We start from the raw sequence: 288358 nt of genomic DNA on the forward strand, positions 1-288358 counted from the left end.
AAAAAATAACATATTTTTTGTTAAACGTCATTTAAATAAACAAATGTTTGAATATTTTATTTTTTACGAGCCCGAATATTAGAATATTCGATTTTTATGAGCCCGAATATTCGATATTCAGGCTCATAAAAATCGAATATTCGGGCTCATAAAAATCGAATTTATCGGGCCCGATTTTTATGGGCCCGAATATTCGATGTTTATGAGCCTGAATATTCGATTTTTATGGGCCCGAATATTCGAGTTTTATGAGCTTGAATATTCGATTTTTATGAGCCCGAATATTACATTTTTATGAGCCTGAATATCCGAATATTACATTTTTATGGGCCCGAATATTCGATTTTTATGAGCCTGAATATTCGAATATTCGATTTTTATGAGCCCGAATATTCGATTTTTATGAGCCTGAATATTACATTTTTATGAGCCTGAATATCCGAATATTACATTTTTATGGGCCCGAATATTCGATTTTTATGAGCCTGAATATTCGAATATTCGATTTTTTTATGGGCCCGAATATTCGATTTTTATGAGCCTGAATATTCGAATATTAGATTTTTATGGGCCCGAATATTCGATTTTTATGAGCCTGAATATTCGATTTTTATGGGCCCGAATATTCGATTTTTATGAGCCTGAATATTCGATTTTTATGGGCCCGAATATTCGATTTTTATGAGCCTGAATATTCGAATATTAGATTTTTATGGGCCCGAATATTCGATTTTTATGAGCCTGAATATTCGATTTTTATGGGCCCGAATATTCGATTTTTATGAGCCTGAATATTCGATTTTTATGGGCCCGAATATTCGATTTTTATGAGCCTGAATATTCGAATATTCGATTTTTATGGGCCCGAATATTCGATTTTTATGGGCCCGAATATTCAAATGCATTTTTTTGGACAAATGCCCATCCCTAATTCTCATTACTGTAATGCAATAATGAAAAATCATGTTTATACAGTTAAATGAAAGGCAGCACAACAAAGATCATCATGATGCATCAAAATTTCCCTTTGACATTAATTTAGAATGTTCGTTATTCAAACGCTAACCGACCACAGTGACATCATAGTGATATTTACATACTGGATTGTGATTGTTGTTTCTTTTATGATCTAATATAGAGTAACAGTCGGGGTAAAGAAGTACATCTGCATTCCTGCATTTGGTAGACAGTTTTATACAAAGCGACTTACGCCGTATTCAAGCTGTTCAACCTCAGCCTAAGAAGAACATGTGAGGAAATGTAAATCTAGTAAAATAACATTCACAATATAGAAAGAAACGGGTTTTGAACACCTCCTGAAAGCCCGGAGTAATCTCACCTCTCCTTTGTGTTTCTTTTCATTACTCTTTCTCTCATCTTCCAGCTTGCACACTTTCTGTCCTAGTTTAAGTTGCTGTCTCCTCACTTTATCCAGGTCGACATGTTTTTTTTTGGAAACACTATGTCTTATAAAATATGGGCTTGAACGTGGAGTCCTGCTGCAGACGTGTGATCAGTAATCCCATGTTTATGCACAATAATTATTTCATAGTCATTTAATAATATGACATAACATTGTTAATTACTTTGGCATTAATCTTGTGCATTTATAAACTCATATAAATAATACTAATAAATTATAATTACATTGAAATATATACATTATTACAAAAAATATAATTATTATAATAATTTATTTATTAATTAGTAATATAACAATTATAATATAATTGCATGTTATATCAATATTTATCATATATATATATGTGTGTGTGTGATATATATATATAGTGATATATATATATATATTAGTTATTATCTGCCACATTTATTACTATGAATAATTATTAATAATAATTACAATAAAAATATAAAGTTATTAACATTTTTTAATTATTAATGTACACACCATGCATTTATTGTTGTTATTATTATAATTATTGCTGTTGAGTATACATAATTTTTTTAACGACAATGATAATTGTTTTTATTTATTATATTGTTGTAATATAGTTTATTATATATAATAAATTATATCATATATATATAAAAATAATGTAAAATAGTCATATATTTATGATATTATTTGTAATATAATATCATACAATTATTAATATAATTTTCATATCAATAATTAATATTATTATGTACCACCATTATAATATTATATTAATAATAGTATGTCATTTTTGTAATATAATATCTTACTATTATTCATATAATAATAATAATTATTAATATTATGTGCCACCTTTATAATAATAATCATAAGTATTATTATTATTACTACAGGAAAAATATTATGTAAATACCCTTATTAATAAACATAAAAAATATTTTATCAATGTGTTCAAGGCTGTTTTGCATGCTGGAGGCGTCACATGACTCTCTCTCCACAGAGGCCTGTTGTCTCAGTCTCTCATCCCTCCTTATATGAAATCTGTACATATATGAAGGAAGATTTCTGGTTTATATACTCGCTTTTATGCGTTTATTAAGAATTGGTAAGCAGCCCTTTGAGGATCTCCCCAGTCTTGCTCTCGCTGATTGACAGGTCGCAGATCTCTCGAGACCGTTCATGAAGAGATATGCCTCCAACACATTAACTTTCCTGAGAAGTTCTTCAGCTCTGAAATGAACCGAAAGACAAACTGTGAAGTTCACGGATTTCATGCTGAATGTCATTGCATCATCATATTTTGTTGTTTAGATCTCATTAGAATTAAATGGAAGGCCTTAATTGCCCACCTGAGGTTTGAGTGACAGGCGCTGAAGTTCATCAAATGTGCAGAAGTAAAACGACTTATTTGATTGTGAAACGGCCATTCAAAGCAGTCCGATATTAATACAGGGAGCCGTATGAGTCTTCTGCAATTCTGAAGAGACTGAGGAGCTAATGTACACAACCCTGATATAAATATCTGCACCCTTTCAGTGCGTCACTGTGAGGCAGAGGATGTCCTGCAGGCAGAGAGAGAGAGAGAGAGAGAGAGAGAGAGAGAGCTTTGTAATAAGGTCACTCGCTCTCTTTCAGAAACCAGACGCCACTTCAGTCTCAGGTGTGTGACAGAAATCAGTCCTGATTGTGCGACTGCAGGTAATATGACCAGAGAATGTCGGCTCTGGTATGACTGAGCTCTCATCATGTGGTTTGTTGAGGAGAGGTGCACTATTACGGTGATTAAAACTACAATATTGCCTTGATGCTGATAAAACAGATCATAAGCAATTTATACAAATTCATTTTGAAAATAGGATTATGCACTTATTAGTTCAATAGATAGTTTCATTTATGTATGACTTGACAAATATGCATCACATTGTTCATGTTTATGTTCAAACTAATTAAAATGAATGGAAATTTTATATGCAATTCAAATACATAAATCTTAAATTTAGGCCTTTTTTTAATGGATGTGCAATTTGCCCCATGCACAGCACATTTTTGAGTAAAAAAAAAAAAACGGGTTAAATTAGGATGTTTTTCTTGAAATTGAATTTTTCATTAAGGAGCACGCCTGCAAAGTTTTGATTTTCTGAGATGTTGTAGAATGTGTGTATGAAATTTCTTTGACAATTTAATTTGTGCCAGGTGCACAGACCCAAAATAAAAAAGATTTTATGTATTGTGCACACACACACGCACACACACACACACACACACACACACACACACACACACACACACACCATTTAAAATACTGTTTATAATATTGTGATTTTTGGTGACCTATGACCTTAAATATTAAGTTAACACTTACTTACAATTACTTAGTTGGAAGATTCCATTGTGTAAGATATTTTTTAAGTAAAGAATGTTACGTGAACTGATATATTTAAGTAGGCAACAACAAAAGTTGGCAAGTTTGATTTACTTAAAAACTTTGTTGCAAATTTTTTGCATATTTTAAGTGGGCTAAAATAATTTTTTCAGTGTATAACATTGCATAAACCACAGAACACCTTCATGGCAATCATGGTGGCACGTTTTGCACGGGCAAATATCGTTTTATTTGCTCTCTCTGGTGATCTCTATGTAGGCTTAATTGGATTGTATTTTTCATGGTCTGGTCATTTTCAGTTAAACTCTCCTCTGGCCGTTTCGCTTCTAACAAGATGCGTCTCGACACACGGTTGCTACATCCTAATTTAACATCTTATTTACAACCAAGAGGAAACTGCTGCCCTGGAACCGATTGCTCGAGGGTTTCGTCTGTCATTTGCAGCTGGATGAGGGCTGTTTGTTCTGCCAGTGCTGTCTAAAAGAGCAGAAATTGGATGGGAGCAAATAAGAGACTGGAGGCCGTGAAAAGGGGATTTCTGTGTAAATGACAGAGGTATTTCGGCTCAAATGCTTGGTTTGTTTACACACAGCAGAGAAGTGCGTCGAAACGAGCGATAGAGCTTTGGATGCTGCCATCTAGTGGTTCAGAAAGAGTATTTCAAATATCAAGTTACCGGATACTGGCAGTGGGACGCACGATTCATTTTAACGAATCGGTTCGTTTGGACAGTTAATTTTAACGCAGTGTTTAACCCCTTCAGACCTGAATTATGTTTAAAGTTTCTGAAAAATATAAAAGTACATTTTCACAGCTCATGAGGCTTCTATAAATGAGACCAAATAAAAAAAATAAAAAAAATGTTTGCCTTTAATTGTAATTTTTTTTGTCCATTTCAATGGACGTCAGGTCAAAACAGGTGTACCTCACAAAAATGTACCAACATAAAATTAAATAATAAACTTAAAAATTGTTGGTATATACTTAAAGCTTTTTCTCAAGGTCAAAAACATTTCAACAGTATACCATTTCAACTTTAATTTTGAAGTTTTTGTTTTACAGATTGCACATTGTTTGTAACAAACTTAATGTCTTAGAATCAATCAATATGGTCATGTTAGAGTCATTTTATTTGTGCATCTTTCTTTTTTTTAGATCAAAAACTTGAACATTACAACATTTCAACTTTAATTGTAAGGTTTTTGCTTTATTAATCGCACATTTGTTTATTTTTAACAAAATAAACCTAGGAATCAATCAATGCATTCACATAAGAGTAATTTCCTGTGTGCATCTTTGAAACAATTTCTCTGTTAACGATTTTCTTGTATTTTTACAGAACATTACTGGCAGCATGGTTGCCAGCAAGTTAATGTATTTCGATTTCCAGTAACTGTACTGTAATTCACTTTACAGTACACAAGATCAGTACTGTAAACTACCAAATAGTACATTACTGTATTTTTACTGTATTTCATAATTTGGTCTGCTGTAATTAATTATACGGTATTGTACTGTAATATCTATATTGATACATTACTGCTAAATATTATTATAATTTTCTAAATAATTACTAATAATGATAATATTATATTATATATAAATAATATAATATGTAGTTATTAGGAAAATATAGGCTATAGTAGGAAAAAATACTATGGAAGTCAATGGCTACTGTCAACTGTCTTACCGACAATCTTTAAAATATCATATTTTGTGTTCAGCAGAATAAAGAACCTCATACAGGTTTGGAACAACAAGAGGGTGAGTAAGTGATGAAAAATATAATTTTTGGATGTTTTATACCTATAAAGAGATTGTTCACCCAAAAATTAAAATTAGCTCATGATTTACTCACCCTCAAGCCATTCTAGGTGTATATGACATTCTTCTTTCAGACGAATACAATCTGAGTTATATTACAAAATGTCCTGGCTTCCAAGCTTTATAATGGCGATGAATGGTTGTTTCTGTTTTGAAAGTCCATAAAAGTGCATCCATCCATCATAAAAGTGCATCTATCCATCATAAAAGTGCTCCACGCGGCTCTGGGTGGGTGGGGGTGGGGGTGGGTAATAAAGGCCTTCTGAATCGAAGCGATGCATTTGTGTAAGAAAAATGTTAATATTCAAGTTACGCTTTAGATTTAAGTCAAATCCGTATGTTCATTTGGCCGGAAGCTATTCATTTTACTTTATAAAGTTTTAAATACGGATTTTTATTATATCTTCATCTTCCTCATCACTCCACATAAAGTCAACATCTGACATATTTCCACCAGCTATATGTTCAAGCACTTCATAACTGTATATTCTGCATATGAAAAAGTTTCAAAAATGTATCAGTACTGCGATATAGATTTTTTTATATAAGAAATTTCAATCAGCATTACTGGACTTCAGTTACTGGAATGTGATTTCGGTGACAGGCTTTTGAACCCACTGTACATTCTAATGGACAGACACATTTGAAAAAATCCTGATTTAAAACATGCAATTCTACAATCGATTTTTAACTTTAATTAATAAGTTCAATCTTTCTATTTTACATACAAACTATGAAATACTGGCAAACATATATAAAAAATGTAAATAAACCATAGAAAATGTTCCTTGCTTCTGGTGTTTGGAGTGGAGTGCTGCCATGCGTCTCTTCAATGTAGTGTTTTTTTTTATAATTACTACATGCAGAGCTTTACTGCCATTTGATTGGATGACAAACGTCCAATCTCATGGACTGCAGGCTTTAAACTAGGGGAAATGCTCCAGAAGTAAAAAAAAGAGGGGGTTGACATGTGATGTCCATTGTAATGGACGCAGGGTCTGAATGGGTTAACAATATGATTCATCAATTACTTTGAGTCATCACTGTGTAGAGTCCCAAGAACTACATTGTAATATACGCTGCCTACTGGAGTTTAGAAGAACTGTTTTTCATTAGGACATTTAAATTACGTTTAAAATCTGTTTTACTCCGCAATGTTCTCATTTAGTCGAAAGAAATACAATGACGAATAATTCCTACGATTTATTAAACATCATCACTCGGTCCACACCTTCCCAAGGCAAGGCAAAATAATGAATTAAAATCTCTACTCCATTTTTAACTACTGTTATAGTCATACAATAGTTATAGAATTTCATCATTTAAAAAAGGCCAGCCTAAAAATTGATTTTAAAGGTACATAAAAAAAAATTCCGCTTAGAAATGAATACTTGTATAAAAATAATACTAATAAATATGCTTAAAATTATGAATACTTGCCCAAGATAAAACAAATCTAGTCATTTCGGTGGCCTTGAAAAAGCTGGTTCATTCCCACAAGAGTGGTCTGCCCTCATGGCGGCTGCCATTTTGAGATGATAACGCCTGGTTATCGAAACTTTCAGTTGTGGAATAAATCATGGGTGACACATATTCTTATGAACAGGCTCGACTATTTCGACCATAGTATTAGTAATCAAAAACTTTTTTTTTAAAATAAATTCAAAGCCCCCAATCCAACTAAAAGATCAAATGAAGTCCCACCCAACTTTTTTTCTCAAATCAATCGGAAGCACGTAATACTTTGGCAATAAAACAGGTTGTACACATGTCATGTGAACATTAAAGTTGCTTGCAAAAAAACATTCACCATTGTTTGAGCCAACATTGTTTAGAGGTTGTTCACGCAGAACACTTGCTTTCTAAAAACTTGTTGCTTCAGTAAAAAAAAAACCCTGCATTTTTAGACCTTGTGTTTTTTATTCCACTGCAATGCAACTCATTTTTATTAAATACAAAAACACATTGTGTGTAAAGGGCCTCTCAGACTGGTTTTGATGCTCAAACAACAAGGCTCCCGCAATGTTCTCATAGTAGCACACAGACCATTTTTAACGCAAACAGAAAGTTAAAAAAAATTACATCACTCTAAAGAACTGATTGCACAACGTTTTGAAAACTCTGTCATGTGATAAAATCTTTATTTTTCATTTCAGGTCAGACGAAATCAAGTCAAATTTAAAACTCATTAAATAGCAATAGTAATATTATTCTGCTGAATGTGTTGTGGTCCTGCTGGGCATGTCAGTGCAGATCAGCAATAAAGCCAGTGTCCCCGCGCTGGTGCTGCTCCTGGAGGGGCGAGGGCTCCACGGGACCCTGATCCTGATCCTGTGTCCTGTCTGAGAGAGCGAGAAGAAATCCGTTGGTAAATCTAACCTGTTTGAGTCATGCACGCTCATGCCATCATCAACTAATTATTTCTGTGAAACATTTAGGCTTTGCAAACTTTCTTTAACCTTGCAAAGTCTGACATTCAAAATAATAATAGTCAAAAATGTGAATGGAACAGTTTATTGAATCTTTAGACCAAAAAAAGTTTGCATATGTGCTTTTTTTTTAGCATCATATTTGATACATCAGGTTTTTATGGCCCATATAGGAGAACATGAAGCTCATATTTGAGAAGGGGAACATTTTTTTATTGAGAGGCACAAACTGAGCAAAAATATGCAGATGTTGTTATTCATATGGCTAAAAAGTCATATGAAAATCTGACAGCTTGTAATGTAAATCAGTGAGATTTTATAACTACTTACATAAAATGTATATAAAAATCAGTTGTCACTCTATATCTCTAATAATAAAAATAATAAGTCTCAGAAAAATGATATTTAAATGCTTAGTTTTATGATCAGAGCTCTGTAGTTTTTATTGTGGAGAGTTAAACATAATGCAATGCAATACAATGATGATTGAGAGATGAACAAATCAAAAGCCTGATGTATCATATCTGATACTCACATTTTAAAAAATTGTCTACAAAAATTGATGTATGGATAATCAAGTAAAGTTGCTTCAGTCCACTAAATGTTAATCTTCAATAAATGTTCAATACTTACAAGATAAAATGTATTCTTACATTTACTTTATAAAATCAGTGCAGATTTCATAGCAAAAAGACGTGAACCACGACTTTTACGAGAACTATACTAAAATGCCTTTTACTTGCTATAAACTATCAATCAGACGACAGACGGCATGTAGTTTGACAGGTTTTTCAGCAAGTTTTGATCATTTGCATATAAAAATAAAGACATTTGCATACAAAACAGTACATTACACAGTAGGCTTCACAGGGCTAAAATAAATGACACATTCAGGCATTTATAAAGGCTGGGACACACCAAGCCACGTGCTCCATGTTTTTTCGGCGTGTTCTGCACACTTTGCTCTCATCGGACGCCTTTTGTTTTTGGGACGATTCAGCATCGCCGTCGGTGAGAGAGAGAGAACTCTGATTGGATGTTGTTCAGCTTAGCGAACGAGTCAGTGCACGAGAATAAAAGCGAGCAAAGACACAGACAAATTATGAGTGTAAGGCTGTTATAATGTTGCATCATTTACCTGAGCATTTGAATGCATGAATATTTTCATAACAACACGAGCTGCCGGGAATAAAGAAAGGGATCAGCATGATATTCAAAATGCAAAGCTAGCGCTGCTTTGTTTACGGTGTGTTTATCTGCAGTCCCAGCTTCGGTTTCCCTATTTTGAATGACGAAAATAGACTATTGATACCTTACACGCAGATGCAGAACACATGTGCTTGTTGACAGTCACCTTTAGTCCTTTTGGTGTGTTAAAGCGCGGCTTTATGGCCGACAGGCAGCCGACAACACAGTCAGCTTTCGTGACCGATAGTTATTTGACGTTGTCTTGGTGTGTCCCGGGCTTTTGTGACTTAAAGCTGTTGCGTCCGCCTGAGCCTGTGTGTCCTGTGCGTCCACCTGAGCTTGTGTGTCCACCTGAGCTAAAGACTGTTGTGTCCACCTGAGCCAATCAGATGAGCTGAAGAAGTGCATGCATGTCTCACCTGTTGTTGTCGCCTCATAGGAGATGTTATGTTGTGTTAGGAGCGATCGTAGCCGTTCTATCTCTGCTTGCTGCTTTTCAAAGTCCTGTTCAAATAAACAATAGTTAGAGAAGGTGAGGTGGTGCGTCGGAGGACGCGAAGACTATTCATTTCATTATTTTCTTTTGACAGTTAGGTTAGAGATTGGGCTGCAAGTTAGCTTGGTTTTGTTTTTGTTTATTTCTTTGATTTGGAAGCCGTCCGCATTCCTTCTCCAATTCTCCCTATTTTTCTTATATTTGTAAGTGTGTTTTTGTCTTGTTTAAAGCTACCTCCTATTGTAAATAATCTACTCGTGATATATATATCAATATATATATATTTCACAATTTTGTAAATAAAACAATCGATTGCAGTTCAGTAGTGGTGTTTATTTGCCTTTACTCCTCACCTAGTTATGTTGTGTGTCTGCAAATGTGTGTTTCTCCCAAATTAATGTTACTCCCCTTGATTGACCATCTCAGGGGTCGTAACACACGCTGACAGCACTAGCATGACTAAATCTGAGCGCAGTGTGTCCTGCACACGTCTCTCACACACACGCTGACAGCACTAGCATGACTAAATCTGAGCGCAGTGTGTCCTGCACACGTCTCACACACACACGCTGACAGCACTATGACTAAAGCTGAGCGCAGTATGTCCTGCACACGTCTCACACACACACGCTGACAGCACTAGCATGACTAAAGCTGAGCGCAGTGTGTCCTGAAGGCGTCTCTCTGACCTGTTTGCACTGCTCCTGACTCGGATGTGTGAGGGACGTCGTGCTCTCCTCTGCCTTCTGCTGCTGAGCTCTTCTCAGGAGACCCGCCTCTTCAAACAGCTCCTTCAGCAGCTTATTATAACCCTAAACACACACAAACGCCTCTCATTATTATGTTCTCAGAGGCATGAAGAGTATAACAGTGTGTGTGTTTGTTGTCACCTGTTCTGTGAGGAGATCTTCATATCGAGCTTGCTCAATTTCATCCCACTCCTTCTGTAATGGCTCACTCAAAACTGGATACACTGAAAACACACACACCTCAATTAACTTTCAAAGGTCCCTCAGGATCACGTACAATTATTTAAAATAAGACAAAACAAGCTAAAAACGATAATAGTACCTGAATGATACTAAAATAACACTGCGGTTAACTCACCTAAGAGGGAGTGTGAATGGCAAACCAGTGGCGTCTCAAACGTCAGTGAATAAACACACGTCTGCGGCTCTGAAACACTCGACAGTTTACTGCTGTTCCCACAGACCAGGAGAACCTGAATAGAGACACTCAACATCCTTCACCATTTACAAGCAAAAAAACATCCATAAACTCACATTACAATTAACACAAAGATAGTGTTTATGAAAAAAAAAAAAAAAACCTTGGTCTGTCTGTTCTTGTTTCCGCATGAATCTCCTTCTCGCATCCACATGCCAGTAAACGTGTTATTCTGAATCTCCCATTCCTGCCAAATACTACACAAACACAGTGATTTTAAATAATGCAAGCTTAATTAAATAGAAGAAGGCATAATAAAACTTTTATAAAGATCATTACCCCAATATACCGCTGTATGCGTTCCATCTGAAACTCTGTTCATGCTGAGTCACATTATGAAATGGACAGAATACGTATTTGTATCTAAAAAAACACAGAATAATTAAAAATAGGTTTCTTTTAATTGGACACAATTCATATTCATAAAGATAAAGCAAGTTAAATATGTATATCAAGCTACTAGACTTTTTTTAAATGACTTTTCGATAGTTTTAAAGATGTGCAGATGTTACACACAGGGCCTCGATGTAGTTGAAGCATTTCCCTGCCAGTCTGTGCAGATGTGAAGGTCCAGACACTGGAGATGGGCTGATCTTCGCCTGCAGTCGACTGCTCTGAGACATCAGCTGATTATTCAACCTGAAAAATCAAAGGAAGAAGAATATGGAGATTCAGACTCTGTTGTTTAAGTAGATCTCATATTTGAAATTACCATTTTAGAGGGTTTGCTGGAAACCTGACCCAAATGTATTAGGTTCCTCAACTATCTTCATCTTCCCTCCTGATATGACAGACACTGAAAGATCAAAAAACACCACATAATGGATACTGACATTATTAATATTGAACACCCTAAAGACAACATGATTTTGGGAACAAACACATTTACACCCTTTCAGTTCCTCATACTAACGTTAGACATGATCAGATTTAATAAAACAAGTCTCAATTTATTACACTTACCCAGTGCTGTCAGACATAACAGGCACACTTTTAAATATACAGACTCCATAACTCTTGAAATCGTTGGAGTTGTAAGTAAAACTACATTTCTTCTTATCTTTCTTCTGTCTGTTCATGTGACACAACCACAACTGACAACATTGCCGATTGGAGAAGATTTTATGTTTTATGAACGTGTGGCTTGTAAAATGAAACACTTATCGAGAAAATACCTCATATTTAAGAGTTTTAACATATATGAAGATATAATTACATTTAATTGGTAAAAATGTGTCCCTTTTGCTGTTTACATTAAACACAAAGGCGAAATATGCATCAAAACGTTCGTGAATGTAGGAAACGCGGCGTTGCAAAGAACCAAACAAATATTCTTCTACATTTCCGGGTGTATTTCTGCCTAAATAAAAGTCCTCTTCCGTTTTTACTTTATCGATTATTATGTGTCTGTTTTGTATAATTTATCCATAGTGTTGTGCATAAAATATTCATTTATATTGTTTGACCTAAACTGAATTAATAAAATATTAATATTTATGTAATTTAAATAAATTAGCGTCTTTTGTGCTTGGTAAGAGCCATGTTTCATTACGTCACCGTGTTTTGGCCTCACGAACCAGCGTGTCAGAATAAATCTTTGGGATTTTATTTAAAGGGATTTGTATGCCGTGATCAGTGTAAAGTAGATACTTTTTTTGGGTGTGTTATAATTTGTAAGATGGTTAAATAGGTTATAATACAGTCAACCCTTTAAATTGCTTCTTCACACGTCTGAAAGTTGACGTTTTTATTCCTAAAACAAAAATAAGGAGAATTTCAGATATGCCACGTAAAAAAACGGGTAAATGTGAGCGAGCGGTTCACAAGGGCAAAGACACACGACACAGGATGAAGGGGAAATCATTAGAAACCTTCACAGAGGAGATGCACGAGGCTCTGCAAGGTCTGTGGTTGTCATGCCAGTTTGGATAACGTTAGATATGTTAAAGGGATAGTTCACCCCAAAATTACAATTCAGTCATCATTTACTCACCCTCAAGTTGTTCCAAACCTGTATGAGTTTCATTACTCTGCTGAACACATAAGAATATATTTTTCAGGAATGTTGCTAACCAAATAGTTGATGGACCCCATTGACTTCCATAAATACTATATGAACTATCCCATTTAACATTGTCATGTTTTTTAAACATTTCAGCTCAGATTTATGTCACAGACTGAATTACTCTGTAATAATAAAGCTTGACACACATGAGGTTATATGTTGTCAGTGTATGTGTGTGTGTTTTTTCTTCAGCCAGTGAGGATGCAGATTCAGGGGCTTCAGGGGGTGTGAAGTTGCCCTGTCCATTGGCCATGTGGGATCTGGGTCACTGTGACCCTAAACGCTGCACAGGACGGAAGCTGGCCAGGAAAGGTTTAGTGCGCTGCCTTCGACTCAACCAGCGCTTCAATGGCCTGATCCTCAGCCCGATGGGAACCAGATACGTTACACCTGCAGACAGGTCAAGTCACATTTATTTATATAGCGCTTTTTACAATACAGATTGTTTCAAAGCAGCTTTACAGAGATAACAGAAAAATAATGCAAAAAAGTTTGTTTCCGTGTTTCATTTTTGTTTAAAAAAAGTTATTAATTCAGTTAATTTATATATATGTATAGCCGCTCTGGAGTAAACCGTGATGTCGTCGTCCAGCTCAGTTCAGTTCTTGTATACGGTAGTAGTGTCAATGCAGGCAGATCAGTATTATTGTTGAATATTAAACTAAATGTTAAATTTAATGTCCCCAACTAAGCAAGCCAAGCCAATGGCAACAAATGTGAAAAGGCGAAAAAGGCGGCATTGGCAAGGAACCAAATCTCCACCAGGTGGCAGAATGGAGAAAAAAAACTTGGGAGAACCAAGGCTCAGTCAGGGCCAGTTCTCCTCTGGCCAATGAACGAACAGTGTATGATTATGATTCAGGCAGCATTACAGGTCAGAAGTCAGATTGGTTTGGAACAATCAGAATATTATCCAGTTCCATTTGGTTGAAGATCGGAGTAACGCCGGTATGGAGACGGGTTTGTTGAGGATCAGTGCCGATGGCTGTCGTGTCCATGAGGCCTTCACAGGGGAGAGTCTAGTGGACACAATCTCTGCTGACACTTCAGGGATGCGTTGTTGTCGTGTCTAGGTAACCAAATAGTTCCTGGATATGTCCACCATCTGGTCTGGATACGGCCTGGATACGGCTGACTACATCATGTGTTGTGGTCGTGTCTAGGCGCAGGTCCTCCATCTGATCTGGATCCGGCCCGGATCCGGCTGACTAATAATAATTCATTACATTTATATAGCGCTTTTCTGGACACTCAAAGCGCTTTACACAGAAGGGGGGAATCTCCTCAACCACTATCATGTGTTGTGGTCATGTCTAGGCGCAGGTCCACCATCTGATCTGGATACGGCCCGGATCCGGCTGACTATCATGTGTTGTGGTCGTGTCTAGGCGTAGGTCCACATCTGGACTGGATACGGCCCGGATCCGGCTGACTATCATGTGTTGTGGTCGTGTCTAGGCGCAGGTCCACCATCTGATCTGGATACGGCCCGGATCCGGCTGACTATCATGTGTTGTGGTCGTGTCTAGGCGTAGGTCCACATCTGGACTGGATACGGCCCGGATCCGGCTGACTATCATGTGTTGTGGTCGTGTCTAGGCGCAGGTCCACCATCTGATCTGGATACGGCCCGGATCCGGCTGACTATCATGTGTTGTGGTCGTGTCTAGGCGTAGGTCCACATCTGGTCTGGATACGGCCCGGATCCGGCTGACTATCATGTGTTGTGGTCGTGTCTAGGCGCAGGTCCACCATCTGATCTGGATACGGCCCGGATCCGGCTGACTATCATGTGTTGTGGTCGTGTCTAGGCGCAGGTCCACCATCTGATCTGGATACGGCCCGGATCCGGCTGACTATCATGTGTTGTGGTCGTGTCTAGGCGTAGGTCCACCATCTGATCTGGATACGGCTGACTACAGTAAACCTCGGAATAAGCAGAAAGACTAACATTAACGTAGATGCCATTCTTCTTATGATGTAGCGAGTACATCGGGTGTTATAGGAAGTGTTTCCGGTTCCGGCTAACATAATTTATGCAGCCTAATAATAATTTAACGGATTTGAATAATAGCAATATATCATTTTCTATGTGTATGCCAGGTTAAAGAGGTGTGTTTTTTATTCTAGATTTAAACTGTCTGTCAGGCGGGCCACAGGAAGCATTTTCACAAAATCACTGTGACTTTTGCTTTATATAATCCATTCACATTTACACAGACAAACAAGTATCTACATTAAATTTGTGTACATTTCTGCTTTGATCACAAGAATAAATTACATTAGAAAAAAATATAAATAAAAAAAAGAGCTACTTTAAATTATAATAATATTCAATAATATATTTAAATTAATCACAATATTACTGTTTTTACTGTATTTGTGGTGAAATAAATGCAGCCTCGGTGAGCAGAAGAGGCGTCCTTTAAAAACATTTGAAAAAAACATACCGACCCCAAACTTTTGAACTGTTGTGTAGATAAAAATGAGAGAAAATGTCTCAATTATTAATCTGTAATATTCTTCATCTCCAGGGCGATTGTGGCACAGGCTGGGCTGGCAGTGATTGACTGCTCGTGGGCACGGCTTGAAGATACGCCTTTCAGCAAAATGATTGGCTCACATCCGAGGCTTTTGCCGTTCTTGGTCGCAGCAAATCCTGTAAACTACGGAAAGCCGTGCAAGCTGTCCTGCGTCGAGGCTTATGCTGCCACCTTCTGCATTGTGGGTAAGCAGCTCCCAGCTTTATCTTTCTCTCTCCCTGCTATTGTCATATGGGTTTATGGGTTTGTATGTATTATAGCAGTGGTTAAGTATTATGCATTTCAGTGGCTGATAAAACGGACTAGAGAGAGTGGTCACAAATGGCCAAATTATGCTGATATATACACTATGTTCAAAAGTTTGGGGATTCAGCAAGATTTATTGGTCAATAATGACAGTAAAGACTTTAAAATTGTTTTAAAAAAAAAATGCTGTTGATTTAAACTATAATTTTTTTTTTTACACAGAATCATTAAAAAAAACAGTTTCCACAAAATATGCAGCAGCACAACTGTTTTCAACATTGTTTCTTGAGCAGCAAATCAGCATATTAGAATGATTTCTGAAGGATCATGTGCAATACAGGAATAAATTACATGTCAAAATGTTTTTTTGCATTTATTTATTTTTGACTAAATACATGTGAAACTTGCAAAAGTTCATTTATTTCATTCAACTTAAAAGGTGAAACTAATTTATTATATAGACTCATTGCATGCAAAGTGAGATATTTCAAGCCTTTATTTGTTGGCTATTTTGTTGGTTATTATTATGGCTTACAGCTTATGAAAACCTTTTCACAAAATTCTAATTTTGAATTTGGTGTTTTCATAAGCTGTAAGCCATAATCATCAAAATAATTACAAATAAAGGCTTGAAATATCTCACTTTGCATGTAATGAGTCTATATAATATATTAGTTTCACCTTTTAAGTTGAGTTACTGAAATAAATGAACTTTTGCACAATATTTTCGCAAGAACGTAATATGTAATAATGATAGCAACTGAGATTAAACTGTGCAGACTTGCTGAGATAAAATGGACATTATTTGTGTATTGACGTGTATGTGTCTTTATATGATCATGCATCAGGATTTCGTGACCTGGCTGTGCTCCTGCTGAGGAAGTTTAAGTGGGGTTTGGGATTTCTGGAGCTGAACAAGACTCTTCTAGAGCGTTACGCTTCCAGCCAATCAGAAGAGGAACTACTGGCTGTGGAGAAAGAGTTTCTCAGTGAAACTCCTCAGGAAGAGGAGATCGGTACGTTCCAATGACTTAAAGGGGTGCTATTATGCTTTTTTACATTTTGACCTTTCTTTAGTGTGTAATGTCGCTGTTGCATGAAAAAGCTCTGCAAAGTTGCAAAGCACAAAGTCCCTCCAAAGGGAGTTGTTGCGCACTGTTTCTGAACTCCCTGAAACACTGTTGAGTTGCGTTAGAAGTGTGTTGAAACTCCCGGTTATGGTAAGGGGCGGGACATTTCCCAAACATGTTCAAAGCGGTTGACCAATCACAACACACTGGTCTAGCTGCCAAACAGAGCACATTGTGATTTTCAGAAGGAGGGGAACTAAACAGGGGTGCGTTTCCCAAAGCCAACTATGGTCGCAAGTTCTGATATTACCAACAACCGTTGTTGGCTAATGATGCTTTTTTTTGGGAAATGCACTCCAGAGCGTCACTGACAAACTGGGAAGAGAGGAGCTGCAACAATGTCTTTTGTCTTTTTGTCTTTTTGTCAAACAAAGTTTGGGAAAACACCTTTTCTAGTACACCAGTAGACATTGAAAAAGGGCAGGATAGAGCCTCTTTAAAGGGATAGTTCACTTTAAAATTAAAATCCTGTTATCATATACTCACCCTCAAGTAGTTTCAAACCTGTATGAATGTCTTTCTTCTGCTGAACACAAAGGAAGATATTTTGAAAAATGTCAGTAACCAAAAAATTCCCATTGACTTCCATAGTATTTTTTTTTTCCTTCTATGGAAGTCAATCAATTTGGTTACTGACATTCTTCAAAATATCTTCCTTTGTGTTCAGCAGAAGAACGAAATTCATACAGGTTTGAAACAACTTGAGGGTGAGTATATGATGACAGAATTTTACATTTTAAAGTGAACTATCTCTTTAAAACAATCAAATATGCTGTAAGGGTTTTGAAAATAACTTTGGTGTTTGTGATGTGTGTTTGTGTCCAGATCCTTTCGATGTGGACTCAGGAAGAGACTTTTTGAACCTCAACAGGCCAGTCAAGTGAGACTCTTTTTAAAATTATAATATCTACTATGAATTTTGTTTAATTTTAACCTGAGAAGTCAAAGTAATCTGTGTGTGTTTGTTCTCTCAGGGCTGAGGATGATGATAATGATGACAGTGACGAGACATCAGAAGAAGAAGATGATGGTGAGGAGGAAGAGGACGGACAGAAGAGTAAAGAGGAAGAGGATGATGAAAGTGATCAGTAGTCTTGGTTTGTGTAATCTTAAAATGAAACCTTTGGGGAAGAAGGACTATCAATGACTTATTTAGTAACACTGACCTTCACTTGACATAAGCAGACTTCTGTTTTCTGAGTGTTTGTAAATGTTGAAAGATGGAACTAGTAAGTTAAACAAACCAGAGTAATCGGATGGTGTATTCAATGTTTCTACAAGCAACTTCCCCAAAGACTTTTTATTATGTGCAAAATTTGCTGTTTGTTCATGAGAAGAATCTTCTCAAACTGCAATGATAACATTATTATTGCAAAACAAATTGACTGTTAAATAAATAATCAAATTATGTTTGTAATATGCTGCATTTGAGTTAAGATTGCTTGGTGTTTTGCTGATTTGAGTTCCACTTTCTTCAAACCTGCCTGTGTAATTTAATTAAGTTAAATATAAATCTAGCATCAGCTAGTGAACTAGTTGAGCAGGCATCATGGTATATACTCTAAACGAGGCATCCTCAATCTTAGATGCCACAAACCCTCAAATATGATAAGTGAGGGAACTCCATCCTAACATTTAAAAGGCAGCTATATATTTTCATGCATGAAGATCAAGTCAAGTCAAGAATATTTGTATAGCGCTTTTCACAATACAGATTGTATCAAAGCAGCTTCACAGTATTAAATTAAAATAATAATAAAACGTCCATGTTTGGTAATGCTAATCAATAGTATTATTCATTGATTAATTAAATTGAATATCCCCAACTGAGCAAGCCAAAGGCAACAGTGGCAAGGAAACGAAAAACTCCATCAGGTGACCTAATGGAAAAAAAAAGATCCAATTTATACTTTGAAAATTAATATTATAAACTCATTTTGGTGCTGTACTGTTACAGTAGATGTATCAATTATTTATTTACTATAAAAAAAAATGATTTACACTGTTTTCCGAACTTCAAAGAAAACAATGACATTACAATGGTTATGTCCATAATATTGCCATAAGACCATACGTCCAAAAAACATTAGAGTGTGTTGTGTTAGTGTTAGTAGGTTTACAGTGCTGATGCACAGTTGCAAAGTGCCTTCAATTAAGGGTTAGTTCACCCAAAAATTTTGGGGGAAAAACCCACTAAATTCATATAGATTAGTTTTACGGACTCTTTATGAACTTTTTGAAGTGTCAAAGAAAGTGGTAGTTGTGTAGCTGTCAATGGAGGGACAGAAAGCTCTCAGATTTCATCAAAAAGATCTTCATTTGTGTTCAGAAGATGAACGAAAGTGTGATGGGTTTGGAACGACATGAGAGTGAGTAATTAATGACAGAATGTTTATTTTTGAGTAAACTTCTAACTCTTTAACACTTATCCACCTTCTTCCTAACGAGCCTACTGTGTTCTAGTAGATTATGGGTGGCACGTCCGGTTTGGGGAAACAATTAAAATCATAAATTTGCTCTACAAATAATCCTTATCCCTCAGTTTGATTGAATGAGCCATTAAAATTTCGTTCATGTTCTTTTTTCAGACTTTCAGAGAATAAGGAAATGTTATGGTATTTTAACGTGACATGGTATAATAAGAATTTTTCTCCCCAAATCCTCACGTCTCTTTCCAGGTTTGTTTTCACACGAATGCTTTAAAATGTAGCCCAATTGTCTCCTCTTTTCACATCCAATCCCTAGCAGTATTTACTTTCTAAAGCAGGTAAATACAATATTTATTGTCTGACCTTTTTCACAGAATGTGAAGACGTGTTTTAACCGTCATTAGCATCATAAATTCTGCAGTTTTTTATATTTACATTTTTAAAGAAATGTATGTACATTTATAACACTATAATTTGTATTATATTACCTTTGCATCCAATTACAAATAAAAAACCTAGTTAATGCTACTGTGAGGGTGTGTGATGGTAAAGTTGACATCGTTCTCTCTTCTGACTGCCGTTATCAATCTCTCTCTATTTTTTTTCCTCTTTTGAAAGTTGTGGAAAACACTATTGTGGAGTTATCTTTTGCTGTGTGAGCAAATGGAAACATGAAACATGTATTTAATGTCTCTCTTGTCTCAGTCATTCACTACAATAGAAGTTTACCCATCTATGACGACTTCCGCTTCTGAGAAACCTGGAAATATGTTAAAATCACTCAATGTTGCAGTTAATTTTTTATTTATTTATTAAGGCACCATTATAAAGACATACATTACCACAATGATATTTAACACGTCCATAATATTGCTGCTGAAATAATCGGGGGTTATTAATGGTCTGTTGTAGTCATTTGTTAATGCTTTTTAACATTTTTAAAAGTTGAAAGGTGAATAGAATAATGAATGTGAAAGTAATTTTCATTGTACCCAGTTTTTGAAAACGATCCTTAAAAAAAGTTACACCCATAATTCGCGCAAAGCGTCATGGGGCGTTGGAAAAAGATGGATATACATGGAATTTTGGGGATTCGCCGTTTGGGGGCGCGCGGTATTTTTTTTTTTTATTCCTCTCGACTGCAGTAATGTTGTTGTGGCGTGACGTCACAGCCGTGAAGCGAAGGCGCAGAGAGGGCGGCCATGACTCCAGTCTTCACAATTATTTAATCCCAAATAAATTACCCGCGGAAAACTTCCATGGCAAGAGCCACGAGTCAGATTGTGAGTACCGCTAGCGTCTTGGGAACGCGGGCTCGAAGCCGCCTCGCGCCGCGTTGCGCGCGCTGCTTGTAACGGCGTTTTTTTGGGGGGTGGCGCGGGACGCTTGCGACCCGACTCTTTTTGCTTAACGTTAGCATTTAGCTTCATTAGCCCGCTAGTCCCCAAAACAAGCGCAGGTCTATTAACCAGGAAGTGTCAACTTTTGTTTCTTATCGTAATTTATACAGGGATTTCTGAATGAATTATTAGGCTCGATGTTGATATTTTTAAAAGAGCATTGTAGATAAATGCTCATATTGTTATGCGTTAGCGCGGCGAGCTAATTCTATCAACAAATGAAGTTGCTTGTTTTCTTAGCCGCTAGCCTGACCGCTAACTCACGGCATTGGGTTTTGATTCTGACTGTCTTAAATCTGCTCTCAATTTACACAAATCATGTTTATTTCTAAGAATTAATCGAGAACATCCAGGGCTTGTTCTTAAGTCTCTGACAAACTACAACACCATTTTTGTGTCAGTAGCGCTTCTAGCATAAGTCGCCTCAGGTTGTTTTGCCTCATTTGCTTCTCTGTTTGCTCTGTTTATCATTTTAAACCGTAATTAAGGGATAATTAGTTGTACTATGTGTCTATAACGGATTATTAACATGTCCATGTTATCACTGACTTAATTAAGCTTGATATTTCCACTGAAATGAACAGACTCAGAGTTGCGGCCTATAAAAGTGGCTTAGAGATTTTTTTAAGGTTTCACCTTCTCATGTGCTTTTGACAGCCTAACTATTATTATGTACAACGTCATATAGATCACTAGACTAAGACAAAACGCAAATCAATAGGATTGGTGACTTATCAGGCTCATTGGTGGGCCATTTTCAGGCACATCATACTAAACTTGGTATGTATCGGGTTTAGATATATCAAGATGTAAATCCTGCAAAGTAACTTGCCTCTGTTATTTCTGTTGCTGTTAATATTGTTGTTCCTTAATCCTCGTTAAGTGTATGAAGTATGAATTAATATTGTGGTGCATGGGTTGCAAAGGGTAGTTAACAGGGTTATTGCTGGAGAGTTGACCAAAGTTCTTGTGGACGTGTGACTCATGTTTTATAGAGGTGTTTGAAGTTCATTATTGTAGGAATGCTGATTATAAATAATGTGAGCTGCAGTTACAGGTAGTGATGGGAGAAACGAAGCTTTTCAAAGCTTCGAATCAATTGAACTCGCAAAATGATTCACTGTCTCGAAGCGGCGCACGCTGGTGACCCCTGCTGGTCAGAGCAGTGCAATGCAACCAAAACTCAGGCCAAACATGCTTAAAAATAGCTTTTGCAAATGTTTTATTGAAAGTATAATCTATCAAATACAATTAACTAATCATGTAATATCACTTAATATTACATGTCTACAGGTGAAACTCGAAAAATGTGAATATCGTGCGGAATTTTTTTTTTCAGTAATTCAACTTAAGAGGTGAAACTAATATATTATATAGACTATTATATAGACAAAGTGAGATATTTCAAGCCTTTATTTGTTCATAATTTTGATGATTATGGCTTACAGCTTATGAAAACCTTTTCACAATATTCTAATTTTGAATTTGGGGTTTTCATAAGCTGTAAGCCATACTCATCAACATTATAACAAATAAAGGCTTGACATTTTTCACTTTGCATGTAATGAGTCTATATATTAGTTTCACCTTTTAAGTTGAATTACTGAAATAAATGAACTTTTGCACCATATTTAATTCTAATTTTTCGAGTTTCATCTGTATGTGTTCTTTTATCAAATTTCAGGGCTTGTTTAGTTTGTTCTATGGATGGCTAAGCCAAACGGGCTATTAAGAGACTATTTACTACTATTATTACTTTTAATTATACAAATGCCTCATTAAAACGTTTATAAATGTATAAAGCTGATCAGAGATCAGGTAAAAACCGTAGCCGCTGGGGGTTGATCTCAGTGAATCTGCATGATTCGTGGGTTCACAGAGATCGTGAACACCTATTCCCTCATTCACTATTCCCTACAGGGGTATGGGGCGATTTCGGATACAGCCTTCGAAACCGTTATGACATAGCGAAGCCTCGATTACTGAAAACACATGACTTTGATACACGCTTCAAACCACTGATTTGAATCAAAAGGTTTCGAAGCTTCATCTTCAGTGTTTTGAAAGACACCCATCAAGCAGTGTAAGAGAAAGACAGCGTGCATTGATTTGTAGTGCATATTAGTTCCATTTTTAATAATTTAACAATGATATCCAGTGTAATTATGAATATTCAGTGTAATTTAGGCAGAGTAATTATATGTGAGAACTGTTTAGATGCTCTTTAAACAGTCAGAATGACACGCTGTGCACGTTTTCATTTATTAAACACTTGTAATGTAATTGTTTGTGTTCCAGGTGTGCACATAATGGTTCATTAATTATCAATAGCTTTAATATTAATACATAGAATATGTGCTCTCATCTTGCTGTCAACTATGAGTGATGTCAATGCACTTAAATTAATTTACATAATATATAATTTGCATATTATAAAAACTAGGTGTAATTAGTTTTCTTTAAAATATTAAAATAATTAATACAAGTAATATTTGAAGTCATTAAATACAAACATGCAAAGAAATGGTGTACTATCTTTCATAACTATCACAAGCCGTGCAATAATTACATCCGAGGCAGTAGTTCAGTAACGGGAGTAATACACTGACTTCCTCTTTCTCTTTCTCGTCAGTATGATGTTGCATCCCTCCACTCCTCTGTTCTCATCTCCTGTCCACCCATGGTAAGAGGCCAGCAGGACACGCCCCGTCTCCACGGCAGCAGCATGGAGGGACAGGCACTACCCCCCCAGCCGACCCAGCCTCGCAAGAAGAGACCCGAGGATTTCCGATTCGGGAAAATATTGGGAGAAGGCTCCTTCTCTACCGTATGACACACTTTTAAGAAGTCATGCACATCTGATGTACCTCATACATGGCATTATTCATTTAATGTACTAACCTTTGCCATCTGTGCTACTTGCAGGTTGTCTTAGCAAAGGAACACTCGACGGGGAAGGAATATGCAAGTAAGTTGTTATATCATCAGACTGTGGTTCATATGCATTCGATTTATCAGTATTACATTTGACATTAAAGTACTGGATGGGCAGCCCTTGAAAAACTCCTATAGTTTGCATGAGAGGATTGATAAATGAGGAATATTGTTGCATTTCTGTAACCCTCAGTAGTAGTAACGTGGTGAGACGAAAATAAAAATAATGGTCATGGTAAATATGATTTAGCTTATAGTGGGAACTTATGGTGCTGGCAACATGTTGTCCATGTTTTTTGATTTTTTGTTTTTTTGCTTTTTCAAACTGTTCTATTTATTTATTTACTTATTTATATTGTTACCATTTCTTGGTTAACTGTGTTTTATGTATATTTTTTATTGACATTTTTTATATGCCAAGTACATGATTATATTTCTTTTTTGCAAATGAGAAAATCAAAGTTTAAATCGTTAAAAAAAAACTGGATGGAGGCATGTACTGAAAGTGCTTGTGCACGTGTTTCAACAGTTAAGATCCTGGAAAAGCGCCACATAATGAAGGAGAACAAAGCGCAATATGTTAAGAGAGAAAGAGACATCATGTCACACCTGGATCATCCATTCTTCGTCAAGCTCTTCTTCACCTTTCAGGATGAAGAGAAGCTCTGTATCCTTCACACACGCCGAAATATAGGCACTGCAGGGTGGCCATAAAATTAGCTGCTGATTCGATACAAATCACGATACCAAACCCACGATACGATACTATCATTGTTTTGTTACTATTACTTTATTATAATATTTTTTTTATATATTTTATTATTATCAAGACCCACATATATTCCCCCATTGCATAATTGTGTTATATTCTGCATTATAGTAGTTTAATGTAGTAATGTCACTAAAACTTTGTAAACTCATTGTTTTCCTCACGATGTACTTGCGCTTTCAATGCAGGCATTCGTTGGATCTCTTACACAGACAAGCGCTCACACAGACTCTCCCGCTATTAATGCACTATACATATAAGAATAAACCATCTGAAACGCTTTTAATCATCATACTACTAAAACCAAATGTGATGAGGTGATTCAAATGATGTTTGTACTTTCCATTTGAGGATTGCCGTTCCAGCGTGTATGCGCTTCAGATGATCAATGCAGTTCCATAGCAAGGAAGCATGTCAAAATGACTATTCCCAAACTGTAAATGGTTAGTTTACAAACGTCACGCAAGCATTTGAACGTCCGTTTACTACAGTATACGTTGTTGTAAATCGGTTCATCATCATATAAAGCCGTTTTGTTTCCTTAGACGTCTTGGATTTGGTTTAGACCACTCGATTGATTATTTTTTACGATGCCTTCATAGATCTTTTAAATTTTAGAGGAATGGACTTCAAATAGAGGGACAGAAATCTTCCAGGTTTCATAAAAATGCCTTCATTTGTGTTTGGAAGTTGAATGAATATCTTGTAGGTTTGAAACGACGTGAGGACAGAATTGACTTTTTGGGTGGATTATACTTTATAAAAACTGTAAGCTGAGTCTTGGATAAAGCTAACACTATATTGCAAATCATATCGTTTACATTAATAATCGTCACATTTTTATAATTCAATATCTCTATAAGGATGTATTGTTACACCCCTAATATAAACTGATGAGCCAAACAACGACCTCATCTGTGATTAGTCATAATGTTTTGGCTCATCATTGTGTAATGACAATATATATGGCCAATATTTTGACCCAATTAATTGTTTAGTCCAATATTGATAAATTACTACACAAAGCTAATGTTTAAATTGAATGCTTTCCTGAATGTACTGTCAGATTTTGGATTGAGCTATGCTAAAAATGGCGAACTGCTGAAATACATCCGAAAAATCGGCTCGTTTGACGAGACCTGTACACGGTTCTACTCCGCTGAGATAGTTTGTGCTCTCGAGTACTTGCATCAGAAGGGCATCATCCACAGGTTAGTAGGTTTGTCTTTAAAGTGTCTGTCAATAGTTTTATTTGTCGTTTTTAAAAATGTTTTATATACACCCGTATATCCTGACATTGAGTTATTTCTGTTACTGTGGTTTTGTTACAGAGATCTAAAGCCCGAGAATATTCTGCTCAGTGAAGAGATGCACATTCAAATAACAGACTTTGGCACGGCCAAACAACTGTCCTCTGAAAGCAAACAGGGTAAAACGCATACATCACACACATCAATCATCCTCTGCCAGTGTAAACCGTTCATGCACAAGTGTCCTCTTATGATAGTGCTTTTATTAAGTGACATTGTCATTCTGGCGTTTCTCCCCGCAGCAAGAGCAAACTCATTTGTTGGTACGGCTCAGTACGTCTCTCCAGAATTACTGACTGAGAAATCTGCCTGCAAGAGGTAAACACGACTGATGAATATTTCATGGTGTGCAGTTGTAATGCTTTCGTCGAAGTGAAACGGGCCTAATTCAGAGATGCGTCATGTTAGTTTGTTGCTGCATTTATTTAGTGGTTCCTCTTCTGAATCCCGGAGACATTATGTGCAATAACTAAAGACCAAGAACAAGGCTTTATTTGATGTTTTGTCTAAAGGGTCAATTTATGACTGTTATTTGGCTTACTTGTGTATTTATCTTAAACATCTTTTTTTATCTTAAACGTATTTTTCTTAAACATCTTTTTTCTTGTGGCAGTTCGGATCTCTGGGCATTAGGCTGCATAATCTACCAGCTTGTTGCTGGTTTGCCGCCATTCAGAGCTGGGTGAGTTTCTTTTCAGAGTACTAGCGATGTGCAAAACTACATATTGATTTAAAGTGGATAAGGGTGCTCCGATCAGGGTTTTTGGGCCCAATTACTGATCACTGGAAGCAGTACTGGCCAAAACCGATTACCAAAGTAAATAATACTACATGATAAATAGGCTTCAAATAGACCCACTGGGATTATTTAGCTATTCTTAACAACAATGTGTTTCTAGTAGGCCTATGAAAAAAAAAATAAGATGATTAGAAACTATCATGAATTGACAACTCTTGCAATATTGGCAAGCAACATGTAATATATTCCATTCCCTCTCTTAGAGGTGATTATGAGCAGCTTAGAGCTTAACAAATATAGCATTCCTGTGAAGAAAAAACAGTCTATCAACGGACAGTAATCAAATGTAAAACCACTGTATAAATGATAGATTAATCCGACTAAATCTACTAAAGAGCAGTGAGTGATTTTCTCTTTGTCTTTTGTTGTTTGATTAACATTAATGACAGACAGCAGCAGGAATATTAGGCGGCTGGCACTTTAAGACCGATTGCACGGATCCAATATACTGTTACACGTGACTTTCTCCTCAACGGTTTATGTTCACTTAAGACATAACCAACGGTGTTAAGCGAATACTCACCAAGCCAGGCATTTTGATACATTTCTGTGTGTATTTTACCGTTTAGGCGGCATGATCCTAAAGCTCAAAGTTCACTTTGCTTGTTCCTGTTCCACTGTCTCGGAGCGCGCATAGAAAGCCGCTTGGAGAACAGTGACTTTTTCGCAGCTTAACGAGATACTTTAACCAAAAAATTAAAATTGTCATCATCTCACCCTCAAGTTGTCCCAAACCTGTATGATTTTCTTTCCTCTGTTGAACGCAAAAGATATGAAGAATGTTGGTAACCAGACAGTTGACGGTAGCCATTGACTATCATAGTAGAAAAAAAAACTATTGAAGTCAATGCCCTTTAATATTACGGTAACTTCTTCTTTTTTTTTTTTTAAACGTATTACTCGTGACACAAGAAAGTGTGAGATGATATACTACTGTCAAAAAAGTCCAGAGTTTGAAACATTGGGTTTTTCCCATGCATCTTGTCAGCGCAGAACGCTTTTTAACCTCATGATCTATCCCTAACATCAACCCTGTCCATGTGAAGAAGCTTAACCCTCCATTTACTAAACATTGTTCTCTTTTCATCCATCACAGGAATGAGTATCTAATATTCCAGAAGATTATAAAACTCGAGTACGAGTTTCCTGAGAAATTTTTCCCCAAAGCTAAGGACCTTGTGGAACAGCTTCTGGTCAGCCTTATTCAATCATAAATGTTTGTTTTTCTATGCGTAGTGTAGGTGAGGATCTGCTGTGTGCTCATTGGTGTTTTACTTTCAGTCACTGGATCCGTGCAAGCGGATTGGCTGTGATGAGATGGGCGGCTACGGACCGCTGAGGTCCCACCCTTTTTTTGAAACCGTTGGCTGGCATGATGTACATTTGCGGACTCCACCCAAACTAACGGCTTATCTTCCCGCCATGTCTGAGGATGATGAGGACTGCTATGGAAATGTGAGTCAGCACAAACGACGTGTAGATGGGTCTGATTTTCTTCAGAAAATGTAAAATTGAGTTAATTCTTAATCTCCTTTATTTCCAGTATGATGATCTCCTGAGCCAGTTCAGTTGTATGCAGGTGGCACAGCCTGGCCCTGCTCCTTTAGTTCCCTGTACAGTAGAGACAATTGCTCCTACGTATAACCCCTCCCCTAGTGTGGATCAGTTTATACATATTCATGAGCTGGACAGTAATAGCATGGAGCTCGACCTACAATACAGCGACGAGGAGAAACGCATCTTACTGGACAAGCAGAGTGCTGCAAACCCATGGTACACAAATACACACTGTCGTCTTATGTGGCTTTCTAGCCGTGCGTGCTTTCTGTAACTTTTGTCTCTTGTTTTTTAATTTTTTTTACCAGGCACCAGTTTGTGGAGAATAACCTCATCTTAAAAATGGGCCCAGTAGACAAACGCAAAGTGAGTAAATGTTGGTAATCTGTACGAGTATTCAGTCAGATAGTATTGTTTTCCATCCAATTCCTGATCAAATGACTCTTGAAATGTTGAGTTGTGTTCGACCGATTGAGTACCGGGCGAGCCATTAAAGAGCAGACGGCTCCATATGCTTTTGAATCGATAGGTCTGCGCAGAGCAGATTTAAGTCTAACACACCTATTGTTTTTTAGTGAATTAAAACCATACAACATGATCAGTGTAGTCTGACCAATTGCTGATCGAATGACTCTCACGATTCAGTTCTTTTTAGTGAAACACAACTGTGTGAACAGTGAAGTCCATACAGTTCCCTAACAAATGACTCGTATGATTAGTTTATTTTTAGTCAATCAAAACTATATAGCATGACCTGTGTTCTCCATTTAGTTCCTGAACGAATGACTATCATAATTTGGTTCCTTTTTGTGAATTAAAGCCACATAGTACAAGCCTGGCTCCGCCCTCCTACGTACTTCCACTCAATATTCATTTTCCTTCAGTACTAGGTCTGGGATTGTGGTGTATTCTTGGGTTTTCTCCTGTCAATTTTTTACCGGTCCAATCAGCGACCAGAGGGAGTGTCTGAGAACGATGACGTTGTACGCTAGTTTGAGTCGTCATACGTCACGACCAAACATAAGCGATTGGTTATGGCAGATCCAGAGTGGCTCTGGGCAGATCCAATAGTTTTAAACTTTAACAGAGTACCCGCCTTCGAGGAAGTTAACGCTTATCAATGGAGAGAGGCCAGACTCTCTGTACAAATGAAATGTACGAGAGTGGTAGAACCAGGCTAACATAGTACTACCAGAGTATTACAGAGTACTTGATTTTTTTTTAGTAAATCAAATCAAATCGGATTTTGTTCATTTTAGTGAATCAAAACCATGCAGAACAACCAGTGTAGTCAGACCATTTACTGAACGACTGACTTGATTTAGTTATTTTTAGTGAATCAAACACTGTTGGAAGTTCCAGGACAGGAACTATATGTTTTATAATCTTACTTTATTAAAAGAGTTGATGTTTTATTGTGTATTTCCCTTTGTGTACGTGTGTAGGGTCTGTTTGCACGGAGGAGGCAGTTGCTACTGACTGAGGGTCCTCACTTGTACTACGTGGATCCGGTCAATAAAGTTCTGAAAGGGGAGATTCCATGGTCACCTGAACTACGGCCAGAAGCAAAGAACTTTAAAACCTTCTTTGTCCACACGGTAACGGCAGTCTATTATCTTATAATGCCACGACATCTGCATGGTTTAAATCGGATGTTTAATGACACCGCTTTGTTCCCGTAGCCAAACCGGACGTACTATCTAATGGACCCAAGCGGCAACGCTGATAAATGGTGCAAGAAGATCCAGGAAGTTTGGAGGAAGATCTACCACAAACACCAGAGCCCCAGCCTATAGGACTACAGTGCTCCTCCCCTTTGGCCACACCCCCACAGCTCTCCAACCAATCACAGGACGAGGACACGCCCCCGTAGAGACGCCTCTCCAGCTATATATTGTCTTTGTCTCCACATATATCAGTCCAGTCGCTCCCAGGCACTTTCTCTGTTCAGATTCAGTTGTTTCACACGCCGAGGCTGGAGTCTTCACAACCAGAAGCAGCAAGGCCGTAGTCAGCATGTCATGTCGGCAGGCAAGCCATAGAAAACCTTTATCACACATCTAGACAGTCTTTCCATCGGTTTAAAGCAGTGCAGGTAACAAACCCTTTAGAATCGTGCAATCTCCACCCGCCTGTTGCGGAACAAGTGCACACACTCTCTTCTTTTCTCGCTCGACGCGAACACACACTCATCTCCTTACATTGAAACGCCTAAACGCTTTGTAGTGTGTGTCGCTTTAGTCTGCGTTTAGAATTAAGGCGGGTCCTTTTACCCTCATTGGCTACAGTAGCTGGTCTTGCTGATTCCGATTGGAGGATGTGGTGTCGAATCTCTCCTCAGCATGTTCACGTTACGAATAAAGCTTCAAATCGCACCAGGAGACGGCACCACACCGCCACAAAAGCCACATGGGTAATGTGGTTTGAGAGGTTATTTGTCGCGCCACCCCCCCCTGGCCCTATGCTGAAAGCACGACTGAGTTTAGCTGTTTTCCTTTAACGCGCTTGCATTGTGACGGTATGCATTGCTGATTGGAGGCTTGCGACGGAGGGGCGATCTGGTCGTGTGCGTGTGTTTGGCTCCTCTCATTTGGCCGTTTTTAACAGGAAGTCCGTGGAGTGAGTGAGACCGACAGACTGAGTGTGTGTGCGCGTGCGTCTTCCTGATCGGTAACAGATGACTGTGATGTACAGTTGATGTAAAATTGCAAATGGGAGGTGAGTAAAGAGGTGACTCTAGGATCCAGGTTTTGTATTTTTATTCTTGTATAAGGTTATTGGGCCGCTCCGTTCTGGCCTGGCTTCTCTGTGTTATTTAAATTCTAATATATGAAAGCATATTTGGATTGAAGTCATGTTCCAGGGCCTTGCTGTGTATGTATTGAATATGTAAAGCCTTTGAATGTGAAGAATTATTGTAAACTATGATATTTTACTGCTTTTGTTTTCTTACTATATCATATACATTTTCTATTTGCGCAGTGATTGGCTCATTTCTGATAATTTAATGCCTGTATGCGTACGGCCCCACTTGTCAGTGTGTGCGCGCATGTGTGTCTGTGTGTGAGAGAGATATGGTTTGTGTGTGTGTGTGTGTGCGTGGGGGGTCCTTGTGCGTGTAGGCAATGTGTGTATTCTTCTTGTCGACCTTTTGCGCTCGGCAAAACCTAGAACTGAAATAAAGCATGTAGGGTTTTAGGCCAACAAAAACCATCTCTTTGGTTTTTCTCAGTGTTTGAATGGTATTAGTTTTATTTTGTTTTAAAGTTGTTGTTCCCTTGACAGTCAAATGCTATATATATATATATATATTATATATATTGAAACCCTTTTAGGATTAAGAACATTTTAATTATCCTAAAAATCTTCATGAAATGTTTTTTTATTTTTTGGGGTGGAATAGAATCAGGACATGTTTTTGACAGGCTTTGTTAGATCTACTCTGTAGATTAATTAGTATTAGTAGGCCTGTATTTTCATAGTCTAGTCAGATTCAAAAGTAGCTAATCAATCAGACCCACTAATTACAAACTAACTTCATGATACCAGTATAGAAATCTGAATCCTCTGTAGTGAACTCATGCAATCTCACAGTTGTTCCTGCAGCCCTCCAGTCTAAAATAAATGTGCTTTTAGGCTCTCAACCTAGTGGGCATCTTTTAGAATCACATGCATCATGTGATGATGACCTATAAAGATTTTTACTACAAGTATTGCAGGCGCCATTTAGACAAGCTGCTCATTAGACATTAAGGTAACACTTTAGGGTCCAATTCTCACTATTAAGTAGTTGCTTATTAGCATGTATATTATTTTTGTTTCTTTGTTGGGTACAAAAACATAAGTAAACAAATTTACGCAAAAAAAAAAAAAAAATACACAACTCTGAACTCGCATAATTTAACATCTCAAACGTCATGCATATTATTTATATTGTCATATTACTGACATTGGCTTTGCTATTTATCAGTACTTCTAAAGCACATATTAATGCCTTACTCTGCATGGCCATATTCGTCTCCTAATCCTACCCATAAACTTAACAACTACCTTACTATTAATAACAATAATTTTGGTTTTAGAGGCAAAAGGTGTTAATAATGATATAAAGCTAATTAATAATGTGAATTTGACCCTAAACTAAAGTGTGACTGGCATTAAAAACTTAATTTAAACTCGTTCACATCCGGATATTCTTTTCGAACAAGAAATCAGATTCTGTCTATCGAATCGGTTCTATCAGAGACCTCGGACTATTAATTTCAATTTATTCATGACCACCAAGTAAAGAATTATCATCGCTTAATTTTTAGTTCGCTTCATCGCTTTTTATCCTTTTATTTTATTAGGACTCCAATTGTTTGCCAATTCTAAATTGGTTTTAAATGTTTATTGTTGTAACATTTCTAACACTATTAATAATGTTAATATTACAAAACAACATTATTTAATATTTTAATAATGTTGATGATCACTTTAATTATTCCCAGTACTATAATTATTAATATTGTTCCCGTCAAGCAATCTTACTGGTAAAGTCTCTTACAGAGTGATCCCCAAACGCTTTGCTTAGCGGTTCGATCGAATCACTATAAAGTATCGGTTCAAAAGAATGATTCCTTTTCGAATCACTAGAAATTCAGTCGCAACTGACTATACAGTGGATTTATATATCGGAATAAACAACACAGCCCATGTCTTTTCTCTGTCTCGCGCCCAAAAACAAAACTGAGGGGTGTTTCTCGCGCCGTCAGTGCGCGCGCTCTTCGCGCGTCTGTTGGGTTAACTTGGGTTATATTGGAGAGGCGCGCGGTCACCGTTACACACTTCAGCGGAACACCGAGCTCAGGATGGCCGAGAGTCACGGCGAGATCAGCGGCCACGACTGTCGACTGGCTCCCGCTCAGACCTTCAACCACAGATCCTCCAAGTGGGTCCGTTTGAACGTCGGCGGCACGTATTTTCTGTCCACCAGACAGACTCTCTGCCGGGACCCCAAATCATTCCTGTTCCGCCTGTGCCAAGCAGAGCCAGACCTCGACTCGGATAAGGTAATACAGTTTGAATTAGAGATCATTTTGCCAGTTCACCTGAGATAAATAACTTGGCATTTTAGACAGACCATTCGTTTATTTAGTTCATTTATAAGTTATTTATAAGGAATGGGTGGGAAAAGTAGGTTAGAGAGTGCAGAAGTCTGTCAAATGATACTCAAACAAAGCCTCTTTAAAAACGCATTTCACGTTGACAATGTATTTTGACTAGTAATTATCTAATTTGATATTATTTCTATAAAAATTACATTTATTCACACGCAGGACCATTATTAAAAAATATATTGTATTATGGTAACCTTATATACAAGTGCATCTACAGATAATTTATAAACAAATTTATAAACAATGTATTAAAAAGCTGTAATGTAAACAAAAGCTAAACTGACAGCTGTACAGAAATTAATGCAGCCTATCTGTTTTAAAAAAAAAAACACTTATTGTTTGGCATTACGCATGCATAAACCTGTTTTTGTTCAGTTTTTAAATTATTCACAAGACAAAAGATCTATTTCTGCTCAGTTTGGAGGAGATGCTTTAAAATGGGTCATCGGTATGAAGCTATCTCTAGCTGTTATTTCACTTCTCTTCAGTTCATAATCACTTATATTGTTGCATGGAGTTATTTGTGTGGTGTTTCTATGGTAATTTGGGGGGTTGTCCAGATGGCTGTTTTTGTCTAGAGTTGTTTTCCTGTCGGATGGACTCGAACAAACACACTTTTGCCGTCCGCCCCACCCCTCCTCTCCCAGTCCCAGAACAAGCTCTCCACTGTTCTTCTCCACGAGTGTTCGGCTGGCCAGATTGAGGCGTCCTGGGGTGGCCATGTCGATGACAGCATCAGCACATCTGCCCCAGTTTTGCTTTGTAATCTGGACACAATCCCGCTTATGACACCTGAGCTGTGTCCGAGATCAGGGTGCAAGGTTATGGGTCAGATGATCAGTGTTGGATGCAAGCGGGAGTTTTAAGTGTAGGCCAAAAAAACATTAAAATCTGTTTTGAAAATTGTCATTTTAATTGCTGCCAAAAATATTTAGTCTGATAACCTAAATAGAAATAAAAAACAAGTACCAGCTGTAATCCACTTTTTTTTTATAAGTAAAAATTAGTAGCCTAGTATTATTTAATATGACGGAATCGATTAGACTGCACCAACTTCACAACTACAGTTATCCAGTGTAAAATATAAGAACTTTTGGCATTTTATCCATGATAAAAATGGATAAAATCGGAAAACTGCATCAAAATATTATCTTTAAAAAATTGATAACATTTGAAAACTGAAATAGCATTATTGTGACATGGAGAAAAATAAAGATGTTATAAGGATAAAATAATTATCTACATGATGATTATTAAATATTACTGCCTAATATCTGAATTTATCATTAAAGCTGACATGCTTTTAAAAGTGTTTTTGACATTTTCTTGTTAAAATTGGGTTTAAATTTTGAAAACCAAATAGAAATAGCAATTATTATGACGTTAAATGGATTAAAATAAAGATGTTGTAATATAACGAAGATATAACTTTCTACAGTCTACGTTTATGAAATCTTACTGCCTAATATTTGAATTTTGAAAATGTAATGTTAAAATGCTTACTGATAATTATTTCTGCATATTAGGAGATAATTACTAGAAATAAACCATTTCTTGTTTGATTTTTTGGAAAAAGTGTAAGCGGTTTTGTCGTCTCAACCAATTGCGTGAGTTTGGGGGCGGAGCTACATGTTTGTTCGGGGCACTTGCTGCGTTCAAGTGTTCGGGAAACATGTTTTAATTTTTGCCTTATTTGGTGGCAACAAACATTACACGCTTTCTCTTTAAATCGTATAATATAAAGAGTAGCTGAAGTGCACACTTAAATTATATAACTTCACTGTAACGAATAAAATACCTTTTTTGCCATTTGAACAGCAGCGTGTCACATTCTTTCGGGTTCTCGCTGCTCCTGCTGTCTCACCTCCTCTCATCTCTCAAATCTCAGACGGTAATCTCAAAATAACCCTAATCCAGAATAATCCTGCTCTCTAGGGGCTTTAACCCTGTAAAGAGCAGGAGTCTCTAAGGCTCTGGGAAATCACTCCGCGCTGTTTGTGCCCCAGATTTGATAAAAGGCTGATTTCAGCCTCACACACTGTTCCAGGTCCACTTCGCATCTGGAAGTGTCCTGGTTGAAGCTTGAACAGAATATTGTGCGTGTGTGTGTAACATACGTTTATTTTTTTATGAATGTGGCCTGCATGCCGCCATTAAAAGCAGATGCCGAGTCCCACGCGCACTCCTCATTAATGTTTAAACTCACTTTCCTCTAATGGATCTCTTCTCTTGGTGTTCCCTGGTTGCACGCAAAGTAAAGTAAAAACATGCATTGTAATAAATAATAATGATAACTTGATTTTTTCACATTTTCCATTGTCAAAACTCTCAGGCATGTGGTTACTAAGGTGGTACTATTTTTTAAACTGTTTTCAGAGGGTTTTAGCACATTGCTATGTGGTTGCTAGGGTGTTATGGATGGTTTCCAAGGCATTGCTATGCAGTTACTAGGGTGTTTCCAGGTCGTCGTAATGTGGTGGCTGAGGTTTCTTTCTCTGTTCTTTCATTTTCACTGCAGGATGAGACGGGGGCATATTTGATTGACAGGGATCCCATGTATTTCGGGCCCGTACTGAATTATCTGAGACATGGAAAGCTGGTCCTCAACAAGAACCTGACTGAGGAAGGTACGACACGCATGCACCATCAAACTGACATGATCGAGACTGTGTTGCTCTGTAACTTTCATCCGGTTTGCATGTGTCTCTCAGGAGCTCTCGAAGAGGCGGAGTTCTACAACATCACATCATTAATAAAGCTCATCAAAGAAAATATCAGTGAAAGAGATGCTAAGACGATACACGTAAGGGAGCAGGAACACACACAATTCACTATAAATTAGCCTATATAAAGTTCATTCTGGCAGTATCTATATGTACCTTCTGGCCATACATTTAAAGTGGACCTATTATGCCCCATTTTACAAGATGTAATATAAGTCTCAGGTGTCGCCAGAATGTGTCTGTGTAGTTTCAGCTCAAAATGCCCCACAGATAATTTATTACACCATGTTGTTCAGTATTTTTGAGTAGAAGGAAAAACATGCTGTTTTTGTGCATGTGTCTTTAAATGCAAATGAGCTGCTGCTCCCCGCCCCCTTTCCAGAAGAGCCTTTACAGCTCGTGTCTCCGATACTCTGGCAAAAACTAAAACTTCTGTTTGGTTTGCATTATCATCTCTGTCGCGGTCACGCTCACGTGACATTGCAGTTCTTCATCATCATGATAGTTTATAATCTGGTCTGGATGTGTTTTAAAGGGGTGGTATATGTAATCTCTGATGTCCCCAGAGTGTGTGTGTGAAGTTTTAGCTCAAAATACCCCACAGATATTTTCATACAGCATGTTAAAATTGTCACTTTTTGAGGGTGAGCAAAAACACACAGTTTTTGTGTCTGTCCCTTTTAATGCAAATGAGCTTCTGCTCCCGGCACAGGGGGCGGAGCTTCAAGAGCTCGTGTCATTTTACTTTTAGCCTTTTATGTTCAAACCGGAGTCAGACAATGATGGAGAAACTCAAGAAGAAGTGACAACATGTAGAAGCAACAGGACATTTCTGAATGGTTAGTTGATAAATTTATGTAGCTGATGTGTAGTTATCTTCCAGTCATTAATTAGCATATTCTGTCTTGATAATCTATAAATCGCGTTCTGGGGGCGGGGTTTATGTAAATTTTAGGGTTGGTGATGTCACTAACCCGGGAGGAAGCTCGTGTAGTTCCCACCAGCCGTTTGTTGTAGTCCTTAAAAAGTAATTTCTGTAAAAGCAAATATCTCCCTTTGCTTTGAGCTTTGAGCGTCGTAACTTTGCAGATGTTGTTTATGTTCAAACAGCAACATTACACACTAACTAAAGTTATGAAATCATAATCAACCACCCCTTTAAAGCCACATCAGTCTAAACTTCTGATATATGGTTTTCTGAGCGCACACATCTGAAGCTCGAGAACAGAAAGCTGGATTTCAGACGGCGCGTCCCGTCGGTATTAAACTACGTTCTCTTTCACATCTTATTGCGCTGAAACTGTCAAATACACAGAAGGTTATATGTTATAAACACATAGTTCACACAAACACAGTCGATTATGTCTGTGAATGTGAACAGCAAGTAGAAAAATCGCATGTGTACATTAGATCTGTGTATTAAAGTAAAAAGCAGCGTCATATACAGTGCCTACTGCTATATATGCTGTTAATATGAACCAAACAACAAGAGAAAAGCAGAAAATCACTCCCAGCTCTTGACTGAATAACTTTAGTAGCTTTAATAAGAATTTCTTACTTGAGCGCTGCTGATAAATGCTCTGGCGAGGAGATAAACACGGCGGACTGTGTCCAGCTCACTGAGGGGGCGGGTCTATGCTAATAAGGCAGAGTCCGTAAGCAGTCGTGGGCGGGGCCTAAACTTACTGTATGTCACATTGCATAGAAACTGCAAACAGCTTATTCTGAGACACGGCTTATATTATTTATGATTTATATGATTTATGGGGATTAAAGGAATGCATGGATTTTGACCATCATATGGTGGTTGTGTACACACACTGACGACACACATTTATGTTCAAACACCATATTAAAGTGAATTTTGCATAATGGGTCCCCGTTAAATGAAATGCATTTACATTTAAATGACGTTTTCTTTATTTACATGTAGCATGTAAATGAAGGGCTACTGTTTAAGATGTTTTGCCACCCTTGTCTCTGTCTTCAGACGCCAGTCAAGCATGTTTACAGAGTCCTGCAGTGTCAAGAGGAAGAGCTGACGCAGATGGTCTCCACCATGTCAGACGGGTGGAAGTTTGAGCAGGTAAATCAAACCCGGCATCAGTTCATCTGATCATTCCAGCTCCACAACAATCAGAATCGCTGCCGCCGGGTCAGCTGACCTGCGGTGTGTGACGCAGGCCCTGCCTTACGCTCTGATTGGTTGTTGCAGCTTGTCAGTGTAGGTTATGGGCGGGCCCAGAAGTCAGAGTTTTTCCTGATTGTGTCTCGGGAGGTGAAGGGGGAGGAGTCAAGCCAAACTCACCCCGCCCACAGTGGAGAGGTGTGTCCAACAATCCCCTGTCCTCCCACTAACCACTGCATGCACTCGCAGTTTTGGTTTTCATTGCAATGGACACGGTGAATGTGGTTGTCCGGCATGGATGTCGTGCTTTCAATCTGCATGTTTATAAGTGTTACATTAGCATGCTTTTAACAACGGTGAATCTCAGCATTCTGATGCGTTCCCGAGCATGTTTAAGTGCACCACGTTATATTTTAATTTAAAGGGTTAGTCCACACAGAAATGAAAATGATCCCATAATTTACTCGCCCTCAAGCCATCCCAGGTGTTCATGACGTTCTTCTTTCAGCCAAACACAAAAGTTATATTAAAAACATATCCTGGCTCTTCCAAGCTTTATAATGGGAGTGAATAGTAATTGTAGAAGCGATGCGTTTTTGTAAGAAAAATATCCATATTTATAACTTTATAAACCATAATTACTGGCTTCCGGTGAAAGGTCAGAGGTCACTCTTTCATTCCAGAAGCCACAAGCCAGTGATTATAGTTTATAAAGTTATAAAAATTGATATTTTTCACACAAAAACGCATGGCTTTGCTTCAGAAGGCCTTTATTAATCCACTGGAGTCATATGGATTAATTTTATGATGGATTGATGCACTTTTTTGGGCTTCAAAATCTGTGGGACCATTCACTCCCATTATATAGCTTGGAAGAGCCAGGATATTTTTTATATAACTCAGATTGTGCTCGGCTGAAAGAAGAAAGTAATATACACCTATGGCTTGAGAGTGAGTAAATTATGGGATAGTTTAATTTTTGGGTGAACAAACCTCTTAAGGCAAGACACCGCCGGTGAATAGGGTAAAAATGTAACAAATAGATGTCAACATGCTTCCCTAATTGATTTATTATTTTAAGAACTACAAGCATTTTTTTGTATTACACGTTTAAAAAAATATTTTAAATAATATATAAATATGCAAATTGTCTATTTGCATGCATTTCCAGAACAGAAATCTGAACATTGGATAAAGTCAGGTTCAGAATTATTTTCATTTTGATTTTTGCATTTTGCAGAGAATATCTATTTATCATTCCATAAATCAAGAAATACTGTCAGCAGCCACAACAAAATACATTTTCAACATGTTTTTAGGCTCTAATATGTTGTATTAAATCAGTCAAATGATATATGAAACAAACCCCTCGGTGACTCATTTTGAGAGAACCGCTTTAAAAAAAGATGCATTGATATATATATGCAAATAGATAAAGTGCAATAAAATAAGCATTTATAAGTGTATTTTGGATGTTTTCTTTCCACTAGTCTGAAACAACTCTCAAAATTGACCGATGCATGAAAAAACGAGTTTTTTTGCCTGTAGTGTGTTGCCTTAAACTGATTATTCATCCAAAAATGTCAATTCTGTCATTATTTTCTCAATGCTGTTCCAACCCTGCACTTTATATCTAAATATTGTGCGCAACATTCACACTGTACAGTGAAAGTGAATGGGAACATGGATGCTGTCAAGCTCAAAAAAAAAAATATGAGTGGAAATCACAATTAAATTACATAAAAAAATTGCTCTTGAATGACAATTGTGCGTAATATTTAAAATGCCGTCTTAAGATGTTAGTGGCACCAAATTGTCACTAATGTCAAACCTGCATTTGATTATAAGCAAGTCTCCAAAATGAGATTTGCCAGTCACGTTTTCAGTGACTCACGACATAATTAGCATTTTTGGGTGTACTGTTTCTTTAATGATTTCTAGTCGCTCAATGAGAACAGTTGCTCATCTGTGTGTGTTCCTCTCCGTTCATGTTTTATGTAGTTGGTGAGCATCGGCTCCTCCTATAACTACGGTAGTGAAGATCAGGCGGAGTTCTTGTGTGTTGTTTCTAAGGAACTGCACAACCAATCATATAGCAGCAGCTCCCAGCCCAGTGAGAAAGCCAAGGTAAGCAGCGTGTGTGTTATGAGTATAGCGTACTGCTCTATTTTACACATAATACACTGAATACCGCCTAAAAATAGTATGTGAAAAAGTATGTTGCTGTTATGATGGCCTTATGATGGTCACATGTCCTCATGCTTGTTTGTTGAATTCTGTCATTATTTTAGAAATAAAATGTATTTATTTATAGTTATTTAGCATTTTTTTTTAAATCTGTGTAAAAAATGTATTTAATTTAATTTTAACATTTATTTTATTTTATTTTTAACATTTATTTTAACGTTTATGAAGTGATATATGTTGCATAAATAGCATTTATAGCATAATTTTAGAAATAATTTCAATTATTTTTCAATTGTAATTCATAATTTTGTGTATAAAAAAATAAAAACGAACTCATGCGTCTGGTTTGTTTAAAAAATGAAATCAGAAGATCATGTCAATCATGCTGCATTGTGGGATACAATATAATCAAGCAGTGTGCCCTATAATGTAGTACATCATCCAGGTATCCCATGCATACTGAATATGGGCATACTAATACATAGTATATACTCCATAAGAGTAATATTTTAAGAAAGAGTCCAAGTAATAATGTCAAAAGAGATACTATTTTTGGTATGCCATACAAATATAGTACCTGTAGTTCATCTTTATATTCTATGCATACAGAAAATTCATATTATGCACACTACCATTCAAAGGTTTGGGGTCAGCAAGACTTTTAATAGTTTTATTTAGCAAAGACATGTTAAATTGTTCAACAGTGACAGTAAAGACATTTTTAATAATATTACAAAAGATTCTTATTTCAAATAAATGCAGTTATATGAACCATCATCAAAGAATCCTAAAAGAATGCATCACAGTTTCCACAACAAATATTAAGCAGATTTATAATAATAATCAGTAATGTTTTAAGACCAGCAAATCGTCATATTAGAATGATTTGTGAAGGATCATGTGACACTGAAGACTGGAGTAATGATGCTGGAAATTCACAGGAATAAATGACATTTTAACATATATTCAAATAGAAAAGTTATTTTAAATGGTAGTAATATTTCACAATATTACTGATTTTACTGTATTTTTTAACAAATAAATGCAGGCTTGATTAGAATTAAGAAAAAATCTCACGACCCCAAACTTTTGAACAGTAGTGTACACTAATTCTTCAGAAATAAAGTGTTTGGTTATTCCGAACAGAGCCGTAGTGTTGCAGAGTATTATTGACCGTGGCTCAACGCAGATTAGTAATCTTTTGTTGTATCATGTAAATCCTCTGCTGTGTCCCTCAGATTCTACAGGAGCGCGGCTCTAGAATATGATCATCTAGATCCCGTGTGCGGACACACGTCAGTTCTTCCCATGAGCTTGCTCTCTTCACGCGCACCGACGAACTGAAGCACGCGAGCGACACGTGAAGTCCACTTATGGTGCCTGGAATAAAAACTGGGATGCTTTATTTGGGATCTTCATGGATTCACAGACTGATTCTGACCGACAGGTCGGGATCTGAAGAACTGGACCATTGTAAATCTCAGGGATCAAAAGGAAACAGTGACGTCACTCTGAATCACGAATCCACCGGTTACAATCACAATCACTCGATACACAGGTCACACTCGAAATATTAGAGTATCGTGCAAAAGTTCATTTATTTCAGGAATTCAACTTAAAAGGTGAAACTAATATATTATATAGACTCATTACATGCAAAGTGAGATATTTCAAGCCTTTATTGGTTATAATTTTGATGATTATGGCTTACAGCTTATGAAAACCCCAAATTCAAAATGAGAATATTGTGAAAAGATTTTCATAAGCTGTAAGCATCAAAATTATAACCAATAAAGGCTTGAAATATCTCACTTTGCATGTAATGAGTCTATATAATATATTAGTTTCACCTTTTAAGTTGAATTACTAAAATAAATGAACTTTTGCATTATATTCTAATTTTTCGAGTTTCATCTGTACGTGTGCAGTGGGGTCCAATAGTGATGATGTCTCAATTGTGCATTTTCTAGTTTAAAACAAATAGTTTTAGTTACAAATGTACAAACAAAACCTGATCATCATGTTCTCTTGTATGATTTGAGATTTTACACACGAGCTTCAGTATGAGTCACATGATCCGTGACTTTTGGACCCCACTGTCATTTGATTTGTATAAACAACCAATAGTTAACAATAGTGATTTTGATTTTGCAGTAGCGCCACGTTGAGCTCAAGATGTTTAGTGCTGAGGAACATTTCCTAGTGTGAGATCTCAAAAGTTTGGGGTCTGTAAGGTTTTGAAATATTTTTTCTTCTGCTCACCAAACCTTAATTTATTTAATTTAAAAATACAGTAAAAACAGTACCATTGTGAAATATTATTACAATTTAAAATAATTGTTTTCTATTGTAATATATTTAGAAATTTAATTTATTCCTGTGATCAAATCTTAATTTTTATCATTACTCCAGTCTTCAGTGTCACAATCTAATATGACGATTTGCTGCTCAACAATTGAGTTGATTATTATTGATTAATTTGATTATTATTATCAATGTTGAAAACAGTTGTGCTTCATATTTGATACCGTGATTAATTTTAATCAGGATTCTTTGATGACGTTTCAAAAGAACAGCATTTATTTGAAATATAAATCTTTAATAACATTACAAATGTCTTTAATGACACTTTTGACCAATTCAATGCATCCTTGCTGAATAAATGTATTATTATTATTATTATTTTATCTCACTGACCCCAAACTTTTGACCTGTGTCTGGATTTTTATTTTTATTTTTTACTCCTTTTGAACATTATTGCGTTTGCACTACTGCTATTACTGTTATCATCCAGGCAATATTTCAGAGGTATTAGTAAATGCATCTTGCTGTTAAGAAATGTGCTAGTGTATCTTATTACCTTATGGCTGGGCCTTAAAGGGAAAGAGCTTTTCTGTCTGTCAACCCAAGAGGAAAGACGGGATCGGGGAAGAATTTTAATGACACATTGCACATTTGGATATATGGACAAACACTATTATATATCCTGTAAGGTAACAATAGATATTTTTTGAAATTGCTAAACACATTTTTTGTGTTTTGGTAACTAGTAACATCTAAACCTGTACTGCAAAATCTCACGACACTATAATCCGAGTAGCTGAATGCAGCAACACACATCCACACACTTTTAACACATAAATGCATTTTTAACAAATAGTTATGCGTCTGTCTGCTTCTTACTGCCATTTTGGAGAAAGCACGTTATTATCATAGTGTTAAGGGACAGTATTGTTAAAACTAGAATGGTTACAAATATTATATATATACCGAAATGAAATAAAATATAAACACTAAACTTATTTTATTTCTTATTTTATTTTTTTACCTTGATAGGGTTGCACGGTATACAGATACTATGGTAGTATCGTGATACTAAAGCTTCAAAAATACTGCCAATGTTATTGTGAATTATATGTTTTATTGCCCTCAGAGTTGAACATTTTAAGATATGGGGGCAGAAAATCCTCCTGTCGTTCTTGTTTTTTTATATTAAGGCTATAACATGATAGTTCAGCAATATGACTCGAGCAAGAGTGCTGTTTTCAATACAGTATTACATGTGATTGATTTTATACAATAGATCAGTAAACTTAAAGGACATTTTAGACACAACATTGTCAATATTGATGTTTTCGTTCATTTCACCAATTAAAATAGTTCTAAACAAAGCAGAATGGTTTCAACACAGCAGTGTTTGTTTTGTTTTCTGAATAAATCGGGCTGAGCCATTCATCAAAATAGTCACTCGCTTCGTTCCTGAATGAATCAGACATTTTTAAGGAATCGGTTGGATAAATGATTCAGTGACTCGATCATTAAGACTTGCTGCCACCTACTGACCGTTTTATTTTCCTATTTAAACATTTTTACAACATGTTCGCATTTCTATGTTCCGAATTTTATGCCCTATTTAAAACATTATTTAATCTCATAACATTATTTATGCAATTGAGCACCAATAAACTTGTCTGTGTAAATATCTAAATGTCACTTTATGCTGTTTCTGTGCTAACTTACTTTGGCAGTGCTAAGATGGATTTTGTTTACACTGATTAACGTTACATTTGATTAGTAGCATTAGCCAGTTATTTATTCTCATTAATAAAGAATTTAGAGGAAAATCTTGTCTGTTTTCATTTACATCTAACGTTACGTATTTATGAAAATTTGGTTGGAAAATTCATTTTGTAGATTTGAATAATGAATTAACACGATAGCCTAACGTTACTGCATGGCAGTATCGTAATACTTAATCTGGTTTAGTAGCCCGATCGTACCAAAATCATTTTTATGGTATCGTGATTCGTAAACCGGCTACTTAAATAACAAACTAAATCGGAAATAAAAACTAGTGATTTTTTTTTTAAATACCATTTTAACTAAAATTAAAATGAAAACGGAAAATGCTAAAAAAGCTAATTCAAAATATTAAAAACCGAAATATTAATAGTAGCCTATGTCTGTCAAACGGGTCACGGCGTGGTCATGTCATGATTTGATTAACATCAGCATCATTTCAAACATTGTGTAATTCCGGCTCAGATGCTAATGCTTCCCCATGCGCAAATGGAGAGCATCATTTGAATATTAAGATTCCCCTTTCATGCTGAGAGATTAATCCAGGAGTCGCTGCTGCACCATCTGTGCGCACACGTGACCAGCATAGAGGTTGTGTCCCAATCATAGACTGTAAAAAGGTCCCAATTCAAAGGCTGGTGGCCGTGAAGATCAGACCTAACATTGTTAAATGGGACAGGGACGGTCTGGTTTTGTCGCCTAGCAACTGTGACATCTGCCGTTGACGAGCGGCAGTAACGTTTGTTTGGGACTTTTTTGAAAATTATATTAAACCGTCTGAAAACAAAACAGGGTTCACAAACTGTCTAAATATCTTCACCATGGTCCATTTAATAAAGTAAATAAAGCATATAATAAAGAGTATATAGAACTATCAATGCATCTTAGTAATATGTGTCAACATTTGAGCCGCTTTAAAAAAAAATAAAAAAAACATTTTTACATTTGTATTATTAGATTATTTGAGTAAATTGAACCCCAATAGGCTACTTGAGTTTAAAAGTGTAATTCGACAATTTCTCTCTCTCAAAAATAAATAAATAAATCCTCTGGTCACTGCCGCGCAATGAATTCTGGGGTAGTCAAGGCTGCGAAGAATCCATCCTTCTCAAACTAACTACGCATTTGGATGACCCTTCATCTCGCAGCGGTGACGCAATCGGCCTTGATAAACATAGGCTACTCATGAGTGGTTTTACACATCACTGACGTATAAGTCATTAATATCAGCAGAACACAAAATGCTTACTGTTACGCCCACTGATCTATATAATGACTATATAGTCATTCTATATAGATCAGTGGTTACGCCACTGTACGTGAGCTGAAAAACGACTTCGAGTCATTCAGTTGCTCCATTTTTTGCATTCTTCAAAATTAATTTTCTTGCCACACGCCAGTATTTATAAGCCATATTTTGTTAATTTGCAGCCATCAAACTGTATTCTACATTTTTTTTGCGAGTCTAAACAACATGTTTACATAAACAAAAATAAAAAAATGTGTGTGATGTTTTGTTTTGGTGAATTTGTTTTACTATTACAATTTCACACAATGTAACAAGCATCATAGATAGATAGATAGATAGATAGATAGATAGATAGATAGATAGATAGATAGATAGATAGATAGATAGATAGATAGATAGATAGATAGATAGCAGGATAGATGGATGGATGGATGGATAGATAGATAGATAGATAGATAGATAGATAGATAGATAGATAGATAGATAGATAGATAGATAGATAGATAGATAGATAGATAGATAGATAGATAGATAGATAGATACATCGTTTTTTTATTCTGGTACTGTCCCTTTAAATTGTAGCCGTCTAAAGGAATGCCTGCTCTAAATGTTCCCACGAGGGAAACGACAACGTATCATATTCCCAAACACACGGCGCCTGTACACCCAAGCAAAAATATTTCAACAGTTCGATCGGTTAAACGAACAATATTAGCGTTATTTCAATTGATCCCGAATTTTCCTGCAGGCGATCTGCGTGTAGTGCCGCTGGTCCTGATTAGACTGCTTCACTCAGAACCGAATGTGTTTTCGGGAGGGAAACTTCACAGCTTTGGTACCGAGTCAAACACGGTTCGAGTGAGCGGGCCCAGAAGACGAATAACCCTGGGATTCACAAGGTAAGACGGTTCTGTCCACACGGGAGAGGAATCATTGTGTTTTGGTGACTAGTAAACGGTCGCATCGGTTTTGTTTGGTATGGTTGCTGTGTGAACGCGCGCTCGCGTCAAAGGAAGTCGAGTTTCTTTGTCCTGCGCGCTCATGAACAGCGTTCCAGCGCTGGACTCCATATTTATTGACATTTTATGATGTCATAATGTGAAGTTAAAACCCTTCCTTGATTATGGTGTCACACCGTGGAGTTAAAATCCTATTATATCATAGAGCAGAGGGAACTTCTATCACGAGCACTTAAAACCCTATAGTATGACGCCATAATCATGATTGTAAACTTAATATTTTGACTTCATAAGCAGGAGTTTTACCTTTTATTATATCGATGCAATAGGAGATGAATAACCTCAGTTTTCATTATGATGTGTGATTGATTACATAGTGTGACGTAACATCTTGATTTTGATGTCAAATTTTAGATCAGTTCTACTTAAATTTAAGTCTATGCTGTGAATGTAAGAAATCGTGATTATGATAGGCCATATACATTTGATTAGTAAGTGTTGGGGTAAACTGTCATGTCAATGGGCTAAATTGAATCATTGGGAAACATAAATAATTAATATTTTTATGTAATTAAACATAATTACATTTGCTATATATAGAGGCAAACATCACTATTATTTGAACCACTGGCACAGCTTACCCCGAAGCTACCATATTGGCAAAATTATTAATGGCAAACTATAGCCAATTAGTTTAAGCAGGTTTTATACATTGGTAATTCACCAACATCATGTATGGTGTATATTTTAGAACTGGATAACATTTATTTGTGATAATAATAATATTTATTAGGGCTGGGTATCGATTCAGATGTTCGGTTTCGATTCGATTTCGATTCGATTCTAATAAAACTAAATTAAGAGCCACAATTTATGATGGAGTTAGACAATTTATTACATTCATCTCACCGGAATGTTTGCTCACTCATTGCGTTTTTACAATGGGGTAATTTTGTTGTGAAGAGTTTATGCAACACATGGAATCTGTGTGGATTAATTTACTCATACAACCTACATGCTAAAGTGAATCAATGTTTGTGGGAATTTCCCGCATTATAAGTGGGAGACCTGCGGCAATGATTAAAATGCGCAATACCACGCCGAAATTAGAGCCCTGAATATGGGAAAAAATCGATTCGTGGCCTTTAAGGATCGATTTTGAATCGACCACATTTAAAAAAACGATTAATCGATTTTTTTTTTTTTCAGCCCTAATATTTATATAGAAAAATTACTTTAACATGCAAAAAAAAAAGATCAAAATCTTTATATTGGTTTTCATGTGTGTCTCAGTCACAGGCAGGTGTATATGATGGGCAATTTCTGAGTAGCTGTAGCCTATACATTTTTTTTTTCTTGTACTGTCCCTGGAATATTGTTTTTTAATATTCCAGTTTTTCACAATGTAAATAGACTTACCACAAATAGATAAATTGATGGATGGATGGATGGATGATGGCCTCTTGTGTACTCAGATAAATGTGCATTTCTCCATAGGATCAGTGGTCATGTCTGGCATTGCTCTGAGTCGACTCGCACAAGAGCGCAAAGCATGGAGGAAAGACCATCCATTCGTGAGTAACTAATATTATTTTAACAAAATGCACTTACAATCTACACACCCATCAGTTTTGAACTGTGCACATTTATAATCCTACAAGCCTTTCCTAGTTTTATATACCACTAAATAAACCCTGCATTATATCCTCTGGTCAGGGCCGTAGACGGGTTTATAATCACTGAGGTCCAGAATTTGAGCTAGTGAGGGGTGAACCCTCGAGAAAACTACATATGTGCTTTTTAAGACGTTTGAAGGCATATGGATAAGAAGTAGCTTTAAAACCATGTCAGTAGATGATTTGTCAATACCTGCTCTCCTCATCTCCATCACTCTTTCTGCTTATCTTGTCCTGTCTCTTTCCCGCCTAAAGCTGAGCTATAAATCAGTCTTTTCATTTTCATCTGTCAATAGCTAAGTTTCCATCCACTTGTCAATCGAACTATATGAAGTTCGGTAAAAAAAACTCATGCGAATAAAGCTGGTGAAAGTGTGTTTCCATCCAACGGCTTTAAAGCGAATAAAAACCTGTGCGTAATGACGTCACATGCTGTTTTGCGATCAAATTGGTATATGGAATTGATTTGAGACATTTTAAGGTGTTTCCATTCATTTTCGCACTGAATCGCACAACATTCAAGCCAACATTTGCGAACAAAGTTTTGCTGGACAAAATGCAATTCATAATTTATTCGGCAAATAACGTTTCCATCAGCGTTTATCGCATAAGCCGTATATTGATCAAGATAAAATCCGATGAGACCGAACGCATTTCATTTGAGTCGACATTCATGAAATCCAATAGAATTTTACTGTTTCCATAAGGCATTTTTCACTCGATATCACTTCATTCGTATAAAAACGTGTGGATGGAAACATAGCTAGTGATGAAAGTAAACATGATATTTAGCCTATATATTTTATGAATCATTTTCTTACACAAGTTAATTTACAGAAGGCTACAAACGCTAGGTAAATACGTTTACTAAATTAATTCACAATATGTACACATTCAATATTAATCTTACACCTAATATGATGAAAACGGCTTTGTTAATGTTTCTTGTCCTCTCACATTGACGGTTACTATAACTATTACATTACAGGAATGCTGCGTTAATTAAATAGGCCTATTTTCAATTCAAAATTAGACAAAAGTTTATTAGTTTGATTATTTTTGTCGGTCGTTTAACATTTCTATCGTAAAACAGCCGTCAAATATGTTTAGTTTAGGTACTTGTATGTTATCGTGCACTTTATGAAGCGTTGCGTTTCTGTGAACATAAAGCCCGCCTACTTTGATTTGATTGGTCATCTCAAATATTTTGATGCATTGATGAGCGGCGACAGACCAATGAGAAGATCTTGTGCCGTGCAATAATCTTGCAGAACTAAAGTAGAGTATTAAGGAATTATTTCACAACATTTATTATATAAACCTCAGAAAAGTCCCGGTGACTTAATCGCTGGATACGTCCATGCCTCCGGTGCTCACTTAATGATTTTGTCCCGACCAAATGTTCCCAGGGCTTTGTTGCCGTGCCGACGAAAAACCCTGATGGCACCATGAATTTAATGAACTGGGAATGTGCTATTCCAGGAAAGAAGGGGGTAAGACTGTTCTATAAGCTTTAGTTTGATCAATCCGCTGTAGTTATGAAGCATCACGTGACACTTCTCTCCATCTAGACTCCATGGGAAGGAGGGCTGTTTAAGTTAAGGATGCTGTTTAAAGATGACTACCCCTCATCACCCCCAAAGTGTGAGTTTTACACACACATCTTCAGTCCATGTTGCCTGAACCACACCTCACGAATACACACTTCTCTTTCTGTAGGTAAATTTGAGCCTCCGCTCTTCCACCCGAATGTGTATCCGTCAGGAACAGTGTGTCTTTCCATCCTGGAGGAGGATAAAGACTGGAGACCTGCCATCACCATTAAACAGGTGACCTACAACTACATCCCTCTCTGGGCAACGGTCTTCCACTGCTTCGTTTTCTAATATACACTCTTCTTCTATTCCTCCTCCAGATCCTGTTAGGGATTCAGGAGCTCCTAAATGAACCGAACATACAGGATCCAGCTCAGGCAGAGGCGTACACTATATACTGGTATGTGTCACGCATGCAGAGAGCTACTGTACATATAAAACTGGACCATTTGACCATTTTCACCACTTTAATGAATATGAAAAATATCATGCTTGGTAAATCATAAAAATATGTTTTTTTTTGTCAATTGGCAGAATTGACAATTCGCAATTTTGACTTATAATAATATATAATATATCATAATGATGCACTTTTAAATCTCTTAATTATTAACTTTTTGTCTAAATTTCAACATTTCGTCTCTAGCCATAATTATGACATACGTTTATCACATAATTTACTTATTTCATTGTAAATTTGATTTCACAACCATTTCCAGTGCATAAGTGAATATGAAAAAGATAAAGTTGTGAAAACTATAATTATGACATTATCTCGTGGTTTTGACTGTCTTAATTTAAAAAAAAATTTTTTTTACATAATTTAGATTATTTAATTTTTTATCTCACAATTAGGACTTTTTATCTAATATTTTTATGAGAGAGTCAAATTAGACAATTTTATGTCACAATTATGACTTAGTATCTCATAATTTTGACTGTTTATGTCATAGTTGACTTATTAAAGCATTTTTTTTATTATGTGGTGGAAATGGGCTTCCATAGATTTATTTATGGTAAATAGAACTATTTTCTGTTAACTTTCTTCAGTATTCGCACATTTATAAAGCGGCATTATTTTGCTGCGTAGTGTTTGGAGCAGCCTTCACTTTGAGAGCAAACCTATAATGCTTTCTTTTGCTCAGTTTGCACTACGTCTCGTTACATTCCTGTAAATCAGAGTTTGTTTAGTTAGTTTACCTCTCTTCTATATAGGCTATGTTTATATATATATAGTAACATAACATCGTGGTCCTGTGAGGAACATCATTTCGTCTCTACTTTTAGCAGAATGAGAATAAAGCTCACTGGGTTCTGGAAGAGCGAGTGTGAGGTGTTTCGTGTATTGATTGCTCTGTGTGTTTTGTCTACAGTCAGAATAGAGTGGAGTACGAGAAGAGAGTTCGTGCACAGGCCAAAAAATTCTCCCCGTCGTAAGCGAGGCGGAGACGAATGGAAAGAGGGATTATGTGAATACTCGTGCTATCCTCTCACCGGGACTAAAAGGACTTAAAATATGATGTCTGTGCCATCAACCCCAAACCCTTCCCCTGAACCACAAAATTTACACTCTTATTCATCCCTTTTTTCCCCCTTTTAATTTCATTTGCTCTCCGTTTCCCTTAGAACGCAGTCACCGATTCAGTATCCACAGGTTTTGTTGCGTCTCAAACCAGCTTGTAAGAAATCACACCAACTTCAGTCTTGGATCAGGATGGACTGCTGGGATTTTAGCTCCTTGTTCATTTGGCGCCTGTCTGTGTGCTTACTTGCACTCGTCATTTTATTATGTTTGTAAAGCTTTGTTTCCTCTTGAAAACATGCGAGCGAGTGTGTGTGTGTGTGTGTGTGTTGCTCTGGTTTAGGTTGGTTTATAGCGTCTTATATGTGGGATCGTGCCTCATGGTGACATCTCTCCTCAGAATGCTGATCTAGGACCAGTTTCCTCTCCATTGGGCCTGTTTGTACTTGATCAGCCACGTGGTCTTAGATCTTTCTAGGATTGTCTAATGCTGATTCGTTGAATAAAGTCCAGAGTAATTGCTCCTGTGAGCAGCAGAACCAGAGTCCAATTCTCTTAAACATGCTGTACATGGTTTCTTGTTTGTTTGATGGGAACATGTGTCCTGTGTTCACACTGATTGTGTCTGTTTGTTTAATAAAGCTCTTTCTACATAATGCGTCTGTAGACTGTGTGTGTGTGTGTGTGTGTGTGTGAGACCTGATCAGACGTGCGTTCTTGTGTTCAAAAACAGCTAGATGCAGGGGTGTTTAATCGTGGCACTGCGCATTGATGCTCATGGCTACTAAAAACAGAAAATGGTTAGACATGACAGCCTAAGAAATTGTTTTGCATGATGCTGAATGTAGAGCTGTTGACTGACTTGAAATATCACAGAAGATTCATACACATTGCATTTTTATTCATATAGACCAACAAAAAGCTATAGAAGTAAACTGACAGCATTTCACAACAGCTTTAAATACAAAAATATAATTAAATCAAGTACAGAGTAAAAATATTTTAAAAATCTTAGGTCAAAATTCCTTGTCAAATGTTTGCAAACAAGTTTTTTTTTGCTTATTTTATAATCAAATATTGTGGCAAATAAACTGTTGTTCAGCAATATATCAGGATTTGCTCATTGAAAGCAATTAGCAGATTATACATGACTGAATACAATTTCATTTATACTTTTGTGCAAATAAAGCGCATATAGTATGTTGGTGCATTACCTAATTATTACTAGCTACTAATTACATATTCATCAGTGTAATAGGATTATTGTACTAATTACTCTAAAAAGTATTGGATTGCTTATTACTAATTACTTTTTTAAATCCCATATCAACCTAGACCCGTCGAACAACACAAGGAAAGACACAAAACTGCACTTATGCTTCTTTCAAATAAACAATGTACAATTATTACAGAAATTATTCTTGAACTGACCAAAGTGTGTCAAGGGAGAAGTTTACATTTTAAAACTAAAATTATTATGTTAAATCCACTATTGTTTTATATAGAATTATTGTATTTACTGCAATTGCATCAGAAGTAACTAATTAAATGACATAAAAAAATGGAAGAGTGTAATCCCTTACTTTTTCAAGGGAAAAGTAATTAGATTACTTAGTGATTAATTACTCCCAACACTACTGTGAAGATAAAATCCATTACTTGTCGCTCAAATTTTGCCTTTTCAACACACCGTTCAAAAGTTTGGGGTTGGTACGTTTAAAAAAAATGTTTTTGAGACTCTTCTGCTCACCCCGGCTGCATTTATGTGATCAAATATACAATAATATTGTGAAATATTACAATTTAAAATAATAATTTTGTATTTGTGTATTTAAAAAATATTATTAATTCTTGTGGTGGCAAAGCTGATTTTTCACCAGGATTCTTACATCATTTTCAGAATTCTTTGATGAATAGAAAGTTGAAATATTATTATTTTGTAACATTATACATTTCTGAACTGTCACTTTTGATCAATTTAAGGCACCCGTGCTGAATAATAATACAAATCGTATTGACCTGAAACTTTTGAGCGGTAATGTTAGATGGCATAAGTGTGTGAGCTGGAGAGTGTGCAGTAGTCCTCGCTGCATGTGATGCTTCCTCTCTCCGTCACCGCGAAATCACGAATCCAACAGCCCGAGTCGACGTCGGACCCCACGGGAGAATGGGGCATGCTGGGAGACTGGGGCGTGGGGTCGTCCTGGTCACTGGTTTCCATCTCATAAACTAAGCTGGTCCGTTGAGGGGGCGTGTCTGTGCTCTCCCTCACAATGTCAATGTGGAGAGACTCCTCCCCCTGCATTACATCTCTATCCTTACCGGATAGCTTTGAACAGATCTGAAAATACACACACACACACAGACCATTAACAGTGATGTATTAGGACAATGCTAGTTCATTTGGTGTCAGGACGAACTGTTTTGATATCGATGTTGCTATTTACTCGTTTCAAAGACATGTTATTTGCTTTCTTTTAAGTTGTATTTAATGCTTTAAATACTGATATTGATGTGGAGTAAACACATACTTGACTTCCTGTATAACAGGATGAAATGAGCAGCGTGTCAAAGGTAAATTCATGAACTTAATGTTTGCAACTAACCACAGAGGTTAACTAGAGGCCACACGGGTGTGAAGAGAAGGCTTTCAAACTACAAGTGGAGATATAAGATTGATGAAGATGATAAAGAAGGAGAAGAGTCTAAGACGAACAACACATAGTGTAGGAAAAGGTTGAAGGACATGTGTGATCACTAAACCAGGTCACTAGTCACGAGTCGCACGGGTATTTGTGGCAATAGCCATGGGTCAAAATTATAAATTTTCCTTTTATGCCAAAAATCATTAGGATATTAAGTAAAGATCATGTTCCATGAAGATATTTTGTACATTTCCTACTGTAAATATATAAAACATGTATTTTTGTGTGAATGCAGCACAATCGTGAACATAAATGCACAACTTTAAAGGAGATTTTCTCAATGTTTCGATTTTTTTGCACCCTCAATAGTTGTATCTCAGCCTAATATTGTCATAATCTAACAAACCACACATCAATGGAATCTTATTTATTCAGCTTTCAGGTGATGTATAAATCTCAATTGAAAAAAATTGACCCATGTGACTGTTTTTGTGGTCCAGGGTCACGTATAACTTCCAAACCTCAAAAAAGAACAACTACAAGGAAATCTTCTACGTCATTCAACTTCAACCTGTGAGTACTTTATGCTTTAGGCTAGATTGACTATCCTTATCCTATCTGAATAATCATAGGGTTAAATGTGTAAGAAGAAATGTCACACCAAGTAACAGCACCAATGCAAATCTTCAGATCTTATTAACTCTAACACTAGAAACCATCATTAACTATTAAATGTAAAAGGTTTACGTGTGCTGCAACAAACAGAATACCACATTCCTATCTGAGACTTGAGTTTAGATGATTTGAGAAACATAGCAAGTGTTTCTCCGTGAAGCCGATAGCAAGTGATTGATGAATTATTTATTTGCGATAGTGTCTCTCTCCAACATGTTACTCCAGCATTGATATCTTATATCTGATAACACACCGAAAAAACATATTTGATATCCTTCTCATATCTGATCTGAAAAGTCTTCCTTTATGTTCTGTTATAGTATTTATGAATATTTTGAAATAGCTTTTATTATATTTTTCAGTTTTCATTTCTAAATTGTTTTAGTGGGCTATTTTTGTTTTGTTTTAGTTTGTTGCATAGGAAAGATTCTAATTTCGATTTAACTTTTTCAATTTAGATTTTCATCAAATATTTATATTTATTTTACTTCAGCATCATTTCAATTAAAGAGAACGATTTTTGATAGTTTTAGTTAACAATAACAACATTGGGCAAGACAGGCTATTCTAGATCTGCATTCCAAGAGTCTATTAATCTAAAAAACATTATTTTGCTGCAATATGTGTAAAATATCAGTCAAGCATCACTATTATTGCTTATATTTAGGGCTAGAGATGCTTTAAAAAAAACTTTGAGCATAACTAGTGCAACAGACATTAATTCCTCAAACTACATTGGCAAACGCCAATCACATCGTCAGAAGATGTAAATTTAACAGTTCATTTAAATTCATTTAAATGTAAACTAGGCCTATATTTATTCACAATTAACAAAATGTAATGAGTCAATACATCATCAAAACGTGTTTTTGTCTTACCCTGATTCACTATGGTATATTTTAGACCTGACGGGATGGTTTTCGCGGGAAATTGCGTACGTCACTCGCCAGTGCGTGTCTTGTCATATCCATAAATAGAGAAGTTCCTCCGGCTACTTTAATGCGTGTCTGGTTGAGGTTATAGTTGTCACAAGCGATAAAGGTTGATATTGAGCAGCTAAATCTCAAACGTCAGAGGAATCACGATTTAAAGGGCACCTATTATGACATTTAAAATGTTCCTAATGTTGTTTAGGGAGTCCCCAACAACAGTTTTACATGCATGCAATGTCAAAAAACACTTTTGTTGTCGTATAATATGCATTTATTTTTACCTGATTTGCTCACCGACTCCCAAATGAATCGTTCAACGACTCCTTTTCCAAACCCCTCCTTTGCGTTCTGAAGTGCGATCTGCCCAAGGAGGAGTCTTCAAATGCTCCTCCTTGGGCAGATCGCACTTCAGAACGCAGCGTCTCGTCGCCGTGATGATTTCAAGTTTGCTTTGGAGCGCAATAAGTGGGCGTATCATATTCAAATAACTTGACAAGTTGACGTCATCTAGTCAGAGAAAAAGCTTCGGTCTTCTAACGATTCATAAAAATGACTCCGAGTCGACTCTTACTTTTGAAAGACAATAACTTTATATACGGTGCACTTTCATATTTCAAACTTTGCAGGATGTTTTTGTTCACTTAGATCTATGTTACACACTACATGAAAGGTAAATTTCAAAATTCCATAATAGGTGCCCTTTAAACAAACACTGAACAGTGGAGGGAGAAAAGAGAATGAGACAGAGCTCGTAATAAATCAATAATTAATATTGATTTGGCTTTTTCGAAGATGGCGCGAATTTTTTTCATTCCAGATTCCAGAATGAATCAGCATTTTTGAATGAATAATTTGAGGGAATGATTCTAATGACTCACTAAACACAGTAACATGTCGCCATCTACTGGTCAAACTATGTAAACTGTTTTGGTGTACGTGTATATGGTGGAAGTTACCTGAACATCTACATCCCAGTCTCTGAAATAAGGGGCTGGTGATGGTATATAATCATACTTTCTCCATCTACAACACACACAAACATCCATCATTTATGAGTACAGATGGAAGAAATCAAAGCATTTATAAGGATGTTTCTCACCTGGAATATGGGATACATGACAGAAGGACCAGCAGAAATGACAAAGGAAGAAAATACCAGGCAATATTGGAAGATATTTCCGAAGTCTTTTCTAAAACACACAAAGTGAGATGAATTTTAACACAGTATTTAACTGCAGCTGTTTCTCCTTTGCAGGGCCGTGCACAGACCTTTTGAGGGGCATGTGTTGAAACTGAAAAAGGGCACCCCCTCCCTTTTTATTATATATATTAAAGGAACACTTCACCCATTTGCATTAGACTTTGTATCTTTAGAAACCCAGTCACATTTTCGAATGGTCATGGTTTATTCCCTTATTTTCCCCTGAGATGGGAGAAATAAGGATTTAAGTGTTCCACTTCCTGCTTTTTATGACGCAAAAATCGTCAATTTGCATCATAAAAAGCAGGAAGTCAAATTTCTTTGAATAAGGGTAAGACTACAAACACTAGCTCATCATTTATCCAGTAGAAGGCGCTGTTCCGCATGTTTTCAACCCGCCCATAGAGGGATCTCACTCACAGAATGTACATATAGTGTCAGCCATTCTTTATTTGGAAGCTAAGCTAACAGTTTCTTATTCTGTGGAGAAAGCTGAGTAGTAGCGGTGACCATCCTCTTTTTCCCGGACATGTCCGGCCGTCGAGATCGTCCAAAATTTCCAGGATTCGGCTTTTGCTTTCTGCAGTCGCATTCATAGTTTACATGCACACCTTTTGTTTCAATCTAACTGAATTCATCCCGATCGGTGAATCTGAATGTAGTGTTTACATGAACGCTAAACAAGTGATCGTTTGATGTGCGTTTTAACATTGCTAGGAAAATTCCCGCTCCTCCGTGAGAGATACGAGACCGGTGCGTCTCACAGGCGCCGGCGCCGCTCATCAGTAATCACGCCACCGGGCTCGCATCGTTCTCCGCGGCCGTCAGTCTCGTTCCTGCTCGTCACAGTAAACATGAGGAATGGCGACTGAAGAACGCAAAAGCCGAATCCTGGACATTTTGGGCGACATCAAAATACTGGGCAGACTCACGGAGACTCACTAGTAGCATAGCCTTGTTGTTTACTGCGATCTCTTACCGGTAGGCGTGGCCTCCTAGGGCAGCGAAGCAAGTGCATTCTGGGAGTTGTTGTCTTTCATCCCCATTAGCCAAAAATACATTTTATGGCTTTTCTCAGTCTAGAAGGCTCCAAATTCAAAAATAATTTCACATTTCTTCTACATAAATGACCCATTTTAAATACACATTCATCTTTCCAGAGGTGAAGTGTTCCTTTAAGATTATTTAGTAAGCCTACATAAAAGCAAGAAATGGTCACATCTTTATGACAAATTCAATAACACAAAATAATAGTCTCAAAAGCTTTAGATTCATTCACTATTGACAACCATAATAACCAATAATATAGATAATACAGGGTTTCAGGGCTTCTTTAGCCCTAAAAAAATATGTTGTACTACATGTATACATGTGAAGTTGAGCGGAGAGTAGCCTAAGGAATAGGCCTATAGATAAAAAATTAGCTAACGAAACCGTGCATTTTAAAGGTGCATTAAGCAACTTTTCATGTTAAAAATACCCGTTTTCTAACCCATACATGCTTAAACACTTGCCTGATGGGCTGAATGAGCCCTTCTCTGATCACTGAGATTGTCTCTATAATCCTGTAAAGTAAAATAAATAAGAGGGATTCGGGCCGGAATTTTAGACTGGGCGTGACGTCATGCGCGTTCACGGCACGCTCACATACAGTAGATGTCTGGCAGGTTTGTGTATTCGCCGGCATTCTCCGTAGAAGATGGATTGTAAAGACCTGCTTGTAGTTCATTTCAAACACCAACGCAAACTCCACGTAAGATAAAAAAAGAAAACTTTTGTCTAGTGCAACCAAAAGGGCCAAATTGGACTCAGACAGGCGTCGGAATAAGACGAGAGTAAACATAGGGAAGGCTTTCAACAAATGGAGAGATCTCCAGTCTGCTCTAGGGCTCAAACGGGATTTATAACTTTATTACCTCTGAAGACATTATGATTGTAAACAAAAGATTTGCGGCTGATGCTCCTTTGGTTATGAACAGTTATGAACAGTTATGAACAGCTCGTGCTCATGTAAGCGTGCGTGTGCGTGTGGTCCAACCATGAGCGTGCACATCTCTGGCTGCAGTTTCGCTTGCCGCCAGAGGTGGCATAGTTCTGCAAAAACTCAGAATGTTGCGCTATGCACCTTTAACAGCCTTGAATTAACCATGATGTAATATTATTACCATAACATGATTAAATGTTAATAAATTAAGTGTGTCAGCAATCAAAGTGTGTTGTTGATATCAAAATGTGTTACCTAGGTGACGAGGATCACTCAGACGCTTTGTGTAGTTCCAGTGCGAAACAGCGCGGGGGCGCACATGTGCTTATGATTTTCCGATGGTAAAAACACATTTTATGTTGTTGTATTCCTTATCAATATATTGTTAACATTTTACAAAATTCAAACTCAAATGCAGTTACGGGATTTTTGACCAGCGAATGTGTGCAAATGTGCATTTTCTCCGTCATTAAAACGGCGCGAGCGGCATACATTACATTTTCATCAACAGGTTACAATCTAGTTTGTTGTTGGCGCTGAGTTTTTCCTGTTGTAAAATGCATTTGGCCAAAATCTCATTTTATAAAAGATGAAATGCTACTGTGCTACAGGTTATTAAGTGTAATAGGCTATGCTATGACTATGGCAAATTACCTCTCTCTCAGGTCCCACGTGTCCCAGTCAGACATCAAATAAATAAAATATGAACCTTTTTAGGCATAGTGTTTAGTTCTTATTCAAACAACAAGATCTTTGTTTACCCGTGCAAAACTTCAGTTCAAAAGAATCAGTTCATTCGGACACGATAGAGGGGGCGGAGTTATCAGATAGAGGGGGCGGAGTTATCAGACAGAGGGGGCGGGGTTATCAGATAGAGGGGCGGAGTTATCAGATAGAGGGGCGGAGTTATCAGATAGAGGGGGCGGAGTTATCAGGTTTACTGACAGTTTGAGGATCGATAAGGTTTACACATCGATAGATTTAAACTCTTTTTAAGAACTTTCATTGGCTAAATAATTGTATAAACAGACAGACAGGTGTAAATAGCATTCATTTATCAAATAAATAAACAAATTTAAAAAACACCACCACCAAAAAAGGGCACTTCCGAGTGTAATGGCAAAAAGGGCATGTGCCCTGCAGATTGAGCCTACCTGTGCACGTGCCTGCTCCGTTGTTGCATTGTTTGCGTGTTATCCAACCGGACTCACTGAGAATGTCCCCTGACCTCCAGTGTATCGCAGGGGCCCACAGACTCCACACGCCTTTATAAATCACTTGATCCGGCTGAGATCTCACACGCACTGTGTAACTTGTGTGAGGTTCAAATCTAGACTCGTCCATATACACCTTTGGCTCAACAGCTTCTACCTCGTACAGCTGAAACACATTTGTCATTGTAACATAAAGAATTTATAAGCATTCTCGAACAGTAACTTTAGCAGTTCAGTGACAAATGAGTGACATTTTCAACTATAACAAGGGTGTAGTTTGACCGTTACACAGGGTAATCATGTTTCTGCATTTCTTGCCACACTCGTGGTGTAAAACAGACACTTGTGAAAAAGAGGTGAGGATAGAAAAAAAAAAAACATAATTTTTTTAAACCAATGTGTGGTGTCTGTCAGGAGTTAGTAAGCAATAAAGCACATGAGACTTCACGCGTAAAACAACACCACGAAACGATTTTCACAACTTGTTTCACTTTTGTAATGCAATGCAAATATATATATGAAATGTTTACCCTTTTTTTCTTGAGTTTTGACAGTTGAAAGTCACTATATGTTTTGGATGTATGAAAAAAGCAGCCTCAATTCTCTATTTCACTACATTTTAAAACATAAACATGGAATTACTTTTAGACAAATTAATAGATTTTAAAACCTGTAATTTTCATGTTTGAATTGAATTATTAAACTTAATATAACTTTAAACTTGTCACTCATAGTCCTCCATGCTAGTTGGATGAGGGGTTGAAAAATAGTCATACCAGATGAGGAGCAAGTTATTACATTGTGATGTGACTTAAAGGGATAGTTCACCCAAAAATTAAAATTAGCCTAAGATTTACTCAAGTAAAGTTGCGCTTTAGACTTAAAGGAACACTTTTTTTGGAAATAGGCTCATTTCCCAACTCCACTAGAGTTAAACAGTTTTACCGTTTTCTAATCCATTCAGCCGATCTCCGGGTCTGGCGGAAGCACTTTTAGCATAGCTTAGCATAGATCATTGAATCTGATTAGACCGTTAGCATCTCTCTCAAAAAAATGACCAAAGAGTTTTGATATTTTTTTCTATTTAAAACTTGACTCTTCTGTAGTTACATCGTGTACTAAGAAGACCGACAGAAAATGAAAAGTTGTGATTTTTATTTTCATTTTTTTACACGATGTAACACGATTTTTTACACGATATTTTTTTAAGTGGAAAAAAATATCAAAACTCTTTGGTCATTTTTTTGAGAGAGATGCTAACGGTCTAATCAGATTCAATGATCTATGCTAAGCTATGCTAAAAGTGTTACCGCCAGACCCGGAGATCGACTGAATGGATTCGAAAACGGTAAAACTGTTTAAAGGGTAACTAAACACTAAACCAACTTTTTTTAGTTAATGATCTGTAAGAATGGAGCTTCATAAATGCTGTTCATTGATTCGAGTACTTTTTTAAACATTTGAGTATAAAGTGTTTTATTTTTCAAATATATGGTGTAAAAACGTCTGAGTGCTGCCCTCTTCAGGTTAAACGGAATCTCCTGAAGTAGGGGTACTCTCTGACGTAGGGTACTCTGTGACGCTACTCTGCCACGCCCCCCTTGGCAGCCCCTGGTATAAAAGCATCTGCTTCCGTCAAAACCACTGTACTGTAGCGAGTCAGGAGTTGGAAATTGGAATTACGAGTATTGAAAACTATCAGGATAGCGTATTTTAGCGCTGCTGGACTGTATAACTTTCCACCAGACTTGAAAATTAGGCGCCAGTTTACATGCACCTGTGTGCCAAACGCTGCTCTTCCTGCATGGACTCCACAACCGCCGGCGCGTTTTGCTGGATATTTTTTTTCACATAGCGGCAAAATATGCTTAACGGAGGTCAATAGTATTAATAATCCACTCAGATACTGGACCCATTCTCTCTTGCGCGGCTGCTTCGCTAGCATCGTCGATTGCCGATCGCGATGCGGGAGTTAATGCGATGCGACACCGCAGTTTGAGCTCGCGGCTCGAATTGATATGGTTTTGGCTCTGTGTCCACAGACAATTCCTCCACTTCAGGGGAAGGTGGGGGAGAAAAGTCCTCGACTTTAAATGACCGCTCTGTTGTAAAGCTACTTGCGTCACTCCAGTCACTCTCCATCTTAGCGAGTCTGACAGCAGCTGTCAATCACTGCGTGTCTGTCAATCACCCGCTCAGCCCCGCCCTCGGTTCGTCCGTTGGGCTCTGCCCACTTTTCCAGCATTTTTCAAATATTGCCAGTGGGTGGAGTCAGGCTCTGACCAGGGGTTTAGTTACCCTTTAACTGGAGTTGGAAAATGAGCCTATTTCCAAAAAAAGTGGAGTGTTCCTTTAAGTGGAATCCGTATGTTCGTTTAGCCGGAAGCTATTATTTTACTTAAATAAAGTTTTAAATATTTTTTCTTACACAAACACATCGCTTCACTTCAGAAGGTCTTTATTAACCCCCCGGAGCCGTGTGGAGCACTTTTATGATGGATGGATGCACTTTTATGATGGATGGATGCACTTTTATGATGGATGGATGCACTTTTATGATGGATGGATGGATGCACTTTTATGATGGATGGATGGATGCACTTTTATGATGGATGGATGGATGCACTTTTATGATGGATGGATGCACTTTTATGATGGATGGATGGATGCACTTTTATGATGGATGGATGCACTTTTATGATGGATGGATGCACTTTTATGATGGATGGATGGATGCACTTTTATGATGGATGGATGGATGCACTTTTATGGACTTCAAAACAGAACGGCCATTCACAGCCATTATAAAGCTTGGAAGAGCCAGGAGGACATTTTTTTAATATATCTCTGATTGTATTCGTCTGAAAGAAGAATGTCATATACACCTAGGATGACTTGAGGGTGAGTAAATCATGGGCTAATTAAAATTTTTGGGTGAACTTTCCCTTAAAGAATATAAATGCCAATGTTTTTATTCTTTAGAATAACATGAACTGGTTGTGAATTGTGCACTATGAGACTAAACGTTTTAAGAAGGAAGTGATTTCCTATTAAAATAGTTAGACCCAAAGTCGAAAAAGTAATGTGTATATTTAAAGAATGAAAATAATATGGGGTTTTGAACAACACCACTTCTTTAAAGCAATCACACACACCTTGTGCTCGCTGCACACGCTGAGCTGGTACTGGAGGTTGCGAATGAGGGAGAAGTCTGTGTCTGGATCATATCCGCTCTCCCACTGGAAAAGAGCCCTGTCCTTCTCCCACAGCAGAGACAGGTTAGACGGAGGGAGCGGACGAACTACAACACACACACACACACACACACACGTTGAGTTTTCATGTTTTATGGGGGATTTCCATAGACCCATATAAATTCCATAATGATTTTTATACTGTACAAACTGTATATTCTCTCCCCTTACACTAATCCTACCCCTAAACACACACACACAGACAGACACATACACAGACACAGACACACACACAAACACACACACACACACAGGCACACAGACACAGGCACACACACACAGACTCACACTCTCTCTCTCACACTCACACATACACACACACACACACAGACTCACACTCTCTCTCACACACACACACACACACACACACACACACACACACACGCACAAACACACACAGGCACACACAGACACAGGCACACACACACAGACTCACACTCTCTCTCTCACACACACACACACACACACACACACACACACACACACACACACACACAGACTCACACTCTCTCTCACACACACACTCTCTCTCTCTCTCACACACACACACAGACTCCCACTCTCTCTTTCACACACACACACACACACACACACACACACACACACACACACACACACACACACACACACACACACACACACACAGACAGACAGACAGACAGACAGACTCACACTCTCTCTCTCTCACACACACACACACACACACACACACACACACACACACACACACACACACACACACACAGACAGACAGACAGACAGACAGACTCCCACTCTCTCTTTCACACACACACACACACACACACACACACACACACACACACACACACACACACACACACACACACACACACACACACTTACTATGTTCATGAGGGATGAAGTTATCATCTACGAGGGAGAAGTTGTTGCCATGGTAACTGGAATGGAGGGAGATTTCGTAGCTGTCCGCGTCGGTGAACAACAACGGCGATAAATCCAACTCACACAGTAATGAGTGTCTTCCCCTCCTCAGTGTGCAGTTATGGTCTCTACACAACAACAGATTCTGTATCATTACCTCAAGCTTGCATGCACGTGAGTGTGTGATTGTAGGCTATATTTGTGATGTGATAGAGTGATTGACGTGTGGTTGTGATCCAGTACTCTCACTCTTCATAGTTTCTGAAATGCAGCCGGGACGACCCGTTGCCCAGAGACTCCTCCGAGATGTTCAGAGAGCAGGTGATGCTGGATAAATAATCACTGAGACACTCCAGACTATATTGATGATCACCTGAACACAGTTTTAAAGACGACATATAATAAATCACAAATAAACACATAGGATATATCCATATAAATATAATATATAACAATGCGAGCAGAAATGTTTACCCAAAGTGATGACACTTGCCAAAACATCAGACAAACTAATCAGTGTGAGAATGAAGGAAGAGCGATGCATGTTGTCTTTAACCTGTAACAAACAAATAAATAGACATATCAATATTAAAAAGAGAAGTAAAAATGTATATGATCAATAAGTTGACAACATGTTTTTACATCGCTTTAACTCAACCTTTTTTTTTTATGTTATACTAGATTCAACTCATTTTTTTAAGTCAGCTTAATGTATTTGTAGTTGATTGTAGGCTACTTACAATTTTTAGGTAGAAACTTTTTCGTGTAGTATCACTTTTACTATAAAGTCTATAAACAACTGTCTACAAGATATTAGCTGTGATGTTGAGTTGACATTTTCTGAAGCTTGCAATAAACCAAAGACATGTTGAAGCTTCCACACATTACTGCAGAAACACTGCACATCTGACTCTGTTTAACGATGCATTGAGATAGCGGTGCATGCGGGTAAAATGAGCCATTATTTGACTAAATACACATATTTTCACAGTCTCTCGCAGTCTACTGAGGATTGGGCTTTTACTTTACCGAACTGAAGAAGTATGGAAAATACATCAAACACTACTAAAGGATCAACAAAAGAATGAAACTAAATTATTTTCTTTAGACTAGACCAAAGCAAACTTGGCAGAAATAAAAGCATGTGGCACTCTATTGAAATATAATAAATGCAAGAGTGATAGAAAATATACCTGAAGTCGGTGTTGTTTCTTTCACACGAATAGAAAAGAGTTTCAGTTGTGCATCTCTCTCTCTCTCTCTCTCTCTCTCTCTCTCTCTCTCTCTCTCTCTCTCTCTCTCTCTCTCTCTCTCTCTCTCTCTCTCTCTCTCTCTCTCTCTCTCTCTCTCTCTCTCTCTCTCTCTCTCTCTCTCTCTCTCTCTCTCTCTCTCTCTCTCTCTCTCTCTCTCTCTCTCTCTCTCTCTCACTATCTGCTTTTCATCCATTTGATGATCAAGTCTATCACTCATCTGATCTCTTATCATCTCAAACCTTTTCACACTTGGGCATTCAGATCAGCAAACTCTGTGACAAGTTTCAGACGTTTCCTAACCGATATCATCATCACACTTCTGTTTGGTGCTTTAAACTGCTTTGAAAGCCTAAAAACATATTGCATAAGCCTATATCATCCACCGTTATATAAAGAGCTCAGAGCTGGGTGATAAAATAGCTCATATTATCACCCAGCTATTAAAATATAAAGTTGTATATATGGTTATAACACTTTATATTTCAGCATCTGTAACTCACTGAATTTTTAAGCTAGACTGCTCAAACTTTTATATAAAGTACACACATTTGTTCACTACAAAAGGCAGCAATTCAAACTTCTGTATATCACAACACTTATGAGTTGATGTCAAATACATGCTACCAGGGTAAGTTGTAACAATTAGACAAAATAATTAAGGAAAAACAGCGGCCATCCAATACAATATGCTTCAAAAACCGGTTTATTGAACATTTTTAACAATCCAAAAGAACAATATGTGACTGTGACTGACCACAGATCCACTTACTGTCTGACGTATGTGTCTGCAATACAAGAACAAACTTCCTTAACTCAATGAACCCTCGACTGCAGTGTTCCTGTGTGAAGAACGTAGTAACTTTGTGTATCTATGTTTGAAAATTCTCAATCAGAGTAACAATGGTAAAAATCAGTGTTTTAAACGCTGGATTGCATGCCTGGTGGGCCCAGAGATTACATCCAGCACATTCTTACCCTCACTTGCGTTGGCTTTGAGTTGCCAAATGTCTCCATACAGACAACAGAAAAGTTGTCTGATGTCTCTGAATCCTCACCGCTGGCTTTCAACATTGTCGTCGCAACTGATCTGACTGACCTAGCCTTCTTTGAAACCTCATCAGTTCCTTTTTTTTTTTAAGCACCGGCTGGCACACATCTCTCTGTCTTTCTTTTACACTGTCTAGGCATCATTACAGCCTTGAAAACCATTCATATGTGATCTGGGCGGAGGTGGGTAAATCATTGAAATGATCATGTTAACCAAACCCCTAAATATGTCCTAATTCATACATATACAGTACTCACATACATAGGTTGATTCAACAGTTTGATTGCATACCGTCTCAAAATATGAACTAATCCGCAACTAAAAAAAAGGTTCTTTATTGAAGGATTAATGAAAACTATGGAAGGATCTATGGAAACATTCAATTGCACTAAAGGTTCTTTATAGTGGAAAAGCTTTTAGATATTAAAATGATCTTCATACAAAGGAAAAAATGGTTATTTTAAGAACTGTGCACTGAACGGTTCTTTTCAGTGGCACTGCTGTGGAAACTCCCCTTTATTTTATCACCCTTTATTTTTAAGAGCAGTGTTGGGTGTGAGGCATTTCAATTGCACAAAAAAGGGATGGTATAATGCCCTTTTCACAAGATGTAAAATAAATCTCTTATGTCCCCAGAGTGTGTATGTGAAGTTTTAGTTCAAAATACCCCACAGATATGTTTATATAGCATGTTAAAGTTACTTTTTGAGGGTGAGCAAAAACTTACCGTTTTTGTGTCTGTCCCTTTAAATGCAAATGAGCTGCTGCTCCCGGCACAGGGGGCGGAGCTTCAAGAGCTCTGTCCTTTTACCTCACAAAGAAATGCACTGAAAATTTCAAAAACTTTTAGCCTTTTATGTTCAAACCGGAGTCAGACAATGATGGAGAGACTCAAGTAGAAGTGATAACATGTATAGACGGGACATTTCTGAATGGTTAGTTGATGAATTTATGTAGCTGATGTGTAGTTATCTTCTAGGTCATTGATTAGCATATTCTGTCTTGATAATCTAAATCGTGTTCCGGGGGGCGGGGTTTATGTAAATATTGGGGTTGGTGATGTCACTAACCCGGGAGGAATGTCGTGTAGTTCCCACCAGCAGTTTGTTGTAGTCCTTAAAAAGCAATTTCTTTATAAGCAAATATCTCCCTTTGCTTTGAACTTTGAGCGTTGTAACTTTGCAGATGTTGTTTATGTTCAAACAGCAACATTACACACTAACTAAAGTTAGAAAAGTTAAATCATAATCAACCACCCCTTTAAAATGAATGAAAACAGTCAAATGTGAACTAAGAATATTACGCAATAATTAAATGTAACTTAATAACTTTATGTATTTAATCTCACTTTATTAACCAAAGTATTTGGTGCTGACCTTCAATGATCCAATTCAACTTTACCAATAGGCAAAAATCTCTGAAATATGAGCGTCCTTCTGTGATCCAGAAAGGTTAGTTTGAACGGCGCCCTCTACTGTACAGGTGTGAATGTACATTTCCTTCTGTCTGAGGCATTCATTTCTATTTAAAAAAAATATATATATATTAGTTTTTTTAAAACAAACAAGCCACCCCAGCCCCCCCAAAAAGTAACACAAAAGTAACATAAAACATTACATTTCATAAAAAGTAACTAGCACAGTTATTTACTTTTTATGGAGTAATGCAATATTGTTAAACGCATTACTTTTAAAAATAACGTTCAGTTATCAACAGTTTAAAAGTATAAACATTAACAACATGATATCCTGTGAAGATGCTTTGAAACTAAAAATAAATGTATCTTGACTTGACATGTAATGGTAAAACCCACCAAGATAAATAACGCGGCAAGAGAGCCTTTAAAATAATTGTTACGAGTCTATAGTTCAGTTTTAGACATGAGAATAGGCGTATGGTTTATATTATTATGACTGGTGTGATAGTCAAAGTTGAGGTTAATGTGAAACTACACACTTCTTAACCCCACGCCTACGTTGATGAGAATCAAACCGAGGCCTATATTTATTCATGCGGCTTTAGAGGAGCTTCTGTGATGGCTAGTTTTGTTTTGTGCCTTCTGACCAGACATTCTCTCAGAAGATCAACCAAAATAAGAGTTGTTTTCTCCATAGTGAGTCATGCACCTTTCCGATGAACGGTAGTTTTTGCGTTGATGATATCAGATCGATCTTTCTCAGGCCCTGAGGTGAGTTCAATCTGATCGTCCTAAATAGCATCTTCGGATGGCATCACCTAATTCTGCTTTATGATACGTGCTACACAGGCGCCCTACTTTCAAGCTTGCCCTACAAAGTAACAGATGTCTTCGCAAAAGCAAGTAAACACATGGCAAACGGATGGTGCCAGTATTCAGTTAGTGCTGTGCCAGCGTTCCAACACTTTGGTAAACTTGATAGCACTTGATATGATGCTAGACATTATGTGCCAAGACATGTGTTTGTGGGTTTTTTAATCTAAAAAATCAGCTGCTGAGACAAGAAAATAACAGCAAAAACCTGGTCTATTCAGGATTCAAATGGTTCAAACTCGTATTCATACACTATACTGAACAAGTCATTTAATATTTCTAATGCATCATACAACAGAATGGCAATATTCCAACACATTATCAACATGACAGATCTGCATTAGTCAAACGCATCTTAAAGTCACTGCATTTTGAAAGTTGCATTGCATTTATTTAATTTTAAAGGGATTCATGCTCTTAACAGAGAACATTAGATGTTAGAGAGTTTGTTAGAAACTCGAAAAATTTGAATATTGTGCTAAAGTTCATTTTTTAAATTCAACTTAAAAGGTGAAACTAATATATTATATAGACTTATTCAGGGGCGTAATTTGTGGGGGGGTTGGGGGGAGATAACCCCCCCCAATATTTAAATCTATGCATCACAACCCCCCCAAAATTTATACCATGATCACATGAAAACCCCCCCAATGTTCAAACCAAATCTACACCCTTGGACTCATTACATGCAAAGTGAGATATTTCAAGCCTTTATTTGTCATAATTTTGAGGATTATGGTTTACAGATTATGAAAACCTTTTCACAATATTTTAATTTTGAATTTGGGGATTTCATAAGCTGTAAGCCATACATATCCAAATTATGACAAATAAAGGCTTGAAATATCTCACTTTGCATGTAATGAGTCTATATAATATATTAGTTTCACCTTTGCAGTGACTTTAAGATGCGTTTGACTAATGAAGATCTGTTACGTTGATAATGTGTTAATATTGCCATTCTGTTGTATGATGCATTAGAAATATTAAATTACTTTTTCATAGTGTATGAATACAGACCAAGTTTGAACCATTTGAATCCTGAATAGACCAGGTTTTTGCTGTTCGAGTTTCACCTGTAATGTTAGCCCAGATCTGGACATCTGGTGATTCCTCTGGGCCGAGACTATGTTGCTGTCTGGGTAAAGTAACTCTCTAACATCTAATGTTCTCTGTTTAAAGCATGAATGTATTATATACAATATTCTCTGCTCAGTGTTTATTCTTCAAATGCCACTGACCCAATCTAATATCGTCAGCGTTCACTATCTCTTGAACAGAAAATGGTTGATTCTTATCTGATGAGGTTCTGGAAGTGTTGAGATACAGGAACTTTGGGGAAGATAAGGACAGGAAGTAACGAAACGCGCTGAAATCAGTAAAAAACAAAAGCTGTCAGAGTAAAAACAGTCTATTTGAATTCACTTACTTTATATTTGTGTTCATTTTGAAAATGTGGAGCACAACGGGGTGCTTCAGGTTATATCACATGACTGAGTTTGACCTTCCAAATTTAAATGCAAAGAATAAAAAATGTAAACATGTCACAAAAACATTGGTTTAAAAACTCTGCTAATTTGACATTAAAGGAATAGTTCTGTCATAATTTACTCACCCTCAAGTTGTTCCGAAACTGTATTTAAAAATAATAATAATATGAACACAAAATTAGATATTTTGAAGAATGTGGGTAACCGATCAGTTGCTGGTCCCAGTGGTCCCCACTTCCATAGTATTTTTTTCTATAGGCCTATGTAACTGTTTGGTTACCCACATTCATCAAAATATCTTCCTCGATGTTCAACAGAAGAAGAAAAATGTATGCAGTTTTAGAACAACTTTAATGACAGAACTTTAATTACCGGTATTTGGGTGAACTGTCCCTTTAATAGGCTATTTGGATTATCAGCTTGTGTTTCTCAACATGTCTGTCTTTAACGAAACCAAGATTAGAACATTTGATATGTGAGTGAGTGAACAGTGAGCTGTTAAAAACACGTTCATATTCTTCAATGTCATTTAAAGAGATGAAATTGAAGCATTTGACCGCAAATTAAGGTGTATATTAATAGTGAGGCAGCAGGAGGCAGCAATGAGCTGATAGATAGATAGTCTTCGTGTAAAATCAATGTACCCTACATACATCATCCGTGAATAAATTACAGCAGGTGTAAAAGGCACAAAATCTTTAGCCATTTTTGCAAAAATGTAAGTACAAGAATGTAAATTTTTCATTTTTATTATTTTATTTTATTATTTTATTGAATGTGACCCACCCGGACAACATGAGGTGCAACACAGCCACGTCACTCAAATTAAAATTATTTTAATTTCTTCAGTGTAATGCACATGTTTATATACATTAACAATAATAGCAGTTGTCTACATAAATAGTTTTCGTCTATACACAGTTTTTCCATTTTTACTAGGTTTTGTAAAACGGGTTTTGTCCGTTAAACGTTTCGAAAGCGGAATGCTTCTTCGTCGTATTTTCCCCCCGCCGGTTATTATTAGGAAGAGCGCAACCAGGAAGCAGTGTACAAACACTGACAACATTAAACTCAGAAACTGTATATCAGTTTTATTCTAACAAAATTAACGCTGGAGGAAGCGATCGCACTGCTTGAACTGTATCTCGTGGTCATGGTTATATCTTTCTCATGGGCTGTTTATTTTATGTTCGTGTCTAAGGCTGGTGTGGGCAAGAATTATGGAATAGACTGGTGAAGGTGTTGCTGAGCTGAAGAGATTTCAGTTGAGTAAACACATCAAAATACACACCGCTTAACATTTACAACATGTCTTTTTATATCCGCTCCCTTTCTGCATATGGTTCTGACTCTTTAAGATGGTGAATCTTCTGTAGGGTCACTGAAGGGGTGAGGATGGACTTCTCCAAGTTCCTGGCAGATGATTTTGATGTGAAGGACTGGGTGAATGGAGCTTTTAAAGTGGCCCAGAAAGACGCGCCGGGTAAAACTGACGCGCACGCCTCTACGCTGGTCATGAAGCTGCAGCTCTTCATCCAAGAGGTCAATAACTCGATAGAAGGTGAGTGTGCACGATTTAAACACTTAAAGATCACTTTCAATGTCATTTATTTATTTTTTTGAAAGAAGTCTCTTCTGCTTGCCAACAAGGCTGCGTTTACTCAAAAATACAATAAAACTGTAATATTGTGAAATTTTATTACAATCTGAAGTGACTGTTTTCTATTTGAACTTCGTGTAAAATGTAATTTATTCCTGTGATCAAAGCTGAATTTTCAGCATCATTACTCCAGTCTTCACAGTGTCACATGATCCTTCAGAAATCATTCTGATATGATAATTTTGTGCCGTTTCATATTTTTGATACAAGACCGTGATAAAAGTTATTCAGGATTATTTGATGAATAGAAAACAGTCATTTGAAACAACTTTTGGAACATTATAAATTACTTTAATGTCACTTTTGTTCATTTTAATGTCACTCACTGCTGAATAAAAGTATTAATTTCTTCCTAAAACAATAAAATGTTATGTTATGTGTTATGTCTCTGATTGCCTTTCTCTCTCTCTCTCCCTCTTTCTCTGTGTGTGTGTTTGTTTTTGTGCCTGTGTGTGTGTGTGTGTGTGTGCAGAGAGCAGTAATCAGGCTCTGCAGAATATGCCGCGTGTACTGAGGGATATCGAAGCTCTGAAACAAGAGGCGTCATTCCTGAAGGATCAAATGATTCTGGTTAAAGAGGACATCAAGAAATTTGAACAGGACACAGTGCAGTCTATGCAGGTAACCATAAATACACTCATCCAAATCACTCTATACACTGTGCATAAATACAGGGATAAAGCTTGATAGTCAATAACAACCATTAAATAGTAATAAACTATTATTCACATTAATAAACCTATTTAAAAATATGTATTATACAATGATTAGTTCAGAGTGTTTTGCAAACAAGTCCAAATAATATAATATTAGGAAAATTATTATATAATTAGTATAAAAGTTATAGTTGTGTATAGGAGCAATCAGAGCAATTGATAGGTCAGAATGCTCTATTGCAAATGTTTACTTTATATGGATTTACACAACCTTTTCCATCAAGGCTACATTTATTGGATTAAAAATACAGTAAAAACAGTAATATTGTGAAATATTATTATGCAGCGTTGGTGAGCATAAGAGACTTCTTTCAAAAATGTAATATCTAATGATGCTTGCGATGGAAGTGAATTTATTTTTATTCACTTTATTATTATTCACTCTTTATTCAAGAACCGCTATAAAGCCAAAACAATCTCTGTTACTTTAAATGATCCGTTCATCTCTGTAAAGCCGCTTTGAAACTATCTACATTGTTAAAAACGCTATATAAATGAAGATGACTTGACTTGACCTAACTTGAAAAACATTAAAAAAAAATCATAAATATTCCAAACTTTTGAGGGGTGGTGTATAGTCTGCTGCTGTGTTGATGTCTGGCAGGTGTTGGTGGAGATTGATCAGGTGAAGTCTCGGATGCAGTTGGCAGCAGAAGCGCTTCAGGAAGCTGATAAGTGGAGCACTCTCAGTGCTGATATCGAGAACACCTTTAAAACACAGGTGAGGTGTTGCACGTCTGTTTTTACGTGCGTGCGGATGGCATTCTGAAATGTTCACGTGTGTTTGTTTGCAGGACGTGGCCGTGATCAGCAGCAAACTGACCGCCATGCAGGGTAGTTTGGCGATGTTGGTGGACACACCAGACTACAGTGAGAAGTGTGTTCAGCTGGAGGCTCTGAAGAACCGTCTGGAAGCTCTCACCAGCACACAGATCGTCTCCACCTTCAACTCACTTGCTACAGGTGACGTCTGTTTACACTTGCTATTAAGTAGAGATGCACGGATTGATCGACTGGTGACCGCAATTGGACGATTTTCACGTGATCGGCAATGACCGGCGACCGGCCGTGTGTTATTCATATCGTGTGTTATTTATATTGTGTGTTATTCATATCGTGTGTTATTCATTATTCGGCCGTGTGTTATTCATATCGTGTGTTATTTATATTGTGTGTTATTCATATCGTGTGTTATTCATTATTCGGCCGTGTGTTATTCATATCGTGTGTTATTCATATCGTGTGTTATTTATATTGTGTGTTATTCATATCGTGTGGTATTCATTATTCGTTATTCGGCCGTGTGTTATTCATATCAGACAAACATAGTGGAAGTAACTATAAAGTTTACTTTCATCTTATCACAGTTCACCGGCCACTTTCTTGCATGTATTTCGGGAGAAACTGACGAATTCACGTGCTGTAAATCCGACTGACAGGACATTGCGGCGCCCATCTCACGTTATAGATCAAGCTTATTTATAAAGGTTTTTAAACGACCAAACACACTCACGTATTTGAGAATCGGAATATCAGATAGTTGATGACATGGTAAGCAAGTTTGTGAATATTTTGATTAAAAAAGGAAAAAGGAAATAAAAGCGACACATCTGTCATACAGCGTTATCGTGGCTGCGGTGACGCGTCGCCATGGAAACATTAAAGGGAACGTTCGCCTTGAAAAAACTCACTCTGAGTTTTTAAAATTTTAAATTTACGCGTGAATGGGTTAAAGAAAAGATAGAACAAAAACATTTGTGTGTGCTGTAAAGTGGTTAGAAAAAATGTAATCGGTATCGGCAGGTCAAACTCAATGAAAAATCGGAAATCGGAATCGGCCTAAATTTTTTTTATCGATGCTTCTCTATTATTAAGATGCGTTTTAGTTGATCGGATCACAAGTAGACGAGGGAGACACATTCCAGTTTACACCTGAGTTTAATCAGTCTATTTTCTCCACTTTTAACCACTTCTGTGCTGATTTCTTTTAAGGGGAGAGAATGGGTGGATAAATGTGTTTTTCAGATCTTTCGATCAAATGGACTAAATAATCTCACGCAATTTACACATGAACATGACGGAAGAACACACAGAGAGCTTCAGTTTCGTTTCTGCTCCGACAGCCGCAAGACCAGACGAAGTGCGTGTTAGAAATCTGACAAAGCTTAAATCCCGTCTGGCTAGTGCGCTTCCCATAACGTTTACGCATTAGGTCAGTAGGTGGACAGTAGGGGTCTTTTTGCGGCAGTCAGACCACATGAGCGTTTACACTACAAAAGCAATCCGGTCAGATGTGTTTTTGAAAGTGGACAAGCTCATGCTTTTGGATTAAAGGACCTACATTTTTAATTATGTCACCATTCAAAACTTTGGGGTTTTTAATTAATGCTTTTATTCAGCAAAGTTGCATTAAAAGTGACAGAAATGTGTGTATCATTAAACTTATTTACTATTTCAAATAAATACTGATCTTTTGTTCTTTTATATTTATCAAAGAATACTAAAAAACAGTTTTCAACATTGATAATAATCAGAAATGTTTCTTGAGCAGCAAATCAGATGATAATGATTTCTGAAGGATCATGTGACACTGAAGACTGAAGAGTAATGATGCTGAAAATTCAGAAATAAATTACATTTTACAATATATCCAAATAGAAAACCGTTATTTTACATTTTAATAATGTTACTGTTTTCAATCAAATAAATGCAGCCTTGGTGAGCAGAAGAGACTTCTTTTAAAGGCATTAAGAAATCTAACCAAACCCATTGTTTCAACAGTAGTGTGTGTGTGGACATGCTCTGTACACACACGCAATCAGATACTAGAAGCAGAATGTTTTATAATCTGCTTTAGTAAGTTAACCTTTATTTGTATGTTCTGTTCCAGATCAAGCAAAGCTTTTTGTAAGAGTTTTTACTGAGATGGACAGAATGCCTCAGTTACTGACTTACTACTACAAATGCCACAAGGTATAGTATTATATCTCTGATTTCAGTTCGGCTGTGGAATCAATCAACCTGAGCTTAACACATAAATGTGTGTGTGTGTGTGTTTGAAGGCACAACTGTTGACCGTGTGGGAAAGCATCTGTCAGTCAGACGCCTCTCTGAAGCAGCAGCTCTCTGAGTTTTACGACACACTTCTGTCCACGTGGCACTCGCAGCTACAGTGGAGCAGTCAGGTATACACACACACACACACTGTTGACACTTTCGCTGTCTCACACACACTCAAGCATGTGTATGTGTGTGTAGGTCTTTAAAAACCCCTGTGAAGTGCTCACAGTGCTGATGATCCAGACGTTGGGGGCGATGGTGCCGTCTATCCCAGACTGCATTGCTGTGGCGTTGAAGCGTTGCTCTGGCGACTGTCGTCTGGATGTGCTGTTGGATCTTCATCAGACGGCGGCTAACTTCAGTCGAAGCCTGGAGGCAGCAATGCAACCACAGCTCGGTCTGTGTCTGTGAATATCCAATTAAAAAAGATTTGTGCATATTATATATATTTATGTTACACAATTTAAGTTCTGAAGAACATTTGTAAAAGTACATCATTTACAGTAAAGAGAGATTTCTTTTCACATTATATTGATTTATTTAATTTAAAAATTGTATTAATATTTTCCTAAAAATATGTATAATTCTCTGTTTTTACTTAACCAAATGAATGCAAATTAAAATAAGAATAAAAAATTTTTTTGGCCTGGACATTTCTTTTTGAGAGATTCAGTTTTAAAGAGGTCATTGTATCTGCTTTTTGTGAACGTGTCATGTGAGGTTTTTTCCTCAACGTTTTCCTGTCTTCATGTGTGTGTTTTAGGCGAGTGTAACCTCCTGAAGGTGGCAGAGCTGGTATCGTGTGTGTATTCACCTTATGCGACTTATCAGATGCAGTTTGGAGAACTAGAGACGACAAACTTACTGATCCAACTCAGTTCTGTTCCACTGGTGAGCAAACACACGCGTTCATGTTTGACCTTGAACCAGTTTTAATTTTCTGAAATTATGTTTCGAGTTGTGAGTTTATGCTCTGATCTAAATGAGATAGGATACTGAAAAAAAAAACATAAATACGCATCATTTATATTATTTTATTGACTGTATGGAGTCTAATTTGCATATAAATGATTAGTGAATCGGTCAAATGCGCTCACAAACTCATTCTCAGATTGAATCAATCTAACAAATTGATATCTGAATCTTTCTGAGCACTTACTGAACTTACTAGATGCTGATAGGAATGTGTAGTCAAATGAGTTTTGTTGTATAACTTTTAAAATGATTGTTTTTTTCCACACCCACAGCAATTCACCATGTGTTTTATTGATTGTTTGTGTGTTAGGAGCGTGGTGAGGTTCTGGACTGTGTGTTAGAGCTCACACACTCGGTTCAGAAGGTGTTTGGTTTGGCGGCTGCTGCCGTCGATCGCTGTGTGAAGTTAACGGATGGTCTCGGTGTGTGTGGGCTCATCAAAGCCCTTCGAGCGCTCTTCAGCAAGTATGAATCATGCACGCATTTACTACACTTAAACGCAGAGACAAACACACAGCCCACAGGTCAGCCACGCTTATTCTCTCGTCTATTTCTACAGGTACGTGTCCGATTTTTCTGTCACGCTTCAATCAATCCGGAAGAAGTATAAGTTAGAGGACACACCCTCCTCTGAGGTGTTCACTGAGGATTGGACGGCTTTCCAGAACTCCGTCAGGTGGGCGGGGTTTCTTTTTTGCTGTTAATGGTGCAATTCTGTAATAAGTTTAAAGTTTTCTGTTTATAAATGTCTTTTTAAATTTGTTCCCGTATCTTCTAGAATCATTGCAACCTGTGGAGAGCTACTTAGACAATGTGGAGCATTTGAACAGCAGCTTTCAAATAAGTAAGAAATCTATTTTATCCATTTGTTAAATTCTATTGACTTATCCTTCAGAGGCCCAAGCATTAATATTCATGATTTATTTTATTATTATTATTATTTTATAAACGTCTTTAGGAAACCATTAGTCATAAAAAAAAAACATTTCATTCAGGCAAAATTTGCATCCATGTATAAGATAGCATCCATTAAATTATTTTAGAAAAAAGGTCTGAAAATGTTTTAAATATAAAGAAAAAACTAATAGATTCACTATTTGTGATGTGGCAGCGAGCTATAATGCACATACATGCAAACCTTTTTGTGTTTCTTGGAGATTTAATTAATTTCAAAATCTGCCAAACTTCCAATACTACTTCTGAATAGGATTTCTACTTCATAAATTGTATGAAAATTGTAAAAATAATGGTTCAGATCACTCAAACAACATATGGAAATGGAGGCGCCCTTATATGGGCAGTAATGTCAACTAGTGGAGAAGTGTGGTACTGCGCCCAAACTAAATCTGAAAATGAAAGCTTATTTTTTGAGATGTCAATTGAAACACAACTTGTTCAGATTTTTGGCTTTTTTTTTTCTTTCTTTTTTTTTTGCATTTTTAGAGTCCACCAGGTTTTGAATATATATATTTGATATAAAATATGAATAATTAAATTTTTAACATTGTAAATTTTCATAAACTCAAACTTCTTTAACTTTTTTTTCTGTTTAACTTTCTTAATTTATTTCACTTCCACAAAAATCTGCCAAATGTCTTCTTTAAAACAATACCAATCTTACATCTATATTCAACCATTTAAGTTCGTAATGTGCATTTTCATGTCTATTAAAAAAAAGGGGGGTGCCACTTAATTATATATAATAATTTGGAAAAACGCTGGGAATTTGGGATTGCAAAATGTCACCATTATTTTGTGATCCAATAAGTGAATGTTTTGAATTTAGCATACAAATGTATTTGAAAAAGTATATTTCAACCAATAATGATACAGTCATGAAAAGTGAAGAAATGTTGCTATTTGACCATTTAAATACTGTTATAAATATTCATATCAGAGTATATTTCATATAATGTAGAAATTGTAATACCTGTATGTATGTTATTCCATGATATGTACGGTAAGCCTCGTTCCATCGTCTAGTGATGGATAATAAAATGTAAACAATATTCAATGTCAAATTTCATACATGGGTAATTTTGTTCCCAAATTGTTAAGTATTGTGTCTGTTGGCTGGTGAATTTTGTGTGACTTGAGCATAAACTTCAGAGTGTCAGCTATTATGTGAAGTTTTTAACCTATATTTAGTGAAAGTTATTTAACTGCGTTAAACAAATGAAGAGTCTCTGAGGGTTGAATTATACCTTTAAAGGATTTAAAAAAAACTTTTGCTGATAATTTACTCACCCCGATGTCATCCAAGATGTCCGTGTCTTTCTTTCTTCAGTCGAAAAGAAATTAAGGTTTTTGATGAAAGTATTTCTCCATATAATGGACGTCAATGGGGACCAAACGGTTCAAGGTCCAAATGACAGTTTCAGTGCCGCTTCAACGGGCTTTAAACGATACCAGACGATGAATACGGGTCTTATCTAGCAAAAATAAAAAAAAAGTTTAAGTTTTATAAGCACAAATGCTTGCTCGACAGAAATTTTTTACTTTTCATAGAAGCGTGACCTTTTCAACGTAATTGCGTATTACGTGACGTCACGAACGCGCATCACAGAGCAAGGCGAGCGTTTGTGCTTCTAAAACTTAAACTTTTTTATTTATTTTTCAAATGACCGAACGTTTCGCTAGATAAGACACTTATTCATCGTCTGGTATCGTTTAAAGCCCTTTGAAGCGGCACTGACACTGTCATCTGGACCTTGAACCGTTTGGTCCCCATTGACGTCCATTATATGGAGAAATGTTTTCATCAAAAACCTTAATTTCTTTTCGACTGAAGAAAGACAGACACGGACATCTTGGATGACATCGGGGTGAGTAAATTATCAGCAAAAGTTTTTTTAAAAGTGAACTAATCCTTTAATATCCCTGTTACGCTACAATAATGGATTAGAAATGATTGTCTGTCAAGTATCATAGTTGTGCATTGTGATTGGCAGGATCCTGGGGAAGGCGGGGCGTTTCCTGTGGGAGGGGTTTAACCCCAGAAGTCTGAGTGGCTTACAAGAGGGTGTGGCTGAGAGGCGGAGCCAGAAGAACCCATGGCAGGAATACAACTATCTCCAGCAGAACAACACTGCGGAGTATAATAATCTCCTGGAGACGCTGCACTCCCTCAAGGTGCACTTCATGTGTGTGTGCTTTGAGTGTACAGCATTAAGTGTAGAGGGCAAGTCTTACGCATATGTGTCTTGTGCAGGAGAAAGGAACAGGAAACTCCAGCTTATTGGCCGAGACTCGCGCTGCTCTGACGCGTCTGAACCAGCAGGCCAATCAGCTCGCGTTTGACTCGGTGTTCCTGCAAATCAAACAGCAGCTTTTCCTTCTCAACAAAGCACAGGTGCGCTTTCACAGCGTGTTTTATGGTCACTATGAAGTATTGAAAAGATCGTGTTTGATTTGATGTGCTTTTGATGTTTTAAGGCTTGCGGTTCTGCTAGTTTGGGTGGGACGCTAACTGATGATCTACCGGCCTTCAGTTTGTCACCGCAGGAGTACATCACTAATGTAAGACAATATTAAGTCAATGATGACATGATGACAAATCACAGGTACAAGGACAAACACAAGCCACCGGTGTTCACAGGACAAGAGGAAGCTCAATGGGTGTTGTTATTACACACTTTTGTGTTTTGTCTATAGATTGGCCAGTATATCATGTCTTTGCCTCTGCATCTGGAGCCATTCGTGACTCAAGAGGATCCAGCGCTGGAGCTTGCCTTACACACCGGCAAACTGCCCTACCCCCCAGAGCAAGGTGAACACAAGCACACATCCCAGCGGAAGGAATCGAGAACGCCGTTCCTACTCTGAGGCCCCATCCACACTACTGCGTTTTCGTTTAGAAACGGAGATCTTTTGTTACGTTTGCACCTCCCGTCCAGACTACAACGGCAAAAACGAAGACCTAAAACGGAGAAGTTTAAAAACGCTCCGACCCCGTTTTGCGTTTTGAATCTCCGGAGGGCGTTTTAGTGAAGACGGTCAGAACGGAGGACTTTAGAAACGATGACGCAGAGGCTCACGCTCGGCTCTATGATTGGGTGTCATCAGTCATGGCGTATCCTTCCCTGATTCGTCAGACACCCATCACATGACCCGTCCCCGGGAATAAAACATACAAAAACAGCCTGGACTACACCAAACAGCCCAGTGTTGGTGAATAGTCACGTGATCCGCGTTTTCAGTCGTTTTAATGTGAACGGAGATCAATTCTAATACGCAGCTAAAACGCTGGTGTGGACGGAGATCGTATTCGTTTTAATTCTCCGTTTCTAAACTAAAACGCAGTAGTGTAGATGAGGCCTAATACATGCTGTGCGTCTCTACAGGCGACGACGTCCCTGAGCTGGAGAACACGGCGGATTATTGGCTGGGTTCTATCGCCAGGGCGACCATGCAGACCTATTGTGATGTCATCCTACAGCTTCCTGAGCTGAGCTTACATGCAACCAAACAGCTGGCGACTGACATAGGTGACATCATCATCACGTGCATGATTGACATCATGGCACCATTATCACCTGCAATAATTATTATGTAACACTGGCACGCAATGACACTACAAGGCTGGTGGCAAAGTTTTTATTATTCATTATTAACATCAAGATTTGCAGTTCACAGTTATTAAGGTAAAGTGTGTATTTTGAGTCATGATTTCTTTTGAGTTTCCATTTTTTCATTCAATTGTTGATTTTAAATATTTTTTTTCAGTTAATATTCAAATTTGTTTTAATTGTAATAATAACTCCTATATACACACACACACACTATAATTATTTACTATAATTCAATAATTGTGATACAATAATTGTGTATGTGTGTTTGTATATATATATAGAGGAGTTATTATTACCATTAAAACAAATTTGAATATTAACTGAAAAAAATATTTAAATCAACAATTGAATGAAAAATATCATATATATATATATATATTTTAGGGCTGTCAAAAGATTAATCACGATTAATCACATCCAAAATAAAAGTTTGTGTTTACATAATATATGTGTGTGTACTGTGTATAATTATTTATATATATATAAAAACGCACACAATCATGTATATATTTAAAATATAAAGTATATACAGTATATAATATAATTTATATATAACATATTTATATATAATATAAATTATATAAATGTATATACAGTATATAAATGCAAATATTTATTAAATATATACATGAATGTGTGTGTATTTATACATAATAATTATACACAGTACACACACATATATTATGCAAACACATAATAGACTTTTATTTTGGATGCGATTAATCTTTTGACAGCCCTAATATATATATAAAAGAGTAGTTATAGAATTAGTATAGATCATTCTAGTAAATATATATATATATACCTTACCATTTTTAAAGTGTATTAATTAAAAATATTCTTTTGAATATTCCTCAGTTATTTGCCTGATTTTCTTTTCATAATAAATAATTTGTTATAACTTAGAGCGTGTCAGTAAAACACTCGTGTACGTGTGTTTTTTATTGTCATCAGAGTACCTGAGTAACGTGATGGATGCGCTGGGGTTGCAGACCTCCAGAACCCTCCAGAACATCGTCACTCTTCTTCGTGCCAAACCGGAGGAATACCGGCAGACGGCCAAAGCCGTCCCGCGCAGACTGACGTCCACCATCGCCACCCTGCGGGGTCTGGAGTACTGACACCGGGACAGCCATGAGGAGATGGGTGTGTGTTCGCTGTTGCTGAATCTAACACCAAAACGTGACACTATAAACAGATCTATATTCCCAAACATACACAATAAATATTAATGGCACTTCGGATGTGCATCTTTTATTTTTGTTTTTAACAAATTTGAACAGAAGTTGATGGTTTGCGGAAATAAATATAGTGGGATTTAATTGTGCAGAAAAGAAAACGTTACATTGATTCAGTTTTGCTTATTGCTGAATCCAGTGATTTAAAGTTGAAATGGCTCAATGAAAGATTGTTTATGCGTATTTATTTTTTCGTGTTTTGAATGTTCGTCATTATTCCTCTTAATCAATAATGAACATGAGCACTGTTGCGGTTCTGCTTTATCATGGTAACTTTCTGATGCTTTTTATGTCTGGCTCTCTGACTTTGTATTTTTATTATTTTTGCTCACATGGGAACAGTTTCATACAGCATTGCAAGAATGTTTTCAATTCTGTTAATTTAACAAAATAAAACATCTGAACAGATTTAAGTGCATTGTTTTGTGTCTCACACTGCATCATAATATATATCACAAGCCAGTTCTGATCAGTAAGTTTTGTGATGCAAAAATATGAGGAAAAACAATTGTCAACATTGCAGTGAATTAATTCCTCACGAAATTACCCAACCCATTATCCCTGGACTTGAAGTACAAGAAACGATTGTTTAATAAAACATTATTTTTATATTCAGGACATGTATTATTAAGCCATATTTCACCAAGTGTTAAAATGTTTTAATGTTTTTGAAAGAAATCTTTAATGCTCATCAAGGCTGTATTTATTTGATCAAAAATACAGAAAAAAATGCAATATTGTGAAATATTACAATTTAAAGGAAATGTTTTCTATCTGAATATATTTTTAAATGTAATCTCTTCCTGTTATCAAAGCTGAATTTTCATCATCATTACTTCAGTGTAAAATTATGTTTTCTTTGATTAATAGAAATAAAAAATAATGTGTTCTTGATTAATAAAAATATTAACTTTTTTTTTTTTTTAAAGCTAACTTACCCAACACCAGTTTCATCTTAAAGGGGAGAAAACATTGCCTAATCTTTCAGTGTGGATGCAAGTGTCAGTGCGCATTAATACATACGTATGAAGTCTCATAAGAAGAAAAAAACGCATAAAACACATCAAGGTTGTTTATCACTTTAATCATATTGATTACTGATCATGTTGATTGATCGGGATGATTGGCAGTGGTCAGAGAGGTGGTGATTGCATATCTGTAATTCAAGTACATCAAATCAAACTTAATACACAAGTAACAGGTGATCAAACTTGACATTGGATACAAGAGCAGGCACAGTAAATCGAACGAGAAGAATTGGATGCAGACAGATCTATCATTCCAAATCATTTAAAGAGGGCAGTGTGCTTCGATGTGAGTGTAAGATGGAGAGACAAGCTTGACTTGTCCTGGAAAAAAAACAAAAAAACATGTTTGGGAATAAAACAAAATCAATCTGATGTGGATATGTGTCGTTGTGTTCTCACTGGAAGCATGCTTTAAATGATTTATTCTGCGTTACTTTGTGACCCCTGGACCAAACTGGTCTTAACACCTTCTAAAATAAAACCAAACACAGGCTCTTTTATATATATATCTATATCTATGTGAACAATAAAGTGGTCATAAAAAATATGAACAATCTTTGAAATGGAACAAAGAGATGAACTCCGAACAAAAACTCTGTATAAAATATAAATTATTCAATAAATTGATAATTATAAACAAAAGCATTTATAAAACTATAAATATGCACAACTTTGAAAAACAAAGACCTATTTGGGCTATAAGGTTTCTTTCTGGGTTGGGAAAGGACCCAGTGACCCAGTCCGGAGACATCTCTGTTTCGCTTGGTAAAGTTTCGAAAATATAAGCCGTGTCATATTGTCTTTCTCCTGAAGGTCGTATATCCACTTCCATCATCTGCGCTCCATATATCAGAAGCCGATGATATCAACACACCCAAAATATCCCGAACCGTCCCTCACACCAGACACCGGACCGCTGCCTGCTCGGACCTACGCAGTCTCTCATATTCATTTCATTCTGTCTTTCATTCGACTTGCTAATTAGCAGAGGCTTTTCATCATCTACAATAACAGCTTCGCCACATCAAGCACCTTTATCAAGGGCTTCCAGCATCCATATTTCATCTTCTATCTGCCCTGTCATCCTATGTAGCGTATTGATTAGCACATCTATAAACCATTTGCTTCACATGTGGCTCACTTGACTCTCACGTTTTGTGCAATCTTGAATAATATGAACATATAATACGTTTGCAAATGCCCTTGTGTTAAATGCTAACAGATTAGCTGCAGTGCTACAATGCTAAAGATGCTACTGACTGACTGAGGCCCAGATCTGAAGCAAAAACTCAACGGTGATGTTTTTGCATTAGGCTAAAGCTAAATGCTAACGGTTTAGCTTCAGCCTTGGTGTCCTGAGATAGAAAAAGAAAAACTTCTATTGGGTAACACAGCATTTTAGGACACCACATAAAGCATGATTAGAATTAGCAATGGAGTTTATTACAAAATAACAAACAGGCCTAAACACGTTTAACTCAACTTAAATGTCTTGCCTTAGCGTAAAGCTGAATGGTAAAGATTTAACTTTAGCCTGGTGTCCTGCGATATAGTTAAAAAAACTTCTATTGGGTAAAACTTAGGACACCAAGTTAGCGTGATTAGAGTTCGAGATTTTAATTATGGTGTCTATTAGTAAATAACAAATAGGTCTAAACACATTTAACTCAACTTTGATGTTTTTCATTAGCCTAAAGCTAAATGCTAAAGGTTTAGCTTTAGCCTCATGTCCTGAGACATAAACAAAACTTTTAGATAAACAAAACTTAGCATGATTTGAATTAGCAACTTTAATTATGTAGCCTATATTACATCTCAACTGTGATGATTTGCATTAGCCTAAAGCAAAGTGCTAAGGGTTTAACTTTAGCCTGCGAACCAAAAATAACTTATATGATAAACAAGTTGGATTAAACTGAACATTTTAAAACACCAAATTAGACATTTAAAATAGTTTCTCTGCAGAATTTATTCGTTTGAAAAGTGTTTTCATTGATTTAGTCCATTGTACAAGCTATTAGCTGTTGTTTTGCTAAGCTAAAGGCTAAAGACAATTGGCTATGTATATAAAGGGATGTGTCCTAACTTCCTGTTTTAACAGGAAATACATCAACAAATGACTGCAAAACACACTTCAAGGGATCTTTAAAACAATTAGACGAGATGAAAATGAAAAATGGCGGCACGGGCAGGCAGAGGTCTGGTGTGGAACTGAGCATTCACGTTTTTCACCTGAGATTAGAGACACAACGCCTCTACAAAAACACAGTTTCCCACACTGCATCCGTTTGTAAGGAAGACGCTGAGACTGATACGAGCCTCCACTTTGCCTTTGCTACATCTCCGTCGGATTATCATTCATATTATTGCCAATAAGAGCAGGTGAACTCAAACTGAGAATGAAACGCTATCAGCCCCGATGCGTGTGGGAAAAGACGCCGTATCCCGCTTACGGAGGATTCTAGCATCAGCACAGTTGTTATCATGGCTACAGAGAAAACTAATGTTGTACGCAGACAAACATTAGCCAAACACTTAGATAGATAGACGACCCCACAAAAAGAGAGATACACAACCAAAAATATACAGTCCAGGCGGCATTTCGATGGAAGAAATGAAACCGAACGGGAATGTTACATGGGGCAGTATGTAGCAGAACAGATTTTGGTGGCATTGAGATTTTTTATTTTTTTTAATCTAAAACTAATAAAACAGTTCAGTGTGTAACTCGCAGTCAGAATTTATTCACATTTTCTTTCTATTTCAAAACAAAATATAGCTCTTTTAAATATATTATTTTCTTAAATATCCATTGCATATCATGTTTTTTATTTTTATTAACATCTTTATTATTAATATCTTTTTTAATATTTTTTTTTTTAGCCCTCCCCACTTCAACTAAGGGCTAGCAGAAAATACAGTCATGCAAAGTCTCATGCTGGTAAACAAAGTTACAAAAATGCGTTGTTTTTTTTTCATTTGTTTTTCTTTTTTCATATATTTTGACATCCATTTTCTCACAGTTCAGTCTATGAGGAAACAATCTCTTTGATGAAGCATATCTCCCTCCAAAAGAGCGCGTTAATATTCTTTTGTTCTTCGTTTGTTCGTAGGGTGGACGACATTGCATTTTTACAGTCGCGTTCGGACATCGGTGGCGTCGCATGCCTCGTGAACCATGGAGATGTTACTTATCAAAATATAAATTTGTTCTTTTTTTTTGTTTTGTACATTTATTCTTGATTCGTTTGGCGTGACCTCCTGCGCTCCCTCTGATTAGTTAAGAAGGAACAACGCAGTCAAGCCAATAGGAGAGAATACGAGACAGAGACGGAGGGAAACTCTGAAGGCAGTTTTAGACAAGTCGTACATAGACGATTTTTTTTTAGAAAGGGAGATTTTAGGAATGTCTCTGCATTTCCCTGACCTTTATACCCTCTTTCCATGAAGACAAAACGCTAGTTATTGGTCCAAGCACTCACATGTGCATGTGTATAATCTATGGCAGCATTAGCTATACTAAATCACAAAATAAATCACATAATAAACCTCTATAATCAGAGAGGATTCCCATGGGAAAGGTCCTCAATTTGAGGGTTTTTTGGGAATTAGAGACAGCACCCCCTGGCAGAACAGCCAATCCGTTCATATTTAAAGGGACGAAAAGTTCAGATCTGACAGGGAACATCTAAAGTCATTTTGTGCCGTTTTAGCTTTCGTACATTATTTGGTCACAGTTGGGCTTTGGTCTGTCGGGACTGTGTTTTCGATGTTGCCTCCCGCCGAACGTACGGGAAAAAACCTGGAAGACTGTTTGGGAATAGCAACGTACATCTGTTACCAAAGCAGAGTGCTGCGTTTCACTTTTCAGTGCTCTAGATTCATTCACAAAGAAAAGCTACTCAAAGACTCAGACTTTTCTCGGACGGGGAGTGGGAACTACCACACGGCAATACACGGACAACACACTTTGCTGCTAATATGCTGAGTGGGGGGAAAGAAAACAAGAAAAAATTGTGCATGACTAAGTCATTTTTAGTCATTCTGTGCAAACGGTCGATGAATACCAGTCTGTAAAAAGTCTGTCGGAGAGTTCTCCCAGCCAAGAAATGCTACAGGGTCTTAGCAGAAATGCTACATAATTATTCTAACTTGGTCCTTCATTCTTACATATAGACTAATATACAGAAACTCAGGGCCCAGGTGAGTGCGGCAGTCAAAACGCCTGGTGTTTTGATCTTAAAACATTGGAATGTTTTTCCGTTCGTTCCTTCAAGAGTCTTTTCCCTCTTTCAGGTGTCAGTGCAATGTTCGGTTTTGTTGCTGTAAAGTCAGTCAGTCTGTAGAAAGAGGAGTGATCCGGAATTTCGGTGAGGTTGCTTTGGTTACCGTGTGAAGATTCGGCATCGGAAATTTCCAGTTTCCTTTGTTGTTGTTTTTTTTGTTTCCAGTCACACCCTCTTGCCACTCCGACATTCCTCACACGTCCCGTATGGATGGTGCGGTCCCATCTGCAAAGTTTTCAGGATTCAGCGACTAACTGTGTCTCCTTAAAAGAATTGCCAAATGCTAGAAACTTAACACTGTGGATAAAAACAGAAATATAATGATTTTGTTAGAAACAAGAATTAATTATGCAATGCTTTAAAAAAAAAAAAAAAAAATCACAGAAAACGTAAGATGTAGAAATGCTTTTACAGAAACCACACAAAAAACAAAGGTACTGACAAAAAAGAAGAAAAGAATTTGAGACAAACACGGTTAAAACTTTTCTACACACAGATCTCAAGATGAAGATGCATGCACTGAACACCGGTTGTGCAATGTATCTTCTCAGGGGTGAAAAAGTCCAGTCCCGGAGAAAACACACAGGTGCTAATTACAATTAATGGGCGTCACACAGTCTTTAACCTGAAATCTAAAGACGCTGAAGATTACACTTGACTAACGAAATGTGGCCAATTAACTTTCTAGATCAAGCAGGAATGGAATAGTCCACCCCAGATACATTCTAGATCAATTTAAAAATACAATAGGCTACTACATTATTATTGATAAAGGAAACTTATTGATTATATCTGAGAACAGTAGAAAGCTGGGGAGGGTTTACCTGTGAATCGCTGGTAAAAGTTAAGCATGTACTGCAAGAATTCAGTTAACAGATAATTCATTCAACTATATGATAATATAAGCGGAATCATGTCAGTTTGAGTCAAATTATGAGGTTTGAACAAAAAAATGAAAAAGCTGAACATTTCAGGCCAATGAAATTATACCTCAATTTATGCTTATCTATGTTTTTTTTGGGTTACACTTTATTTCGATAGTCTACTTTAGACATTTTATTAACTATAATTAACTTTGCAACTACATGTCACCTAACTCTTATTAACTTGCAAATGCATGTCAAGTGACTCAGAGTACTAGTAAACTGTTAGGTTAGGGTTAGTAGAATAAGTTGACATGTACTTGATAACTTACTTATAGTCAGAAATTAAGTAACTTTGCAACTACATGTCAAGTAGCTCTCAAGTAATGAGAGTATTAGTAGACTGTTAGGTTAGGGTCTTAGACTGGAAGTTGACATAATAATTATAATAATAATTTGTTACATTTATATAGCGCTTTATCTGAGACCTCAAAGCGCTTTACATAGAAGGGGGAATCTCCTCAACCACCACCAATGTGCAGCATCCACTTGGATGATGCGACGGCAGCCATATTGCGCCAGAACGCCCACCACACACCAGCTTACTGGTGGAGAAGAGACAGTGATGAAGCCAATCAGTATATATATGAGGATGATTAGGAGGCCATGATAGACAGAGGCCAAGGGGCAAATTTGGCCAGAATGCCGGGGTTACACCCCTACTCTTTTTCGAAGGACATCCTGGGATTTTTTAATGACCACAGAGAGTCAGGACCTCGTTTAACGTCTCATCCGAAGGACAGCGCTCTTTTGTCAGTATAGTGTCCCCGTCACTACACTGGGGCGTTAGGACCCACACAGACCACAGGGTGAGCGCCCCCTGCTGGCCTCACTAACACTTCTCCCAGCAGCAACCTGGTTTTCCCAGGAGGTCTCCCTTCCAGGTACTGACCAGGCTCAGCCCCGCTTAGCTTCAGTGGGCAACCAGTCTTGGGCTACAGGGTGATATGGCTGCTGATTGTAAGACATTTTTGCTGACATGTAAATATAAGTAACTTTGCAACTACTGTACATGTCAATGTCAACTAACTCTCATCAATTTGTAACTACATGTCATCTAACGCTCAAGAGAGTATTAGTAGACAGTTAGGGTTAAGTTGAAGAATAAGTTGACGTGTACTTGAAAAGTTACTTATAGTCAGTAACTACAAGTAACTTTGCAACTACATGTCAACTAACTCTCATCAATTTGCAACTACATGTCATGTAACTCTCATGAAAGAATTAGTAGAGTTAGGGTTTGTAGAATAAGTTGACATGTACTTGAAAGACTTTATAGTCAGTAACTACAAGTAACTTTTCAACTACATGTTAACTAACTCTCATCAATTTGCAACTACATGTCAACTAACTATCAATAGAGTATTAGTAGACTGTTAGGGTTAGTAGTAGAATAAGTTGACATGTACTTGAAAAGTTACTTGTAGTTGAAAAGTTACTTGTAGTTACTGACTATAAGTAACTTTTCAAGTACATGTCAACTTATTCTACTACTAACCCTAACAGTCTACTAATACTCTCTTGAGAGTTAGTGGACATGTAGTTGCAAATTGATGAGAGTTAGTTGACATGTACTGTAGTTGAAAAGTTACTTGTAGTTACTGACTATATGTCAACTAACTCTCATCAATTTGCAACTACATGTCAATTAACTCATTAATCCGCAACTACATGTCATCTAACTCTCAAGAGAGTATTAGTAGACTGTTAGGGTTAGTAGTAGAATAAGTTGACATGAACTTGAAAAGTTACTTAAAAGTCAGAAACTACAAGTAACTTTGCAACTACATGTCAACTAACTCTCATCAATTTGCAACTACATATCATCTAACTATCATGGAAGAATTAGTAGTTAAGGTTAGTAGTAGAATAAGTTGACATGTACTTGAAAGACTTATAGTCAGTAACTACAAGTAACTTTGCAACTACATGCCAACTAACTCTCATCAATTTGCAACTACATGTCATCTAACTATCATGGAAGAATTAGTAGTTAAGGTTAGTAGTAGAATAAGTTGACATGTACTTAAAATACTTATAGTCAGTAACTGCAAGTAACTTTGCAACTACATGTCAACTAACTCTCATCAATTTGCAACTACATGTCATCTAACTATCATGGAAGAATTAGTAGTTAAGGTTAGTAGTAGAATAAGTTGACATGTACTTGAAAGACTTATAGTCAGTAACTACAAGTAACTTTGCAACTACATGCCAACTAACTCTCATCAATTTGCAACTACATGTCATCTAACTATCATGGAAGAATTAGTAGTTAAGGTTAGTAGTAGAATAAGTTGACATGTACTTAAAATACTTATAGTCAGTAACTGCAAGTAACTTTGCAACTACATGCCAACTAACTCTCATCAATTTGCAACTACATGTCCACTAATTCTCAGGAGAGTATTAGTAGACTGTTAGGGTTAGTAGTGGAATAAGTTGACATGTACTTGAAAAGTTACATATAGTCAGTAACTACAAGTAACTTTGCAACTACATGTCAACTAACTCATTAATTTGCTACTACTTAATGTCTAAAGTGGACTATCAAAATAAAGTGTTATCTTTTCTTGTTAGCAGGTTTTAGTTCAGGTAAGAGGCAATAAATCTGTCAAAAAGTGTTGATTGTACATATACAGCTTTCAAACGTTATCTGGGTGAATGAGTGCATTTCAGTTATGGAAAGAAATAGTTTTTTTCTTGTTAATATGCAAACAGAAATTGAAAATACACACACACACAAATACACCATAGACAAATGCTCATTTACATAAATGTCAACATAACACAATATTTAAAGAACAACCAGCATACATAAAGAGAAAGGCAGAGATGAGTTTAATGGGCATTCACTCGTGTAGATACAGATTTGTACAGATCAAGTTTACGATGTCGGCCTAGAAGCTTTGCTTAAACATGTGAAGCTAGTTAAATCTAGCTAGCGGTGTATGAGTCTCTACAACAACACTGTAGCCTAAATTATCCTCATAGAGGGGTCTTGCTTTTTTAATATAAACATGTTCGATGTGTTTCAGTGACCTGACAGTGTTGTAATAGGGCACAACTACATGGAATACACAAGTGAAAAAAAAAAAAAATCAGTTCTTTTTTAAAACATTTTAAACATCGCATTACTACAAGAACAGCACAATATTAACTTCAACATTTACTTACAAATGGAGGAAAGAGATTATTTTTTTTAACTAGAGAATGAATCTTCTCAACTAACTAATCACTAGAGATCCATAACTAATGGAGACTAATCAGTTTTAGTGGAAGAAAGTCTCTGGTTTCACAGTGTATGAGAAGGCCTGGCATCCCGCAACAATTAAAAACATGTTAAAATACAGACATTTTAACAAGGCTTGCTGCCGATGTCGTGCGGGATTCAATAGTCCTGCATTTCCTTATTTTTTGACATTTCGATTCTGAATAGAAAATATGGTATTAACTATAATTTTTGAATTTAGCACAAAATGTATCTACTACAACTTTACTGTTATATTACCATTCAAATGTTTTGGGATGGTTAGATTTTAATGTTTTTGAATTAAGTCTATTCTGCTCACCAAGGCTGCATTTATTTGATGAAAAATACAGTAAAAACAGTAAAACTGCGAAATATTATTACAATTTAAAATAACTGCTTTCTATTTGAATATATATTTAAAATGTAATTTATTCTATTCTATTTAATCAAAGCTGAATTTTCAGCATCATTACTCCAGTCTTCAGTGTCACATGATCCTTCATCAAACATTATAAATGTCTTTACTGTCACTTTTTGATCAATTTAATGCATCCATGCTGAATAAAAGTACTAATTTCTTCAAAAACTTTTATTGACTATACAGATGAAACTCGAAAAATTTGAATATTGTGCAAAAGTTCATTCATTTCTGTAATTGAACTTAAAAGGTGAAACTAATATATTATATAGACTCATTACATGCAAAGTGAGATATTTCAAGCCTTTATTCGATTATGGCTTACAGTTTATGAAAACCTTTTCACAATATTCTAATTTTGAATTTGGGGTTTTCATAAGCTGTAAGCCATAATCATCAAAATTATAACAAATAAAGGCTTGAAATATCTCACTTTGCATGTAATGAGTCTATATAATATATTAGTTTCGCCTTTTAAGTTGAATTACTGAAATAAATGAACTTTTGCACCATATTCTAATTTTTCGAGTTTCACCTGTATATTGTTTTTTATATAATTTTGAATCCGTGAACAAAAAAAAGATGCCTTTTCGCTCCCGTCTACATGTCATTCTATCCCGCCAAACTTTGGTTATCATAGAAACTGTAGCATTTCAGAATTGGAAAACGGGACTGATTTGGGAAAGAAGGGATTCGCAGGGCGACTGAATCTTGCATGACGCCGGGTACATTGTGGGATCCAGGTTTGCATGATAGAGGAACCATGTTTAAAACAAAATGGCTCCTTACTGATACTGTATATTAACTGTCTCAGCAGTGGGTTGTTCTCCATTGGGAAACTAAATCACATTTAATGATTAAAAACTAGATAACATACAGTTTCCTATAAACTACAACTTTGCAAGTATTGCAACATGTTATTTTTCTTTTTGCTATTTCAGGGAAGTATTTTCTCAGAAATGGCTTATATACTTATAGTATCATCTCTTTTGTTTATGATTCTGGAAGCACTTGGTCACATCGACCTGAATACATAATATATATTTTTGTCTAGTCCTATTAATCCAAAAAGAAACACAGTAACACTTAAAGTATATATCATATACAAATGAAACTGTTGTGTATGTTTTTGAAAACAAAAACAATTAGTCTTTGAAAAACATTCAAAATATGATAAAAAAACAACAACATCAGGACACTAACATTGACAAGACAAACAAGAAACGCTCTTAAAATCCTCACATCCTTTTCGTCATCTTCCATTCTTCATGCTTTTAACCTTTTCATTAGGATTAATCATACGCTTGCACATCAATTTATAACACCATATGTGCGTACTGTGTGTTTGCAGCATTATGAATTAGGGTTGAATATTGCACATGATTTGCATATGTGGGTGAGTTTGCACAATATAATTTTTTTCTGGAGCATCATCTTAAAATCTTACGCTAACACATCACAAACACAACGGCAAACAAAGAAAAATTATTCCATCAAATGTCCTTTCCACACTTTTTTTGCTCCTCATATTCAGTTTTCGGACTGGAAGTGTTTGCTTAGAGGTGGGCGAAACTTGGCAACATGTTATAATGAGCAAAACAAAGTATGCAAACAAATAAACAAACAAAAATGACGATGAGCAAGAAATAAAATAAAGTGATTATATGGCAATGAATGCTCAAATAATCAATTTGTCAGATTAATCTTTCACCCATTCAGTTTGGATTCAATAGGTTTGCAATTAAACTCAATTATTTGACAGCCAATAACAGTCCAACGACAAATTCAAACAAATAAACAAACAAATAAACGCGATACATTTCATTTTTAACCCCTACGAACGAGTAATGATTGCATATGTACATAATTCTTGCATTCAAAATTCTGGTGAGTTTTCTCCAGTCCAGAATTACATTTATTCACAGTAATATTAATCTTAATTGAGATTTCGAGGGAAATGGAAGGTGTTTGAACACAAAGCAAGGGTAGTGAGTGCATTTAAAGTGAAAATGCATTAATCTATCTTCCTTGAGCATCAAAAAATCATTCCCTCTAAGACTACTTGTGGGGAAAAACAAAGCATTTACTCCCGTCCATAAACACTCGCACAGTTATTGACCTGCCAAGTCCAGTTCAAACACGAACATGACCCGTGATCATTCACAAACTGTGTATCTACGCTCACGATCAGTCATTGTTATTGCTATGAATGTGAGTATGAGGCTGTCCTGCCTTTCTCTCCTCCTTTCCTGAGTCTTTCTGTCACTCTTTCTGCTACAAAATGGAGGGGATGGGTGAGCGGCAGCGGCGGAGGGGTCCCGGGGCCTCGTAAGGGTCAAAGGGCGTGCTGGTGATGGGGGCCAAACGCAGGGACGACCCCGCCATTCCTGATATGTTGTTCAGGCTGCGAGATTTCTCGTAACCCGTGGCTGCCAGATTGTGTGCCCACGTTAGTGACCGGTTTAATCAATTTTAAATGTGTGTTTTTTTTTCCGATTGAACAGCATGAGCGATGTTACATGTTCGGTTAATATATCGGTTTGAGTGAGAATGTAGCCGACAGAAAATTAAGCATTGGGAAAGGAGCAAAAGAAAAAGAAACATGAGCGTCAAATTTAAACGTAGATATAAAGTGGAAGAAATGTGAAGATACAGGTAAAAGACAGACGGACAGACATACACAGGACAAGACAGGACAAAACAGGAAAATGAGAGTTATGAAAAGCATCATACATTGGTTTACTAAAAATTCCACAACATATAAACACAGTTTCCCAGAATCAAATACTCCACAGATAAACGTCCACACATTCCCACTGGTTGAAGAAAACACGGGCTGGATTGTTTGCCGCTACAGTGAGCTGTGGTAAAGGTGTGATTTGCGATGAAGTGTTTCAGTTAACCAGTGCAGTGTAGAGGAACACTAGACAACAAATAAGACAGAAGCTGAAGTGCCTTTCTCGGCCGGAGATTGTTGAAGAAACCACGGCAGCCGTCGTGAGACATTTCAACAGATTTATAAACATAAAAAAACAGTATAAAGTGTTGTTAGTGGGTTTTTATTACTTTGCTCCAAAACCTGGTGAACTGCTACGCTTATGATGAGACACTCTAATAAGCAATAACAAAGCACAGACCAATTTTGTATTTTTTTTTTATTAATTTTGTGTGTATGTATGTATTTAAAAAAAAAAAAATTGTAATGAATGAATGAATAATTTATATAGCCTTTCCAAAGCTCCAGGTCAAAAATATATTGATACATTTTGGTACAAACAAATAATAATAATAAAACAAATTCTATATAGAGCCTTTTAAAGGCTCAAGGTCAAAAATATATTGACGCATTTTGGAAAAAAATAAAAAAAATATTTCATGTACTTTGTATTGATGCATTTTTTAATAAATGAATACATTTAATTTAATTTAATTAGTGCCTTTCCAAGGCTCAAGGTCAAAAATATATTGACACATTTAGATAATAATTATTTATTTTTTTGACCTAGAGATTTTGGAAAGACACCATATAAATTAAATTATTTATTTTGTATTGATGTATTTTAAAATAAAGAATAATAAATAAATAAAAAAATTAATTTATACGGTCCCTTTCCAAAGCTCTAGATCAAAAATATATTGATACATTTTGGTATTAAACAAACAAACAATTCTATATAGTGCCTTTTCAAGGCTCAAGGTCAAAAATATATTGACACATTTTGGTAATAAATATAATATATATTAAATGTATATGGTGCCTTTCCAAAGCTCTATGTCAATATATATATATAGATACCTTTTTAGTATTAAACAAACAAAGAATAAATATATTACATTTATATAGGTTCAAGGTCAAAATATATATAGATAGTTTTTGGGAATAAATTAATTCTTTCATTCATTCATTCATTCAATCATTGATATAGTGCCTTTCCAAAGCTCAAGATCTAAACATCATTATACAGAAGGGTATGTCTAGGCGGCTCACTAGGTTTTGGAACAGGTTAAATGTTACTTACTGAGGTAATTCTCAACAAGTGTTTCTGTACTACTATTAAATATCAGCCTAAGAAGCTGATTATACACTGCAGTTGAGTTAGCGCACAGAAATGCTCTTGTGGACCGCTGGCTGGTTTCTTTGACAACCTCCTGAACATCCTATTATACTTCACTTGACTGAAAGGTCATAAAGCCTGCATTTGTATAACATAATCATGACAAAAAAAAAATCATAATACTTCCACTGCATTCAGGTTGTCGGAATTACCGTAATCACAAGATGACATAATCTATGCCGTTTACATCTTCACACTCATAAAATGCCTACATTTATGGATTTGCTGATGACATGAAAATATGCAACAACAAAAAAATCTTGCACAATATTAAGCAACTAATAGTAAGTTTTTATTTATATAACGCCTACTTAAAAGTTGTCGGCTAAAATAAAATAAGCAAAAACAGTAATGTATCTCCCCAGAAACTCTGAATTACGGTAATTTCGATATAAATTACATTCATGACAAGTAAATCACAAGTGTTTAGTGTATTATAATTGCATCTTTTGACATAAAAAAAAAGAAAATCAGACTTATGAGTGTTACATTGAGCTTTTGTGAGATTAGAAGTCAGGCTTTTGTGACCAAACATTTAAGTGAAGTGACTAGCAGCGACCTTCCACACACATGTCAGATTTATTTGTCTCTCTCCCGCTTTCTCCCTATGTGCGTGTTTGTTTGGGAGAGGAAGAGGTGAATGTGGGAAAAGTTTGCCGCACGTTGATCACAGAAAAATACTCTGGACGAAAAACAAGGACGATAAGAAAAAAAAAAAAAGAAAGACAACTTTCCTCTGAAAGTAGGACAACAGCTTGGACACACACACACACGCACACACACACACACACACACACACGCGCGCTTAGTCAGGTCTGATATAAAATTCACACACACGTTTTATAGGGACTTTCCATAGACAAAATGATTTTTATACTGTACTATCCCCTTACTAACCCTACCCCTAAACCTAACCATCACACAAAACTTTCTGCATTTGAGTTTATCATCATGGGAAGCGAAAAATGTCCCACGAGGACAAGGATTTCGGATATTGCCATCTTTGTGGGGACATTTTGTCCCCATAACATCGGGTTTACCTGAATCACACACACACACACACACACACACACATACACATTTTACTATGCCACATAAATGTGCACAATATCACAATCAAACACAACATATATGCACACAAAAACTAGTCAACGATATGCAATGAATTTCTGTGCAAATAGTTTGTAAAGGCATTCTTCTGTAAAATGTTGCATCATTCTTATGTGAAATTACAATGCAACAAATTACATGTAAAAAACAAAAAACAAAAACATGATTTGATGGATGCACCAGGAGGCCTGACGGCGAATACAGACGGATGTAGGAACCATCGCAAAAACAACGTATTGCACGTACAGAACAGCCTGTGTTTATAATACAGTACAGCACACACACACACACCGCTCGCTACCACAGTATAACACAACCGCTACTTTATATCCTGGTCTGGACAACAGAACAACAAAAACAACTGGGTTGTTTTACCCGTGTGCCTGGTCAACATCGGTTCAGACAGCCACACGCCCTTTTTATTATGTTTGCCTAGTAAGAGCTTTTAAAGGATTCCTCAGGAGACAGAGCGCATTAGTGAGTGTGTGGAATAAGACAGGAAGAGGGAATATATTTAATGGGACTGATGGATACTCGATGGAAGTAGGACGGTGTGTGGGAATGTAGCGCCACTAAAACAACAGGAAGTTTGTGTGACAGCACGGTGAAAAAAAATGAATGGGCTGACCAATCCAAAATGCATATATTAAAAATGTCAAAACTATCTTAAAAATATTTGAAGACAACATGAATATGTTATTAATGTATTAATAAATATACTTGCTCAAAACTACCTTATATATATATATATACGATTCAAACAAATCCAGATGTTCCAGAAGTTATGTTATACATTATCTAAGTATGTGTTGACATCTCATGTTGTCTTTAAGTGTGCATATCTACTAAAATATGCCTATTAATGCCTGAAATGGTTTTTTATAGCATATTCTTGCTACATTATATACTTAAAGTACAGCATATTTATTGTAACACAAAATAGAATAAACACTATAATTCCAACACATTTACCATGTTAAATACTCACAACAGCTTTGATACCAACTTATACCATAAGTTTATATTATATTTCTTATCATGTGCATGTAATATTTTATAATATTATATTACCCATGTTCAGATCGCTCAGTATGATGAGTGCTACAAGATTTGCATACCTACTGTGAACCAGGAAAACCTCATAAAGAAGTGTTTCCTTTTTGAACATGTACAGAAGAGTTTAAAACAGTTGATGTACCTACCCATGGTCACGCATTAGAAACTCTGGTGCTGCACTGACGGCCTGGAGGCGAATGAAGGATGAGATGAGTGTTAGTCACACAGTGGAAAGAGTTAAAAAGAGAGTGAATGACATGAAAGAACAAAAAAGGGTGTGTGCAAATATCAAAACCACATTTAGATGCCCTAATAAATTTATAATCTTTAATAAACGCCACAGTACATGCGACCAGCATTAGTTAGACTATTGATAATGATGATGATGATGATGATGATGATGACACCCTGATAAGTTGAGGCAATAATGGGTGTGATTGAGGTTATTGATGTTAGGGCTGGGTTGAAAATATTAATTTCGGCTGAATCGTCTTCACTAACACTCTTCACATTATTTGTATATCTCCTCACTTCCAGAAAATATTCCCAATAAGCATTGTTCCTTTTTAAATTTTAAATTAAGCGTTTGCTAATACCTTTATATACTGTCTATGGCTAATACTGCCTTCACGTAGGCTACTATCGGACATTTCTTACTTACCACTTCTGAAGTCATGATTACGAGCTCATCGCATTCAAATTTAGACTTGAGAGGGCGTTCATGTCCATTTTTTTATTAACTAGTAAACTAGTAACGTTATGATACTTCCAATAGCACGTGAAGAGATTTCCACTCGTATTTACGACTTTGTGTTGGCGTTCATGTGCCTTCAACTCATAAATACGATCTTTCCGACAAGACTTGAACACACTAGAGGCTCAGCTTTCTAACTCTGTACATTTTAATGCGAAATTTATACAATAAATACCGTCTTTGCGCTCTTTATCGTGAGATCTCAGTTCAAGTGAAGCGGCAGCGCGCGTGAGTGACTGTTAATCTCTTCCGCTTTACAACACGAAATAAACACGAACATCAGAAGGTATGTTGAAAGATACAGTAGGCTACAACTTACCAAAATCCGCATTATGTCTCATGTAATCTTGTAATAATGTTTTATTGACGGAAAGACGTCAATAAAACAACTTGTAAACAACAGCTCAACGTTAGCATACATGTAGGCCTACTCAGAAAAGCCATTCAGAGACCATAAGGCATAAGCTAACGTTAGCTAGAAATATAGCTACTCTAGAGAGGAGCATTTTACTATATATGCACTAAATTACATATTCATTATATTTTTACTTAAAATTTTATTCAATATTTAGCTATGTTTGTATAAATCCATAATTAAAAACAAGTTATGACAGCTATCTTTAAATGTTTAGGCCTATATTTCAACAACGAATTGGAGTAGAAACATAATTATATCATTAAAAAGTAATCATCATAAAACTACCTTATGTCCAATTTGAATGTTTGTATACAAATCTATTAATTTTAACCTTTAATATTACAGTAATACCAAATGACAGGTTTCCTATAGTTTAAATTAGTTGATAAAAAAATTTTTTGTTCTTGGCAAAAATGTACATTTATGTATACTAATTAAAATATATAAAATAGAGATTGGGAACTGAATCGAATTGCATGCTTATGAAATTTGTGTCAATACCCAGTCCTGTTTTCTGTCATGTGTTGCTTAGGTCTACATGTGTGCAGTGAAAGCTTTATTCCGGCTCAGGCTTTTCCGGCAGTATTCCGGCATATCGACCGCTGGACTGTTAGCTATAGAGAGAGCTCACATTACCCACAATTAAGCTCTATCGATCGGCTTGTGACCAGAACACAGAACACCACAACCATGACGGGCCGCTCACTGCTGGAATGTGCTGTAACAGGAGAACAGATCTAATGTGCTGATACTGTTCTGTTATCAAACTAGTCCTTAAACTTCAACAGTGCCACTTGTTAACCTTTAGTTTAGCACAACAAGATGGCACAATAATAATAGAGATGCTTGTTTTTAGACAATGAGTCAGTAAACAATGACAATAATGTATAGTTAAAAAATGGGTTTCTAAATGACAAGTTGTGATATTTGCAGACAGGAAATGCACAGTTGCAAACACACACATGCAACATTAACAACTACACACATAGACATGGAAGGAGTGTGTGTGTGTGTGTGATGATGAGATGAATTCAGTGATATAGTGATAAAACCTCTCTGTTATTTTAGTTTATGAATGATCTTTAACTAAATGCATCAATTTAACAATGTTCATTTAATGCACTTATTCTAAATTGTAAGAATTTACTATAATAACCAGTGTTAATTTCTTATGCAAAATCCAATTAAAATTGATAAAATCCACCAAATCTAATTCCGACACGAACGTATTCGAACGCGTATATATTTTTGAAAATAATGACTAATCATACCAATTGAATTGAACCAAATTGTGACTAAAATTCAGATTTTCTGATGCATTGCACAATTGAATCGTATCATCAGGGCAAATATTTACACGTCGATCTGTAATGCATAACCGCTTCACTACACACACTAAATATAGACCTGATGGAGACCCTGTTTTAATGGAGAAAAAAGAGATTTCATGCTGTTGCCTTGACGGAACTAGAGCACACCTGTTTAGTTGTGAAAAATGTCCTGCTCAAGGCATCTTTCATAAAGACTATGACTTTGAACTTGTAATGCAACTTCAGGCTACAATTTGTGTATATATAATGGAAATATCAATAAACTGAGAGACTGTTATGTGAAAGACACCCACGCGTTACACCTTTCTTGAAACAGTTTAAAGTGCTTCAATAATAACAAAATATAATTAAATCCATAAAGGGGCCATATCATATTATTATGTATAACAGCAAAAAAAAAAAAAAAAAAAACATGATTATCTGACTGTCAAGTTCAATTGCAATTTAGCTTGATTTATTAAAATCAGTGTTAAATATTCAACAAATAAGTAAACAAATATAGAGCAATTTTTTAAAACAAATTTAAATGAAAAAAATTGCCTTCATATTAAAGTTAGGAATACTTGATTTATTAAGATATCATATATAAACCTTTTTTAAAAAGATATCATATTATTTTTAAATGCACGATGATCGCTGATTGTCACATTTAGTTGCACTTGCAACTTTGCTGGATTAATAATAATAAAACAAATTAAATAATAAAATCTAAAAAATAAATAAATAAATATACAGTAAGAATACTTGTTTTTTTAAATAATAATCATGAATATTAAAAATATTACAATCAATATACAAATATAAAACAATAAATAATTAAAATATGAAACAATAAATAGTAATAAGACTGATGATAATGAATTTTTATCTCAAAAGATTGAGGAATATTTGGTTCATTATGATATGACCCCTTTAAAATCTGATTCGCTTTTAGTCTCGAATAAAAATGCATACATCAATTATGAAACTATTGTAGTTGCTACAATGAAACTACTGATGTTAGCTTGCGAGTGTGGCCCAGAAAACAGGGCATTGATGAACTTTGACCAGTTTGAACAACACACACAAGACCATAAACATATCAGACAAACAACAGCACATGGAGGAAGACAACAGAAGATAGAGAGACACAGAGGGGGAGAGAGAACTCACAATGGCTTACAGAGATCCTTCACAGAGACTTCAGTTGTCTGATACTGACTTTGACTCTGAGCAAATAGCCTCATGCAAACAGCATTACAGCAGGGCACCCACACACACACACACACACACACACACTCCTCTAAGAACAGTGAACAGCATTTAGGGATTATATTGCACAGGAAGAGATCGCTTTAACACCCAGAGCAATATGTGTGTGTCTGTATAGGTTCCACAGATGGCAGGAGTATATTTAGATCTTAAATCGACTCCCATTGGCACAGACTCACACACACACACACACTTTACACTCACTGTATCGTGCCCAATTAACAGTCTAATGTCCGTTCAGCGAGGCATTATGGCTCTGTTCCAATCCCCAGTGTGCTGCCTTGCTGTCTACATAGTCTGTTAGCTTCGAAGGTAGCATCCTAGCTGAAATGGAGCCTCATAAGTGACTGATCTGAAATGCTCTCCATGGCCACTAACTGTGTTAATGGTTACTCACACACCACACAAATAGTGCCGAAGCGCCCGGGAGACTCGACGGATGCTTGCAGTGGAGGACTGACGTCAGCAGTTGCACAAATAACACTCAAATAATGGGTGAAATAGTGCATTTTAAACGCCATGTCTTTTCCGATGAAAATCACAATGCATTATGGGATTGTGTTTTTCATGAGCGTTATGATTCCACCTTATGTTGTGGCCAAAACAAGGTATCTTATAATTAGGGTGCTTGCCACTAGTTATTTTCTATGCTTATTTAATTATTTAATACCTAGAATTAGTGATTTGAACAAACCCATAACCCCAAATATTAAATGTTGGTGTGCAATTCGCTATTGCTTATATACATTTTCAAACCAGTGTTGTTATTATTGTCTAAAACTATTAAAAATATTTGTTTAAATGAAATAAATCTGAAATAAAATATAAACATTAGAAAAACATAAACTTAAATGAAAATTTTAAATGTTGCTTTGGAATAATGTACTAAATTGACTAAAACTAAAGTTGAAATAAAAATAAATCAAAGCTAAATAGAAACAAAAATGACAAAAAACACAAAACTACTAAAACTTAAAACATCACTGACTGTCGAATTCAGTTTATATGTTTTTTTATAGAAATAAATTAGTTGAATTGCATTGTATTTAAAAAATGTCTTTATTTCATGGTGATCGCTGACTGAAATTAATAAATATTAGATAAATGAAAATCTTAAATTTATCAAAATAAATATGGCACAATAAGGTATTTTTTTAAATGTAAAAATAAAAATGCATATTTTTATTACAATTCCTCATCATATGACACCCTTAAATCAGAGAATATTAGACATGTATTAGAGAGAATATGAGAGAGATTTTAATTTCTAATGTCAGGTTGCAATATATGTCATTAATATTGTAGTAACTCCCTATGCTCTACACTATATGTAGACGTTTGCTCACTAGGTTTTGAAACAGAGCCTGACAGTTTAGCTAAGATGCCATATAACAGAGCTCACACATACACATACATCTCCTCAACAGACTGGTCACTGGTCTTTAAAGCTTAACATAATGTTATTTCTGCATCTATAGGCTCTCTGGATGTTAAAGTGATAGAGCGACTGCGTCCCAGAAGACGGTGTGTTGCTCAAGCCCAGGACAAGAGCTGGGAAAACACGGCTTGGGTTTTACCACGGTTCCTTCTTACCTGCTCTACGTCAGTCTGTCTGTGAGTCTGTCCAAATATCCCAGTGTCTGTCTGTCAACCAGTCAGTCAGACGTCAGTTACACAGCACACACACACACACACCTCAAAAAACAGACTGTCACACACATAGGAGATTCCGGCTACGCTATAGGAACTGAAGCAGGTTGAGGTCGTATGAGCAGATTCATAGGAATCTGTGCCACACATAAACACTTTTTCTCCATCCGTCTTTGCTTTTTCCCTCGGCAGCAACATCCACTCAAAAAATATGGCTAAATTTTAGATTATGCATTTGAATTGCATATAAATCGGTGTGTAAAAAATGTATATGCAATTCAAATATTAAATTTAGGCCCAAATATGTTCTTGAGTGAATGTTGCCCGCACAGTGTTTGCAGCATGGCACAGAACCGAGAACTCGTGCTCATTTGAATTCACCTTGACCTCTATCGACCCCTGACCTTTAACCCTGGGGTGATTCGACTCAACACAGCGAACACCTAAGCAAACCTTCCAGTTCGTTTTTCTATGTGTGTGCATTTTTATGTGTTGCCTTGGTGCGCACGTGCACGCCCTACATCACCCCAGGGTTAAAGGTCACCGGAAGAGTGAGGGAAACACATTGAAAACACAATAAGCAACGTCACATCACAACAAACACAACGCACGCACACACACACACACACATACAGCGAGGAGGAGGACGGGGGAGACAGTAGAACAGTGAGAATATATGAAGAAGCCAACATACAAACGCGGGATATGACACAACCTGAAGAAAAAGACAATACAGAGCGTGTGAGATCCCACTGAAAACACACACACACACACACACACACACACACACACACACACACACACACACACACACACACACACACACACACACACACACACACACACACACACACACACACACACACACACACACACACACACACACACACACTGCAGCAGGTGCAGTTCCATTTGTAATTGCAGTGGATCTCATATGACATTGAAAACAATCTTTGTTACACAACTCTATAGTGTCCAACTTTGTCCCATATGCATGTTTTTCTCATTACAGAGTATGAGGTTAGTGTAACAGACCTGAATACGTCCGAGTAAAGATTGGGTTTCTGCTCTCTTCTTTTGTAACATCGCAAAGAACATATATATACAGTATATGCAACATTTCAAAGGATCTTTAAAGGAATATTCCAGTTTATTTTCAACCTGATAACTTGGTTTCTTTCACGGTCATAGACATGAACAGCACATTGCATGGGATGGCTTGAGACTAGTGTGATAAAATGACCAATCTTTCTGTGATACTCAAATCTGATTGGTCAATCGCTGGATTCTGCTCTAAAACATGTTAGTGTAATGATGTCTCACTAATATTAACCTAAAATGTAACGTTCATTTATTTATTTACCATTCAAAATTTTGGGCTCACCAAGGCTGCATTTAATTGATCAAAAATACAGTAAAATCAGTAATATTGTGAAATATGATTACATTTTAGAATAACTCTTTTCTATTCGAATATATTTTAAAATGTCATTTATTCCTGTGATCGAAGCTGAATATTCAGCATCATTACTCCAGTCTTCAGTGTCACATGATCCTTCAGAAATCATTCTAATATGATTTGCTGCTCAAGAAACATTTCTGATTATTATTATCAGTTAAAAAAAAAAGTCTGCTTAATATTTTTGTGGAAACTGTGATCCATTTTTTTTGTCAGGATGAATAGATGAAAAGAAAGTGAGAAAAAAAACAGCATTTATTTGAATTAGATATATTTTGTGACATTATAATTGTCTTTACTGTCACTTTTGATCAAGTTACTGTGTCCTTGCTGAATAAAAGTATTTATTTCCTTAAAAATAAACCTGGAATATTCCATTAAACACATTTGATTGTTAGTCTACTGTCCTCTACACACAGTGTCAGAAAAAGGCACTTTTAGAGTCAAGGTCCTTCTTGCACACTAAGTCCGAAATTTCATTTAACAATCAATCATTCGGTGGCTCTGAATGGTCCAAACACCTTCAAATGTTTGTTACGGATGCAAAAAACGCAGAAAATCGAACCCGTTACAATTTTTTTTATGACGGACGAAAGTTTCAGAGGCAGTGTGTGAGCGTGATTGACATAATTTCTGACTCGGTGTGCAAGGACCTTCAGATTTGTGTCATCTCACTGTATTTGTGCTGAGTTTCGACGTGCCGAGTGTTAAAGTGGGTGATAAATTGTCCCCAGTGCACAGACATTTTTGGCATTGACTGTCCAGAGTGGGACGGTCAGCAATTTAAGTACCAATGAACAAAAACATACAAGAGCAAATCTATTTGTCAGAGAGAGTGCAAAACCCAAACTTAAACTCGTATTCAGTAACATCATACAACATTAGATTCATTTCCTTTAACAGATGAAACTAATGACAGTTTGTTAGGACAACAACACAACATCAACACGAAAAATTACACCCATCAACAACGAAACACCCATGCAGGTGTAAATGTGTGTGTACTTGTGTTAAACATCCTAGATCATTAATTATCGGACTTGTGTTTGTATGTTTCTATTTCTGTGGTTGGTCTTTACCTCTGATCACTATGGTTTGATCCATGCCAACGTGGAGTTTGCTTTAATATCCTTCCAGCTTATACCATTCGTCTGTGATGGGAGGATTTGTGGCCGTCGGCTGATTTCCTAAATCTAACTGTGCCAAATGGAGTCGGGTTGTGTTGAGGGAACGGCAACCAGGGATATATCGGGTTCTGAGAATTGTGCGTGCATGGATCGGACATTGTTCGTGTCATGTCGTTTTTTGTGGATGGAGAGGAGATTTGTGTGGTTGTTGGAGGTGACAGAACAGGGTCACAAAGTGTTGTGGGATGTTGTGTGTAACAGAAGGGTTGACACTGAAAATGAAGACCAAGGATCAAGGAAAATGCAATGCAAAAAAGAGAATGGAATATAGAGGAAAAAAGAAGAGGATGGTGAATGTGAGGAAAGAAACGGAGGAGAAATTGTGTATTATTATGGAAAATTAGCATGCAAAAAATAAAAAAAATAAAGAAATTAAAGAAAAAAGAGAAGAAGAAAAATGTCAAAAGAGAGATTTTTCAGATGTCAGTGTGTTTTTAAGGATGTTTTCACACTTGAATCCCAAAATTACCAAATTCAGATTCCTTGAAGTGGAGGAAAAAACAACCCGGTTCACTCTGTGTTCACACTGTTCCTGGCCAAAAATGAGGGGTTGGATCTGATTTTGACCCATTTAATGTTCATTGACTAGCATTGACTCAACCAATGCTGTGAGTCAACAGTGTATGGATTATGGATTATGTTTGCTGGACAATATTTCTGCAATTTCATTTGGTGCCGCTATTGGCTCAGAAATGACACACTTCACATTTAAATCTAATTTATTTATTGAAAATTGGTGTAGAATAATATTACATTTCTGTGATGATTTCCTCACTTTGATGACTTCACTGCTAATGTAAATGTAAAATATTTGATTAAAATAGCATAAGCTGCTCATGTCCTGCCATAACTTAAACTATGGAGCTAAAATAGTCTCAAAATTAATGCGTTTACAAATATGATACACATTTTGTAGCTTATTCACATTAACAAAAAAGTTTATACTGTATAAATTTGCACAAAAAAAATCTATCAGAGGTAAAACACATTTTTTCCCCTTAGAATTAAGTTTATTTTTCTTACCCCATTCATGTTTTAAACATAAACTCATTTACTTTTGACATTTTTCAGGCGTAATTTTCTTGATTTAAGAAATTTGATATTTATACTGTAAAACATGACAAAGATACTAATAAATAATATACATTTTCCATAGCGACTCACACACTTGATGATTCACAACTGTAGTTTCAACAAACAAACTTTCAGAAATGTGCAAAAGTGCTTGTGCATTTAAGAATTGTTGGTTGGTTGGGCATTTGCTAATATAATTTTGTGAATATAAGTTATAATAATGCTCCATACAAAACAGCTGAAGTATTTGGCTACACAGATGAGAATATAAAGTGAGCCTGGCATGCTTTTTGGTTAAAATGCACAATATAAGCGAACTGTACAGTGGGTTTAAAGTGAATGGTTCTTGGACCAGTGCTCAAGGGTCAGAGTTTATTTGTGTGTTCATATATGCATAAACTAAATTGCAATTCTCGACTGCTTGATTATTTTTATCATCACAAAATTTAAACTAAACTATCACACAGCTCTATATATTCAGTTGGATATACAGTACAAGCATATCCAACATTATGAAGTACACATGTAAAGCGATACGTGACACTGGACCACAAAACCAGTCACATGGGTCAATTTTTTTTTTAATTGAGATTTATACATCACATGAAATCTGAATAAATAATCTCTCCATTGATGTATGGTTTGTCAGGATAGGACAATATTTGGTCGAGATACAACTATTTGAACATCTGGAATCTGAGGATGCAAAAAAATCGAAACATTGAGAAAATCTCCTTTAAAGTTGTGCATTTATGTTCACGATTGTGCTGCATTCACTCACAAAAATACATGTTTTATATATTTACGGTAGGAAATTTACAAAATATCTTCATGGAACATGATCTTTACTTTTTTGGCATAAAAGAAAAATGGATAATTTTGACCCATACAATGTATAGTTGGATATTGCCACAAATAAACCCGTGCGACATGTGACTGGTTTTGTGATCCAGGGTCACATATATGCTAATCTCAGTGGCTTGATTGTTTATATTGATAGATTTCTTTGAAATAATGTGCATTATGAAAAGCGCTTTATAAATAAAATTGACTTTACTTGACAAAATGATTATAAATGCTCTCAGCCTCGTGAAACCACCCAAGTGTGAAAACACCCAGAGATGTTTATGGTTATGTAATCTGTATTTTTGAAGAGATGGACACGAGTGTGTGAGATGGGCAGGTTTTAGGGGATGCTTGTGTGTGTGTGTAAACTATGTTAGAAATGGATCTTTAAGATCTAACGCAGAGGCTGGGATTGGGCCGAGACTGTGTGAATATGTGTGTGTGTGACGCGCTTGCGGAAGCATTTAAACGTACCTTTCCGCACGTTCCCATCAGTGGGTCGAAACTCTCGCGTGTTGAGGAGGAAGCAGGCTCTGTCCTGCTGGTAGCGCTCTTGTGTTCGGCCCATCGGGCTGCGCTCGTCCGGACTGAGAACCTGGTCGATTGTTGGACAGTCCTCGTTCGCTAGAGCGGCACTGGCTGCGTCACCGTTCTGCTTCGAGTCTGAGGAGAGACATGAATCAACACAGAAAGCGTGAGACAGGAGAGAAGGAAGACACTGAATATTCAACAGGAAGCTGCTGGAAATTTGGTGAAATGTGACAGAAACGTAAAAACATTCTTTAAGGGGAAAGATCACCTAAAAATATAAATTGTGCCATTTATTACTACTTCTCATTTTGTCCTAAACCTGATTGACTTTCATTTCTTGAGTCAGTGAGTTGATTTTGAGAACTGAATCGGGTTCATTTGTGAATGAATCATTCACACTGGCTCTGACAACAGAGAATCTCAAAAAAATCTTAGCAAAATGTATTTTGACTTGTTCCTCATAAGCATATTGCTTCAGAAGACTTAAAATATAGCACATGAATCGCATAGAGGACTTTTATGATACTTTTTTTTTTTTTTTGGCAGCTTGACAGCCCCAGTTCTCATTAAGTTACTTTGAACTGGGTGAACTATTCCATTGTACAATGTGAAATAAAAAAATCTGATAATCTTAATGATAATCTGGTTCAGATATGGTCAATTCTGTAAGCTTCTATAGTCCTGCACTGAATTTCTAGGTTTAAAGTTTATTCTTAAAAAAAAGAAAAAAATATATACCGGTATATATTTAATCTGCAAACAACAAATCTGCTAAATTGGAGATAAAAACAATGGTGGTTGCTCTTCCTTAAAGAGAAAAATAGCTAGCATGTCCTGAATGAAAGAAATTGCTATGCACCCCCGATCTGGAACTAATGTGATAGCAGAAAGATAAGTTGTTAGGCAAGGTTATGCATTGGCCTTTTTCCTGTCCTGTACCTTATAGAACTAATAGAGACTTGCAGGTTTTAAAAACAATGAATAATTTATAATAGACATGACATTAGTAGTAAGAGCAATGCATCTAGAGAAACACACACACACAGTGCAAGGACATTATGTTGCATTGTACCATTTTAACAACGTTTTAACAATCCACTAATACATTTTCCGACACAGTTCCTAAATATCTCTTTCAGATGTCTTTGACGGTTGTGGCTTTTTATGGATTTATTAAAAAATATATATATATGAGTTGAAGTTTCACTTCCAAAGTATTAAGTTCACAGAAATTAATATATCAATATATAAAAAAACATTTTTATTTAAATTTATTTTTTAATATATAATAATAATGTTTAATAGGCCTACATAAATCATTCACAATCAATCAATCATTATCCAAAAATAGCTATTTAATATACAAATATAAAAAATATGTAATATAATATATCAAAACAATACGTAATATAAAAACACAAAGTTTGATATAATATATAATATTTTTTTTCTGTTGGATTCCAAACTTTATATATATATATATATATATATACACACACACACACACACACACGTTTCTGTTGGATTTCAAGCTAAAATAAAATTAAGCTAAATATTTGTATTTAAATATAATAAATATATATAATATAATATATAAATAATAAATACATTTCTATTGGATTTCAGGCAAAATAATCATATTATTATATATTAATCATATGAACCACTCCAAAAACTTAATGTAATTCAGTACAATCATTGAAACTTCTTGTTCTACGGCTTTCACACGTTAACATCAAAACCTATAAAAAAAAAAATAGTAAAAAAAATGATGGACAGAATTTTCCATAAGGTTAAAACCAGTCAATGAAAGAGTGGTGCACAATAAAATCTGCGTGTATTAGTTCTGTGTCTCACCTCTGTTAATCTCTATGATCTCCTCCTGAGCTAGAGGACAGTCACCCGCCAGTCCTCCCGCCAGTCCACCCGCCAGCCCGCTCGACCCCAGCACGCCACCCAGCACATTACCCAGGATCCTCTGGGGCGAGGCCGTCGCCATCGCCAGGGCGTCCGGCTTGCAGTAATTGGGCGAGCCGGGTTGCGGGGCTCGCGGGATGTGTTTGTTCTTCTTTTTAGGCAGCTTCTGCTTGGCCATGGCCAGAGAGTAATACATGCCGAAGTTGTTAACAATCACGGGCACGGGCATGGCAATAGTCAGCACCCCCGCGAGGGCACACAACGCCCCCACCAGCATCCCCGACCACGTCTCCGGATACATATCCCCATAGCCTAAAGTGGTCATGGTCACCACGGCCCACCAGAAACCAATGGGGATGTTCTTGAAGCTGGTGTGCTGGCTCGCCGTAGGGTCGTCCGGACTGGCTCCTATCCTTTCGGCGTAGTAGATCATAGTGGCGAAGATGAGAACGCCGAGAGCGAGGAAGATGATGAGCAGAAGGAACTCATTGGTGCTGGCGCGGAGTGTGTGTCCGAGGACACGCAAGCCCACGAAGTGACGCGTCAGCTTGAAGATACGCAGGATTCGCACGAAGCGCACCACGCGCAGGAAGCCCAGGACATCTTTAGCCGCTTTGGAGGAGAGCCCGCTCAGACCGACCTCCAGGTAGAAGGGCAAGATGGCCACGAAGTCGATGATGTTCAGCGCGCTCTTGAAGAACTCCACCTTGTCGGGACAGAAGACGACGCGCGTGAACACCTCGATGGTGAACCAAACCACACACACTCCCTCCACGTACGTGAGCCAGCGGTCCGTGACCACCTCGTACACGATCTCCTCTTTCGTCACGTTCCCTTCCGTCACGTTCTCCGTTTTGTTGTAGATGGTGTTGAACGCTTCGTGCGTCTCCATGCAAAAGGTGGAAATGGAGATGAGGATGAATAGCAGGGATCCGAACGCCACATACTGAAGAACGAGAAAGAAAGAGAGAAAGAGAGAGTTCAGCAGGGGAGACTAAACAAACTTTGGATCAACATTCAAAACTGTCAAATATTATTCTTATATTAATATAAAAAATTTGAATATGGTGCAAAAGTTCATTTATTTCAGTAATTCAACTTAAAAGGTGAAACTAATATATTATATAGACTCATTACATGCAAAGTGAGATATTTAAAGTGTTTATTGGTTATAATTTTGATGATTATGGCTTACAGTTTATGAAAACCCAAAAATTTTAATTAGAATATTGTGAAAAGTTTGCATAAGCTGTAAGCCATAATCATCAAAATTATAACAAATAAAGGCTTGAAATATCTCACTTTGCATGTAATGAGTCTATATAATATATTAGTTTCACATTTTAAGTTGAATTACTGAAATAAATGAACTTTTGCACCATATTCTAATTTTTCGAGTTTCACCTGTAAATATCACAATACTTCCAAAAACATTTAAACAAGCATTTTATGTGCACCTGTTATGAAACAATAAGAGCTATAGCAATGAACTTGAACTGAATTAACAAACATGCATTGTTCCGGTAAGCAGATGCTTTTATCCACACACACTCATTGCAGACACAATCCCTCCGGAGTAACCTGAAGTTAAGTGCCCAGCTCAAGGACACAGTGCTATCAGCTAATGACCAAACCAGCGTCCGGAAGTTTACAGTCCGAAGCTTTAGCCATTACGCCACAAACCTGGCTTCATTCTGAGATATCCACTGTGCTGGAACCCACTCTATGCATTATTTATTATTATTATAATACATTTATGCATTAGATAGACACCAGTGTGTTATTTCAAAAAATATTTATATATAGTATTTTAGTATTATACAATATAGTATTAATATTAAATTAGCTTATAATATAATTATTATAATTTATATTATAAATATTTAAGTTTTAGTTTGACATTTTGGTGTGCTGTTGTGTTTTTATCTTTTTTAATTTCAGTTATTTCAGCTTCAGTAGTGTCAGTACTTCAATTTAAACTTATCTTATTTCAATTATAGAATAAGACTTAACTAACAACTGAAGATTTATAAAACAAACCTGTTGTGTATCGAAAACTAGACTGGTCTTGAAACTTTACATGTTAATATTTAATATAAAAAAAAAATTCTGTTAGATTCCAAGCTAAAATATCTATAAATAATACATAAATATTATATATATATATATATATATATATGATGTAATTATATTTATAAATCACCTTGTTGAAGCGATGCTACCTCTCTATATTGACTAATGCATAACTAATAGTTTGTCATTCAGATGTTTAAGGGATCTGTCCTTGACATTTTATTTCCTCTAGACATTGATCGCCATGTACACAAGATGTTTCATAGCATGATGACTGCATAGCTTCATATATCTGTGAAATCACATGAACTGTAATGACCTAACTTTCCAACACTGATCTTTGGTAAAACCATACGTTTCTATAGACGGAGACATACAGTATCTCAGCTTTACATACAGATCAGTGGCAATGCAAGGTATGAACTGCTGATTCTGTCATCAGATCAATAAAAATGATCCAAAGCATCACTTGACAGAGAAAGACGTGGTAGAAAGAGGGTTATATACTGGATAAAACATTCAAATCAGTCTCGGTTAGTTCACAATATCACAATTGAGTGCATAATAGGAGAATTTCAGATAATTATGAACATGATTTTTAAAAGATGGTTAAAACTTAAAACATGTAAGTGCTCATGTAAGTGAACTGTCAGTCTGTTACTGAACTTTTGCCTTGGCAACTTAAAAATTAATGTTTAAGTAAAACTTAAAAAAAAATTAAGCTAAATAAAAATATTTTTTTTAAATAATAAAAAAAGTCAAGTGCATAGCAAAATTACTAAAATTAAAAAATATAAAAATAAAAGCTACATCAAAATATGAATAAACACAAACACACACACACACCATAGGCGTAATTGTATGGGGGGACAGGGGGACACGTCCCCCCCAATATTCAAAGAAGTACAATTTGTCCCCCCCAATATTTGATCATACTGTTATGATTGATTATGCGGGCAATATCGATGTCCGAAAATATAAAATCCCGGCCGGTCTATTTCCCAAATCCATTCGACTGGCCTTACTTACAGATTTCGCGCTCCTAACTCTTCTTCTGTTTGGTTTCTCCTAACTCACGGACGGTGCACGAGCTACTAAAGGTATAGGGAAAACATGACATGGATTTCAGGAGAAATAGGTTTTTGTTCATGTAGCCTACTATACATTAACAAAAACCTATTTCTCCTGAAATCCATGTCATGTTTTCCCTATACCTTTAGTAGTTCGTGCACCGTCCGTGAGTTAGGAAAAAAACAAACAGAAGAAGAGCTAGGAGCGCGAAATCTGAAAGACATTTGGCACATATATCTGAATGGTAAATATCCTGTATTTGGCTGACATAATCCCTTAGATAACGATGAATTTCACTAGAATTTCGAATTGTAGAATTTGTGAATTTCGACTGTAATACTATACACATACAGCTTGTATGAATGGGAGGGACTATTGACAAGCTATAGCCGACAGCTAGCTAACGTAACTGTACGTTTTTTCTCTCTCGATACCATCGTACTATCAATTGATTTTGATTAATATGCGATTTTTTTTTACTGAAATCCGCGTTTTGAATGAATCATTTGATTCAATGAATGAATCGGCAAATCGGTTGAATAAATGACTCCAACAACTCGCTTATTAAGACAGTGACTCACTGCCACCTACTGGCGGGTTTAGTTTCATATTTAATGAATAGCTTTATTTATGCAATTGCACATTAAGTGTAAATATATAGTAATGCCAGTTCGGATGCCGCTTCTGTGTCACCTCTGCACTGTAAGGATGGATTTTAATTTAATTATTTAATTTAACAGTGGTGCTGTGTTATTCTAATATCATTTAATTTGAATGTTAGAATTTGACATAAAAGGTGATGCATACCTCTAAATACGTTTAGAAATAATTTCCATATTTAGGTGAAAATGTCCCTGGAAATCAATTTAAGGTGGCAAATATTGCCCCTTAATAAAAATGTTAATTTCAGTCACTACTGTGAACTGACCACTGCATAGAATATGTATGAATATCTTTGTGAGTCTGCTGTCAACAATGCAAATGTAAATGTAAACAACAGGCCTAAACCAGCCAGGGTACCAGTACAAAATCAGTAAAATATCATCTAATGGTATTATCAACAAAACTTTGAAAATATAGAGATATATTTTTGTTAATATTGCACACCCCTAATGTACAGTATTAATTTTGATTTCTTCAGGTCTTAAAAAGGTCTTAAAAAGCCTTAAATTTGACTTAAAAAATTTGCAGATACCCTGATTAGTACATAACTGTTTTACTATCATTGCTCAAGACTTGATATTAGAAAATTGTTATCCTGTAACAGTAATTTAATAAAAATGTTTATAGCCACTATATGTTTATAGAAGAATATAAGAGAGAGATCATGGCCGCTTTGTTGTCAATTCAGGCTTGTAATTGATGCCGATGCTGTAATCATTACAGGGTGAGTATACGTTGGTTTGACGATCCGATGTAATAAAATTCCTTGTTGTGTTATACAATTACAAACATTCGGACTCTGACGTTTATTTTATTTTGAATCAAAAAATGTGTGCATGCGCCAACACAAAAAGTCCCACAGCTGTCCCCCCCAATGTGTGATTGACAATTTCGCCCTTGACACACACACACACACACACACAGAGAGAGAGAGAGAAACTCTGATCTACATTAGTCTCATATAATCTCTCACCTAAATTCTCTTTTAAACACAGATTTACATCCGACTGTAACCCACAGAATAAAAGCCCACTAAACACTCAGAGATTCAGGGCTCTTTTGTGCTCCTTGATGCTCTTTTAGGAAATGTTTTATTAGTTTTACACATTAAATTAAGTTTCAGTCACAATCAACCTGCCAAAAAACATTATATTCCTGCAACCATTTGGTTGTGGAAGCAAATTCTCTCTCAAATTCACAAGTATTTGCACACTGAGTATAAGAAAGAAAGACCAAACATGTATTTATATTAAGATCACACACACACACGAGATGTTCCAGGCATTTAGGACACACAGGGTTGAAAGCCTCTCCTTCACTCCACCCCTCTATCTGCTCGCTCCATTTATCCCTCCATCCAAGACTGCTTTGTTTCACAGACTGCCCAGGATTTGTACTGAACCATCTACCTCCCTCTCTAACACACACACACACACACACACACACACACACACACACACACACACACACACACACACACACACACACACACACACACGCGCACACACACACACGCACGCACACACACACACACACGCACACACACACACACGTTTCTCTATCATGGAGGAGGCTTGTGCATTGTGCTAAAGATATTTTCTCTATTCCTAAACTTTTGCATTTAAGCATTCATTAAAGTCACCATGAAATCAAATTGACAATTGTTCAATTGATAATTTCTCATGGAATATTGTAGTATTTATTATAAATGATTTATTTTATCCATTCACATAATTATTCTTTGAATTCATGTGCCCTCATAATCTTGACTCAAAATAACTTCCACTCTCTCTTATCGACATCACTTCTCTTCTCTGATGATGTGTTTAATGGCATGTGGGCGGGGCAACCTGTCACTCACATCAGATCCACCAATAGCAAACCACAATTCCCCAAGGACAAAATCAAGCGCCGGCTCACATTCTTTTCTCATTCTAGAAGCCATTTCACTCTGATATACGTCAAGTAAAGACTTTCGTCTCATGACGACATTAAAATACTATTTCAGGCTTTCAAAATTTCAAATTAATTCAGTGTGTTAATTGCCGCTTCTTTGTAATTATTTGTGATATTTACTTGCAGTTTCTGGTTGAAAATAGTTTAAAAATAAATCCTACACCAGTTCTTTTCACAGTATAAAAGCAGTTTTCAAAGCACATTTGTGTCATTAACATATTTATAGCACACATAATCACTCCAAACCACCTTAAAAAGGGAAATATTTGAAATGTCATTAATATTTTTACTTTAAAATTTCACATTTAATTCAATGTTATTTCCTTGTAATTATCTGTGAAATTTACTAGTAATTTCTGACTGATAATCGTTCCAAAGCATATCCTGCATAATTTTTTTAAACGGTTTAAAGATGAGCACATTTCTGCCTTTTTACACATTTATAGCACACGTAATCACTCCCGACAAGGGAAATATGTGTAATTATGCAATCAGGAATATGAAAAACAAAGAAACCGAGAGGTAATAAGAGCGCAGCGAACGACAGATCTGAAGAGGACAGGTGCTTATTTCAGGTAAACATGAGCGCACAACTCTTTTTAAAGTACCTGCCTCATCCCACAAGCCCCCTCTCTCTCTGTTTGTCTTCAGTCTCAACCTGACCTAGTTACAGACGCTGCAGTAACCAGCCTCCTCTGCCCAGGTGTCTCTCGCTCGCTCTCTCTCTAATGATCTCTCATAGCACTGCTCCGTCAGACTCCATATTGCTCGCTTAAACGAGGGAACTAGTCAATCGACAAACCAGTTGCATGTTTAAGTCACACTCTCTAGTACTTTACGCCCTTTGCAAGATTGATTTACATTTACAAGACCAGCATACTGCATACTGTAAACTGCCTACTATTTTACGCCTAATTTATGAAACACAAGAAATGTCTATGTAATTTGTTCATGAATCTTTGAACTGATAGCAACAATGATTTATACTTGTGCATGTGTTTCATGAATGAGGCTCAATATATGCAACAGTATGCCAAGATAAACGTGAGCATGCAACAATATCATTATATAACGCAATGCTGAATATTTAATTCAGTTTACTTAGCATTTTTTAATCTAATTTGGCATAAAAATATTGTGACTTTTTGTTACGCTGAGTTAGGCTATGATGTCACTTCCTAAAACACATTTCTTACATGCAAATCATAATTCAAAGGGACAATTATTATTGATTAGCCATTCTGTTGTGAGTTAGTGTAATTTATAAATAAAAAGGTGTTGTATCATTGATGGTATCAGATGGTTATACCGTGGTACTGTATTATTACCATATTCACATACCATGGTATGTACACAGTACCACAAATGAATGGCATGGTAGTTTTAGCAGAGTACCAAACTCAGAACAACACATTATTACCATACTATGATTAAAAAACAGCTTGACCATAGAACCATGTCCAAAGACATACATTCTAAAAAATGCTGGGTTGTTTTAACCCAATTTTGGGTCAAACATGGACAAACCCAAACGTTGGATTAAAAATGGAATTTAAAAATTTAACCCAACGTTTGGGTTTGTCCATGTTTGACCCAAAATTGGGTTAAAACAACTCAGCATTTTTTAGAGAGTAGAATTACCATGGCACCATAAAAAAATAAAAATAAATAAAAAAACAGTATTACCAGACTATGATGTCCTAAAATGTGGTATTACCATGACACCATATTACAAAAAACACACAATATTGCTATACTATATTGTCCAAAATGTGGTATTATCATGGCATCATACTCAAAAACACAGTTTTCACAGTATACTATGATGTCCAAAAACAGAGTATTCACAGTATACTATGATGTCCAAACCGTAGTTTTACCATAGTTACCGTGTCCAAAGATGTGGTATTTTGGCACCATGTTTAAAAAAACAGCATTACCATATGATGTCCAAAACATAGTTTTACCATCATATCCCCAAATGTGGTATTACCATGGGATCATATTAAAAAAACACAGTATTACCATACTATGATGTCCAAAACATAGTACCATGTCCTAAAATGTGGTATAACCATGACACCATTTATAAAAAAAACACACAATATTGCTATGCTATATTGTCCAAAAAATGTGGTATTATCATGGCATCATACTCAAAAACACAGTATTACCATACTATGATGTCCAAACCGTAGTTTTACCATAGTATCATATCCCAAAATGTGGTATTACCATGGCATCATATTCAAAAAATTATGCCATGATGTCCAAAACATAGTACCATACTACACTGTCAAAAACATGGTATTGCCACGTCCCACAGACTGTGTTTTTTGGTGTGTGAGTATTTCTCTCCGCTCACTATCTTTCTGTCTTTGGTGCAGGAAGAGGAAGCTACACAGTGGTTGTCATGGAGACAGTGATGAAGCTGTGCTGCGGTAAACACACGTCATTAGAGTCACGTTAACACTCGTGTGCACACACTTTCACACACACGCACACACACACACACGCGTCGTGCACCACGGTACAGTGTGAGACGTTAAAATAAACGCAATCGCTCACAGCATGTGTGAAAGTCACTCGTCACTTCGTCTGCTTTTTTCCCTCTAATCTTTCTTTCTTTCTTTCTCTCTCTCTCTGCTCTGGTAATCTCCTCCAACATAAAGCTGCAAACGCATGTGAAAGGATAGTTCAATAAATTCTGTCTTCGTCGACTCGCTCGACTGCCATTCAACATTCATAACGTGTTCATTCTGCTGTGCAACACACGACTCTCTACAAATGAATGAATGAATAAACCAAGTGGCGAGATCTAAAAAAGAGAAAAAAGGACATGACTATTGTCAGTCTTCTCTTTACCAAGTCTGCATTTATTTGAAAAAACATTATTACAATTTAAAATAACTATTTTCTATGTGAATATATTTTAAACTGTAATTTATTCCTGTGACCAAAGCTGAATTTTCAGCATCATTACTCCAGTCTTCAGTGTCACATGATCCTTCAGAAATATGATTATTATCAATGTTGAAAACGGCTGTCAAACTAAAAAGTTCAAAATGTCACTTCTAAACCTAACCCCGCTTTCAGGGGAAAAACAGAAACTGGTTTGAACTGCATCCCACAATGCAAAGCATCCCGTTATATTTCCAGTGTAATGAATGAACATGATTTTTAACATCTCTTGACTCATTATTTCATCAGATCCAAATTAAAGGGATAGTTCACATTAAAAGGAAAGTTCTGTTCATTTACTCTCCCTCATGTTGGTCCAAAAAACGGTATGACTTTCTTTCTCCTGTGCAACACAAAAGAAGATGTTTTGAAGTATATTGAGAACCAAACTGTATGGATCAAAAAACAGAGTAATTTCTCAAAATATCTTCTTTTATGTTCCGCAGATGAAAGTAAGTAACATTTATATTTAGATTTTTAAGATTTTGTAAATTAAATTATATATATATATATATATATATATATATATATATATATATATATATATAGAGAGAGAGAGAGAGAGAGAGAGAGAGAGAGAGAATTTATTATCTAATTATAATTATTAATAATAAAACTTACTATTTATTGAACATCATGTCTTTTATCATATTGCTGTTGTGGTGACTGCTGGTTAAAAACCCTTTCTATGGAAGCTTGTTTCTGCCACGAAAAAAATTTTTTTTTTTGAAAAGATAATTGCAACTTTTTTTCTCAAGATTGCGAGATGTAAACTCACAATTGCAAGAGAAAAAAGTCGCAATTACCTTTTATTATTCTGTGGCGGAAACAAGCTTCCATATACATTTCTATCTAAGAGTAATATACAAGTAAATCTAAGAGTATATTTGAATCAATCATTGAGACTCAAAAACACAAAAAAAATTGCCCGGTAAAAGAACAAGAGCAAAAGAGCAAGACAGAACAAAAAGCACCAAAAGTGCGGTGGTATTACCGTGTTGTTTGTTTTGTTTTTACACCACTGTTCAGAAGTCTCCTCTGCTCACCTAGGCTGCATTTATTTGATCAAAAATTGTTTAGAAATATTGTGAAATATTTTTACTATTCAAAATTCAAAATGTATTCCTGTAATGGCAAAGCTGAATTTCCAGAAGCAATTATTATTTTTATAATATAGCCTACTTTAAAATGTTTAATCCAATTACTATTTTTTAAATAATTAAGCTTATTATTTAACATCAATTTTATCATATTGCTATTGTGCCGTTTAAAAAAAGCCACTCTGATGTTTTATAGTGATTTACCATGCTTTACCACTTCACATCATGCCTAAAAACTCAAAATCAACTAAAATCACTGTAACGCGTCCCAAAGAGGCTTATTTTCTTAACTAACCGCTCCAACTAAATATTGAGATTCACAATCTGAGATTTAAATGCATAATTGAGATTAATACATTTCTTGAGCTGCATATAGACACTAAAGTCACACACACTGATGCATCAGCACAGGAGGAAATATATCAAGCTGCCTGTCACATGGGAACGACCCATAACATCAGGAGAGACACCTGAGAGAGAGAGTGATCGGTCATTTGATGTAACACAGGACACTGCGGGATACTGAAGGTCATAGGGGGACAGTGTGTGTGTGTGTGTGTGTGAAGGCATGTATGCACCTCTATGATGACAGACAGCACCGGTTCACACATTGGTGCATTACAAGGATGTGTGAACCTTATACTTCACATGCAAACAACCACCTGAATGCACTTTCTCCCTGCAGTGCGACTGCCATTCTGACACGGTGTGTGTGTGTGTGTGTGTGTGTGTGTGTGTAAAACATGATGCACAAAAGCATGCATTTCTTTGCCATCGCTTGAAAAGCTCACACACTGTTGCGTGCGGTGCGGGTCCACGGGCGTCTCAGCATCATGCCTGTTCTGTATTCTCTCTAGAAGACTGCAGTGTTGCCATGTACGTTTGTCCTTGCGCCACAGCCCGCCCTCTTTCCCACCGCTCCGTCTCATTCCCTCGCAGTCTCTCTATCGCTCTCTCCTTCTCCGCGCTCGCTCTATCTTTGTCCTTAATCTAACAGAGCTTTTGTGACAGAAAATTGCTTTGTAAGAGAAACGGCAAAGTCACGGTGTGGGTGCGCGCATGATAACATGGGAACTTTTTTTTTCTTTCATCTCGCCATAAAAACATGCATTGCATTCACCTTTACATGTGTGTGTGTGTGTGTGTGTCTTGAACCGAGCAGAAAGTCAAAGTGATGAATTTAGCATTGGCCATGCTGGACATCTATCCTGTAGGAGCAGATGGCTAAACAAACAAACAAACGCACACACACGCACACAAACACACACTGGTTTCCATGTTTTATGGAGATTTTCCATAGACATAATGATTTTTATACTGTACAAACTGTAAATTCTATCCCCTAACCCATCACGGAAAACTTTCTGCATTTTTACATTTTCAAAACACTTTATTTAGTATGATTTATAAGCTTTTTTCCCATAAGGTCAAAATTTACTGGTATTACTATCCTTGTAGTGATATTTGGTCCCCATAACGTAGGAAGTACACACACACACACACACACACACAGCATTTTATTTTTGGGGCGTTTACTTTGCTATAGTTGTAAACCAAGTAACTATGACAAAATTTCCTTTGGGTATCCTCAAAAGTCAAATGTATTTATTAATAATTATATTATATTTTTATATATTATAAATAATTATATATTCTATAGTAGCGGCCAAAAGTGATAGTATGTCTTTAGGGAAATGCTTTGTTAACATTGTAAAGGTTTTGCTACGTTGAAGCTCTACAGCGTGTCCACCTGTCCAAGGTCATGCTTTAGTAAAAGAACGCGTGTGTGCGTGTGTGTGTGCGTGTGTGTGTGTGTGTGTGTTGCCCTTGTCCTGTCTCCCAGACACGGACACGTTGGGACAGTTCTGACTCAGCAAAACAAATAAATAAGCAAACTAAAAAATGGCCAGAGGGAAAGAAGAAGACAAATGATGTCAAAACTAAGAACTTATGACTAAACTAGTGATGATCAAATAGAAAACTGGTTAAAAGTCTAAATCGATCATCCAGCGAGTAACAGTTTTCTATGTGAATATATCTTAAAATGCAATTTATTCCTGTGATCAAAGCTGGATTTACAGCATCATTACTCCAGTCTTCAGTGTCACATGATCCTTCAGAAATCTGCTCAACATTTCTGATTATTATCAATGTTGAAATATTTTTTAGTAAATACCTTAAAGTACCGTGTGAATACTGCGGTACACTTACAAAAAAAGTCAAGATAAAATATTAATGACTACTTAAGGCTGAGGATAAAACTGCTCCTCAGAGACGGATGGAATTACTGCTGTCAATAATTAGAAAAGCGTTAGAGAACATTAAACCATGGCCATTACTTTATAGCTCAACTACATTTATCTGTTTATGCCAAGGACGAACTTCCAGCTTCCCAATCCACACGAGCCTCAACCGAAAAACAGGAAATCCGGTTAGACATTCCCAATATTCCACATCCCATTAATGATGGAACGTCCTCACGTGTGTGTGTGTGTGTGTGTTGAGCCAGACACCAGGGTCTGATGCTATTGCTCTGATGTGGCTCAGCAGGATATGATCTCATCACCACAGGAAGTTCCAATTATCACCGAGATGAAATTACCCAGCAGGTCTGATCTCGGGTTCCCTGTGGAACAGACATGAAACTAAAGAGATTGACTCGTTGACACACACACACACACACACACACACACCTGTGTCAGGGCAAACTGAAACCCTTTCTGTCGAATGTTTCGAAGCTCTGGCGCCAGTCACTCACACACTCAAGAGTCACAGTCTAGTACATGTGAGCACTTCTCCAATACAATACCAATACAAAAGTTACGCTTTAAAAAAAAAGGTTTTTGAAAGAAGTCTCATTTGCTCACCAGGGCTGCATTATTTGATCAAAATATAGTAAAAACAGTAACATTGACGATAAGAAGTGTTTTTCAAGCAGCAAATCATCATATTAAAATGATTTCTGAAGGATCATGTGACTGAAGACTGGCGTAAAGATGCTGAAAATTCAGCTTTGATCACAGGAATAAATTACATTTGACAAAATATTACAATAAAAAAATGTTATTTTAAATTTTCAAATTTATGAAAAAAAAAGTATCAAATAAATGCAGCCTTGGTGAGCAGAAAATACTTGAAAACATCATAATTAATCCAAGCTTAGTGTACATGCAGTGCGCAAGAAGACAAATAAACGCTTGAGTCTCCAGACCAGGATCACGGCGGTGCCCTTCGAGAACATCAGGAGGAATGTGGAGGGACAGCTGTGAAAACCGTCTGAGGGACATGACAGTATACTTGTCTTTGTCAATTAAGCAACCAGGAGCCCGAATGCAAGGCCCCTGGGAGACGCCAACTCCAAGACCGTCACATAAGAGCTGTTCATCTGCTCAGCCTTTCAAGCCATGTCAAGACTGCCAATAAAATATTCATGGCGCAGGACGCCAGTGTCTCTGAGCTCATGATGCTGGAAGCTGCTACAGGTCAAGCTCCTCTGGACCTTATGGAGAACATCATCTCACCGCAGGACTACAGGAGTTTACTGGATTGCAATTGAAAGAAAATGCAAAATGGGTTCTGGGAAATGAAGCGTTCTTCGACGTGACGCACAAAAGTTTATTAAATATGATGAAATATGCACTCCGTTCAAAAGCTTGGGGTCTGTTTTAACGAAAATAATGCTTATATTCAGCAAGTATGCATGAAATCAAGCATATTAGAATGACATTGAACATCTTACCAACCCCAACTGTACTGTAAATAGTCCCATTAAATGTACGGTGCAACAATTTATGCAAGTTTAATGCACAATTTACAAAGATATTAGTTCTGCTCATGTTTCATGAAAATGTATTTTACTCAAAATTCATAAAAAATAAAAATGTGCACGATACATTGATAAACTTATTAGATAATTTTCATAAAAACAAAGATACAATTTTTTTTAACCATTAATCAGTAAATCATTCATAAACTTTTCATACATGCACTGTTCCACTAAATTTATATAATCATTTTATGCACAATTTACTCTCAAATTAGTTCTGCTTGGCCAGTTCATTTTTAAACCCCAAACTTTTGAACGATAGTCAGTCTGTTTATCTGCACAATATCTTTAAACTTCAAGGCTTTAAAAACTTTTGTGTGTGTGTGTGAAAACATTCAAACAATGCTTTTTCAAGTCAACTTTCAAAGTTTCATTAAAAACTTCACACTTAAATTTCTTAAAATTTCTATTCATTTTAATTCTACTTCTTTAAATTCAGATTTTCATTAAAGTTTGCTAGCTCAACTCAAATTCCTGCAGAAACTCCTCTCTATTCCCACCATATTTCAGGAACACGGTTGAAATAAACCCTCATCACTGATATAGCCACTTAAGTCCTCTGCATTTGTGTTCATTAAATACGTCAAATCTACAGAAGTGTGATTGGCTCGAAAGATATTTCTCTGTCTCTCAGAGACGCACTGCTCTGAAAAGGCAAAAGAGAGTAACTATGCATTATGTCAAAATCGAGTTATGATAGTAAATGGGTCTTTTAAACTATGATCTGTCCTGTGACAGTTGGGTTTGGCTCCACTATACAGAGATTCAGAGAAAATGCAGTGTGAAATTGACATCAAATCAATCAAAATGAACTTTGAAACCACTTTTCTCTGTTAAAGTGTTTCTCTGTTACGGCATTCTGCCTCTGTAGGCCATGGCGTATATAAAACAGCACAACTCTGGAGTGAAGAAGCAGTAATGTTTGTTAATGACTTTGTTATATTGTCTGCTTTGAAAATATGAAAATAATATAGTCTGTAAACGATTTATTTATTGTTTGTTTTTGTATGATATAATTTTTTTTGATCTTGGGTCTCATTTGTGTTATGGTAACGGAGGTCTTTTATTTTGACGTTCACTCGCGTGAGCGGATATAACGCACGTATGCTCCAAACTTTTCAGTACGGAACGAGACCCAGATATACTATAATGAGATATACATGGTCATGGCGTCAAATATTTACGGTTTGTAAGGAGTTAAAAGGATTTAGCTCCTGGTTTAAATGGAGAACAAGCTCTTAAGTTGATTTTCAACGAGTCATGGTGGTGTAACGTCTAATGGCGTCCGACCAACAGTGATGACGGACATTCAAATAAAGTGTGGGAATCATCAGTCAAAGAGTCAAATCTTTCTTAAAGGTATAGCGGAGGATTTTTTTTTTCCGGGTGGGTAGCCTGGCTATACTATTGGTCCACCTAAGTGTCAATCATTCTGGTGATATGTTTACGTAAGGCCGTCGTACGTGCTCGTCCCTGTAGTTTTCACTTTCTGGTGTATTATGTGTGATGAGTTTCGGTTTCAGCCATTCCTTTGAAAATGGCTGAGGGTCGAAAGAGAAAAAATGTATACGAAGTGTATGATAATGTGGGGTTGGCTGTTTATTAATATCTTTTGAGGGGAAATGAGTTTTTGCTCTACAATGTATTTTCTTTTCTTTTATTTGATATATGTATTGTCCTATTGGTTTATTTGTCAATAAATCTCTTTTTTTGTGAGTACGTTGTAGTTAGTTTTTCTTTTGACCCCCCCCCCTGCTTGAAGGAATAGTTCCCTTGGTAACAATAGGCCCTATGCACAGCTGCACTACTTCCTGAACTTAAGCAGGGTCCTTTGTTTCCTGTCTGCCAGGATTGGCCAAACTGATTAATCCAGGTGTGTCTGATTATTGTTGTTGGTCAGACACACCTGGATTAATCAGTTTGGCCAATCCTGGCAGACAGGAAACAAAGGACCCTGCTTAAGTTCAGGAAGTAGTGCAGCTGTGCATAGGGCCTATAAGAAGAGAAAGGCCGCAGAATATAGAAACAAGACCAGAGTGATTTTGGGAGAATATTTCACACGCTGGCGTGCGCTTAAAGGAGAAATATGGAGAAATCCATTAAAAATCACTGCTAGTAAAAGTTTATGTAAGCTATGATTAGCGATGCTAGCCCTGGCACAATTCGGGAGCAAATAGAGTGTTGCGCATGTGCATTTTTAAAAAAATTGGAGAGGACGGGTCTTTTCTAAAATTAGGAAAGATCCTCCGCTATACCTTTAAGCCAGGCATCTACAATGTTACAATGCTACAATGACATGGATATTTGTAAAAAGCAAGTAAGAATGTCTTCTTTATTTCAAATAAATCAAATCATGCATCATTTTAAACCGTTATCTCACATTCTCACAAGTTTTCGTGCTCATGTATAGTTTTATTCAACTCAATTATGATTAAATTCAATTCGAGTGTATAGCCTTTTCACAACACATATTGTTTCAAAGCAGCTTTACAGAAAATTATTATGACTGACATTTATTAATACATGTAAGGTCAAATATGGTTTTATAGCAAAAGTTCAAAGCATTTTAGACTTAATTTTCTGAATAAAATGAGCAAAAAACAAAAAGTGTTAAAACAATTATCCCTGCTGTGCATAAGTGTGTGTTGAAGAAGTATGCAAGACTGTGAAGAGACAGTGTTTGTGTGTATTTGTGTTTAGAGGTGTGTATGTGTCAGCACAGCGCAGATTGCATTCATTCTCAAGGCAAAACACAGCGTTAAACTTGCCAATGTCACAAAAAGCTGAAGCCCGAAGCAGTGTGTTTAATACGACTGCTGTGCATGGGACTCAGGAACCCCGTGGATATGATCGGGCCCGACGGGAAGCGGTGTTTCGGGACCGGGCGTCCCAGAACTGTTGATGGAAGCAGACTCCGTGTCAAACACTTATATGTGAGACTGGTCTAGATTACAAGATAATTACAGCAACCTTTACTGTTAGACACGACCTTCATGTCTGGGGTGATGACATTGTCAAACACAAGCAACTGCAGGCGTTATGCAGGTTACCATGGTAAAAAGACAGTATAGTACATGTTACTGGACATCAGGTTAAAACGAGTTTTATTTCCTGAAAGGTAAACTTTAACTGGATGCATTTTGCGAAAGAACATTGTTTTGGTTGTGCTTGTGTGTGTGGATGAATATGATTATACTGCTCATTAAACATTCACTACTAGACTTCATAACAGATCTCAAATTTTGAGATCTTGAGCTTCAGCAAGAACCAATGAGGTTCATTCTCGTGTTACGCATCACGCTTGAGCTTCAGCAAGAACCAATGAGGTTCATTCTCATGTTACGCATCACGTTTGAGCTTCAGCAAGAACCAATCAGGTTCATTCTCGTGTTACGCATCACGTTTGAGCTTCAGCAAGAACCAATGAGGATCATTCTCGTGTTACGCATCACGCTTGAGCTTCAGCAAGAACCAATGAGGATCATTCTCGTGTTACGCATCACGTTTGAGCTTCAGCAAGAACCAATCAGGTTCATTCTCGTGTTACGCATCACGTTTGAGCTTCAGCAAGAACCAATCAGGATCATTCTCATGTTACGCATCACATTTGAGCTTCAGCAAGAACCAATGAGGTTCATTCTCGTGTTACGCATCATGCTTGAGCTTCAGCAAGAACCAATGAGGTTCATTCTCGTGTTACGCATCACGTTTGAGCTTCAGCAAGAACCAATGAGGATCATTCTCGTGTTACGCATCACGCTTGAGCTTCAGCAAGAACCAATGAGGTTCATTCTTGTGTTATCTATCTATCTATCTATCTATCTATCTATCTATCTATCTATCTATCTATCTATCTATCTATCTGTCTGTCTGTCTGTCTGTCTGTCTGTCTATCTATCTATCTATCTATTGGTCTGTCTGTCTGTCTGTCTGTCTATCTATCTATCTATCTATCTATCAACCTGTCTGTCTGTCTGTCTGTCTGTCTGTCTGTCTATCTATCTATCTATCTATCTATCATCATCTGTAAGTGTGCCAACAATGTGTCCTATATATGGGAGACAGATGACAAACAGGTGCTCAGTAAGTCTTCTTAAATCTCTGCTCCTTCTCAAGCAATATGTCACTTGAAATCAAGCCACAAGCATCACGTGATTTGTTTCTACCTTTTCCACACATGCTGCCTGAGATCTGTGTTTATGTTGCCGTAGTAATAACTCCATGACACTCATTACATTACTGTAGAAATAACCGTTTCTCCCTCTGTACATCACAGCTGAAGCAGAAAAGTATTTGGCCATTTAAGCCACACTTTAAACTGAATGTCAGTGCATTAGATAATAAAATCACAGAGCAAATGACATGTGCTGTACAAGCTTTTCTCTTCACAAACTGTTCTCTAATGCAATGGCATTCACACATGGAATTGTGTCTTAAAGGGAAAGTTCACCCAAAATGTAATTCTTTAAACAAAAGATGATTTTTGGAAGAATGCGTTTGTCCATACAATGAACTTCACTCACTGTGCTTTCAATAAAACAAAACCATCGCAAAAAATGACCACAGAAAGGATGCCAACAAATGCTGAAATTAGTCCTAAACATCAAATGTAAATATTAATGAGATAAGTATTGATCTCTGCATGAGCATTTAGGATGCATACAGGATTCGTTCTCAATAACCTTCAGAAGTGTTCAGTGCAACTGAACAGTATTACTTGCAGTGCAGTGACAGTCAGTGTGTGTGTGTGTGTGTGTGTGTGTGTGTGTGTGTGTTGATCGGATGCCTTCAGAGAGACAAAGACTCGAGCGATCGATAAACGATCAGTCAATAGTCCACAGAGAGTAAGGAAGAAGGGCGTCCGGTGCCTTTAGTCATAATTGAAGATGTTAAAATGAGTCCATAATGCATTCCTCTCGTTTCCAGCCACTCCCCCTCTCAAACACACATCTCCCTCCCTCCATCTCTCACAGCTCGGCTTCCTCCATCTCTGTTTCCCAACATATTCCTTACATCTGACCCGCTCTCGCTCATGCTTTGCTCTAGTGCACAGCTCAGGCTGCGTGGAGAGCAGGATTGCAGCAGTGTTGCACGCCAGCGTGTGAGTGTGTGTGTGTGTTGGACTCTCAGAGAGGACTGATGTTGGTATGAAAAACATGAAGATTATCGCTCAGCTCATAAATGTTTCACACTTCACCCGCATGATGAATCTATAGCGAGTGGCTTTAAATCACGCCTGCAATATCTTTTCTTTCCCCTCTCTCGTTCACCTTCCACTGTCCGTCCTCTTTGTCTCGTCTAGTCCTGGCAGATTGGAGATCACTGGAGTGTTACTGTAGGCTACGGATCGGCGTCGTCTACTAATGCACGACCGGAGAGAAACAGCACTGTGACACCACTCAAATGCTTTGTGAGAAACCATGTTCTCGTTTTTTCAAAGCGTTTGGAAAATTTTGCATAACTATGTTCAAATAAATAAGCGTTACTCGTAAAACATAAGCAGAATCAATTTCTGTGTAAAAATCGTTATGTAAATTTCTGCATTCAATTCAATTTAAACAGTACAAAGTAGGATGGATTTATCAAGAAATGTGTTCTCCTTTAATTATGAATAATGTCCAAAAACTGTAAAATAGTGTTGATTTAAATCAGCCGTCACTAAATTGTATTACTTCAGCTGATATTTAGTCATACTTTTTTTTGGTGAATTTTGAGGAAATATAGTGAGTAAACTATTGCATTCAATTCAATGCAACAATTTATATATGAATACATTTATGAATGATTCACTCAGAAATGTGACATTCTTGTTTTTATAAGCAAGGCCCGATAAGTGTGTAGTGCACATTTTCTTTTTTTTAAGCACTTATGTTCACCAAGGCTGCATTTGATCAAAAATACAACACAATCTGTAATATTGTGAAATATCATTTTAATTTAAAAGGACTCTTTTCTATCTGAATATATTAAAAAATATAATTGACTGTATTTCTGTGATCAAATCTGAATTTTCAGCATCATTACTCCAGTCTTCAGTGTCACATGATCCTTCAGAAATCATTATTATCATATGATAATTTGATGCTCAAGACACATTTCTTATTATGATCAGTGTTGAAAACAGTTGACACGTTTTTTTCCAGAACTCTTTGAAAAAAAAAAAAAATATATATATATATATATATATTTTGTCACATTATATACATTTACTGATCAATTCAAATCAATGCATCCTTGCTGAATAAAAGTATTACTTTCAGGGGAAAAAAAGATGCCAAAATTTAGATTGGTAGTAAATTATTCCATATATCTCCACTACATCTGCCATCAGTCTCCTTGCTCTAGACATCAGTCAGCACTGGACATTAAAAACCTTTATCGTTCGACCACTAATTGATTGTGTTTACCATACGCAAACATGCATGTTAATGCTTGCATGTGCTCAGCAACAACTATACAGTAAAGCCCGGCTGACAACAAGGTGAATGAACCGTGGCAAATATTGACCAGCGAGTGACATTTGGACAATGAGGATGCATTTCTCAGGTATCAGTCTAAATCCATCTGTAAGCGCACAAACACACAGCGCTTGTGCACGTCTCATCTGTGTATAAGTGGACGATACTTTTAAGCACTTCCCTAAAAATGAACACGGTAAAGTCATTATATCTAGTTTCATATAGTACCTCTATGACAATGTGTCGAAAAGCTTTTGAATTGTACAGCCATACATCTCAATTTCATCTAAAATCATAAAAGATATGTGATAAACACCAAACCTGCTGATAAAACAACTTTAAAAAGCATATAAGTGAGTCACCATTGACCAATGCACACAGATTTTCTCCATACACACAACCTCAATTCACTTCCTCGGCTGAACCTGATACATCCACACACACCAACAGTGTATGCACACACTGGGGCATTTGTTTTCAAATATTTGACTATGCCTCTGAGCCACAATATGAGTGATAGTCTATCATATTCGTGCAATATCAATCAAATGCACCCTGTCTCTGCAGCGGCCAGCGCTTGTCCTGTATCAGCAGTTACAATCGCATCAGATTCAACGTTACTCGCTCGGAAAACACAGGAAAATGACCACGGATGCGATTAAGAAACAAGCGTCTGCGTTTCCTGCGTCGGGCATCAGAAGCATAAAAGATTCATAAGAGCTGTGGGTTTATGGGCTATATGCAGTGATGGTGGCTGCTACTGTACGGTGCAACACTTTAAAACTGCAGATGAATGTAAGAGGGGCTCTGCATGATAGTGCACGATAACATGCAATTACACACAGAAATATGAGTATGGTGATGCAATGTGTGATTCTGGGGGAATATACAGTTCATTTTCACAGGCGTATAACTGCACACTTCAAAACTCATTTAACCAGCTTGGGTCAACTCCTGAAATCATGCAACTTTCTCCAGTCTAATGATGATGATGATGGAGGAGGAACTGCAAACACACACGTTACTGCACGCTTCCTCATTTAGCGGATGCTTAGTGACCTCAGGTAAATGTCTTGATCAACACTTTCAAGCACATTTTGACATGAAAATATTTCAGCCTTTCTACTTTACAACGTCGTGTTCAATTCAATATTTTAATTGCCATTTTACAAGCAATTTCTGAGTGAAAATTGTTTCGGTGAAGGACAGTTCATGATCCCACAACTTTACCTTTACTCAATTACCAGTTCAGATCTTTAACTACTCCAGAATTAACAATTACTTACTAATTAGCCATTATCTGACGCTTGTATCCAAAGCCACTTACTATAAAAAATCACTTACTGTACACTCATGATGTATCTTTGCTTAATGGCACGAGATACTTCAACTCTCACGGGGTTTGAACCTACAAACATTCAGTTACCAACCCACTAGGCTGCATCATCTTAAAGTATGTTAATAAACTACAAATGTTCCCTAAATATCCACACTCACCAATGTGTATATGAGTAACCATAGCATCCAGATTTACTAATTAAGTGAAAACAAGCATAAAGGCGCAACGATCTCCCATTAAAGTTTAGTTAAATACAATGAAGTATTTAGCATCCCTTGTGAAGGAATAAGAGTGCACAGATTTCTTAATTACTCATTTAGTTGACGCCTTCATCAGAAGTGACTAATTACTGGTTCAATCCCTCTGGAGTAACCTGAGGTTAGGCGTCTTATTCAAGGGCACAATGATATCTGATCAACGCTTATGCCGCTTGAACTTTCAGTTTCAACATGTCCGACCTTTATTAAACTATGCAAGTTAGTTCAGAGGGTTAGCAGAAGTATATACTAAGGATTTGTCTATTGATAAAGGAGGGCTAAAAAAGTGAACACTCGCACATAAAGCGAGTTTTTACAGAGATTAACAATTATGCTTCCTCAAAGAACCTTTCAGAAAAAAGTTTTTAAAATACTTTTTTCTTAGTGTGAAGAACATTTTATGCAGTGCAAATTTTAAAGGTTCAATAACCTTTATTTTTGCACTTGCAAAGGGGGTGTTAAAGCGATGCAATAGAACCATTTAGGTTCCCAAAAGAATCAAACGTTCTTAAAAAGAACCATTTTATCTTATAGTTTAAAGAATATTTTAATAACCCAAGTAACTTATAAAGAACCACTAAAGAAGAAGAGTGTACATTTTCTAAATGCTCAAACTCAAGGGCACACTGCACGAACCCTTCTGGTATTGGAACCTAAAACCTTCAGTTACCGACCAAACTAGTTCATGCATACAATATTTTGGGTCTTCAAAGAGCATTGGATGTACTAATCAGATTCTAAGTTCATGGATTCGACAACATTTCAGCCCACCAGCACCATGAGTTAACCGAGTTAACGGAGCTGTCCATGCGTAAAGAGGTGCTGAACACTCACCCGCGCGTATTTGGATGAATAAGGGTCCTCGAAGAGCGCCCAGATCCGGGGTCGCCACACGCGCCACCAGCCCGCTTTCCTGTGGTCCTCCTGCAGGCAGAGCCGCTTCAGGTCTCCGTCCCCCGCGAGCGCAGGGTCATCGTCCGGGATCTCCGGCTCGGGATTCTCAAAGCTGTCCAGCGCCTCCTCCGCGTCCCGGTGCTGCCGGTAGTTCATCCAGCAACACGCCTCCACGTCGGTCTCATCGATGCCCCAGAAGGCGAGCTCCTCCTCGAACAGCGGGCCGCACACGTCGTTAGGGCAGTGCAACTTGCCCGTCCGGTAGTAGTTGAGGATGAACGAGAAGACGGACGGGTGCCTGTCGAAGAAGAACTCGTCTGACTTCGCGTCGTAGTCGAAGTTGCTGAAGGCGTCCGGCTCAGTGAGCCACGACAGGCGCGTCCCGGGAAGCGTCTTCAGCGTGCTCCGGTACGTCTCGTGCCTCACGCCGCCGCAGTTGATGACGATTTTCTCGCTTTCCGACGGGCAAGTCATGTCGGCGCTGTAACATGCTTTGTTGGACGACTTGTTCCCACCCTTGCGCCCTTTGAATGAGGAGACACACACCGAACTGAGCATAGGGGAGGGAGAGGAGGAGAAAAAACGGAGAGGGGAGGAGAGAAGAGCGGTCTGTGGGGGGGCAGGAGGGAGGGAGGAGGGAGAGAAAGAGGGAAGATGTTTAGTAAAGGTATAAGGAAGGGATCTGCACATCATACGGGGGTCCCGCTATTGATATGCCAAAAATACTGCAGTGACATGAAGGTTGCCATGTGACCTTGTGTGGGTTTTTTTCGGGAAAAGTTGCTTCATGTGTGCGCGTAATTGACGCATGACTTTATGGCATCAATATTTAAAAAATGCATGCATGCCACTATTAAAAATAGAGATTCCAGAATGGAATTTTTGGTTCCCCAAAGAACCTTTAAGTGAACAGATCCAAAAAGAACCACTATTAAGAATCATTCGTGCAATGGAAAGGATCCATTGATGTTAAAGATTCGTTATGGAACCATATGTCAATAAAGGACATTTATTTTTTAAGAGTGTAGCTCATGCACAGTAACTGGTCTCCATTTAAAATCACCTTCTTCCTTCAAATATTACAATTGCATGCCAGTCTCTGAATTAATAATAGGTTACAAAAGCATAATGCTGTTTAAAAGAGTTGTAGAGTTTAGCATCTCACACTGCAGGACTTCCCAAGAGTATTTCATGTAAACTGATCAACTACACACTTATCTGTAAGACACTAAAAATGATGAAAGCACACCGAATAAGAATCGTACAGAAACATTCCGTACAATACAAAGGGCTTTGATGCCGTTTGAACACACAGGACACATTAAACAACAGGATCATAAAAACAATTGTCCCTTAGCACAAGTTATCCACAATGAGATTTACATTTATTCATCTAGAGGACGCTTTTATCTAATGCAACTCGCAAATGACAAATGCAAACAGAAAACAATAGCTAAACAACAGGATAGAATTTTTCTCTCTCAATACTTCAGTAATCAAATGTAAAGCATGATAAAAAGGTCATTTTAGTATACCAAAAGTCATTAATGCATGAAATATTTCATATATAATTGAATGCAATGCATGCATGTGGACTACAGATACTGTCTGTCAATCCATCATTCATGCGTATTGCTTTCAGACATCCTTTGGCCCGCCGCTCTCAAAGCTACGCCACCGCTAGACGCAACCGAGGGCGAGAGACTATTGCGACTGATCAGAATTCTCTGTCTCTCTTTCCCTCCGTCTCTCTATCTCTTTAAATGAAGCAGCTAATAAGTCAAGAGCTTCACTGCAGCTTCATTGCATGGAGGGAGCGAGAGAGAAAGAGAGACAGAGGGAGATAGAAAGGTGCTCATTATGCACACACAGCAGTACAGCACTGTAGCCGAGCGTCACCGAGCAGGAGGGGGTGTGAGCGAGAGAGAGGGAGAGCGGGCGAGAGAGGTTTGGAGAGAACAGTGCAGTTTTGCTGCAGTAAAAGCCTGACTTTGTGCATCTCCCTCTTCTTCCCCTCTATTCGTGTAGTAAAGAGCCCTCTTCGAAATGGTTGATTTACTTGCTTTTAAAGTATTCATTCCATTTTGCTCTCTTTCTCTTCCTATCCCATCTCTGTTTGCCCCCCCCCCCTTACCTTTCTCCTCCTCTCCTCCACCCCCCCCCCCCATCCCCCCATCCCATGCTCTCCAAATCCGCATTAAGGAATCACAATTCACTGAGAACGACTCTGGAGTCCAGCATCACTTACTTTTCTCTTTTCTACTACATCACCTCCTTTCAGCTGATCCCTTCTTCATTTCATTTCACAAGCACTTTCTCCTTCTTCCATTACTCTTTCCGCCTCTTTTTATCTTTTTTTCTTCCATTCTGTCTATTTAATCGCACTTTTCGGCAGCTGGAAACTCAACTCCTTAGTCACTCTCCATTCTGTCCATTCAAATTCTTTTAGGCATTCTGGTGAAAGTTAGTCAACTCTCGCAGAAATGCATTTAAACCAGCAAGAGGGATCTAGAGAAGAAAGTGAAGAAAGAAGACGGAAATATTCAAGGTAAGACTATTTACTTCTGATAGCGGATGTGTGCGGTTTATGTTAGTGTAGAATATATATAAGGTTGTGGTAATTTTATCATAGAAGTAAGTGCATTAAGTTATAACTTGTTTTTAAACTTTAAATACACTAAGTAAATGTAAAGTAAAACAAAACACATTTTACAAGAAAATACTATTTCAGTGTTTCTGCTTCAAAATGTTACATTTAATTCAATGTGTTACTTGCTGCTTCTGTGTAATTATCTGTGAAATTTACTAGCAATTTCTGGGATAAATTTGTTTCAAAAGGATCTTTAATTGTTTGAAACCCTGACAGTGATTGACTTAAAACTACATGAGCACCAGAAGTTAAAATACTGTACTTGTGCTTGCAAAAAAACATGATTTTGTATATCATATTGATTTTGTTGCATAGACACAGAGCTTTCAGATTAAAATAGTGAGTTACAAGCTGTCCAGGTGCATAGTTATTAGTCAGAGAGCATGTTAATGGAATAATGTGTTACTTAAATGATCCCAGAGGAGGGATTGTTAAAGAAAACAATTAAAAAAGTGAGATAATCGACTGCACAGATGGAGGAAAAGTGAAAAAAGCTGGCATAGAGGTCGAGGGGAAAGATATTAGAGCAAAAATGAAGAAAAACAGAAGCTTTTGTTGAAGAAAAAATAAATGCCGACTCAGAAGTTTGAGGAGGGCTGATATCAGCACCTCGGACAGCAGCAGGACTGCGGCGTCAGAGAGAGGGAACTACACAAACATAGGAGAGAGAGAGGATGTGGAAGGAGTTACGGCTGAGAAAACGTACGGATTGGGACCAGTAAGGTACTTTCAAACTATGCACTCAAAATATGCATTAAAAAAAGCATAAAATACTATTTATTAGAATCAATTACAGTTTGGTAGATTAAGTTAATATTAGGGAAAATATTAAGAAATGTTGATTACATGATGAGGAATATATGTGTAGATGACTAAAAAAGAATATGCAAAAGTTTCAATGACTAAAAACGTAATCCCTTGCTGAAGCACTGAAGGATTGAGAGGGTTAATATTGACTGTATGTGTGTGTGTGTGTGTGTGTGTGTGTGTGTGTGTGTGTGCGTGTGCGCAAGGCAGGCACCAGAACTGAGCTCGGCAGCAGTGGTGACGTTTTATTTCATTTATTTATTTATAAAAAAAAATTTGGGAGGGAGAGGGAGAGGGGGTCACAAAGAGAAGGTGAGAAAAACAAGCAGATAAAAGAGAAGTAGGCAAGACAAAAAGAAGAAGAGGGTTTAGAGATCATGCGAGCGGCGTGAGAAATCCTGAAACACAGGGTGAGGGAGACGAGGTATAATTACCCAGCGCATTCACCCTCTCCAGTGTGTGTGTGCGCGTGTGTGTGTGTGTGTGTGAAGGCATGTGACAGAATCTGCGCAATATAAGACAACACAGTGAGAAGTAAAAATGCAGTTGGCACTGAAGAGGAAATGGAAGCTGAAGGAGAGAAGGAGAGGGTGAGCAGTGGAGGACTGCAGTGACGCTAATATACATTAGCAGTAACACTGCAGCTAGAGGGGGAGGGAGAGAAGAACAGATCAGGAGAGACCAGCACCAACAGAGAGAGAGGGGGGAGGGGACGAGAGAGAGAGAGGGAGGGAGGGAGAGAGAGAGAGAGAGAGAGAGAGAGAGAGAGAGAGAGAGAGAGAGAGAGAGAGAGAGAGAGAGAGAGAGAGAGAGAGAGAGAGAATTTAAAAGACTGGAGAGAGTTAGTGACTTACGTTCCTGTACTTGGGAAAAAAATGGAAAGCCTGCTCATGAAAGAGAGCGAGAGATGGGAAGGGGGGCTGGAAAAGAAGGAACACAAGCAAATGAAAAGAAAAAATGCAGGAGATGTGAAGATGAAAAAGAAAAAAGCCAATCGTTGTCATGCGTTCGACAAGTAAGAGTCGATCTTAGGCATAAAACCTGAAAACTTAAAGGTTAATAAGGTCCTATTATCCAGCCTAATATGAAAAAACAACTATTAGTAAATCAATTGCACACACACACACACACACACACACACACACTGTGAATCTGTGCTGCTTTTAAAACATTGCTCTGTTTATTTGATCATCACAACCAGCCCTACACAGCAACACTGACTCGACCAATGGAGTGAGTTTGGGGAGGAGTGTCCCGTTTCTGACCAATGGCAGACAGGGGGCGTGTCATGGGCTGTTCCGAATAGAATACTGCGCAGTCTATTATTGCATATTATGACTGAAACAGTCTATACATGCATTAATCAGAATAAACAATTATTTCATCAATACAGTTAATTAGCATAACTGTCGGCTGTTTGTTGCCAAGCAATGTATCATCAACTCGCTATATTATAGTCACAGGCATGCGTTTATTGTTAGGGGCGTGGTTTAAAACAGTTTCAAACATCCAATCAGAATGTTGAGTCAGAACTATCTATCTAATTAAGAACAGAAGATTACAAAAATGAACCTGAGAAATTAAAATAGCCATTAAAAATAATAAATAATAAAAATAGTACCCTGCTGCATCATTTACTTTCCCTCATGTTGTTCCAAACCTGTATTACTTTCTTCTGTGGAGCATGAGAGGAGATATTTGGAAGAATGTTGGTAAACCGTTTTGGTTCCCATTGACTCGCATTGTATTTTTGTTCATGCAAAGTCAACAAGAACCAAAACTGTTTGGTTACCAGCATAAGTTCACAGAAGAAAAAGTCATACTGGTTTGGGTAAGTGAGGGTAAGTGAATAATGACTATTAATTTTTTTGGATGGACTATCCCTATAAAGCAGCTGGTTTGAGTTGGTCTCCCTAGCCGGACCAGCTGAAAACTGGCCAAAACCTCTTTAAAACCACCAATAGAGGAGCACGGCCAGACTGGGAGACCAGCAAAACAATTTAAGCCGGTTAAAGATGTTTTCTTTTTTCAGCAGGAAAGGGTACATAAAGGACAAAATGCAAAAAAAGAATGAGTGAACAGCAAGATAATATACCTTAAGCCACGGTCACACTAGACTTTGAGCATGCGAAAGTTCTTCGGACTCTGCAACGGTCATGAGATGACGTCACGCTATGAAGCGTCTTTTTCATTAACATGAATTCAACATATAAAAATTAATACACTCAAAATGTAAAATATATACAATCTATTTGACTTTACTGCAAAAATATTGTTCTTTTAACTCAGCCAAGAGGTCACGCCTTGATGCGTCTTCACGTGATGCGAATTCACAGGTCAGAGTTCACCAAACTTGAAAATTGGAACGCAGCAAAATGCTAAACTTTTGCGTTTCCAGTCTAACCAAGAGGCAAACTTCTTGTCTTTTAATTAAATATGTTTAATTATGCTCACAATTAAATATGGCATGTCTTGAATCCAACACGGAAGTGACTTTGATGAATTGATGAACTGCAATTCATCGACTGGCCACTAGTGTCACGCTCCAAAAGAGAGTCAATCCCATAGACCCCCATGTTAAAATGCCCAACTTTACAGCAGAAAAAAAAGTGTGTTTACAGCCTGGTACAAAAAGTGATTTTGGTTTATATAGCTAATTTTGCCCTTCATGGCAACAGTAAGGGGGGTGATTTTTTTTTACCACAGAAACCAAAAATGATCTGAAAACAGGGCGTAAAAATACCGAACTTGTCCTTAAAGGGAAAGTTCACCCAAAAATAAAAATTAGCCCATGATTTACTCACCCTCAAGTCATCCTAGGTGTATAGGACATTCTTCTTTCAGACGAATACACGAGTTATATTAAAAAAATGTCCTGGCTCTTCCAAGCTTTATAATGGCAGCGAATGGCCGTTTCTGTTTTGAAGTCCATAAAAGTGCATCCATCCATCATAAAAGTGCATCCATCCATCATAAAAGTGCATCCATCCATCTTAAAAGTGCATCCATCCATCTTAAAAGTGCTCCACACGGCTCTGGGGGGTAAAATAGGCCTTCTGAAGCGAAGCGTTGCATCTGTGTAAGAAAAATATCCATATTTAACAAGTTACAAAGTTAAATTTACTAGCTTCTGTCCAAACGCAATCTATTTGTGCCAAAAGCGCAACTTACGCAACTTGAGACGTCAGAAGTAGTACGTCGCATTACTCGCATAACATTTTTTTTCTTACACGAACGTATCGCTTTGCTTCAGAAGGCCTTTTTTTAACACCCCGGAGCCGTGTGGAGCACTTTTATGATGGTAGATGCACTTGTATGACTTTAAAACAGAAACGGCCATTCACTTCCATTATGAAACTTGGAAGAGCCAGGACATTTAAAAAAAAATATAACTCCAATTGTATTCGTCTGAAAGAAGAATGTCATATACACCTAGGATGACTCGAGGGTGAGTAAATCATGGGCTAATTTTCATTTATGGGTGAACTATCCCTTTAAGTTGCAATGGACGTGATATGTATTCCAAAACTCTCCTCATCTTATAGCTCCCCATCTACAGTATATTAAAGTCTGGCAGCCCCTCACATGTTCCCGTCTGGTGCAGTGGAGCCCCCTCAGGACATGAAGGGAACTGCACCGATGCAGAGTGCTGCAGTCGCCTCCCCTTTGCAGTGACACCACACACACACACACACACACACACACACACACACTCTCTCTCTCTCTCTGTTCCCTGATCTGATCTTTGCGCCAACAATTTCAACCATTCTATCGAGACATTCATCAAAACCGCACACCGTCCCACGTCTTCCTCTCCCTCCTTCAAAGGTCAAAACATTAGATCCACTGATGCAGAAAGAAATATGTGCAGACAGACAGAGAGAGAGAGAGAGAGCAAGTTAAAAGGATATTTTCCCTGCCTGCTAGCAGTCTCGAGCACGCACGGGGTATTTATTGATACAAAAATACTTCAGCAATAAAACCCAAAATGCATGATTCACATCATAAAAATCCTCTCGGATAGACAGGACATCACGTGACGCACTGGTGCTGTGTCTATTTCAGCAGCTGTGAACACAACACATCTCAGCAGCAGACTCTGTGATGGTGTGTGTGTGTGTGTGAGCGCGCGCGCACGAGTCAGCGCGTCTCACATTTTCATTCAGCGACGTGCTACAGACCGCGGTGGAAAGCAGACTCCATATTGTCTGCTTCAGCTGCTGTGTAGGAAAGCGTTTCCTTCCTTAAGGGCAAACTATCATTCTGGGCTACCTGTGAGCAGGGGCGATTCCAGGATATTTTTAATGGGGGGGCACAGGGGGGACCAAGAACCAGTCAGGGGGGGCCAATCAGAAAATTCAACTGAAAATAAATACTGGTTTAGAAAATATTAAGCACGATCACCAAAATATAGATGGTATTACATTTTTCTTTTTTGCATGGATTAGGGGTTGTCAAACTTTTTGGAGCCAGGGACCCCTCCCTTCATATTTATAACAGTGACTGAGCCCAAAGTTAATGAGGGAGCAGGTACTGAAATATTTTTGCACAAATGGTCTTCACCTAGGGTCGTATGCAGAGTTTTCTAAATAGCCTACTGAGGTCTGAAAAGTAATCTTACTAGGGGGGTTCGGGGGCATGCTCCCCCGAGGAATTTTTGTCTTTCTTGATCTACACATGTGTATTTCAAGGTGTTTTAAGGCAAAAACATTGGATAACTACAGCTTTCCAATTCCATTCCGTCTTTGTTATTCCAATACTTATACACATTCGAGGTACACAAATATAGCCTAGCCTATATTTATACAATAATAATGGAAATATGTTTAATAGGTGATTGTGTTATTTAATTGCACTTATATCCACTGTAATTAGCGGGAAAACACATACAGTATATCGGTGTTAAATAGAAATACATTGTAAAATGTTATCCAGGTCTCATCCTGGGCACAGTGCTGACCTGCTGTAGCTATATTTCCTTTCCCAAAGCTGAGCTTTGGATACTTTGCATACTGATTGTTTCTATTGTTTGTTTAAAACTTCTAGGCCTATATCTAAAATAGCTGTTTAGTTTAGCTATTTAAATCTTATCTCGCACTTTATGACTGTTAACTGCAGCGTCGTGCGGGAATTCACACTGGGCTTGTAGCTTCGATATTTCAAAATATATTTAGTGTGTAACTTTAGTGTGTTACATACTTTCCTGCTGTTTTAAAAACGCGCAACTGTGCTTCCTCTTCGCGCGAGTCTCAAATCAAGCAGTGATTGACAATGGTGCGGTGGTGTCTCTTTCCTCCTGATTTAAAAACGCGCAACTGTGATCACTTCTTCTTCGCGTTCGCGCTAGTCTCAAATCAAACAGTGATTGACAGCGCTCTGGTCCAATGGTGCGGTGGGCATTTTCAGGTTGGTTGACAGCAAATCTACCCCAATGAGATTGGAGGGGGGGCACCAGGGGGGGCCAATCATATTCCAGGGGGGGCCGGTGCCACCCCGTGCCCCCCCTCTAGACACGCCCCTGCCTGTGAGCACACATAGCAGCCCATTATCCTCCAAACAAAAGAGCGCGCAACTGCGCCATTGGCTGCCAGCGGAGCTCTTCCTCTGTTTGGAAACGTGTGCTGCACACTAACCTTTTTATTACATTTTACGAAGTAAACAGCTCGTAAACGTACTTTATGACTAGAATTATAAGAGATATTTTGTGTGGTCGAGAGAGGATGAATAATAATCCTAAATGAACACAGAGTAGCAAAAATGTTAAAGTTGAAAATAGAATAATATACATAACTAACAAATTCAGCAACTCCAACAGCAGGTTTAATTCACTGTAAAAAATATATGATCAATAAGTTATAATCAAAATAAGTTAAGCATACAAGATTCAGCTCATAAAAAAATCAGTTTAATGTAATTTAAGTTAAAATGGCTTAAAGACCCCCCAGTGTAGCTACCTTTGACTGTCAGTGCGCAAACAGAAGTTGTGTATAAAACAGAAATGTAAGCCTGCATAACCAGAGACTGAGAAATATAAGGGATTACGAGAAATATGAAATGAGTAAGAGGTCAAAGTTGCTAAATGAGGAAAGTGTATCATCTTACAGCAGAGTAACCCCTTCCTCACCTCTGCGTCTGAGAGCTCAGCTCTTTCTCAAGTTTAACAGCAATTACAGCAAAGTGTCTGAAGAGAGAGAGACAGAGAATCTATTAGCGGACTGGCAGAGATGGGGCGCAGTGACATCATCACGTAAATGTCAACGGACCCGTCAGAACTTCACAAGGACTGTCTTGACTGAAGTACAGCCAAACTTAGCAGTATAAAAGACAAGATTCTTTAATACTGCAAACTTGCAACAAATGGATAATACAACTCGTTGGGTTTTACTGGATCAGTATGTGTTCTGAATCCAACAACCAACTATTTAAATATTACCGTTTTGTTGCTAATAACTTATATATTTCTGTCACTTAAGTTTAACAATTATATAAGATCATACTTGCTTATAAAGAACAATAATAAATATGACCACTGCCATCTGCAGTACATCACTTTTTACACTGTCCACGGATCAATCGACCCTAAAATCGGGATATAGCAGACAATATTTTACAGCAATGAGAATAGAGCGTATAAAGAAGTCTACAGTTTTGATATGTCGAAAGCAGCACAACTGTCTTCAACAGTGATCATAATCATAGTGATAATAAATCATCATATTCATGATTTCTGAATCATGTGACACTGAAGACTGGCGTAATGATGCTGGTAAATTCAGCTTTGATCACAGGAATAAATTACATGTTCAAATAGATTCAACATAGAAAACAAAATGTTTAAATTATAATAATTTTTCACAATATTACTGTTTTTATTGTATTTTTGATCCAAAGAAATCAAGCCTCTGAGCAGAAGAGACTTCTTTCAAAAACAAAACAAAAATGAATGACCATTATATCAATTCAATCTCGCTTTTGATTGTCCAAACAGACTAAAGCCGAACATAAAATATTTTTTGACTGCTTATTTACAGAAGAACAGATAAAAGTGGAAGAGAATTGGGAATAATATTGAAATACTTAAGCTATATCAATCACAACTTATTTTAATTCAATCAAGTGTAATTCTAAAACTGTATTTCACTCAAAAGTGATAAGTCGTAAGTAAAACTGTATTAATAAAAGTATCCCATTGGATTTATTTAAGAGCAAATGCCTTTGTTTAACTTGGAGGAATAAGGATATCCGATTTTTCAATTATCAACCGGCTTCTCAGTTTTTGCAGCAATCATACCAAACCACTGGTCACCGAGTTCAACATCCACGAACAGCTCTTTAATTATTTACACCGTATATAAATAAAACCTGATGCTTCCCATTCTGCCCTCTTCCATGCTTTTATTTCACGAGTTCACACAAGCTCTGCTCTGTTGTCCGTTTCTCTCTCAGTCTCTCCCTGATTACTCATCCCTGCAGAAAACACATGACACTGGTTATCCACGGTTCTGCCTTACACTCGGCCCAATAGGTGAAAATTACCCCCTGCAATCCTATCCACCTTTTAATCCTCATAAATCTGCCTGTGTGAGGACATACGCTCAAACAGACTGTGCAAAACATGTGGACATGTATGTAGTGTGTCCCGCATCTCATTACACACACCTGCCCGTGTGCCATGATATCCCACACAAATGCTGTTAATGCTATTCCACATCAGTGCTGGTGCGGCTGGTTTCAGCATCAATGCATGAACGCACCAACATTAAAGCAGCACAAAACAATACTTGTTGAATGTTGTGAAAGTAAAGCTCACCGTATAAAACACCCCGAACCATTAAAGACTAGTGGAAACGAATGATAAATAGACAGAAAGAGAGTTTATTTAATCCCATAACAGAAAATTGCATGCAACATCAGACACAATATACAGACATCTAGTGCACTACAGACACAGTGTAGACATCTATACTCAACAGCATACTCACTTGACCTGGGTTGAGTTCAGATCATATGTTAATCCATAAGCATAACCCGATGCTTTTCTCAGATCACGACATGTATGCTCCTCCAGTTTTCTTCGAATGTTTTTAGTGCTGATAATTAAGAGAGTAGTAAATAAGATCATTAACACTAATGGAAGCAACACACACTCTATTATAGTGTATGTGTTACACCTTCCTCCCCTTCAGCTGCTTGCACAAATAATTTCACCACCCTAATTTGATCTTCTGCTCCCTGGCGCGTGCGAACAGGTTTTCCCCGTGGAAGAGAGGGATTATGATGATGATGATGCTGGTGGTGGTGATTTTAGCCCCGGTTTAAATCGCCCTCCTGATGTCTAATGCAAGCGGTTCATGTTTCAGACAGACGACACACACACACATTCACGCGCACACACACTCACGGCTCCTGACGGAACTGCACCTTGCTCGTTTATTTATTTAATTCATTTTTTTTTCTTTCTTTCAGATGTCACGCGTGGGCGGTGGGAGGACTCACGCGAGTTCGGTAGGTGATTGTGACGTGGCGCGCGCGCGCGAAGGGAACGGAGACCGCGCGTGGAGATTCATCCCAAAAAATTGTAAAGAAAGACACAGACGGTCACAGACTGTAAATGTGAAATATTTTTGTGTACAAATGACTGAGACCAGTAGTCATGGTTCTAGGAATGCATCCTATTTTATTTTACTTAAAATAAATAAAAATCTTCATATCAATATGATTTAAAATGTGTGAATTAGGGTCTAGTATAGGGTGTGAAATTTGAAGCCGCTTTTAAAGTCACCATGAAATCAAAATGGAATATTGCATACCGGTAGTTTAAAGGAGTCATATGATGCGATTTCTTGTTTTCCTTTTTCTTTAGTGTGTTATGCATGTATAAGATCTGCACAGTTACAAAGCTCATAGTCTAAAACCCAAAGATATAAAAGTTAAGGCTCAGCCACACCTTCCTAAAACGTTTCGTTTAAACACGCCCCTACAAATCTACGTCAGTGTGTGGGGGAAGAGTTTCATAACACCGCCCAAATGTATACGCAAAGAAACAAGGCGTAACTTTTATTCTCGCTGTATTATTGTTGCGCCGGCGCCGCCATGTCGTGGAGATGCTGTGTTTTTCGTTACGAAAGCCAAACTACTTTGTTTGGCCTTCCAAAAGAGGGCACACTTAAAAACTTATAAGCTTTATTTACAACACTGTTCCAGAACAGTACAACTCAAATATTCGACTGTGTGCCGCACATTTTTCGGAGGACTGTTTCCATCCAGAACCTGGGAGAGTACGTTACAAGGCTGATTTGAAAAAGTGGGGCAATTCCATCTTTGCAAGTACATTCTGGCGCTCCTGACTCACAGACACAGCCTGTAAAATATTTTCATATTTTAAGAATTTGCTACTGACTATTCAAACGCGAGTTTTGAGCAGTATAGTCGCGCTTGTTAGTCGTTTCTACGATCACAAATGCAGACACGGTTTTAAGTTTACATAGTGCACCCCCCAGTTGATCGATCAGCTTGGTCATCTGTATTTTCCGGATCAGATTCGGCTCGAATTGAAAAGGTAGTAACAACATCATAACATTATTGCTTTGGGAGCTAATGTTCCTGGTAAGGGGCGTGACATTTCCGTCACACACGTAAAGTATTCGGGCCAATCACAATGCACTGGATCGCTGACCAATCAGAGCACACGGCGCTTTTCAGAACGATGAGCTTTGTAAAAATCGACGCGTTTCAGAAAGGCGGGGCATAGAGGAGCAACAATAATGTACTGTATGTGTAAAATAATGATTTTCCCCCCCTAAAACCACATAAAGACATTGCATTAAACCAAATACACAAAATAATGTTATTTTTAGAACCCTCATATGATCCCTTTAATACAAAAAATAACCAATGCACATATTTTTTTAATTCATGTGTCCTCCCTCATGATCTTTAATCAAAATCGGATGACGTGTTTACTGGCGTGGAGGCGGGACAACCGGCTGTCACTCACACGAGATGACCGCAATCGCAAACAACAATTCAACCATCCAATCAATTCCCCACGGACAAAATCAAGTCCCACCCTACATTTCTTTCTCGTTCGTCACAATAGGGAAGAAAAGATTATCACAACATCAATTTCATGCTGACTTTAAAAAACAAGCTGCTATCAAGTTGCTATGTAAGATCTACAACTACCACAACACTGTCAGTTTAGATGCTTTACAAATTGCAGCTTCAAAGTTCACATTTGAGGTATAAAGTTGTAAACCTGTTCAAGTAGCTAATGTTAACGACAGAGTTATTTTATAAATTTAAAACTCTATTTTAAAACATTCAATTGTTTTAACGCAGACCTATGGGTCTGTATCAAGAGTAATGGTGCGACTCCTCAGCCAAGGAATTCGAGCTTTACAGTGCTTATTCACATTTGTGGATCAACATACATTTCTTTTACATGTTTGTTTTTGAAGGGAGTGTGTGGTTTCTGTGATTTCACTAAAAATGTGATTGATTCCAGCCTCCAACATGACACATCCATCAAGTACGGTCAATTAACTACACAAGGATTTCAAGATTGTTCTATTAACATGCTTAACCCTAATAGACAAGTAATAATTGTATATCTCCTACTTTATGTTTAATAATTAAACAATCTGGCAGTTATTAGTCTCTAGATCTCTCTGGTGTTTGTGTTGTATCTCCTGGTGTTGTTTCTCTTTCTTGTACCTGTGACTGTATATCTGTGGAGGATATCTCTTGCTCTGTGGATTCGCTCTCTTGTCTCCTTTCCTGATCCATTTGCATTGTTGCTCCAGGGTCCTCTTGTGCACGTGTCCAAGCCATTAAATGACAAATTCTGATGTTATTTCACTTTGCTGATTCGGTGTCAGTGGGTTGAACAACTCCCGCGGAGTGGCAGTATTCCCTCCTCTTGTTCGTCTTGTGTTTTGATCGTGATGGTGTCTATCCACTGCAATATTGACACACAAGCAAAGAAACAGGACATCACAAAACAGACCAAATCACTAAACAAATACAGCTGCAATGATGCTGCAAGTCAGCCTTTCATCTACAATAACCAAACAAATATACCAAGGTTTGGTGTATCAGACAATACTATACTGTGGACAATGAGAAACTAACAAAATGCACTGAAACTGCTTGCTATAGTGCACAGATTAAAATAAAAAGCATTTTAATGAAGGGAAAAGTAGGTGAAGAAAAGCATCAGTATATGAGGGCAAGTGCAGTTTGGTGCACTTATAGAACATATTCTGTGTGTAATGTATATGGTATTTCACCCAAACACACGTCTCAATGTCTCTCCTGCCATTGTGCGTGACTCGAGTATGCCATCGTCTCCCATACAGACAATCACAAGATATCGATTGATATGATTTCAAAATACAAAAATGACATTGTATTGCGAATTTAAATACAACAAAAAATTAAATGAACATCTCAATAGCTCTTCGCATTAAAGATACAGTAACTACCATTTTATTAGTTACAGTAACATTATAATATCCTCTGATCATCCGTTCAGATTAGAAAAAAACATGCATTTAAAGTGATATCTTATATTGTAGTATTAAACAAAACAATGCAATTTACTTTATGTATAGTTCACTTTTGTAATAATCTGGAGAATTTATTTTCTTCTCATTGTCTCTCAGACTCAGACTTACCAAAGTCATCAGGATCGAGTGTTTCTTGAAGCAAACCTACGGCTCCTGTTAATAGTTGTACTTTCAGTATCAGAATGTCATCCCGTACTTGTCTTAGTAAGTCTCAATGTCTCAATAATCACACTTCTGAATCCCTAAAACAAAACAAATATCATAACAAAACAAATATCATAACAAAGATTTTTTAATGAGTCACAGCACAGCAGTCGTGGCCCCAAAAAGTATTTGGAAACTTGAGACACAATATATATTTTTTTACATGTCTTTGCATTATATATCAATTCAAAATATCAAAACAAGTGGCAATTTTTTTAAAGAAATATAGCACAAACACTTTTCAATAATAATAAAAAAATGTTGGCTAGGATACAAAATATGAAGAAATAGATACATTGTTAAAAATAAAGACAAAACGTTGCTGGTTGTTACATTTTGTGGAACGTGTTCACATGTTAAAGAGATTGTTGACCTAAAAATTAAAATTCAATCATTATTTACTTATCCTCATACCGTTCCAAACCTGTAAAAAAAAATATTTCTTCTGTGTAACATAAAATAAGACTTTTGAGAAATGTCTAGTTTTTTTTTGCTTCTGTCCATACAATGGAAGTCAATGGGTTCCAAAACTGTTTGGTTACCAACATTCTTCAGTTGTAGAGAATTTAAATGAATTTGAGAAACACATCCATGAAACACAACCAAGAGAACGGCTGATTAAAAATAATTGAAAAAGTGGCTCAGAAAAGTGAAGCTAGTTCTGAGAAAAGCATTAAATAATAATAATAATAATAATTTGTTACATTTATATAGCGCTTTATCTGAGACCTCAAAGCGCTTCACATAGAAGGGGGAATCTCCTCAAACACAACCAATGTGCAGCATCCACTTGGATGATGCGACGGCAGCCATATTGCGCCAGAACGCCCACCACACACCAGCTTACTGGTGGAGAGGAGACAGTGATGAAGCCAATCAGTATATATATGAGGATGATTAGGAGGCCATGATGGACAGAGGCCAAGGGGCAAATTTGGTCAGGATGCCGGGGTTACACCCCTACTCTTTCGAAAGACATCCTGGGATGTTTAATGACCACAGAGAGTCAGGACCTCGGTTTAACATCTCATCCGAAGGACAGCGCTCATTGGCAGTATAGTGTCCCCGTCACTACACTGGGGCGTTAGGACCCACACAGACCCCAGGGTGAGCGCCCCCTGCTGGCCTCACTAACACCTCTACCAGCAGCAACCTGGTTTTCCCAGGAGGTCTCCCATCCAGGTACTGACCAGACTTAGTTCTGCTTAGCTTCAGTGGGAAACCGGTCTTGCGCTACAGGGTGATATGGCTGCTGGTTATTTGTTTGCAGAAACCACTTGGTTTAATATTTTGTATCCAATCCTATGAATTTGAGACATTTTCAAGCATGACTTAAGTATCCAAAAATGTTAGGGCCACTGTATGTTTCAAGTAAAAATATTACATGCTTTGCCTTTGACATTTTAAAATGTAAAATTAAATTTGAAGCTAAAATATAGGCTATACAATGTTAACCTGCTATATTCAGTAAATATACAACAACATACATGAAACAATATGTGTTTTTCCATGAACAAAGAACAGAAATGAGCTGGAGAAGAAAAGTTCAATGCATTAAAACACCATCTTACCTTTCACTTGCAAGTGAACTAGTCCAGTCTGCAGATATCCGTCATGAAGATAACTCCTGAAAACTTTACATTACATTTTAAGATTTCCTCTCTCCAGCTGCTGGATGGACAGAGTCAGTCAGTGCTCATCATAGTTATTATCAGTTGTTTTCTCCTGCCCAGTTCATATACTGATAGATGAGCTCTGACTCTCTATACCAGCTGATGTTCATGGACACAGCACTGGTTTCAGGTGAGAGATGAACAGGTAAGATTACGCCTTCTCCAGGGTCACAGTGCCATTAGGAATCACAAGTCTTCAGATGGACAGAGAAATATTGTGAACCACATGAATAATAGTAACATTAAGACATTACTGCAATATTGTTCTGTAAAGCTGCTTTAAAGCAATGTCCAGTAGAAAACTATAAATAAATTTGACTATGCATTTTATCAGTTCACATGTTGAGGTAAAAGGAACAATTTCAAACTGACTTATGTTGAATATCTTTGAAACTTGTTTATTTGAATACTTACATTTGATACTGAGAAAAAACATATCTTGTAATGTTTGACATTCATGGATGACTTCACAAATACAGAGGCCTTTCTGTGATCTCCTGACATCTCTGAGAGTCAAAGACACATTTCCATTGTGTAGATCCAGCAGTGAGAGATTCACTCGACCCTCATAGCTCTCTATCATCTGTCCATCCTTACAATGGAAGACCAGATCCTTATTCCACCACATAATATCCATTGAAGCAGGACTGATGACTGGCTCAAGATGACACGACAGAACGACATCTCCAGGATTAAAATATGCAATGTCAGACTATAGCAAACAAGAGACAACTCTGAAGAAGAGAGAGAGAGAGAGAGAGAGAGAGAGAGAGAGAGAGAGAGAGAGAGAGAGAGAGAGAGAGAGAGAGAGAGAGAGAGAGAGAGAGAGAGAGAATAAAGAAAGTGAAGGTAGCCTAACTTGTACAAATGCATGAAACTATATTAGGCATGTTACTGCCCCCTACTGGCAGAACAGACAGCAGGCAAACTCTGCTTTAGATACGATAAAAACAAAAATCAACAGATAAGTGTATACGAAATCCGTATATATGTCTCTTGTAAATAATAATAGGCCTACATACATACATAAACGCTGCCGTTTGCTAGTTTTATTGATAATGAAATTGTTACGTTAAATATAAATTTCACAAATACCCAATTTATGTATGACTATGAAACAAATATTATATTTCTGAACGAGGTCCAGTGTTATGTATAACTTTCTTTCAAAACAATAAAGGTATTTTAAACATTTTAATTTCTGATGCCTGTCCATTTCTGAATTTCATAATTCATATGTGGTTCAACACACGATTCAATTGTATCTTAAAATACGTATCAACTATCTGCCAAAATAAATAAATGTACTTACCTTCCTTCTGTTAACAGCAACAATCTTTTCTCCAGCTTGTTGACTAGTCAGGTGAGATTTCTGTTGGAAATAGTCTAATCACGTCAGCGGATCAGGTGACACGTTACGTTCTTCCGCGTAAATGCTACACCTATTCAATGTAATTAATAATGGATATTTTAAAGTATATGCCTACCTGTTTAGAGTGTTATAGATAAATTAAGTTAATGTAAAAAAAAACCTAACCTGAGCTTAGGTTTTTTCCTGAATCTCACCATAATTTAAACCTATATAACCCGAGTTTCAACAGGAATTCCCAGTGCGTTCAACGTTGTCTCACTTGTCACCGAGACACTAGTTGGGCAAAGTTAACAGATATGAATCTGAAACTGTAACATTTTAGAGTTCTTGAATCAAGACAAGTGCTTGTGTGACCGTCCTACTCTATTTTTTATTTTACAGTCTATGGTCCTACTCCAGACGGCGCGCGCTTCCTGTTGCTAAGCAACCGCGGTCCAAACATTAGCTTGCGTTTACCCGGTTTGAGAAGCGAGAGGTGAGTTGTTCCACAGAGGATTATTTACACTTTGCTACATAGTATATATGTGTATACTACGTGAATTTTTGTTGTTGTTGTAAAGTTAAGCTGCAATAAAGTTCAGCCAGCTGTTAGCTAAACAAAATCCACAACAGTCCGCTAAAAACGTGATCCCAGGATATCCCGTTTTATAAGGTCGTAACGTTAGTGCTCGTGAAGAATGAGCGCCGGTCGGACTGTCGAGGGCGCGGGGTGTGTGACCTGGTGGGGATTCGGACCAGCACGAGACCTCCTGAACTCAGGTGAACCATAAACCATCACAGGATCTGACTAAACACAGTAAATATTGATCAATGTCATTTGTTTGATGTATTTTCTATACAGAGAACATGGTGAGGTCAGATGGAGAGCTGAATGTTCTGCTGGTGGGCAGTGGAGATCCCAGACACATCCTGAAGACCATCACTGGACTGACAGACTCGGATACACTACACGTGTGTGATTCATCACTGACCTCACAGTCTAGTACATGCAGCATAATAATAGCCTTTATGATTACCATCAACATAACTGTTTTGTGCATGTTCATGTGTTAATGATGAGACGTGTGGCATGTTGCAGGTTTGGGTGATTGAGAACAGTATGGAGGTTGTTGCCAGACAACTATTACTACTACATTTATCACTTCTGACCCCCGAGTACATGAGTCTACACAGTACGTACCTTCTTATATTATGACAGCTTCTGCTCTTTTAAAAATATAATAACCAATAATTCCCAACACAGTACATGTATACACACATTTAAAAATATTGCAAATATCTTAAAGAATATCATAAATATATAATACAAATGAGATGTAATAAACTTATATTTTATATTACATTTTGACCATTCCTGTTGTTTCAAGTTAGGGAAAGGTGTAAAAATCTCCAGAAAATACAAATGTACTTTGTTTTTTTTTCTATACATTATTTTTAGTTTTTGTACACTATAAATGTCACATATTGCATTCATGTTTGTATACTCAGATCAGATCAAGTTGAGGAAGTTTATTTGTGTTGTATTTTTTTTTTTTTATAGAAAAGACCGAAGTGTTTCTGGAGGTGTTTGGGAATTCTGAGATTCGCAAAGAGACGGAAGAGACTTTAAAACACGCCGCGGCTCAACTCTCTCTCTCCATCACAAACACACTGTCCTCTGACTCGCACGCCCATCCTTGCCTTGACACAAGCCTTCTGAAGGTCCAGCAGACATTAATATGTGTGTTTATACTGCATGTCATAATCAAACTCATGTCAGTGATATCCACTCCTCTGCTGTTTCATCATCAGTTTAAGGAGAGAGATGAGTTGGTCCGGATCTTTAAACTGTGGGAACGGCCACCGTCAGTGCCAGCGAGTGTGCGTAAGGTGTGGGACGCCCGTGTTCGGCAGCACCTGGGGACTCGCTACGACTCACGACAGGGGTGTTTCGACTGGGATCTCAGCATGAAACTGCACCAGAGAGGCGTATGTACCAAATAACATGACATTATTATACACCTGCACTCCTGACAGCCAATCAGAGCAGTGTTCCACAGTTATTTGCCAAATAGACTTATTTCAGCCCATATTTTATTACAAATGTGATTGTTTAGGCAATTTCTGAATTACAGCACCTAAATTACATATTTGCGATTCACAGCAGACACCTTTTCCATGTTTCCATGTATGAAGAAACAACAATTTAGTTATAGTTAATATAACTAGTTAATCATTTTGTGTGCGTTTATACTTTTTATTAATTTCCATTTCAGTTATTTTAGTACTGCAATTGAAAGTTTTTAGTGAAAATCATTTTTTTTATGGTTTTAGTTAAGGATATGAAGCCTGCCTCACTACTGTTCTACAAAATCCTGTGATTTTTCTTTTAGTGTGGCGTTATCAGCAAACATCAGTTTGTGAAGTGGAGGGAAAGTGGTGTGGCCTTTGAAATGAGGGAGGGGCTTTACCAATCAGCCAATCAGAGTCTGCTTTCCACACGAGTGTTCAATCATGTAAGTAGATTGACTGTCTACAATAATAGTTGTGAGCCATGATACACTTTCATGAAAACGTGTGTGTTGTTGGTACCAGAGAGGAAATCAGGTCGCCGTTAGAGGATATTGGGGCGACATCGTCTCTAGTCCATATCTGTCCTTCGGCATAGAGACCGAGAACAAAGACCTGCTGAAGAAACATAACAATCAACATGTAAAGGTGACAGGAACTTTTTAATACCCCCCTAAACCCCCCAAAATTAAGTTACAAACTCATGAAAAAAATGTCATTATATTGCATTACTTCTTTTCTCTGTCCAAGACCACATGTATGACTTTTTTTTTTTATAGCTTGTAATTTATACTGCATGATATATATTATATTGCAATAATATTTACATCATGATTTACCTTTCTCTGGCCATCTTTCTCTGTCAGACGGCTCAGGATATTTCAGAAGTGAACGTCCTGGCATTGTTTGAATGTCTTGCCACTAGAGGGAGCTCTTTACTGAATGAAGATGTACCGAACCCTTCAAGTTCCTGCAGTCAATCCACAGACAGTGTCATAACAGAAGAGGAGATACAGAATGATCCACCTTCCTCTCTAACTCACTCAGAACCTGAGCAACAGACACAAGCACTTGGTAACGTCCTATATATCAAAACAATGTACATCTAATGCCAGTGAAGTGCTGTAAACAAATCAAACAGTGCTGCTTTTAATAGTTTTGAGATAGTTTTTACTTTGGGTTCTTGTGTTTTTGCAGATTTGCTGGACCTGAGTGGAGTGAAAGTGACATTCCTGTCTCCAGACTCGCTCAACAAACTTCCCCTCAAAAACAAATACAGGAACTTGTTCAACAGCATCTTCTGTTCAGCCAGGTGAAGCCTGTTCATTCGCAGCTCACAGAAACAGTTTTTGTGTTTGTGTTTAAGTGACCAGCATAAACTGTCTGATGATAACATAATCTCTGTTTTCTCAGTATGGTTCATCAGCTCGATTCTTCTCTGAGAGAGATCGCAGCGCCTGATGCTGCTCTGCTAATAGAGTTAGCAAAGTGAGTCCAAAAAAAAAACACACACACACACACACACACACAAACACACCCACAAACATTTTGATGCATAGCTTGCAAGCAAAACCTCTGAATGCTCATTATCACTGGTTTTCTTGTTCAGCTTCCTGTTGGATCTTTCAAAAGAGCAAGTGTCGGGTTTTGCTGCCAGAGTGAAGGAGATCGCTGAAGAATCAGGATTCACTGCAACACACGACCAGAGCAGCGACGCATATGCAGTATTCACACGGAGAAATGACTGAAGGACTCGCAGTTTCAGATACACACTTTACAAACATACACTGCACTACATCAGTCATATTCATTTTATAAATTACAACAACAACAAAAGACAATTTCAGATTAGAAATTGAAATTTGCCTTAATGGGAGATGTTATTAACCAAGACTTCATAACTTTAACAAACATTTAAATATGAAAATGTATATAATTATATAGTTTCTAGCTTCTTGTATGTACATTAACTAATGATTTTAAGCTTTATATAAATGTATTCATGTTTGTTAACTTTTTAATGAATGTTATTATGAAGTGAATGCTCCTGATGCTCCTGATGCTTAAATTAGCTTTCAAACTAATAAATGACCAACAAATACACAAACAAGTGTGGATGGGTTATTGAATAAATAAATAAAATGAATAAATGCATTAATGACAATTAAATAAAGGGATACATTTCTTAGGTCAAGACAACAGAACAAACTTTACAACAATGGGAACACTACAGCAATAGAACTAAGATAACTAAAGTAATATAGGAAAAAACAACTACAAACAAAGCACCATATTAGTATCGGCTGAATATGTTAATTTTTAACGTTATTGTTGGCCAATATATTAAAGCCGATAAAAAAAGGATTATTTCCTTCAGATGCACACTGTTCACCATGATGGTTTTGAATTGCTTGAAATATTGAAAATCATTTCAAAAAGAAAAATACAGTTATGTACAGCGCAAGTCTGTCATATAGGCTACATAAAAATATAATGCTTAATTGGGACATGGCTTTTAATGGTGAGACTTTTGTTTTTGTAATCGGGCTCTCAAAAAATTATAGGCCAATATTTCAAATATTAACAATTATCAGTTATCGATCTCAGCGCATTCCTAACTCTGAGAGCACGTTCGGTCTTCATGTTGATCCAGCAAAACACAAACATCATGTCATAATAATAAAACCAAAAACACGTGTGTGCTTGAACAATTTTAATTAAAAAAAGTGAACATGTTGTCTCTTCCTTTCCATTCACATACAAAATGTAAAGGAACGACAGATTTCCAGAGTAAGAGAGAAAGTGTAAAGCTCTGCGGTGTACAGATAGTCTGAGCCCAAAGGAAATCAGAGAAAGAGTCAAGCAGAGAGAGAGAATACAGTACTGGCCCGGGACAGAGAGATCGATCGCTGATGATTCAACATTCAGAAGACAGATGCCGCTCCACATTAATATCAGCACTACACAAACACTTGCATTGCTACTGCTTTCAGTTTCAAGTTAATTATTAGAATAGTGACAATAATAATATAACAACAACAATTATAAAATCCTTCAGTAAGGTTTAAATTCTAGTGAGATATACAGTGTAAGCAGTGTTGGAGAGAACAGAAGAAAGATAACGGACCTTTTTGAACTATATCAATATTTGCAAAATGACAATATCTAAGAGTTGTGCAAACGAGATCTCGTGCACTCAAAAGGCAACTGTATATCTGCCGAGTATGAGGGTGTAACAGAGATAATAAAAAGTACAGCTGCCAACAGATTGCAAAGAGAAAACTGAAAACTTTGCAAGCCCTTGCTCTCAGTCCGGCTAAGTGTAGCAGAGGGCTCACAGCGACGACAAATACTGACACAGCATTAATGCAGCCTGTAGAGTGAATGTAAATGTTTATGTTGATGAGCATATCTCATTCCTTTACCTGTGAAACCAGTCACCACCTTCATATCCTTTGCAAAAAACAGTTTTTGGTGTTGTATGTTCTAATGCAACAATTGTCTAATCATATGAGTTATAGTATTATGATTATAGTAATATGTCCTGCATCCCTTTCTAACTCTAGTTTGTCTATTAGTGCATATTATAATAACAGATTAAATCAACGTTTTTTTTAATCACTTTTCAGTTACTTTTTTTGAAAATAAAAGTTACATTGGAATGTTTTTATTATTATTATTAAATACATATTAATCAAGCATTTTTGCAATTTAATTAGTTCATTAGAATAGTTAACTATATAAATGGATTCCAAGTACATCATTTAAAATTAAATCAGATTTTGCACTATATACTTAGCATCTAGGTCTCATAATAGTTAAAGGGTTACCCCAAAAATAATAATTCTGTCATCATTTACTCGCCCTCATTTCATTCCAATAATACTTTAATTCATCTTCAGAACACAATTGAAGATATTTTTGATGAAATCTGAGAGCTTTCTGTCCCTCCATTGACGACAGCTTCGCAACTACCACTGTGACGCTTCAAAAAGTTCATAAAGAGATCGTAAAATTTATGATTTAAGGGGTTTAGTCCAAATTTTCTGAAGAGACTCGATCGCTTTATAAGATGAACAGATTTAATTTAGGCTTTTTTTCACAGTTTAACATTCATCAACTCACACATTAGTTGTATTAATGGAAAGCATGTTGGTTTGACGTGCGAGAACCAATGAGGTTCATTCTCGATCTCAATCTGGTCATCATATAAAGCGATCGTGTCTCTTCAGAAAATTTGGACTAAACTGCTCAATTCATATGAACTTTTTAAAGCATGGTAGTTGTGTAGTTCTCAATGGAGGGACAGAAATCTCTCAGATTTTCTTTTAAAATATCTTTATTTGTGTTCTGAAGATGAACGAAAGTAATTAATGACAGAATTTTTGGGTGAACTATCCCTCACAGGAAGTAAACAGGAAGTAACTACAATGAACTGGCCGTGATTAATCTTTTTAAGTTTAATTGTACATTGGAAACACCTGAGATATTAACAGAAATTTGTCGTGGCGTAAATGTTTTCTCCTCTGGCATCGCTTTTAATACCTATTATTAGACATTCTCAAACTAATACATTGTGAATAGTTATTAAGTTGTAAATTGACCTTGTGTAAAAAAAAAAAAAAAAGCAGCACTTTTAAATAAAAAAACAGTTAAAATTAATAGACTTAATAGTGAGATGAACATATAAATGTATCTGGACAATCATTAAAACTGCAGTCACATGTAATATTCTGAGTCATTGGTCACTGAAATTGTAAATATACATCTGCTCTGGGATTCAAGTAAAACGTCACTGGGTTTTGGTCCAAGATCAAGTTATTCTGAGACTTAAACCTTAAAATAACCTGGTTAGATGGAGAGTTTCTATTGGATGTGATTTACTGTCCTGTGCGAGCAGCGAAGTGCCTTCATCAGACGGTACAGAGGTGATGCATTACCGTTCATATGTCATCCTTACTGGCTAAGAACCTACAACCATTATACTAACTGGTCAGATCATTAACCATTAGATTTCCATCATCTGGCGATAATGTACACTAATCATTCTTGATTCTTCATTACAATTAAAAATGAGGACCTCATTTAAAATCTAAATATTGGAAACACAAAGGTTTTCCGCTACCACACTACCTTTCGCCTTTAGTCCTCTTTCATAAATGTTATTTTGTACTAATACGTTTTTCTGAAGAAGCAGCTTCCACCATTTTTACATTATTCATGGCTTCATGGCATCGATTACAACAAGCATGGAATGTATGAATGCATATTTGTAGGTTATAACAAACGTGCATTCAAACGAACACACACACACACACACACTTTCCTAGTTCTGTGGCCTCATGTCTTCTTTAGACCGTCATAGGCAACCTGCTCTACCTCTACAGGTGCTTTTTGCTCTGAGGGTTCTTCGAGTGGTTCTGCTCAGCTTTGGACAGGTCGGGCTTCTCCGGTGACATCAACTCCAGGAGGTCCACCAAGGCCTTCTTGATATAAGCTCCAAACTTGTGAGAATCCTGCAAACCAAAATAGCATTACATGTGATGGTCATCAAACACTGTCATAATCAGGCGTAGCACCATAAAGAAAGCCATAAATGTTATATTTGCAATGCTAATCTGAGTTTTTGTCCTACCAACTTCAGCAAGACTTTAACTATGTTTCCATCCAAAGTTGCAGATTTAATGTATGCGAAAAGTTGGAATATCACATAAAACACTTGCGAATAAAGCACTGTTTTCATCCCATGTGTTCAAGAGAACAAAAGCATCACTTCCTGGGAAATTGGCACAAAATATATGTAATATCTGTAATAAAAATTACATACTTTGGCTCAGGCATTTCAGAACAAGCAAACCAACATTTGAGATGCTGAGAGATGAAGCTAGTCTGCTGGTAAGTCCAGTTATCCAATCACATCCTCTGTTGAGGCGAAGCCACGGTTTTTAGTTGCGCATTGAGGGATTTATTCAGTAAATTTTCCATCGTAGTTTTTGTGCATGTCTTCTTATTAGATAATAAATGTATGCACCTCAATTGAGAGCATACTTTTTTTTTACACTTTTTTTATTTGGAATTTGTGCATCTTGGCGTTTCTTTAATGCGATATCCCAAATTGTGCATAAAAATAGATGGGTGAAAACATAGCCAGTTTGTCAAATCGTTTGCTAGTCTCTATTTTTTATTTTCCTTTGATTTCAGGAAATTGGTAAAGGAAGCATATATTAGTGTACTAACAGTCTGAGGGCAGGAGTGTTTGCTGGAAATATGGAAGTTGATCATGTTTTCTCCGATGATGATGTAAGACACACCATAGCCATCATCTGCAACCTGTCAAGAGCGCACAGACGAACATTTATAAAGATGCACAGACAATCGAGTAAAAAACATTTGAATGTAAATGGTTAAACGTGAATATGCATGAATATTTCTGACCGGGCCAAATCCTCCGCCGCAGGTCGTGTAGTCGGGGTGGTTGACGAAATCAAACAGCTCCACCTGCTGGAGAGGAGTCTGACTGGTGGACAGACGCCACGTTTCTGAAAGCACCTGAAAAAAACACACACACACCAACATTTTTTAATATCACATAAGAATACAAATATTTTTAAATAATAAGATATTTACAAAATGAAAGTACTACCGGTATATATTTTATAATATTGCATTTAAAAATGTATGTAGTTAGATGGGTGACTCTCACAAACATGTAAACAAAATCAAAATAAAAGATGGTTCAGTTAAAGATAATAAAGACTGATTTTGAACTATTACTATTTTAATTTTTTTAATTTTTTTTTTCATGACAATTTCCTCGGAATTTTCATTACTATATAATTTGTTAAAAAATTATTTTAGAGGATTTATTTTGTAATTCTCATCATCCTCAAAAATAAGTCACAACTAAAATAAGTTTTAACTGTTAAATAACATTTATTAATTCATCATAAATTGAAGGCTGTACATTTTACCATGATGTATTAACACTTCACAATTTAAATAATAACTTTTTAAACCCGCTTTTAGGAAAACATTTTGGTAACGCTTTACACAGTAAGGTCCCATTAGTTAACATAATTATTGTTAACATATTAGTTAATTAATGTCTAACCTAAAATTAACTAACAACTAGCAACACATTTGTTACAGTATGTATTAATATTTGTTAACGATAGTTCATTGTTAGTTAGTCATGAAATAATATAAACCGATAATAAATTTTTTTTTAAATGTATTAGTAAATGTTGACAACTAAGATTAATAAATAAGTTCATGTTATGAAACCTTATTGTAAAGTGTACTTTTTGCACTACAGTAATGAGAATCTGTTGTAATGTAATGTCACGAATCACGATACAAAAAAAATGAGTCCTAAAATGAGCTTTATTTTTATTTGTCTGAAATGAGACCCGGACATGTTCTAGACAGGTTTATCGTCTACGTTCCAGTTCAGACACACATGAAAGGAATTAAAATCAGTTAAACTAATCTAGTTCCAACTTCCTTGCTAATCAGATAACATTCCCAGAGTCACACACCTCTTTGAGGAAGGGTGACTCTTCTCCCAGGTATTTGGACACAATGTAGAGGCAGAACAGGTGTCGATCTATTCCTCCTCCCGTCATAGCCATCCGGTAGAGATGCTGGTGTTTCTCAGACGCTGTACGGAAGAGACGTCTACACACATCCTTACTCTACAGACGGAGAGAGAGGGAGAGAGAGACAGAGACAGAGACAGAGAGAGAGAGAGAGAGAGAGAGAGAGAGGGAGAGAGAGAGAGAGGGAGAGAGAGAGAGAGAGAGAGAGAGAGAATAAAATTTTCCTTGAGCTTTTGCCATATAAGAGGTCATCATACTATAAGAATATCCTGTACGTTTCAGAACTGAACACTTCCTTGTTAGTCCAATAAAAGCTTTTATTGACAGCAGGCCCAGCGAACGACAGGTTTTTCAAAGTGTTGATCTATGACGTCACAGGGTATCAAACCCCGCCTCCGCATAAGAAGGTCGACGCCCACTTCAACACCGCCTGTTTAGCCCCGCCCACTGATCCGCACATTACATGAAACTCATTATAATATGCAAAACTGTTATCCAATCAAAGCAGTGGGCGTTTACTTCCAAGTCTTCAATGCGGCACACCCATAAAAACCGAGCGTTTCAGGAGCTAGGCTCAAAACCAGGGTAGAAAATAGCCTATTGCTTATTCATTTTGATGTTTTTGAATGTAAAAACCAAGCGAACGTCATAAGTTGACCTCAGACAACAATATAATAGACTAAAAAAAAAAGCCAGTTCATGACCCCTTTAAAAGATCTGTAAATGTATCTCAAAATGTAGCAAAACAGTTTGAAAGTAATCAACTGTCAAATAAAAATACCTAAATTATTGTATTACATTTTAAAAAGTACAGGACATTTACAGGTGAAACTCGAAAAATTTGAATATCGTGCAAAAGTTAATATATTTCAGTAATTCAACTTAAAAGGTGAAACTAATATATTATATAGACTCATTAAGCCATAATCATCAAAATTATAACAAATAAAGGCTTGAAATATCTCACTTTGCATGTAATGAGTCTATATAATATATTAGCTTTACCTTTTAATTTAAAATACTGAAATAAATGAACTTTTGCACCATATTCTAATTTTGAGTTTCACCTGTACATGCATTAAGCAATTAAATTTAACAGCATTTAACAAAATATTTCTGTCACTATGTGTGTGTAATATGTGTATGTGTACAGCTCTTCATTAATATGTTTACATGCATGTTTGTTACCTCTCCACCATCTAGAGCTTTGACGAAAGCGCAGCTCTCCCCGGTGCAGGAGCGCACCGTCTCAGTCCGGCCCTCGCGGAACAAACGGGTCATCGACGCTTCGTAGGTCAGAGAGAACGTGCCTCGATTCTGGATTTGGGGAAGGAGCGAGAAAAAAAGTCATTATTTAAACCTTGATAGTTACATCAATTGTTTAATGTTTTTTAAACAATTTCAGTGAACGGTAAAGTTGCCAAAACATCAGAGATTTGTGAAATATACACAAATTACGTTTATAAAATAATATAATACTTAATTAATATATGTCATAAATGTATGTAATATGTCAAGATAACTACCTGAGTAGTTGCATCAATGCAACCTGTTTCCTGGTCATAACATTTCCTACATAGTCATACATGTACAAAGCAATTTCAGTGTTCAGTAAAGTTACTTAAAGTGCCCCTATTATGCTTTCTCAGATATCATATTTCATGTAGTGTGTGATATGACTGTAAAGGTCTGCAAAGATCAAAGTCTTCTTTAAAAAAATAGATTCTGAACTGTCTTCAATAATTTCCAGTCTTACTTTCGCATAAACCTAAGTAGGTTTGTAACAAATTTGCATAATGCCCGCCTATGATTTTCATTGGCTGCCCGCGAACAACATCTACTTCGACTCTAAAACAACAAATAAGCGCTGAGGAAGCCTCCGGAGCTGAAATTCAGATATGCTAATATACACGTTTTGTTTCCGACGCGCGCTGTAAGCGATCGACCAATCACAACAGACTGGGCCGTCTGACCAATCAGAGCAGAGCAGGCTCTCGGAAAGGAGGGGTTTAGAGAGTGAATCCTTTATCAAACAGTTTCAGATCCTGTGAGAAAAGAGCTGATGGTATAATGTATATTATGACAAAATTCAAGTGTTTTTTGACCTTGGATGCATGTAAACCTGTTGTAGGAGCCTTTAAAAGAGCATAATAGGGGCACTTTAAGATAGTCAATGGAGATGTGTGAAATGTACACACGTAATTAGTGTATAATATATATACATAATATGTTTTATATACAGTAAGTCACACTTAAAAATATTTGAATGTTACTGCATTAGATAACAAAATATGAAACCAAGTACATTTTCAAACATTTTACACACACAAAAAAAGGTTATGCTATTAATAATAAAACAATAGATCTAGTGTTGAAAGAAATGAAAACCAAACGTATTGTGCCACTTTGTGTTACTGGAACATATTCATAGTTAATGTGATTCTTGACACCTGTGGTTCCTCTGCTAGTGTGAGCTTGAGGAGAACTGACTTTCAACGCTGGGTTGTGTGTCTTACCCTATAATAGGCCAACTGAAGCGCAATCTGAATGAAGGCATCTGGGCTGATTTTACACTTTTTGATGGCACCCTTGCCAAACTCTTGTATTGGGAACACATGAAAGTCGATGTCGTCGGCGAGGGCCTGTGCCACAGCGAGAGACTGATCCACACGCTCCTGACACTGAAAACACAAACAGGAGGATCATTTATTCAGTGCCACTGTACACCGCATGCCTGTAACATGAGAAGGTGTGTTTGTACCTGTACAGGGATGTCCCAGGTTAGTCTAGAAGGTTGAGGCAGGGAGGAGGCCACGTCTCCTTTACAGTGACCTTCTTCATTATAACCCAACTGGAAACAATCCGTAGTCATCACGTACTGAGAGAGAAAGAGACAAAGGTATTAGAAAACAGCGAATAACAAAAACTGCTAACATAGCAATAATTAATAGATGTGCATTTACGGGAAGAAAAATAACAAGGCTTGCAAGTCAGCAAAAATCAGGTAACAGTAAGTTTAAAGGAATAATTCTCTCATTATTTGTTTATATGTTTGAAACAGCATTTTTTTTTTTATTATTGCAAAAATGTAAAGACCAAACCATAGTTCAGCATGTAAAATATGCAAGAGGAAAAAGAACAGTCTCAAAGAATCTCAAAATATCCAATTTTTCATAATCTACATTATAACACTGATACCTAAATTCACTTGTAGCATTTAAAATTATTTATTTGAATTTGTTTACTTTTTATTTATTTACTCAAAGTTTAGATTAGATGTAAATAAGCATCTATTAGAATTTTATTATCTCTATTATCTAAAAATATTTTTAGTCAAGCAAGAACTATTTAAAACCAGGAAATCTTCCTACTGTAGCAACTCATTCTTAGCAAGCACAATTTAGTTTAGTACATTCGTTTGTTGGTTGTCTACTCATTCTCTCTCTCACCTCCCACACGTGAGCCATTATAGGTGCGTCCGCCCAGGAGTGTTCAGCGTTCAGTCCGTTCTTTCCGTTTTTATACACCACCACTGTGAACGACTTATCAAACCACCTTAGACAAAAAGATAAAGACATAAATGTATATGCATATATGTTTGGCAGCATAAGAGCAAATATATTCAAATAATTTTTGTGTTGTAAATAAGTTTATTGTATTTGTAACGCAACTGCCGGACAGTTGTGGACGGATGAACATCTCACCTGTCGTAGCACTTGCCGTGCAGCAGAGACTTGGCGTACCGATCCAAATTGCCAGCAGGATCATCTCCCATCATGCCTTGCTCATCGTCATCCAGGGCAACGAAGAACGCAGCTTTCTCAATGCAGTCCAGAGATCTCTTATTCACCCCTGAGCTGAAGAACTCCTTCCTGGCCTGGGCCCAAGGGATTCTGGGAAAGAAAGTTCAAACCATTTAAGCATTCACAGAAAAGCCTTAAAGAAAGAATCAAGGGATGGTTTACATTTAAATAATCGTCCATTGCACAATGTTCAATTTTTATATCAGTGAAATGGAAGAATTCTTAATAATAAAAATGCATTAAAAATACTAAAATCTGGGTATTTATAGTTAACCAAAACCATAAAAAAGTGTTGCTTGAAATAAAATAAAATTAATGTAAAAAAAGTGTATATAAACTTGTTTTATTTCATGTTGTCAAAGCAACATTTCTCATTTTCATTTAATTGATGTACAAAAATAACTAAAATGGAAATACATACAAACTATATAGACAATATTTAAAAATAAAGAAAACTAATAAAAATGACAAAAACACAACAAACTTACTATAACGTTTACATTTAAAAACGTTTACATTAAAATAAAAACAGCAAATACAAAATTTAAATATAATATCTCAATTATACTAAAATAACACTGAATGAAACATTACTAATTATTTGCTAAAATTTTAATTTAAAAGGTGAAAATGTCATTTTTAACCAATCGTTTGATATACATTCACTGAACCTTTGCCAACTTTCATTACAATGTAGCATTTTACATTTATTTACAAAGAGAAATCTGAGCACATTCATGTTTGTTTTGTGGTAAATAACCCTGTATAGTGCGCTCCAGAGCGTGTGTGTGTGTGTGTGTGTGTGTGTGTGTATACCTGTCCCCTGCCGTCAGGGCTGCCAGTTTGGCCTCTCCGGGCGCCGGGGCTGATGGGTCATCAAGGATACGCTGAACCTGGTGCTCAATCTCTCTGGGAGACAGCATACGGCCAGCATGATACAGCCACAGGCGGTAATACCGGCCTCGGTGGAAGACCGCAACATACTCGCTGTCCTGCCAGTGGGTCAGAGAATCTAAATGCACACAGAAAAACAGTCAATGCAAATTCTCACTGCTTGCACTCATGCTGTGTGTATTATGAGCTTTTGAAGCATCTGAAAATGGTGCCAAAAAACTGATCAGGAGCTGATGACTAGAGAAGAGGACAAATCTGAGTGTGTTTGTGTGTCAGTCAGTCAGTGTGTACAACACAAACCAAGCCAGACCAGCGTGTGGGTGTGTGTGTAAGTTTATTCAGTAAGTTAGTTTGTACTTGTGACCCTTCCAGGAAATTGACTAATGTCAAACATCATATCATCCTAGAAAGAATGAGGAAATATTGAGGAAAGACTGAAAAATGAACTTAAGAGACTGTCAGTTTGAAGGTTATTGAAGAGCAGAAGAAAAATAGAGATGCACAAACAGAGTCTCTCTCTATTTCTCTAATGAATTTAGAGCTTTTAATTCCAGTAGTCTGTAAATGTTTAAACTTTTTTAAAAGCAATAATTTTATTAAGCAACGATGTTTTAAATTGATCAAAAGTAATAGTAAATGCATTCATAATGTTACAAAAGCTTTTTATTTCATCTTTCAAATGTTGTTCTTTCTATTCATTAAAGAATTCTGAAAAAAAGTATCACAGTTTCCACAAAAATACGAAGCAGCACAACCATTTCAAACATTGATAATAATCATAAATGTTTCTTGAGCAGCAAATCATCATATTAAACTGATTTCTGAAGGATCATGTGACGCTGAAGACTGGAGTAATGAGTAGCTTTGATCACAGGAATAAATTACAGTTTAAAATATAGATTAGTCATTTAAAATTGTAATAACATTTCGCATTATTATCGTTTTTACTGTATTTATTAATCAAATAAATTCAGCCTAGGTGAACATAAGCATTAATGTTCAAAAACATTAAAATGATTTAGCGTTACCTGTCTCTTCTCCTGGAATGCGTGTGGTGTTGAAAATCCTCTCACACTGAGCGGCACACAAAGGAATATTTAAACCTGGAACACGACCCTAAAAGACAGAGTTATAATGTTAGTCAAGGTAACTTAACCATTTTCCACCCTCTCACCGACAATTACAATTATAGAGACAAAACTGAAAATTCTCATTCTCATTATAATTAGTGGACTATCCCTTTAAGAAAGCTGTAACTGCTACTGTAACCATCTGTAAATATGCAAATGATTTGTTATGGTTATCTAATCTCTGCATACTGGCATAGTTCAAATGCTCTTTCACCAAATGTTGCTAATACATTATGTTAATATATAAATGTGGGCGGTTATCTGCTATTCTGCATGTAAATTGGAGAGAAGTTTTGCTGATATAAATGAACTAATTAGGAAGTTTTGTAGTGTACGATATGGTATATGATCATATAACGGGAAAAAGGTTTTGCTTTTGTGTACTATTTTCTCTTTAATGCAAGTGTGCAAAAAACGGACACAAACAATGAAAGTGGCGCTTCCCTATTCACACACACACTATTACCCAATCCATATAATTCAAAGCCTAACAAAGTTCAATGCAGAACTAAAAACAGCTCTGTGATCAATCTCTGTCCTCGCTCGGGGCGACGGGGGCTTGCACCCTCCACCGAATACCATCTGTCAGCGCTGCAATGTGGACTCACAGGTTTGATTTCCTCTCTGTTGAGTTTCCTGCGGTACAAGAGACATGCGTGAAGCGTGTTTCCTGCTCTCGCCGCTTGAATCGGTGTCGGTGTCACGTACAGGAAGTCCTGAGAACGAAAGAGAACGACTTAAAAATAAAATCCACCACAATAAAAAACACTTGAACTTCCTGATTGTGTTTATGAGTGTTTTCACAGTGAGTCGTACCATTCCATAGTAGTTGCTGTTGACCATGATTGGGCCACGCCCCCTCAGGTAGATATACTCCTCCCACCAATCACTGACCTTGAAGATGCAGACACAAGAAAAAATCGTTACACTTTATTGTAAATATACATTTAAATAATATGCTATATTAATTAACTACATGTTCTTACTATAGGGTTAGGATTGGGGTTTGGTTTATGGTAAGTTGCATGTAATTATGCATCATTTATAGTTATTACTACAGTAACTACATTTAACTTGTGTAACAAAGACACTGTAAAATTAAGTGTTAACGAAAAATTCATTCAGTCTAGGGCTGAGTGATGCATCAAATATTATTGACATTGCGATATCTTTGTTGACAATATACAATTAGGAAATATTGTGTACATTGCGATAATGTTGAAAAGTTTAGCTTATAAAGTAAGCAGCTGTTCACCAAGCTTGTGATTAAATTTCATATTCGAAATAACCAATGAAATCTGACAACAATCATCTCATAAATTTAGTTTCTAAAAAAAAAAAAAGCACATTGTATGGGACAGCCTGAAAAATGCAATGTCGTGTAAACGTACCCTAAATTTCTCAAGAGCAAATGCAGAAATATCGATATATATATTTTGAATATCATCTATATTTGGAAAAATATTGAGAAGTACATTTTTAGCTATAACCGCCCAGCCTCAATTCAATCTCAAAGTAAAACCGGTCAGGGAATCTTTGAACCGGCACAATCCCACTAGCACAAGATGATTTTCAGCTCAACGTGAAAATAATTTGCCTTCTTATTAAAAAAATATTAAACTTAACTCCTTGTCTCTGCTAATCAGCACACTATTTATTCTAAATAAATTGATTGTTTTCATAATCTTTCATTAAAACGTAACAAAAATGCAATTGTTCCTACTCTGAACAACTTCACAAATCCTTCTTTCTAACCACTCTCCTCAAATCACCTGTAATTTGGTGTGTAATCCCCACTTTTTATGAACCAATTAAATCCTGATAACTAAAATTCAATTCCGTCCTACATTTTCTTAATTTAACATTCAGTTTCGCTCTGAAATATTTCAAACCAAGGAAGAAAAAGTTTCTTCCAAGGAAGTAAAACAGGTTGCAAACAGCATTGTTAAGGTTGCATGTTAAAGGGATAGTTCACTTTAAAAGGAAAATTACGTCATCATATACTCACCCTCCAGTTGTTTCAAACCTGTATGAATTTCTGTCTTCTGCTGAACACAAAGGAAGATATTTTGAAGAATGTCAGAAACCAAACAGTTAACTGGTCCCATTGACTTCCATAGTATATATTTTTTTCCTACTATGGAAGTCAATGGGACCAGTTAACTGTTTGGTTACTGACATTCTTCAAAATATCTTCAGCAGAAGAAAGAAATTCATACAGGTTTGAAACAACTCGAGGGTGAATATATGATGACTGAATTTTCATTTTAAAGTGAACTATCCCTTTAAGCTCATGTGGATGGTTTGCTGGTTGTTCTCACGTAGTTGGAGGCCCACATGGCTTTGAGTTTGAGGTACCACTGCAGGCGGTTCCCCAGACTGCTCTCGAACTCCTCGGCCAGAGTCGTGATCCTCTCGTATTCAGAATCGCTCATCAACGGACGCGCAGATTCCAGGTACTAGAGCAGAAGAGAGAGCTGCAATGTTAATAAATCAGCATTTTTGCCATATAAAGTGTATTTAGTGATGCATTTTGCTGCTGCTGATGATGATGATGATGATGACGACATCGACATCATGATGATCTCACCCTATTAACCGTGTCCTTGACTGTTGGAACAGGCAGGTTGGGCAGAGAGCCCTGGTAGCTGTACAACAGAGGCTGCCGACCTGAGAAGATCCGGACCATGGCCTGAAAACAAGCACATTTAAAAGGTAAAGGGTTTTTACTTGTGATTTTAAAATATTTCTCCTACCCAGTTTAATATGCATAGACAATTATGTATGAATATTTTTTTGTAGGTTGATTCTAGGGTTATTATTACAGTTAACTAAAACCACCCCAAAAAATGTGTTACTTGAAACAAAATATATTTTAACTGAAAAAAAAAAAAAAAAAAAAAAAAACTATATAGACCTATTAAAAACTGTTAAAATTGACAAAAACACACATACTACAAATTTAATTAAAACGAAAATGTAAAATATGAATAAAAAATATATGATACTAAAAATAACACTGGTTGATTCAAAGCCAGACACGTACAGCAAAAGCAATATCTACTATATTGTTAATCTCAGCTGCGTGATTGTTTATTTTGTCGCACATCTCTATATATCTATATATAAAGATGCATATATATTATATCCAACTTCCTCCACATACATACAGTACACTCAAATCAACCGATATATAATATATAGCAAATCTCAACTGACTGATTTATTTAATTGCAAAATGTAATATATTGTCATTCAGCTTTTTGTTTAAAGTTGGATACCTGTCCCACTTTATCCACATACACACATTATACTCATGTATAGGCCGATATATACTGTACTAGGCTATATAGCATATATCAACTGCGTTATTGCTTGACTATTTTATTGCGCAGCTCTATTCTGCTAAATATAAGACATGAAGATGTCTTAGTTTGAGGGTTGCTAACTCAGTTTGAGGGTTGACTTTCAGTTTTGTAATATGGTTGACTTTCAGTTTTGTAATATGGTTGTATTTATCTTTATAGTTAATTATTGTTTTATAATTTTTTGTTGCGCTTCTGTTGTATATTATTGTTTATTTATAGACTGTGTTCAGCACCTTGGTCAACAGTGTTGTTTTTAAGGTGCTTTATAAATAAAGGTGGATTGGATTGGATTGGATGAAGATATTATAAATATTAATATCATGATTTTCTGTTAGGCTGCTTTGGACCGATGTGTAATGTGAAAAGTGCTATGGAAATGAAATTGTACTGACTGACTCAAATGCAGCAAATTTGTGGCAGGACTTTCTGTTTGCCAACCAATAGCGGATGGCATGCGTGTTCTGGAAGTCATTATTTTTGCTATTCTGTTTGGTGATACTGGAGTCGCAGGACACATTTATTTAGCGTTGCAGGTTAGGTGTGTTTGATAGCATGACTGTACTAACCGCCCAGATTTTGGTGGTGTTGGACACCTTCCCGTGCTGTTCAAACATCCAGCCGTGATAGGACAGCAACTGCTTCAGGCAAAGCCTCATGGTGAAGATCAGGGAGAACCAGAGCAGAGTGCTGAACAACACGGCAGAAACCACCGTCCGGCACTGAATGCTCAGAGAATCACTGCAAGCAAACACAGACAACATTACACCGCTGTGTGCAACACTGCAGAACCGTTCTAGTGTTCGGGACACTATGAAACAGGTGCACTTTGATGAGGTGAATGACTTTTTTTAAGGATTGTAAATATCCTAGCAGACCTATTTTTGTGTTTGTTTATTGTGTGGTTTTCATGTTCTTCTTTGTATTTTTATGTGAATTTTCTTTCTTCTGCTGCACATCTTGACCAGGACTTCCTGGTAGAAGAGATATTGTATCTCAGTAAGACCTTCCCTTAAATAAATGAATAAATTAAAAAACAATGATAAAAAAAAAAAAAAAAAAGTATTTAAATGTTGCATGATGAGGAAATTTTCAATTATTACTTATTTACTAGGTAAAATAATGGTAACAGCCATGGTTGACGACGTTAAGATTATCAACAACTTACAAACAAGCGTTTTTTATAAAACATGAAATAAATAATTACCTCAAAAAGAGAAAATATGATAGGCTTGATGCATAACCTGAGGACACAACTTCAAGTATTTTTAATAACACCTTATATTTACTAAAATCTAAAAATGCATACACTACCACTCAAACGTTTATCAGATTTTGTAATGTTTTTGAAGTGTCTTCTGCTCACTAAGGCCGCATTTATTTGATCAAACATTCAGTAATATTGTAAAATATTATTTCAATTTAAAATAATTGTTTCCTATTTTCATGCATTTTAAAAGGCAATGTATTCCTGTGATCAAAGCTGAATTTCCAGCATCATTACTCAGTGTCACATTACACTGAGTTATGTGACACTGAGTAATGATGCTGAAAATTCAAAACACATTACAGTCTTCAGTGTCACATGATCCTTCATAAATCATTCTAATATGCTGATTTACTGCTCAAGAAACATTTCTGATTATTATCAATGATGAACTGCAATGTTCTGCTGCTTAATATTTTTGTGGAAATCGTGATACATTTTTTCCAGGACTCTTTGAGGAGGAAAATGTTCAAAAGAACAGCATTTACAGTATTTTAAATATAAATATTTTGTGACATTATTATGTCTTTACTGTCACGTTTGATCAATGCATCCTTGCTCAATTAAACTGTTATTATAATTTTTTATCTTACAGGTCCCAAACTTTTGGAAGGAAGTATTAAATAATAACATTGAAATGCTATTCCCAAATATTTCAGAAATTCTAATAGAGGGAAAAAACTTGGAAACACAATGGACCTTGAAGAAAGTAAAGAAAACATAAGAATGGATTACAGGTGAAACTAATATATTATATAGACTCATTACATGCAAAGTGAGATATTTCAAGCCTTTTTTTGTTATAATTGTGATGATTATGGCTTACAGCTTATGAAAACCCCAGATTCAAAATCAGAATATTGTTTTCATAAGCTGTAAGCCATAATCATCAAAATTATAACAAATAAAGGTTTGAAATATCTCACTTTGCATGTAATGAGTCTATATAATATATTAGTTTCACCTTTTAAGTTGAATTACTGAAATAAATGAACTTTTGCACCATATTCAAATTTATCGAGTTTCACCTGTAAAATCACAGAATTTTTACCAGCTATTCATTATTAAAGTTATTGTTACACATATATTTATTGGGACACAAAATAGCATCCGTGTTGTAAAATAACTCTTTTGCTTTTGTCTGAAACTCAATCAAGGTGTGTGAAGGTACAACACACACCCTCTGTGGGCATGCTCATGTTTTCATGGGTGGGAACCCATATCCTTTGAAAACTTGCTAAGTGAGTTACATAAGAGGATGACAGATGTTTCATGAGTATCTTTGAGTTCACAATGCAGATAATTCATTTGTTTTCTGAACTGGGATCAAATTCAATTAGTCTGAGGCAACCATGTGACCTATTTTACCTGACAGGCAGATGTTCCTGGATTTTAGCGATGAGGCCCATGGAAGGGTCCGAGCGCGTGTACATGGTGGCCAGGATCGCAATGACAACAAACAGCCATGAGGACGGGCTAGCAGGATACACGCCAGTGATCACATTGTTCTGTACAAGAGAAGCAATGAACAAACACAAGAAAATTAAGGAAAGACGGCCAGAATAAACAAAAGACACTACGAAATGCAGCTGGGGAATGTGTGAGAATTATCAACGTTAGACATGCACAAAAATAAACTTGACAGATTTATAGGAACACGCCGACTTTTTGGGACTTTATCTTATTCACCGTATCCCCCAGAGTTAGATAAGTCCATACATACTGTTTTCATCTCCGTGCGTGCCGTAACTCTGTCTGACGCACCCACTGCTAGCCTAGCTTAGCACAAAGACTGGAGGTAAATGGCTCCAACTAGCATACTGCTCCCAATAAGTGACAAAATAACACCAACATTTTCCTATTTACATGTTGTGATTTGTATAGTCACAGCGTGTACAAATAACAAGGTCACATGAGACACAGCCATCTTCTCTCCGCCCAAGTAGCAGTGCTTCATCTTCTGAGAATATAGTTCCCAGTATGTATACGGTTAGAAGATGGCTGTGTCTCATGTGACCTTGTTATTTGTACACGCTGTGACTATACAAATCACAACATGTAAATAGGAAAATGTTGGTGTTATTTTGTCACTTATTGGGAGGAGTATGCTAGCTGGAGCCATTTACCTCCAGTCTTTGTGCTAAGCTAGGCTAGCGGTGTGTGCGTCAGACAGAGTTACGGCACAGAGATGAAAACGGTATGTACTTATCTATCTCTGGGGGATACGGCGAATAAGCTAAAGTCCCAAAAAGTCGGTAATAATCAATCAAATATCAAAGTGGATGTTGTTCGCGCCTTCGCGGGCAGCCAATGAAGATCATAGACTGGCATTATGCAAATTTGTTACAAACCTACTTAGGTTTATGCAGGAATTAAGACTAGAATTACTGACGACTCGTTTTCAGGCAGTCCAGAATCAATTCTTTCTTTTATCTGCACTTTAAACTTTTAAGCTTCACAAAAACTCATTTCACACATTACATGAAAGGTAATATCCGAAAAAGCATAATAGGGGCACTTTAACTAAGAATATCATAGCCTAACATCCACAATCCAATCAAATCAAGTTGTATTTAAACCAAAGCCAAACATATTTACCACTAAATATTCAGATTCATCACATAAAGAAAGATGCAAATATCTTTGAGGTTTACCTTCAGGCGTGTGACGCGTTTCTTCCAGGAGCGGAGGCCTGACAGATAGACCTGTCTCAGGGCCTGGTGGGACAGCTGCAGGTCGATGCCCTCAGGAGTGATGGTGAACTGAAACGCCACGGCCTGATGGGCTTCTGCCATTTCTGAAGAGAGTGTGAGACAAACACAGAGGCTTTTAAAACGCCAGCTCAAATTTCACTGCAGCAAAGCTACTTTCTGCATGATTGCAGCTCTCGACGTATCCATCCCGTTATCTCACTTAAACTTGATCGCCATCCATTATGAATCAACAAGTTTGACATTTTGAGTTAATATGATCCATTAAGGCAAGAGCAGTGCTGATACAGACATTTCGGTTTCGCTTTATGCTTATGAAATACATGAGAAGCTCGAAGGGGAACTTCCTTTAAAACTCATTCTTTTTCCATTTCTCATTCAGACAGACCAGACACTTAATATATAAATAAAACTTATAAATAAATAAAACAACTCCCACATCTACATCCAGACAAGATGTATCTATGGCAACAGTGTTGTTATGGCAACCAAGAGCAAAGGGTTCCCTCGTGACTACCAGTCTGTTGCTCAAGCAAAACACTGATACAGTATTCATCAAGATTCACTCACTGTGTGCGCCATTAAATCTTCATGTGTACAGTGACTTACACGGTCAAAGCCTTATTAAAGTCATTTACATGCCTATACATTTGCACATGCATATATACAATTCATTTATACCAATGACAAATAAGCGTTGTTAGTGTTAACTAAAATATATATTTAAAGTTACTGAATAGAATATAAAATATAATAATATAAAATATAAATAGAATATATACATTCTATTATCTTTCTATTTTATAATTATGGAAATAGAAATATAAAAAACCTACTAAAAAAGACACAATTACAATAAAATGTCTAAATGAAAACTGAAAACATAATTTTAAATATTAATAAATACTATAATACTAGTATATAAATAATAAAGTAACAGAAAGGAGATAAAAAGACACATATTACACAATCTGAATGTAATTTTCTTTATGTCACGAGTTCTACACCATGTGACATGAACAAAAAAAAAATTTCACAACACAGTTTTGTTCCTAAAAATCCAGATATTATTTTAATATTATTACAGTTTATTTTTCCCAACAACCAGGCTAGTATTTTATTTATATATATATATATATATATATATATATATATATAAAATATTTTTTTATGTGTAAATACATTTAATCATAATTAGAATAAAAATAAGCCCAATAAAAGATCTGGTAAGAAAGAAAGTTAATTTAAAAAAAAAAACTATTTAATTATGCAAATACACAATCCACGTCATCACATGGGCGCTGCTGGAACATGCAAATGAGGCTTTTTCAACTGCACTATCACACGTGACCAGAAGAGGGCACTGCACAGGGATGAATTGAATGAACTTTAACCCAATTAAAAATAACGAGTGAATTATTTCACATATGTTGCACTAAAACACTGGAGTATGATCTTTTGGGATAAAGAAGCATAATAATATTCAAATAATGTAAAAAAAAAAAAAAGTCAAAAAGATATACCATTATGGACAGGTGCCAGACTTTATCAGGGGCTTATCATTTAAAAGCCAATTTAGTCCTCCCATAATACACCGACTCTCTGAATTATAAAACAGGGTTATTGCATAATAGTTGTAGTTAATCAGTAACTACACATAGTAATCTAATCAAGAAAAAGAAAAAACCTAGCGGGCGACACAGACACAGAGCCAGAAAACACACTCATCATCATCCATAATACACAAGCATTAGACGCTTGATCAGCAGGTGAGGAGGTTTGTAAGGTCGAAATGACAGCATGCAGCTGAACTGGGAGTCTACTGTCATTAAATAGCGATGGATTTATATTGCAAGTATTATTATCAGGGCCAATAACGGATTGTTAGCATACCAGCTATAAAAACCGTCAATCAGTACAAAATGCCCCACACATCTCCATCATCCATCGACTCCAACACACTACAGACCATCATGCATCCGATGTACATTATAGTGCCCGAAAGCATCATCCCTACCTGCTGTTTACTGGTGTTACTGGTGACGGGAACAAAGTGACGGGCTCCTTTCCTCCCTTCTGCTTTTGGGGAACATACACATAAACAAATATGTTCTGATAATCTCCTAATAAAACCCCAATATAGATGCTGATGGATCAATGGTGTGTAGCGTAACTGGATACAAAGTACCTTTGATACTTAGTGCGAAAGAATGTAAAAGATACAGCGAAGAGGGCGGGAAACAAGCGGCTCGGAAGTGAGCTGTGATTGGTCAGGAGACGATGACGTCTCCGTGGAACAGCTTGACGCGAGCGCTGGCAAATGAGCGAATAGAATGCCGCGTAACGCGCGGTGAACTTCGCTGTGATTGGACGTCTCGGCTGCCAATCAAAGATTAAGGACAGGCAGCAGTTAATGGCTTACAGTTTAAGCATGTATGCGTACGCGGAGCGGGGAGTATAAAACAAACATTTTGTGTGTTACTATCAAACAACAAAGGTCAATATTCGTGCTAAATAATTTCCTCTACGTCATACGCAATCTCTACTATGATTATGTGGCCAATTTAGTTCATATACTATCTTATTTTAAGTTTATTATCTCTTTACAACTGTGGGTCAGGAGGATGTCTGAGGAAATACAAAGGAGAATCTTTTTAAAAATATAGTGCCATCCATGGCCATGGAAATGTCATAAAATTTTAAAGAATTAATGTCCGTTTCTAACATAAGATACATAGGCTACATACCAAAGAACATATTTTGGAGAATATGGGTAACCCAACAGTTAATGGGCCCCATTGACTTCCATAGTATGGGGGGGGGGAAATACAATGGAAGTAAATGGGGCCCATCAACTCTCTGGTTACCCATATTCTCCAAAATATCTTCATTTGTGTTCAGCAGAAGACATTTATACAGGTTTGGAACTACTTGAGGGTGAGTAAATGATGACACTATCCCTTTAAATTTTTTCCAGGATTCATTCCTTTCCATAGAAGTGGGGAAAGACCACCAGCCCCTCGAACCCCCCTTCCCCTGGGCTTACATAAGCTGTTCAACTGACCTATTTCACAGCAGGAATACCTGTGGGTCAGCATGGGACAGGCTGTTTCATTCGTATCGTTCACCTTTCCCACAATTATCGATTCCTGAAGTCGTCAACATGCTCACAATGTGGACTGTTATATGAATCTGACCTCGTGTTGAGTTCATTTCATCTCAGATCAGCACACATTATTTAAATAGCGCCCTCTAGGTGTTTACCGGTACAATGTTTGTTTGCACACTTCCATGAAGAATCTGGATTTTATTCTGATAAACTGCATTAAATAACTTTGCATCCATTTAAAAAATACTAGTGTAATGTCAGATAGATAGATAGATAGATAGATAGATAGATAGATAGATAGATAGATAGATAGATAGATAGATAGATAGATAGATAGATTTAACAATAACTTAACTCAAAACCTTTTAGTTACTCAAGACAGCTCAAATTCCAGAAACCCAATAGTGGGGCATGTTGTCACAATGAACAAAACAAATAAACAAAACAAAATTTTAACAAAACTATTATGAAATTGTCGAATGCTTGTAAAACAAGCATTGCACCAAATACTGTATTATGACATTGAATACATTTCGATTATTAACATTAACAATACATGACAACTTGCCCCAACCAGACATTGGTCCGGAGAATCCCTCACAGTCACTCACAGGCATTTATTTCACAACCTTTATTAAATACACCTCAGAAAAACACCGAGGTCCGGACCACGGTCATCTCCTACGGCAAACTACCCCGGTCACCCCTTTATGCAAACAGAACAGATTCCCAAAACAAACAATATTAAGGCGAGACACGGCAGGCAAAAACAGTTTTTTTTTTCACTGGTCAATTTTGAGATTTTGGGCTATTTGTCTTCAATAACATGTCTTCTTTCAGACTTGTGGTGAAAAAAAGTCCAAAATACACATTTAGGTCTTTATTTTACTACACTTTGTCTGTTTGCGTCTGTAGATTTCTCTGAAATTCAACAAAAGTTGCCGTTCTAAATCAACGTGCTGCTCCGCGATCTCTGTGTTCTTCCTTTAATCACGCACACCGCTGTGAAGCTCTCTCTCTTCTGTACAATGCTGTCGGATCCAAATATGGTCATTTCCTTTTAATCAGCAACCAATCGTGAAAGTAAAATGGGCATTTAACCCTAAAAGCGAAATCTCATTGGCTGATGTCAATTTCTGACAACGTGATTGGTTCAGATGCATCACGTGACGCGCTCTGACTTTTAGATGTGTGTTTTTGACTGTTTTTCTGCTCAGTTAAAGGCCATAAATGCTGTGTTTATACGTTTTGATGTGATTTAGGTGGTTTGTATTGTTGTTGCTAATGATTTGATAAGATATTGTGTCAGTAAATAGTTGTTTCCACTAAAAAAGTATGATTTTTTACATTACAAATCTTTAAATGCCTTTTTCTCAAAATGACTTTTCTCTCATACTCCAAGTCCGAAATCTCCTCTTCAGTAGCACCTATACACACCAAACTTTCCAGTATTGTACCTAGTTATATTATGAAGACAATTACAGAGGGATTTGTAAATATATTATTCCTAGCCTGATTTATATAACATTTTATTCCAAAAAACATGGCAAAAATAATTTTTTTAAGGCTATTGACAGTATATTCTGATTTACAGGATAACAAAAGTAGATATCCATAAATCCCTCTGTAATTTTTTTCCCATCTAATATGTGAACACAATGAAAAAAGAATTTTGAACCTGGCTTTATCCAATTCTGAGATTTCGTTTTTTAAAATATAGGCAAATTAGCGCATATTTAATTAGATAATGCCTAATTTGCATATTTAAACATTAAATTACAGAAAACTTGTAATACATTTTTTTCTCATCTTAATGTAGGTAATCAACTGGGAAAGTTTCATGGTGATATCTGCTAGTTAAAAATATTACCCTATTCACCTGTAGTGTCTCGCCTTAATGTAGAAGGATTTTTAAAACACCGCTGATTTTGACCACACGAGGCCGCTGTTTTCCCTCTTCCACTGACAATGACAGGCGGCAGCGCAGCATCCCGCATCACACAGAAGGATGCTGGCGACCATGTCTGAAAAAACACACACAAATGGCTGACGAGGTGGAAACAGCGATGTAGCTTTGAAGATGCCATCCTTTTTGGTCTCTCGTTTTCTTTTCTTTCTATTTTTGTCCAGTTTTAAAGGGACAGCTGGCAAATCGATCCCTGAAAGGGAAGCTCTCGGTGAGTAGAGAATAAAGGGGCGCATAGCGGGTCTGGACGAGGGAGTGGTGGGCTATTTTATTCGTAAAACATCGAGCAAACGAGCTAAATACGAATGCAAACGCGTATTATTTGTATGCATCAGCCTCTGATTGCTAAATGCAAATTCTGAAATGCAGATTTGGACGAATTTTACTCTAAATGCATCGCGTGGCTTTATAGACCAGAAACAATAAGTGTATATTATTGCAATACTGGCCTTTGCCTGTTAGAAATTCCTAAGCTACTGGCTGCACGAAAACGCATATTGAATCTAAACAGCTTTTGGTGTGCTTGTCAATTATGCAAATCTAAGATTTATTGAGGCCCACTGGCAGCTCATTACAGGCGCATTATAAGTGTACTTATTTATTACTTCAGCTGTCTATATGATTGCATGCTATTGTTCCAGAGTGAGCTGTGAATGCTGCTTGAGAGCTGCCTCATATTTTTTTTTATGAGAATCATGAATCTGTGTTCAAATCTAAGAGGTTTCTATACCCATTGGGTCTTTTAGTGCATCATATAATCGGTTAAAAGGACCATTTATTATATTTGACTTCCCATTTCTGAACGTAAATATGTCTATTGCCATGCATCTGGTGACGTGAACTTCTGTTATCCCTCTCAGAGGTGCAGGTGCGGGTCCAGGTGTTTGACGGCGGTGATCTTTCACCCCTGCCCAACGCTGCTATTACGGTTCATGGGAACCAGAGTGTGTTGGCACAGAGCAAAGCAGGCAGTGATGGCGTACAGGTGGTCAGCTTTATGTACCGCACAGGAACATGGGTAATCATCACAGCATCTCAGAGAGATTACCTCACCAGCTCAGTGCCATGGCACGCCAGCCGCGTACCCTGTGAGTAAACACGAACCTAACATTATACATCTTATACAGAATCTGTACAAATCTGTCATTGACATCTGCTATATACTGTAAGTGAAGTTTATATTGATGCCCATTATCATGCTGGTCAGTGCGGCATAACCGACATCTGTGCACATTTAATAAATCTCTCTCTCTCTCTGTTAGTATACGCCTCTGTCAGTCTTTACCTGATGGCCCAGAAGCCTGGCACACTGATCCTATATGATGATGTTATCCAGGTCTTTCATGGCTCCCCAAGTAAGAAAACATCTGTGACCTTTAAAGCAACTTATATATATATATATATATATATATATATATATACACACACGATTATCACAAAAGCCTTATCACAAAATATACGATTATTATTGAGGATTGTGGGTTACGAAATAGTGACATTGCGTTGGCATGCATCCATATATCAATATTTTCTTCTCCTTTAAGCTTTCATCTTATCAACCTGACACTTCAGTTTCCTGCAGCTGTCACCATAGCAACAGCAGAAATATTCTAATGCCATTACAGAATCTTTTGGCATCTGAATCTGCTATCTAATTGCTCCAATTCCACTATAATCATAGGGCGTTTATTGTGGAGTAAAGACAGCCATTGTAAGGTTATCTATAGCGTGCTTTGGAGAAGCTTAAATTTCATAAAAAATATTAGAACAAAGGAAGTGAATTGTCTAAGTGGCAACCCAGCTATGTAGCGTACATTACATTGAGTGATTTTTAGCATACGCTTTTATCCAACGCAGAGATGGCCTTAGTTGTCATAAACGCACATTAGAAGACATTTCTATGCCAAAATACACTTGGTTTCTAAACTTAAGAATTCAGTCTACTATATAATCATATAATAATGTTGGGTTACACAAACTCTTGTATAAAAATGTTGTATAGGCTACCCATGCATACAAAACATCAAAAAATGAACATTTTTGAAAAAGATTGTGCAAACAAAATTCTAATCTGGTCCATTTCAGTTTTGGCCATTCATGAACATTTATGTGTGACTTCAAAGTCCCTAAATAATGTGCAAAAAAAAAAAACGTCCACCTCAAATACCATTGATTTATCAAGATACACATTTAGGCCCAGACTTTTTAATTATGTGGCATATTAATCTCTATAATAAAAGTTTTATAATAAAAGTTTATTTTTCAGACTTTGCATTTAATTTCTATAGAGTCCGGAAATAAAAACTCCATTCATTTCCTCCATAGGGAAACTGTTTTTTAATGATAACTTATAAACCTTTAAAGACAGACCTACTGTGAGCTACGAGGTTGTTAATCAATGGTATTTGCTTCTGTCGAAGCCGTCATCCCGCATCATTTCAACTTAGTTTTAAAATAATCGTGTTTAACAGTGGAATTTGTGGTGAAAAACTACATTACCCATGATGCTGTACAGAAACTTCCACCAATCAGAGAGTCGAAACAAGCAACACTCTTAAGCTCAGTCCACTCCCATGAAGCACTGTGAATGATGTAATCGAGTCGATCTTTCTACGCTCTCAAAATACTTAAATGTTTGTATATATAATATATGCATATTTTGCAATAAATGTAAAATATATTGTTTATATATATAATAAACATTTGTAAATGAGTAGTTTTATGTTTCTCCATCGTTTTTAACTCGATTATGCTGTTCGCAATTCTTCATTGTAGCTCTTCGTTAAGTACACAGTCTTGTACCTTTGTATGTTTGTCCCATTTTCAAAAACTTTTTTGTTTCAAATCAAAGTTTGTAGTGATATATTCATGGCCTATAACTCTTTAACAATTAGTTTTTTTTAAATCCCTATGTGAAAAATGAGTGGAAAAAATACTTCTGGAACCAGTGCCGCTGAAAAAGGGGGCGGGCGCTAATGTTCTCTATTACTATTTCAACCTTCAGGTGGGCGGAGCCAGCCATGGCTGCAAGTTCCAAGGCGGAGCCTACAGTTTAACTCCTCCTACACGGAACTGACCGCAGTATTAACAACAGCCAGAGAGCAGAATGAAATCAACTCGTTCCCTTACCCACTCGCCCTGGAGCCAAACAACACAGGTCCGAAAAACACTACAGTCTTCCTATATAAGACTAAAAATTGTGAGATAAGAGTCTTGCAGTATGAAAGAGATCTGTAGACAATACAGTATATTTATGATGGTGTAACTGTGCTAAGGAGGAGAGAATGGCTGGACGGACCTGACAACGATAGCAGCGGTCAGTGCACAACTGTTTGACCGCGAGGGTCGAGCGGTTGAGGTCACCGAGCCCGTTCACATCTCCGTGCCTCTGCCTTCTGATACTCGCATACGATCTGCCACCAGCATTCCTGTATGGATGTACGACACCAAGACAGGTATGTAAAGACATGCTTTTATTTAACATAGTCCTCCAGAAAGTCCTGCTAGCTCATCGTTTTGTAAATAATGCTATGTGTTTGTTCCCTAGGATTATGGGTACGAAACGGAACAGGATTTATCACTCGAGAGGGATCACAGCTAACGTGGGACTTCACTGCCTCCCAGCTTGGCTACTGGATCGCAGCCTTTCGTTCTTCAGCAGGTAATATACTCAAATGCAACCGCATTGGTTTATGCCAACGACAAAAAAAGCACATGAATGCTGAGCATGCGTTGTATTTGAACACTAGGCTCAGGTTTGTCTCACCCAGGCCTGAGGGACATCACAGCCTACCACACCTTCTTCCTGCTGTCCATCCTGGGATCTCTGGCACTGCTGGTACTAGTGTTACTCTGTGTCCTACTCTACTACTGCAGGTGTGTACTAGTTTGTCTAAATCATGTGTTATTATAAGCAAAATAGGCTCATTGGAAGAACATGCCTCCTACATTTTTTTTAACCAAAAAAGTATTTATACACACCAAATGTGCCACACACGTCCTGAAAGTGAAGCCAAAGCATTTTGATCGCCCCCTGGTGGCCGACTGCAGTATAGGTCTTAAACCCCGCCCTCTCCATGTAAGCAAATGGGATGCAAGCCAAACTAAAAAATCCAATTACATTTCAAATTATTTTTCCCCAAAGATGGTTTTTGTCATTTTAGCTTGTTTTCATCACGCAGATGTGTGTTAAACTGTTCGTTTTCCCAATAAGTTTGTTTTTTGATGCGATAAAAAGGGGGTAACATCATGATTGACAGCTGTGCGATTGAGTCTGTGCGATTGTGGGCGGGTCCTTGATGCCGCGGGTCCACATCAGGATCACTACTGGTGGTTAGACTCGTTCTTCCCCGAACTGGGATATTTTGGCTTCATTTTTCTACAGTGGACGAAAGCTGTCCATTTTTTATCATAGTCCATGATACATCCAATTCACTGCAGTTTCCAGCTGAAATGAACAGTAATGGCAGTAAAACACCAGCAACGTTTAATCAATTCCTCACAAATTATGATTAAAGGGGGAGATTATTGATTAATAAAGACTTATTTTTGCACAGGTCCTTTACCATATGTGTATGATTTGTAAACTAATAAGTTTTGACATTTGCAAACTAAAATGGCATGGTTGCTTTAGCAAATGCATTCTTATGTTTGCTTAACAGTTTCGGTTAGTGTAGGTGGTACGTTAGTTTCAAACACAGTATAGCATTAACCATTTAGCGCCACACATTTAAGTTCAACTGCCACGATATGTACAACAACCAACGTAATACAACATTGCCAGATTCATGTTAATCAGTTTTGAACAAAACTGAACACGTTTTTTTAGCACCACTCACAGGACATTTCACTTTGAAAATATCGTGAAACGTGAGAAACGACGTACTATAAAATAATTTTGCAGAAATGTCACCACAGGCATGTCTTCCCACCGAACCTGGGTTGATTATATGTTACAAAATTACTAAATGTCAATTTTTATTTTCCAGACGAAGGTGTCTGAAACCCCGACGGCAGCAGAAACAGGTTCAAGCTCCATCTGGTTTGAACGGATCCAAGCGGGACCAAGGCACGTCCATGTCCCACTTGAACCTCATCTGTGGTGGCCATGCTGAACCCGCTGCCTCCAATGGCAACTTGGACGCCAACAAATCCGAGGGATCCCCATCCCATGCCTTCAAGAGTGCTCGGGAAGAGTTTACCAGAAACATTCCTGCCCATAAGCTTCGGCATTCCTCTAAGACCAAGCAGTCCAAAGGTGCCCAAAGAAATGCCGAGAGTTTCCCCATGAAGGTGCATCGATCCACAGATACAAGCAATCTGGACAGCAATCTTCTGCATGAGGACTACGGACGCAACTACAGCCCTGGCGAGAAGGACGACTATCGCCGGAGGCACGTTGCCAATGATAACCGCGGCTACACGTCTGATCCGCCTTCTCCACCACTTGTTGACAAGCCACCGGAGTACTCGCAGGTTTTGCAAGGGCCAGATCACCTTGCTCGTCCAACGTCACTCAACACCCAACCAGGTCAGATTATATTCTGCAGCTCATTGGATCAGATGAAGGAGAATATGTACCGTTCTATGGTACCAACTCTTGTGATCCCGGCCCACTACATGAGGCTCTCGTCAGAGTTCGGTGCCACAGATCAGGGAAAGGATGGAGCGAACCAGGTAGACAGAGATGGTCAGAGTTCACAGGGAACCAGCAGCGGGATTCAAGGCCAAAACCACCAAGGCCAGACCCCAGGTTCAGGTCATTCAGAAGCCCAACAAGGTGCATCTCCAGCCGGCTCAGACGATAGTGTTTGGCCCTCAAGTGGAACACCAGGACCGGTTCACATCCCAGTTTTGTTCAATGACTCCACCATTTCGCAGATGAATGGGGAGCTACAAGCCCTCACAGAGAAGAAGCTTCTGGAGCTGGGGGTGAAGCAACATCCTCGTGCCTGGTTTATATCACTCGACGGCCGTGCCAACGCTCACGTACGCCACTCATACATAGATGTAGGCGCTGATCTCGGACACGGAGGCACGCACAGCGGAAACCACAGCGCTCAAAGCACATTGAGCGCCCCTGCCGGGAGCAGTAAGGACCGGAACGGCGATACAAGTCTACATGATACACAACATGAGCGCAAATCTGCATCCGGTCGCAAGACCAAAGAGGAACACCACGGAAGCGGGCGCAAGGGCTACGGAGGAAACAGCGGTACAAGTGGCGGGAAACACTACTTTAAACCATCCTATCATGACCCTCTGGACCTCAGTGGAGGAGTGAGCCGCATGGGGGCCAGTTCGCCACTGGAAAACCCTTTGACCCCTCTTTTGGATGACGGTCCCGAGGAACCAAGGGGGTCTTCAATGCCGAGAAGGGGTCGAAGCAGAGGTAACAGCTCACGTAGTAGCAACAGCGAGACGCAACGTGACTCTGTCACCAGCCCAGAAGATGACAACGACCTTGACGATAAAGATGAGAACAAGAAAAGTCCCTGGCAGCGTATCGAAGAGCGCCCACTTATGGTGTTTAATGCCAAGAAGTAAAGTGAGAAAATCAATTTCCAGCAGCTGCCTTGACCAATTAGACAAACTAAAGATGTGTTCGAATTGATAATGACTCGAATTGAAAGTTTTACAAATGTCACCCAAAAATGTTCACACACAAACTGATTATTTGTGTCTTGATAATTTGATGGACGTTTCCAAAAAAGAAGAAGGGCGAGTGCATTCAAATAAAGCACAACACATCAACACACAAAGAGGAAGACTTTGTCTTACGGTCTACGGTCATTTCCAAACCAATTAGACTCTTACAAACTATTGGATCCAAAAGTACCTTTTCAACTCTCAATGATTTGGGGATAAATAACTTTTTGAATGGATGGATTTTAGCTTGTGTCTTTAATATGTTGGATCAAGAACTTCACGTTAAACTTTAGATACCAGTTTCTTTATGTTCTAATGCAGTATATTTATTGGTATCCCTTCGTTCTTCTACCTTCAATGCTCATAATTTTGATGTCAATCCCTCATTCAATCTTCCATCTGAAATTTACAGTTCAGATTTCAAACATTCCAGATTTTTTACCGTTAGTCCTTAATTATCTTAAGTAGATTGAGGAAAATTATATTAAGGCTTATTTTGTTCACATTCATGTGTGATGTGATGTTATAGCAATGTCTGTAAGTTATTACATAATGCATTTTGATTTATTGTAGTATGAAATCCTTTCCTTGTTATGCCGTACCACATTTTTCACTGCAATGCACCGAGTTTAAACCTAGCACTTGAAGATTTGTTTAGGAAAAGCTGATTCCAAATTTGGTTTTTCAATGGGACCCTGTTCTCACTTACAATGAAAAAGCATTGAGTGTGATACAGTAGAAATGAATGTATATTCCCCACAATTAGCATTTTTAGTCGGCCTTTCATTTGTTTAAAAGAGAGCCATTTGCATTTTGTGTATATGTATGATAGCCTATATGTGCATGAGATAACTAGTATTGGACAACAGATTTTTTATGCCAACAAATTAAAATAGACACTATTCAAGCATGAAGGTGGATCTTATATTGATGCCTGACGGGAAGAAACTTGCCAAAATTTCAAATGCCAATTTGAAATATTCTATACCAGTTTACAGGCCAAAACTTTTCCAGCGCTGTTAATACTCACGCTGTCTGTAACTTGCATTGACTGTGAAAAAAAATCTGACTTTGCTCATTTTAAAAAGCCATTCAGATATTAAAAGCTAGCAATTTATGACACTTCTTAATTTGTTACTTTTCTACTAACAATTTTTCAAAAAGTGTATTATTATTTGACTCGTGTTAACCATCATCAAAACAAGCACAACACTTTAAATCAGCATTTTATGAATAATTAAGGCAGATTTACAGGGTACCGTATGGCACTCGAGAGCTATTTGATGACTATCAAACATGATAGAAAGAGACTTTTACAAAAATAGCTCTGCTCATGCTGATCTGATGCCAATCACATGTAGACCAGTGATTAATGCTGTCTCCTGCGATGACTGTCAACTTACAACGAATGACAGCGCTGTTGCAACACGTCTCATATGTGTGTCACTTGTTTTGCAACCCTTCCTTTCTTCCTTATAATAATGATTACACACATTTGACTGGAACTGAGATTAAGCTCTGGATTATTCCTCACAAAGTTGGCGATTAAGCGATAGACTTAAAATCTATAGTGTAAGCTGTTGTTGTGGAATTTTACAGAGGATTATATACTGTGTACATGCGGACACCCCTAATCCTTACATAGTCTCGAAATGTGTAAAAACTCAACAATTTCACTGAGTTTAGATTTGCACAGTCTTTATAGCACGAGTTTCACTCAAACCTATAAGAGCTGAAATCAAAAGCCATCCATCTGTTCAGATTTTGTTCACAAACTGTGGGTAATTTATGCAGGAAATGTCAATATGCCTTTGTCAATGTATACATGTGGTGCCCTAAAACACATTTCCCTCTGTACTGTGTAAATATTTCTCTCTTTGACTGAATATGAATATGAATATGGCTCTGATGATATTATGATGTTGTTTCCATTGTGCACAACAGCTTTGCTTAATTGTTCTATCTAAAATCATGTCAGATGGACCTTTTGCAATTTTATAATTTGTTCATAATATCCTCGAAAGATCACATGTGAAAAGGACTGTTTCACTTCTGACGTGTCCGAAAGTCATGTGCTATAAAATAAAGAAATTCCATTTCTTGTGGGTTTTTCCCTTCATTTCTGTTATGAAACTGAAAGTTTGGTCTACAGAGCAGACCAGCTGTCAATCATCTTTAGTGTATAGAAGTTTATTTTTAACTTTGCCCGCATATAATACCAGCTAATGCAATGGATTGTAAAAAAATGTGACTGCGATTAGTTATAACAACTTAAACTTTGTTGAGATAACTTAAATATCCTACTTAACTAAACTAAAGTTAACTAAACTTAATATTTTAAGTCAAGTATGAACACATACTTTTTAAAGTTGAAACAATGTTGGATTTTAAGTTGTGATAAGTAATCGCAGATTATTTTTTTTACAGTGTGGATCATTACAAAAATTTAGAAATTTATGTTATTTTTTGAATCAAATTAAAAAATTTCACACAAAGATTTCACAATAATGAGATTAGATACTGATAGAAATACATTTTATTTAACCAGAATTCAAATTATTTTTCCCTGAAAGTCTGGTTGTCTTGATAACATTTCATCTAAATCATATTTCAACGCCTTATCATAGGACAAGCTTAAAAATGCAAAGACTTTTCTCAGAATTTCTAGCTTTAATTAAACATGGTCAGAGCTGCTAACTTGAAAACTAGATGCAGGTGTGTTTGATCAGGACTAACTAGTAGATCCAGTTCTAGGTTGACCATCTGTGTTTGTGTCTCATCTCTAAGGCAGGGTGGTGTGAACCGTGCGATCTATGGTTACAAATATGGACAACAAACAGGGGTTGTAAAATAAAAGATGATTGATCCAGCATCTACCAAGCTTACAGCAGTGGGATAAGAAACCAACTAAATGTCAAAATAGAGCAAGGTTGTTCAATAAAGCCTCTTGGAAAGCAGCCATTTGCTTCAACATACTGTAGGCCTATCTACCTGTCATTGCATAGATACCACAGCCTTATGGTAAACCAGTTTGTTGGTTCAGGCAGGGATTAATCAACCATTACAAATGGGAGAAGATGTAGAAGTTTCACTTTAAAAAACTTTGCTGCGACTTCAGCTGTGTAGTACTTCACATTCTCGGACTTGGCATTGCGCTCCAGGCCGCGTGGCGGCGCTGATGTGCGGTGTTGAATTATTTACCAAGAGGAGGAAGAGAAAAACAGTGCTTTCAAGCGAACAGGTCAATGTTATGTACACAAATAATGTGAATATTTGTATCTAGTATTATTAAAGAGTCGTCAAACCCTTTAGAAACCTTCCATTGAGCGCGAGATTTGTGTTGTGGAGTTGCTTTGAGGTTCGTCTTTATTTTCGTGGAAATGTATATGCAGACACGCTTTTATAATCTCTGTTTACAGCATGTGAAGTAGGTCATTGCTCTCGGGTAACTGCGGTTTCTGTATATTTTTAACATTTTAAAATGTCATTTGTGTTTATTAACATTTATAATCACATTATGGTTGTGGTTTGAGTGATTTTAAGCTAAGCACAATTTGTCAACTGATTTAACTTGTGTTTTACCGCTCAATGTACAGATATAAACAAGTCAACAATCATAATGTTAGTTATTATTATTAGAAATGTAGTTTGAGTCTGTCATGTTTCCTACTGCTCTTATAAATGCATATTAATGAGCCCAAATTTCAATTGGAATTCCAGTGGTGGCCGCTAGAGAGCGCCAATGATCAATATTCTTGAGCCACATACTGTAAATGATAATCAGTAAATTATGCTTTCTGTCTGTTTTTCAGCATGTTTCTGGTGGGGTTAACCGGAGGGATCGCCTCAGGGAAGAGCACAGTGTCTTCTCAACTCAAAGAGCTGGGCTGTCCTCTCATCGATGCAGATCTGGTTGCCCGAAAAGGTGTTTAGTACTGTTATATATATATGGTGTGTATGTGTGTGTGTGTATATATATATGTGTGCTTTATTTGTGTGATTTTTCTCTGTGCATCAGTGGTGAAGCCCCATAGCCCAGCGTACAGACTGATTTTGCGGCACTTTGGACAGGGAATTTTGTTAGACAATGGCGAGATTGACAGACAGAAACTGGGACAGATAATCTTCTCCAACCCAGAGAAACGAAGACTTCTGAACTCCATCACACACCCAGAAATACATAAAGAAATGTTCAAACAAATACTGCTGTACTTCATCAAAGGTACACTCACACACATGCATAAAACAAGCAGATTATGAGTATGCATGAGTCTCGTGAACAAACGCGTGTGTGTGTGTGTTGTTCTTTAGGCTACAGGTATGTGATTTTGGATGTGCCGCTGCTTTTCGAAACTCGACGTCTCACTCGGTTCCTGACCCACACTGTTGTCGTATACTGGTATGATATACATATACATTTTTATATCTTTTAGTTATTGTTTTTCATAAATCATTGTAACGTGAGTCAGATTGGGTTGGTTACTTTAAAGTAGTTTTTAAAGCAGATAATAATGATATTTTAGTATTATTTATTTACCAATATAATATTTATTAGCTTTTATTTTTTATTCTATAGGTTTTCATTTAAATTTTAGTTTACTTGGTAGTAATTTAATGCTCCTTTATATTTTTTTCAATATTTCTATTTAGCATTAATTTATTTATATAAATTTAGCTATAAAATTAATTTAATATTTGTTTTAGTCATTTTAGTACTTCAGCAAACTTTTTTCGGCTGCCAATTAATAATTTTAATGGAGGTTTGCGTTTACTTTTCCAGCTTTGCAATAATTATTTTTTTATAGTTTTAGGTAACACTTTATGGGTAATACTTTATTTTAAGGTTAAGGTGACGTAGTGACTACATGTACTTACTATAGTAATAACAGTAAATCATGCATAATTACATAACCCTAAACCAAACCAAAATATTACTCCGTACAATGTAACTACGTCACCTTAAAATAAAGGGTTACCGGTACACTTTATTTGAAAATGTCATTGTTACAGTGTAATTATATATTTAAGTTCTGAGTAATATTCATAAACTACATGTACTTACTATAGGGTTAGGGTCGGATTATACTTTGGTTGAGAGTTAGTTGCATGTAATTATGCATAATTTACTGTTATTACTATGGTAAGTACATGTAACAAGGACACATAAAGTGTTACCAAGTGTAAGCCAACACTGAGCTGTACACCTGACGAGTGTGTGTTTTGGCAGTGATCCGGCGACGCAGCTGTCCCGACTCATGCAGAGGGATGGTCTGAGTCAGGAGGAGGCCGAACAGAGAACTGGCGCTCAGATGCCACTCAAAGAGAAGCGTGGACTGGCCAGTCACGTGATCGAGAACTCGGGCTCTCGCGAGGACACTCACAGACAGGTGCTGAGACTGCACACCAAGCTGGAGGACTCCATGGAGTTCCTGGTCGTCAGGGCGGTCGCCGTGGCAGCCGTCGCCGGGCTCGGCGGTCTGTTCCTGTATACAGTCAGACTGCTCGTCTCTTAGCAAACATACAGAACTCCATGGCAACACGCCTTAAAGGGATAGTTCACCCAAAATTAATCTACTGCCCAACTCATACAGGTTTGGAATGACATGATGACGAGTAAATGGTGACAGAATTTTATTTCAGTCTGAAAACAATAAAGAATAGGATTTTATATTTTAACATTTAAAGATTAGGCCGTGTGTCAACCAAAGCCGAGCTGTGTGCGCCTGAGAGCGTTTTGGCAGCGCAGTTTTTTTCCAGTTGAGACGCTTCGTTGCTATGATACAGAATATCCGTTGTTCGGTGTGTTATTAGTCCCGCCCCTCCTCCACTGTGATTGGTCGGTTGGGTAAAAAGTGACAGTGATGAGCGTGGCGTTTTACCCAAAGTTGAACATTCTTCAACTCTCGGCGACCTGTAAAAAACGCTGAGCGCCCAGCGTGAAAAAGACGCGCAGCGCCTCGTTACGCTCATGGCGTTTTAAAAACGCGGCGTTCCCATTGAAAACAACTAAAAAAAACACGCCACCCGCATGAAAAAACGCTTTGGTGGACACACGGCCTTAGGGTTTTATTGGATGTCTAACCTCACTTGACCTCACCGCCGACAGCTAGTTTGCAGCCTGAGCTACATCTGTGAAATCTCCATATTGACGGTTACTGTACGCAGCTGTATTATGTGATTTCTGCGGTACGCTAGTGATATGAGCGCTATCATAGCACAGTAGAGCAAAAGCACAGGCTGCGTAACTATCAACACAATAATTGTGATTAATCCTAAATAATGTAACATATTGTGTAAAATAGAACTGACAACAATGCAATTTTTTTTTTTTTACCTCAACACACATTTATTTGTTAATTATGAATTCACGCTTTCATAAAATGGAACGAATGTATCAGTATCTTCTGCTGCTCTTTGTGAACAACATCATATATTTTGATCTATATCTGAATTAAACAGATACAACATCATCTGCTGTTCTGAATTCACTCTGTGATGCTAAATGACCCGCGCAGTGATTTGAACAGCAGTCACACTTTGACAAAAGCAAAAGTCAGAGTGTTGTTCTGAATATTTATTGATATAAGTCCAGATGGGGAAATTATGCAAGTTTGTGTTTTGGTAACCTGCGGTTGTTACTTTGAAGAGCTATTTTAACCTATAAAGATAGTTTTGTAGGTCTAAATGATCATATTTAGGTTGGTTCAGTGATATTTCTTAAGCAGCAGGTTTTGTTGATGCAGCAACATTAGAAAGAGCGTACACACACACAGTGTAAACATGAGGAATATACATGTGCATCAGACGCACACACAGACAGATGTGGCAGTTGTGAGTTCTCTCTCTGTCTTCTTCACTCACTTCGCTTCATCTTCAGGCTTGGCCCATGGTGATGTTCTCTGTCTTTAATAAGCTGTTCTTATGCTAACACAGAGTGACGCGGGCCAGCGGCCCTGCACAGTAAGACCTCTGTGTGTGTGTGTGTGTGAGAGATGGTCAAGGTTTTAAGATTGTGCATCTGTCTTAATGGAATGGAGTGTGTGTGTGTGTGTGTGTGTGTGTGTGTGTGTGTGTGTGTGTGTGTGTGTGTGTGTGAGAGAGAGCAGTCCTGTCAGAGTGCTTTAGTCTGTGTTCATCTGAAACAGAATCAAGTGTCTGCATATCAAGATGTAAAGTAACTAGAGTGAAAAGTAAACTTTTTGAACACTGTCACTTTGGGAAATGTTACTTAAGTTACAAGTGAAGTTCACAGAAAAATCAACCGCAAAAATGTACAGGAAACAAAATAAGAAATTATAAATTATATATATATATATATTTTTTGCATAGTGATGACATTATTCTTTATTGAGCACATTTCCCACCATAATTCTCATTAATGCATCCAGAAGTATTTTTTTCCCATTAATTACAAAGTACATTTGCATTTTTAATACTTCAAAATGTGTATATATACACACACACACTGTATATAGTGCTGTCAAACCGAATAATTGCGATTATTTTCATCTAACGTAAACGTTTGTAAACATATAATATATGCATGTGTATACATACACACACACACATATATATAAACACACACATACAAACTTTCATGTTAGATGTGATTGATCGAGACAGCACTTCACATATTGTGAAATATTATCACATTATATTGTTATATCATAAAATAAGCTGTTTTCTATTAAAAATTTTTTTAATTCTGTGATCAAAGCTGAATTTTCAACATCATTACTCCAGTCTTCAGTGTCACATGATCCTTCAGAAATATGCTAATATGCTGATTCTACAATTTTCTGATCATTATCAATGTTGAAAACAGATGTGCGGAAAAGAAAACAGATTCTTTGGTGAATAGAAAGTTTTAAAAAACAGCAAATATAATTGAAATATATTGTAATTGAATAACCTTGACATTATCTTGAATTTGAATAATCTTTACAATCACTTTTGATCAATTTAATGTATCCTTGAATATCATTATTTTTTCGGAAAATGATGAACTGGGGGATAATTTAAAATGTCTTATTGGTCCTAAAAATAGGCATTTTCATCAAGTTTTTTTCCCTTTTGACTTTGAGGAGATTACTCCCTTACACCGCTGGTTTGTATGGGATGGCCGGCAACAGTGAAGCATTTGAGTCCGTTCACTGGGAGTAACTGTGTGTGTGTGTGTGTGTGTGTGTCCTATAGATATACCCCCCTCTTTCTCTCGCCTGCGGATGCGTCCACATCATAACACACTGTCGCTGGTCGAGTCACCCAGCCCTATCACACCAACTCAGCTGGAAAACACCCACCTAATGAGAAGTGACAGCTGCTTTGTGTGTGTTTGTCAGCGAGCGTGGATTTCGGGGTGTATGCCGGCACTTATTTGATATACCGAATTTGACTTCTTCAAATATGGTGATAAAAGTGCACATCAGGGCTTGAAATGAGTGAATAAGCGTGTTTCCATGAATTCTTGGCAACACTTTTTCCATTAAGAAAATTAACCCTAGACAGCAACATAGTGTCGGCCCAGATCCGGCCCACATCCGGTACGAGTTGAATCCACATGTGCCAGATGTGGCCCGGATCAGGTCTGGTTAATGATATTCTCCATGCATACTTGAGCTCTTAATATAGTTCACCCAAACATTACATTTCTGTCATAATTTACTCACTCTCATGTTCCAATCCTGTGTGAAACTCAAAGGCCCATGCAATAAAAATCAATGGCTTACGATTTTGTTAAGATTCACAAAGTATTTTGAAAATATCTTTACGTTCTGCTGAAGAATAAAATGCACACAGGTTTGGATAGACATGAAGGTGAGTAAATGATGACAGGATTTTCATTTTTGGGTGAACTATCCCTTTACCGTGTCCCGAGAATATGCCATCTGTCCCTTTAATAGTATCAGAAACATCAATTTGCACCTCTGGAACAATCTGAAAGCACATTTCACACAATCAATTTATCAAGTAAATCTAAATTACAGCTACAGTACGTGACATTAGATCCCAGCAGCGCTTCCGCTTGTCATTTACAGTTTGGAGGCTGTTGGAGCAGATAAACCATCAGCTGCACTTCACATGAGCCGCATGCAGCCCACCTGCCAGTCTGCGCACAGCGGGCCCGCGTCTCGCTCACAGCTGAAGGTGAGATCTGTTACTCGTCTGACTTCTGTGAACTCGCGTCGAACTGAGGCTGAGCTGCTGCTGGTGTCATTGGCGATGAGAGGATGACAAACTAATGTCCTCACCACGTTCACCTGAAGCCTTGACATTGCAAACTGACATTTACATGAACTGAGTTACGCAAAAGTCTGGGAGGAGATTGCTAATATAAATCCACCAATCACAACCAGCTCCGCCCCTTTATCACAGACCGCAAGCCACGCCCATCCTCCGTTTACACGCCACTTTACACATTATGGCCTGGTTTCACAGACAGGGCTTCGATTAAAGGATTAGTTCACTTTAAAAAAAACGTTTGCTGATAATTTACTCACCCCGATGTCATCCAAGATGTCCGTGTCTTTCTTTCTTCAGTCGAAAAGAAATTAAGGTTTTTGATGAAAACATTTCTCCATATAATGGACGTCAATGGGGACCAAACGGTTCAAGGTCCAGATGACAGTGTCAGTGCCGCTTCAACGGGCTTTAAACGACACCAGACGATGAATAAGTGTCTTATCTAGCGAAACGTTCGCTCATTTCAAAAATAAATAAAAAAGTTTAAGTTTTAGAAGCACAAATGCTCGCCTTGCTCTGTGATGCGGATTCGTGACGTCACGTAATACGCAATTACGTTGAAAAGGTCACGCTTCAATGAAAAGTCAAAAATTTCTGTCGAGCGAGCATTTGTGCTTATAAAACTTAAACTTTTTTATTTATTTTAGAAATGATAGTCTAAATTATTACTGAAATTACACTGTAAAATGTTGATTACACTTTATTTTAAGGTGACGTACATTGTACTCAGGCCTACTCAAATAAGTACTGGGTAATATTAATTAACATGTTCTTACGGCTGGTTTAGGGTTCGAAATAATGATGTGCATGAATAAATAGCTAATTTATAAAAAACAACAACAAACAAACAAGAATTGTCCATTTTGATTTCATGAGGACTTTAACAAGTGAGTTTTTTTTAGCATATGACAATTCCCAACTTTAAACCGAGATTCCTGGTGTCAATAAGATGTCTAAATGACATTACTGAAGATCTTGCACGGTCTCTGATGAGAGCGCTGGTAATGTAGGCTGGTTTCCCGCTGTAGTCTCAAGTCTGTCTCAGTGAGATAAGAAAACTGGGTTTATCAAAAGGGTCTGGAAATGTCATCGCAATCTTATGCACAAAAATCACCTTCATCTCCTGTATGAAAACAACCTCACATTGACTTGATCCGCTGATTTACACCGCTTCTAACTAGCTGTGATCTTTAACGGCTTAATCCATGAAAAATAAGGGATTATTCTGTTCTACGCGATTGTGATTTGCTTTGGCAAAAGCTCAACCGGCTATGAATTATGCATATCGTCATGTTTCATCATGCTTTCCCCCGCGGGAATCCCGTTATTGGCAGATCTCAGTCTGAATTGTTTGTGTTCAGAGCGCAGACATTACCTTTCTCACCTGTCAGTCATCGGCTGTTTGTTTTCCATCCTCCGTGTTTTGATGTGCGCGTCGGCGGGTATCTTTGTGTCTGAGATGACATTCTGATTGCGATGACTCTAATTTGAGGACACACATAGACACCCTCAGAGGAAAGGGGCTTATGGGTAGACTGACCTCTCCTTGATGTTCTCCAGAAGGGCAGTCCTGGGGTTAAATGCCCTCCTCAAGGCCACAGTGGTCGTGGGGCAACTTTCCAGGTCATCATTTGCCCTTTCTGGGACCTACTGTACAACTTTAGGGTTTCCCAGCGGTGCTCAGATTTGTAATGAGTTTAAAGAAAGGTGGCTTTCAACTGGAACGGGCCAGAACGTAATAACTGGCTCTCTGACATGCTTGATTCTGATAGGTCGGTCTTCTCTATGGACTTAAAACTGAAAAGCTCAGTTAAATGATCTCTTGCAGCTATCTGTCGCCTCTGTTACCGAATGTAGCCTACTGTAAAATAAACCGGAGGACTTCAGTAATATTGTTGAAGTGTTCGTCTTGCGGCTTGAACGATTGTATTGAACATTGTAATGGATTATAAGTTAATAAACAGGCAAGATTGAAACAGAAATGATGTAACTGAGTGAAACGGCTTCTCGAGCAGGAACAAATTGATTTTGTCCATCTGGATTTGATTGGATGGTTGTGGTTTGCTATTGGTGGATCTCATGTGAGTGACAGGTTGCCCCGCCCTTAAGCCAGTAAACAGGTAAGAGGGAGAGGAACTTATTTTTATTTAAGATTACGAGGCACCCAATTTAAAAAAAGAATAAATATATATAATATAAACTCATTTATAATAAATGCTGCAATGAAAAATAAGAACTTACATGGTGACTTTGAAACGGTTTCTTCTCAAATCAATTTTTCTTGTCCTTGTCATTATTTATGTGATGAAAAGCTGTGTAATAAGTGGCAGGACTGTACATTATCCCTTAAATGTCTGTCTTGTTTGAACTTGTTTGTTTGTCTAGGCTCAAATCTGTTTTTCTTCATGGAAGCTTTGTGTTTAATTAGCTAGCATAATTTTTTTAATTCAAACTCAAAATCAATATTTTTTGTCCAATTATTTACCTATGTAGCCGTGTAATAACTGGGATAGGCTACATCCAGACGGTTGTTATTGAAAAAAAGTTTAATATTTTGCGACAACAAATTATTTAGCTGTATGTATGTTACATTATCTTTTACATATAAAACTACTTACCAATTCTCATGACCAGCGACCGGTTTATCCTCAGAAGAACTCATTATTGCAGATTAAACTGACATTGTCAGCTATCCAATGCTTTTTATGTGAACAATATGAATCTGGCGGTCAGTGGGCGGTGTCATCTGAGGCCGACACTAGTTTCTCGGTGTCGCCCATCACTTGAGATACACATTTTTGTGACTGCATGAATTTGTGGTATTAATTTACAGGAAGGTGCCTTGATGCTTTTTAGCATCCACACACTCCTTTATCACATTAAGCTTGACAACATGGCATTCATAACCCATTTTGTTATGAAATTATGTTCAACTAAGGGGGAAAAAAATTGTCCATTTGATTGGATCATGAAAAGTAGCCATAGGCTATACTTCAGAAAATATTTTTTAAATCTGAAATTACTGAGTTACATAGAGTCAATTCCAAGTTAATTGGATAAAATAAAATATATTGTGGTTTTAGGCTTTAAGAAGGTAATTTGGAGATTTTAAGGGAAGCTTTCCTAAGCCAATGAGATTCTTCACTTTTTTTAAGTAGTCGACTAATCACATTTTACATTGAGGCGAAACCTGTATCATCTTGATAAAATACATCAAATAAATATATTATGCTTTTTTTTTAACTAGTTCATTTGGAGATTTTAACAGTCATATTGAAGGGAAGCTTGTTTAGTTAATTTTCCCAAAACAATGAGATTCTTCACTTTTTTTTAAGCAATCAACTAATCACATTTTACATTGAGGCGAAGCAAGTTATTGTATTTTGATAAAAGATTATCAAGATTTCTTTGGCATTACGATAACTTTAAGTTGACTTTATAATTAGTGCTGTTACCCTTACAAACATCTAGGCTTGTTTCTCCATTTAGCGTCTTGAAGATCGCTGTGAGCTCTTCTGCTTTGACATTAGGAGTTAATGATATCGTTTAACGGAGAGAGTTTCATTAATGAAAGAGCAGATATGGTGTACATTCTTGACGAGCTCAAAAATGTAATTAAAAAAATCCTCAAGGGTGATGATGAACCTCTTGATATCTCAAACGTGCTGTCTTTGATCGGTCCGCGGTCAGTGAAAATGAACCATGTCATTTAAACTTCACATCTAAACATCTTGTTGTTTACATAACCAGTTCTCATCATCTCTCGTCCCCCCGCCGGCTCTCTCTCTCTCTCTCTCTCTCTCTCTCTCTCTCTCTCTCTCTCTCTCTCTCTCTCTCTCTCTCTCTCTCGTTCTGTTGTTTTGAAACACTGATCATCTCTGATTAGGCGGAAGTCCTTCCCTCCAGACATGTGGCATTTCACACTCATTATACCTAGCTGTGATCTCTCCTCTTTTCTTTATCATTAAAATCTGCCGTTTTCTCTCTTTATCCCTCTTGTTCTGATTTTGTCTTTATAACACAAATATATTGCGTATCTATACACGAATGGTACTATTTATACGGCAAAAAGGGTTTTTGCGTGCATATGCTACGCACTGAAAACCCTTGGGTAGGATTAGGGGTGGGAAGTGCGTGCGTATTACACGCCATAAAGTGCATATCATATGGACGCGAAAACTGCGTAGGCCTATCATATGCACGAAAAAAACTATTTTTGGCGTATAAATGGCACGAGAAATAACAGTCGTCGTATAGATACGCACTTTTCCCCCTATTGTGACGTAGCCTGGGTTTCCCCATACTGCCTTTGCGCAGCGCGATTTTATTCACGCTGAAAGGCAGTCTGGATACCATGGACCAGATTTTCGCCTCATCTAGGGAACCAATCACAGAACGGGGAGGGAGCAGCAAGACGATGACGACATCTATGCGACACAACTAAGCAGTTTGTTTATATATACCTTCGACCCTCATGTTTATCTTGCACAAACGGCAATAGTCGCTGAACGTCATTGTTTACACAAAAATATCTTACCCATCGTCTTCTTCCTTGTCTAATTTCTGTCGCTCTACATACGTCATCTGGTATAATGGAAACGATTGGCTATGAGCGTACAGGCGCATTTGAGACATTCTTAGCACCCAATAAACGGCGCCGGGCATTCGTAAACCACGCCTCAAATACGAGAAAATGCACATGTGGTTCCCAGACCCAAGTCTCAACGAGAATTGGGTCTGGCGTTAGCCAGGCTAATTGTGACGTATATCCGACTGAAAGCTTCTCGAATGAGAAAAACAAGTGTAGGGCGGGACTTGAATTTGTCCATGGGGAATTGATTGGATGGTTGTGTTTTGCTATTGGTCGATTCAAATTTCCAACTTAAACTGTGGTAAATCTTGAATGCTTTGTAGCACAGACTTAAGTTTGGTCTTTTTAAAGACGACACATGGCAGATCATTGCTGAAGTGAAAACAGTTAAAAAAGTGAAACAAAAAAAGTGATAAAAATTATTATTATGAAAAATGCACTTTTATATTAGCCTAAATATAAATTCCAAAACACATTTTACTCTGAAACTGAGAAAATCGAAACAAGTTGTGTTCCACATTTGAGGTTGATATCTCAAAAATGAGCTTTCAGTAAGATTTTGTTTGTCTGCAGTACCAAACGTTTCCACTAGATGGAATTTGTCTCCAATTAATTTCCAATTTTGACCACAAACATTACAAGTGTGACAATTTTTTTAGGAACATTTAACCTTTTCGATTCATGTCCATGATTTTTTTGTGTGTTCACACAGCAAGTGCCAAAAGCTTTACCAAGTTTCGTACCATTCCGATGAAGTAAAAACTTTTTTTTTTTTGAACAGCACCCAAAAATAAATAAATCTTGCAGCAATATTTTTAATTAGTTAAATAGGTTAAAGTTGAAGTATTAAAATGACTAATACAATGAAATAAAAATACACAAACGCTAAATAGAATAGTTAAAAAACAAAAACTAATAAAAATGACAAAAGCACATAACAAAAGCACTAAAAATTTAAATTGAACAAAAATACAAATAAAATAAACATTAATTCTAAATAGTACTAAAACTAAAATAGTACATAAATAATATAAAAAACTAAATTACGGTCACTTATTAGGGTTCATTTTAAGTTAGGAAACTCCCTATAAAGGCTGTAACAAACCGCACACTCCACACGTGACAAAAGTGACCCAAAAGTGTTACAAAAATCCCATTTATTAGCAAAAGCAAAAATCTATTAGCGGTCACATTTAAAACAGAATATATTTAGACATATTGTACAGGTCATGATTAATGCGATATATACAGTACATGGTTTTAGACAGTGGTCGTCATTATAAATGAGATATCACCGTTACAGTTACCATGTAGATCTCCATCCATTAAGTGGTAACTTTTATTACAGGCTAAGATATTTTTAATGGTAATATCAGCTAAGAAAGCCACATACCTCATCATTTATTAATAATAATAAAAAAACAATGAACGGGTTTAGCTTTGGCTAAAATCTGAAATAAACGCTGAGCTTTATTTGTGCTAGTATTTCCACATCAACCACAAATACTATGATTTACAACGGACAAAACCAGGTGCATACACTCATCCTATTAAGATTTTAGGGAATCATTTAACATCATTCACTTCACATTATGTCGGAGACATTGATAAACATCAGTGTAGATTCACAGATTGATCATACATATAAAGACAACATCATAATGAAATATCAACACTCACTTGAATGGGCTTTCAATCGGTTACGACTGAAACCCCGAAGCTCTCCGGGTTGATGTCGTGTGTGTCTGGTGAAGGTTTCTGGGCAGATTCAAGAGTGTTCTCGTTGGATCCAGTGCCTACTACAGTGAAACAGGGCCGTTTCCTTCAGGGTGCATAATGAACAAATCATATTGTTGTGTTTTGTGACTCAGTTATGCGTGAATAGCTGTTGAATTTCAGGTGAGAATGTCCTGTAGCAAACAGAACCATAGAGGGAAAAATGGTCACCACATGTCAGTGGTGTCAATAAATATCAGATTTACAACTTCAACCGCCTAATATCTCTCACCTATGCAAACATGAGACTGAACTCAATGACCTCTTGACCTCTAGTCACTGTACAGAATGAAGCCAGCGAAAGTGCTGTACTTGTTGCTGTTCCCACCGTGTGCCTTTCCACCGTCCAGCTTGATGAAGATCTCGTCCCCGGGGTCCAGGTGTAGGATGGCAGTGTTGGAGGCGTAGTCGTAACTCTGATCCTGATCCTGGGCGATGGCACTGGCTCTCACCTGAGAGAGAGAGAGAGAGAGAGAGAGAGAGAGAGAGAGAGAGAGAGAGAGAGAGAGATCATTTAACTGAGCTTTTCAGTTTTAAGTCCATAGATAATAAGTAATGGTCTTTACATATACAGTACTGTGCGCTAAACATTTTGGGGTAAGATATTTTTTTTTTATAAGAAATTGTGACAGTGGTGATGAAACGTGACAGTAAATACATTTATAATGTCACTCAAAAGATTTGTATTTTAAATAAACGCTGTTCTTTTGAACTTTCTATTACACTCTAAAAAATGCTGGATTGTTTTAACCCAATTTTGGGTCAAATATGGACAAACCCAGCCGTTGAGTTACATTTTTATAATGCATTTTTAATCCAACGTTTGGGTTTGTCCATATTTGACCCAAAATTGGGTTAAAACAACCCAACATTTTTTAGAGTGTAATCAAAGAATCCTGAAAAACTACACTGTAAAAAAAATTGTTGGTTTAACTTAAAAAAGTAAGTTACCTTGTTGCCTTAAAATTTTGAGTTCGTTGTAATTAAAAATGATTACCTGTAGCAGTTAATACAATGAAGAAGAATGGTTTAATAAAGAGAAATTTAAAATAGTATGTTATCCTCACACATTAGTTATCGAAGTTGATTTGACAAAAGATAAAAAGTTGTGATAACAAATCATGAAAATATTTTTTTTACAGTGTATATCACAGTTTCTACAAGAATAACCATAAGAATAAGTTTTTTAACATTGATAATAAATGTTTCTTGAGCATCAAATCATCATATTATACTGATTTCTGAGGGATCATGTGACACTGAAGACTAATGATGCTGGAAATTCAGCTTTGTATCACAGGAATAAATGACATTTTAAAACATATTCATAAATAAATGAAGCCTTGGTGAACAGAAGAGACTTCTTTCAATATATATAAAAGCAAGAAAGTCATATGTGTTTTGAATGATATGAAGGTGAGTAAAAAACAAGTGTTTCTTTAAAACATTTCTTTAGGTGAGACTGATGGATTTTTCCTGTTTATGCAATCATCACTTCACATTTGATGGCATATCTGACTCTCAAATTACCGGCTGCGGTTGTTTCCGGCAGATTAAAATGAGCTAACATTTTTTTTTGATGAATCTGTTTCAAATAGCTGATGGTTTATCTGTGCTTCTCCTACAGCAGACCTTTAAAAATGTGAATGATGAAAATGTTATCAGAACTAAAGCTGGAGGCAAACAAGCATGTGATGTTCCTCCCTTAATTTAAATACATAAATCCTATAATGGAAATGTGGTGTCAAGCCTTTTAAAGCATGGACTGTATTCTTCCTTTATACAGGATTTCGACAATTCCGATTTTATTGCAATTTGCCATGTGACCCTGGACCACAAAACCAGTCACATGGGCCAATGAGTCACATGGGTCAATTTTTTGGAAATTGAGATTCATACATCATCTGAAAGCTCAATGAATAAGCTTTCCATTGACATATGGTTTGTAATGATAGGACAATATTTGGTCGAGATACAACTATTGAAAATCTGGAATCTGAGGATGCAAAAAAATCTAAACATTGAGAAAATCTCCTTGAAAGTTGTGCATTTATGTTCACGATTGTGCTGCATTCACTCACAAAAATACATGTTTTATATATTTACGGTAGGAAATTTACTTATATCTTCATGGAACATGATCTTTACTTAATTTCCTAATGATTTTTGGCATAAAAGAAAAATCGATAATTTTGACCCATACAATGTATTGTTGGATATTGCCACAAATATACCCGTGCGTCATGTGACTGGTTTTGTGATTCAGGGTCACATATGCAATTGAACTGCCAATTGTCAGTTTTTTTTTTTTACCAAGATAGCTCTGATTTGCCTTAAAAGAGACTTTAGAAAGAGACACACATGCTCTGACACATCGAACAGTTTCTCACTGGGAGATTCCCAGTCTGTCACATATTCCCGTCACATTCTCCCCTCTCTCCTCATTATTTCCAGCCTCCAAAAATAAAACACTGCTCAGGTTGGACGAACAACTCTTGAGTATAGTTTTAAACTAATGGAAGAAAAAGAGCTTTGATTGTTTATTTGGGAGCCTGAGAGAACGGATGATTTTGTCATTTACTTGTTTGATGGACAGGGACCGAACTTAGTCGCTCAAATATGAGGACATCAGTCAGATGGTGAAACGCTGTCGCTGCGGGCCATCACTCTCTGCGCTCATATGAGTAACACAGCTGACTCAAGCACACAGCGTGCGTGGGTGTGTATACATGTGTGTATCTGTGTGTTTGAACTGATATCCGTCATGTGTGTTTCCATGTGTATGACATGAGAGAATTATAATTGGAGCCCATAGCCTAGCTAAAGCTAAGGAGCTAAAAGATATATTCAGATTAGCCATGTGTGCACAGTGTTTGTGTGTGAGTCACCTGAGGTTTCGGAAATGTGTGGATGAGCAGCTAAAAACAGCAAGTGAAGACTTAAGTCGATGTCACAAAGATACACAAGTGATTCATATCATTGCTCATAGCAGCAACAATAAAATTAGCAGTATTTTTAAATTATACACAGTATATATGAGAAAATGCTCTTTCTCTGCCACTTGCTGCATGTATGTGTGTATGTTTTTATTTGAAATCTATAAATACAAAAATGCATGTATTTTTTCCATGATTTTTGATTGTTTATGCATATAACACTCTTATATGTGTGCATATAAATCAAAAGTGTTTAAATGTGAAATTCATACAAAAATTTCAGAGCCACAATCACTACAGACAGACCTATGAATAATTAGATATGGTTCATCAATCTGGGATTTCAAATGACCAGTTCATGTCCCACCAATCTTAATTATTTGGTTAAAACCTTGTTTTCTGTAAAAGAGTGAAATGCCTCTAAAATTTCCATTTATGTTCTACTTTTTACATTTCATTGTACCATTCATTATAAAAAAATAATAATACAAATGATAGAAAAAAGTATTTAAGATATCAAAAGGTAAAAATGCATGCACGCACGCACGCACACACACACACACACACACACACACATCATAAACTCGCCTGATGTGTGAGGCATTTTTAGAGTATTTATTTTGTGTGTGTGAACAACTCATACTGAATGCGTGTGCTTTGAGTGCGCCGTGGGTGTTTGAGAAGGGCCCTGATTCAGAATGACACACCGAGGGATGCCAGAAGACGAGTATAGTATGTACACACACACATGCAGAAGCCCTTCTGACAAGAGGCGAACACTTGGTTCAGTGAAATCTTTCCTTGTTTACAGTTTCAATTGACCATAGACATGACAGGAATTCATCTCATTAATAAAACACTGAAGCAAACGTACAGCATCCGAGGTGCAGGTCAAAGAAAACAAATCTGTATAAAAGGAGATATGACCGCACACTCACTTGCAAATACTTTATTTCACCAACATTTCAGCAACAAGTCTTTGTCGAGGTGTGATTTCTGACATAATGGAGAGAAGTATAAATAGACAATTATTCACAGGTGTGAGCAAACAATCAATTAGCAATTCTAAACTTGTCTCCTCCACCTGTAGCAACACAAACTTTATTAACACCAGTTCCAGAAGGCACTGTGGTACATGCAATTAGTGTAGATATACATACCGTTGTACATCATTTAAACACCTTCATACTGGTAAATCGATTCCTATTAAAGGAATAATGAGCTGTAAAACAAAAGCGGTTATTTACCTCATAACATGTCCCTGAGGTAAATCATTTATTGGAAAAACTAGTTGAAAACGCGTATTGCTGAACATCAAAGTGCAATTAGATGTAGAAATACAGTATGAATTACCCACTGGCTGCACATCTTACTGAGTTTAATCACCCAATCACATCTCTACGTTATATATGAATTGAGAGGGTATTATTACCGAGGAGAAGAGGTGATCTGGATCCAATTCTGCTTAAACGGGAGGCCTATTGTATTCACAAACTAAATGTTGACTTTGATCTAAGCTGTTTCTTATGATTGTGATGATTCTAGACAATGTATATCAGATTGAAACTTTTGTCTTGGGTAATATAAATATTTAAATATTGACTGTGAATCTTGATACTCAAGTTGCCGTCTCTACATTTTTAGTTTCTGTGAGACTGAAAATGGGTGTTTTAGAATTGCTAATTGATTGTTTGCTCGACTAAGATTGATCGTCTACACCTGTGAATAATTGTCTATTTATACTTCTCTCCATTATGTGAGAAATCACACCTTGACAAAGGCTTGTTGCCGAAACGTTGGTGAAATAAAGTATTTGCAAGTGAGTGTGCGGTCAAATGTCCTTAATATAGAAATTAATCTCAAACATGAAACTGACCTTTACTGGAAAGCAACCCTAAATGCACTCCCTGTTACATACGGGATATTCTGGTATATGAATATTCAAATTGAATCCACTGGAGTGGGATTATTCAGAAACTCGAGGAATTGCATCCCTGTGGCAGTCTGTGTTTAGTCAGTGTTATGTAATTCATGCATTGCATTTGCTGTCGGAAAATGATGCACCCTCCCTTCCATTAAAATAGACACAGACATTATTGCAGTGCGAAACAAACCTATAGTTCGGGGAAAAACAAAGTTAGCTAAATCTGTAGTCATTCAGTTTATAACTAGTATTATGTAAAACATCAATGTCTATAATAAATATCATCATTTCGAAAGCTTGGTAAACATGTCACCACTTTATTGTGTCCCTGCTTGACAGATATGATTCATGGACAGATAGGGCATGAACAGCACATGTTGGGTGTACAACATAAAGTGACTAAAAAGTACAAATATGTAAATGGAAAAAATAAATATTTTTAAGGGCTGAGGTTATACACACAGTAGACTGTAAAAAGTGAAAATGTGCTACTGTTACCATGAGGAGGTACCTGGTCCTTAAAAATGAGTTTCATTAGTGTTGATGCAGTCTGTTGTTCCTTTTCACAGTGTAGTAAAAATATCATTATGAATATTATAAAATGTCTTTTCATAAACCTCAGTACAGGTGCGTTAGCAGTAAAAACCCCTACCTGTCCGTTTTTCATCAGATCCGCCCACATACTGGTTCCATCCCCTCCTCTCATGAGGACGTTGTATGTGAAGAAGTACGTCCCTGGAACCTTGCACACAAATTTCCCAGTTGATCCATCGTAGTTATTCCCAATGTTTGTAACCACGTCGTCAAACCTCAGAACCTCATAGCCCTCCTGTGGGTTTCGCAGACCTGCGTAGAAGGCCACGCGGGGTCCCATGGCATAGCCCGCTGTGCCCATTCCAGTAGCTGTTCTTCCACCCAGAGCGATGATCTCCGGTCGCTCTGTGTGGTTTTTATTTCCCGGTGGCCCCATTGGTCCTGGAGGACCAGGCTCTCCAGGTGGTCCCGGGGGTCCTGGAAGCCCTGGTTTCCCTTGGCGGCCGGGTTTGCCCTGCGGTCCGTGTGCGTAGTTGGGCAACGGGGGTCCCATGCTATGATCAGTCAGCGCCTCGGCTTCCAGTTGCGTATTAGTGATAGCCGTTCCCGTACCGATACCAGCCGTAGTGCCAGATTTGTCCAAAAACGGATCGCAGACCATTCGGCACGTGCCGAGCATCTCGTACTGACCTCCGTTTTCGCTGCTGCCCGCCAGATGAACCAAAACAGGAATGAGGATCACCAGCACCAATAGCAGCATGACGGCCACGCCAGCCACCAGAAGGGTCTTTCGTCCCAGGCTGAAGCGGGAAAGGGGCTGGGCCGCCAGCGCGGAGCTCTCGCCGCAAGCAGGAATATTGACCTCTGGAAGTGAGAGGGAACAAGCTCCCTCAACGTCAGGTGCTCACGGAGATGAGAAGGGAAATGAGAACCACCAGGGATCTCAGATGAGTGTGTGTATGTCTTTCCTGCTTGAAAGAGAGAGAAAGAGAGAGAGAGAGAGAGAGAGAGAGAGAGAGAGAGAGAGAGAGAGAGAGAGAGAGCATTCACTGCTTCAGCAGGTGAGTGGAGAGAAGTGTTTGGGCGTTGAGGAAGGAAGTAGGATTGAGAGAGAAAAAGAGAGAGAGAGAAAGAGAGAGAGAAAGAATGCCCTTCTAGTGTTTCTTTGTATGACTCAAAAAGGACAAGTGGGAGGAGGCTTTCTGCAAATGAAGAACCAGTGGGAGAGCAAGAGAGAATAAGAGAGAAAGAAGGGGTATTTGGGGAAACCCAATGCCAAGGAAATCTCAAAGTCATTTAAGTGTGTTTTATTGTGCAGTCTTTTGAAATATGATTTGATTTTCCACTTGTTGAACTGCAAGACTCGATGGGAGGGTTTAGACATGGTGGTTTGATAAAGCACGAGAGGAGAGGGAAGATGAGGAAGAGATAGTCTGTTTCTCTGTCTGCATGATGGTCAAGTAAATATGACAGGATGCATTCTAAGCTTCAGCTAATCCAAAAGGACACCTGCTGAGTGCAAGCAAAAGGATTTTTCCGCTTCCCTCTTTCTCTGTCTTTCAAAACCGCCCTCAACGCATCTTCCTGGCATTGTTATGTAATTATGTCATTGTTTATTTATGTGCAGTAAACACAGTAATCCTTCCATAGCTCGCTCGGATTATGATAACACGCTACGGGCATGCTCATAATTGTCTCATTTCATTAAACAAATGCTAACTCGTATGAGAGTTGATCATTTGTTGTCTTTTGCTACGATACAAGTGTCAGAGGAATAGCAAGCTACTGTAATGAACATGACTGTATGAAAATTTGAATATTTACCTTAAATTTGTTATGTTTTGATCCAAATCTACTGCCGGTCTAAAGTCCGGCTTCCCCACAGCATGTACCTCGATTCGGGAACAAGGAATAGATCAACAAAAACTGTAAAACTGGTGAACAAGGGCCCAGACTAATTCACCCATCATGTACAACTAACTTTGCAAAGCTCAGTGCACAATGTTTTTTGCATCTGGGACAAATTTCTGAATCGTTTCATCACAGGTCTTTGATAGTTCAGTGTGACATGCTCTCTGGCGAACAATTATTTGCCCTTGTGATGAATCTTAGCCTCCAACGAACTTCTGACAGTGTCAGAAATGATGCATCAAAATCCTGCTGTGTGGCTGCTCCTACGACAGTGGTCTAATTAATAAACGATTCGAACAGCAATTGATGACGTACTCTGTGTGTGAGAGAAAGAAAATACAAGTTCAAATAAACAATGGTACAATATCTTATTAATTTTCACTTTAACATAATCATACTTAAAACCTACCTCAAGTTCACTTCGGAATAAAATCGATCCACAAATTCCCTCTTTCGTCCAGACTTCAGTCACTTGATTTCTTTGTTATGCATGTTAAAACATGACCCGACTGATCGCATAACCAACTCTGTCAATCACTTGTATATCACACGGTCCAACATAAAATGCCACTGGCTTTCATGCAGGATCTATTATTTACATTTATACATTTGGTAGATGCCGTCTAAACTCTAAAGCAACATACATTACATTTAACACAAATCACAAAGGATAGAAAAAAACTACACTGCATGCACCAACCTTAAGCGAAGAGCTCAAGATCTCACAGCCCGCTGAAGCAGGTGGTAGATGGTTTCCTGAGCTTGCGGGATTATTACAGACCTTTCTGGCCATTTATTTCCTGTACGTCAGGTCTGAAAGAAGACCTGCTTGGAAATGCACAGCCTTGGGCTCGCAAGACAAGCATTGCTAGTTCAGTGGCAGAATATTCCTGCCATGCAGGACACCTGGGTCTGATTCTCAGCCAACGCAAATGATGTCCCATCACAGCTGCTGGTGCTAATGCTCAATCCAAATGAGGTGTTGCTAAACTTAGCATGCAATCAAAACCAAAAAAATATGTACATGTACACAAATTTGTAATCATTCATTAAAATATAATAACTTGTTCCTTAATCATAAAAATCATCTGCTCCCATAAAACTTTAATATATCGCAACGCAAGGAAGGTTTTCGTCTGGCACTATACCGAAGTTTGGACGTGCACACAATACTTCGAATTGATAGTTTGTTCCTTACAAGTCATGGCAGATTCATAAATCATCCTGAAACTCCTGTAGTCTGAGCCTGGATTGCTGAATTGAAGTTGACATGAAATCAAAATTGACCCTATTTACTTTGTTAGCGCATATTACTAGTCTTGTGGTGAACAATTAATCCGTGCAAGTTAATACACAGAAAAAAATTGTTTGCGGTGGTAATCTTTAATCATAATCTGAAAAGTTACTTCCGGTCCGGAATGGCGTTCCTTTTCTGATGACGTCAGTTTGCCGGTTTGGGGTGAAAGCGCTTAACGATTCCCTCAAACAGTTAGGCTCTGTTTACACGGAAACAATCTGAAGAGAAAACGCAAAAGTGGCGTTGCGTTATCACTTTTTTTTCTGCGTTTAGATGAGCGTTATGGGGGGGAAATCTGCGTGCATATGGTGACGCAAAAGTGTGTGAAATTCGATGTAGGCAGCTAGGTGGCAATGTGAAGCACTGCCACAACAACACCAAGTCTGCACGCCTGCGTACAACCTTCCTTCTACTTCTCTCCTTAGTAGCGCGAAATCAAAACACAACATGAATTGGTGCATCAACAATTTGATGGAGGTAATTAATGCGCCTTCTCTGATTAGTAATACTATCTGACAATATTTCGTACAACTGCTGAAAAGACTCTTGTATGTTTATCAGAGCTGCTAGGGCAACTTGAAGGTCCGACGTATGGAAATAATCCGACATGTTTGTTGTTATTTTCCTGTACTGGCGCATGCCTGTGACGTAAACGCGTACGCGACGAGAGCCACCGTGAGCAGATCGGTGCCTTCACTGTCTAGCAGACTTTTGCGTTTTTACCCTTTAGACGGGAACGCGACGGTGGAGCGTTTTTAAGATTTCCACTCTGGAGGGTGGTTTCACTTTTTTTGCGTTTTTAAGCCCCAAAACCGCCGTCGCCGTCTAAACGAAAGGCACATCTGATTAAATATTTTTACGTTTTCACACGCGAGCGTTAGTCTGCTATGAGCAGAGATGGAGAGGAGGAGCGCTGAAGTAAAACCCTGCCCTCTGTTCAATATTCACTTTCACTTGGAAATACGTCACAACACTGGAGAAAAGTCGTTTGCAACTTCCGGTTCACGCGGACTTTAAAGGGAAAGTTCACCCAAAAAATGTCTCTCTCATTCCAAACCTAACTTTATTTATTCTGTGAAACAAAAAAGAAGATTTCTGTCAATTTTAAGTTTATACAATGAAAGTTAATGTTGTTCTGGACCCCACTGATTAAAATAAATAAATTCTACAGCACAAAGTCACACAGGTTTGTAATGACATGAGGGAGAGTAACTCATTTTTGGGTGAACTATCCCTTAACTTGCTTAAGCGATTCTTTGTGTCTAAAAGACAAGTCCCACCGTACACAACAGTTTAAAGCGAAATGTGCGTTTTCTCCATCGTCTCTTGTGGTTTGTGATGCTGTCATGGGACATGATGAAGATACGGGAGGGCTTGCTGACTATCGCTGTGAGTCATTGAAACAGAGAAAATGTTGATCATTGGCTTCAGGGAAGGAAGGCCGTGAGGAGCTCTGAGCGCAGTGACTCAAACCGTGGCCACAGTGCCCTTGACGGCAGGCGCAGTAATGCGACAAGAACAGAGACTTTTCCAGCCCTCCCTATGTAATTTACTTCCTCCACAGCTCTTCTCCTCCCCATGCCTTCGCCAGCTGAGAACAACAAGCCCCTTGAGTCAGTCGCAATCCCCCAGAGAGATGCACACGTCCTCCTCATCCTTGAGCAAGGGGGAATATCTTGTTTCTTATTCAATTTTACTTGAAAGGAAACATAATGCACAGATAAACCTCAGGCTGGGCCAGACAGACCATGATGTAAGCTAGAATGATCTTACAAGCTGTGTTTGCATACATGTGCTCAAGTGTCTGTGTGTGTATGAACATATGTGTGTGTTATCCTGGAGGTCTCTATGTCTGAAAGCATGCAGAGGAAAGGCGATATCTGGTAACATGAACGCAACGAAAAGCATTAAAAACAGCAGTCCAATCATTTCAGCATCAGCTCGCTAGTTACACAATGCATTCCCACAACATAAATGACACTATCACAGAACTATTTTATTATCCACTGCCTTTGAGGAGCACATACTAGAAAATATTGTATTAGACATTATTATTTGGAGTGCCAATACTATCACAAACAGCCCTGAAGGGAAAGGGGAAAACAGTAGGGAACAGACCTTCAGCATTTTCTTTTTTATTATTATCTTGTTGTGCTGTGTAATAAGTCAAAAGCAGCTAAAACATTCATGCTTACAATGCATTTTTCTAAATGTCTCGTGGAATATATATATTTTTCCATATAGTCAAACACAAAAATTACTGCTCCACTACTGGCCAAAATTTATATGCAAAAAAATTGTTTTCTTTTATTGCTCTACAAATGCACCAAAATTATGGGGATAAAAAACTAAACAAAACAACATTAGATGATTGCAAAGTTAATCTAGATGTACAAATATATGCAAATCATCATGCTTTGGTAAATCATAATGAACTTTAAAGTAACTTAAAACAACTTAAAAATGTCATTAATGTCAAATGTCATAATTATTAAAAATAATTCAAAATTATGTCAAAATTATGACATAAAAATACAAAAAAGACTTTTGTCTCATAATTATGATTTTTCAAAGCATGTTTTTTCTTTAATAAAAATGGGAAAAAAGCGTTTAGAAAAAAAAAAATCAGTTCCTGTATAGCTGAAGAGTAGGAGATTGTCATTTTCTTTCAATTATTATTCATTAAAAACATTATGTTGTTTATAAACCAAAAGTTATTTAAAGTAATAGTTGTTTTAGGTCAACGTTTTTTATATTCAGTGAATCATGGATTCACTTGTCCAAGTAGGAGTGATTGTTGTATCTGTGGAGGACGTAAACCGAAAGCATAAGATGTGGGAAATCAAGATTTTTAATGCTTGCTTCCTACTGCACACACACACACACACACACACACACACACACACACACACACACACACACACACACACACACACACACTCTAACATGCCACAGCATACTATTTTGATGTCAGAATGGTACCTGCCCACAGATCAGTGTGTTTCTGTGTATGTGTGTGTTTTGTGTTTTCCACCCACCACACAGAACGACGTGTCAGTCTTAGTTTGCGTTGCAGGCTGTGTCTAGATGCGCACACATTACTCAGAATCTGTGCTTGAGATCTATAGGACATGTTACTGTTTGAATTAAATCTCTGAATATCCTAATGTCTCTTCTATATTCACTCACAAATACATATATACTCACTTGACTATATCACAGTATACAGATATTGAATGTTATTTTTGTGACCTGATGGACATTAGATGAGACGGTACAATCAGAGCACTTAATGTTTATGTAAGCATGACCATTATGTTAAGAGAAATGTAATATTAATTATACTTAAATGTTTATATGCCAAATAAATTATTCAGGACTCAGGAGAGACCACGATTGGTCAGCAGAATGTTTCTTTTTTGTTGAAAATCTCTAATTGAATAAACACATAGTTATTTAAAAACTAAACAACACACATTTGTTTAATGACTTATGATTAATTTGGACCATTTTAAGTCTTTCATGATGTATTTTAACATTTTAACTTTCCATTCACTTAAATGGTAAATGTGGTTACCATCTCTTTTAACTACCATTTATTTTGACACGTTTTGACATGTATTGTTTTTATATAATTAATGATTGTGGATCAAGAGGGCAAAAACATTCAGATGTTACATTTTTTGTGACACAACCATCCACTGACTTAGAAATGAAACCTTTCCTCCATCATAAACGATAGTCACACAATGGTCCAAATCATAAATGAATCATATCAGACAAGTGTGTTCAGTGGTGTTAGTCTCCACTGGCCTTTTAACATGAACATGAAACACCTTAAATGTGTACTAATTGTTGGTATCGATTCAAGTTCAGTTAGTGTTCATTTGTAAATGTCGCCACCCTGTGGCCTTATGCTGTTACTACTAAATGACAGCGGAGTGTATTTGCACGAGATAAATATGAGATAAAAATAACCCAAAATCAGTAATCTAAGACTTGCCTGCACCCACTGCTAGTAATATACACATAGAAGCAAGAAAATGATGAAGAACACATTTACTTACATAAATGTGGCTGTAGGGTTTAGGCTGCCGTATCACAGGTCGTGTGATGCGACGTAAACTTGCAAATTAAAAATTAACCAAACGTTCACCTTGTTTGGCAAAACACAGGTCGAAGTTTACAATCTCCTCAATGGTGTTTGTATTTCTACTTCCAAGTTGCACGCAGAAGCCTATGAATGTTCATGACTTTCCTGAATAGTCAAGTTTACCAACGGCTCACCGCTCTCGATGTGCGCATGCCCAATGCGTTTGCCGCCTTAAAACGTCATCTTTGATGGCCCGAGCGGGAAAAAAAGGTAACATTAACATTAAATAGACCTTATTAGAAATCTATCATATGTTTTTTTTCGTTAATCATTTATTAACAACAGTTAGGCTACAGAAGATTATGAATAGGCTACTTTAATAACGGTTGATAAAACACCATTTGGACTATAATAAATGTCACATTTATCTTTTTTATATTAGGGAATTTTTATAATTTTGTATTATCTAAAACCCATTTTCTCCCATATGGTTATAACAGCTAATTATTTATTAACCATCATGTCCTAATATTATTATGAATATTTTTTTCACAAATAAGGAAAGCACCAGTGGTGACAACACCCGTGACAAAGGCCATTTTTAAAGTAATAACCCACTAAAATAAAGGTAAAATAATAACTTTAAACACATTTAAAGGTAAATTAATAACTTTTTCAACATGGTGGTAAAAAGAGCCTCTTACTCTGAACTTTGACCTTTAAAGCATTTTTCCACAACTTCTTGTATTTTTAAGCATTGATAACACCAATGACAAGAAATCAAAGGACAAACATTCATTAAATTATTTATTTACTGTTTTTTTGTTTTTGCTATTATTGCACAACACTTAGATCTTGAACTTTTGTTCAACCCAAGAAAACAAAATAAGTCATAAATAAGGCACTTATTCACAGAGTGAAAACATGCAGTTCATAATATTTAATAAATGGTTTGATAGAATGATCCCTTTTACATGGAATTTCTTTATATTTTGATATATTTCTCATGTCTGAAAAATGACATGTGACTTGTTATTTCTTCTCACTTCATTCTCAGGATGTTGTCACGCATGCTTCACACTTTATTCTTATATCTAAGGAGTTTAATGAGCTGACTTTTTATGTAATTTGTTGAAAGCATTGAACAAATAACCATGTTTCCACCATCCTTGAACTGTGCCGTGACAGAGAAAAACAGAAAACACATGTATACTGGAGATAGCATTTGTTTTGTCGTATGTTGAAAACTCTTCGGATACATTTTCTCTGCTTTAGGTCCTGGGGGAGGTTTTTGTGAAACAGAAGCACACGCTTCTCACACAAACTCAAACACACTGCGTTAACAACGCCTATTTTCCTGGGATTACCTCCACTGTTGTGCAACACTAAAGCTCGATCTGGACTTGGAACCAGACTGAACAAACCCTCGTTTCAGAAAAAGAAGCGGAGAGGCAACATAAGAAGAAGGTAAAAGAGCTTTATTAAGTTTCAAGAACCTTTACCATATTACTATCGGATTGTACAGTTTTTGTTGCAGTATAATTGTCTTAAAATGTATGAAGAACTTTAACGTTGTCCACTAAAAGCCTTTTTTTCTTTTGCATGCTTCACATGAAGGAATACCAGTTCATACAACATTCAATGTTTCTGCAAAACCTCAGTGGTTAGCAAGTCACATCTGCTTTGAATCACACGGCCTGTTCAGGGTTTTAGAAACATTTAGTGTGTCTGTTCATGCACTCAAGCATGGAGTATTTTCAGCTGAATGCGTTGGTATTTTCCAGGGTAGAGGAATGAGTTACACACTGAAAAGAAAAGCTTTGGTGTAGGATTTTTTTTCACTCAGATTTTTGCTAGGAAATTTCACAATTACAAATAAACAGCAGGTAACACATTGATATTTTAAAGGATAAAGACTGAAATATTTTGTAAAACATTTGGCTACTCCAATAATCTTTGTTTACTTCATAAAGTGCACTTTATAAATTAGGTCCCATTAGTTAACATCAGTTAATGCATTATAAAAGCAATACAGTTACAATATTTATTCATCTTTGTTATTGTTAATGAAAAAAAACCATTCATTGTTAGTTTATGTTAGCTCGGGTCTATTAAATAATATTAACAGATAAAACTTTGTTATTAATAAATGCTTTAGAAGTTTTTACTGTTAGTTCATGTTAACTAGTGTAGCTAGTTAACCAATGCAAACAAATGAAACCTTGTTATAAAGTGCTACCAAAGAATGTGTTGGATTGTGAAGAAACAGACACAGAAACAGTTTTGTTGATGAAATTACAGTTTCATTGTGTCATATTAAAGGGATAGTTCACCCAAAAATTCTGTCATTAATTACTCACACTCATGTCGTTCCAAACCAAAAGACATTTTGAATGAAATCTGAACGATTTCTGTCCCTCCATTGACAGCTACTCAACTACCAAAGACCGCCCCCCTTAGTTACTGTCGCTATGTCCGACAAGCTACGCCGCTCTAACGCCAGAGAGGACACTGACAACACACTGACAGACATGACAGAGGTTACTTTTCGGTTATTTTTGTAATTAAACATATTAAACAAAGTCTCACCTTTCAAATTTGGTAATTTTTAAAAATAAATTTAAACAATAAATACCATTTTGTGGCTCTTTAATGTGTCTGACAGATCGCTGTAGAGCTTCAGTTAAAGCTGCTCGTGAACCGATCATCTCTTCCTTCTAGTTCATTTATAGCATCAAATAAACAAGAATGAACATCTGAAGGAATGTTGTTTTAACCGCGGAAAGGCGTCAGTACTCTGCTTCTCAAGCTCAAATCCTCCCATGTTAATCTACTAACTCTCCTGACTACTTTGTCGGACAAAATGGCGGATGGCGAAGTATGATTGGTCAGATCACCTGTCAATCAAGCTCCCTGCGAAGGGTCAATTGATCGGTTTTTGAGCCAAATTTTCTGAAGGGACACGATCACTTTATATGATGAACAGATTGAATTTAGGCTTTTATTCACATATAAACGTTCATCAACGCACACATCAATTGTGGTAAACAGAAGCTCAAGCATGTTCGCTTGACGTGCGAGAACCAATGAGGTTCATTCTCGTGTTACGCATCACGCTTGAGCTTCAGCAAAAGGTCTCCTCGCGCACGTCAAGCAGGTTCGGCTGAGCTTCCGTTAATGTTCGATGATCAATGTTTAAACTTGAACAAAAGCCTAAATTCAATCTGACAGAAAGCTCTCAGATTTCATCAAAAAAAAAAATTCATTCGTGCTCCAAAGATGAACAAAAGTCTTGCAGGTTTGGAACGACATGAGAAATTAATGACAGAAGTTTCATATTTGGGTGCTATCCCTTTAAATCTGTCTTGTAATCATTAGTGTTTTTATGTGCACTATAGGGAGCAATGAAGGTCCTCAAAGCTTCACACTGTCTTCTGGCTCTATCCGTACTCTTCGCCACCGATCTTCCCTCCGCTCTGGCTGGAAAGATCCTTGTTTTCCCAGTAGACGGAAGCCACTGGGTCAACATGAACATACTGATTGGCGTCCTTCACTCCAGCGGTCACGAGGTCACCGTGGTGCGTACCGCCAGCAGCTGGTACGTCAAGGAGGATTCCCCGCACTACGCGGCCGTAACCGTGACCCTCCCGGAGCCCATTAACATCGAGCAGCCGGATTTCTTCATCTCGTTCCTGAGTGAAATGCTCAAGATCCAGGAACGTGGAGGATCCCCGCTTGCATTCGTGCAGTTCTATCGGCAGATGCTGACGGGTCTCTACGACATGCATCGGCAGGCAAGTCAGCTGGTTGTGGAGATTTTCGAAAACCCCGTGCTGATGAAACAACTGTACGAGGGACGTTACGACGTGGTCCTTACCGACCCGGGTCTGCCTACGGGTGTGCTGGTGGCTCATAAACTCGGATTACCCATGGTGTACAATGTGAGATGGATCACGAGTGGAGAAGGGCACTTCGTTGTCGCACCTTCTCCGGTTTCATACGTCCCTGCAGCAGGGAGCCAACTATCGAACCACATGTCCTTTGGGGAGAGGGTCAAGAATATCTTCCATTATGTGCTGAACACATACATCGACCAGTACATAGTCAGACCAGAGTATGACAAACTAGTCGCACGCTACTTTGGACCCGAAATTGATTTCTACCACTTGCTGCAAGGTGCGGATATTTGGCTCATGAGGTCGGATTTCATCTTCGAGTTCCCGCGTCCAACCATGCCCAACGTCATCTACATCGGAGGCTTCCAGTGCAAACCCTCCAAGCCATTACCGCCAGACCTGGAGGAGTTTGTGAACGGTTCAGGTGAACACGGGGTGGTTGTAATGTCTCTAGGTACGCTCGTGAAAGCTCTTCCTAGTGAAATCACGTCTAAAATCGCTGCCGGATTTGCTCAGCTTCCCCAGCGAGTCATATGGAGGCACATAGGAGAACGTCCTCATAATCTGGGCAACAACACTCTTCTGGTTAATTGGTTTCCTCAGAACGATTTACTTGGTCACCCGAAAACTCGTGCATTTGTTGCTCACGGTGGAACGAATGGCATTTATGAGTCTATCTACCATGGTGTCCCAGTGGTTGGGATTCCCTTGCTTTTTGACCAATTCGAGAATATGTTGCGTCTCCAGGTACGAGGGGCCGCTAAAGTACTCGACGTTACCAAACTGGACAGCCAGAGCTTTATGGCGGCAGTACAGGAAGTTTTACATCAGCCGTCATACAGGGAAAACATGCAGCGACTGTCTAGGTTACACAAAGACCAGCCCACACCACCTCAGGATAGCGCCCTCTTTTGGATAGAGTTTGTAATGCGGCACAAGGGAGCAGCACATTTACGGACTGAGTCTTATAAGATGCCCTGGTACTCATATCACTCTTTAGACGTAATGGCATTTTTGCTAGCAGTGGTGCTGACAGTAGGGGGCGCTGTGATTCTTACAATACGCTATTTGTGTTTGTGTCTGTGCAGGAGAAAGAAATCAAAACTTGAGTGAAGCATTAATGCACATAAATAGTATTTGATGAACAATAATAAAACTTTCTATGAAGTCTGGATTTATAATGTATAGTAGGGTTATTCCTATTATAATGGTTGGATACTCTCATGCATAAGTATAAAAACAATTTATAAAATGTGTGGTTATAATCTTTAATTAGGGTATATAATGTATATCAAACGATGAACACCATGTTATAATATACATTTGATTTATAATGGATTATAATATATATATATATATATATATTCATATTTGCATTGCTTAAGATCTGCACAGTATCTTATTCTTACTACATTTTATAAAAAAAAATTTTACTGCTTAAAGTAAAGCGACAAATACAGTCTTCTTGTAAAAGGCTTTATAATGTGCTCATACTCATTTAGAAGTGCTGCTTGTTTGCTTTTAGTAAAAGTAAAAAAGGCTAGATCTCTTTTTAAATAGCCATAGATATTATGAAGTGGTAATGATACGTTAAACTTAAAAGAATGATTCAGAGTAATTTCAACCTAGGGTCCTTTGCACCATGACCTCGAGCCAAACACCCCCTCAGAAGCTTTTTTTCCCTTGGTTGAACATTATTAAAGTTAGAGCTTATTTAGAGATATCAGCCGATTGGCTGAGTGCAGGCGCTAATGGATCCGAAGGTTGTATCTCGTAAATTATCCCACTAATAATGCCCGGAATGGTACCAATTACTTCTACAGTAGTACAAATATGTTCTGTACTGATAAAACGAGGCATTGGAAAGTTTGTAAGTATATCAGGAGTTTATTTAAATAACACTTGCCTGATGGCTCATGCTACCGCTAACCCGGACGTCGAGGTCACTTCCGTGATTTGGGAAAAGCCCGTAAAAGTCCTGGCAGAAAGCGATGCACAATGATGTAGTGTAACGGCGCCCAGTTCCAGGAATCCACTAATATTTTGTTGGTAGTACCAGTTTGCAACAATTATTAGTTAACACTAAGTTGTCAACACTTCGGAAAAAAATTATAAATATTTTTTTGAATATACCAAAAATCTTTTTCAGCAACACTGGGTGATCGCGCGAGACTTTTACGGGCTTTTCCTAGGTTGAAATTACTCGAGTCTGAACCACCCCTTTAAGGTAAACTTATCTCAATGTGAAAAAGATATATATTTTTTACTATAGCCTACTATTTGTTGTTAAGATATATTTATATAATTATATGATGCTTGTAGCCTATATTATATATAATGTAGCCTATAAGAGAATAATTATGCCTATGCATTCATTGTAATGTAGCCTATACTAATACCCTTATAATGCATTAAATGCAGGCTTCATAATGAGGAAAGTGTCCCCCAGTATTTTGTTTAATGTTTTTTTAGTTTTACAGTTGTGACCAAATTGCTATGCATTTTCTTGAAACTTCACAAATAGCTGTAAACTGATATACAACACCTGAATAAAGTCTAGCAGGACATGTTGAACATTCTGTATTTCAGAATTAATAGTTCAGAGTCACAATATATTTATAACATGATCATAAATCAGACTCTTAGGCATAAATGTGTAGAAAAAATCACACACCCATGCGTCTCTTTTATTTACAATAATTACATCATGAAGCACGAGAGCTGACTTTAAAGAGACAGTTCACCCAAAAACTGAAAACTGGGTCATCATTCACTCTCATGTTGTTTCAATATTGTATGATTTTTTTCTTCTACAAAACACAAAAAAATATTTTGAAGAATGTTAGGGTTCAGACATCAACTTCAAAATGTCTTCTTTAGAAGAAAGAAATGCATACAGGTTTGGAATGACATAAGGGTGAGCAAGTAATGACAGCATTTTTATTTTTGAGTGAAATATCACTTTATCTCATTTAAGGTGGGGGATAATTGCTAAAGTCAGTCCCTTAAACTACTCTTCCAGACCACAATGTACACTATGAGGGGTATGAGGAGTATGGGCAGCAGTGTGGCTAAGAGCACGACTCCAGCCGGTGCGTCAGATAAATCCTCTTCATCGCTGCAGAAGCTGAAGTACTGCTGATGTATCCTGACGAACAGCTGCTCCACCACACGATTGGGGTAGTAGCATTTTAAATAACTGGATACAATCTCCATGCACTCAGTTAACTTGTTGTAGCTTCTGGAAGAAGGAGAAAGAGATACAAAGTGAGTTGTGTGACAGAGAAAACAGCTTTACTGTACAAACACACACACACACACACATCTGACGGGTGTAAATGCATTGAATTGATCAAACGTGACATATTTCAAATAATTGCTGTTCTTTTGAACTTTCTTTTCATCAAATAATAAATAATCCTGGGTTCCTCATAAAAATGAAGCAGCACAACTATTTTCAACATTGATAATAATAAGAAATGTAGATCTTGAGCAGCAAATCCGCATATTCGAATGATTTGTGAAGGATCATGTGACACTGAACACTGGAGTAATGATGCTGAAAATTCAGCTTTGGTCTTAAATTGAAATACTATCTCACAATATTACTGTTTTCTGTATTTTTGATTAAATGCATGCAGTTTCGGTGAGTATAAAAGTCTTTACTGACCCCAAACTTTTGAATAGTAGCCTATAGTGTAGATTAGAATTTTGCACAACACGCTAAAGCTACTGTTTTTTAAAGTGCACTTAATGTCCATAAGTGGCACAAATCACTCAAATCACTCTGGCTCACAACAAAAACACACTCTTATCTATGTTTACGTAGAAAACGGAAACGTCTCTCATTGTTTAATGGACCAGAAGGTCTCTCAGTCATAAGGAGTTAGCAATCAGGTTTCAAGATTAGCTCAGCTCTTCCCCACACATCCTTCAATTGTTTCTCTGACCGTTTCCTTTCTTTGTGTAGGCTATATGCCATGTTAGCTATGCATTTTACATTTCTCAGTAGCGCTTGTGCAGTAGATAAGCGATGTATAGAAACGGTTAATTTTAGAGTGTTTTGCCCAGCAATCAAAAGCAAAAACTTTTTTACAAAAACATGACGGTAAACAGATCAAGTCCTTTCTTAATAAATCAACAAAGCATCATCGAAGCAATGTTTCAGAATTGCAGCTCCTTTGGTTTTTAAATATACATAAATATGTATGGTTGGTCTTACCTTATCACCATCTCCATATTACACCAGTTCTCTTTCCCAAGTGCACTCATGTTGTTATTGAAACTCACATAGCATATATCCTCGGTATAATTCTTCAACTGCTCCTCATAACAGCGTCTGTAGCGAGAGTCTTGATTCTGAAAATCCTCTGAGCCACAGGAGATTCATTTAATAGTGACACAAGCGATCTTTAAAGTCTAATAGCTCACTAAAGTGTCACAAAACTCTCTTACCGCTGTCCTCATACGTGACGTTGTATGTCTCTGAAAGAGTGAAAAATGTGATTATGAATGTGCTCGCGAGGAGATGATGCAGGTGTAAATAATGCTGACATACGTACCCTTGCTTAAAGATACATTTAGTTCTTTCTGTGTATTTTCGGTTTGGACTCTGAGACTCTTATCTGGAGAAAAAAGAACATTAAGGATCATTTTCTATTTCTATAATTGATGCATATAGGGTGAATAATGGATAAAAGTGTCTAAGAGCTATTACCATTAGCTGTTCCTCTTTAACTGTATTCAATTACAAATCCATCTTTGAGAATTCAAATCTTTTTGACAGAAACTTAAGTTTAATTTGTTGAGCTTAAAATCATTTTAGATTATTTTAGTGCGCCAAGAGCCACACTGTTGAGTGCAATATACAATTTTCTTTCATCCAAATTATAATCAAAAATATTTTATTTCATATCTCATCAGACTTTATTAAATTATAATCTTTGCCTCATCCTAAAATTATATTTATATATAAATAAATAAAAATAGATATTTACATGCTCTAAAAATATATAGAGATATACAGGTGAAACTCTGTTTGTTATAATTTTTATGATTAATTATGGCTTACAGCTTATGAAAACTTTTCACATATTTCAATTTTGAATTTGGGATTTTCATAAGATGTAAGCCATTATCATCAAAATTATAACAAATATAGCCTTGAAATATCTCACTTTGCATGTAATGAGTCTATCTATATAATATATTAGTTTCACCTTTTAAGTTGAGTTACTTAACTTTTGCACGATATTCAAATTGTTCGAGTTTCACCTGCTGAACATATCAAAGAAAATAAACGTTTGAGTTCATATTGAGATATCTCACATGGGATTACAGATTTGAAACACTGAATGTGAGATTTCTGAGAAGAGTAAGTGAGAAGCAGGAGATTTGAGCAAAGGTCTTAATTTTATCTCTCTGTTTATGTGCAGAAATAACTGAGACATTGAGTTGGTCCCTTACCTCCAGAAGCTGTTCTGTCATCTTGTGTCGTTTGACCTGAGAATAGAAATCAACATTTTAATGATCATCCATGTTGCTACCAGACATTCGTTAACACTATGTTTCTTATGATGAATCTATTCTTATGCAATCAGGTTGGTAGTTTGATAGCTCATAAGTCAACGGTTAAAAGAAAGGCTTAATGTGGTTTCATGTCTCCTGGATAACATATTGAATGTCCAAAAGTGATGGCATCACTGTCAGATGGTTAAAATCTTAGACTGAAGATCTCCTACCACAGATCATAGACGGATCCAGCAACAGCAAAAGTAGTCCAGAGAGATAAAACATAGTGCAAGACAAATAAAGAATGGCAATAGTGAGCTGATAAGTGAATCAATGGACGTGACTTTCCTGTGGCTGGAGCATTTAACAGGAGAAACAAAATAGGGGAGGGACACAGGGAGACTGTGTGTGCGTGCGTGCGTGCGTGCGCGTGTGTGTGTGTGTGTCTAAAGGAAACACCCATTACAATCCTCTCGGAGTTCACGGATAGTTTGGGATGAGACATTTCTTTGGAGCTCCATTACTGGAAACAGGAGTGCAGATTTGTGTGTGCATATAGTGGAGCCAGAGCAATTGCCTTCCTGCCCTAATAAGAGTTTTCTCAGCGGACAGTGGGAATTATACAACTTAATTATAGGATTACACTGCTAATTTCAAATGGCTTTTCAACATAACTTTCACGGTGTAAGTATATGTTTTAGTATCAGATATGTTTCTTTAGCATTCAATGCAAAACTTCACCTTGTATTGAAAAGTAAAAATGAATAAAAAATCTGCACGATGTTCTGCATGCACACACTCTTAGAAAAAAGGGTTCAATGGGGTTCTATATAGAACCCAAGGGTTCTTGACTCAATTTTAAAGAACCCTTTATGGTACAAAGGTTCTAAATAAGGAGAAAGGTTTTGATTTTTTTTGTGATAAAAATATATTCATGGTCTGCTTAACTGATGAAATTTGATCAAAATTAAAAATTAATTAAAACAAAATCTATAAATTGATCCCCATGATGGGAAGCACCGCGTGCATACTCTATGAAGTGCCTGACAGAACCCTTTGAGGATCGAACCCTTTCTTCTAAGAGTGCGATTATACATGTATTCTATATGATTATTAATTATCGTTAGATTATTGGTTAAGCGTGTAAATGTCAGTGTGGTAAATGCACATTTCCGCCCTATGTTAGCTAACGTTATAAATTTTGTACCGGGGTTTCGGAGACACATTTTGTTTCCGCTATTCCGCTACAATGTTAAGACAAATGACTATAAATCAACTTTTATTATTTACTTAGTATTAGTAAATGATACATTTTGTCTGTGAAAGACATGCTTGTATTATAACATAAATAAACATCTCTTAAAGACCACTTCTTTTGATTCGTGAATAATTCATTGCACTAGAATTACATTTTTATAATTGCATAATCACAGTATAATTGGCCTCTTGTCTTGTGACTGGGAAGTGTGACTCAAACTTGTCATGATCCTGGTTCTTTTCTCCTTTTCTTTCTCTACCTCCCTCTGCTGGTTTCTTCCTTTCCCTATTTCTCACTCTCTTCCGCTCATTCACACACACCCATTATCACGCACTCATTCCCATCAGCTGTTCCTCGTTCTCCCATCATCCTCACACCTGCTCTCTATTCCCTGTCATTAGTCTCTCTATTTCTAGCCCTCTTTTACTCTTCTTTGTTTGATTATTGTTGACCGTCACGCAGGCTATGTCGCTTATCATTGTATTCTATCTACTGAGAATTTGTCAAGCTCATCTAGTCATGTCCTGTTATAATCTGTCTGGAAGATATCTGCTGCTATATATTACCTGACTTGTGCTTTGCCCAGTTTATCTGCTGTGGAGAGTACTGGAGGTCCGACGCCTCACCAGAGCCACTGGCCTCGTTTTCACATGGGACTCCTGGACCTGCCGCTTAATGTCTCTCTGATTATTGTTTTGAGAAGAACCTTTGTTTATCTGCCAAAGTGGCTTTGCCTTATTTCTATTAAAAAGAGACATTACCTGCTTTTCGCCTTTTGGGTCCTCTCTGCATATCGTGACACAAACTTATGAGTTTTGCGGTTTTCTTTCCTTCCATAAAAAAAAAAAAAAATGTTTCCTTTCAGACTGACACCTTTCCCCCAGTTTCTGTTTTTAAACTGTAGGCCTATAGATGGGAGGATTGCCATATAGCCACCGCTAATTTAGTTTCATTCTCTTGCTGACGGAAATAAAAAATAAGTTATGAAATGAACAGTAATTGTTTTAGTTGCTCTTATGTCTAACCTATAGTTCACAGTTAAATAACCGTATTCACACAGATTCTGATATAAATAAAGCTTTCTATCTTAATGCAACCAGGAACATTTAGAGAGTCATGCAACAATATCATCATGATTATATAAATAATAAACACACTTCCCATAAACCTTATGAGAGGAAATACATTTCACATAATGCACACTGCATGTTTTTATACATTTGAACAGTTGAAAGATGCTAAGACTCATAATGAAATGCACTTGCATGTATGGGACAAAATTTAGCTGAAGGTGAAGGACTACTAAGCCATTCCAGTGAATATGGAAAATATATATTTTTAGTTAATATTTAGGGTGAATTCAGACCGTTTTTCCTCGTCATCTTAAATGAAAAAGGGTCCAAATCAACCTGAATTCATCCTATACGTCTAGACAAGTTACAATGAAAAAAATGTAAGAAATTAAGACACAATGAAGTGTTGCAAAAAAAATAAAGCTTTGTCATAATTCAAAAATTCAAAAACTATTAATTCATTGCAAAAATATGAACCTTTTTGCTGACCATTTGTAGCAGTAACAGCTTTTATGCTTTAAGCAGTGAAATGGACAGCTAATTTCATACATGATGTAATGCAATGAACTATAAATTCAAGAAGACGCAAGAACATAACATCATTTTAATCTGCAACACATTTTTTGCGTTAATGGTGTTATTTTGCATCCGCTCAAGACGTGCGGTCAGGGGATCTCCAAGGTGTCTATATTTAAACACACAACATGCGGCTGATTTGTGTGAGGTTGCATGTTTTTAGCGGAGAATCGTTATTCTTAACACACGACACGAGAGACATGCAACAAGCTTATTGACATACTTTATCTACAAACTCAATATTGTCAACAAATCAAAAGAAGAGATTTAACTTATAATTTTTGTTCATATTAATTCAAATAAATAAAACAAGCCTAATCTAATGATGAATCTATTTAAAGAATACTTTAAATTAATACTTTCAATAGATTTGCGTGACTGCTGATCGTATAGTTTTCAGTCTAAAAACTGTCATTACATCAAAAACAAGTATGGTGAGGTTTAAAAGTATGAAATTACACTAAACGTTTTTAGATTTTCTTTTGTATTTAAACCTGGAAATAAACTGAAATAAATGTATTTATGAAAAGAAAAAAAAAACAACTAAAGAAATTCTCAAATTCATGTACATTTTAATAAGAATAATATTAGCCTAATAATAAACTATTTATAGAGCACTTTTAAAGCTACATAGTATAAAGTGCAACACAAAAGGTAAAACGAGCTTCACAAAATAAACAATCAGGGAGACATAATAAAACAAACACAACACTACATAAAAAGAGATCCAAAACACACAAAAATAATTCACAAAGTAATAAAAGCAAAGTCTATACACAAGTTTTTTTTAAAAACTTTATAAGTTTTTATATCCTTTGACAGACTTTAGAGCCTTCACTGCAAAAGCTCTGTCACCTTTTATATCTGGAACAGCCAACAATCCATAAGTTTTGACTCTGAGACATCTAACTTTCATAAAGTTTTAAAAGTTCATCTAAATACTTTGGCTTCAAACCCTGTAGTGCTTTACATGTCAATATTAATATCTTAAAATCAATCCTAAAATGAATTGTTAACCAATGTGTACAAAATTACCCGCCTCACGCATGCGCGAGTCGAACTTGTTCAGACTTGTCTGATGTATGCGCAAAAGTTCAGTCGGCAGCATCCAGTACACGGAGTTATCCTGGCATTGTTTATCAATAATTCTTATTTGTGTGGTATTGCCGTGCGTTCATAACTACGTAAGTAAAAATATTTAAAGTCATTGTAGATGTTTTTCAGAGAGTGTTAGAGCGTGATTCAGTTTATTTTTCCTCAGAAATGTTATTGTGTCAACATACATACAATCGGCGGTGCAATGCTCATATATTCAACGAGTCATCCTGTTATATTCTATCAACGATGTTTATTCAAGGGAGTTGTTGTCATATGGTGATTAAAAATATGTATACAATGTCTTATCGGCATATGTTACAATAGCGCACGAGAGTGCTAGAGCAGCGCACACACTTTTGTAATCTGACACCTTGTTAGCAGTAGCAGCGGCAGCCCGGTCTGTTTAATGTAGCTGCATTTAGAGTATATATATTTCAATAAGCTCTACTTTGCTATTACTTCATACAACTTTAACTTCTCCATGTATACTTATACAAGCATTATCTGTGTATATTCTGTCATGTCATATTATCATTTATATTTATCATTCTTAATTTGTTCTCTCACAGAAACCACTTTGATGTATATCCATGCAAACCTGTATACAACTTACAATTGTATGGCCTAATAAATATCTAGAATGGACACGTTCACTCTGGAGTAGCTGCAGTTCTTTCTAACCGAAGAATTAGACCAGTTGAGTCCCAACCATCGCACTGAGCGCAGAATATCCCACAAATTGGTCCTTCGAGCCGGATCGGGACATCAGCTGCGTTATGGCTACATCCAGAGATTACTACGAGGGAGAACAAGTGCCAGATCCTCATCCGAGTCGTACCCGGCGGGTACCCACCTACTTGGAGGATTATGTGCTTGATTATCCACTTCCACGTCATGTTCATTCTTTACCAGCAGAGGTCGCTGCAGGAATATCCCATACAAGCCAGGATCCTGATAGGGGTTATATTACTCCTGCTCCCAGGGACAGAAACTTCGAAAGTGAAGAGCTGCATCACTTAAAAGCCCGATGGAAGGATTTAAGTAGCGAGATGAGAGAGATTCAAATCAGAATGGACAGTGCGAAACAGGCATCTTTTGCATTTAAATCTCCTGTTTACGAACACTATGGGAGTCTTCCTCACGTTGAACTCAGTAACACTAGATTAGAACCCCCTGTGACTGTAGCATCATCACTACAATATGAGGAAACACTTTATCACGAGCCCTCCATGCAACTGCAGTCACAACCAATCATGCATCCACCTAATATAGCTCGTGTATCTTCCCTGCCTGGGCCACAGCCTCAGAGATCATTTGCAGAACTCCGACGAATAGACTCATGGCCCCCCACGGCTGCTCAGCCTGTTCAGCCTGCCTATCCTCAAGTACCAGCCCGCATACAGCCACTGCCTCCATCAGCTGCTGCACCTCCAGCACATTCTTATGTGCAACCCCAACGTCAGCCAGTTGCTGTACCATCTGCACCAGCTTCACTGCAGCCACAGTACCAGCATATAGCGCCAGCTCCAGTTCAGCCTGTACCAGCGCAACCAGCGATGCATTCTCAACGCCTTTATCAACCACTGTCTCTGCCTCCACCTCATGGGCCTGGATTACAACCGCAGTATTATTATCCTGTCAATCCTATGGCACCTGGGCTGGTGGAAATGGCCATTGCATCTTCATATGGCATACCCAAACCAAAATTGACAGTCTTCTCCTCAGGGAAAGAAAGTGATTTCCTTATGCTCAAGAAAGGACTAGACAGCATCCTTGGCCCACACAGGCATTTAACAGAGGACTATAAATACCAAGTGCTTCTGGATCATCTACGTTTGCCTGCTGCTTACCAGGTAGCTAAGAGTTGTGTCAACTGCCCATTTCCCTACACCAGTGCCATGCAGGCTCTTGAACAGAGATACGGTCAACCAAGACAGTTAATTCAGAGCGAGCTGAGAGCTATCCTCAATGCACCAGTTATTCGACCAGGTGATGCGCAGGGATTTGAGGACTTGGCGGCAGCTGTTAACACACTGGTGGGCATGTTGAACACAATGGATGGACCCTCTAGGTACGAACTGCAGTGTGGCTCCCACGTTGACACTCTACTGACTAAACTGCCTGTCAGCTACAGAGACTCATTCATAGAGTACTGTCTCAACAAGCACATCATTATGAGCGGCAGTTCCAGGACTTACACACTGCCAGAATTTGCTGAGTGGCTAGAAAGGAAAGCTCAGGCCATTCAAATATCTAGGCGTGTAACAGGGCCAGCGCATACAGAGCCCTTTCGGCGAGAGCAGAAACCTCTTTCTTATCCCAAAGCTAAGGCAGCCACAATTCTCACAGGTAGTGAACAACGTAAAGTCATCAATTGGCCCTCCAGCTCCCTCACAGACACTAAAATGGCAGCTACAGCTAAAAAACAAGATCGTTTTAAGCCATTTTGTCCCTACTGCAACAACCATGAGCATTATCTCAATGCCTGTGCAGCCTTTGGCAAGTTGAGACACACCGAAAGAGGAATCTGGATTAAAGAGCAAAATAAATGCTGGAGGTGTGGACGCGGTCACAAACAGGACAGCTGTACGCTCAAGAAAGCTTGCTCTACATGTGGAGGACTTCACCTGCCTGTTCTGCATGAAGTTGCAGTTGCTGCAGAAACCCAAAGCATACTCACAGTGAGCGCAGCCACTTCTCAAGTTTACTTGGACCAGGCCAGTCATTCAGGCAGAGTGATGTTGAAAGTTGTCCCAGTAAGACTTCGCAGTGGTAAAAGGTTCATGGACACACACGCTGTGTTAGACGATGGTTCGGAAAGAACAATTATCCTGCCAGCAGCAGTCAAACAGCTGGGCTTGAAAGGATCAGAAGAAACTTTGACTCTCAGAACAATAAGACAAGACCTTGTTCAGCTAAGAGGAAATGCAGTCTCCTTTGAGGTATCTGCGATATCACACCCAAATGTGAAACATCAGATCCAAAGGGCATTCACAGCTGAAGAGCTCAACCTGGCTGAACAGTCTTGCCCCGCTAATTTACTGAAAAGAAGATATGGTCACTTAAAGGACATTCAGTTGGAAAGTTTCTCTAAAGTGCAGCCTTTGCTACTTATAGGATCAGATTATCCACAGCTGATCACACCAAACTGCCCAATCCGTATGGGACCGATTGGTAGCCCTGTAGCGGTACGCACACTGCTTGGCTGGGCAGTTCAAGGACCAACAACCTTTCTCCAGCAACCCTCAAATGTAAGCTCATGCCTCCACACCACATTCCTTCCTCCTACTCAAGAGTTACGTCAACATGTTGAACGGTTGTGGCAGCTTGACCTACTGCCACAGAGAAATGAGAAAGAAGTAGTCCGCTCCAGACAAGATAAAGCTGCACTGGCAATGTTGGAGGAGAAAACGGTGCATGTTACAGTTGATGGTGCAACCCGCTACGCTACCCCATTACTTCATAAGCGAGACGCGGCTACACTACACTCATCACCAAACGCTGTCATGGCTCTTTTAAGAGCTACAGAACGTCGCCTTGTTAATAATCCGGACCTGGCAAACGTGTATGGCAAAGAGATACACAAGCTGGAGGAGGCAGGTTATGCAGTTCGAATAACCAACTCAGAAGCTGTCAATTCCGTTAATTCATGGTACGTTCCTCATCACATTGTGCTCCACAATGACAAAGCCCGGGTAGTCTTTAATTGCTCTTTCACCTACAATCAAATGAACCTAAATGATAATTTACTCCCTGGTCCCACTCTTGGTTCACCACTGATGGGAGTCCTGCTCAGGTTCAGAGAGTATGCCGTTGCGATAAGTGGAGACATACGAGCTATGTTTCACCAAATCAGGCTGTTACCTGAAGACCAGCCCCTGCTCCGCTTTCTCTGGAGAGACATGGAAAGAGATCGCAACCCAGACATCTATGAATGGCGGGTGTTACCGTTTGGGACCACCTGTAGTCCATGCTGCGCTACTTATGCCCTCCAGAGACATGTCAGAGACAACACCGAGGGCAATGAAGATGTAGTTGAGTCTGTCCAGCAGTCTTTCTATGTGGACAATTGCTTACAATCTCTTCAGTCTCAGCATCAGGCTAAGAAACTCGTTGACAAAATGAGAGCATTATTAGCAGCTGGTGGTTTTGACATAAGGCAATGGGCTAGCAATGTTCCTAATGTGATTGCACATCTACCCGCCGAAGCCAAATCAGTAGACTGCGAGCGGTGGCTTTCTTCAAACAAAACTGATCCACAAGAGTCGACACTCGGCCTAGTGTGGCACTGTTCCCAGGACACTTTAGGTTATAAACACAGGCCTGTGTCAACAAGTGGGGAAACCTCAATGAGAGATGTCTATCGCATCCTGGCAAGCCAATATGACCCACTAGGTTACATCATTCCGTTCACCACAAGGGCCAAAATCATGGTGCAATCACTATGGAAGAGGGTTGGAGGTTGGGATGAACCTCTGCCAGCTGACCTCTTCTCAGAATGGCACGCTTGGGAAGAAGAGCTTCCTAACCTACAGAGAATAACAATGCCTAGGTGTTACACACCAGCATGCAACAACACGTCCTCCATTATCGATGTACATGTCTTCTGTGATGCCTCGGAGAAGGCATATGGCTCTGTAGCCTACTTACGGGTGGAAACAGGTGATGACATCCAAATTGCATTCATCATGGCGAGGTCACGGGTGGCACCCAAGAAGCAACTCTCCATTCCTCGCCTTGAACTCTGCGCGGCATTGTCTGGTGCTCAGCTGGCCAAAACACTGAACACAGAACTCACACTTAACCTCAGACAGACAATCATGTGGTCTGATTCAACAACCGTACTACACTGGATACAGTCTGAGTCATGTAACTACAAAGTGTTTGTTGGCACGCGAATCGCAGAGATTCAAGACCTCGTTGGATACGAGAACTGGAAATATGTGGACTCGAATAACAACCCAGCCGACGATATAACGCGGGGTAAGACCCTCATAGATCTGTCCCACACCTGCAGATGGAATCAAGGTCCAAAATTTCTGCACCAATCTCCAAACCACTGGCCAATCCATCCTGCAGTGCCAGTAGAAGATTTAGAAGAACTCCGTAAATCCGCATTCTGCGGTAATGTCACAGTCAGTCATGCCTCTTTTGATGTAGATAACTGCGAATCATGGGATGACCTCATCAGGACCACATATCAGTCTCTGCATGGTTCGGCAGCACCCCCTATGTCTGCCGAAGAACGCATAGAGACTGAAACTGCTGTACTCAGACGTGCACAGACTGAAAGTTTTCCTAAGGAAGTGCATGCCCTTAAAGCCAATAAATCTGTGCATTCAAACAGTCGATTATACTCCCTTGCTCCAACTTTGGATCCTCACCTTAATCTGATAAGAGTGGGTGGTAGATTACGCAAAGCTGCAACACTGCCAGAGGATGCACTTCACCCTATTGTGTTGGCACCAGAACACCCCATAACAAAACTGCTAATTCAAGACTTTGACAACCGCCTGATGCACGCAGGTCCAGAAAGAGTCTTCGCAGAGCTAAGACGAACCTATTGGGTTCTTAGAGGCCGCCAGATGGTAAAAAAGTGCCAGAGACAATGCGCTGAGTGTAGGAAATGGCGTGGCAAGCCCATTGTACCTAAAATGGCGGACCTGCCTGCTTCCCGTCTGAGAATTAACCAACCTCCATTCTGGTCCACGGGAGTTGATTGCTTTGGTCCCTATGTAATCAAAATTGGCAGACGGCAAGAAAAGAGATGGGGCATAATATTTAAATGTCTCACTACAAGATGCATACATCTCGACTTGTTATGCAGCATGGACACAGATTCCTTTTTACTAGCCCTCAGACGCTTCATAGCAAGGAGAGGAAAGCCCTTTGAGATCATCTGCGACCGAGGCACCAACTTCAGAGGGGGAGAGCGTGAGCTCTCTGAAGCCTTTGCCGAAATGGAACCATCACTCCAAGACCAACTAGCCAAACAAAAAATTTCCTTCCAATTCAACCCACCTCACGCACCTCACTTCGGAGGAGTGTGGGAGAGGGAAATTAAATCAGTCAAGACTGCCCTCCAAGTTGTTCTGAAAGATCACACTGTCTCGGAGGAAGTCCTTACTACAGTATTGATCGAAGTGGAAGGCATTGTAAATTCAAAACCCCTGGGGTACGTGTCATCTGATATAGCAGATCCTGACCCTATTACCCCCAATTTGCTGCTTATGGGGCGGCGGGACGCTTCCCTACCTCAGGCTGTGTATGGACCCAGCAATCTACTTGGACGGCGTCGCTACAGACACAGCCAAGTGATCGCCGATCACTTTTGGACACAGTTCCTCAGAGACTATCTACCCAGTCTTCAGCTTCGACAGAAATGGCAGAACAGCACACCAAATGGAATGGTAAATGGTTGTATTGATTATGGACTTTCAACTTCCCAGAGCACAATGGCCTATCGGTAGGGTGACCCGACTCCTACCAAGTGATGATGGTGCAATAAGAGCCGTCGAAGTGGACATCAAGGGCAATACATACGTCCGCCCTGTTGCTAAACTCATTGTGTTGCCTGAAATGCCTAAAGTTTAGTTTGTAACACCGGTAGTTAAGCTGGGACATTTTGTGTATTTACAAATTTCCTGTGTAAATTTGTGGGGCGGCTGTACAAAATTACCCGCCTCACGCATGCGCGAGTCGAACTTGTTCAGACTTGTCTGATGTATGCGCAAAAGTTCAGTCGGCAGCATCCAGTACACGGAGTTATCCTGGCATTGTTTATCAATAATTCTTATTTGTGTGGTATTGCCGTGCGTTCATAACTACGTAAGTAAAAATATTTAAAGTCATTGTAGATGTTTTTCAGAGAGTGTTAGAGCGTGATTCAGTTTATTTTTCCTCAGAAATGTTATTGTGTCAACATACATACAATCGGCGGTGCAATGCTCATATATTCAACGAGTCATCCTGTTATATTCTATCAACGATGTTTATTCAAGGGAGTTGTTGTCATATGGTGATTAAAAATATGTATACAATGTCTTATCGGCATATGTTACAATAGCGCACGAGAGTGCTAGAGCAGCGCACACACTTTTGTAATCTGACACCTTGTTAGCAGTAGCAGCGGCAGCCCGGTCTGTTTAATGTAGCTGCATTTAGAGTATATATATTTCAATAAGCTCTACTTTGCTATTACTTCATACAACTTTAACTTCTCCATGTATACTTATACAAGCATTATCTGTGTATATTCTGTCATGTCATATTATCATTTATATTTATCATTCTTAATTTGTTCTCTCACAGAAACCACTTTGATGTATATCCATGCAAACCTGTATACAACTTACAATTGTATGGCCTAATAAATATCTAGAATGGACACGTTCACTCTGGAGTAGCTGCAGTTCTTTCTAACCGAAGAATTAGACCAGTTGAGTCCCAACCATCGCACTGAGCGCAGAATATCCCACACAATGCAATGAAGCTAAACCTGGAGTAATATTATTAAAAGACCTAGTTCGTGACAGTGGCATTTTGTATTTTTGAAGCAGTGATAAAACGCGTTGATGTAAAGTAGAAAACTTAAAATCTGCCTCACCTTGGAAATATTTCTTAACTGATAAGAACAAGACTGAACCAACTTCTTAACATGATATTCAAAATTCAAATTGGTATCAAAATAAACAGCCACATTTTTCACTGCCTCCTGAATATTGGGGACCATCTGATGCTCCATCTGACCGATTATCACAACTTCTTAAGATTAATCAGTATTTAATTGCAGAAAAAGTCAAGCCATCGAGTTTTTATATCTGCCAACCATGATTGGAGGAATCTAAGCTTGGAAGATTGGATATCTTAGCAGTGAAAATTATATTATGTTTCTGGATTACGGATCCAAGAGCTAACCTATAAATAGAAAACAAAATTGGTCCTAACAGGGAGCCCTGCATAACCCCACATATGCTTTTTTACTAATTTACTGTTAAACTGATAAGATAATATAAGGAAAATGTTTTACTAAATATAAAACTGAAGCATTTTCACTAGTGGTATCATACTTTTGGACTTATACCTAAAAAGTCTTCAGGACAAAACAATCAAATAACCATAGCGTTATATATTAATTTAGTCAAAAAGTTGGTTGCTATATTTAAATATATGTCAATTTTTTGTTTGTTTCTCAGTTGTTTAGATGGATAACTGTGCAGACCTATCGTTGCTGTAAACTGTGATTTTTGTGATAACACTCAGCAAACACAGGCAAACACATGCAAAGTGTCAAATGAAACAGTAGGCTACTCATTTCTGCAGTAACTCACAGGAAATAGGCCATAGCTGGTGTGGCAGTGTTGCCACTACTAAACATCTGTCACATCCTGTGACGGGACATTCAATAAAACTATGTATTTCTGGGAAAGGGGAAACTTGAACCACAAAATCATGTGTTTGGACTAAAAAAAAATGCATTTATCCAACCTGCTGCTGTGCTTGTTGGTTTGCATCACACATAAAAATGAATATCAGAAAAATCATAATATAAAGGCTCCATAATATAAAAGTTTCTAAAGGTCCCTTCAGAATAGCAAGGAAAACTAGTTCATCTTTTTTTCTCCAGCAGAATTTACTTGATCTGAGTACAGATTTACATTCAGTGAGCACTGTCATTGTTTTTGTTTTTTTTAAACCTGCAGTAACTCACAGGAAATAGGCCATAGCTGGTGTGCCAGTGTTACCACTACTAAACATCTGTCACATCCTGTCACATATTATACAAAAAGCTAATCAATATCCTTTTTTTGGGCACAGTTCTCTGAATGGCATCCAGGACTGCGCAAACAGTCCCATGTGTGCATGTCTAAATGCATCCAGCAGCCCGTATCTGTGAGGAAATGCTCTGTGCATGCCAGAAACAAGATCAAAATAAAATAAAATAAAATGAACAAACTAAGAAAAACACAGCATGTGTGAAAGTGCTGATCTGAAAACATGTCTTTCTACATATGGGTGTGAAATTAACAACCGCCACAGGCCAAATGTGGACGTGTTTTACGCAGTTGTGGGCAATTTTGCTTATTTGCGTATTTTGCTTATCTGGTGACCTGTAAGATGTCTAAAACTACCAAAAAAAGGTGTTTGTAAAAGAAAAATGTTTGCAGTTTTAGAGTTGAATTAATCTACTTTAATGTATAGAGTGAACTTAAAATGTCAAGTTGCCATGCATTAAAATGAATTAAAATCATTGTAACAATTATCTATTTAGTTTATAGCTAAGTTTTGTTGAGTTGAATTCACTTATATAAAAAAAATGTGTCTTGTGCAAAAAGTGGTTGTCTTAAACGTATAGATTGATGGCACAAACCCTCACGGGACATTCAATAAAACTGTATTTCTGGGAAAGGGGCAGATTTAACCATAAAATCATGTGTTTGGACAACAAAAAACAAAAAAAAACAAAAAAACTTTATCCAACCTGCTGCTGCTTGTTGGTTTGCATCACACATAAAAAAAATGAAGATAGACAAATCATAATATAAAATCTCCATAATATAAAAGTTCCTAAAGGTCCCTTCAGAATAGCAAATAAAACATGTTAATCTTTTTTTCTCCAGCAGAATTGACTTGATCTGAGTTCAGATTTACATTCAGCAAGCACTGTCATTGCTCTTTTTTTTTTTTACTTGTCCAGTTGCACTAAGTGAGCAAACTTCCTGTGACACTCGATAACGCACCTCGTGTGGAGACGGCATTGAAGCGACTGCACAAAATAGCTCATAAAGCTCAGGGTGTTTCATTCAATTTCACCCAAACTGCAATCACACACAACTTAGTTCACATAAAGCAAGAAATGCAGAATGCAAAAAAAAAAAAAAATTGCAATAAAAAAAAAGCATAATTCAAACGAGTGCTTTATCAATGTTTATGTCCAAATGAAAGTTTAGTTTTCTGGCATCTTTTGTGTGATGTTAGCAGTATATTTTGTTGTTATCGAAACACTGACTCTAAAACCTAGTTAGCAGTCTTTCTGGTTACTGCCACCATAGCTTTCTTCAACAGCACTCCTCACATGAAGGCTTTTCATAAAGTTTGATGCTAGTATATTGCTGGGTACAAATTAAACTTATTGGAGCAGTCATTTACATTGAAAACCTCATGTCTGCAGTTTGCAGCCTCAATTAAATCCAATACCTGCCACAAAAAAAACCAAAAAAAAAACAAGGTCAAATGTAATGCATGTGTGTGTGTGTTTAATGAACTGTGCACTGCATGCTTCGAGTAAACATTGTACCCATCAACGACCTGCCAACCACAAACTACTGAAAACAAAACAGAGAAACGGTGGGAAAGAGAGAGAAAGGGTGGAGGAAATCGAGTGAGAAAGAGAGAGAAGATGTGCCATTTCTCTTCACTATTTACCCAGACTGAAAATTGAAAAATACACACACACACACTTTAGTAAAAAATTACAACATTATATTAAACTGAAATGAAAGTTTTGAAATGAACAAATGAAATATGTTTCTGAATAGGATGCTTTGCCTTACTTTGGTCTGCAAAGATAATGCTTGTCATTTATGAGTTTGAAAGGTTGTGGTGTGTTGCTGTGCTCATACACCCTTGTAGAGTTGACCTCAGATTCCACTGATTAAAACCTACAATGTAACCACACACACATATAAGGTCTCTGCACTTTGGGGAACCAGTATGACATTCTGCTGAACTCAAGACCAGCCCAGATCCAGACCAGTTACACAAACATCTCTCATGCCAAACGTGCACAATTTCAGATGTCAAATACATGTCACTCACAATGAGCTATCAAACATCTGCTGGCAATTAGCAGTGAATTATATTTAATATAATATTTCATCTGGAAGATTTTTCCATATTATTGAAAAACACTGAAAAAAAGAATTTGGTGTAGAAATAATTTTCACTCAGATATTGTTGGTAAATTTCCTAAATACCGGTAATTACAAGACCGGAAAGTAACAAACTGAATTGGACGTGAAATTTTAACAAGTATTTTCTTGTAAAATGTACTCCAATAATCTTTGTTTAAAAGCATAACTACATGCACATCTTGTCAGAAGCGTTAATTTCAAAATCGGTTTTGTGTTGCTAAAATGGTGTTGCATTTTAAAATCTAAATATCTGTAAGACTTAAATAAGCGCAGTGGTGATATCCACATTACATCTTGTGTCATATCATGCCATCGCTGTGCAAGTTACAAGCTGCAAAGCTGTTAACATGACTTCAGTTCAGGACGTTTTATAAAGTTTTTCTACTTATTACAGATTATTTGATGCAGCAAATTCAGATCGCTGATAAGAAAAACTTAATAAAATGTCCCGAACTGAAGTCATGTTAACATACAGCAATGCAACGTGCAACATGCACAGCGATGGCATGAGATGACACAAGATGTACATATAATGTGGACATCCCCACAGATGTTTCGGTTTTTGCATCAACCTTAGGGTGTTCTATCAAGAAATCAACAACCTGACTTAGCCTCCTTCTGAGAAGTTTATCGGCTTCTCTTTGCTTTGGATGTTTTGGTGAGAAATGTGGGGCAATGCAAAGTCAGCAAAACAAAGAAGTGAGAGCCCAAAATAGGCAGATCAGCGTCCTTCTCTGACAGTGACACTTGTCCCCCAAACAGCAGAGCACTTCAGATACGAACCACTGAAGTGTGAATTACACAGAAGACACTCATAACACAAGACGTCCTGAAGATCTGCACTCAGAGGTGAGTCTTTGTCCTATTGAATTTGAAACTTGTCAGGTTTACAGATGCCCATGCACACTAAGCATTACGATAAATAGATAGATAGATAGATAGATAGATAGATAGATAGATAGATAGATAGATAGATAGATAGATAGATAGATAGATAGATAGATAGATAGATAGATAGATAGATAGATAGATCTTCACACTAATTCTGCATTATTATCTGTGATTTATGCTGAAATAAAAAAATGTTTTGCAGACATATACTACAGTATTTCCATTTCAAATAAATATAATCATATTGTGCATATTCATGTCTATGATTTCTTTGACAGAATATGGTTTAGTATACTAATGCATTATGTATGCATGTATGTGTATATATGTATTTATTCAACCCAATTTAAATATGGACAAACCCAGCCTTTGGGTTAAATTTTTAAATTACATTGTAACCCAACGTTTGGGTTTGTCCATATTTTACCCAAAATTTGGTTGAAACAACCCAGCATTTTTAGAGTGTAGGCTATGTGTGTGTATATATATATATTATATATATAAATATAAATTAAAATGTATTTTCCTCCACGTTTATTAAAACTTGAATGTAAATTATAGCGATGCAGAAAGATTGATATACTGTTTTTATAATTATTGACTTAAATTTTAAAAATGCCACGCCTAGTAATAATTAAATACAATATTTAATTAAATACAAAACAATCATTGGTCACATCTTAGCTACAAATTGCAAAGAAATATTTTTAGTTACTGTATTTTTACCAGGTTTGCTCATTAAAGGGTTAATACTTTAATTACAGAGCACAAAATAGAACGATAAAATATTTTATGATAAATAAAAATGTATACACTTCATTAATTATGACAAAAACTATTTTAAAAAGTTGTATTCAGAAATGATTGTGCATGTTTTGATATATTAAAACATACTTTTTCTGTCACATTCTTTTCATTGCTGCAACTGATAAAATGTTTCATATTTTAGTTCATATGCAGCGGTCTCCAACCTTTTTGTGAGCGAGGGCTACCTCAAGGGATCAAATAATCTAAGGGCTACTTGTCTGTTATACTAAAAAAATGTATTAAATACATACAACATGGTTGTGTTTTTTATGCCCCTGCTTCTGTTTTTTATTTGCTCATTAAAATTGACCATTGTTCTTCCATAGTATCATTTGTAGATCATGGCAACCCAGGTAAACCATGCATGGCTCTTAATCACTACCACGGGTAAAAAATAAAAATAAAATAAAAGTAGCCCAAACATTTAGTATAAATATAAATGCAAAATAAATAAATAAATAAAATGCAAAAAAAGAAGAACAACAAAACTGCCATAGCTTCTAAACAAAAACATAGTGTAATTACATTGCTCCTCTAAGACATTTAATAGGCTACATTAATACATGACTATATTAATATAACAGCATTCAATATGAATATATACCGGCACGTTTCTGCCAAAAAATAGTTTGTTTTAGTTACAGTAAATTATAGGCTATGTCTTCTAACTGGTTTATTCTTGGAACTACTTTTGTTTGTTTGTTTTTCCGTGTTGAGAATATCAGCAGTTTCGTCAGGCTTTTTCATAAACTAGTTTAAATCCCAGAGTCATGTGTGGGTTTATAAAAGGCTAGAGATAGTTGAATAATGTTCGCGTGATCGCTGTTTTTTGGGCCGAGCTGATGAACGCTGAACAGTTCAAACAACAGTTTCGTTCCGCTTTTGGAGCGTTTGCCATTTGATGTTTCTTAAAAGCAACGCAAATGACAGCGCATGATCAAAGAGAGATGGGTCGTTTTGTAGAGGCAACATTTTAAAAAAGGTCACAAATGTATCTTCCATTTAGTCGAAGTCTGGAGCCCCGATTTATATCCCTAATTGTTTTGATTTGGTAAATGTTTGATAGCTTACGGTTGTTTCTGAGGCTGAATAGTCATAGGCTTTAACATCTGATGCAGTCCTGAGTTTCTTCATCATCATCATCATCATCCTCATCCTCACAAGCACACACAGCAGCCAGCAAGTCTCTCCACAGAAACATCCCTCACTTCATTCTGCTCTTTTAACTTCACTTCTGCTCAAATAAAGACCCCGTTCCTGGTGATGGGGTTTTAAAGCGCGTTGGCTGGCACGCGATGCTGACTAAAAGCACGAACGGGATGTCAGATTCACGCCAACGACTGTCTGACTGTGGCACGCGATGAGTAGAGGAATGACTACAATTTCACTTTAGGTGTTATTTAAAGATTTTTAACAGAGAATTTTGTGCTCCCATTCACCACAAAAGCACACCTGAAACTAAAGGTGACATTTAGCCTAATCGCTGATGCATCGGTCTGTGGCGCGAGTAACTATTACTGATATTATTCTGAGCCGCACGACTTTACGATCTTATTTTTTCTAACATGGATAGGCTATGCAGTTCTAATGAAAAAGGTTTTTTTTTTTTTCTTAAAAAAACCTAAAAAACCCCGAATGAATAAATCAAATACAAATATATAAGACTGCAGCTATTTTCCAGCCATGTACAAAAATATATTTTATTTGCTTAAATGTAGCCTACGTGTAAACAATCATAATACACATGCAGACATATGCTATATATGCAAAGGTGAACTCGTGAAGCGTGACAGAATCAGCGCCAGTGTAAATAAAACTGGCAACCAGTCAAACAGTGAAGCGTGCATCCCAAAACACTTTTTAGTTTATTATGTCATTTACTAAAAAAACCCCGCATATATTTATTATTGGTTCAATTTAAAAACCGTAATAAAAAAAGCTGTGCTGAGACGTGAAAGATGTGTTTAGAATACTAGGCTAGACTATGTAAACCAAAAACCTCAATAATTAACTAATTTTGATGCATTCCAGCATCAACAATTTGCTGCAAAATCTGCTGGATATAGTCAGTGCTAAAGTTATGACATCTTTCCAGAAGCAGGCAGCACGTGTATAACCAATCACTACACAGAAACCGCTCAGATTTATTCCCTTTAAGACCACACATGTGAAACTGCGAAGATCTCAAGATAATCCATGTCTAACTAACCCGAACTGGTTTAATTAAAAAAATATATATATAGCCTACTAAATGTGTCACTTGTGTAACACTATTGTTTACTTGGTAATTTTAGCATCTTTTATTTGCTCAGTTTAGAGATTATTCACGACATGGTTTAGAAACATGACCTTTAAAGAGCGCCTCTAGTGGAAGCAAAGCATGCAACAAAACATGCGCGTGTGTGTGTGTGTCATATTTAATACATCAGGCTTTAATGGCCCATTTAGTAAGAATAATGAGCTCACAGTCAAGTGTAATAAACAATGTAATAAAATGATGACTAAGAGATTCAAATACACATTCCTCAAAAGCCTGATGGATCATATTTGATACTCACACTTGAACATTGAAAAACCATGTATGATCCCAGATCATGGATTGATGGATAATCAAGTAAACAAGTAAAAAAAGTTTCTTTAGTCCATTACATGTTCATCTTGAAATATTACTAACAATATAAAAGTTATTCTTACATTTACTTTATAAACAAGCAAAAATTTAGACATATTTGAAATTACGATAAAATGCCTTTTACTTCCTAAAAAGTATGAACTACCAATGAGAGGGCAGAAGGCACGAAGTGTTTCTTTTAGAAAAAGTTATGTTGATCATTCAGAGGCGTTAGAAATTCATGTAAATAGGCTTTATATGGTTCACCTTCCACACTATAAGCACACCTGATGAACGGTTTCCGCTTCTCTCCCGTGTTTTACAGGTATGGCGAGCTCTGGTTCAACTACAGAAGATTTAACGTATGCAATCGGCTATGGGTTATACAACTACACTGATTATGAAAGTGAAGTTGGCGTCACCAATGCCAACTTCTCTGACATTGATGAGCTTTGTGAAGCCAGCAGCGAACAGGAGTTGACCATCACTGCTGTCCAGACCACCATCTTCCTCTTCGTCTTCATCTTAGGTGTAATTGGAAACGGGCTGGTCATTGCAACCTTCGCGCTGTACCGCCGTCTACGTCTACGCAGCATGACCGACGTCTTCCTCTTCTTCCTGGCTCTGTCTGACACGCTGCTTCTGCTGACTCTTCCGCTACAGACGGGAGAGACGCTGATCGGCAGCTGGGAGTTCGGAGAGGCCTTGTGCAAGCTAAACCGTGGCATGTATGCCATCAACACCTACAGCGGCCTGCTGTTGCTAGCGTGCATTAGCGTCGATCGCTATTTAGTGGTGATTCGCACCAGGGCCGTGCGTAAGATGAGTTCTGGCACGCTGTTTTACAGCACACTGTCTGCGTTAGGCGTCACAGTAACCTCAGTCCTCCTGAGCCTGCCAGACCTGCGCTTCAGCTCCATAGACAAAAACATGAGTTCAAACTTCTGCGATATGAAAGTTTGGGGCGATGAAGTGAGTAAATGGAAGCTGTGGGCCCAGATGGCGAAGATCGCAGGATTCTGCATCCCTTGCGTGGCGATGGTGGCGTGTTACGGTGCGATCGGACGCGTGCTGATCCGCGCCGGTGGGAAATGCTGGCGTAGACAGAGGACCCTGCGTTTGATGGCATTGCTGGTGGTGCTTTTCCTGGTTTTCCAGCTACCGTACACTGTGGTGCAGCTGATTAAAATATTCACAGCCACACCGAAACTCTGCGACGAGTGGACCCGGTTCCAGCTCCTGGAAAACGTGACACGCAATCTGGCCTGCGTGAGGTGCTGCCTGAACCCTTTGCTTTATGCGCTGGTTGGCGTCCGTTTCCGAAACGACATCATCAGGCTGTTGACGGATGCCGGGTGTGTGTGCGCGTGTGTGTCCCACATAACACCTCATCATGACAACGGAAGCTCTGTAACGCCGTCCTCTCCGGCTCCAACGTTGCTTTCACCCGTCTCCTGTACTTCACCATCCGTGAAGAAAACACCTGCAGCAAACACAACCCAAACGTTCATCTTTCCCTCACCTATATCTGGAAAAATGTCTTCGGTCATAAGCTGGTGTCATCAATGACTTAGATATCAGACAATCTGAAATAAATCATTTCTCAGTTTAAAACCATAATGAGATGCAATGTGCAGAAAAGCTTTTTCATCTTTTTTAAGCTTTCACAGCTAAATATATATATATATGAAATATTACAGAGGCTCATAATGTATGGTTTTTAGATATATTTCTTCTCTATTTTTAGTTTAGACTAAGAATGTTAGGTTTCATTAACAAAAATTTCAGCCATTTTTCTAACTTGGACTTTCAACAACAGCACTACTTCACCGTCCAAAGACACGTCAGCAAATACAGACAGATTAAATTAATCACAGAGCATTTCTTTTGGGTAAAAAAGGCTGTTTCATTGATATCTATCAAGTGAAGACATTAATAACTTGTGCACAAAATTTTTAACCATTAAAATAAATCCTTTTGTTGTACATATATGTTATTCTCTGCTATTTCAATCTCATTTCTGTATCTTCCCTTAACCTGTATCCTCTGCTATACTGACAGAAACGGCAAGAGAGAGAATATATATATTACCCTTTTTTTATAAGGATTTCATAATGATGTGTTGAAATAAATGGAAATCTATGAAAATAAATTTCTTTGAGCACTTATTTCTTGTTACTGGCTTATTTACCGGTATTTTGAATGTTTAAAACATTAAAGCAGGTATTTTATCAGCATGTTAGCGCCACCTTGAGGTGAAATCTGAGTGAAGAAATAAAATATTGGATAAACTTTGGCGTAAACTAATATAAATTACATTTATTAAGGTTTATAAAGGCTAAAAACATAGCAGTGACTTAACTCAATTTTACCTCGGCAATTTACAACTGACACTAAAGTAAAACGTCTTCTCTTCTACATACATCAACCCATTTTTTACCATCATGATAAACCGTTGATGATAATCTCAACTTTTTCGAGGCCTAATATCAAACAAATCAAATATCAAACGTCGAGCCAACTTTGTTGCACTTCCTGTACCAGTTTTTTTTTCTCATGCATATTTTGATCTGACAAGCCTAGAGAGAAAGTAAAACGCTGTTTATCACTTAAAAGGTGGAAGTTGAAAAAGCAATATCACAAGAGTCAATCGGCATACTTTGCACACAGTAAGTTAAAAGTCTTCAAAACAGTAACTTATCTGTTATAAATATAAATATTCAGGTGTATCATAAACGTAGGCCTACCTGTCCTGTTTACATGCAGCGCCGCCGGATCCTTCTTGCTGCTGCTAAATGTTTATTTCACTGACTTTTAGTAGGCTATTGTGTTCTTCAAATAGTTTTACTTACACATGTTGTTACCAAGCTTACGTGTCTTTTTATTTAAAGAAATGCATTTGTTATGCAGTTTACTTGCAAACCCGGACACAAGACGAGGGAGCCTCAGGTAAAACCAGCGCAGTGACACAATCTCACAGCAGAGGGCGCTGATGAACATGAGTCATGGTATTTCTAACTATTCAAATGAACTTCAACTAATGATCTTGTAAGTGTTATTTAATTAGGTAATGCTAGTTAATTTTATTTATGAAGTTACTCTGAAGTGTTACAGATATGTGTTAAAGTTGGAATTGATTTGGGACATATGACAAAAGATGATGGAAAAAGAGAAGAGTAGCCTAATTTGTAATAGCTATTCAATGAAAGGAAAATCTTTTTTTGTGTGTGTTCATAATTTTTCTTCAGAATGCTGGCGCCACCAAATCTGAGTTAAGAAGTAAAAGAATGGCTAAATACGTAGTTTGTATTTTACTTTAGAAACCCTTTCAATAAATGTTGCTCTACAACGTTTATTAGAGCTTAAAATATATAATTTCTCAATTTATTTTCCACTAGATGGCGCTAAAGTGAGTTCCGACCATATTGTAAAACCAATTCTGACACATAAAGCTGAAGTCACTACTAGCTTCTGAAACATAAAGCTGAAGTCACTTTTAGGGGAAAAAAACAGTCAAAGTTAAAATATTAACGTACAATGTCCTCTTATGAGTATAAGCCCAAGTCGTTGCAAGCTTTAGGTTTCAGGGTCCCCGTCTCGATCTCCCACTGGAACACCTGACAGCTGCTTCTCTCATCTGCCTTTCTTTCCAAAGCCAAACATGGTAAGTCACTCATTTTATATTTTTTGTAATAAATTATTATTTATAATTTTTTTACGTTTTTTATTTTTATTATTTATTTAATAATTATTAGTATTTGTAATATCTAGGCTAGACACCAAAGCGAGTAGGTAAATATAAACTTTACTGTGGGATTCGATCCCACGAGTTTGCGATGCCAGCGTCGTTCTCTCTACTACTTGAGCTAAGAGCGAATGATGTATGAAGTGATATAAGGTGGAGTTACAGTTTGTACGTTCAAGGCGTTATGACGTCACACGCTAGAGACCCGCCCCCCTCTAGGTGAATTTTTGATTGCGCTGTCCGTCAGCCAATAAGGAAACTGTAACAGAACATTACGTCATCTAGCTCCAATGAGCTATTTGTAATTCAGTTTGATTCCTTTTTCACAACGATATTAAAGTCTGAAAATAAAGATATGGCCGATATATGTTTTCGGTTTTCACAGCTGGTTCTAAAACATTCTTCATGACAATGTATTTATTAGTTTGTTTGTTTTAAAGAAGTAAATGTTCAAATGTTTAAAGAACATTTGTGAAAAAAAAAAAATCTAAATAAAATTATGCCATTCAAGTAGTTTTTTGACACAAGCTTCAGTGCATCAGCGTCTAATGTAACATCATTAATGTCATCGCTGTCACATCAGTATGTCAGAAATTGGAAACAGATTAAATGTCTTCAATGAATGGAAGATAAAAAGCAGCAGTAATCAAACGAGTTCTAGGCCTATATAAAAAACATTTTTCACTGACAATTGGAACGTGTTTCAATTTATTTTTTTGCCCTGAAAATAGTATTTCCATATTTATCTATTACAGAATATGATGCCTGAAATTTCTCTGAGAGAATATGAGATGCAGATGGAGGAGTGGAAGGCTATGAAGATAATCCCCGGACTGGAACCGGGGACTGGAACGGAGAACATCGCCATCATTGAGCATCAGTGTCTCAATTTCCAGATGGAAAACTCTGAAGTTGTGGTTACGCTTCGTTTAACCCCGAGAAGACTTTCAGAGGACAAAATGAAACGCAAGAACAAGGGAAGAATCATGGCCTTCTTCCAACGATCATGGCAGGCCATAAAACAGGGTTTCACCGGCTGCCTTTGGCCCAACGAAGCTCCATTTAAACTACTCTAACTGTAATAATACTAATAATAATAACTTATATTTATATAGCGCCTTTCATGGGACCCAAGGACGCTTTACACATAACTGCAGAGACAAAAAAAAGTTACACGGTTATTACACGGCCCTGTGGAATACTGGATTCTGATTGGTCAATCGCGGAATATGTTATTCCCCGATAACAACTGCTGAAAACAGACACATAAACAGGAACGGGTTTTCTTTGTACAAGTTTTGCATTGGTGAGCTAATAAAATATTAAAACTCTGTCAAATCAATATTTTGTGTTGTGTACACTTATTTAATTATGCCATCCAGTATGGAGGACTCGCTCTCTCGTTTCATACTTTGTGTCGGGGTCCTGATCACCCTGTCGGGGTTTATTCTGAGATAACAACCGGCTGGATGTACATTATCCCTTACTAAAAAAAATTAAGTAGCCTATAATTTATCACATATTCCGTCCATGTTATTGTGAATTATTGTTACACTACAAGTTGGCCTGTACTCACTTTAAAAGCTTGAAAGAGTAACCTGTTGATCAGCTACATGTAACTTGATTTCATTTAAAAAACATCTTTATTTGGAACCGAGGGCAAATACATTGCTTTTTGTGCCCCTTTTTTCACTTAAAGAAACAAGCTGATTTCTATTTGTTTCATGCATTTAAATTGCATACTGTGCTCAGTATAAAAACAGCAAAAACAGAAAGTGTAGTATAGTATGATATTCAAAACAAAGCCAGCATTTTTCTTAGCCAGCATCCATCTGGAGGAAATGAGTTTCTCTAGTGAATCGGCTCAGCAGCGATGGTGGGAAGTTACAGTTCATGCAGTGATGAAGTAATACGTGTACACTAAAATATAAAATAGACATGCGTAGAAAAAAGTTGATATACTTTTAATAAAATGCAGACACTTCAAAAACACCAACAAGGTATAAAATGCATTACAAATCAATCATGTATGACCGATTAAAAAGTCCAGAGTACAAAAAACAACAACATTTCAAAAGTCCTCATAGGGAATCCTCCCATTCAAACATCTGCATCTCAACAAACTGCAGTCAATAATCATAGGGAAAACTCAGCCCACAGATTTCTTGTCTGATTTGGCTGAATTGTTTTTTGTTTAGGACCCCAAGTTTATTTTTTTTGGCTCTTTAAACATGTACAGTGTGATTATATATGTGTTAATTTTCACTGTAATGCAGTGAATGTATTGACTATATGTTTAGGTTTAGTACTGGTTACATATCCATTATATAGTACTAAATATTAGGGGTCGGAATCTTTAGGCACTTTATGATTCAATTTGATTTTAATTCAGTGCGTCACAATCCAGTTCCAAAATGATTCTCAATATATCTCAGTTTTCCAGCAACAGCACTGTAAAATATATCAGGCAACAGAAGTTGAATAAGTTGGTATAATAAATGCACAGCACTTTGCAATCATTGCATTGCAGAGCAAATCTTAAAAATTATATATATTGTTTTGTGCATCAAGACAGAATTGTTTGAATATTTCCCTGACCCCTAAAACATATTTGCCCTCACTATAAATGTTAATGTTATTTTCTGTCTATATAAGCTTGTTTACACAACAGGATATCAATTGGTAACTTTTTATCTCACAATTTTGAGTTTATATCTCACAATTCACGTTTTCCCTTGCAAATCTGAATTGCATATACTGGCTTATTGTGAAATATAAACTCAGAATTTTATTTTAATTTTATTTCATGGTGGGGAAAAATCAGAATTGCGAGATGTTTGAGAAAATGTAGAATTGTGAGACGTAAACTCAAGAGAAAAAGTCTGAATTATGTGTTTACTTTATATTTTGCAGTTTTTCTCAGAATTATGAGATAAAAGTTTTTTTTCATCCTGTTGCAGAAACAAGATTTTATGTCACATTGATCAAAATTAGCTTAATGCTCTGCAAAAAATCTATGAGTGTATGATGCGTAATAATATTTTTCTTTCAGTTTAAGACTTTTAAGTCTTAAGTTTAAGTGGTGGCTCTTTCCACAGTCAACACAGATTCTGCAAAAGAAAGAAAAAAGTCAACAAAGATTCTACAAAAGACACACACACACGCATCCTCGGTTTCACCATCTTTGTGGGGACTCTCCATAGGCGTAATAGTTTTTATACTGTACAAAATGTATTTTCTATTTTCTATTCCCTAACACAAACCCGACCCCTAAACCTACCAATAACACAAAACTTTCTGCATTATTACATTTTCAAAAAAATATAATTTAGTATGTTTATTAACCCATTTCTCTCAAGGGGACCGCTGCCTTGTCCCCACAATGTAGGTGATCTCAGGTTTTACTATCCTTGTGGGGACATTTGGTCCTCACAATGTAACACACTCTCTCTCACACACACACACACACACACACACACACACACACACACACACACACACACACACACACACGAAATAAAAAATAACTTGACATGTTTCCTTGATACCTCTGTTTCTATTTAGCCGCTCTAAGCGGTGGACGTGGAGGTCGGGATTCTGCTCTTCTCCTTCCTTCTGGGCATTGAACGCTTTGTCTTGAGCAGGGAGTTGAACTTGATGAAGTTGTTGATGATTATGGGCACAGGCAGGATGATGAGCAGAACCCCGACCATTGCACAGAGGATGGCTACACACTTGCCTTGAACTGTTACGGGATATATGTCTCCATAACCCACTGTGGTCAGTGTGATCACTGCCAACCAACAACCGGAGGGAATGTCAAGAAATGAAGAGCCCAATTGTTCGAATTCTGTGTAATAAAACATGGTACCGAAGATGAGCGTGCAGCTGAAGAGCATAAGAGGAACCGCGCAGAGAGCCGTCGCACTGGCGCGGAGTGTGTGTTTGAGCACGCTCACACTGAACACATGCTGCATCAGCTTGAAGACGTGAAGGACGCGAATGCATCGCATCACATGCAGAAAGCCCAATGCCTGAATGCAGTACGACCCTGAACACCAGCGGAAGAACCAGGGCAGCAGGGCCAGCAGGTCGACGATGTTCATGACGGTCATGAAGAAGCTCAGTTTGCTCGGGCAGCTGAACGCACGCGTCACAAACTCAAACACGAACCATAGCGAACAGACCAACTCCACAGCATCCAGAACTCTAGGCAGTGCAGAGAGGTTCTCGACGGGATTCTCGCTCGAGTTGTCTGCCGACACCACATACATTTGGTGAGGATTTATAGCCCGATATGTCTGCAGAGAGAATGCAGTGATAGAGAGCAGGATGAAGAACAGAGATACGACCGCAGTGACCTGGAGAAACAGAAACGTGAAAAATGAGCAAGAAGCCACTCATGTAGAATAACTGCTGAATTGATTTAGGGTTGTGCATTATTCAGAACTGAATTGAGAACGCCTTATGAAATTCCTAAATACCAGACCTTAATAGTATAAAACTACGGAAGGACGGTCAGACAGATATAGCTAGAAGGAGAGATAAATGATAGAAAGACGGATAGATAGAAAGATAGACATAGATGGATGGATGGACGGACGGATATAGATAGTGAAGGGTCGGTCAAAATCCCTTGTCTCTTCAGTCATATATATATTTCATTCTATATTCCCTTTTGAATGCTTACATTACTTTTATACAAATCAATAATCAAATATATGCATTATCACATAATCATTTCTATATTCTCTTGTGCTTGTGAAATTATATTTTTCTCTTGAATACATGTTGAGATCAGTATTAAATGTATTCTTTCATATATATTTTCTCTAGAGAGCAATGCCATTTCTCTGCCTTTCTTCCTGAGGAGCTATGTTTTGGCTAACTGATAATACGAAGCTCAAGCACTCTTCGGCCTTGGTGATGTTATTTGGTGGTGTTCTGTGTGTGTGCGTTTGACTTTCTACGTAGGCATTTGGGACACAACGCTCATCCTCATCGGTGCTCTCCTCTAACCTGCGAGGTCAAAGCTGACCTATATCTAAGGATTGGCGACAGCTATCCTAACTAATGGCGATAGGCACCTCTATCTGCTCACACGTGTGAAATTGTTTATGGTTTTATGTTCTCTTAGCCAATCAGATGTATGATGATGCGACGCTTGCCCTTGCAAAATGGTATAATTGGTGTATTATTTTGTGTAAGGTAGAGTTGGCTTACGACCTCCTCGTGAGACTTTGACGCTCGCTCTACCAATGAAACTGCAAACTATTCTTCAGTAAATTTTTATCCTTTTGATTGAACTTCACGACTCCTGGTCATCTTTCATCATATCTGGTCTCGGGTCTTATAACTGTTACACCCCCTAACAATAGATGGATGGACGGATATAGATGGATGGATGGACGGATATAGATAGATAGATAGATAGATAGATAGATAGATAGATAGATAGATAGATAGATAGATAGATAGATAGATAGATAGATAGATAGATAGGTGGATGAATGGATGGATAGACGGATATAGATGGATAGATCGATGGATGGGTCAAATTTTCCAATTCCAATTTATGAATCAAAAGCGAGCCAATTCTTCAATTCTATATTTTGCACAACCCAGCCTAAACAAAGACACTTATGATACCGTGGCGCCAACGGATGAAAGCGGGTTGTCAAAGAGAGCCCATATCTTCGGCTGCCAAGCTCTAGTGTGGCTGGTTTGGTCATTCTCCATCACTGAAGGGTCAATCTGAGCCAAAGCTTCTACGGCATCTTTGTTCTGTCGAAAAGCCGCCCAACAGCAGGGCTCCACGTCTGTGCCGCTGATTCCCCAGAAATCAAACTCCTCCTCCAGCAAAACACCGCACAAGTTAGTCGGGTAGTGCAGCTTCCCGCTTCTATAAAACTGCAGCACGTGACTGAAGACTTCAGGGTGGCGATCGAAAAACAGCTCTGAAGGAGGCTTCTCAGTGTCCACCAGCTGCGCGAGACGGGACCCCGGAAGGGTCATTAGGGTGCTCTTGTGGGTCTCATGTTTTACCCCTCCGACATTTATCACTATTTTATCACGACTGCCCCCAGAGGCTCCCAGTGAGGAAACACTCACAGAACTCATAATAGTGGACAAAGAGCTAGTGTTGCTATTCTGCAGATGTCGTGAAGCTGGTTTTCTATGACACAAATTAAAAGTTTATCAAGTTATCATTGATGTTCACTGGAAATACAACATTAACATTTGCTCATTTAGCATCACAAAATTAGTATACAAATATCAATATAGTTACAGTACATTAAAGAATTCACAATATCCAAATGTTCATTATAAATTTCACATTCTGATTCAACAATTTGTTTGCATAATTTTATTTTATTTTATAAAAAAACCCCCAAATTTTTCCATATATTTATAGAGTATAGAGTATTGGTGCATATGCATGTAAATTATTAAATATCATTCTTCCTTGTATTTATTTAGTGTGGACAAGATACATTTACCTTTCATTATTCGTTAAACATTATGTAACTGCTTGGCAACAATGATTGTTTGGTTAAATTTTTTTTTTATAAATAAATAAATAAATAATGGTTCTTCTGACTTAAAAAAACCCAGTTTGAGCCATTTGAAATCTAAAAAGATACTAAGATAAAAGATAAAACATCTACTAAGATATTTTTAGGTATATCGCCAGTTCTCCTTACAAGCAAAAGTTATCAATCCAAGAAAGAAAAAAATACAGAAGTCAAAAAGGAATTTATTTAAAAAAAATAATACAAGTGTTATATATTAAGTTTTTTGTAGTTTTATTCATTAAAAAATACATTGCAATACAATCATTTGACTGATAATGACTGAAGCTGAAAACAAATTAACCATTGTATTAAAGACGGACCTTACCTTGTCAGACTTTGATATCCTTTCACTCAAAGATATTCTGAAGAACGCAGAATTTCACTATTATAATCTTTTGACTGTTGGTGAGCTTGAAACTTGGAGTTGTGAAACACTGACGCAATCTTTACAACTTTATTTTTCTCTGCAGTCCAGCCTCCAACTGTCCCAGAAGACAAGCCGCCATTCACCAAAGAATGTGTAGCCAGAAAAAAAGTCCATCTGATGAAAGCCAGCTGTTCTGGTCAGTCGAACTTCCCGTCAGCTGACTAATGGACATTTGTAGCCTGAGGCATAAACTCATTTGATTGACATTAACATCTTGTAGATATTCACTTCCTGATGCCAGACCTCCAACTGAAGCATTGTATCCACTCACAAATGCAGTTTAAGAAAACTCTTAATCAACATTGCGAGATCTAGTATTATGAAATGAAGGCGTTCACACTGACATATAATCTGCACTTATTAATATAAATGCTATTCCCTGCAGAATGTTGCATAACAGCATCTGCCAATGACTGCCAATTCAAATGTACATTGTTATGGAAATTTTACTTTTTAATGAGTTATTTTGCTTTTGTATGGGTACAACTTTTATTAACGTTGAAGATTCATTTTTACTAAACCATTTAAAGGAATATAATCATATAAGCAAAAAGCACATTATTAAAGATATAAAACCAAGCTTTTAGAAATGTTAAAAGTTAGGACAAACTTTCAGGAACTAAATGTTCTCTGAGTCATGTGAAGGCTGACAATATGTGTGTGCGCAGTTTCGATCAGCACACGAGATCTGTAGCAGGAAACTTTTTGCTGACATGACAAGTTGTTCTGTCTGATCATGAGCACATGAGACCATGAGCTAAGAAGTCTGGGTTTAAGGTAACAAAGGTTTTTTTACACAGGATGTGTTAGGGTATATAACATTGGCGAAAGGGACTGGCCTTCGCCTTCTCATGTCAGATGCTCTCTGCGTGAGAATGCCATGGGCCTTCTCATATCAGACGCTATCTGTGTGGGAACGTCTTATTTCATGCATGAAATAAAATACTTTGTTTAAACTTTTGAGAATCGACTTTGTCTCCTTCATCCAGGTTTTTGAATATTGATAATTTCCACAACAACATATCATTTGAAATTTGAGCAACAAGAAAATAAATATCTGTCAAAATATAATGACTGTCTTTTTATCAGCAATGCATCCCATTTGTGATCCGATAACAAATGCTCTGCAGTTGTGCACTAGTAATGTTAGAGCCCACTACTATGGGGAATAACAACACTGCCAATGTGAACAAGACACAAATGACTTTTCCATAGGAATGACATTCCATACATTCTTGGTCTCATAACACATATGTTTTTTTCCTCTGCAACACACACACACATACACTCACACACACACACACACACACACACACACACACACACACACACACACACACACACACACACACACACACACACACACAGTGGTAACACAATATAGTTGTAATTCAGTGAATGTTAAGGCAGCTCTGCTCATTTAATAGGCTACATATATTCATTTGGTAAGGGCTGGCATGTTTTGGTAAAAAAAAATCCATGCTGCATCGAATAGTCGCTTCCTTCACATTTATTTACTTGTCATCAATCAACATTTGTAGATCATAATCTTTTTTTAATTAATAAAATCCAAAAAGGTGAAAAGCAAACACCTCAGGACAAAGAGCCAAAATAAAGAGAAAGTATATTTAAAAAATTAGATTTAAGCAAAATTGCCCAAAAATAATATCACCTTCACAGATGACTTCACTGCAAACCTTTGTGCACGTCAATCCCATAAACTGCGTTTTCAGTCATGAATCTGGTGTTAAAGGATTGTTCGAGTCTGCTTGAGAACCAGTAGGTGGCGCAATTGCTCAATACTGTTTTCATTCTGCCATTACTGCAGTGACTACTGAGTAATCTTGAAAACCTTTTAATCTTAAACTTTAATGAAGTAAAAACTATTTGTAGGCCTATATGCATTTTGGCAGTTCATACAATTCTTACTTTAAGGTGAGAAACGAATACTAGAAAGCACTGTAGCCATGTATCAAACACTTTTATTCAACGCACCCTACAGCAAAACAAAGGGAAAACCACTAAGAAGGAGCCTGGGATTAGTTGCTTTGTTAAGGGGAATGTTAGTGATGTCCAATGGATCAAACACACTTTGAGTTATCAGTCCTGATCCTTAACCACCACACAACCAAAAATATATTTAAATGAACATATTTACAAAGAATTATACTATGGGTTACCATTTGCATTGTAAATGAGCACTACAGGGACACAATGATAATGATAACTCTCTAGTAAGTCAATCAAAGACCATTTAATACAAATATGCAAGAATATATATTGCCTCAATAAACTCCTACTGCTTATTAGTTAGTTGTTACGTTTATAGGTATTGATTAAAGATGTAGAATAAGGTCATGCAGAATAAGGCATTACTGTGTGCTTTATAAGTACTAATAAACAGCCAATATGCTGGTAATAAGCATGCTAATAAGCAAATTAGTGAGAATTTGACCCTAAATTAAAGTGTGACCACATTATATAAAGAAGAGCAGAAGAGTAATCAGTCTGTGTGTCAGGTGTGGTTCGGTTGTCTTTAGTATCCTAGCAGCAAACACCAACAGGAAACACGAGACTCCGGTTGTAGATGGACATCTGAGTAAGTATCAAGTGTTCATATGACACACACACACACACACACACACACACACACACACACACACACAGATGTGAGTCTACAGATCCGGCACTAGGACCCAGAATCATCCCTGTTCCTGCCTCCTCTCCTCGATCACTCACTCCTCTCCTCCCTACCTGAACTACTCACTCCAGGATGGAGCAGAGATGTCGCAGAGACACACGCAGAACCGGGTCAGAGACGAGACACATCCAGACAGAACATAGTCTTGCTCACTAAGTGTCATTTTCTTTCTGTATATAGAGTATTGTTGTAGGATTCACCTTCTGCAAATGGACAACGCCACCAGAAGACTGCAAGATACCTGAATAAGTCATCAACTATGTAAAAACCACAACCTTTTACATGGTAACTTACACAAACCAAACTACAGGATTCAAGCTACTGCTGGATTTTATCCCAGCATCGGACCTGAACGACTTCTACACAGGGACTGAACAAGAAGCCACTTTTAAGTGTTGAGAATCGGTCAGGTGTAAAGCTGTAGTCGTGGAAGTTCACTGAGCGAGACTCAGATTCTCTGAACTGTATATGTGTACCTCTACATTCAGCCATGGGAAACGCAGCTGGAAGTCTGGAGATGACCCCCGTGCGGGACATCAAACGGCCCCTCAGCACTTACGGGCAGAAACCGCCACCGGCCCCGAAACTGCCCCCACCACCCGAGGACGAATTAGAGGAGAGGTTCAGCAGTCTGTTGGTACGTACAGAACAAAATATATCACATGCAGAAGGCTAAAAACACACCAAACAGTGAGTTTCAGCTCTAATATATCATCTTTTTGTTAAAAGATTTGCTGATTGAATATAGAAAAGCGGTACGTCGAAGGGCTTCAATATGTGTGGTCGAGGGCTGAGATGTGCCACTGCATTTACTATGTTTGATATGCATGATGAAACTAATGTGCATCTCTCTGCATGGTTATGATCAAATGAATGATTGAAACTAAATAGCCGGTCCAAATGACATACTACAGCTAGTTATACCACGTTGTTGACTGTGTTGGAATGTTATGCGGATATGAATTTTGGAATGTTATGCGTATATGCTGAGGTGATTTCATTCATATTCTTGTGAAATCTGTAAGATCTCTTAGAGTATGAGTGTTATGCAGAAGTTATGCAAAAGTGAGACGTGCAGTTGGGAATCTTTAATGAGTCATTAGGTAGCCTATTTCATGTGCTTTATCTACATGTATTTATGATGTAGGATTTATGATCTACTTATTTATGATGAGTGTACAATATGTAAATGTGATGCTGTTTTAAGTACTTTTTTTATACTTTGATAGGCAATCCAAAATCCCACCATTACTCACCCTTACGTCATATTCCAATCTCGAGACTTTTTTTCTTTCAAACATTGAGGAGTAAATGGCTATCAAAAAGAACAAAATGCACATTTAAAGTATTAAAAGTAGTCTATCAGCACTGCATTTCAAGTCTACACATTTGTGAACAGGAACAGACTGAAATTTAAGTCACTATTTACTTAAAATCTTCTTTGACAGTTTGTCCTTCACTATATGAAAAAAAAGCAGCATATTTTAAGTATTAAATATCTTATTGTGTGTCCAACGGAAGAGCGAAAAAAGTTAATAGGGGTTTTAATAGACATGTTTGTCTAAAAATGACACACTTTGCCATAATAAATCATATATTGTTTGAGCACAGAATGATGCTGATATGATTATCTGCTTGGTTAGAGTTATAGTTTTAAGACTTGGAATTATCAACTATAAACTAGTCAAATTAATGCATGAAAAAGATGCATATAGGACACAGCCGTTTCCAATCTAAACAGACCAAATCCAACCACTCGTGTAAATACTATTTAAAAGGGATATTTATCCCATATTTCACTCCTATATACTGTATACTGTAAATTGGTTTGGCTCTGGTGTGTGTTAGTAAAGTCAGCTGTAATTTATTCCATGTTAATTAATCTACTCTGCCAATATCCTTGATGCCTCTCCTAAATCAGATAAACACTCCACACTTTCCCATCATGCAGCAGGGAAAGGCCATCTAATCTACAAACAAGTATTAAAGTGCACATGCGGGCTCTCCATCAAACTCAAACAACTTCATTTGATCCAGTCGCCATCTACAATGTCTAGAGAAAGACAGAGTTTGTGACTTGCTGTTTGTATAATGGAAATACGATGCAAATAATGCAAGTAGCATCGGCAGCGTGTTCATGGAAAAACACACTGAATTAAAGTGGGAAGCACTCAAAAACACACAAAGTCGGGTACCAAATGTAAATATTACAACACAAAGCATCAGTACAATAACCTTTAAGCCTGTTTAATAAAAGTAATGAGTACTAAATTATGAAACCAAGTCTTACATAACAGTGGCCATATACACAACATCGCATCACAGAAGTCCTGAATATAAGAGTGGTTATGTACACATGCAAACTCATGCAAATGTACAGAGAATTCTGCATTATTTTCTTTGTGAGGCATTTAAAACACACAAGCTGATGCTGTCTACATCGCCCTGCTGAGGAGAGGAGCGCACGACATCTGCAAAAACTACAGGCCTGTAATTATACAAATGGCCCGTTCACTTATTGATATTTTGCATGTGGCTATACTTACTGAAAGGACAAAACCATCCATCTTCAGCAGTAGGCCACCCTTCAGCTGAGCTAGAAAATAAATGACAATGAATCAAAGTCAGTACTGAATGTATTTCAATATACTTATTACTGCAGAAACTGATGGTGTTATTGAATAAAATATATCACTGATGGTACACTATGTAACATTCGGCCCTCTGGCGGTTAAAAAACATTTTGGGAAAGAACATTATGGTTGTGCTTCGGCTGTGCGGATCAATATGGCCCTTCACAATAGATAATGTTTTACAATAAACTCCGTTAGAGAGCTATATGGCGATTTATCTATTCAATATTTTAACTTACTCGCCTGTTGAGTAATAAAAACGCAATCTCTGTGTTGCTTTTACAACATTTCAAATCCCTTAGTTCTCACTATCTCCGAAAAGACAAGCCAATGTTGATTCTTGTTTTATTACGAGCTCTGTCACGTTCTCTTTTTGCCTGCAGGCTCTCCTCTATGGAGCTAAACGAGTCTCAATAAAGATAAATGCACACACTAAATTTTACACGTAAATTTTGTGTGTGCATTTGTGAATTTTGTGCGCATTTGTGTATCCTGTGTGTGTATTTATGAATCATGTGTGTGCATATATGAATGTAGTGTGTGCATTTATCTTTATTGAGACTCGTTTAGCTCCATACTCCTCTGTTCGGCGTTTGTTTAAAACGGGTGATTCCCCGGAGGTTCGAGATTAAGCGGCTCCATGTTAACCCTTCTCGCTCGTTGTAACAACTAACATCTGCCACTCAAACACCAGATACTAGTCAAATAGCCGAGGAGTAACATATTCCAGAGCTTACCATAGTGAATCAGGGAAGACAAAACATGTTTTTGGAAGAAGGATTGGTGATGTACTGGCTCTTTATTTAAATTTAGCTCATTTTAAAACAAAAAAGTTACACAGTGTACCTTTAAAATAATAGCAGTATAAAAAACATCAAGCTGAGCTCTTTAGAGATGTGAAATTATGAACTATTACAAATTCCTTGAGGTGATATTATAAAAAGTACCATTTTGGCTTACAAATATACAAAATACTCAAAGGAAAATATAAATTGTATTAAATATTCAGTATCATCTTCTAGTGTCATTCTGCCAAAGGTAAAATATGACAGCTCTGAATGACGACATTATGCATTATGCTCTGCGTGTGTATTGCAGTATACGCTGCTTTTATCTTTGATGCAACAATAACTGTATGTGTACATAGATTTGTGTTCTTTATTTAGGATTCAAAATAAGGATTAATTTAGAATTCTAGAATATGGAATCTTGAATATTCAAATAGAACCCTTTGGATTCAAAATAAACGGTGTCACAACATGTGATGAAGTTAGAAAATGTTTGCTGACCTTGTCCTGAAAACCATTTTACTGTTTTTATTTTTAGAGGAGGACTAAAAAAAGATAAACATGTAAAAAAAAAGACAAAGAAAGGGCAGACGTTTCACTCAGAAGGGAGAGAAATATAAGCAAATAGATGATGGTGGAAAAGTTGGATGCGTTTTGTCTTTTATTCTATATTTCTGCAGTCTCCTTTCCTCATTTTATAGGCAGAAAAGGTGAACTATAATTATTAAGAGAGAGACAAAAAGGAAACTATGCAGTCTGAATTAAAGCATGCAAAGAAATCACTGTGTCTACACAGCAGACGCAACGCAACAATTGTAAGATTGACAATTATAATCAATGGTGTCTGCACTGCAGGCTTTTCAGAGGAAGATTGTTTGAGAATGAGTGTGTGTGTGTTTGCCCTAAAGCATTATTTCTGCAGATTGCTGGTGTTCCTCCCCTTGACCTGTTTTATAAATTAGGACACCGTGCCATACTAATGTGTCATGCATTGCAAAGAACTGTAATTCAATATGCAACAGAATTTTTTTTAATGACAAAGCAAAAGTAAAACATGATAACATTCAAAACATAACATTCAAAAGATTAGGACGGGTGAAGAAGTCTCCAAGGCTGCATTTATTTGATCAAAAGTACAGTAATAACAGTATCATATTGTGAAATATTTTTACAATTTAAGAAAACTGTTTTCTATTTGAATATATTATAATGTGTAATTTGTTCCTGTGATCAAAGCTGAGTTTTCAGCATCATTACTCCAGTCTTCAGTGTCACATGATCCTTGACAAATCATTCTAATATTTTGATTTGCTGCTCGAGAAATATTCATATTATTATCAATGAGGAAACAGTTGTGCTACCAAATATTTTTGTGAAAACGGTAACACATATTTTTCAGTATTCTTTGATGAATAGAAAGTAAAACAAAAAAACAGCCTTTATTTGAAATACAAATCTATCTTATAACATTATAAATGTCTTTACCATCAGTTTTTATCAATTTAATGCGTGCTTGCTAAATAAAAATATTAATTTCTGTGTTCATCCAATGATCTTACATCTTGTAATTCATGTTGTTTCATCTACTTCTGATTACTTTTATGAGACAGATGACATCCAATATTCAGAGGTGTACAAACGTTTTCCTTTCACAGTCTGGCGTGGATAGACAGATGTTTAGACTGTTGTTTTGCTTTGACATTTACTAGTTCTTTAGTCTTCGGTCAGTCTCGGGTTCATAAGCGGGTCACAAAAAAGGCAAAATATTAGTTCATTGAGATCTTTTACAATGTAATGTTCCCAAAACAAATGATAACATTCCTGAGCTATCAGCTGAACGATACAGCCAAGGAACTGGGCACAAAACAAATACTGTGAATTCCAATCATCTCTACAGCAAACCAGTCTGTTCCTAAAGCAAATACTTTAAAGAAGTGCAATCTCACCTGCTGTATGCAGAAGGGAAAACTCCACAAACTGGCAGAAGTGGAAATACATTTACAAAGGGTTTTGATATTCTTATGGAGAAGACATTTCCCAAAATGCCCCCAAGTGAATAGCAACACCTGGCCAAACCAAACCCTCCAGGGGACGTCCCAATGAGAAGAAGAAGAATTACATAATGATTTAATTAATGGTGTTTGCTAAAGCAAGCATTATTTGTGTTCATAATTTGAGATTTGAACAAACAATTCCTATACGTATAAAAGGCATGTAACTCGAGAACTTGTCATGAATGAATGTCATCTATTACCTCTCCAGAAAACAATAGGCTACTTTTATTCAGCAAGGATGCATAAACTCTTTTAAACGTTATCAAAGAATGAAAAAAAAAGAAAAGAAAACAGTATTGCATTTGCCACAAAAATATTAGGCAGCACAACTGTTTTAAACATTGATGATAATCTTAAATGATTCTTGAGCTGCAAATCATCATAATAATGATTTCTGAAGGATCATGTGACACTGAAGACTGGAGTAATGATGCTGAAAATTCAGCTTTCCATCACAGGAATAAATTACATTTTAATATATATATATTAAAGTTTGAGAACTCCTGAGCAACTGCATAGTAACGCCCTGGCAACGCCCTAGCATAGCTGCAGTGGGGTTTTTCATGGGAAAACACCACTTAGGGTTGGTTGATTCGCAAAGATTGCGAGTTTGCTGTTAAAAAAGTGAGACGCAGGTCAGTGGAACGAAAAACAAATGCAAGGTCTAGAAATTCGTTTTTTAAAAGTTGAACTTATTTGAACTTGAGCGTCGCGTTTTTACTATGCCGTGTCATGCGCGAGACGCTGTAAAATACGCGAGATCAACAGTAAAGATGTACTGTATGTCTGGCGGGTGTTAACATTGAAAAACAATGGAAAAGTAGCGCATTGGAATGGAAAAAGGCGTTCTGTGTGAGTGGCCCATTTTTACTCTGCTCTCTGTCTGGAGCCTGTGTTCAGTTTCAGGTTCACACCGATGGCGACGAGTCACACTCGGCAGGGCCGTAGTAGATCCGTGCATGTGCGCGGACCATTGGCTTCCACTCTGCGACCTTTAAGACGATTTTCATAATGTTTTAGTTACACGCAGTCTGCATGCACAGTGTGTGTGTGTGTGTGTGTGTGTGTGTTTAATTCGGTATCATGCTCAGATGAGTCATTGAGGTAATTCTGCAGGGACCATAACAGTGTGTCTGTGTGTGTGTGTGTGTGTAAACACTCATGCTGTTCATATATTATTTAGGAGATCGTCATAGAAACAGGACATTCACACAGCACTAATCTACCGGTTCAAAAAGGGCATTCTTCGAGTCAGCATACCTTATTATACATGTGATCTGTCTGTCCGCTGCTCGTAAACCGTCTCACAAGACGCAACCGCTTACTCATCAGTTTATAAGTGATCACGTGTAAACGACTGTTATGTGTTATTGGAGCCACAGTAACTCAACATTTACACTGCAGTGATCTGGGAACATATAATAGCTTGATCTGGTCTTTGACTGCACACTGCAAATACAACTAAATCTGAAGAAAATGTGATGTATGATGTTGGGTGGTTGGCAGGGTGTTGCTATGCTGATGCCAAGGTGATTCTGGTGGTAAAGTATGCAATGAAAAATGGTTTTTAATAAAGTTTTTTGCTTAACCAAAGATGCAGCAATAAACAATAACAAAACATTTTTAAGAGTTTACCTCAGATCTAACAGTTCTGTTGAATTAATATCAAACAAATGAGACTTACCCAAAGGTTTATGTTGTCTCTTGCTCTGTGATTGTAGAATTCCATGAATCTTCCCCCTGATAAAGTGAAGCTGCTCTGTCAGTACGACAATGAGAAGAAATGGGAGTTAGTTTGTGACCAGGTAAGTTCAGAGTACACACATTCATTTACCATCTAAACCACATAGCACACCTTTAAAGGGGGTATATAATCAAAAAACACAATTATCCTTGCTATTTTAAAGTAAAAACGTCCTCTCCAGTTCACCCAGAGCATTTATAGAAACTAAATTCTAAAATTGGTTCAGAAAATATAATGGTTTTGATGACCCTTTTAAGATATGACCAAATAAATACACATAACTATTCCGTAAGAGGTTAGCAAATAACATTACACATCAAAGTAACAGCCCACTGAATTCAAAGGATAATGAGGGTGAAAAACGGCAATGAAAGATTAATTAAAACTTTTTATTTAAGAAACATGACTAAAATTAAATGTGGACTTATATGAGATTCAGGGGAGTTTACTATTCCTTCTGTGTCTGTCTTCAGGAGCGATTTCAGGTGAAGAATCCTCCATCAGTGTACATTCAGAAACTCAAGAGTGTTTTAGAGCAGGGAGGAGGCAGAAAGGTACTGATGTGTATGTGTGTGTGTGTGTGTGTCTGAATCTGAGAATGTGATGTAGAACTCATCCAATTATAATCAAACCGAAATATGTGATTTTATGTGTGTGATTTTAATTTATAAAATGACATGTGTGTGATTTGTAGTTTAAAAGGCGAGTCCAAGAATCCACACAAGTTCTGAGAGAGTTGGAGATCTCGTTGCGCACCAATCACATCGGGTAAGAGCCATCACATGACTGCCGAAAAACGCATGTTATTGACAATGCATGTTTCTGGCCTGATACTTTTTTACTACTTAAAGTTAATGCAGGTTTCATTTTCCCTGGAAATCTGGACAATGTCTGTGTCAGCACTGGATTGTCTTTTGTTTTTTATTTGTGATGTTCTCTCTGTCTGTTCAGGTGGGCTGAGGAGTTTCTAAATGAAGAAAACAAGGGTTTAGACGTGCTAGTGGACTACCTCTCTTTCGCTCAACGTGCAGTCACGTATGTACACAGACACACACACACAAACACTGTCACACAAAGGCACAAAAGAGGAACCTAAATTCGTAATGTGACGAGGCGTCTGGGAAAAGAATGTGCTCTGACCATCCAGTGTCTCAAACCAAACTCTGATGCCAGCTAACACTGGTATTATATTCACTAGACTAGTCTGAGTTACCAAACAACAACTAAACAAAAACACTGTAAGGCAATCAAAAGACTGTATGCAACCAAGTACACTACCGTTAAAATGTTTGGCATCTGTAAAATGGCATTATTTAAAAATGTTTTTAATAGAAGTCTCTTCTGCTCACCAAGGCTGCATTTATCGGATAAAAAATTGTCAAATATTTTCATCATTTAAAATAACCATTTTTTTATTGTAATTTATTCCTGTGACCAAAGCTGAATTTTCAGCATCATTACTCCAGTCTTCAGTGTCACATGATCCTTCAGAAATCATTCTAATATGCTGATTTGATGCTCAAGAAACATTTCTGATTATTATTGTTGAAAACAACTTTATATTTTTATGGAAACCATGGAACAAATTTTTTTTAGAATTCTTTGATGAATAGAAAGTTCAAAAGAACAGCATTTATTATTAAGTATTTACAGTCACTTTTGATCAATTAAAAAAACATCCTTGCTGAAAAAAGTATTTATTTATTTTAAAAAATATTATTGACCCCAAACTTTTGAAAAGTAGTGTAAATTGCAAACCAACTTTTCAGTTCATCTACTGTATTAACAAAAAGTTAATGCAACAGTTATTGTTTGAGTGGATACCACAAACTAATATACAGAAGTGAACAGAAATATTAACATGCATTCATAAGACAGACTGTGTTTTTACAGATATGACATGGAGAGCTCCGATAATGGAAGCTTTGAGGAGAAGTCTATAGAAGATCTGACCACGAGCGCCACAAACTCCCCCACACACAACTCCCCACGCACAGGACGGTCCTTCGCTGCAAGGTCAGTCATGCTGATCACAAATCTACAGGAAGAAACCCAATCACACAAAACATCACACACACGTGCTAAACACTATCACTGTAACTTCATGAGATCATAGCACACATTCAGACACAAACACACACCCGTCCAATCGCTTCTATCAGGATCAGCTGCATTCCTGATACAGAAAGAGTGTGTTTGTGTGCATCTGTACGTCACATAAAGGGATTTACTTTTAATGATTTTGAGATTACACAATACTATAGTTCTGCTTTGAATCAATGTGTTTGTGTATAAAACTGGTTTTACATGATCTATCTTCTCCTCAGGAAAGCTCTGAGATACTCGCGTCTGCTCAGCCAGAAGAACCACCTGCATCTCTGCATCATGTGCATTCGCACCATCATGAACTACCAGGTACTTCTCACTCTCGTCTCGCCTCGTCTCATCTCTGCTCTCGACTAATGCGTGCGTCCGTGTGTGTGTGTGTTAGTTAGGGTTTAATCAGGTGATGGCTCATCCCAGCTGTGTCAATGAAATCACTCTCAGTCTCAACAACAAGAGTGCCAGGTGAGAGGAGAGTGTGTTTTGGTTTTGAATGTTTTTGTTTCTACACTTCTGTCCTTACATATGTGTGTGTGTGTGTGTGCGTGTGTGTGTGTGTGTGTGTGTGTGTGTGTGTTTAGGACTAAAGCACTGGTTCTGGAGCTCCTTGCTGCTGTGTGTCTGGTTCGAGGAGGTCATGAAATGATTATTGCAGCCTTTAATAATTTCAAAGAGGCAAGAAAAGAACACCTTTCTTTCTCTGCTCATCCGTCTCACTCTTCTTATCATCACCGTGTCTTCTTGGTCTTATTGTGCACAATTCAACACTCTAAAAATAAATAAATAAATAATAATTCAAACAAATATACCAAAACATAATATATTCCAAAAAATAATAAAATTATATATATATATATTTATAAAATGTCTATAAAAGGTTTTAATAAAATATAATCAAACGTAATATACCAACATCAAATATAAGTACATATAATAATAAAAAGAAAAAAATTATTATGTATTATACTATTGTATTATGTTATTAAATATTTATTATAAAAATATTAAAAAGTAGTTGGTTGTAATAAGTTGGGTGTAATCAAGTATAAATCACAAATACAAAAACATAATATAGTCAAATAATAATAAAAAGAAAATTATAAAAAGAAAAACAATTATAATATTAGATATGTATTATAAAAATAATTAATAATATATAATAAAATATAATATACAAAAACATAATATAATCAAATATAATTAATATTTAATAAAAAATAATTAAAAAATATTCTAATACAATATGTGATTAATAATATTCACTTTTCATCAATCAATGTCGTTATTTCAGGGACCAAAAACCTGACCCAAACTCTTAAGTTATTCACACGGACACTTGATGAGATTTAGATACAAGTGTCTGATCTGCGGATATCAGCCGTGACACCCTGTCTGAGAGCGAGAGACGTGACACACGCTCGTGTGTATAGGAGACCATCCTGCAACCTCACACACACGTCCTTTTTGTCTCAAAGACATTTGTGTGAGTCATGATTCAGATGCCTATCTCTGACACCAGAAAGCATTACGCAAACTAAACTAGAGATAAAACCAGAACAACTATTGGTTATACTTGCGTGGGGGTTTCCCAACCACACTACTTCTTTATGTCTGTGAAAGCACATTTGCATATTAATGTTACACAGTCTTTCTGTGGTGAGAGCTAAGTAATAAGAATATTAAACCAACAATACACTGTCAGATGATAAACTATCCTTATGAAAAGTGTGTAACCAAGATATACCATACACACATTTTCTAAAAATGTCACAGTCGGTTCTTTTGAACCCTTTAACTTTTATTTAATGGCATTATTACTTTATGCTCAAGTACTTGCGCACTTGCGCGCGTGTGTGTGTGTGTGTGTGTGTGTGTGTGTGTGTAGGTGTCTGGAGAGAAAAACAGATTCGAAAAACTAATGGAGTATTTCACAAATGAAGACAGCAACATTGATTTCATGGTGAGGACACAGAATCCTTAATTATATGACATTTTTCTCTATTCATTTTCCTATTTAATAAGATTCTTACACTAACTAAGCTATTTAGTTCAACATCTCTGTATATGCCATATTAATACTGTATAATGTATATGGTCCATTTGATCATTGACTAAATTTATCAGTGATTCTTGATATAACTTTTCCAATTCAGGACTAGCATTATGTTTGAGTCCACTTGGTAACACTTTACAATAAGGTCTCATTTGTTAACATTAGTTAATGCATTAACTAACATAAACTAATGCATTAACTAACATTACAGCAGTTACTAGCCTTTGTTAATGTCAGTGAATAAAAATGTTCATGTTAGTTCACAGTGCATTAACTAATGTTAACGGATACAACTTTTGACCTCACAAAAGTGTTGGTAAATGCTTAGATGAACATTATTTCAAAGTAATAAATGCTAAATATTGTTAACTATTAGTTTATGTTAGCTAATGTTAACCAATGAAACCTTATTGTTAAGTGTTACCAATTTTCTATATGCATTTCAAGTACATAACACACATAATGCATTAGGTTTCTAGACATAGATTAAGGTTTTTCCTATTCTACCTGACCTTTTAATGTAGGATCATCAGTGTGTGGAAACTGATCAATATATGTTTCCTTTTTTACCTTTAGGTGGCTTGTATGCAGTTTATCAACATTATTGTGCACTCGGTGGAGGACATGAACTTCAGAGTGTATTTACAGTATGAGTTTACACAGCTGGGAATAGACGGCTATCTAGAGGTGAGCAACTAACCTAAACCACCGTTTAAAAGCTTTGGATGATACAGTCGTTTATTCAACACGGATGCATTACATTGATCAAAAGTGAGACTAAAGACATTTATAGTGTTACATATAATGTGTGTGTGTGTGTGTGTGTGTGTGTGTGTGTGTGTGTGTGTGTGTGTTGTGTGTAGAGGTTAAACGTCACTGAGAGTGAGAGGCTGCAGTTGCAGATTCAAGCGTACCTGGATAATGTGTTTGATGTTGGAGCGATCCTAGAAGACGCCGAGGCCAAAAATACAATAATGGAACATCTAGAGGAGCAACAAGAACAAAACACACAGGTACACACACACACACACACTACTCGAACCTATACTGATATAAATCTGTTTGATAGTCAAATGCACATACAGTATGTCTGCTTTTTGAATCAATAATAACAAAACAAAACAACAGTAGATTAAAATAATAAAAAGGGAATTCATGACAGGGAGGAAAATAACTGCCCAGTGCGAAGAAGAGGTGCATTAAAACCGTTTAATGCACAGCTAGCCATGGATTATCCCGCTTATACCATGGTCATTTGCCAGCATTGACAACATAAAGCATTATTTTTTACAATTACGGCTCGTTAGATCTGCGTTAGCATTCTGCCCGCTTTGAATCAAACACAGAGATAAAGTAGATAAATTCAGTATCGAGAGAGAAAGGACAAAGCTACGTACGACTTGTATGGTTAGACTTAAGTATGGTTATTTGTGTATATCAGCTAAATACTAGACTGCAGCAGTGTGAGAGTGAAGCTGCGGAGAAGACATCTGAACTCGAGAAACAACTCATGGAGAGTATGAAAGAGGCAGAGCTTCTGAAGGTAACACACTATACTAGTACACACACACACACACGTTCACTGGTGTTTCCAGCCTGTGTAGCTTTAGTGTGTGTTTTCAGGGCAGTCTGAAGGAGGCGCACGCTCAGGTCTCTCAGATGCAGCAGAAGGAGCGAGAGAGAGAGACACAGAGTGAGAAGGAGAGAGAGAGAGAGAGACAGCACTGTCAGCTGGAGAAGAAGCTTCAGGTTCTAGTGGATCGGGGTCTGATCCGCATGGAGAAATCCCAATCCGGCTCGCTGGATTTACACGTTATGCCTGCCGCTAACACAACAGGTGAAGATCAAATATACACTCAACCAGTGCTTTAATTCTATTATCACTTATTCTAATTACATTCTGTTGTATTCAATTATAATTATAGTTTTATTTTATTTATTCATGTATTATAACTTTATTATAATACGATTACTGTAGATTAAACCCTGAAAATTATAAAAAATATATTTATTTATGTATATGTATATGTATATATATATATATATATATATATATATATATATATATATATATATATATATATATATGAGTGTAATCTGTTGACGTTTGGTTTATGATTCCAAATAGTTTTTTGGGTTTCTGTGTTTCTAATTCTAACATAGGAAAAATCTAGCCTAATGAGTGAACTAAATTCATAAATAATATTCATAAATAATAATATAATATAATATAATGTTTAATGCAAATAATAAATGATAAATGCAAAGATAAGCACGGTTACATATTTCTGTAAATAATAAATAAAACATTTCTCTTTTAATCCCAAGATAAGAGTACAACAGAAACGAAGGCCTCTCCTGTGATGCAATCTCCGCCCCCTCCTCCTGTCCCCGCCCCTCCTCCACCTCCTCCCCCGCCCCCTATGAGTGAAGCTCCGCCCCCTTCACCGTCACCTGGAAGGGCAGGAACCGTAAAGACAGGTGAGAGAAATTATGACAGTCATGTATAGTACAAAAATGATTAAATTGATTAAAATGATTTTCAATGAAAAGTGGAGCTGTGGAAAACACTGAAAGACTTTTGTGTGTGTGTGTGTGTGTGTGTGTGTGTGTGTGAGGTGTAAAAGGTAAGAAGCCAATCAAGACGAAGTATCGTATGCCACTGCTGAACTGGCAGGCTCTGCAGGAGGAACAGGTGGCTGGCACGGTCTTCACAGAGCTGGATGACGAAAGCGTGCTTGGGGTCAGTCAGTTCAGTGTGTGTTTATAACTCGGTCACAGAAATGCATGAAATAGGGCCTCCTGAAAATAGAGTTGCAAGAAACTTTGCTGCTTGTTGCTTTTTTCTTCTTAAAGTACAGTATATATATTTGAATTATTTATAAAATATTTGAATATAAACATTTTTTTTTTTACATTTGAGTAATACAATTATATATATATATATTTTTTTTTTTATTATTGTAATAAATAAATAAATGTGAGGGTAGTCCTTCCCGATTTGTATGCGTGTTTCTTACTTGGCTCATAGAAATGCATGAAAAAGGGCCACATTGAAAATAGAATTGTAAGAAATATTTGCAGGTTTTTACTCCTTGAAATATGTTTTATTTAGTGAGATATATATACAGTATATATAATTGTTTTAATCTTTATCAATTTAATTTTAATATAAAATAAGTGTGCGAGTGTTTCTGAAAGAGGGCCACCTGGAAATAGAAAAGCTAAAACATTTGCTGCTTGCTGCTTTTTCCCCTCATGTTTTTTTATTATTATTTAAAATATATTTTATTATGAAATATATTTTAAAATGAAACGATTTAGTTTTTAATGTTCGTAAACATTTTATTTTTTGTTTTTTTCTTGATTTTTAAAAATATGTATTATAATAATTAAATATAAAATATTTTTTAAAAGTGAAACATAATTCTTACATTTTATTTCAATAAAAAATGCTGAATATTTTAGGAGTGCTCATAAGCCGTTTTATCTCAACATTTATCAACTCATAAGCTGAAGTATCTCAACATTTGTGACCCTGGACCACAAAACCAGTCACATGGGTCAATTTTATGAAATTGAGATGTATACATCATATGAAAGCTGAATAAATACGCTTTCCATTGATGTATGGTTTGTAATGATAGGACAATATTTGGTCGAGATATGACTATTGAAAATCTGGAATTTGAAGGTGCAAAAAAATCTAAACATTGAGAAAATCTCCTTTAAAGTTGTGCATTTATGTTCACGATTGTGCTGCATTCACTCACAAAAATACATGTTTTATATATTTACGGTAGGAAATTTACTAAATATCTTCATGGAACATGATCTTTACTTAATATCCTAATGATTTTTGGCATAAAAGAAAAATCTATAATTTTGACCCGTACAATGTATTGTTGGCTATTGCCATTGTTGGCTGTGCGACTTGTGACTGGTTTTGTGATCCAGGGTCACATTTATCATCAGAATTGATTTGAAGTGAAGGACTAAAGACGATGTCACTCTCTTCCTGTCTCTGAAGGAGCTGAATATGGACGTCTTTGAGGAGTTGTTTAAAACTAAAGCTCAGTCTGCTCCTGTGAACGTCGGCACTCTGAAGGTGAAAGTGGCTCTTAAAGCATCTAGTAAAATCTCACTACTGGAGCCCAACAGGGCCAAAAACCTCGCCATCACACTGCGCAAAGGAGGCATGAGCACCGCTCAGATCTGCACTGCGATCCAAACGTACGTTCAACACCCACAATCACTTACAAAAATTATATCAATAAGTTATGACAACATACATTTTTACATTGCTTTAACTCATCAAAATTTTCAACTTTTTTCAACTACAAGATTCAACTAATTTTTTTTAAGTCAGTTTAAGCTGAAATTCCTTAAACATCCAAGTTGTTTGTACTTAAAAAATTAAAGGCAGCAACTTTTTTTTTTTTCAGTGTAATGATACGTTTCTTTTCTTTCACGTCACACAAACCAAACTAATCCTGCTCCTCTCTCTGTGTGTGCAGGTATAATCTTGCTTTGCTAAACTCCGATTTTCTGGAGCTGCTGGAGCGTTTCATCCCGTCTGATTATGAGCTGAAGTTGATTGATAATTTCGAGCGTGAAGGACGCCCCCTGCTGGAGCTCTCAGAGGAGGACAGATTCATGGTGGCCTTCAGCAAAATCCCACGGCTGTCACAGAGGATCAGCACGCTAACATTCATGGGAAACTTCAGCGATAGCATCCTGCTATTAAAACCTGTGAGTACAGGTGAAACTCGAAATATTTGAATATGGTGCAAAAGTTCATTTATTTCAGTAATTCAACTTAAAAGGTGAAACTAATATATTATATAGACTCATTACATGCAAAGAGAGATATTTCAAGCCTTTATTTGTTATAATTTTGATGATTATGGCTTACAGCTTATGAAAACCTTTTCACAATATTCTAATTTTGAATTTGGGGTTTTCATATACACTGTAATATACACTGAAAATTAATTATTTTGCAGTTGTAAGGAAAGATTAGTGGAGTACGTTTTACAAGAAAATACTATTTCAGTCATTCTACTTGAAAATGTAATTCAATGTTACATGCCAATTCTTTGTAATTTGTTGTCGATTGTTAATACACCAAAAAAATGTCAGTGTACTTTAAGTCAACATAAAATCTAAATCTATTTGCTTTCTTTACATGTTTACCTTATTTTGTAGCAATTAAATGCCATCATCGCTGCTTCCATGTCTATCAAATCCTCCAGCAAAATGAAGAAGATTCTAGAGGTAAAGAGAATCCACTGTCAGACTCGACTGAGATTATTTCAAATAATACCTGTAGTGAAAAGAAAATGATCTTTCTCTGTTTTCTAGATCATTCTTGCATTTGGGAATTACATGAACAGTGAGAAGAGAGGATCCGCATATGGATTTCGACTCCAAAGTCTGGATTTGGTGAGAAAACGTCGATAGCTGGCCATTTTGAGATTATTGGCATATAAAGCAGATTAAACGTTTTAGTTTATTAGTGTCACTTCCAACAGTGTTTCCAATAGATAATTCACATATTGTGCTTTCATATAGTTTTAGTTCATTTAGGGTCAAATAAATACCTAATTTACTATTAATTGTATTTTGGGGATATATAAGTGATTATTCAATTGAAATAAATAGGCAATTTTATTAACAAATACATTATTGAAAATAAAGGATTTGACTGAAACTAGGCTATTTACAGTACATTCTTGCATTCAAGGTATGTATTTGATCAGTTCATGCCAAATGGGCACGTTTATTAATTTATCATACATTTTCACTTTCAGCTTCTGGACATGAAATCCACAGATAGAAAACAGACACTCCTGCATTTCATCGTCAGCATCATACGAGAAAAATACCCTGAGCTGCGCAACTTTCACACCGAACTACACTTTCTGGACAAAGCTGCGCTGGGTGAGTGTTCACACACACACACACACACACACACGCACGCACGCACGCACGCACGCACGCACGCACGCACGCACGCACGCACGCATCTGCTAAATGAAAGCTAATGCACAAACTTATATATATATATATATAGGCTAACCTGTATGTTATTACATCTTTCTCTCAGTCTCTCTGGACAGCATCCTTGCCGATGTGCGGTCTCTGGAGAAGGGAATGGACGTGATCCGTAAGGAGTTCCACCAACAGAAAGACAGCGCTGTCCTCACAAACTTCATGTCCAATAATGGCAGTCAGCTGGACACTATTGTTAAAGACAGCAAAACTGCACAGGTGGAGATGAATTCAGTCCTGTGCTACATGGAAATCATATTGAATTTGAAATCAGAAGACACAGTTATGAATGATTGCTTGATCAGCTCTGTTTGTCTCTCTACAGGAGATGTATCACTCAGTGGTGGAGTATTTTGGAGAGAATCCCAAATCCACGCCCCCTTCTATGTTCTTCCCTGTTTTCGCCAGGTTCATTAAAGCATATAAGGTGATGAAATTATTACAGAGTGCTACTATCACATCAGCATATATCATAATAGTTATGAGAGATTAAAATCACGAAGATACAATGAAAAAAGTTTGGTGTAGGATTGAACTATTTTCACTCGGTGTAAATTTCACAAATAATTACAAAGAAATGGCAAGTACACAATTAATTAAACATACAATTTTGAAGTAGCAAGACTGAAATAGTATTTTCTTCTAAAACATATTCCAATCATTTTTTTATTTACAATTTTTTGAAAAATATAACAGATCCTAATGATGACAGTAGATGAAGAAGAGAAGTGGTCCAAGCACCGAGCCCTGAGGCACCCCATAGCTAGATATTGCAACTTAGACACGTCGCCCTTACATAAAATTGTGATTATGACTACATAAAGTAGTCATTAAACAGTATTTGATACAGACTCCCCTTTCAAGTGCTGTTTGCATTTTAAGTGTCAGCTGAATTAATTACCTTAAACTTCATTAGAACTTTTTGGACCATTTATTCATTATCGCAATTCCTCACCATTTTTCTTAAATAGGTATTAATAAATAATAATGGATAAAGACTCATCATAAACTCCTCTTCTGTAGAGAAAGGGGTTGTAGCACAATATTAGCCAGTGTTGTTATTTTTGAATCTTTCTTTCTCTATAGCTGGCCGAACAGGAGAACGAACAGCGGAAGAAATTCTCTGAGAACGATGACAGCGTATACTTATCCATCTCTGACCCTTCCATCACATCAGTGAGTAATAAGGTAATGCAGCGTGATTGACAGAGACTGGAATACTTGAGAACAGGAGGTGAGATATAAAGACATCTTACCGGCCTGTTGACGTCCACAGATGCCAGCGCTGCCACGATTGCCACAGGTGGATCTGATCGCAGAGCTGAAGCGCCGGCAGATGACACCGCTCGTGCGAGAGGGCAAAGACGGAGCCATCGAGGACATCATCACAGGTCAGTCTGGGGTCAGGGTTCAAAAGTCAACTTGCTGCGGGTGTGTAAAACCACTGCCCTAACTTTGAATATTACAATTAGAATGAGTGATTTTACCACGGTTAGGGGTTTTATTATAAATGACGCAAATAAAACCTGACACATACTGTACCTTTACACCAGATGCGTGTGCTCAAAGTAAGGGGGGTCCCAGAAAAGTTTAGGGAAAAAACTATTTACTTTCATTCTGCTTTCTAAAGAATGGTCAATTGCTACAAAGAATGATTCTATTGGCAGGCATCATTTTATGCACCGTACTATAAAAAAATTATAAATGTGCATAATACACACACACACACACACACACACACATACAGTATGTAATGTATATACAGTATATACAGTATATATATATATATATATACATATATATATAATATGCACATTTATAATTAAAATTGGTATAGTATACCGGTAAATGGTTATTTATAGAAAAGTGTATATTGTATTTACATGTATGCAAAATATAATATTTATAATAAAAAGTTTCAGTAAAAATTTTTATAGCATAAATGTTTCTTTATACAAATGCATTTTTGTTTACAATATAAATGTATACAAAACTATTGAAAAATATGTACATAAAGACCCATTTATAGTACTATAATAATTTAAAATTATTATAGTAATGTAATGTAAATATAATTATGTATATATTTAGAGTTAATATAGTATTGTAAACTATAAAATATTGAAATGTATTTATATAATATAGATTGGTAAAGATTAATATATATTCTAAACAAGTAAATATATTTACTATAAATACTGTATATTTAAACATTTATATAACATACATGTGTATAAATACTCCTATATACAGTACTATACACATCATATTTATAATGTATAAATATAATAAAATATATTCATTTTAATAAATACATTTCTATAAAATAAATAATATTATAAATGTAAAATTAGATGTTTATAGTTTATATACATTTGAAAAGACCCATGTATACTATAATTTTTTTAAATATATTTATAACGTATATTTTGACATTTATATAATATACATAATTCAAGATAAAGATTCAGAAATGTAAATATAATATTTTTTAATAATATTATATACATTTGTATAAACACTCATTTATACTATACAAATGAGTAATTTCAATATGGTTTATAAATATATTTATATGTATTTATAGTTCATAAGTCTAACTGTACACTGATACTCTCACAAGAATTGAACACCGAGCGTTTGTTCTTCGTTCCTCAGTGTCTTGGGATTCTTTGCCTAGTCTAATTCTCTCCGCACTCGTCATTTTGTCAGTTATTTCTGTCACTCTATTTTTCGGCTTTTGATATTCAGAGTATATTGTGTATTTAGTTCAATTTGTCTTATTTGTGGCTTCCTCTAACATCTGTGTGTTCTGTCTGGTTCCCAGCTCTGCAGGCGGTGCCGTTTACGGCCCGTTCTGGGAAGCGTTCCTCTCGTCTGCTCTGCGATGGGACTTCTTTATAACCGTCTCTTGCTTTCTCTCTTCTGTCTCTGAAGGTATCGCTCTTCCTCTAGACACTGCTATCCGTGTCAGCTTTGCTCTTCTGTAACACTGAACTCCCTCAGCTCCGTCTTGTAGATCTGATGTTTCCCTTTCTTTCAAAAGATCTTCATCAGGGGAGGACTCTAACTGCGTGTGTTTGCATTCGTGTGTGTGTGTGTGTGTGTGCAGATTTGAGGAACCAGCCGTATATCAGAGCAGACGGAGGTAGACGAAGCGCCAAATGGAAACCGGCTCAGCAGCTTCTGGTGTCGTCAGACATCTCTCTGTGAAACACAACTAATGAAGCCAAAAACAGTTTACAAGAAATATTTAAACAGCTACATTAAGCTCTAATTTATTATTATTATTATTATCATTAAGCTCTAACTAATTTATTTGAAATTCAGCAAACACTTTTAGGGAAAACACAAGAAACCTGACAAGAGCATGTGCTTTTATATTTCATATTTAAAATGAAAAGAAATTAATTATTTAAATAATATAATTGAAATAATTTGACTTAGAACTGAATTCCGTATAGTTTGATTTTGGGATGAAATATGGCAAATTCTTGAAAGGTTTTGTAAGACTAACCCTTGAACAACTGGATTTTCAGCTACATTTCACATTTAGAGACTTTATATCGATATTTACATGTTGTATTCTTGAAATGCTAACTGTACGCTATACTGAAAACTAGCTTCGTCTAGTATGTGTATATATGTTTTTTTCATACGAATCAGTCTTTTTCTTTCTACATGCGGTATGCATTACATAATAAAGATTTTTTTACTGGAAAACGGCCAGTTTACACATAAAACGTACAGCATTTCTGGATAACAATTAGCGCACAAGTCTGTAGTAGAAGATATTCACTTTAATAGTCACAAAAACAGCACGAGAACATTCAAAACCAACAGTCTCTTGTACATACAGAACCAGACGAGGTTTATTCAACATTAAAACAACTTTTGCATTATAACATTTCCATGTAGATATATTTCTATTGGTCAACATTGCATTCACACTTTGTTATTGTTTTATCACAAGTAGTTGTCGATAGATTTATATACATTCTATATGTTGCGTTAATGAAAAATGGGGGTTACGGTACTTTTTTTAGACATGTTAAATCACCAAAGCGGTTTGGAATGCTTGAATGGTTTGTTACAGATCAGACAACAGTGAAAAGGATCTGATTGACCCCGTCTACTCACATAGAACTATTTTTATTCTTTAAAAAAATTCGGAAATCCATCTATCTTACACTTGTAAACAGAACTTACAGAGAAGAGGATTCTGCATGCAGACTTTGAGAAGATAATCTATCTACATGCAGTTCAGAACCCTCAAAATCTTTTGGTAGAAAACAAAAAAGTTTACAAAAAAATACCCTAAATGAACATATCCATGATCATACAGTTTATACACAGTTCTTCTGTTGTTTTGTACATGTATTTTGCACATTTATCAGTGTGTCAACACAGCATATGGTGCTCGGATGTGCGTCGCATCAGAGTTTGGGTCTATTCTACTTCAGTGAAGTCATTTTAAGACACGACAAAGAAAGTAATGAGGTATGTATTAGGCATCTGATGGACACGACCACCAAGCCAAACTATATAACATATATATATATATATATATATTGAGCAGAAAATGGAGAAACAATGGCAGTGAGGCAGTTGTTTACAAACTCTTGGCATTCATCAAATATGAATGTATTTTCGATTTATCGGAATATTGATCTAAACAGTCAATAGCAATTTATTATTCTCCGTCAACTGGTTATTCATCATACGACAACGTTGCGAATACGTCCCAGTGACACACAAAGTGCTTCACGCATACATTTAAATATGCTGTCAAATAACAAAATATAATGCTTCTTTTTTTGCTCTCACACTTCAAATCCACTGGGGGAAACACACAGAAAATTTGATTTGATTCATATAGATTCCAGGTTTCATTCTTCTTCATACGCTTTTCAAGAACTCATACAAATATGAATTTGGATAAGGCATGTACCTCACGCTATCTTAGTAATGCTTACACATTCTCCCTTTTTAGTATAAAAATACAAAAGTTAATCTTATATAAAATATCTAGCTTATTCTCGATAAATATTCACCAATTATCTCGTCAATAGCTTGAAGATGTTAACTACTGTGTTTGACTGTAAGGTAACATTTATTTTCTAGTTGAATAGAGAATTTTCTTTATAGAAAGTCAAGTCTACTAAGATTACTTCGACGGTCTGATCTGCACTTAAGCTAATATCTAAAACTGACCCAACTACACATCAGTTAAAGGGCGAATCTCATGAAACCGCTCAAGAACAATCATTTCGTAGTCATATTTCAACCCCAAAATAACGAGAAGGAAATAAAATATACAATTTTCCTTAATCTTTTGAGATAAGAGGTTTCTATATCATTAAAACATGCTTATAGCTTTATATATATAGCAATAATGTGCATCTAATATAAAAATAAACATTTAGAATAATGGGAATTACCAAAAAACTCAAAAATAAAAGGAGTTTAAAATGCATTACTGTAATGAGGATGCATTTTAGGGTGAAATTATGACAAAATGACCAAATAAATGCGAAACATTTCAATAGTCGCAAAAAGAAGGCGTTAATAGTCCTGAAAGAAGCTTAATTCTTAAGTTTTGGGATCAAATATGAAACGGACATGTTTTCATGAGATTCACCCCTAAAATGTTTCAAGGTTACTGTATACGTTTGTTTACATTAGTGGATTGTAACTGCTTCATGTTTAGTATACTATATAGTTTACATTGTTTATTCAGTGTACATATACTGGCTCTTATTTGTAACCATACAACCAGCTTTTTTTAACTATAAAATTACAATTAGACTCGTACCTTGGTCAAAGCTCTTCAGTACTGATGTGTTGTGCTTGCTTTAGCGGAGGAGATGTGTGATTTAGGGTCAGAGGTCACCTGTGCTCCCCCTGGTTTCCAGGGTCATCGTCGCCATGAAGCGTTCACCTTGGATAGGATCAGATCTCAGGGTAAAAGGGGGGCAATGTAGGACCACTCAGGGCAATACTTGGAGGCTGATAGTCAACATGCCAGTACAAAAACAAAAAAGAAGAAAGATTGGCAATGCTAGGACAATCTGAGGCCGTGAGACAGAAAAGGAAATGGAGGTTTGACCAAAAATGAAAAATGTTCCTTCCTTTATGAAAACAAAAACTGACTGTGTTGGATAAAGTCAATTTGTATTCGTTAAATAGCATTAAAATCCTATTTACTTGCTTTTGTTTCAACTAATATGAATTTTTTTTTATAACTAGCTTTACTTATAAAGGAAGAATTGTATGACTCTCTGACTAAAGGAATAGATACAGGGCTTGTGTTGTATATACAACATATATAGATACAAAGACTTATAGGCTCAGCATAATGAGAAGAGGTCAGGAAAGGATGGACTGGGGATAAAATACAAGCAAGTTAGGACAGGTGAGTGGATAAAAGAAGAGAAAAGAAAGAAATAATCAATACATTGTCATTTCCAGTGCAATCTTTCTGTGTCCACTAAACTAAACGTTAATGCTTAGACTGAGAGAGATGAGTGATTTTGCCTTCCTCTTTTTTGTCATACACACAATGGTCACTAGGAGGCAGTCTTTCTTCACAGTTTCTGCGATAGTCAATGTTAGTACGGTTATTCAGCCAAATAAATGGACTTGCGCTGAACACATTGAACTTTTACACTAATACACTAAAACTATTACAAATGTGTTAATTGAAAAAGCAGATATCAAATAAAATATAAATATTAGAAAATGCCTTGCCTTGGTAACTAATTGAAATTAAATAAGTTGAAGAAAAATTACTACAAATAAAGCTAAATAGAAATATAAAAGGAATACAATTACTAAAACATTAAAAAGAAAATATAAAAATAAAGCTAAATCAAATTATTAATAAATACTATAATAGTATATAAATAATACTAAAATGTACTGACGTACAAGATATATCAGTGTGCTCAGAAAACAAGTAGATACTCCCTGTCTGTAGTCACATTAATATTCAGATTTTGATTTGAAATATGGTGAATGGAAGAGAGATATTTTGAACTATGCCTCCAACAGAAGAGCAACCAAATTCACAGTAGGTGAAAATGGATCTAAACTTACCAACCTACCTAGGCTGATGACATTAAAATAAAATATAAAAAAAAGAAGCTGAAATTATTTTAATTTGAGCATTTTTACTAGCTGCAACCACCCAGAAAAAAAGCCACACCCATAACGAAATCTCATTGGTCCAAAATTCCATTCCAACTGTACACTCAACATCAAATCTATTCTGATTGGCTGTGGTTGAGTGACATCACACAATGCATTTTTGCGTTCACTGTGGACTGACAAATCAGCTGGAAATCTTAGTGTCTGACTAGCAGCATTTATTTCTCACCTTGTGGCACTTTTTTGATCCTTCGTTTCTCTCTCTCTCTCTCTCTCTCTCTGATAAAAGAATGATTTACCAGAGCAGCTTTGGAATATATGTACATAAAGTATTTGCTAACAAATGAGCAAGCTAAGCTCAGAAGCACCAACTCTGCTTAGAAAATCAGGCTGAATAATTTTTCCACATCACTGCTCCCCACAGCGCTGTTAGTTTAAGGGCACTCGGAGAAAGCTGCACCGCGAGCGTCTCCACAAGCAAGTGCACGATTCCATCCACCTTATTAAACATCTACAGCGAGGTCCTTCAAAACCCCAGACACACACACACACACACCGCTGAAAATGGCACAAACACAAACAGTTCTTTCCGCTCAGTGTCAACAAACAATTTGACCTTTCAAGAATAAATATTCCCTTCTTCACAGCCTTCTGTGTTCGCCCTCACTGAGCCAAAATGGTCAACGGAGCGAGCGTCCAGACAGTCTGTTGTCCGAGTCACGGCACAGACCTCCCATTAAGACTCTTTCCGGGAGAGGACGGCCTGCCGCAGTTTGTGCCGTGCCAAATTAGCCAGATCTGTGCCTGGGAACAAAGCCGGAGCTGTTGGTCATTGACTGATGACTGCGAACCGTGTCCCGTCGAGGCCGAGACCGCAGTGCTTTACTGCACTGAACACACACACGAGACTGATCTGCTGTCGGCGCTAATAAAGACAGCTGCCTGCACACACACACACACACACACACACACATTCAGACCAAGATTACAGGCCAATCTTGAAGGGGATTAGAATCAAACTAATGTGAACGCTGCCTTTAGAGAACAAACAAAGTCTTGTACAGCATTGCTGTCTTAGCAGCGTTTTAATCACTCGCTCGCTGCAACGAAATAAAGGAGCAATTCAGTTAGTACATCGAGTTTAAAGTAAGTAAATCAAGGCCGCATTTACATTACATTGTTTAAGTGACACAAATACGATTTATTCCTTCCTCCCGAGTGGAGGAATTTCCAAGCGGGAAAAAAAGCACATGGATTGCGATCAGGCCTCATTCATTTGTGGATATTCCCATCAATGCGAGTCGTACACACCATTGAAAAAATGACGAATGACGTCAACTTAACCGCGATCACATGACTCCTTTCAACGGCGCAATGGAGGACGAAGGCTCAACCCAGTGGAGTAATGCTGAGGTTTGATGCATTTTGAGGCTTTAGCTCAAGAGAGCTTGTATTATCCTTTCGTCTATTGCAAATCGCACCGTTTTTACTTCCTTTTTGGCCTGAGCTTTTCCAGGTCAGCACGCCTACCTTGGGTTGTTTCGCCAAGTGTATAGTATAAATGCAGATATCGGATATGGGTCACTTTTAAAAGAAGATGTAAGCCTGACAACAGATATATTCAATGAATCGGAATTAGGCATCAAGACCTGCAGTGTAAATGCGGCTCAAGTACTATCAAGTCATCAAATCACAAACTACTGTGTGCATTAACTGAACTCACAAGGTTTTTCTGGCATTTAAAGCCTGGCATGACTATAATATAGGGTGTGTTTGATAATGGCATACTACCATACCACTCACAGTATTGGTTATTTTAGTATGCTCCAAGCGATGTTGTATAACTAACACTAAAACTATTAAAAAATCTTTCCATTAATTGAAACGAAAATGAATACAAATGAAATGACTACAACTTAAACTATAATTAAAATGAATACCAAAAATATAAAAATACAAGCTCATTAAAAATATGAATAAATACTATATAAATAATACTAAAATAACACTGGCACCAAGTATACTGTGTACAGTATGTAAATAAAATAAAGCAATGCTGCCAGTAACATCCCATTATGCAATGCACTAATTTTGACTAATGAAAATAGTTTTTTTGTGCCAGTTTTCATATTGAGATTCAAACTTGGATCCCATCCATAAGCATAATCAGCATACAGTATACCATTACATTTATGCTTATGGTAGACACTTTTTTTATCAGTTCATGCATTCCCTGGGAATCATGACCTTGGTGTTTCTATATAGTGCCATGCTGTTTAAGCGACAGTATGATAGCATACCATCCTATAAACCTTCCTGTTGTTTAGATGAATTAAATCGAACCAAGTGAGCAGCGCAGTTTATAAAATGTGAGGAATGCAGGAATCACAGACTGGTTGCTTAAGGCCAATTCACACCGCAACCACAGACGCCGACAAACCCTGGATTACAGTCACTTTACAGGCGTTCCACGACCAGACAAATGCTGTTTCGCCATTGAACAAACATGTTTGATCTGTGAAAACGAGCGCAGACAAACGCCAACAGGGGTAACACACTGATCCGACAAAACCCGATGAGGTTTCTGTTGTCGTCTGCCGGCATCTGACGAGAATAGAGGGGATGTTTGCCTCGTTCCATGTTTAATTCCCTCAGTCTGTGCCTTAGAAACACTTCTCGGTGACAGGTATCCCTGACAACAACACACGGACAGGAATCCATCCAATCACACAGAGGAATCGCAGACAGACACAACCTATCTCTTTCTGTGTGAAACTCACATAAAAATGAGAACTCTGTCTTTCATACACCCAAACCTGTTTGACTTACTTTCTTGTTGTATGCACGACACTTCTAATGCTTTACTTTCTTGTTGTATGGACTACACTTCTAATGCTTTTATGGTGGTGTTTTGTAAAAAAAAAAAAAAAAAAAAAAAATCACCTTTAAAACACCAGCTTATAAAAATTTCCTGCAACAAAAGAAAGCCGTGTACGACAAGAGGATGAGAAAGAGACAATTAGCATTTTTACGTAATCTGTTCCTTTAACTGGCTTGTCTGTAAATCATCTTATCTTGCGGTCATGTCGCTTGCAATTAAAAGATTCACTATTTTCCTTTTGGAGACATTAATTTCCCCCTGAAGTGAATTAAAGCGACTGCAGCGGACTGGGTAACTCTGAGCTTACAGTTAGCTAATAGTCTGCAGATTAACCCTGCAGGAGTGAGAGAGAGAGATGACAGAAGATGGAGGACAGAAACTTATCTCATCCTTTTCTCTGTCTTTCCATCCCATTTTTCACTTCCTTCCCTCAGGGTTTGCATGCAATCTCTCGCTCTCTCTCCTCTCGTTCTTTCGGGATGGATTTTGGGGAGCGCTGACTTTGCGAGTTGCTCTGATAGATAGAGACTGCAAGAGTGCAGGAACACTGCAGTGTTAACTTTTCCTCTTCACTCTCATATTCATCATATTTCCCTCTTGACGTTGTGCGATTCTAAATTAAAAGCCTTTTTGTTTTCGTCCTACACTTTTTGAAAAAAAAAAATCCCAAAAAAAGCACACAAGTTATGAGAAACCAAGATGAACAAAAACACGACATGAAATACAACTTATTCGTCGTAACAAAAAGTTATTGTGTTCACATCTGTCAACTGATGATTTTTGACTCAGTGAAGGAAGTACGCGGATACTCTTTTGGGATTTCTAAGTATTGTATATGTCATGTTTTTGTTCATCTTGATTTCTCACAATTCGTGTTTTTTCTGGGCAATACGAATGAACTAATAGAGTCACATGAACATGCATGTTGTGCAGTCTTGCGCTGAAGACTAACGGCCATGGACTTCGTTAAAATAATACATTAAATTTCACTAAACCCTATTGTATAAACCCAGAATATACGGCACATGTCGCATCATTATGTGATAGTACTGTGTCTATTTTAAAAATATTGATGCTGGTTGCTATTCACTGGCATTATATAGGACTTTTTTTATTTTGTTATTCTCCTTTTGTGGGCCATTAAAGAAAGAAGGGCATACAGCATAAGAACAACACCAGGGTCAGACTTAATTTTCATTTTAGGGTCAATTATCCCTTTAAGTTTCAACATAGAACCTCTTTTACTAAGAATGTATTTACTTTCCTAATATGTGTTCCTGATCTTTTTCCATTACTAAGTGTGCATTATTTATTTATTTTTTAATCCATATTCATGAATAGAACGCCCATTTTTAACAATCCAATCAATTCCTGATGGATCAAATCTCAACCAAGTATGTTTTTCCACACCAAACTCAGATTGCAAAAGCAGTTTTATGTTTACTTTAACATCTTAAATTAAACCCCTTTTTCCAGGTTGGTAGCGAGCCAAAACTGAACATGATCAAAGCACATGTCTCATCTCCAATTCCTTCTCTTTTCTGACCAATCTTTCAAAAGCTTTGACACATTAAAGCATCACAGTGTCAATGTCAGAAAGTATCTGGGTCACGTATGCCGTATCACCTTGACCTGTCCTGTCACAAGAACAGTACAAAAGGTTCTTTCAACTGGGACCTGACAGCTTGAGTACTCATCAAAACACTGCTTCAGACCAGTAGATTTACTTAAAGGATTATAGACAAAGAGATCGGAAAGAAAACTGAAAGATGGCACAAGGACAGGGACTTCAATTTGCCCGATTAGCTGGCACCATTACGACTTCATTGGCATGTTGAACACTTCTGAGATGCCAACCACCATCTCTGGAACATTTAAGGACATTTCAGCCTGAAAAATATTCTATGCAAGTGCACTACAGTTTAAAAGTTTGGGGTCAATGTAATTATAATTTTATTTACCAGGGATGCATTAAATTGATCAAAAGCGTCAGTAAATACTTCACAATAATATGAAGCCGCACGACTGTTTTCAACATTGATAATAACAAGAAATGCTTCAGCAAATCAGCATATTAGGATGATTTCTGAAGGATCATGTGACACTGAAGACTGGAGTAATGATCACAGGAGTAGATTACATTTTAAACTACATTCAAATAGAAAACAGTTATTTTAAATTGTAATAATATCTCACAATATTACTATTTTCACTGCATTTTTGATCAAACACATGCAGCCTTGGTGAACATGACTTACCGACACCATAACTTTAAACTGTAATGTAAGCGAACACAGATGCTTATTGATTTCACGTCTGCGTTTTTATTCCACGCTTTTGGATCTGTGTATCCTACTTGCGTACCATATATTTCTGCCGTACGTCAACTTTTTCCTCAAGAGTAGAAACAAACCGCAAACAGAGACGCTATGTCTTTTGGCGTTGCTCCCTGGCATTGCGATACACTATATTGTGCTGTTTGGTTTTCCTGGAAGAATCATCGCATGGAAGAGAAAAATACGTAATCTGTGAGCGTACGGGGAAATCCGAGGAACTTGTGCATACTGAACCCCACTGCACAGTGGACAACCATAACATCTGTGCAGCAACTGGAGATGTAGCAGCTAATCTGGAAGTGCGCGCTCAGCCGCATGTGTTACAGTCACTGGAGTCGACGGATGAGTTTGCGCTTTTAGAGCGAGAGCGTCAGTCTGCGGGATAGCAGGGCGCAGCGATTGTTAGAAGTGGAATACCTGCTGCTGACCCTGCTGTAGTTTAGGGAATTCCTCCTGCTTTCTGCTCCGCCGCTCCAGACTGCTCTGCTGTATGTGTCGGAGACGAGACGCTGCAGACGACTGAACCAGTTTCCCCGAGCCCGGAGGAGTGCCTACAGGCTGACAACCAGAGAGAACAAGCATGAAAAAAACAACAACAACAGCAGGTTGGAAAATGACCGTGTTTGTTTTAGCCATGGGACTGAGTTTTGAATAATTCACATTTGTTGGAAGAGTGTCACGATGAAAGCTCTGCTCCAAAACCCAGTGCGCTGACCACCAACGCAACACGTCTGCTTCTGGTGTCAAGGCTGTTACACATCATTTTTTATAAGAAGAATGTGTGAGTTGCATTGTGTTTTTGATTGCTAAGATTGTAAGCAAGTAGTGGAACGGAAGCCCAACTCTGCCTTAGAGTGAAAATACAACTAATTGTAAGAAAGTTTAAAATAAGAAATGGTCACATTGTGAAATTAAGTCACATTGTGAGAAATAATGTCTCTGGTGCTGACTGGAAAAATGTTACGTTTTATTATTATTATTTTTTTTTTTACTTCATCGGGATGGTACTAAACTTGGTAAAGGTTTTGGCACTTGCTGTGTAAATGAATCATGGACATGAATCGAAAAGGTTAAATGGTCCTGAAAAGAATTATGTAAAAAAAATTGTAAAAAATAAATTTCATATAGTGGAAATGTTTGGTACTGCGCCCAAACAAATTCTCATTTTTTGAGATATAAACCTCAAATTTGGAACAAAACTTGTTTATATTTATGGCTTTACTTTTCTCGCAGTTTTAGAGTAAAACGTGTTTTGGAAAATACGTATTTCATATAAAACATGGTATTTTTGTGCATTTTTTCTTAACAATAAATGCAAAATGTTATAACTTTTTTCAAGTTCACCCTTTTTTAACTTTTCCCACTTCAGCAATAATCTGCCAATAGTCGTCTTTAAAAAGAGACCAAACTTACGTCTGTGCTCCAAAGCACTCAAGATTTATGACCGTTTAAGTTGGAAATTGCATTTTAAGGTCTGTGCTCAAAAAAGTGAATAAATGGATTATAACTAATGCATAAATATAACTTAGAACCATAAAATCCCCTAAAAGTATAAAATATGAGATAAAAAAATATTATCAAACTAAAATACAGTACAATCATTTATCACTGAAATAAAATTAAAAAAGTTAATTTTTGGC

At 37.1% G+C, this 288358-nt stretch overlaps 19 protein-coding genes and 1 long non-coding RNA gene across 33 annotated transcripts in view; 11 read left to right on the top strand and 9 right to left on the bottom strand.

Moving 5' to 3' along the window:
- Nucleotides 1-7730: 7730 nt before the first annotated feature.
- gnptg (N-acetylglucosamine-1-phosphate transferase subunit gamma) lies at nucleotides 7731-12494 on the bottom strand. Its single transcript, XM_079602348.1, has 10 exons — nucleotides 11910-12494; nucleotides 11688-11742; nucleotides 11463-11585; nucleotides 11226-11309; nucleotides 11050-11143; nucleotides 10827-10941; nucleotides 10610-10692; nucleotides 10409-10531; nucleotides 9643-9727; nucleotides 7731-7948 (listed from the first exon to the last, which is right to left on the bottom strand). Exons 1-10 carry the CDS (start codon nucleotides 11956-11958, stop codon nucleotides 7851-7853), a joined length of 909 nt encoding a protein of 302 aa, XP_079458474.1. The 5' UTR covers nucleotides 11959-12494; the 3' UTR covers nucleotides 7731-7850.
- Nucleotides 12495-12718: 224 nt separating this feature from the next.
- Nucleotides 12719-19886, top strand: tsr3 (TSR3 ribosome maturation factor). Of its 2 annotated transcripts, none has more exons than XM_079602347.1 (6): nucleotides 12719-12849; nucleotides 13204-13411; nucleotides 15546-15739; nucleotides 16649-16816; nucleotides 17756-17810; nucleotides 17905-19886. In XM_079602347.1, the coding sequence occupies exons 1-6, from the start codon at nucleotides 12729-12731 to the stop codon at nucleotides 18020-18022; spliced, it is 864 nt and encodes a 287-aa protein (XP_079458473.1). In that variant the 5' UTR covers nucleotides 12719-12728; the 3' UTR covers nucleotides 18023-19886. The 2 variants fall into 2 exon arrangements, with proteins under 2 accessions (XP_079458473.1, XP_079458472.1); XM_079602346.1 differs by having other exon boundaries at nucleotides 17879-18228.
- A 497-nt stretch (nucleotides 19887-20383) lies between these two features.
- Nucleotides 20384-31424, top strand: pdpk1b (3-phosphoinositide dependent protein kinase 1b). The gene is made up of 14 exons (XM_079602349.1): nucleotides 20384-20642; nucleotides 23392-23586; nucleotides 23685-23727; nucleotides 24223-24360; nucleotides 25529-25673; nucleotides 25794-25891; nucleotides 26015-26090; nucleotides 26386-26454; nucleotides 27668-27764; nucleotides 27853-28026; nucleotides 28115-28344; nucleotides 28437-28494; nucleotides 29574-29726; nucleotides 29811-31424. The coding sequence occupies exons 1-14, from the start codon at nucleotides 20619-20621 to the stop codon at nucleotides 29922-29924; spliced, it is 1614 nt and encodes a 537-aa protein (XP_079458475.1). The 5' UTR covers nucleotides 20384-20618; the 3' UTR covers nucleotides 29925-31424.
- Nucleotides 31425-32758: 1334 nt separating this feature from the next.
- kctd5b (potassium channel tetramerization domain containing 5b) lies at nucleotides 32759-44445 on the top strand. 2 transcript variants are annotated; one of them, XM_079602480.1, is made up of 7 exons: nucleotides 32791-33179; nucleotides 35806-35914; nucleotides 35999-36090; nucleotides 38001-38096; nucleotides 38226-38336; nucleotides 40140-40265; nucleotides 41564-44445. In XM_079602480.1, the coding sequence occupies exons 1-7, from the start codon at nucleotides 32823-32825 to the stop codon at nucleotides 41591-41593; spliced, it is 921 nt and encodes a 306-aa protein (XP_079458606.1). In that variant the 5' UTR covers nucleotides 32791-32822; the 3' UTR covers nucleotides 41594-44445. The 2 variants fall into 2 exon arrangements, with proteins under 2 accessions (XP_079458607.1, XP_079458606.1); XM_079602481.1 differs by lacking the exon at nucleotides 38226-38336 and having other exon boundaries at nucleotides 32759-33179.
- Nucleotides 44446-46254: 1809 nt separating this feature from the next.
- On the top strand, nucleotides 46255-52509 carry ube2ib (ubiquitin-conjugating enzyme E2Ib). The gene is made up of 7 exons (XM_079601488.1): nucleotides 46255-46553; nucleotides 48111-48187; nucleotides 49699-49782; nucleotides 49861-49933; nucleotides 50009-50118; nucleotides 50205-50284; nucleotides 51258-52509. The coding sequence occupies exons 2-7, from the start codon at nucleotides 48122-48124 to the stop codon at nucleotides 51319-51321; spliced, it is 477 nt and encodes a 158-aa protein (XP_079457614.1). The 5' UTR covers nucleotides 46255-46553; nucleotides 48111-48121; the 3' UTR covers nucleotides 51322-52509.
- Nucleotides 52289-65459, bottom strand: LOC306992518 (interleukin-21 receptor). Its single transcript, XM_079601487.1, has 9 exons — nucleotides 65408-65459; nucleotides 64689-64770; nucleotides 64464-64587; nucleotides 64176-64342; nucleotides 63213-63358; nucleotides 59998-60223; nucleotides 56758-56848; nucleotides 56615-56681; nucleotides 52289-53747 (listed from the first exon to the last, which is right to left on the bottom strand). The coding sequence occupies exons 2-9, from the start codon at nucleotides 64756-64758 to the stop codon at nucleotides 53448-53450; spliced, it is 1191 nt and encodes a 396-aa protein (XP_079457613.1). The 5' UTR covers nucleotides 64759-64770; nucleotides 65408-65459; the 3' UTR covers nucleotides 52289-53447.
- Nucleotides 65460-68385: 2926 nt separating this feature from the next.
- On the top strand, nucleotides 68386-83410 carry cog7 (component of oligomeric golgi complex 7). Of its 2 annotated transcripts, XM_079602050.1 has the most exons (20): nucleotides 68386-68703; nucleotides 68782-68901; nucleotides 71497-71559; nucleotides 71672-71856; nucleotides 72428-72576; nucleotides 73276-73392; nucleotides 73466-73634; nucleotides 75562-75644; nucleotides 75734-75856; nucleotides 75930-76128; nucleotides 76495-76622; nucleotides 77017-77171; nucleotides 77266-77382; nucleotides 77485-77550; nucleotides 79658-79838; nucleotides 79918-80058; nucleotides 80142-80225; nucleotides 80361-80475; nucleotides 81050-81193; nucleotides 82232-83410. In XM_079602050.1, the coding sequence occupies exons 4-20, from the start codon at nucleotides 71691-71693 to the stop codon at nucleotides 82396-82398; spliced, it is 2304 nt and encodes a 767-aa protein (XP_079458176.1). In that variant the 5' UTR covers nucleotides 68386-68703; nucleotides 68782-68901; nucleotides 71497-71559; nucleotides 71672-71690; the 3' UTR covers nucleotides 82399-83410. The 2 variants fall into 2 exon arrangements, with proteins under 2 accessions (XP_079458176.1, XP_079458177.1); XM_079602051.1 differs by lacking the exon at nucleotides 68782-68901.
- Nucleotides 83411-83585: 175 nt separating this feature from the next.
- Nucleotides 83586-145416, bottom strand: kcnc3b (potassium voltage-gated channel, Shaw-related subfamily, member 3b). Of its 3 annotated transcripts, XM_079600992.1 has the most exons (7): nucleotides 145160-145262; nucleotides 133661-134329; nucleotides 111063-112068; nucleotides 109149-109337; nucleotides 104803-104823; nucleotides 98851-98891; nucleotides 83586-88126 (listed from the first exon to the last, which is right to left on the bottom strand). In XM_079600992.1, exons 2-6 carry the CDS (start codon nucleotides 134276-134278, stop codon nucleotides 98857-98859), a joined length of 1869 nt encoding a protein of 622 aa, XP_079457118.1. In that variant the 5' UTR covers nucleotides 134279-134329; nucleotides 145160-145262; the 3' UTR covers nucleotides 83586-88126; nucleotides 98851-98856. The 3 variants fall into 3 exon arrangements, 2 of the variants coding, with proteins under 2 accessions (XP_079457118.1, XP_079457119.1); XM_079600993.1 differs by lacking the exons at nucleotides 98851-98891; nucleotides 104803-104823 and having other exon boundaries at nucleotides 145160-145416; XR_013796252.1 differs by lacking the exons at nucleotides 104803-104823; nucleotides 109149-109337; nucleotides 111063-112068; nucleotides 133661-134329; nucleotides 145160-145262 and adding an exon at nucleotides 99366-99879.
- Nucleotides 145417-150680: 5264 nt separating this feature from the next.
- Nucleotides 150681-151982, bottom strand: LOC306992301. The gene is made up of 3 exons (XR_013796253.1): nucleotides 151937-151982; nucleotides 151039-151358; nucleotides 150681-150818 (listed from the first exon to the last, which is right to left on the bottom strand). It is a non-coding gene; the product is annotated as an uncharacterized lncRNA (long non-coding RNA).
- A 251-nt stretch (nucleotides 151983-152233) lies between these two features.
- Nucleotides 152234-156144, top strand: dnaaf3l (dynein axonemal assembly factor 3 like). Of its 2 annotated transcripts, XM_079600996.1 has the most exons (12): nucleotides 152234-152471; nucleotides 152649-152755; nucleotides 152838-152947; nucleotides 153075-153168; nucleotides 153537-153697; nucleotides 153788-153964; nucleotides 154369-154491; nucleotides 154571-154693; nucleotides 154912-155119; nucleotides 155243-155357; nucleotides 155459-155533; nucleotides 155655-156144. In XM_079600996.1, exons 2-12 carry the CDS (start codon nucleotides 152674-152676, stop codon nucleotides 155791-155793), a joined length of 1407 nt encoding a protein of 468 aa, XP_079457122.1. In that variant the 5' UTR covers nucleotides 152234-152471; nucleotides 152649-152673; the 3' UTR covers nucleotides 155794-156144. The 2 variants fall into 2 exon arrangements, with proteins under 2 accessions (XP_079457122.1, XP_079457121.1); XM_079600995.1 differs by lacking the exon at nucleotides 152234-152471 and having other exon boundaries at nucleotides 152544-152755.
- A 599-nt stretch (nucleotides 156145-156743) lies between these two features.
- Nucleotides 156744-177067, bottom strand: LOC306992292 (carnitine O-palmitoyltransferase 1, liver isoform). Of its 2 annotated transcripts, XM_079600991.1 has the most exons (20): nucleotides 177002-177020; nucleotides 176831-176892; nucleotides 174757-174899; nucleotides 173471-173610; nucleotides 171405-171576; nucleotides 170061-170162; nucleotides 169792-169929; nucleotides 168287-168364; nucleotides 168079-168186; nucleotides 167369-167456; nucleotides 166263-166458; nucleotides 165348-165536; nucleotides 165093-165198; nucleotides 164405-164521; nucleotides 164160-164324; nucleotides 162832-162960; nucleotides 161584-161739; nucleotides 160481-160594; nucleotides 160283-160375; nucleotides 156744-159561 (listed from the first exon to the last, which is right to left on the bottom strand). In XM_079600991.1, exons 3-20 carry the CDS (start codon nucleotides 174895-174897, stop codon nucleotides 159427-159429), a joined length of 2367 nt encoding a protein of 788 aa, XP_079457117.1. In that variant the 5' UTR covers nucleotides 174898-174899; nucleotides 176831-176892; nucleotides 177002-177020; the 3' UTR covers nucleotides 156744-159426. The 2 variants fall into 2 exon arrangements, with proteins under 2 accessions (XP_079457117.1, XP_079457116.1); XM_079600990.1 differs by having other exon boundaries at nucleotides 176831-177067.
- Nucleotides 177068-179910: 2843 nt separating this feature from the next.
- fam171a2b (family with sequence similarity 171 member A2b) lies at nucleotides 179911-188633 on the top strand. Its single transcript, XM_079600989.1, has 8 exons — nucleotides 179911-180099; nucleotides 180749-180976; nucleotides 181151-181243; nucleotides 182893-183045; nucleotides 183164-183343; nucleotides 183436-183549; nucleotides 183638-183764; nucleotides 184877-188633. The coding sequence occupies exons 1-8, from the start codon at nucleotides 180003-180005 to the stop codon at nucleotides 186432-186434; spliced, it is 2550 nt and encodes an 849-aa protein (XP_079457115.1). The 5' UTR covers nucleotides 179911-180002; the 3' UTR covers nucleotides 186435-188633.
- Nucleotides 188634-189735: 1102 nt separating this feature from the next.
- On the top strand, nucleotides 189736-193575 carry dcakd (dephospho-CoA kinase domain containing). Of its 2 annotated transcripts, none has more exons than XM_079601001.1 (5): nucleotides 189736-189894; nucleotides 190349-190461; nucleotides 190555-190758; nucleotides 190848-190935; nucleotides 191764-193574. In XM_079601001.1, the coding sequence occupies exons 2-5, from the start codon at nucleotides 190350-190352 to the stop codon at nucleotides 192047-192049; spliced, it is 690 nt and encodes a 229-aa protein (XP_079457127.1). In that variant the 5' UTR covers nucleotides 189736-189894; nucleotide 190349; the 3' UTR covers nucleotides 192050-193574. The 2 variants fall into 2 exon arrangements, with proteins under 2 accessions (XP_079457127.1, XP_079457128.1); XM_079601002.1 differs by having other exon boundaries at nucleotides 189738-189777; nucleotides 191764-193575.
- Nucleotides 193576-201510: 7935 nt separating this feature from the next.
- c1ql1l (complement component 1, q subcomponent-like 1-like) lies at nucleotides 201511-209452 on the bottom strand. Of its 2 annotated transcripts, XM_079600998.1 has the most exons (4): nucleotides 209365-209452; nucleotides 207659-208508; nucleotides 202379-202598; nucleotides 201511-202280 (listed from the first exon to the last, which is right to left on the bottom strand). In XM_079600998.1, exons 2-3 carry the CDS (start codon nucleotides 208298-208300, stop codon nucleotides 202419-202421), a joined length of 822 nt encoding a protein of 273 aa, XP_079457124.1. In that variant the 5' UTR covers nucleotides 208301-208508; nucleotides 209365-209452; the 3' UTR covers nucleotides 201511-202280; nucleotides 202379-202418. The 2 variants fall into 2 exon arrangements, with proteins under 2 accessions (XP_079457124.1, XP_079457125.1); XM_079600999.1 differs by lacking the exon at nucleotides 209365-209452 and having other exon boundaries at nucleotides 201532-202169; nucleotides 207659-208677.
- Nucleotides 209453-216160: 6708 nt separating this feature from the next.
- LOC306992294 (UDP-glucuronosyltransferase 2A2-like) lies at nucleotides 216161-220077 on the top strand. Its single transcript, XM_079600994.1, has 2 exons — nucleotides 216161-216308; nucleotides 218240-220077. Exon 2 carries the CDS (start codon nucleotides 218246-218248, stop codon nucleotides 219848-219850), a length of 1605 nt encoding a protein of 534 aa, XP_079457120.1. The 5' UTR covers nucleotides 216161-216308; nucleotides 218240-218245; the 3' UTR covers nucleotides 219851-220077.
- Nucleotides 220078-220165: 88 nt separating this feature from the next.
- Nucleotides 220166-224725, bottom strand: LOC306992300 (receptor activity-modifying protein 1). Its single transcript, XM_079601003.1, has 6 exons — nucleotides 224479-224725; nucleotides 224204-224239; nucleotides 223300-223362; nucleotides 223193-223222; nucleotides 222960-223107; nucleotides 220166-221978 (listed from the first exon to the last, which is right to left on the bottom strand). The coding sequence occupies exons 1-6, from the start codon at nucleotides 224531-224533 to the stop codon at nucleotides 221735-221737; spliced, it is 576 nt and encodes a 191-aa protein (XP_079457129.1). The 5' UTR covers nucleotides 224534-224725; the 3' UTR covers nucleotides 220166-221734.
- A 15159-nt stretch (nucleotides 224726-239884) lies between these two features.
- On the top strand, nucleotides 239885-245642 carry ccr10 (chemokine (C-C motif) receptor 10). The gene is made up of 2 exons (XM_079600997.1): nucleotides 239885-240015; nucleotides 243801-245642. Exon 2 carries the CDS (start codon nucleotides 243803-243805, stop codon nucleotides 245042-245044), a length of 1242 nt encoding a protein of 413 aa, XP_079457123.1. The 5' UTR covers nucleotides 239885-240015; nucleotides 243801-243802; the 3' UTR covers nucleotides 245045-245642.
- A 3527-nt stretch (nucleotides 245643-249169) lies between these two features.
- Nucleotides 249170-254478, bottom strand: LOC306993018 (voltage-gated potassium channel KCNC1). The gene is made up of 3 exons (XM_079602449.1): nucleotides 254121-254478; nucleotides 252870-253395; nucleotides 249170-251581 (listed from the first exon to the last, which is right to left on the bottom strand). Exons 2-3 carry the CDS (start codon nucleotides 253338-253340, stop codon nucleotides 250790-250792), a joined length of 1263 nt encoding a protein of 420 aa, XP_079458575.1. The 5' UTR covers nucleotides 253341-253395; nucleotides 254121-254478; the 3' UTR covers nucleotides 249170-250789.
- Nucleotides 254479-256987: 2509 nt separating this feature from the next.
- Nucleotides 256988-277701, top strand: fmnl1b (formin-like 1b). 4 transcript variants are annotated; one of them, XM_079602352.1, is made up of 26 exons: nucleotides 256988-257560; nucleotides 264120-264203; nucleotides 264616-264696; nucleotides 264837-264910; nucleotides 265094-265177; nucleotides 266036-266158; nucleotides 266470-266557; nucleotides 266634-266710; nucleotides 266827-266920; nucleotides 268131-268205; nucleotides 268875-268985; nucleotides 269162-269311; nucleotides 269740-269841; nucleotides 269922-270135; nucleotides 270627-270779; nucleotides 270917-271041; nucleotides 272329-272531; nucleotides 272816-273050; nucleotides 273507-273575; nucleotides 273663-273743; nucleotides 274112-274241; nucleotides 274408-274571; nucleotides 274678-274779; nucleotides 275439-275540; nucleotides 275629-275743; nucleotides 277465-277701. In XM_079602352.1, exons 1-26 carry the CDS (start codon nucleotides 257414-257416, stop codon nucleotides 277563-277565), a joined length of 3084 nt encoding a protein of 1027 aa, XP_079458478.1. In that variant the 5' UTR covers nucleotides 256988-257413; the 3' UTR covers nucleotides 277566-277701. The 4 variants fall into 4 exon arrangements, with proteins under 4 accessions (XP_079458478.1, XP_079458479.1, XP_079458480.1 ...); XM_079602353.1 differs by having other exon boundaries at nucleotides 270926-271041; XM_079602354.1 differs by lacking the exon at nucleotides 256988-257560 and adding an exon at nucleotides 262974-263033.
- An 8619-nt stretch (nucleotides 277702-286320) lies between these two features.
- srcin1b (SRC kinase signaling inhibitor 1b) overlaps nucleotides 286321-288358 on the bottom strand; it is a gene marked incomplete at its 3' end in the record, with an annotated part of 49332 nt that continues 47294 nt past the window's right edge. Inside the window, exon 16 of one of the 2 annotated variants that reach the window (XM_079602350.1) lies at nucleotides 286321-287276. In XM_079602350.1, coding sequence (XP_079458476.1) covers nucleotides 287121-287276 — 156 coding nt within the window. The remainder of the gene's footprint in view (nucleotides 287277-288358) is intronic. The other variant, XM_079602351.1, reaches the window with a different exon arrangement.

This window comes from Phoxinus phoxinus, assembly GCF_949152265.1.
Source record: "Phoxinus phoxinus genome assembly, chromosome: 24".
In the NCBI taxonomy this organism is placed as follows: domain Eukaryota; kingdom Metazoa; phylum Chordata; class Actinopteri; order Cypriniformes; family Leuciscidae; genus Phoxinus; species Phoxinus phoxinus.

Excerpts from the sequence above, each read along its gene's own strand:
- gnptg (XM_079602348.1), bottom strand. The coding sequence starts at position 11,958 with ATGGAGTCTGTATATTTAAAAGTGTGCCTGTTATGTCTGACAGCACTG. Across the intron at positions 11,310-11,462 it reads TTCAACTACATCGAGGCCCT|ATACAAATACGTATTCTGTC; the intron begins GTGTGTAACATC and ends GTGTTTTTTTAG. Across the intron at positions 11,144-11,225 it reads GCATACAGCGGTATATTGGG|TATTTGGCAGGAATGGGAGA; the intron begins GTAATGATCTTT and ends GTGTTTGTGTAG.
- tsr3 (XM_079602346.1), top strand. The coding sequence starts at position 12,729 with ATGCCACGTAAAAAAACGGGTAAATGTGAGCGAGCGGTTCACAAGGGC. Across the intron at positions 15,740-16,648 it reads TGCCACCTTCTGCATTGTGG|GATTTCGTGACCTGGCTGTG; the intron begins GTAAGCAGCTCC and ends ATCATGCATCAG. Across the intron at positions 17,811-17,878 it reads AACCTCAACAGGCCAGTCAA|TAATCTGTGTGTGTTTGTTC; the intron begins GTGAGACTCTTT and ends GAGAAGTCAAAG.
- pdpk1b (XM_079602349.1), top strand. The coding sequence starts at position 20,619 with ATGGCAAGAGCCACGAGTCAGATT. Across the intron at positions 25,674-25,793 it reads CAGAAGGGCATCATCCACAG|AGATCTAAAGCCCGAGAATA; the intron begins GTTAGTAGGTTT and ends GTTTTGTTACAG. Across the intron at positions 28,495-29,573 it reads GCCCAGTAGACAAACGCAAA|GGTCTGTTTGCACGGAGGAG; the intron begins GTGAGTAAATGT and ends GTACGTGTGTAG.
- kctd5b (XM_079602480.1), top strand. The coding sequence starts at position 32,823 with ATGTCTTTTCTCTGTCTCGCGCCCAAAAACAAAACTGAGGGGTGTTTC. Across the intron at positions 33,180-35,805 it reads CAGACCTCGACTCGGATAAG|GATGAGACGGGGGCATATTT; the intron begins GTAATACAGTTT and ends TTTTCACTGCAG. Across the intron at positions 38,097-38,225 it reads ACGGGTGGAAGTTTGAGCAG|CTTGTCAGTGTAGGTTATGG; the intron begins GTAAATCAAACC and ends TGGTTGTTGCAG.
- ube2ib (XM_079601488.1), top strand. The coding sequence starts at position 48,122 with ATGTCTGGCATTGCTCTGAGTCGACTCGCACAAGAGCGCAAAGCATGG. Across the intron at positions 50,119-50,204 it reads CTGCCATCACCATTAAACAG|ATCCTGTTAGGGATTCAGGA; the intron begins GTGACCTACAAC and ends TTCCTCCTCCAG. Across the intron at positions 50,285-51,257 it reads GAGGCGTACACTATATACTG|TCAGAATAGAGTGGAGTACG; the intron begins GTATGTGTCACG and ends TTTTGTCTACAG.
- LOC306992518 (XM_079601487.1), bottom strand. The coding sequence starts at position 64,758 with ATGCATCGCTCTTCCTTCATTCTCACACTGATTAGTTTGTCTGATGTT. Across the intron at positions 64,588-64,688 it reads GGCAAGTGTCATCACTTTGG|GTGATCATCAATATAGTCTG; the intron begins GTAAACATTTCT and ends AACTGTGTTCAG. Across the intron at positions 63,359-64,175 it reads CTTCATCCCTCATGAACATA|TTCGTCCGCTCCCTCCGTCT; the intron begins GTAAGTGTGTGT and ends TGTGTGTTGTAG.
- cog7 (XM_079602050.1), top strand. The coding sequence starts at position 71,691 with ATGGACTTCTCCAAGTTCCTGGCAGATGATTTTGATGTGAAGGACTGG. Across the intron at positions 73,393-73,465 it reads AGAACACCTTTAAAACACAG|GACGTGGCCGTGATCAGCAG; the intron begins GTGAGGTGTTGC and ends GTTTGTTTGCAG. Across the intron at positions 76,129-76,494 it reads AGCAATGCAACCACAGCTCG|GCGAGTGTAACCTCCTGAAG; the intron begins GTCTGTGTCTGT and ends TGTGTGTTTTAG.
- kcnc3b (XM_079600992.1), bottom strand. The coding sequence starts at position 134,278 with ATGCTCAGTTCGGTGTGTGTCTCCTCATTCAAAGGGCGCAAGGGTGGG. Across the intron at positions 104,824-109,148 it reads TGATGGGAACGTGCGGAAAG|GTTGTGTCATATCCCGCGTT; the intron begins GTACGTTTAAAT and ends CTTTTTCTTCAG. Across the intron at positions 98,892-104,802 it reads TTGTGTCATATCCCGCGTTT|GCCGTCAGTGCAGCACCAGA; the intron begins GTATGTTGGCTT and ends ATTCGCCTCCAG.
- dnaaf3l (XM_079600996.1), top strand. The coding sequence starts at position 152,674 with ATGAGCGCCGGTCGGACTGTCGAGGGCGCGGGGTGTGTGACCTGGTGG. Across the intron at positions 154,694-154,911 it reads ATAACAATCAACATGTAAAG|ACGGCTCAGGATATTTCAGA; the intron begins GTGACAGGAACT and ends TTTCTCTGTCAG. Across the intron at positions 155,358-155,458 it reads AGCATCTTCTGTTCAGCCAG|TATGGTTCATCAGCTCGATT; the intron begins GTGAAGCCTGTT and ends CTGTTTTCTCAG.
- LOC306992292 (XM_079600990.1), bottom strand. The coding sequence starts at position 174,897 with ATGGCAGAAGCCCATCAGGCCGTGGCGTTTCAGTTCACCATCACTCCT. Across the intron at positions 169,930-170,060 it reads TCAAGGACACGGTTAATAGG|TACCTGGAATCTGCGCGTCC; the intron begins GTGAGATCATCA and ends CTTCTGCTCTAG. Across the intron at positions 168,187-168,286 it reads ACAGCAACTACTATGGAATG|GACTTCCTGTACGTGACACC; the intron begins GTACGACTCACT and ends TTTCGTTCTCAG.
- fam171a2b (XM_079600989.1), top strand. The coding sequence starts at position 180,003 with ATGCCATCCTTTTTGGTCTCTCGTTTTCTTTTCTTTCTATTTTTGTCC. Across the intron at positions 183,046-183,163 it reads CCTGGAGCCAAACAACACAG|GAGGAGAGAATGGCTGGACG; the intron begins GTCCGAAAAACA and ends AACTGTGCTAAG. Across the intron at positions 183,550-183,637 it reads AGCCTTTCGTTCTTCAGCAG|GCTCAGGTTTGTCTCACCCA; the intron begins GTAATATACTCA and ends TTTGAACACTAG.
- dcakd (XM_079601001.1), top strand. The coding sequence starts at position 190,350 with ATGTTTCTGGTGGGGTTAACCGGAGGGATCGCCTCAGGGAAGAGCACA. Across the intron at positions 190,759-190,847 it reads ACTGCTGTACTTCATCAAAG|GCTACAGGTATGTGATTTTG; the intron begins GTACACTCACAC and ends GTTGTTCTTTAG. Across the intron at positions 190,936-191,763 it reads CACACTGTTGTCGTATACTG|TGATCCGGCGACGCAGCTGT; the intron begins GTATGATATACA and ends GTGTTTTGGCAG.
- c1ql1l (XM_079600998.1), bottom strand. The coding sequence starts at position 208,300 with ATGCTGCTATTGGTGCTGGTGATCCTCATTCCTGTTTTGGTTCATCTG. Across the intron at positions 202,599-207,658 it reads ATCTGATGAAAAACGGACAG|GTGAGAGCCAGTGCCATCGC; the intron begins GTAGGGGTTTTT and ends TCTCTCTCTCAG.
- LOC306992294 (XM_079600994.1), top strand. The coding sequence starts at position 218,246 with ATGAAGGTCCTCAAAGCTTCACACTGTCTTCTGGCTCTATCCGTACTC.
- LOC306992300 (XM_079601003.1), bottom strand. The coding sequence starts at position 224,533 with ATGTTTTATCTCTCTGGACTACTTTTGCTGTTGCTGGATCCGTCTATG. Across the intron at positions 224,240-224,478 it reads GGATCCGTCTATGATCTGTG|GTCAAACGACACAAGATGAC; the intron begins GTAGGAGATCTT and ends TTCTATTCTCAG. Across the intron at positions 221,979-222,959 it reads AATATGGAGATGGTGATAAG|AAGCTACAACAAGTTAACTG; the intron begins GTAAGACCAACC and ends TCCTTCTTCCAG.
- ccr10 (XM_079600997.1), top strand. The coding sequence starts at position 243,803 with ATGGCGAGCTCTGGTTCAACTACAGAAGATTTAACGTATGCAATCGGC.
- LOC306993018 (XM_079602449.1), bottom strand. The coding sequence starts at position 253,340 with ATGAGTTCTGTGAGTGTTTCCTCACTGGGAGCCTCTGGGGGCAGTCGT. Across the intron at positions 251,582-252,869 it reads TTTCATCCGTTGGCGCCACG|GTCACTGCGGTCGTATCTCT; the intron begins GTATCATAAGTG and ends CTGTTTCTCCAG.
- fmnl1b (XM_079602352.1), top strand. The coding sequence starts at position 257,414 with ATGGGAAACGCAGCTGGAAGTCTGGAGATGACCCCCGTGCGGGACATC. Across the intron at positions 264,204-264,615 it reads GGGAGTTAGTTTGTGACCAG|GAGCGATTTCAGGTGAAGAA; the intron begins GTAAGTTCAGAG and ends GTCTGTCTTCAG. Across the intron at positions 269,312-269,739 it reads AACAAGAACAAAACACACAG|CTAAATACTAGACTGCAGCA; the intron begins GTACACACACAC and ends TGTGTATATCAG.